Consider the following 265,831-nt stretch of genomic DNA (forward strand, 5'->3'; position numbering starts at 1 on the left):
ACTTTATTAGGACTGTTTTCCTTTCCAACCCAGTTTAGTTTCCCTTATTCTCTACTTTACCTGTCTGGCTTATTTCAAGGTTCTTTTCTTGCTTTTTCTTGCTTTGTAGTTCCCTACATAATGCTTCTTAAATTCTTATTGACCATCATGTATGACTATTATCAGTTGATTTTCAAAGAAAGCTGGAAAATGTTTATAACTACTACTGTTATAATAGCTTTTATTTACTGGCTATCTATTGCATGTCAAGCACTGTGCTAAACTTGTTATATGTATATTTTTCAGTCAATCCAAAACAACTCTAATGGGGTGGTATTCTGTATTCATTCCAACTTTGTAGAGGAGGAAACAGGAGCTCAGCAGGAATTTGTTGTTTGCTAAGGTCCGGCTAGATTGGAATTTAGCTCTGCATAATTCCGAAACTTTGCCCTTAAGCCCTATGCTCTTTTGCCATTAAACTGGAATTAAATCAAGCATTTCTAGAACTATGGGTGACTAAGTTAGGATGTTGATTATCTGCATTCTGGACTCGTTCTGCCACAAATGACTACTTGATTGAGGGCAGTTGACTTAACTTATGGGAGTCTGTTTCTTCACCTGTTAGATTCAGTGTACATTACCAGACCTTAATGCCTTTCAGTTCTATGATTCTGTTTATGTAAATATTCACCAATGCCTATGTGGTCATGGATAGGCACTGGACAAAAGCAAAAATTGTCTAAATATACCTCTATTATAAACTGAAAGAGAATAGTTTTATATTATTCATAACAATTTCTCTACATAAGAGGAATATGTTTGTTCTTTTACTTTATAGCAAAAAAAATTGAGGTGCTCATTAAGCAGGACAGCCCCCGTTTTTGAATTAGTTGGCAGTTATGTCTGTAAATGAATGTTTATTCATTGCCATGAGTGATGGATATACATGCTCACTTCTTGACTTGAAAATGCAATAGTTGAAAGTGAATAGAACAGAGCATTTATTCTCTTCATTCAGATTGTATTCAGAGTGATCTCATGAAGAAAATTACCAGTGTCAGGGTCTGAATTTGGCTAAGTCAGATTTATTTCTCCAGATAGTTTTTGTATTTCTAAGCTTTTATTGTTCTATATATACTACTTCAGCCTTTTGTTTGTTTGTTTCCATTTTGTTTCTCTGTCTCTCTCCACCCTGTTCCACACTGCTGCTTGCCTCAGAAGACTGGAGCTGCAGGCTGCATCTCCATGACTCCTGTGAGCTGGAATTGGAAAGTGGGAGGTTCCTTCCTTACCCTCCTGCTTTCATACCCCTGCTCTCTGGTAGCTGCACCCTTCCAACCGCGTTTTCTTCCAGGTTGGTCTTCTTCCCCAGCTTCAGCTCTCAATGGGTTCTGCTGTTGCCTTTCTTTGTTTCTTCAGCCCCAGGGGAAAAATGGGTCTCCCTCTGGAGCTGGTTGCTGGGTGCCTCATCATATTTTGTCTTCTTTTCCTTTTTCGTTTTAATGTTTATTTATTTACTTTGAGAGGAGGGGTGAGAGGTGGAGAGAGGGAGAGGGAGAATCCCAAGCAGGCTCTGCACTGTCAGCACAGACAGGACTCGAACGCTTGGATCGAACCCATGTTGAGCTGAAATCCAGAGCTGGACACTTAACCGACTGAGCACCCAGGTGCCCCAACTTTGTCTTTTTTCCTAACCTGGTATATATATGTTTGCATAGCCTTTTCATTAGAGTCTCTTCATTTGAACCATCTAGGGTGAATTTTGCTTCTTCCAGAGGACACCATCTCTTACTTAAAACACTTTGAAATGGAATTTAAGTACCTCTTTCTAAAGATGGTATCGATTTCAATCACTGAATGTATATTGGGTATCTTAATAAACACAGGATTATACTGAGTACTATGAGAGGTACCAGTGGTATTTGTGGCATGATTCTTGCCCTTGACAAGTTTAAACTCTACTTAGAAGGTTTCTGATCAATATTCTAAACGATATGTAATACAGGACTTTAAATCTTAAATTAGGCAGCTCATAGGACTACTCAAGTGACACAAGATAAAATTATTATCGGAAACACTCACCTTCCAGATATAGTTTTTATATCCTGTAGTTTTATATCCTTGTAGTTTTTAATTTCCTGAACTGGAAAAAAATTTTATTCATTAGACTTATAAAACATGTTATTCTGTACTAGAAAGTATTTGTGAAATGTTAACCAGCCGTGGAACACTCATTCTGGAAATATCCTGAGTAGGGGAAATGTGTCCAAAGGTACCTGCTGTATAAACATCTTGAGGGCCAGCAGGTCATTGCTCTGTGGGTAAGAAGAGTTCATTAGCCAAACAAGAAGAATGGTGGGCCACTTGTCATTGATCGGTCTGGAACCATCCATCATTCCCGTATACTACATGAGTAAGATTGTGATCAACTGCTTCTGACTCCGAATTTCACTGGGAGCTCCATATGGGCCCAGAGACATGTACTAAAACCCAACCGTGCTTATCAGTATATTTCCCTATTTGGTTTAGAGAGAAGGCTTGGGGACAGGAGAATGGGAAAAGCATATACTACACTCTGGTGCCTAATGTGATTATTGCGATTCAGTAAACAGGTTACTGTTTTTATGAACCTGGATGTCAAAAGTACAAATTTATGTTAGACCCCAGTGGGGTTCTACATCAGAGCAGAAAAAGGCTTTAGGTGGGTTTTGGGGTCTTGTTTTCAAATTTGATTAGAATTCAGATAAGCAAGAGAGTAGACAGACTTACAAGAGAGAGAAACAATACGAGGGTAGGCAGAAATGTGGAAATGAGCTAGGTATTACACACAGGATCATGAAGAAACCTCCTTGATTTGATGACAAAGTACACTTTGAGCAGTACAAAATAATATTGGACAGATAGGATAGGGACAGATCAACTTTCTGTAATGGAACTGATGAAAGAGAACAAAGCATGAGAATTTCAAAGTTTTATCAGCTATGTGATTTGTCTTTAAGTAATGTAATTTGCTTTTAAGTATGGATGCAGCCACTCTGTAGAATCATGGTTGGTTAAAAATTGCTATCATATTCAATAAGCGGGGCTTGAATTGGACAGGATCTCGTAAGATTTTAGATATGGAAACTGATTCTGAAGTCCTGTGCTAGATGTAAGAAGACAGGAAGTTCAGAAGTGCATTCTTAGCTAAACAGAGTGTAGGAATAGATCTACTAATGAGGCAACATAAGTGTGCAGCTATGGCAACAATACTATCATTCAAGATTGCTTCCTTTCCCAAAGCAGGAGACAACATTACAATGATTTCCTCTCTCTACGCAGGAGCCTGCTTCCTACCAGCCGGGTAGGTAATAAGAGAAGCTTCACCATTTTTTGCCAGTCCTTCCATGATGGGGACTGGGTAAAGTAAAGGTCATAGGAATAGGAATAATATTGTGTGGGCATAGGAATTTTTAAGGTCTTAGCAAGCACTGTCTTGTTAGTGCTACATTCTATGGGCTTTTCCTTTGTGTCTTCACCCTCTGTTCTCCCAATTGCAAATGAAGAAAAGTGGCACTGAAACCCATCCACCATTAACGACTGCTGCTTAAATGTCTTTTAGCACTTGGTTCTGGAGTAGCAATTATTGGAGCACTTAGCTAATAAATGCCTGGTGAGTTTCATCTCTGGATATCAGAAAATTAAATAAAAACGCCAGAAAACTGGATAGTAAATTAGCAACACCGGTTATTGAAGTGATATGTAAGTGTCTTTTTTCACATTAAGGTACCAGTATGATATAACACTCCTATCATGACAGTGCCTAGACTCCTTGAGTTAGCAGAACAAAGAATTTACACTCTACATAACTATTTCAGGCAGTAAAAATTTCTAAGTCAGCACCATTTTTCTCTATAAACCTGTCTTGCATACGTCACATTGATGTGAAGTCAGATGAGATAATTACGCGAAGACACTTTGTAAACTGGAGAGCTAGATAATGGTCAAGGAATCATTATTACTATCATTCGACGAATCATGAAAGAACGTATTGGAAGGTGACTTGTGGATCAGTATTTTCAAACTCTAGAAAAAGCACTTATCCTTAAGAACTAAAAGGAATGAATTAAGAATTTTGAAGTATTTATTGTGTTTGATATGTTAATAATCTGAAGTGCTAACAAGAATGAATACATTGAAACAGTATTATTCTATTATTTCTTTTTAATGCTCTATGGTACCATGTTCCAAGTATATACAGATACATTTAAAAGGATATTCACTGCGACATTGGTATGGTAAAAGAAAACAAAACAAACAAAACTAACCTGGAAACAACTCGTGTGTCCATCATTATGGATCTATTTGAGCAAATTATGGTACATTTATATTATGGAATGCTATATACATAAAGAAAAGAATGAAATAGACTTTATAAATACTAACATGGAAAGATGTCTAAGAGATATTAAGTGATAAACACAATGTACAAAACAGTATGTATGGTATAATTTAGTACATTTATGAGAGCTATATAATTATCAAGGAATTATTGCTCAAGCAACTGAGCCACTCAGGCTCCCCTCTATCAAAGAATTATTGAAAAAAGTCTTTCTATAAAGTAAACAGGAAACATTATTGAGGAATATTTGCTATTCTTCTATTAACAATGGCTGTCCATATCAGAAGAGTTTATCTACAATAATTTTTTAATGTTAGATTTTTTTTATAATAAGCATATGTTTCTCTCATGAGCATAAAAATCAAGGCTTTTACAGATGGATAAAATGTCTGTGCTTCAAACAAAACCTAAACACGTTAATGAGTAGATAGCATTGACTTTCAACCATATATTGAAAAAAATATTGAAGGTTTGAAATTACTTAAGCCAAATAGAACTTAGTGCACCTTGCTGAGGCTCATTTGGAATTACAAGACTTGAAAGAAATGCCTCAAAATATTGATCCTGCTGCTCTAAGGAACCATGCAATAAGTTCAGAATAAGGTTCAGAGTCTCCATGGAGCTAAAACAACTCTTCCTGCTAACATAAGCTGAAACAAAGATGAGTTTTATCCTCCTGTAAGATTTTAGCTTTTGTTTGTGACCAATAAATCAAATGTCCACATGTTTGTTGAATGCATTGTAAGCCCCATAGAGCAATCAACTAAAATGGTTTGACATAGGTTGAACAAGGTCAACTTGGACTTACACTAAAAAAGTAATAGTAATGGCCAAAGTTAGCTTTGCTATTTTCCATCGGAAGCAAAGCACGAAGAGTGTGGGCTGTTTGTGAAGGGAGATGTTTCAAAGATTCAGCCATTTCAGAGATGAAGGATTACTTTTTCTTATATTCCTTCATTTGTCCATCTCCATGCCTGTTAAATACCTACCTGATGGCTGAATAGAGAGAAAGCTGTGATGTTATTAAAATTATAATGCTACAGGCTCTTTAGCAGTGCAAAAAACCAAACTTTAGACAAACACATAAAATAGTAATAAAATCTCAATCTGTGAGGATGGTGAGGTTGTAGGTGATTTAAAAAATTTCCTACTGTTACTGTTTTCAATTTGAGTAAGCCACACATTGAAAAACAAAACATATTTGGGGCGCCTAGGTGACTCAGTCAGGTCAGCATCCAGCTCTTGACGTCAGTTCAGATCATGATCTCATGGTTTGGGAGTTCGAACTCCATGTCAGGCTCCATGCCACCAGCACGGAACCTTCTTGGGATTCTCTCTCTCTCTCTCTCTCTCTCTGCCCCTCCTGTGCACTCTCTCTCCTCTCTCTCTCTCTCTCTAAGTAAATAAACTTAAAAATATTTTTTAAAAACATGATTTCACAAAAATTATGGCTTCCTACTTCTCAAAGGATGCACGTGAAGAAAAAAATCATTCAATACTATATTTGTGAGAATAGTTTGGTTCCAGACTGATTCTTCAAAACTAGTTGTAAATGTAGCACAGGAAAGGAAATTGTTCTTTAGGTATCCCGTGATTGTCTAATAGTTTCAGCTTGTTCAACAGACTGTTATTATAGGAGAATGTTCACAAAATAAAAAGCCTTTTGGAATCTGAAAGCAAGCTTCCATAAGTTCACTCTGATATTAAATTATATCCCCTTCTGGAAATGTAGGGATTAAAATTAAAAAAAAGAAAAGCTCAGGGCTCCTGGGTGGCTCAGTCAGGTAAGTGTTCAACTCTGGATCTCAGCTCAGGTCTTGATCTCAGGGTCATGAGTTCAAGCTCTACTTTGGGCTCAAAAAACAATAATAATGATAAAAAAGAAAAGAAAAAGAAAACCCATACACCCTATTACATATCTGCCACAAATCTATAAAGAACTTATCATACTCAATACCAAAAAAACAAATAATCCGGTGAAGAAATGGACAAAAGACATGAATAGACACTTCTCCAAAAAAGACATCCAGATGGCCAATCGACACATGAAAAAATGCTCAACATCACTAATCATCAGGAAAATACAAATCAAAACCACAATGAGATACCACCTTAAACCTGTCAGAATGGCTAACGTTAACAACTCAGGCAACAACAGACATTGGCGAGGATGCGGAGAGAGAGGATGTCTTTTGCATTTTTGGTTGGAATGCAAACTGGTGCAGCCACTCTGGAAAACAGTACGGAGGTTCCTCAAAAAACTAAAAACAGAACTACCCTATGACCCAGCAATTGCACTACTAGGCATTTATCCAAGGGATACAGGTGTGCTGTTTCAAAGGGACATGCACCCCAATGTTTATAGCAGCACCTGCAACAATAGCCAAAGTATGGAAAGAGCCCAAATGTCCATCGGTGGATGAATGGATAAAGAAGATGTGGTATATATATACAACGGAGTATTACTCAGCAATTAAAAAGAATGAAGTCTTGCCATTTGCAACTACGTGGATAGAACTGGAGGGTATTATGCTAAGTGAAATTAGTCAGAGAAAGACAAATATCATATGACTTTACTCATATGAAGATTTTAAGAGACAAAACAGATGAACATAAGGGAAAGGAAACAAAAATAATATAAAAACAGGGAGGGGGACAAAACAGAAGAGACTCATAACTATGGAGAACAAACTGAGGGTTACGGGAGGGGTTGTAGGAGGGGGGATGGGCTAAATGGGTAAGGGGCACTAAGGAATCTACTCCTGAAATCATTGCTGCACTACATACTGACTAATTTGGATGTAAATTTAAAAAAATAAAAATTAAAAATTAAAGAAAATATCTACCGGGGCGCCTGGGTGGCTCAGTCGGTTGAGCGACCGACTTCGGCTCAGGTCATGATCTCACAGTTTGTGAGTTCAAGCCCCACGTCGGGCTCTGCACTGACAGCTCAGAGTCTGCAGCCTGCTTTGGATTCTGTGTCTCCCTCTCTCTCTGCTCCTCCCCCACTCATGCTCTGTCTCTCTATGTCTCTGAAATAAATAAACATAAAAAAATATTTTTTAATTAAAAAAAAGTATCTACCACAAATTCCTAAAAACTCCTTAGGGAATCTGAGGTCCTGGATCCATAATACTTACAATAAAACATTGTAAACACTATGTAACACATTGTAAAAACATTGTAAACACTAAATATATTTATAACACAAATATATGAAGCCATATTTAATAATAATTGTAGAATGGCCTAAACTCCAAACCGGGATTCAAAAATATTTTCAGTGAAAAGAGCTCTTATAATAAACTTGAGAAACTAGTCAGGAGGTAACATAAGCTTAAATTTTGATTGAATTGAAGCTAAACAAATAACATGTTCAATAGAACAAATTACATAAATTTGGGAGTTTGATATATTGATAATATTGACTGTTAGGTGAGTTATAACGTAACACGTTAGAGCTATCTTGGTTTTCAACTAATTTTAATCAAAGATTATGCAACATAATTACTTTGCTTTTATTCTTGTAAAAAACAGATTCAAATGTAAGCTGTTACATAAATGTATTTGCTTCTAAATGTATAATTGAGCTGCAGCACTGGGCTCTTTATTTCTTTAGCTAAAATCTGGTGTTTGCACATTTGCTAACATTTTATACTATGTACAATGACATTCTCTTCATAGAATCATAATGAGAAATTGCAGTATGTGGAACACAAAGTTAAAAAGGATTATTTCTAATAATAATCCTTAAGATACAAATAGTAAAATAGTAAGAAAAAAAATCACATCACAATGATTTCATATAACTCTAAAAAACTTTGATGCAAAAAGATTAACTTCTATCACCTTTCTTTTTTTAAATTTTTTAAAATTTATTTATTTTGAGAGACAAGAGAGAATAAACAGGAGTGGAAGAGAGGCAGAGAAATCGCGAGAGAGTGAATCCCAAGCAGGCTCCACACTGTTATCATGGACGCTTGAGGCAGGTCTCAAACTCATGAATGGTGAGATCATGACCTCAGTCTACACCAAGAGTCAGATGCTTAACTGACTGAGCCACCCAGGTGCCCCTAACTTCTATCATCTTTCTTATTCTTTATCTGCAAAATAAACGTAATTATTTTAAAGAAACTGATAACTTAAAAGTTCTGAAGAGTGAAAATTGCCTTAGTATCCAAATAAATTATTGTGAATAACTTTTAACTTTTAAAAAGTGATTTGTTTGGTTTTTTTTTTCATTTATTTAAGAAATCTCTACAGCCCATGTGGGGCTCAAACTCATGACCCTGAGATCAACAGTTGCATACTCTTCTGGCTAAGTCAGCCAGGTGCCCCATGTAAAAAATTTTGATGAAACAAAATAGACTTTTAAATCTACATATTTAGAATTCCTTTGCAAAAATTTGTCAAAAATTAAAAACACCTCTTAATTTGTAAACAGGTGGAATAGGGAAATAAAGGCATACAGACTGTGGTGCCAGACAGCCGAAGTTTGATCTCAGGCTCTGTTTCTTCCTTGCTGTGCGATCTTGGGCGTGTTATTCAGCCTTAGTTGAGAAACTGCCCTTCAGTTTCCTTCTCTGTAAAATGGGATGGTAACAATAGCAGTACTTCCTTCGTAAGGTTGCTGTTAAAAGTAAGTGAGTTAATAAAAGTAAAACATTCAGAACCGTGGCACTTGGTAAGTGCCACATGGGCATTAGATGTTTTTATTATAGTACCTTTCTTTTCAATCCTAAATTATAAAGCAAATGGTACTTTCCGTTGTAGTTGATGGTTGGTTCAAAACTAACCTCGTGTTCTGTCTTATGGGGCTGAGTTTTCATTGAGAAATTTCCCAGGATGGAAATCCCAGGACTGTCATGTTGGTCTCTGGCCAATGATTCCAAACACGCTGAGTTGAATCCACCCTGCAGGAAATGTGGTGAATGAGTCAGCTGGGATGTAACCCACCTGTTTGCTGCTGGCTGAACAAATACTGAAATATTGTTTCATAAAGTTGCTTGGTACTGGAGGGCAAGTTTTCCAACACAGGATGTAAACTTCAAGCCACTTAAACTTTCATGTCATTTTTTTCTAGAAAGATGGAAGATTAACAAAACCATGGTAAAGTCATTTAGCAATGCATAAGCTTATCAAAATGAAATAAAGAAGCAAAAGCAATGGGTGCCTGGGTGGCTCAGTCAGTTAAGTACCTCAGTTCAGCTCAGGTCATGATCTCACGGTTCATGAGTTTGAGCCCCGCATCAGGCTCTGTGCTGACAGCTCAGAGCCTGGAGCCTGCTTCAGATTCTGTGTCTCCCTCTCTCTCTACCCCTCCCTCACTGATGCTCTCTTTCTCTCTGTCTCAAAAGTAAATAAACACTAAAAAAAAAAAAAAAGCAAAAGCCACAAAGAAACAAAACTCCGTTTCTGAAGACCCTACCTATCAAGCAATAAAAGCAAAATGTCTGGCAGGATTCCTGGGATGACTCCTCACCATTGTGTCCAGCTGCCCTTCTGCCCTCTTGAGGCATTAATAATAGAGGACTGGGTGACAGAGTCGGATTTGCCGTGAAATGCTTTAGAGTCGCACTGATTTGTGTGTGCACAATTGGATGTATAACCGCAAATATTTCCATAAACATGGTGGACTGGGTGAGTCACCTACCACCAGTTGTGGGAACAGTATTCTGGTAGTTCCTCTCCTTTGATTCCTGTTTTCAGAATAGGATTCCTAGTTTCAGAATAAGAATAGTAGTTAAGATTAATTTAGAATTTAATATGTGATACTGTACTAAAAACTTTTCATATATTGTCTAATTTCATCTTTAATCCCATGTGGCAAGTACTATTATTGTGCACATTTTATAGAAGAGGAAACTAAGGTATCAACTATGCCATGGCCTTATAATTTTTTTTAAATGTGTATTTCTTCTGAGAAAGAGAGAAAGAGAGAGAGTGAGAGAGGGAGAGTAGTGGAGGGGCAGAAAGAGGGGGAGAAACCCAAGTGGGGCTTGAGCTCACAAACCATGAAATCATGATCTGAGCTGAAGTCAAGAGCCGGATACTCAACTGACTGAGCCACCACGTGCCCCAACTCCTTATAATTTTTAAAAGGAGGATCTGGGGCTCATACCAAGGCCCATTGCTTTTGCCCTGCACTGCAGTCATCTCCAGACTCTGGAAGGAAGGAAGTGTTTCTCTGTACTAAGGGACAGGAGAGATGCGAATGTATCTGAAAGTAAGCACAAGTCTTATGCAAATGTTTTGAAGAAATGCATCCATTTTCCATACCTGCCCACTTCCATTTCTGTACCTTTCTCCTACACTGTTATATTTCTCCTGTGATCTGGAGTACAAATTTAATAAAGTTGTTTCTGGAATAAAATTTGCTAATACAAAATAAAACTTGATTATCTAATCACGTCACAGTTCCCTACCCCTAATTTTCCATGGGTATTATGCCAGTTCCATTTCCTCACACCGCAGTATGTTCTGGTTGCCCATCACAGACCCTGCTGCTAGTTAGCAGAGAGAGGAGACCGTTCTGCTGCCCTGAATGAGCCCTAACACAAGTTCTTTCTGTGCTCTTTCATTGCTCAGCAATGGCCTTCTTAGATCAGCTTCAAAATCTCTCGAGAATATAACCCAGATGTCCTGAAAGGTTCTGTGCCAAATGTATCAGGCTTTAGGCTTGGCCCTATTATTAAAATATAGATTTTAATGAATGAATTATCTAAAATTCTGCTTTCTAAAAGCTTTTTTTGAAGTTATGGTGACAACCAACATGGTCTTAAGTTCATATTTATACATGGGTTCTTAGAAACAGACTCCAGGAGCAAAATGACTACAGTATATTCTGGTTTGCAAACCAACATGTTTGATTGTCATGTAACATTAGTGCTAATCCAATGCTTTTACTCTAGAGGTGAAGAAATGGAAATTCCAAGAAGCTAGGAAATATTCTAAAGTTACACAATTGATTAATGCTTGTGTGGAATTAGAATCCAGGTCTTCTTATCATATATCTTCTGGTGAACAAACAACAAGGCCAAGGGCAGTATGATGTGATGGAAGGAGCACTTGGTTAGAGATAAAGAGAAAGAGGTTCAAGGTGCCTAGGGGGCTCAGTCAGTTAAGTGTCTGACTTTGGCTCGTGTCATGATCTCATGGTTTGTGAGTTCGAGCTCTACATCAGGCCTTTGCTCTCAGCACAGAGCCTACTTCAGATCCTGTCTCCCTCTCTCTCTGCCCCTCCCCTGTTTGCATGCGGATGCTCACTCTCTTTCTCTCAGAAAGAAAAAAAAAAAGAGAGAGCTAGATTCAATTTCAAATTCTTTTTTTTTTTAATTTAAAATAGTTTTTTTATGTGTATTTATTCTTGAGAGACAGAGAGAGAGAGACAGAACACCAGCAGGGGAGGGGCAGAGAGAGAGGGAGACACAGAATCCAAAGCAGGCTCCAGGCTCTGAGCTGTCAGCACAGAGCCTGACAAGGGCTCAAACTCACGTACTGTGAGATCATGACCTGAGCCAAAGTCAGAGGCTTAACCGACTGAGCCACCCAGGCACCCCAATGTCTAATTTTTCCATTAACCATGTGACTTTAGATTAGACTCTTACCCTCTTTGGATCAATTTCTTCAACTATAAACTGATGGATTTGACTTAGAATTGTCCAATAATATAGCTAAGAGCTGCACATATGGCTAGTGATCCCTTGAAACAGGGGTAGTCTAAGTTAAGATTTCTATAAGTATAAAATAGTTACACAGTTTCAAAGACTTAGTACTAAAAAAGAATGTAAAATATCTCATTACATAGTAATTTTAATATTAATTACACATTGAAATGATAACATTTTCATATATTGAATTAAATAAAACTCATTACTAAAATTATTTTAGTTTCTTTTCTTTTTTCTTTAATGTGGCTACAGCAAGTTTTACATTTTATTATTCTTTTTAATGTTTATTTATTTTTGAGACAAAGAGTGACAGACAGTGCAAGTAGGGGAGGGGCAGAGAGAGAGGGAGACACAGAATCCAAAGCAGGCTCCAGGCCCTGAGCTGTCAGCACAGACCCCAACGTGGGCCTTGAACCCACAAACCATAAGATGACCTGAGTTAAAGTCGGATGCTTAACCGACTGAGCCACCCAGGTGCCCCTATAGCAAGTTTTAAATTACATACATGATTTGCATTATCTTTCTGCTGGATACACTACAATAGAAGATCTCTCATTTTCCTTTTAGGTCAGAAGTCAGCAAACTTTTTCTGCAAATGGCCATATCATAAATATTTTGGGCCTTGGGGACCATATGGTCTCTGTTGCAACTACTTAATTCTGCCCTTGCAGCATTAAAGCAACCACAAACAATACATATGAGTGTGGCTATGTTTTCAATACAAATTTACACATATATACAAATGAATGTATTTATACAATACATAGAGATGGATGTAGCTATGTTTCGTTAAAACTGTAGTTACAAAACAGGCAATGGGCCAGATGTGGTCTACAAGCAAACTGTAGTTTGCTGCCTACATTGTATGAGTCTACTCATTCTTCATTGACTAAGAGGTTGTTATTATTTTAAAATATGAAGGGGCGCCTGGGTGGCGCAGTCGGTTAAGTGTCTGACTTCAGCCAGGTCACGATCTCGCGGTCCGTGAGTTCGAGCCCCGCGTCAGGCTCTGGGCTGATGGCTCAGAGCCTGGAGCCTGTTTCCGATTCTGTGTCTCCCTCTGTCTCTGCCCCTCCCCCGTTCATTCTCTGTCCCAAAAATAAATAAACGTTGAAAAAAAAATTTTTTTTAATAAAATATGTAAAATAAGGACTCATCCTCTACCTTCAGTCTAGAGGAAGGGCCAGAAGCACGAACACACAAGCCATCATGATACAGTGTAAATAACACCATAATCAAGGGGGTGAGAGAAGGCTTTGCAGAGGGGAGCCACAGTTGAGTTAAGAGGCCTGAAGGATGAGTCAGGAAGTATCCATATTTAAACCATATAAATATGTCTGTGGAAATCTGATAAGACGCATAAGGGGATGTGTGTGGGAGTGCGGGAATCCTACGGTACTGATAGTGGGGAGGTTGAAAGAGGAAAGGGGTCAGATAATGAAATGCCTTTTATACCACATTGAGGGCACACGTGGATGCTATGATAGGATATATTAGATGGGAATTCTGAGGGTCAAACAGGCCACCCTGGGGACCGGCCCTGAGTGCAGCACCACCTGTGGAGGGCAGCCAGGCTGGCAGAGGTGAAGAGACCCTGGAGGAGCATAGAAGCAGCTGCAGAAATGATGAGCGGACAACCTCTGGGTAACTAGATCAGTGTGTTTTGCATTAGAGGCTGAAAACCTAGCCCACCGTACCACAATAGGGCCAAACAGCCTTAGCAGGTACTGTTGGCAGGCCTGAGGCAGGATCACACAAGAAGGGGACAAGAAGTAAAGGAAAGGGAGGAAAGTAGTTGAAAGAAAAGGAGAGTGAGGTGAAAGCTGAGGTCTCTAAGGAGGTAATACATTGCTAATTGCCCTAAGAGACCCTTGGAGAGGCTGAGTTGGGCCTGACAAGCTACGTCCAAAGATTCTTGGCCCAGGCTATGCACTAGAATCTCTTGCGCAGCTGGGATTTTTAAAAAAGTTTATTTACTTATTTTTGAGAGAGACAGAGAGATGCAAGGGAAGTGCAGAGAGAGAGGGAGAGAAAGAATCCCAAGCAGCATCTGCACTGTCAGTGCAGAGTCTGACGTGGTGCTTGATTACACAAACCGTGAAATCATGACCCGAGCCTCAATCAAGAGTTGGGTGCTTAACCAACTGAGCCACATGTGCACCCCTGGAATTAAAATGGAAACATTACTGACACCCTGGCCCCACTCCCCCAAGATTCTGGTTTAATTGGAATCAGGGGCCTATCCATCAGCAACTTAAAAAGAAGATTCCAGTGCATAGCCAGGGTTGAGAACTATTGGTCTGGCTGATTGGAAGTTGAAGTGATGCCCTGTGACCGTTCAGCTGGTAAGCAGACGCTCAAGAGAAGCCAGGCAGAGCAAAACAAAGAATCTAAACTCATTTTCGGTGCGCTGAAACAAGGCTAAGTTCCCCACCTATAAAATAAGACTCATATCTGTCCTTAGAATTGCAGCCATGGCTACATGGAATAATACATTTAAAAATAGTCTAACTTGGGGCACCTGGGTGGCTCAGTGGGTTAAGTGTCTGACTCTTGATTTCAGCTCAGGTCACGATCTCACGGTTCGTGAGATCAAGCCCCGTGTCAGGGTCTGCGCTGACAGCATAGAACCTGCTCGGGATTGTCTCTTCTTCTCTCTGTGCCCCTTCTCCACTCATGCTCTATCCACTCATCCACTCATCCACTCTATCAAAATAAATAAATAAACTTTAAACTCATTTTCATATGTGGGAAAACGATGGCAATTACATGCTATACTAATCCAGAGTATTTATAGTTGGTTAGTACTGTTATTTACTGTGTATGAGATGTAGCAGCATGCAAGAAATCTCGGCCTTTATCTAAAATAACTAAAATCAGATGGGTTCACCAGAGGTTTTTGGTCCCAGGTTTTCTAGAGTACTCTTTTTTTTTTGTGGAGTCATCAACTCTTAGGAACATGTCTTCTGATGCTCCAAATTGCCAGTCACTTTGGAAAGTGGAATATTGCTATCAAGTGATCAATTCAAACTAGATCTATTTCCACTAGAATGGAAAATACATGAGGGCAAGTGTTGTTGTCTCTTTTATTCAGCTACATTCCCAGTAGCTGGCCCTAGTAGGGGCTCAATAAATGTTTGTTAAAAAGGTGAATGAATTGTTTAAAAACCCTTGTTACTTTAACATGTTGCCAAGGTGTTTGAGAACAAGGAAGGAGACGTCTGATATGAGTTTAAGAGTGAGTTTCTTTAAGAAGAACGTTGGAAAGAAGTGGAATTCTACCAAAGCTGTTTGAAATGAGTCAATAGTACATAGATGGAAAGTGTAGGTATAAAATCAGTTACAAGGCTGGGAGAAATTGGATCAAGTTAGTCAGCAGTTGTAGAATTGCCTGTTGACTAAAAGAGGATCATTTCAGGATTTTGATTCAGGTCTAGGTCATGCTGAAACACTTTTTTTCCCCCCTTCTTTTGCTCTAAGGACAAAAAGATGAAGTCTGGAACAGGGAGAGTTGAAGCAATTGCTTTCTTTCTAAAAGTTGCAGGCAGTTATAGATAACTCGTGGTTTATAAACAGAGTAGAAACTACTTACTAAAATTCCTTTATGAAAAGTCGCTTTAAAGTCCCTTGGTTTTTGATCAAAGGCATGCCTACAGACTTCTGATTATAAGAGAATATTTATGGCAAATTTATTTATTTATTATTTTTTTTAAATAATACATTACAGCAAACAGATTTTATTTTTTATTTCTAAAGTGTCATCCTGACACTTTAAATATATCTTTTAACATTTATTTATTTATTTTTGAGAGAGATAGAGTGTGAGCAGATGAGGGGCAGAGAGAGAGACACAGAATCTGAAGCAGGCCCCAAGCTCTGAGCTGTCCACACAGCCCGACGTGGGGCTCAAACTCACAAGTCGTGAGATCATGACCTGCGCCAAAGTCAGACGCTTAACTTACTGAGCCACCCAGGTGCCCTGATTTATGGCAAACTTAATCTGCATGGGCCAAAATAAACCTGAGTTAATTTAACCAGAGGATTATCGAGTAGGCTACTTAACTGTAATTATAACAAAGGCTAATGGGCAAGATTGTTGATTGTAGAAGGATATTAGATTTCCTTACATTGTTATAAATTGTGCTAGCTTTCTAATGAAAACATCCATCATCATTAAGAAATTTTACATAATGCATTATGCGTTTCAGTAATTAGGTTTTACGTGAAAAGGTATCACTGAGTGGTAGTTATTCACTCTGGCGAGAAGCCCTCCAATTGAGCTCATGGTTGAGTCATTATTTCTCAACTGTTAACAGCTAACTAAATTTTAGGCCTTCTACCAAATGGTAATCCGGTCATGGGGTACTCATATCCAATCCCAGTACAACCAAATGGTGGCACCAGTAATAAAACACTGACTTCAGGGGGCACTTGGCTGGCTCAGTTGGTAGAGCACCCGATTCTTGATCTTGGGGTTGTTAAGTTTGAGCCCCATGTTGAATGTAGAGATTACTTAAAAATAAAATCTTGAAGACAAAACATTGACTCCAGTTCTGTATTTTAGTTAATTAAAGGAGACAGACAGACTCAGGGGCTGTGAGAAGAGGTGGGAGAACAAGATGGATAGGTAGGAGAGGGAGAAAGATTAACAGTAAAGAAATTGAAATGGAACTATCAATGGACAAGAACACCATGCTGAATAGACTCCTGTGCTCATGCATGTAGAAATCCCAGAAAGACAAGGAGAAGCACACTGAATGACAGACTTTAATGGAGTTTAGGGCTTATTACTAAAGTCTTCTAAAATATTTTCCCTCCAACTATAGATATATATGGGAATAACAACATCTGAAACCCACAAAATGAGGTGATACACATAAATCAAGAGTAAACGTTTATTCTTTCTGTCTTGGAATATACTCTTTAGGTATTAAAAAACTTACAAACCCTAAATTGTCTTTAAAGTAAAAAATTTCCAAGTGACTTTCAAGATTACACGTAACTTAGAAGATAGAGGAATATGTTCAAGTGTCTTGGTGGCCTTGAATGTCCAATGAAGAAAAGATTACAAGAAAGTTTTTTAAACCCTCCATGAGATATATAGGAAATGAAAGAGAATAAAGTAAGGGAATATAAGTAATAAAGAGAGGACTCAAACTAAAATTGCACCTAAGTCTTTCTACGTCTACCCACACCTCCATCTGGAGAATCTTCCCTGCTCGCTTTTACTGACATTCAGCCATGTTTTGTACCACATGACCCTCCTCCCCACTGCCCAGCCACAGATGGTGGTACCCAAAGGTGGTATCTGGTCTAGGGATTGCCAGTTCGATGATTTGTCTGTGGCTAATAAAGTAAGTTCTATGACAGCAGACATCTTTATCTGTTCCTTCCAGTGCTTTTACCCCAGAATGTAGAAGAATGTCTAGCATATATTATATATTCCTTAAATATTTGATGAATGAATGTGGCTTGATGAGCTGTGTCACTTAGAGTTCTCTCTTGTGGATCTGAAATTTGAGAAAAAAAGAGGAAGTTGTGGGGGCAAAATGTAAAAAAATGTTGGAAACTTGAATTGTAGCCAAAAGTCAAGCCCAAGTTATCAGGAAATCAAAAGCAAATGGAGTTGGGAGAGAACGAAGAGAAGGATGCAAAGATGTGACAAGAGGCCAAGAAGATGTTCTGTGGCTCATGTGTATTCATATCCCATGAGGCCTCCTGTGCTTAGAGCCCCTAAATATCACCTCAGTGTCTTAAAAACCACTCCCACCCCCATCTCATCCCTTGAGTTAGCTTGAGTAATTCTCTGTTTCTTCTAATTATACAAGATCTAACTTAAGCAATAATGTTGTATTTGATACAGTAATGATGTCCCAAAATAAGGTTATAAGAACTGCTTAACTGATACTAAAAGAAGGATGCTAAACTGGCATACAGAAAGGATTAAAATTTGCAAAAATAGGCGGGGCGCCTGGGTGGCTCTTTCGATTAAGCTTCCAGCTCAGGTCATGATCTCACAGTTCATGAATTGGAGCCACCCATCAAGCTCTGTGTTGACAGCTCAGAGCCTAGAGCCTGCTTCAGATTCTGAGTCTCCCTCTCTCTCTCTGCCCCTCCTCCTGCTCACAGTCTGTCTCTCCCTCTCAAAAAAAAATTTTTTTTTAATTTGCAAAAATAGAAAAGTAAGATTTATAAAATGAAATCAGTCCAGGGCCTAAGAATATATGAAACTACACATTCATTCAACAAACATTAAGTTGTTGCATCCACACGACTCCTGAAACAGAATGCTACGGGCAACAGTGACTGCCACAACAAAGTTTATTACAATGAGAGACAAGGCAAACCGATAGATCGGGACCGAAGCTCTTGACCAGAGTGTGGTTCCGAACAGCCGGGGTACAGAGTTTTTATAGCCGACCACATCGTCTTATTATCACCTGGGAACAGAGAACAAAGGAATAGTTCCCAGGTGGAAACAGTTCAAACAGGCCCTTGCCCCAATCCAATCAAGCGCTAATCCATCCCTTGATGGATAGGATAAGGCTATTATCTCTTAACCTATAGTGTTAAGGCTACAGGTTAGCCCTACCCTTACAAAGTGTTTATTAGGTGAAGGCATTGTGCTAGCCACTGGAGACAGCAACAGAAGACATGCTCAATTCTCTTTAGGAATCAACAGCCTAAAAAAGTGCAACAAATTTGAAAAAAAAAAAAAAAAAAAAAGATCCAAACAAAGTCGAAAGGGAGCATGCAAAAGGGAGACATTTTGAACTAAGACATGAAACATCAGTAGAATTTTGCCAGCAATAAATGAGAAGATTCTGCAGAAATATTGTACCAAAGTTGCCCAGTGGGAGGAGGAAGTCATTTTAGGCCGGAGGAATAAATGTGCAAATGCATGGAGACAGGAAAAAACACAACCATGGAATTATTGTGAAGTACACGAAGGGAAACAGAAGATAAAGCTGAACAGGTAGGCAGCGCTAGATGGTGACGGAGTTGAGATTTCATTCCACACATGACTAGAAGCCATAAAGGACACCAAGCACTAGAAAAAACATGATTATATTTGTACATGAGAAATTTCACTCTGTGGTGAGGTGGTTTGAATGAAGCCCTAGGATAGTCAGGGGTGGGTTAAGTGGGTGGTGAGGTGGTGAACCTGAATGGTGCAGAGGAAGATCTGGATATGAGAGATTGGGGGTAAAACTATCAAGACTTAATGATGGACATAGACAACATCGATAGGTTTGTATAGGCAAAAAAAAAAAAAAAGAAAGATGAAAAAGCAATCATTAACATTTGGAAATAATTTTGGCAGTCTCTAAAAAGAATTTACACTCTTAAACATCAGAACAGCACTGTGAGAGAGTTACTGTTATGATCAAAACCCCATTTTATAGAAGTGTCTGAGAACTATAGTGGCTTGCTCAAGGTCACTTAGACTTCAAGAGGCGGAGCCAGAGCTAAAATGACTCCAATGCCATTCTTTCCCCCCTTCACTGGGCTGTGTCTATGAAAATCAGGCGAACAGATAAGAGAGCACAGAAATAGCTTTCTCAAGGTAGCTCTACTGTTGAAAAGGCAACAACAACAAAAAGACGAAATAGTAAACTTCTGTCAAAGTATTTTTATAGAATTAAACTTATTTTTCATTTATTCATTAAAATGCCCAAAGAACCAAAGCATTCAGGCCTCAGATTTGATTCTTTTCCTTCATATATTGATTTTGTGTTTAAATTCAAAGGTAGGAGTCTTCATTTTTCTTATTTTCCTCTCTTTGAAGAAAAATGACATTTTATAGTTTTGTGAGCAGGGTTATTTTTCTTGTCGCGATTTTATACCCTATTTCAAAAATAGCATGTGGTGTATTTCACAGAGCCCTGGTAGCCAGTTTCTGATGATACTGCACTGAGTCTTTACGTAACACTGCTCTTCTAAGGTACACGATATTTTTACCAACATTCAACTCACTAATCTTTATGATATCCTTGTCATTTCAAAAGGCATCACGAAATTTTTTCCTTCCTTGCAAATAGAGAAACTCGGTGTTAAAGTGGTTAAGTCTGTTCACGAGTGTCCAAAGTAGATCAATGCCATTCTCTTTTCTATTCAAACCACTGGACACATCAGGATCCAGCTGGAAAAAAAAAAAAAAAAGTATTGTTGCTTTTTAGATTCATGTTCACACTCACATAACCCATTTCAATACATTCATTTGCCTACTATGGGTAAGGTCGCGTGTAAGTTATTTTGTTTAATCTTTAGGAATTCTCCAGTCTTTTACCTACCTAGGTAATGATTAATGACATTAATCTAGTAGAAGAGAGATGAATTAATTGATTTTTTTTCCCAACTTGGGCAAAGAACTTTTTCCTCACTTTGTATTTAAAGTGAGTTGCATTCACAGAAAGTAAGTGCAAAAATTATAAGTGTACAGCTCAAGGACATTATTATTAAAACCAAATATCAGTTCTTGTCAGTGAGAAAAATAACTTTTTATTTGTGTATGTTTTCAAAAATTTTAGTAACTTCACAAAATGTTTCCTTTAATTTTCATACATTTTAATTACAATGCCTAAATTACATTAAGCAGGGAAGTTGTTGAGAGGCCCTAACAACCATTTTAAGCTGGGTTCTCTAGTTGCAAAGCTAGAAAGAACCACTAGGGGGCGACCAAAACTGTCATTTTCCAAAAGTATTTTGAAATCACTGGATTGGAGTTTTAGACCTGGAAACGACCCAAAGGTCATTAAAGCCAAACTTCATATTTTATGGACGTGAAAACGGATTCCAAGTTAAATGACCTGATGTCCCCAAGATCATATACCCATCTGTAAATAGAGGCAGCTTAGAAGTCAAGCTTTCCTGTCCCTGTCCAGCCATGTTCTCCTTAATAGTACTCAGACTTCAATTCTTCTTTTCATCGTTTGGCAAACATTTACCATCACTTGGTAAACCATTTCATTGATTCTTCCACCCTCTTAGCTGTTGTTCCCTATCAGGAGAAACCTGGAGGCTTGTGTTAGGTTTTTTGGAGCTTCTCCCAGTGAGTTTGGTGATATGAAGTACATTTTGAAGCCAGAACTAGTGAGCAAAGCATGATCTCTCCTGCTGTACCATTATTCAGCAAGAAAATCAGCATCATCATCAACATCCTTGAATATATGTTCTCTGAATACCGTGGTTTGGCATTGCTTTGATTTCTTAATCTAACTATTTTGATAAATACTAAAGCTTTCTACTTTTAGATTTATATTCTAGAGAAATTTGTGCACATTCCCCCAGAGATGTGAATAAAAATGTTCACAGTAGCACTGTTCATGAAGACACGAAAAATGGGAAACAGCCCAAATATCCATCAGTAGTAAAATGGATAACAAAATTGTGGTCTGTTCATACGGTGGAATACTACAGGGTAGCAAAAATGAATAAATTACAACTTTACATACTAATGGATTAGATAAATCTTAAAAACATGTTGAACAAAAAAACAAATCATACAAGCCTAGATATGTATATCATTTATATAAATTGAGAAAGAAGGCAAAATTAAACCATATATTGCTTAGAGACATACATATAAGTCAATTAATAAAGGTGAGGGATGATTAACAAAGTTTTAACATATGGTTACCTATGGGGCAGACAGGGAGGGGGACATCATTGGGGAGAGGTACAAAGGAAACTTCTAAGGTACTGGTAATGTTCTATTTCTTAAGATGAATGGTAGGTACATAATTATTCTTTTGTTATTCTTCTTAAACTGCATACACACACACACACACACACACACACACACACTTGTGAAGGTATGAAATATTCCACAGTAAGAAAGTTTAAACAAAAGAAAGGTAATATTTTCTAAATTAAGTTGGAAATTCTAAATTATGGTTACAAAGGTACCCTTTTTTTTTAATGTTTATGTATTTTTGAGAAAGAGAGAGAGAGAGAGAGAGACAGAGCATGAGCAGGAGAGGGGCAGAGAGAGAGGGAGACATGGAATCTGAAGCAGGCTCCAGGCACTGAGCCGTCAGCACAGAGCCTGACATGCATTTCAAACTTAGAAACCGTGAGACCATGACCTGAGTCAAAGTCGGATGTTTAACCGACTGAGCCACCCAGGTGCCCCTACAAAGGTACATCATAAAACTGTTTTCTTTTTCATTTAGAATTAAAGCTTGGTTTTAACTTATATCTCAGAACATATTGAGAATTAAACATAGTACAAAATATTGCAATAAAGACCATGTTTTAAGAAATACACTTACACTAAGCATGGGTAGGCTAAATATGGCTAGGTCTGATGTTGTTGGATATAGCTATATTTATGTTGGGCCAACACATTTGAAAAACCAAACATCCTCTTTTCACTGATGTTTCCAGAAATATGACGTATCTGGTGAGCTTTACACTGAACACCAAATCAACTTGGTAAAATTTTTCCTTTTCCTTGTTTTAGGTGTGGTATTATAAAAGCTTAAGTTGTCAGAAAGAAGAGCAGACATATTCTATGACCCACTTTAATAGATCTTCAGCCATTTGGGTAACTGAAATTTGTTTTTGCTGAAATAAACATGGCCTTAAACAACCATATGTGTATGTATTTTAGAAATGTTATAAGAAAATTCTTCCCTACTACCACATGTGTATTTATTATTGTAGATTATTGTATTATATGAATGCCTGCTTATATTATTAAGCTCTGCAAAAGTAAAGACTTGACTGATGGACTGAGCAATTCTCTATGTCAGTTCTTAAGGGAAGAGGTAGATTACATGGGAATTCAGAACTGAGAGGGCAAAGGAGATGTGGGGTGATAAACAATGGAGCTGGATCTCTGTTCCTCTTGATGTAGAACTTGAATATTCTCGATACCTAGTCAGGGTCTCCACAGCTATATGATACCTGTGCACAAAGTGGAGAAAGGCACCACCTCCCTAAGTCTTCCTCAAGACATTTTACTTCCAACGATTATAAAACTATAATGTACTGACTGAATATGTAACAAGGCACTTAGCTGCCATTTGCCAGAAAGTAATTTTGATAAATATAAAAATATATGATGTCCATAATGTGAGTGGTACCTCCTTATATGTGATATCTTTCTGCAGTGCCCAACCCACATAGTTCTGTGTCTGGGATTGTACACCTCGGGTTGGGCGCTCGTCTATGGGATATACCATGATGAGGGCAGTTGGAAGCTAGAAGGAATCTAAGCAAAATTTCTTTTCCTAAGGCTTTGTGTGGTATAGGGAGATATCTTTGAGAAAGCCAACTTTACCTTGGATACACTTTGTTTTGATTTATTCCTTTTTTTAAAAAAAATATCTTCTATAATTTACTCTTTGTTTTTTCTTCCACAATCCAGTTTGGTCTCAGCAAAGAGGAACAATTCCTTGTCAGCCAGCTAGAATCGTGGCAAAGTAATCAACCCGGAGTGGAACCTCAGGTGGGGGAGCAGTGATCCAGCTGCCATTCCTCACCAGGAAATTCGCCATGGTTCCATATTTGGAATTTCTAGATTTTGTTTCCTTACAGATGCTCCATGGGATTTCATGTTGCAAGGAACCAAGAATTGTGAGTTTTGAAGACAAGTAGAGGGGCAGAGTTCAGATACTTCAGATTTTAATAATAGCTAATAATAGTAACACTTGTTAAGCACTAATTATGAGCTATTCTAAAATGTTTTACATGATTATGTACTTTATTTTTTATTTTTTTAAGTTGTTTTAATATTTATTTTTGAGAGAGAGAGAGAGAGAGAGAGAGAGAGAGAGAGAGTAGGGGAGAGGCAGATAATGGAATCTAAAGCAGGCTCCAGGCTCTGAGCTGTTAGCACAGAGCCCAAAGCGGGTCTCCAGCACACAAACCATGGGATTATGACCTGAGCTCAAGTTGGACACTTAACCAACTGAACCACCCAGGAGCCCCTATGCTTATGCATTTTAATCTTTGCAACTACCATATGAAGTAGGTCTACTAATGGAGGAAAATGAAGCTTAGGAAATTTAAATAACTTTTCCCAGAATATACAGAAGTATCTGGTAGAGGTTAAATCAAACATAGGTCTGTCTGTGTGATTGTAGAGCCTAGATTTACCACTACCCAATCTAAAATAGTCCTTAAAGACCTAATACTTTATCAAATGGACTGAGGCTGAGACAGATTTTACATGAAGCTAATGGAACTTTAGCTTCAGAACCCCTTTCTTGCATGGGTCCCTTCCACGTCCCCTGGGACATGCTCGCATAGTCTCCTGATTTTGTAAAATGTGAAGGCAAGATTTTTGTATTCATTTTCTTAAAGTAGCTTTCCCAAATTGTGCAAGCTTAGGGCCTCACAAAACCTCATCCATCTCTGGCTGTCCAGGTCTCATAGGAATAAACAGTTAGTTAGGATTGGCCTAACTCATCCGGTTATTCATTCAAATGCTTTTAGAGAATTGTCCTGGACATTTGGAACTTATGTTCCTACCCTATGAACACTTGTATGATCATCTGTGTAACTCACCAGAATGTGACTCCTTAAAGGCAGACAACATACTTTTTTAACCTGTGTTTCTCTGACATTGAAGACATTAAGCTCTTAGTAAATATTTGCTGAATGAATGAATGAATGAGCTTGAGATTCATAAAGAATAAATATCCATTTTCTTTCCACAGTACTGATGACTAAAAATCTACATATGGAGAGTTAGACTTTATTTCAAATAGACTGTGGAGCTGTTTTCATTTAGCCAGATCAATGGGTTCAGATTTGCATTTAAGAGGGTCTGTTTCTTTTTTTTTTTTTTTCTTTCTTCTTTCTTTCTTTCTTTCTTTCTTTCTTTCTTTCTTTCTTTTCTTTCTTCTTTCTTTCTTTCTTTCTTTCTTTCTTTCTTTCTTTCTTTCTTTCTTTCTTTCTAACGTTTATTTGAGAGAGAGCACAAGGAGGGGAGGGGCAGAGAGAGAGAAGGAGAGAGAGAATCCCAAGCAGTTTCCTTACTGACACAGGGCTCAATTTGACTAACCATGAGATCATGACCTGAGCTGAAATCACGAGTCAGACACTTAACTGAGTCACCCAGATGCCCCAATAGAGTCTATTTCTGATGGCAGAACTAGAGGTAGAGAGGGGAGCAGGAAAGGTTGTGGGGAAATGTAGGGTCATACTGGGACATAAAAAAATTAAAGAGGTTAGGTTGACCTGATGCTTTTGAAGCATTCTATTACTCTGCCATGGATTTGGGGTTTCATGCTGGTATGAGCTAAACTAAGTTCTCCATGGAGTCATCTTACAGCTGTGCCCTGTAAGGTGGGATAGGAGGGGAATATTTTGGGGAGGGGAGAGCCTGGCATGGAGGAATCAGGAATTTGTACCTGTCCTTCCTCTGAAAACAAGTAAGTGGAAAAAGGTGTCATTAAGGGAACTAGGTGGCAGGTGAAGAGAATTGGTGTTAGGCTTGATATTAAGAGTCAACTTGCCTGGGCATCAAGGTACCCAGACATTTGGTCAAACATGGTTCTGAGGCTGTTTATGAGGATGCTTCTGGGTGAGATTAACATTTCTCTTTTTGTTGTTTTTTTAAAAAAATAATCTCTATACACAACATGGGGCTCAAGTTTAGAATTCTAGATCAAGAGCCATATGCTCCACCAACTGAGCTACTCAGGTGCCCCAGAGGTGAACATTTCTGACTGGGGACTGAGTAAAGCAGATTGCCCTCTCTAATGTGGGTGGGCTCAATCCAGTCAGCTGAGGGCCTCAAAAGAGCAAAAAGGTTGCCCCTCCCACATGTAAGGGGAATCTCCTTGACTGCCGTTGAACTGGGAAGATTTTTACTGCCTTCAGACTCTGAACTGAAACATTGAATTGAAACATTGCTTCTTCCTGGGTCTCCAGCCTACTGACCTTCTGAATAGAACTACACTACCAGCTCTCTTGGGTCTTCAGCTTGTTGACTGCAAATCTTGGGATTTGTCAGCCTCCATAATCACATGAGCCAATTCCTCATAATAAGTTTCTTTATATATCCGTATCTATATTTATATTCATATCTGTCTCTATATCTGTCTGTCTTGATATCTCTGTATCCTATTGGTTCTGTTCCTCTGGAGAACCCTGATTAATACAGCTGGAAATAAGGGCCTGAGGAGTCAAATGTCCATGTTTCCTATGGTCTGCGTGTGGATTACATTAAAAAGAGGTGGGTTTGGGTCATCTAAAAGAGATGTCAGGGGCGTCTGGGTGGCTTAGTCAGTTGAGGTTTGGAGTCCTGATTTTGGCTCAGGTCATGACCCCAGGGTCGTGGGATCAAGTCCCATGTCGGGCTTCATGCTGAGCATGGAGTCTTTTTGAATTTCTCTCTTTCTCTCCCTCTACACCTCTCCCTGAGTTGTGCTCTCTCTCTCTCTCTCTCTCTCTCTCTCTCTCTCTCTTAAAAAAATAAATAAATAAAAGAGACTCCCCCAAAACAGTCTTTCTAAGGAGTGGTGGTGGACCATCTAAAAGCTTCAAGGTGAGATGCAGTATGTGGAATAGGAAGTGGTGGAGAAAGCAGTAGTCAGCCCCTCATCACTCATTATGAAAGGAAACGGGAGGTTGGAGGTTCTCAGGAGTGGGAACTCAGAAAGTCCACAGCATTAACTAAGAAATACTACTTTTGTCCTCTAACCCACCTCCTCCATTGACTGGACCATAGAAGAGCCACAAAGAGCAGTTACAAAGTGTAGAAGGAGATAGATCTAGAAAGAAAGAATACCTCTTCATCATCACACACAGGTAGATCTAGAAAGAAAGAATACGTCTTATGCCACACAAACCCACCCTGGCCTTTCCCATTTGAGACTTGGGCTCTTGATTCAGGCCTGAGCATGAAAAGAGGGGGGGAATGGGGTCATAAAGAGAAACTCTGAATCAAATGACGGTGTATTATGTTAATATTAGATAATACTGAGCTTTTTATTTTTATTAAAAAAATTTTTTTTTAGCATTTACTTATTTTTGAGAGACAGAGACAGAGTGTGAGTGGGGTCAAGGCAGAGAGCGAAGGAGACACAGAATCCGAAGCAGACTCCATACTGCTTCAGCACAGAGCCTGATGTGGGGTCGAACTCATGAACCATGAGATCATGACCTGAGCTGAAGTGGGACGCTTAACCAACTGAGCCACCCAGGCACCCGAATATTGAGGTTTTTAATAGCCAAATATGGTCAGAAAAACTAGGATCCCTGCCTAAGATTTCATGCAAGGATAGAGGAGAATAATTTGACAGAAGTTTGAAAGAATGGTGAAGAATGAGTAAAACTGAAAGAGTAAAAGTAAAACTTTTGCCCTTGACTGGGTCCAGCTTATTCAATTAACCAGGTATATTCAGTTAGCCAAAAGAGAAATTTTTGGTGTGCGAATTTGTAAAACTTCTTATGACTACCGTTACTATTTTATTCCAAAAAGTATAATGGAGACCTAAGAGCGCCCTTGATTTAAGCCTCAGGAGATTTGCTTTCTCTTTTTCTTTCTTCCAATGACTCTGCCAAAGGCCAGCAAACTCATTTCCTGAATCAATTGGATGATTCAAAATTTCTCATCTCCAAAGTATAGCCTTAAAATCCTTTAAACAGAAATTGAATATTGTAGCTTTGTATGTATCATTGTAATAACATAAGCATCAAAATGACACCAAGACTTAATGAGCCAACGAGGTCTGTGATTAATTCAGGAAGGTAGGAGTCTGTTGAAGAGGAGGGGGTGGTTCCTGCCAGGAATCTAAATGCTTTTCATCAAGGAAAGACACATCCTCATGAGATGCAGATCATGACAGTTTCAGGGCTATAGCTTTCAAACACTGCCCCTATTTCCAGGAAACAATACATTTGCCCTTACGTATTCATAACAATCTCTGAGTGTTTAGCAACTCGCTGCTTTTTGCCAGGCAGCAAAGTTCTCTGCTAAAATGTTGTCAGATCATCAACCCACAAGCTATAAACCACCTACCCACTAGCTCTGTTCTTCAACACTAATTTTCTTTTAATGCCTGTTTGTTTGTCCGGGGGGTGGGGGAACAGGGAGCTATTATGATGATTTATAGCATCTGCTTGATCTCCAAGATTTGATTTGTTTAAATATGGCGTCTGGTATTCAGACGGCATTTGCAAAGTTTGCAAATAAATGAATATCTTTTCTTGAAATTGAACCGAGGAAATGATTAATTCCCTTGGTTTCTTCTTGTTTGTCTGAAAGTGGGGGTTCAGAAAGCATCAAAATGGAAGGCACCTGTTGTGCCAGCCTTAACTTTAACAAACAGAGCATAAAATCTCCTGGATTAGTACTAGAGCTTTGGTTTTCCAAAGCAGCCTCTGCATTCTCAGGACCAAATTAATGGGCGGAATTTAAGGCCACCAGTCTCATCTTGAATTTTCTACATGATGCTACTTTCAGATGTCCACATCCTAAGTCTCTGTCCTTTACAGGAAGGTTTCTTTCATCTTCTTCTATTCTATTCTTTTCTTTCTTCCCCTTCTTCTTCTGCTTCTTCTGCTTCTGCTTCTTCTGCTTCTTCTTCGTTTTGTCTGACATATTCAAAGGAATATATCTGACGGAATAGTGATAGCTCACAGAATCTCCAAGAAACCAGAGAACAAGTGTCTGCAAACAAAGAAGAATAGGAAAGGCCAGTTGAATAATACCACAGACATAGCCACACACCAGCATCATCTGGGAAGGGTACTAGTGCCCCTGCGGAGTGAGAAACCCTGTAGCTTTGCACTGCTGGCCCTGGACACTGGACATGCCAATGGCTCCATGACTTCTGCTGCCCTTGGACACAGCTGTTACATTCAGGATTTTTTTTTAAGTATAGTTGACATACAATGTTACATTAGTTTCAGGTGTACAACATGGTGATTCAACAATTCTACGCATTATGCAATGCTCACCACTATATATGTACTCGCCCTACATTATTAGAATATTATTGACTGTATCTCCTATGCTATACTTTCCATTTCCACGGTTTGTTTATTTGTTTATTAATTTAATTTAATTTTTTTTAAAGATTTTATTTTTAAGTAATCTCTACACCCAATGTGGGCCTTGAACTCATAATATCCCCGAGATCAAGAATCACATGCTCCACTGGCTAAGCCAGCCAGGTACCCCTCCACGGCTTACTTATTTTATAATGGGAAGTTTACACCTCTTAATCCCCTTCAATTATTTCACCCATCCCCCACCTCCCCTCCCCTCTGGCAACCCTCCCCCCTTCCCCCCCACCCTCCCGCCGCCCCGGTTTGTTTTTACTTCCATTTCTACCTTCCAGGTCTCTGGTAACTTCTCACGTGCTGATAAAATGCTCATGTCTTGTGGTTGCAGATTCTGTTTTTCAGAACGGAAAGATGAGAACCTTAGTATTACCAGCAATGATTCAGAACCTCACAAAAAGTTCAGTGGGCACCTTTCCCGGGTATATCAGAAGCCGTGGCTAGAATGTATGACTTTCTCTCTTTGGGTCACGTATTATGACATCATTATTGCTTGTTGCCATTCTAGTCCAGAAGTTTTAAAAAGGCTTTCTTTCTGTTTGCTTTCATTTCAGTTAAGTAGTCAATAACCATGTGGGCCTAAAAGGCAACAATGCAGCTGGCCTTGGGTGTAAGAGATAGGCAGAGAAAAAAATGGCAAAAATAGAACGTAATGGAATTAATTGAGAGAAAGAGAAAGAGGAGAAAGCCAAGAGGAAGAGAAGAACGAGCAAGATGGGAGTATCACACATGCGGGAGATGACCTGTGATCTGATATTAACTAATAAAAAGCATAGATAATGTACAGGCCTTCTGCACTTTCTTATAAAGTGGCAATCACCAGAACATTTCATTTTCCTTAGTGTATTTGATAGTTTGGGCCTCGGTCATTTAATTTTTGAAACAGGAGGTGATACGTGTTACTGGATTTTGAAGCGAAGTAAGTTAAATCAGATAAACAAAGCATTTAGCCCACTGCCTGGTGTATTGTAATTGTAATTGCCCAATGAAATGTTAGATTCCCTTCCCTTTGACCCAATAGGTTAATGTTTTATCACGAAAGGAAAAGAGCAAGAGGAAAACAAAAACAAAGGCAACAGGATGAAATCTATAAATAATGACATAACCGCCTTTATCTGTGGATTCTAAACTCTTCTTCTTCCATGACTTCTTTTATCAGGGCTGTCAGCTAATAATAATATTAGCTGATTTGAGTTTTTCCTGTTCTGCTTCCTCTATTAGAATAAACATTATTTGCTTTGCTTTGGTGGGGGGAGGGGAGAGTTGTTTTCACGGAAGCCTGTTATGCTGCGCTGAGGGGAGTGGACTGTACTCTGCAGGCTGAGGAGCCAGCAGCATTGTTCAAGCTCAGAAGGCATCCAACAGGCTTTTCATTTTGCAATATCCACCTGATGTAGGAAGGGAGATGAGAAGAATGAGGCTGTAAGCTAGAAATCATTTACGCAACAATATGCACCCAGTGCCTATTTTATGTTAGGTGCTAGGGAGACAACGTCCCTGACCACTCGGAGCTGACTATATAGTAGGGGAGGCAGACCCTCAAATAAGAATGTAAATACATATTTGGGTAAATGTAATGAAGGAAAAGGAAGGAAAGACTCTATGAATGAAAGGAAATGCTTCTCTGAGAAAGTGATGCTTGGGCTTGAGTATTAATAAAGAAGTCAGACAGAGAAGAATAAGGAAAGACCTTATTCAGGAAGGAGAAACTCGAACGTGCGTATGTGCTGAAGGGAATGATGACGTTGTGCGAGGGGGGTTTAGGAGAGAGGCAAAAGACAGGATAATTTATGAAGTAAGAGTCCTCAGAGGATGTGTTCAGTGCTGGGGTAGAAGAATTAGCCTTGGCCAGGAGGAAGGTCACCATTCGCTTCGGGATAGGACAGAAGGAGAGGGAATGGAAACATGTATTGATAGGTTTATAGATGAAAGATAGGATATGGCAGAGTTTTTCTGGGATGGTCTCGTGTTCTTTGCGCAGTAGGAGAAGTGGTTGCTAAAGGTGAGGACAGCTTATAGAGTGGAGGGCTTGGTGAAAATGGATTGAAATGGCTTCCTTGGAAAACCAGAGGGAGCCATGGCAGGGGGATGAGGCTCCTGTCCTTCCTCTGAGGGATGCTCCCATAGACCCCTTTTCTCCCTTTAATTATTATATTTTCCAAGGAACTCAGTAGTGACATACAACACCCATGAGGACAAGCATAGGAGAATTCTCCCATTACACCTCTATGTCTTAAACAACAACAACAAAGAAAAATGGTACATTTATGCAGGCTTCCTTTCATCCACCCTTCAGTGAGACCCAATAATGATATTGGCAAAAATGAGAAATCTGAGAATATGGAGTGTGAGTGTCAATGTGGGCAAAAAGGAACACTGCTGGGGATGGGTGTGATGGTGTAGACTCATACAGCTATGAAGAGCCAGGTTACAATGTTTTGTAAAATTTAAACTTCCATAAACTATGTATGCCATAACAGCAAGAGACAGACCTTGAAGATAGTTTTTCAAACAGCAGATGGACACCCAATAGTGGGTCCAGAAATCAAGTGGCTCTCAGCTAACAAGTTAAAAGAACTTAGATTAAAGGTAGGTCATATCAGAGGTCATTACTCACAGAAAGTATAAGTACTATTTCTCAAAAAATGTTGATTTCACCTACATATATGCAACTGGTTACAAGGAGACCTGAGCTGGTCACAGTAAGAAATTTTCCATTGTGGGATGGGGTCAAATAGGTAGAAACCCTTCTCTAGGGCAACTCACACACATGCACACAAGGAAACATGACTAGAGCCATTTCTCAAAGCATTGATTATAATAGTGATTTATAATTTAGGAAACCATCTCTGTCAGTAGATGAATTGAAAGTGGTCTGTTTATATTATGCAGTATTGAACTAGGTCCAACTATATCAGCATTCATAAATCTGAAAAGTGAAAAAAGCAAGCCGAAGAATATGTAAGTATGATACCAATTGTGAAAAATTAAAAAAAACCACACAAAACAACGCCATATATTATTTTCACTATATTTATATTTATATAAAAGAATAAAAATACTGGAAAGATATGCCATACGGTTTGGTAATTGTTGCCTCTGGAGAGTAGAAAAGGGACTCGGACTGCACATGGGAACAAAGAAGGTTTTATTTCTCATGTTTTTAATTGAAAATGTTCTTGAGAAAAATGCAATAAGGTAATAATTGCCAGTTTGGGGCAATGAATACACCACTGTCTGTTATATTTTTCTTTGTACTCACTGTAGTTTTTTTTTTAAGTTTCATTTATTTATTTTGAAAGAGAGAGAGAGGGGAGGGGCAGAGAGAGAGAGAGAGAGGAGGAGGAGGAGAGAATCCCATGTAGGCTCCACATGTTGCCAGTGCAGAGCCCAATGCGGGGCTGGAACTCACAAACTGCAAGATCATGAAATCAAGAGCTGGATGGTTAACCGACTGAACCACTCACGCACTCCCTCACTCATTGTAGTTTTAAAGATGTGTTTCCAAAAAAAAAAAAAAAAAGAAAAAGATGTGTTTACACATTCTTTGATATTCCTTCCCTCAAGAGATGGAGTTTAATTTCCTTCTCCTTAAGTTTGGGCTGGATTTGGTGACTGGCTTCTAGAAAATAGAATATGGCAGAAGGAATGGAATGCCACCTTTAAGATAAGACCAGTAGCTAGGAAAGAAGATTCTAGCTTGTATCCTGGGTTCTCTCTCTCTCCTTCTATTCCTTCCTCCCAACCCCCTCTCAGATTTCTCATTCTGGGGGACCAGCTGCTAAGTTAAACGAACAGCCTTATGGAGAAGCCCGCATGGTGAGGAAATGAATCTGCTACCAACAGTCAGAGGAGTGAGGTCGTGTGATTCTTAGCCCCTTCAGATAAGTGCCGTCCTGGCCGACAACATGACTACAGGCTTGTGAGAGACCTTGACCGAGAACCATACAACTAAGCCACTCTCAAATTTCTGACCCTCAGAAATTGTGTGAGATAATAAATGTTTATTGTTTAAAGCTGCTAAGTGTTGGGGCAATTTGTTACATTGCAGTAGATAGCTATTGTAAGTTCTCTGTATTTATATTTTTTCTCAAAAAAGGAAAAATCTCTTCTAAATACATTTATAAGTCAATAAAACTTTAAAATGAAAGGAATAGAAAGAAACTATTACCTACTCCCTTAAAATATCAACACAAACCAAGAAGTCAAGTGTTTGAGGGTATCAGAGTCATAGAATGAAGCTTAAGAACATGAACTCTAGAGCCAAACAATCTAGACTTAATGCCCTTCCTCTGTGCCTCACTAGCTTTGTGACCTTGGGAAAGTTACCTAACCTCTCTGACCATCAGTTTCCTTATCTGTAAAATGGGAATAATAGTAGTTCCTGCCTCGTAGGTTTGTGGTGAAGGTTAAATGAATCTATTTGTTCTCTGTATTTATGAGTTTGTTTCTATTTTTTGTTTATTTTGGTTTTTAGATTCCCACATATAAGTGAAATCATATGTTATTTGTCTTTCTCTGACTTATTTCATTTAGCATAATCTAGTATGGTGACAGGCAGTGACTGCATTTGTCATGGTGAGCATTGTGTGATGTATAGAATTGTTGAATCACTCTGTTGTGCACCTGAAACTAATATAACATTGTATGCCAACTATATTTCAATAAAAAAAGGCTAAATGGACCAACAAATATAAGGCAATTAGAACAGTGCCTGACATACAATGAGCACTTTATACATGCAACTTATAATTCTTAGTATTGTTTAAAGGCAGGGGACCTTAAAGATGATCTAATTCAACCCTTTCATTTTGTGAGTGAGGAAAATGGAGATTCTTCATTTAGGGCTTAGAGCTATTTCTTCCTTGAGATGTCATTTCCACAGGAATTTTCTTTTTCCTCCCTTTATGTTAATTATACCTACTGAATGTCCCAATTTGCAAGGAACTTTGTTGGGCTCCTTTACATACAGTACCTCATCTAATCCTTAAAATAATGTAGGTATTTTTGTTATCTCCGTTTTGAAAAAAACACTCAAACTCTGAGAGCTTATCATTTGCTCACAGACTAGTTAGTGGCAAAGTCAAAATTCAAACTCAGGTCTTCTGATAACAAGATTAGTGGCACAAGTACGTTTTAAACCATTTTAAGGTGTTTCAAGATTGACTGTGGATTATAAAGCTCTTGTAGCCTTCTCTGCCTACAACCTTATAGGACTCTAGAACAGATGTTTTCTTTGTATTCTTTTTTGGAGGTTACTATGGGTCACTTTCACATTTTTCGAAGGATGATCGAATCTGGAATCATGATTTCATCTTTCTATAGAGCAAGACCTATTTCTACAGAATGCATTGTTTGGTCTATTTCATTTCCATAATATTCTTCTACTTGGTTCCCTATTCTATATTCCAAAGAGGAACATGTCAGCTGACTGCTAAGCACTGGCAAGTCATCTAACGAGACTTAGCAGATTAGGAAGAGCTCAGGAAATGCTCCCAACCTACTAAAACTGACCTCAAACCTACTATTAATCAACCATGAAGCTTTAGTTTTGTTATTTGATTTTCACAACAATCCTATGAAACCTACTGAGATTTTCCCTTGTCTTACGGATCAGATAGAATCTTGGGGAGTTGAATTGGCGTATTCGGAGTAACAGATCAGAAGTAGCAGAGTTCTGAGTGTCCTTTTCAAAACATCTTTACAACTGTACCCAGTAATTCCACATCTGGGTCTTTATCCTCCAGAAAGACTCTCAAAGGGTGCAAAAATATATGTACAAGTGTGTTCATTGCATTATTCGTAGTAATGAAAACTTGAAGACTACTTAAAGATTCAACCACAGAAGGTTATTTAAAGAAATTATGACAGGGGTGCTTGGGTGGCTCAGTTGGTCAAATGTACAGGGTCAGCTCAGTTCGTGATCTTGCAGTTCATGAGTTTGAGCCCCGCATAGGGCTCCCCACTGACAGTGCAGAGCCTGCTTGGGATTCTCTCTCTCTCTCTCTCTCTCTCTCTCTCCCCTACTCTCTCTGCCCCTCCCCCACTTGTGCACACGCACGCACTCTCTCTCTCTCTCAAAAATAAATGAATTTTAAAAAATCTATTAAAAAACAATAAATAAATAAAGACATATTCATACTCTGGGAGGGATACTTAGCAGCCATCTAAAACAATGAGGTGAACATACACATACACAGACACACACACACACACAGGGACATGAAGAACAGACCCAAAAAATTATTTAATTAAAAAAATCAGGTTACAGAACAAGATGTGATTCCATTTTAATATAAGGAATAAACTTCACAAATTACTAGGTCTGTGCATATAAAATGGTGTCGGAGATCATGTAACACACGTTAACACTGATAATCCTTGGTTGCAGACAGTTGGGAGCAGGAAAAAAAAAACACACATGAATTCCAACTTAGGTTGTTTACATTTTTATAATGGTTATATGTTACTTTATACCTAAATGTTTTAGGCTGAGTTATTCACAATTTTTAAAAGTTATTCAGCCTCTTAAGTATTGAATTTTTGTTATGTGTGTGTTCAGCACTCTGCCAGCCGTTAAAGGACTCACAAGGAAGCTCTCTTGAGGAAGTTTGCGTCTGGTTGGAGAGAAAAGCAGAACTTGGAAAATGATACCAGACAGTTTTTATACTTCACTGCTGGGGGAATGACCAATTAGTGTGCCAGGCAGATACCTTTTGGGAAGAGTCATACAGATTTCATTCTCTGTTGAAGCTTTTGTAGAAGGAAGGTGGTCTTGTGTCCCAAATTTCCCTGCAATGGGATATTTGCAGCTTTGAGTATCACTAAAAATCATGAATTGCTCAGTATCACTTGGGTTAACTAAACTGGAGTAATGTGTCCTTTATTCATCTATTACGTACAGTTCTCAAAAGTGACTTTGATTGGCTTTTCAGCATCAACAGAAATTGGGCTGCTGAAACTGGGTGATGTTGCCTCAGGCACCCAGTGTCCCTTATACGTAGCCCAGAGAAGGTCATTTCTGGCTTGTGAAGCAGTTCTCAGTCCAAGCCAAACCAAACTGTAATGGCCAAGGTATCTGGGTTCATTTTACTGACAAAGCATGCTCTTTGAGCCACAGAGCTTACATTTAAAAGAGCTGATTGGTGCCGCTTTTCTTCATGGCAAATTATGGACACCTACAGCTGTGTAGTATACAAGTTAACAGTGAAAATAGCAGAGGTAAAGGAAAAGCCTCTTTGATGATAGCCAGGTTCAAAAAAATGAAAGAGAAGTTGGCATCTCTTAACTAGTTTTCTTGGGTAGGGCTGCTTTATGTAGTTGAATAGGTTGTATCTGCATTGGAGTGTTCACTGGGGGAGAAAATCAGGCTGAGTTCTGCTCACCAAACATGGTGCAGTGCTGGCTATGTGGCCCTGCCATGTATGTGATAAGGTTCGTGGGAGAAGAACGCCTTTTTTCAAGTAGCATAAAAGCACCTTGTGGGCCAGCAATGATCCTATCCTTGGGATAATATCGGCTTGTAAACCCTAGCAAACTGTAGAATCAGAACTAAGGGCTATGCTGAAAGATTTGGAGGAAATGGAACTCAGCAGAAAACTCAACTAAATATTTCCAACTTGAGCCTGGTACATGGTTCATATTTAATAAATATTTGTTAAATGAATAAATAGTGCTGGGGATAGAGTAGGGAGAAAAACAGACAAAATCTTTGAGCTTGTGTATTGAATTAAAGTAAGATGCAGTACTTACTATACTGCATGATACCATTTACATAAAGACCACAATTAATAGTTAACTGAGAGGAGTATTCAAGAATTATTAAGGATGATAAATCAGGGGGACTTTTCAGTTCATATTGTTGAGAGTTTTTACATTAAGAATATGTTCATGAATTACTGCTTAATTTAAATTAAAAAAATTTAAGCACAAGAAAGCCAAGAAATAGTGATAGACAGCGGATCATATGGGCCAGCTTCTCAATCTTTCTCAAAAAAAAAAAACTTTTATAATATTCATTACATTATATAAATGAATTAATTTAACTTGTCTTCTATCAGATTTCCCTCAGAATTACTCCTTCTTAGCACAGTGATGCTATAACTTCCTTTGTACAATTCATTCTCCTTTCATTCTTGGGGTATGTATCTTGGCACTTTCAGAAATCTTCAAATTACAAATTTCATGATAGCTTTTTCTTTTTTTTTTCTTCTTGATAAAACTTCTAGTTAGGAATCACTTTTAAATTAGGCTGTTTCTCTTTTTCTACAATTCCAACACCAGCACTAAAAATTGACTTTCTGGTGGAGACCATTTTGATAAAGAAATAATAATTAGAGAAAATTAATTCACAAGTGTCCCCATGTATATAAAGGTAAGGGGAGAACAATAAGATAAAAACTTCAGGGGTATTCAAAGAAATCTGGTAGTCTCATTCAGTCACCAGCAATTCTGTAAAACTAGAATTTATGTGTATAAAATTCGAATTCTTTTTTTTAATAAAATTCAAATTCTTACCACAAAAGAATGACAAATAGTTTCAAGACCAAGTGTCTACTGAACAATTGATTATATTAGTAATATTTCAATTCAATAGGGTCTCTCTGAGATTATGTTCAGATCACTTTAACTAGATTTTTGATGTTTGTAAAACTTTTAAATCTCAAATTAATCAAACATTTCTTATGATGTATAATTTCTGGTTTAAAAAATTTTTATTATTAGGCATAACATAGACGTAAAGTATAAATAACAACCATAACAATAATAAGTGAACACCCAGATATGCTCCACCCCACTTAAGAAATAGAATATTATCACTCTATGTCCTACCTTCTGTCCCTGCACTATCTCATCCCTCTTCTTTCCTCCTCTTCCCCATGGCTATCTTCTATACTGAATTTTGTATTTATCATTTCTTTATTTTTCTTTACAGTTTTACTACATATGAATGTATTCTTAAGTAGCAGGTTGTTTAGCTTTGCATGTTTTTGAACTTTGTATGAGTGGAAGCATATAATTCTTCTCTCCTGAAACATGTTCTTTTTTTCTTCAACATATAGGTTTTTGATGTTCATCTATGTTGACATATGTAACACTAATATATTTTCACTGCTATATTGTATTCCATTTTATGAATAAACTGCAATTTATTGATTCAGTTGCTTGATATTTGAGTTACCAGTTTTCTATTTGAAAAAATGGCAGTGTTAGCATAATTAAACATATCTCTTGGGTAAGAATTTCTTTAGGGTATATATTCAGGAGAAGGATTCCTGGATTGTAAACATGTGCACATTCTAGTTTATTTGAAATGTTGTAGTGTTTTTCAAAGTGGTTTTAAACAAATGGTTTTTTTTTATTATTGAAGTATAGTTGACATATATTAGTATATTAAAGTGGGTTTTTTAAAGTTTATTTATTTATTTTGAGAAAAAGAGAGAGAGAGAGCAAGCACAGGGGAGAGGCAGAGAGAGAGGGAGAGAGAGAATCCCAGGCAGGCTCCATGCTGCCAATGCAGAGCCCAACATGGGGCTCGATCCCAGGAACGGTGAGATCATGACCTGAACTGAGATCAAGAGTCGGATCTAGGCACTTCGAAGTTTAGTCATTCATTCTTAGTAAGTAGTCAGAATTTAATCCTCATAAAAAGAAGCAGCTGTCATTGTAATATCCTTATGCAGGTAAGGAAACTTAGATGCAGAGGTGTTTAAGTAACTTGGCCAAGGATCTCATATGACTGGAAAGATGTAGCTAGTATAAAGGCAAAATACAGAGACAACTAGACTTTTTGTTTTTGAAGGATGCCAAGACTTTGAAGTTATTTTTCTTTTCTTATTTTATTTTCATCACATTTCTATTTTCTGTAAACCAAAAGCCACACTGCAAAGTCTTATTCTTAGATTTCTGGCAGCTTGGACATCTAGCCAGATGATTGGAATTTCAGTCATTTTTTTTCCAAAGTACTTACTTGTAGGTGGCAGTGTTACTTGCAAACCCTACTTTGCATTTTTTTTCTGGGGAAGATTAGAAAAAGCCATCTGGTTAACATTACCCTGAAAAATTCTTCTCTGAGTGGAGCTTCCTAAGAAGAAATTTTAAGGGAAGAATGTGGTATAAAGCTACGCAGAATACAAATAGAAACATTTAGAAACTGAAGCATTGCATTCTGATACTTATGAGAAGTATCTTTCCGTACAATAAATTCACTTTTCTTCCAGCCCTTTTCTCCACTTTTCCTTTTGAGGAAATTTTTTTTTTTGAATGAAACTGTTTCTTGATAACACTTTTGTAGCTCTTGTTGAGGTTTAATCTTGTTCACATACTGCTTGATTTTGAACTTTGGGCTCCTTTTCCATTAGCTGTCTTTTCTATTCATGTTTTTGTTACCACCATCCTCCACCTCCCTAATAGTCGTTCTTGCCTCTCTTTGCCTAGAAGAGAATCTGGCAAATAATAGGTGCTCAGTAAATACTTGTTGATTAACCGAATGACTGCTTAAACGGAATGAACAAATGAACTAGTGAGTGAAGACCTTTCCAGGGAGGAAAGAAACAAGATTAAAGAGAGAAAACTTGAAACAAATTGTAACTGATGGACTTTGTAAAGAAGGTTTGGTGATAATGACTTTATTCTTTTACATTCCCTAAAATCTGTTGACCCTGAGAAGGCTACATATCCATATAATTTCAGGACTCAGTTTAGAAAAATCAAATGCTATTCTAAAAATGACTATTGGATCCATTTAAAAAGTTAGTTTTTTGGTCTAAATAATTCATTTAATTACAGTTATCTTGTCCGGTTATTTGACACCTACAACTAACAAGATGTTTTAGATCTTTAATGCCTAGTAAGTTACTCTTTCTTATCTTTTACTTTGAATCTCTTAGAATATCATTTTATATTGTACGGTTCTTTAGTTTTCAAAGTAACAAAAGTTAAAGATGGTGACATTAATCTGGGCCATGTTAAATCATACCTGTTTAAAAAAACATTCATGATGGTAAAAACTGAGACATTGATTGGCATTTATTATAATTCTTATTTTTGTCTTCATAAAATTAACCTTTTGTTTATTTTTTTAAGTTTATTTATTTATTTTGAGAGAGAGAGAGAGAGAGAGAGTGAGTGTGAGCACAGGAGGGACAGAGATAGAGGGAAAGAAAGAATCCCAAGTGGGCTCCATGCTCAGCATGGAGCCCAATGCAGGGCTTGATCCCACAACTGTAAGATCATGACATAAGCTGATATCAAGAGTCAGATGTTTAACCTACTTAGCCACGCAGGTGTCCCATAAAGTTAGCCTTTTAAACAGCAACTTTCAGGCTCATAGATTTCACTTATATTGTATCTTATGAATTAAAATTTTTTATTTCCTTAATACATTTCTGTATTTTCCAAAATTTATCCAATAAACCTTCATTACTTTTATAATCATAGAAAGCAATAGATCCCATTAGTACCCGACCTCTCCAAATCAGCCACTTATCCCTCTGAGCAAATTGTTGTTCAGATTTATATTTTATCATAGTAATTTCTGAAGGCATGAGAACCTATGGCAGTAATTTCACCTTGAAATTCCTAAGGGCTCTCTCCAAGTGAGTGAATAGAGAATTACATTCAAAATGTATTCATGTAGAATTTGCAATTGCCTTCTTTGATTGTACTGTCTATACTCAGGCAATATCAAGGTTGAAATTACACACTGATATACTTAAAATGATTTAGAACATATGAATTTATTTCCTTTTCTATCTTTATGACATCCATTGTTTTCTTACACATAAAATAGGGCAATAGTTGCTAAACTCTGTTTTAGTTCTGATACTCTCTAATCACTCAGATTGTTCTACAATAAATTCATTAGAGAGAAAATTATGGAGAATTGTATTTTGAATTCCCAAGAACACTGTTCATCTCAGGAACCAGTATATGTTCTCAAATTGCATACAGAAAAATGCACTTTGAAAGTGTACCCATGACCTATACAGAATCACACTGGATAGAAAAAAATTGGTAAGTTTGAAGAGTTTTAATCCTGTAATAATCATCTAACCATATCCTGTACCTCTGGTTTCTGTCATTACCTCCTAAATAGAAAGACATCTATGGATTTCCATATGACATTACTTAATAAAGAGGAACTTTCTATAATTTCTTTGAATCTTTTGAACCTTTTATTTCTCTAACTGTAGAACCCTGCTTATAACATAGACTCCATTAATGAACTTCTATTCAGTTACCTCATGACTTTCATACACATCCCCAGGGTAACTCAGGATGTGTCTGATCTGTTTTTAGAAGAGGTGGTGGCCTTTGGATGGATTATGAATTTAAAAAATATATTATAGGTATTTTCTTTTTTTCTTTTTTTAATGATTATTTAGTTTTGAGAGGCAGAGAGAGAGACAGAGAGACAGAGTGTGAGCTGGGGAGAGGCAGACCGAGAGGGAGACACAGAATCCAAAGCAGGCTCCAGGCTCTGAGCTGTCAGTACAGAGCCCAACGCGGGGCTTGAACCCACAAACTGCAAGATCATAACCTGAGCCGAAGCCGCATACTTAACCGACTGAGCCACCCAGAGGACCCTACAGGTATTTTCTTTTGAAAGTCCATTTTCAATTCTTCTGAAGAGAGCCAGCATATCTTGGTAGGAAAACAGTTAAAAATAACAAGCTTGGAAACAAACAAACCTGTTCGTATCCCAGCTGTACTTTGAACTTCTGCCTGACCTTGGACAAGTTACTTTACGGATCTGATCCTCAGTTTGTCATTTGTAAAATAGAGATAATAATAGAACTCCTTTTGTAAAATTGCTTATGAGGAATAATTACATGCCACACACTAAACACTTTGCATTCCATTTAATCAAGTAATACTCATTGAGCACTAAGAAAGTGCCAGGCACTGTGCCAAGATCTGGTCTAACTCAGGACTGTTCTTTTTCTTCCCTCAAGTTTTTTTTTTTTTTTTTTTTAATCTAACTTCTATTCCTTTAGATCTCAGTTTAAATGGCACTTTTCTCACAGAAATCCTCTGTGTTAGCTCAGGTCCTCCAAGAAACTAATATCAGGTTAGGATTAGATGTGCCAGAGATTTATTAGAGGAGATCCCTGAGGAAGATAAAGGAGAGAAAGCAACAGTAAGCAGAGAAAGACTCGGATTCCAATGCAAGTCTGACATCTGTTGAAGGAGAGGGAGAAAGGAGAATCGGGTAGGAAAAGATTGCAGTACTAAGAAAGTGTTGGCTATGCCAGTGGGGAGTTCTGAAGCCAGAATTGCCCATTAGAGGAGTTCTGTGTCCTGTAGGGATGGACTGGCAGTAGTATCTCTGCTGTGCTCAGTCATTGGCTGGTTGAGGCTCAGGAGAGGCATAGCCTCCACTCCAAACGTGGTGGGTCTGGAGAGGCACTATCTGGGGTTGTCAGTCAACTATGCTCCTCACATAGGAGAGCTTAGAAGTGCATGTCCATAGCCAGCACAGCCTCCATAATAGGTTGGATCCCCCAGTTATTTGCTCTTATAGAGACACGTATGTTCCTTTTCTCTGTTACCACCGTAAAAATTAAGTTTCTGTTTTCTAAATTTGTAAAGGTTATTGTCTCTGAACGGTCATCTACACGAAGGTAGAAACTGGGTGGATCTTCTTTACCATTGCTTCCCCAAGAGGCACAAGATGCCTTGGGTGAAATGGCAGATAATAAATACAAAGTACAAGAGTAGTCATTATTTTTATCCATTCTCTTCTATTCTGCACTTTACCACGTCCAAATCAAAGCACTGCAGCCTCACACTGCAGGATAACTTGCAGATTTCAGCTTAACCTTATTTTCTCTGGAGCGTCTTTATTTCATTTTGTCTTAGGGAGATGTTGCATCTTTACTTTTGTTTTTAACTTTTTAAAAAATGTTCATCCATTTATGTTGAGAGAGAGCATGAGAGCATGCGTGTGCAGGGGAGGGGCAGGGAGAGAATCCCAAGCAGGCTCCGCAATGTCAGCGCAAAGCCCAGTGCAGGGCTGGATCCCACCAACCATGAGATCACGACCTGAGCCAAAAGCGAGAGTCAGACGCTTAAGCAACTGAACCACTCAGGTGCCCCGCATCTTTCCTTTTAATATGTATCAAAGCGAATCAAAAGTGGTGAGGCTTTGAAGACGGATTTTGGAAATGTGCTAAAATACACTCATGCATAAGGAAAGAAGAACTTCTGGCACCTGGTTGTAAATTCTTTCTACTATTTCAGTGGGTAGAATCTAAAGAATGTCTCTTCTGGGCCTAGAGAGCTATTTATATACACTGGTGATTGCCGACTTCTCTCTAAATGACCTATTTCTCCATCCCCATCTCCTTTCTGGAAACCAAAATTTTCATCAGATACAACAGAGAGTGTTAGGGAGATAAGAACGGGAATGTAAGTGAGTAAGACAAAGATGAAGGAACCTAGAAGTTAGAGTGGACTCCACATCATGGAAAAGTTCAAGATGCTCAACGGCAAATATAAAATCGACAACTACAAAACCACATCATCAAAAGCTCTTGAGTCCCTTAGTCCTGCCCTTCTTCCCTGACTACGTCCCAAAGCAGAGCTTTGAGTCAGGGAGGGGCCTACGCTATGCTAAAGGAGGAGGCATAGAGTGCAGAGTCTAGTTATCGAGATTCAAATCTTATCTTTGGCCTTTTTGTGGGATATTGAGCAAAGTTGCTTGACTTCACTAAGACTTAATTTTTTTACATGTACAGTGAAGATAATGAAAGTAGCAATCTTAGAGGACTGTTAATCAGAGTATAAGACATAATTTATGTAAATTGCTTAGCAAGGTGCCTGGCATATAGTAAGCTCCCAATAAATCTCTTTGCTATCAATTCTTGTTAGGACTTCTGCCATACCCTGCTCCAGCCATTTTCAAAGTGTGTTTTAGGAGCCATGTAGTCAAAATTATTTTCAAAATAATAGTGAGAATTTATTTTTTTTATTGTTTTAACTTTTGCTTTGATAGTTCAAAAGCAAATCATTGTAGACCACAAAATACTACCTCACATCCACTAAGATGGCTATAATAAAAAAGAGAGACAGTAATAAATGTTGGCAAGTATGTGGAAAAATTGGAATACTCATACACAGCTGATGGGGATGCAAATGGTGCAGCCATTTTGGAAAAGAGTCAGCAGTTCCTCAAAAAATTAAACACAGAGTTATCACATGGCCTAGCAATTTCACTCTTAAGTATATACCTAAGATAATTGAAGACATAGGTTTTTAAAAAATTTTTAATGTTTGTTTATTTCTTTGAGACAGACAGACAGACAGACAGAGTGTGAACAGGGGAGGGGCAGAGAGAGAGGGAGACACAGAATCCGAAGCAGGTTCCAGGATCTGAGTTGTCAGCACTGAGCTCGATGCAGAGCTTGAATCCATGAACCATGAGATCATGACCCAAGCCAAAGTCAGACTCTTAACTGAGTGAGCCACTCAAGCGCCCCAAGATGTGTTTAAACAGAAACTTACACATGAATGGTTATAGCAACATTATTTGTAACAGTCAAAAAGGGGACACCCAAATGTCCATCAGCTGGTGATTGGATAAACAAAATGTGGTATATGACACAATGGAATATTGGGTTGGATAATACTATTGAAGGGGTTGTCCTGTGTATTGATTATTGGAAACTTTAGTAGCATCTCTGGCTTCTAGTCATCAGATGCCAGTAGCAACCACCTCTAGTCCCAAGTTGTGTCAACCCAAAATGTCCCTGAATATTGTTAAATAGCCTCTGGGAGCAAAATCACCTCTAGTTGAACACCACTGGCACAAATCAATAGTCCTTATGTTCTTCACTTCTCTTGCTGTTTAAAAATAAATTACAATTTAACTTAACAGTGTTCTTAAGGAGGGTACTTAGATTCTTCCGATGAGATTGGAAGTGATAGTAACAAATGTGGTATTTAGATAGCATAGGATGAAATATGTCAACATTTGGAAGATCTACATAACTCAGTGAACGAATATTTCCAATTGACCACTGTGGGATGTTAAAATTACTCACAGTTTAAGAGATTCACCGAAAGTGCAACATGGACCAATAGATTTTCCCTTTAAAAAAAAAAACGTCACAGCTTGTTGGAGGTGTAATTGACTCATAATAAGCTACACATTTCTACACATGTATATACACATGAAAATATTACAACAATCAAGATAATTAATGTGAATATCACTCATGAAAGTTCTCTTCTAATCCTCTATATTCTCTCCCTTCTACATTCTTCCTACATTCAACCCTTCACCCCAACTCATTCTCCAGGCTCCCACTGACTTGTTTTCTCTCTAAAGATTAGTTTTCATGTCCTGGAATTTTATGTGAATGGGATCATACAGTATGTACTATTTTTTGCTCAATTTCTTTCACTGATCATAATTGAGATTAACCATGTTGCAAGTATATCAAAAGTAAATTTGTTTTTACTCTTAGTATTCCATTGTATGGATATATCATGAATTGTTTATTCGTTTACCTGTTGGCAGACATTTGTGTTGTTTCCAGTTCTTGCCTATTATGAACACAATTGCTATGACATGTGTGTACAAGTCTTTGTGTAAACAAATGCTTTCATTTCTTTTGGATATATATCTAGGGGTGTAATGTCTAGGTCACATGTAAATATACGTTTAACTTTTTAAGAAATCGCCGAAGAATTTTCCTAAGAGGATGTAACATTTCACATTCTCATTAGTGGTTATGAGAGTTCCAATCACTCCACATTGCAACCATAGTTGGTATGGCTAGTCTTTTTCATTTTACCGTGAAATAGGTAGGTGGTGATATTTCACTGTGGCTTTAATTTGTATATTCTCTAATTACTCATGATGTTGAGCATCTTTTCATGCACTTATTTGCCACTTATATGACCTCTCTGGTGAAGTGTCTATTCAAACTTTATGCTCAATTGTTTATTGGGTTGCTCATTTTCTTATTAAGATATGAGAATTTTTTGTTTTTTGTTTTTGAGGTATGAGAGATTTTCAAAATATACATTCTGGATACAAATTCTTTATCAGATATGTGATTTCTAAATATTTTCTTCGGTTTTTGGCTAGTTTTTTTCATTTTCTTAGTGTCCTTTAAAGAAATAGTTAATTTCTTTTAACTATTGAATGATGAAGTTCAATTTATTACTTTTTGTCTTTTAAGGATAGTGCTTTAAGTATTATACCCAAGAAATCTTTGTTTAGCCTAAGTTCAGTTATTTTTCCCTGTTTTCTTCCACAAGCTTTAAGTTTTATGTTTAGATGTATGACCCATTTTGTGTTTTCCCACACAATATTTAACTTCCAACACAATATTTAACTAATTAATTAATTTATTCATTTCACCTATGAACACCCAAATATTTCAGCATTATTAGTGAAGTCACTAATACAGTCACAATTACTGAATTGCCTCTGTCCTTTGTTGAAATCAACAACTTTGGCACTTTTTAAAAACTCTATTCAGTTTCATTGAATAGGATTTGGTCAGTTTTATTGATCTGTTTCTCTTTCTTTACACCAATACTGTATCTTCTGGGTTAATGTAGCTTTATAGTAAATAGTGAAATCAGGTAATTTAGTGTAAGTTCTGCAACTTTGCTCTTCACTCTCAAAGTTGTTTTGGTTGTTCTAGGTCCTTTGCCTCTCCATATAAATTTTAGAATCCTTTTGTCAATTACTAAAAAAGCCTGCTGGGATTTTGATCGGGATTGTATTGAATTTACAGATTAATTTGGAGAAGAACTGACATTTTTAAAGTTTTGGCTCTGGGTGGCTCAGTCGGTTGAGCGTCCGACTTCGGCTCAGGTCACGATCTCACGGTCCGTGAATTCGAGCCCCGCGTTGGGCTCTGGGCTGATGGCTCAGAGCCTGGAGCCTGCTTCCGATTCTGTGTCTCCCTCTCTCTCTGAGCCTCCCCCGTTCATGCTCTGTCTCTGTCTCAAAAATAAATAAACGTTAAAAAAAATTTTTTTTAAGTTTTGGCTCTTCTAAACCATGAACATGGTATATCTTTCTGCTTGTGTCTTCTTACATTTCTCTCAGCATATTTTGTATTTTCAGTGTACAACTTGAATATCTTTTATCAAACTTATCCTGATATACTTCACATTTTTGATGCTATTTTAAATGATATTTTAAATTCCAATTTCAGATTGTGTATTGTTAGTATAATACAAATACAATTGACTTTAGTATATTGATTTTATATCCTGTGATCTTGATGATCTCATTAACAGTTCCAGTAGCTTTTGTAGATTCTGTAGGATTTTCACCACAGATCATATTATCTGCAAATAAAACCAGTTTTACTTTTTGCTTTTCAATTCGGATGCCTTTTATATCTTTTTCTTGCCCATTGCACAGGCTAGACCCCCTACTACAATGCTGAAGAAGTGGTGAGTACAGAAATCCTTGCCCTGTTCCTCATCTTTGCTGAAAACATTTAGTTCTTTACCATTAAGTATGGTGCTTTTTATAGATGCTTTCTATCAAGTTGAAGAAGTTTCCTTGAATTCTTAGGAATGGATATTGGGTTTTGTCCAGTGCTTTTGCTGCATCTATTAAAATGATGATACAATTTTTCTTAGTTAATATAGTGAATTATAGTGTTTGATTTTCTATTAATTCAACCTAATTGCTGGGATAATTCCCCTTTTGGTCATGATGTGTTATCTTTCTTACATATATTAGAATAAAAACAGCAGGAATTTTGTTAAGAAATTTTGCATCTGTTTATAAGTATATTGGTCTGTAGTTTTCTTGTAACCTCTTGGGTTTGAGTACCAGGAGGACTTTGGCAGAATTGGAAGTTTTCTTTTAAAAATACATCTTGTTAACTCTACAAAAAAAGAAAGCTGGAGTGGCTACATTACAATCAGAGAAAGTACACTTTAGAGCAAAAAAATATTACCAGGAGAAAAAGAGATTTAATAAAGTGGATGATTTATAAAATAGATCGTTTCATAATGAGAAAATACTTTTCACAATCAATTTCATTAAGGATAAATTAATCTAAATAACAGAACAAAATCCTAAAGCCAAGAGCACACTGTACACATTGTATGTTAGTTAACTTGACAATAAATTATATTAAAAAAATAATACAACAATTACAAATGCAAAAAATAGTCTATGCAACTAACAGCAGAGTTCAAAATACATGAGGCAAACCTGATAGAACAAGTAGAATTAGAAGAATCCATAATTACAGTTGGAGAGTTCAATACTCCTCTCAATAATTAATCGGGTAAGTAGACAAAAAACATACTCTAAATCCTTCAGGATTTAGAAGATTTGAACAATAGTATTAACCAATTTGATGTGATTGATATTTGTAGAACATTTCACCCAACAATTGTATCAATACACATTCATCTTAAATGCACATCGAATATTTACCAAGGCAGACTATATTATGAGTCACAGAATAAGTCTCAGTAAGTTGAAAATGATTCAAATTATGGAAAGTATTTTAACTGGATTATTAAATAATGGAATTGAATTAGAAATCAGTAACAGAAAGATGTCTGGAAAATTCCTCAATTTTTGGAGACAACATAATACACTTGCATATAAACCACGGGTCAAAGAAAAAAATCTATGGGGAAATCAGAAAGTATTTTGAAATGAAGGAAAATGAAAACATAATATATTAAACATATTAAACATAAATATTAAACATATTAAATATATTAAAACGTGTGAGATGTAGTTAAAGCAGTACTCTGAGTTACAACAGAAGAAACATCTGTAATCAGTGATCTCAGTTTCCAAGTTAAAAAAACTAGTAAATTAAAAAAAAACTTAAAAAATAAAAAAAAAGCAAAAGAAAGGAAATAAACCTAAGAGAAGAAATCAGTAAATAGGAAACAAACAATAAATATAATCTTTGAAAGCAAAAGATGGCTTTGGGATTTGAGATCAGTAAAGTTGATAAGCCTCTCTCCAGAATGATCAGGAAAAAAGAACGAGGATACAAATTACCAACTACAAAAATGAGAAATTCTTCTACAGGAATTAAAAAGAAAATAAAGGTATATTGTTAACAGATTTACATTAACAAATCCAACAACGTTGATATTTTCACCACCAGCAAAGTTCACTCCAGTAGAAATATTAAATATTTGTTGAATAAGGGAATGTTAGCTATTATTAAGGACAGGGCGCCGAGTCCAGGCTTTAGAGATCAATAAGGCATTTCAGCCCCAAGCTGCTTTCATTTCACTGGAGGGAGGAAAATAACCAAAACTTAATACAGATCAGTGCAAAAGAGTGAGGGAAAGCTGGGTCAGGAAAAGCTCCTCTCGGGCGGAGTCATCCAGCTGAGACACGAAAGACCCGTAAAAAGTGCTTAACTTTTTAAAAAGTGCACAGCTGTCGTTGTGCATTAGCTCGGACGCGGCCCAGAGCCGAACAACGCGGCCCGGCCACCGCCGACTACCTGATCCCTCTTGTCTCAGGGCAGGCCTAGCCCTTCCACATTCGCGCTCGCAGCTGCTGAACAGCCACCTCCGTCCTAACCCAGACCGTAGCATTTGTGCGCCTGCGCACTCAAGCAAAGCACTTGCTGGGGCGGGCGGGGAGGCTGCCGGAAGTGTGACCTTTCGCTCCCTGCTCGCTGTTCCCATCCGGGTCGCGACAGTCTTCCGGGTGTTTCTGACAGGGCTTTCTACACCGCTTTTTCGGTGACTTTTTGGTCTTCCGCTTCTTGCCACCGCCCCGAACCTCCCACACCCTTGCTGGCCCTGCCTTTTCTTGTGTCGCTCCTCCCCGGCCGCCGAGCCCGGGGTTTAGGTTGCGATCCGGATCCGGAGCCAGGCCTAGCTTTTACGCGGGCCACTACCTGCTTTGGCTGCGGCGAAAGCGACAACCGAGCGCGCCGGGCTCTCGCTGCTCCGGCCTTGGAGCTCCTGGGCGGGCAGTACCAGTAGGCCCTGCTTAGCCCTTCCCCGAGGAGACCTGTGAGTTAGGGGGCTTCGGAAAGGGACGCAATGGTGTAGGCCCAGGTCGGGGGCGGGGCTCGGGGAACTTTTCCTCAAACCGCACTGTTATGTTTGCGTGGGAAGTTCCGGCGATCTTTCTTAGACGTCCCAGACGTATGGGCGGCCCCAAGGCTGCTGCACTTTTCTGAAGAATCTTAGGACCGCTTACTTTTTCCACTCGTTTCCTTTCCTCGCGCCCCGTTCTCAGTCTAGGAGCAAAAGAGGAAGACCGTGTTGGGACCCCTGCATGGAGTTTCAGAGGGTGGTGAAAAAATAAGGTAAACATCTGGATTAAGTATTTAAAATGTAAGGCTTTTAATCAAAGGGGCCTCAGTTCTTCACTTTCCAGGGAAGTGCTCAGTCTAGGACTCTGTCAGATTGTTGTACCCTTCATTTCCCGGTCAGCCTTGGTAGATAGACTCGTCATCTGCCTAGGCCAGAGCACGATGGGGTTTATGTGTCTCACAATTTCTTGATTATCCAAATACCGTCTTTTCTCTCCTTCAGCTCTTTGTTTGAAATAGGAGTTACGTACTTAGATTGCGGATACCAATAGGGTGAGCCGAAAAGAAACAGAGAAACTAAAACTCAGGCGAAATGGGAACTTGTTGACGGATATGTGGTGTGTGATTTTGTGAGGGAAGATCATAACTGAACACTAAATCTGCGTTTTGTATTACAGGTAACATACTCTTCTTGTAAATTCTGTCTTGGACGGTTTATTATCACAAGGCTTTTAATATGTACAGCCAAGAGGCTCACAATATTTAGCCAGTGGTAGTAACATTATTTTGTTGGTGTGATGGCCCCAATTATGTCTGGTCTGGAAATGCTCTTTCATACAGGCTTTAGGTGGAACAGGCCATTTATCAGTCATTTAAGAAATGGCCATTTCAAACCACATGACAAGATTTTTTTTTTTTTTAGCTCTGGGTTGGTATCTAATTCCTAATCAAAAGGAATGTCCTTTTCAAAACTCGCAAGTAGTTTTGACAGTGGGTGAGCAGGATATAGGATTTGGACTTTTTGCGTTGTGGAGAAAAGAAGTGGGTTTAGGAGGTCAAAGGCATTTGGACAAAGTGGACAGATAACTTGATTTAGTTGCCATAGTTCTGGCTTTTGGTTTTTATACTGGGGAGATTCTGCTTTCCTTGGAATCCTGATTATGGAAGGAATTATGTAACCTTGAAAGTTCTCTAATTGGTTGGAGAAGAGTCAAATTTAGGGCAGAAATTCCAGGTTGTGAGTTACAGGACCAAATACCGTATCACTAGGAATTACTTTGTAAACCACTCCTGTACACCCTTGTCTCCTGTATGATTATTTACAAATAAACGTATATAATTTCCCATTGTGTCAACCTTAGTCAAGAAGCAACTTTAAGATTCTTTCCTTAAGAACCATGCAACGGTTTTAAAACACTTCTTCAGAAGTTCCTGTATCATCCTATTTTATTGTCACGAGCATTGAGAAGCCAATAACTTTAAAGTTAAGGAAAATAAGATACCAGCAATAATCTGGATTTTCTTTCTTTATTGTAGAATTTCTTATCCCTGCTATCACAGTTGATGTGGAATCGTGTTTTATGTAGATCATCAAATAGACTTACTGAAGGAGCCTTTCATTCAGAATATAAAGAAAAAGATACAAAATTTTGTGGTGGTCTCTTTAATTCTATGGTAATAGGTGTGTCGGATTTTATACTCTAAAGCTCTATATTCTGTTTAAAAAATGATTCCTCATATTGTTTTTGATGGATGATTATTTTTGGATTATTTATATTATTTATCTTCATCAAAATCAGTGTTGAAATGTATTAGAAAAATATTAGAAAGAGGAATTGAAATTCATGCCTTTTGGTTTACTTCCTGATTTCTAGATGGTCATGCAGGATGCCCATGTTGGGGAGCAGTGAATGCCATTGGTTACATTCCCTAGGAATGATCTGACTGTGAGGGCTGGCCTTGTTGAAGCCATACTTCAGGGCCAAGATTCATACTGAGGAGAACCTGACAGATACTTTGTTTTGGAGGAACTCCAAAAGCTTCAGTTGCTTATCTGGGAATTTGGGATAGGCTGAACTAGATACCTGCCTTAGGTAAACTTTTGGTTCTGGAATCACTGTAAGCTTTTAAACCTTGGATAATTTGGTCATTAGCTTTGTAGAGTGTTTGTGGGCCACAAGACGTCTTTTGACTTGTTCTTGTTTTGGATCTTATCATGTCATGGCATAGAAATAAGGTGAGGTCTAGACTGTTTTGTCATTTTGGGTTTTCAAGTCTTAATGCATGTATATGGGGCTTTATTTGGGTCCAGAGGAAAAACATAAGCATATTGATGTAAACAAAGTGTCTAGAATTTTAACTATTAATTGATTTAAATAAATCTGAAAATAGAACATTTTAATTTTAGCTTTCTGAATACAGATTCCTTCCCTTGTTTGATCAGTAGTATCTGTATTCCAAGAAAATGAAATATCAAGCAAAATTCATTTAATGAATTATATTTAATGTTATTTTCTCATGAATCTTATGAAATAGGAGTTATGTTTTGTGGGAGTTTGGGTTAGGGAAACAGAATAAAGAAAGTCAAGAAAGAAAAGAGCATGAACCCAGACAAAGGCTAGAACATGGCTTTAGTTGCTAGTCTTGAATCTGGCATTCTGTGATTATTACATGTACTTTTAATAAAGGATTGTCCAGAATCCTGCTTGGTTCAAGATATTTTCCATTTCCTTTGAGCAGTGAAAATCAGGGAGTACAGTTTAGCAGTTATGATAGGAATGATTAAAAAAAAAAGTATCCTGTAATGAGATACAGACCTGCTGAAGGGAGTTGATGAACTCTTGTTTTCTGGAGGTAACACCTTGTCTCTGGTTCAGATTAGAGAGTCGGGCACTTGGGATGAGATCTGATGGGATCCTACGACTCTTATTCACAATCCATTATAAATCTTGGCCTAGTGAATCTCGTTCATTATCTGTGTACATCCTTGGAACTTTAGTCTTGCAAAATTGAAAAAAAGCAAGGAACAAAGTGTGAATGAGTGATTTATTAGTTTCTTCACAGATCTTTCTCTTTTTCTATCCTGTTTTCTCTACCAGTTTTTCCAACCATCTGGTCTCAATACCCAGCGGCAGCTATTATTTCTTTTAGATGCTTAAGTGTTATTTTCCTCTGTTATTCCTCAAAAACTTCTATGGCTTATTTTTAAAATTGACATCTACTGAAAATTAGAATTCAGCACCTTAATGTAGCCTCCCTTATCATTAAATTGTACTGTATATGAACATGTAAATATATATAGCATATTTTAATAATATATGTAATCTTTAAATAAATATATGAAATAGATATGTAATATGTTACAATTTTGTTTAGATTGATATTTTTAATGTTTGTGTTATTGTGAGAACCAAATAGATAATGATTATATATCCTTTTTTATATGACTTTTTGAGTGTGTGTGTGTGTGTTTAGGTAATTTCTTTTTAACTTGCTACTTTTTTGTTTGTGTGATTATTTTTGCTCCTCTCTGTGGTCAAATACATCAGGTAAACTGCCAGTAAAGTTCTAAGTTTTTTTCTCCTTGGGTCTCTTCTTGAAACCCTTCATCCTCTTGCTCTAATTTAAGCTGGTAGCTTTCCTTCACCACTGTTCTGGGGAATTACTTTGTCTCTGCCCTACAGCAGGTCTCCCTTTTCGTAGATCCCAGGTTTTTTGTTTTGTTTTTTTTTTTGATACTTGACATGTCTGAACATGTTTTTATTCTCCCTTGCAGTGATAGTATGGCTCGGTATAGAATTGTAGCTTGAGAGCATTTCCTGCAGAGACTTGAAGGCGCTAACTTCATTGTCTTGTAGTTTCCTCTGTTGCTATTGAGGATTTTAAAGTCATTTTGATTGTCAGCTCTTTATTTATAACATTTTCCTCTTCTGTAATATAAGTTTCTTTTTCCTTATGTTCTGAAATCTTACCATAATATACCTTGGTACATACATTTTTTAAGGTGCGCTTTGTGCTCATTAGGTCCTTTAAATCTCAGGATTGGTTTTTTTCAGTCCTGGACGTTTTATTGTTTTGTTTATTTGATAATTTCCTTCTGTGTGTTTTCTCTCTTCTACAGGAACTTCTGTTATGTTGGATGATGGACCATATAGTTTGATTCTCTTATATTTTTTTCTCTTATTCTCCTGCCTCCTTTCTGCCTTTACTAGTTTTTCATTTTTATTCTAAGAGATTTCCTCAGTGTTCTTTTAACTTTCTACTCAGTGTTTCTGCTTTTAATTTTATAATTTCGAAGAGCCTTTTCTGCTTTTTAAACAGTATATTGTTTTCTGGGGTTTTTTTTGCTTTAATTAATTAATTAATTAATATATTTATCTTGCTCTTGGAATTGTTTTTGTTTATTCCTGGATCTTTTTTCTCTTATGGTGATCCTTGAATGTTCATTTTAAGTGAGAGTTCCTAGAAATCAAATTGGAAGCTCTGTGTGCATGGGTGGGCAGTTTAGTAGTAGACTTTACTGTAGTTTGCTAGCAGGCTTAACTTGTTCTTCATGGAAAACTGTTACTATATTATAGGTTCTCTGGTTACCATGTCATTTGGTTTCTTTCCCAGTACCATAAATGGGTTTTCTGATTGCCTGCATTGGGAGGGTGGGCTGGGGATCCTATTTTCACTTTGTTGATTTTACTTAATACTTGATTTGTTTGTTACTTTGCCCTACTCTTTTTAAGTTTGTAGCCTTTGGGATCAGTCATTGCAAAGTATAAATCTCTCCTGCCTGGGTCAGTGAATGGTTCTGATTGCTTTGTACAATAGTTCCCCTGCTTATTCACACAGGAGACATACTAAGACCCCCAGGGAATGTCTAAAACTGTGGGTAGTACCGAACCCTATATATACTACGTTTTTTCCTGTATATACGTACCTTCGATAAAGTTTATAAAGTACAATTAATAATAAAATAGAACAATTATATTACTATACTGCAGTAAAAGTTTTGTAAATGTTGTCTCTTGGAATATCTTAATTATATTGTATTCTGTGATGATGTAGATGATAACATACCCATATGATAATATGAAGTGAGGTGAATGGTGTGTGTATTATGACATAGTGTTAGGCTGGCTACTATTGACCTGACGATATGTCAGAAGGAGGATCATCTGCTTCTGGGCCATGGTTGACCACAGATAACTGAAACCACAGAAAGTGAAATTGTGGGTAAGGGGGGACTGTTATGTATGTTTTCCCCATTGCTGTGGAACAGGCTATCTTTTATGTGACGTCCTTTATATAAATTATTTAGACTTTGAAGGAAATCTCAGAATTTTATAGGTATTAGTACGGATTCCTTCCTTTGTTTGAGTTGATCTGTAAGAAGATGTGTAAGATCTATATCCTAAGAATCAGATTGTCATATTATGGTTTATACCTTTGAATAAATTCAACTGGGTATAAATGTAAGAATCTGTATGGCTTCATTAAATGTCTGTCCTGAGTGGTGTCTTTTTTATTATCAGAGTATGTGGTGATAACTTGATTTCTGAAAGATCTGTTGATATGAGGTTAAATACATCAGAAATTAGAAACTTGCATTTTTTTTTATCATTTGCATGATTTTCTTAATCTAGATTTAAAATTCATTATTAACAAGTTTTTGGTTACCTGTAGTGGGACTTAAGAGACCTGTTAAAACTTTTGAAATAACTTTGTAAGTAAAATTCATAACTTGGTAAATAATTGTTTTAAATAATAGATATTAGTTATTACTGAGTTCAGTATTTTCAAGATATAATAATTTGTCTTTTAAAACTATCCTAGGTAGAAGAATACATGTTCACTTTTAGTGAACAAGAGCATGTTCCCAAACTCAATTTTGGGTCGCCCGCCTTTCACCCCAAACCATCAACAACATAATAATTTCTTCGCCCTGTCACCAACTCTTTATTCACACCAGCAGCTTATAGATGCACAGTTCAACTTTCAGAATACAGAGTAAGTATGGTGTTATTTTGGCCCATATCATTTGTAAATTTTGTGTTCTAATTGAGAACATTTTTATATGTTTATATGTTTCATTTTTACATGAAATGTTTGAAGTTAAAAAAACTGTCATTGTTGGGGTGCTTGGGTGGCTCATTTGGTTGAGTAACCGGCTCTTGGTATTGGCTCAGGTCATGATCCTATCGTGGGATTGAGTTGCTACGTTGGGCTCCATGCTGAGCATGGAGTCTGCTTAAGATTCTCTCTCTCTCTCCCTCTGTCCCCTACCCCACTCGTGCTCACTTGTGCTGTCTCTAAAACAATAATAAAAAAGGTCATTGTATTGTTTTTTCTGATCAGTGAAATATTTAGTTTTTTATGAAATTGCTTTTTTGTTTAAGGGAAAAATGTTTATTACTATTGTTCTTTCTGTGTTTTTGGTAGTTTGTCAAGAGCGGTGTCATTACAGCAGTTGACATATGGAAATGTCAGTCCAATACAGACCTCAACTTCTCCGTTATTTCGAGGAAGGAAGTAAGTACTTCTTAATTATTTTAAAAGAAAAGTTTGCATTTCTCTGAACTGTAGCTGAGTGTTTCTTGTATTCAGATTGTGTGGACATTATGCCCTAAATTTTATTTTCTGGAACCTGTGAAGTCATTCCTGTGACAAAATTTTGAAACTTTTATATTAAACTTAAAAAATTTTAGGGATACTTTTGTTGATTTATTACTGCCATTGCAAATTTTAGATGGAATGAAGCCACATTTTTCAGAAGACTACTTTTAATGGAGATTTTAACTAAATTAGATTGTTTTCTGAATTAGTTTGCTGGGGCTGCCATATCAAAGTACAACTGATTGGGTGGCTTGCACAGAAATTTATCTTCTCACAGTCCTGGAGGCTGGAAGTCCAAGATCAAGGTGTTGGCAGGTTTGTTTTCTTCTGAGACCTCCCTCCTTGGCTTGTAGATGGCTGCCTTCTCTGTGTCCTACACGGGCATCTCTGTGTTTTCTGTGTCCTAATCTCTACTTCTAAGGACACTAGTCATATTGGATTAGGGCCTACTTTTAATGACACCATTTTAAGTTCTTTAAAGGCTGGATGTTCAAAACAGTCAAATTTTGAGGTACTGCTCAACCATTAGAATTTTGAGGGGACACAGTTCAGCCCATATTATCTTCTTTCTAGTAAAATTCACTATTCAATTTATCTAAATCTTACACACCTAAGGTTCTGTAATATATATTATTATAGTAAAAATTTTTACATGTTTAAAGCTTTCTATAGAGAAGTCAGAGTCAACTAATTTTAACCAATTAGAAGAAATTGATGTATCACAAAGTAATTATAATAGAATTTTAGAGATGATTATTAAAATAAGGTTTGGCAGTATTTGCAAGATATAGCTGCTGAATGCCTATATAAACATTCCATAAATTTATGTCCGATTAAAAATAACACTAGCTAAGAATTATTGATCATTCATGTAGCAATTAGCGTTGTTCTGTGGAGTTTACAAATGATTTAAGTTTCACAAAACTTTATGAGATGAGTACTGTTATCCCTCTTCTGTTGAGAAAGATGAAACAGAGGTTAAGCAACTAGTTATTCAGGTAGAGGCACACTTAGGATTTGGGCCCAGGTAGTCCGGCTCTAGATCTTGTGCTTCAAAGCACTGTGAGTTGTTCTTCAAAGTTATCATTGTGGAAGGCTTTATAATGATGCCAAAAGTATTGGCTTTAATTGAGATTTTAATTTTTTTGAAATTGCCTGGATAGCCAGTTTGTGAATCACAAATGAAAACAAATTCCATTGGCTCATAGTTGTACTTTAAAAACTAAAATTGACATTCTCAAGAGAAGCAGCATATAAAGCTAAGTCACTTTTATGTTAACAGATATTAAATATACTCTTAGGTTTTTAGTACTGTACACTTTTACTTGTGAGTAGGAGTTCTACTTATTTTGGGGGTCAAGGAGAGAGGAGTTGGTGTAATCCTACTGGGGTATTAAAATAAAAAACCTTTGGATGGCCGTGACCCAGTAGTTGGACCATTTCCCATGGCCGAAAGTATTGTCTGTATGAACAAACTTAATATATCAATGAAGTAAATATCTTTTTTTAGACAAATAATTATTTTCATTCTGGCTTTTATTTTGAAAAATTTTATGCCTCCAGAAAAATTTAAAGAATAGTACAGTGAACATCTGTATGCTGTTTACCTAGGTCCATTAAAGTTTTGCTTCATTTGATTTTTTTGCCTCTTTCTCTTTATTCCTACTTTTTTTTTTTTCCTGAACCATGATGAAAAATTGTAGACATCATTTCACTGTACATCAGTGCATTCCTGCTAAGAACAGGGATCTTTTCCTATATAACCAAAATACATTAGTCATGCCCAAGAAATTTAACATTAATACAATACTGTTATGTGAAATGCAGTTAGTTTTCATATTTCTTTAGTTGTTCAGTGTCTTTATAGCTTTTTAATATGATCTTTCCAACTGATGAACCGGAATATAGGTGGACTTTTTAACTATGTAACACTCAGTTCACTTAATTTTATTCTCATTCTTTAGAATTTGGGTTTTATTGTCAGTGTTTCTATGAATGGAAGTTTTCCTCCAAGTTTTAACTGCTGAGATAAAATATTGGGATAGTTCTGCAGGAGACTAACCCTGATATATGTAGTGTATAGGTTTAAAAATATATACATACATATTCTATAAATTATATATATGTATATATATATACATACATATGTGTGTACATATATACACACACCCACATACGTACACACACATTATCAGTATGCATTTTTCCTAAGGTGTTTTTCTAAGGCTTCTCTTGTGCTCAAAATGAATATTTTAAGATTCACATAGAACTAATAATGTGGCCCTGCTGAAAGAGTCAATATTGGCACTTGTTATTTTTATAGTTTTAATTGTTTTCTGTCATTAGAAAGTTATATCTTTAATTACTAAGGTATATTGCTTGTTTTCAGGAGATTAAGCGATGAAAAAAACCTTCCTCTTGACGGTAAACGGCAGCGTTTCCATTCACCCCACCAAGAGCCAACTCTAGTTAACCACATAGTGCCTTTATCAGGTGAAAGAAGATACTCAATGCCGCCATTGTTTCATACACACTATGTACCAGATATAGTCAGATGTGTTCCACCTTTTCGAGAAATACCATTGTTAGAACCTAGAGAAATCACACTGCCTGAGGCCAAAGATAAGGTAATAATAATATAGATTTTAGTTTTACCTTTTGGAAAGTTGATATAAATAATGTATTAAAAACATCAGAAATATCTAATGTTTTGGATTAAATAGAATATGTCTTTTTTTGCACTGTTTAAACTACTCAACCTAGTTTTCTGTCTAAATTTGATTTTTTGATTTTTGTTAGCTTTTCTTTTATGGAAGTGTAGCTTTCATATCAGGAAATCAGATTTTCTCTGATTTGTAAAAATCTGGATTAGAACTCAAAACATTTGATTTCTTAGTTTAGAGAACTCTACTGTTACTTATTTTTATTTTAGAGAAACACATTTTCATATGGTTATTATAAATGTCAAAAAGCATTTCCTTTTGGGAGGTTTGTGTTCGTCATGAAGTTTTTGAATGTCAAAAATAGCGAATCCAGGAGTCATGGAGAAATTGATACAATCAGAGTGATATGATGCAGAAAGATCTATCAGAAACATTTGTAAAAAGCATTTCCAATAAATGAAATAAAGCTGTTTAATAATTCTTGGAAAATGACATTATCAGCATTGGGGAACAATGAGTTATTTAACACTAATATTAGAAGCATATTTACCCCCTACCCCCAAATAATTTTAGGTAATTTAGAAGAGTTTACAATGTAAATATCTGTGTTCTCTTGGCTTGTCTGTGGATTACATTTTGCTGTTTTTACATTTTCAAAGCTGCTCCACTTTTAAGAAATACTGACATCTGTAGGCTAAGGAGAATGATCCTGAAGGGAGTATAGTGACTTTGTTTTACTCATCTGTGGGTTCCTGGCAACCAGCATAGGTCTAGAATGTTGTAAATGTATAGAAAATGTTGGATCAAAAAAGGAGCACTTGGTTCATTCTTTAGTTGTGCTGCTTTTTATTCCGTCATCATTCTTTCATTGTATCATAAAATTCACTCTTTTTAAGTATACAGTTCAGTTTTTAGTATATTCACACAGTTGTACAGTGATCACCACTCTCTAATTCTAGTATGCTTTCATCGTCCCCAGAAGAAACATGTACCCGGTACCAGTCCCTTCCCCGTCCCTGACCTTCCTCTCCCTTACCACCTGCCCCCCTTGGTTGCCACCAGTTGATTTTTTTATCTCTATGGATTTGCTTATTCTAGACATTCATATAAGTGGAGTCATACATTATGTGGTCTTGCTTTTTTAACTTAGTGTCTTTTCAAGGTTCATCCATGTCATAGAAGTGTCAGTTCTTTGTCTCTTTTTATAACTGAATAATATTCTGCTGTATAGATACACCATTGTATTTTGTTTATGCATTCATCATTTGCTCAGCTTTGGGGCTGTTTCTTCTCTTTGGCTATTCTGAATAATGCTGCTATGAAAATCTGTGTACAGGTTTGTATGGACATGTTTCTATTTCTTTTGGGTGTATGCCTAGTAGTGAAATTGGTGGGTTAGGTGCTAATTCTATGTATACCTTTTTGAGAGCTGCCAGTGTTTTCTAAAGTGGCTGCACCATTTTACATTCTCACCACCAATGTATGAGCATTCCAATTTATCTACATCCTTGTCAACACTTGTTATTGTCTGACTTTTTGATTATAGCCATCCTAGTTGGTAAGAAATGGTATCTCATTGTGATTTTGATTTGCATTTCTCTAATAACTAATGATGTTGGTCATCTTTTCATTTGTGTATTCAGATCTTTTGCCCATTTTTTAATTGGAGTATTTTTTATTGTTGACCTGTAAGAGTTCTTTGTATATTTTGAATATTAGACAATTATGTATGATTTGCAAGTATATTCTCCCATTCTTGATTTGTATTTTTCCTTTCTTGATGGTGTCCTTTGAAACACAAAAGCTTTTCATTTTAACCAAGTCCAATTTATCTTTTTCTTTGGTTGCTTGAGCTTTTGGTGTTGTATATAAGAAACCATTGCCTGATCCAAGGTCTCAAAGATTAATGTCTATGTGCTATTCTAAGAGTTTTATAGTTTTAGCTCTTAGATTTAGGTCTTTGGTCCATTTTGAGTTTTAATATGATATGAAGTAGGGGTCCAACTTACTTGGAGGGAGGATGAGGCAAAGTAAAATGTGAAAAGACTAACTTGAGAAGTTTTGATTCTGTTTCTCTCCTCCCTCCATTCTTTGTCTTTTCTTTGCTTTCTCATTTTAAAGAAACTCTTACAATGCTATAATGTAAAAGCCTATGGTATAAATCAAATCTGACAAATTCTTTTAGTGAATATATAAGAATCTTTTACTATGAGTTTTTAATTATGTATACAGACTCATTTTCTATGGAATTTATAAATATTGAAGCTTTCTATCTTTTTGTATGTATTTATATAGTCATAATAGGTAACTATTGGAACTAACTAAGTAACTGCTAGTTCTGCATGTGGACGAGGTATATGTTGAGTGTCAGTAAATTTAATAACATAATTTCAATTAGTCAGTATATATCATTTAGTGAAGTATGGTTCCATATCAGTAACTTTTTCTGTGCGTAGTAGCATAGAAAAAGATCTCTTATATCTCATGTTTTTTGGAGTAAGCATTTGTTTCAGAAAGGTAAAGATATATTTTGTTAAGCAAATTTTTTTGAGTGCTACTCTCTACCTGCCTAGTTGTGGGAGAAAGAAGGCAAGCAATTAGTTTTGTGTTCATCCTTTAAGAGAACACTTTTAAAGAAAACTAACACTTATTGATGCCTTTTCTAGGCATTCATATGTTATATCATTTAGTCTTTTCAACAACCCTATGACATGGATATTATCCTAATTTTACTGAGGCTCAAAAAGCTAAATAACTTGTTCAAGGTCACAGCTAATAACTGACACAACCAAGATTTGACCTTTGTCTCTAATAATACAAAGAGGAGGAATTTAAGATGTTTAAAATCAGAGGTAGGGAGATGACATTCTTAGAATTGACTATAACACCAGGTGATCTGTGAAAGTAATAGCTAATATTTAGTGGCTTTCTTTGCCAGCAGTGTGCTCAATGGTTTCTATCATTTACCTCTGTTTATCTCTGCTACAGTATGAAGTGAATGGGAAGTCCAGTGTGAAAAAAATGGAGTAGTGGTTTGGGGTCTTGAGTGCCCAGTGGAATGCCATTGAAGGTTTTTGAGTAGAGAAATAGCACAGATTGACATTTTGGGGAAGATGGTTCTTGTGGTATAGTGGAGTTGAGCTTGGAATAAGGAGGGCCTGGAAGATGGGTGATTACCTTTGAAGCTATTAAATTCATTTGATGAGAGGCATGGAAGCTTTCAATTATGGCATATGGTAGTGGGAAAGATGTGAAAGACCACGCATAAGGAAAATTGGTAGAATGTGTGGAATCAATGAATATAGGGGAGAGAGAGGGAGGCTTTGATGTTTCCACTGCTTTGATTTTGGACTACTAACAGAGATAAGAAACCTAGATGTGAGGCGTATAAATTAGTTGAGGAACCAGTCATTTGTTTTGTTTTGTTTGATTTTTTTTAAATGTTTATTTTTGAGAGAGGGTGACAGAGCACAAGTGGGGGAGGAGCAGAGGGGGGGACACAGAATCTGAAGCAGGCTCCAAGATCCGAGCTGTCAGCACAGAGCTCAATGTGGGACTTAAACCCATGATCTGCGAGATCATGACCTGAGCTGAATTTGGACACTTAACGGACTGATCCACCCAGGTGCTCCACAAGAATTTTTGGAAGTATGGGAATATCTGTAATTTTTGGGAAACTTCATCTTCTGCAGATTACACACTAAGAATATAGGTCTATGGAAAAATAGGACTGGAGCATATTATTTGAAATCTAAACATTTTTGTAACCAGAATGCTATCAAGAGTAATAATTGATACCTTGGGAAATAACTTGGTCATACCAGATAGGCGGCTTAGTATGACTGGATGCTGCTGCAGGGGATATTAAAAATATACAAAATAGAGTTGAGATATTGGCTTGTGGAGGGCACTGAGACAAGGCAGTTAAAAGTGGAGCTTTGAGTCAGTGAGGCTGCTACAAGTAGACACAGAAGGAAATATGCCAGCAGAGAGCTGTTTGAGGCTGGGGAGATGTTTTATTGAGTGGGAACCCTCAATATAGTAGGAACGCAAACAAACAGGTGGGGGCTTATTTTTAGTTGTGTTAGATCCATAAGGACTCTTACCTGTGCAACAGCCAAACTCAGGGATTCTTTTTCTTTCTCATGAAGGTTATGATTCTGAGACTTCACTGTATGAATTTGAGTAAAGGTAGATGTAGGGAAGATATTGTAGTGTTCTGTTCTAGGTGAAAGGGAATTATACCTTGAATTATGAAGTGCTTGTAGAGCACTTCACATTAGGAAGAGAAATTGATGGATTTAAGCTTTATTTGGGAATTCGAATTTATAGGATGTGGTGATGGATTATATTAGGTCATCCAGGCCTACTTTCACAAGGAGTGTCTTGTTCATTTTAGAATGTCTAACACTCCTGGCTTTCAGCTCACTAGATACCACTAATCCCATTATGAGAAACAAAAAAGTCTACAGACATTGCCGTCTCACCTTGGGGTGAGAATTGCTCCTGGTTGAGAACCACTGAATTAGATAGAGAAGAAGATACTGAGAATTTCAGGCTTCTACATGGATTCATGGTAGTATCATTGACTGAGATGGAACAAAATGGAAGAGTAGCAGTATTTATGTGTGTGTGTGTGCTTAGTAGGGATTGGAGGAGAAACAGGAGCCTCATCGATTCTGTGGACATTTGTCTTTAATGTGTATTTGAAACATCACATTAGATATTAAAGATGATAGTTTAATATTACAGATCTGGAATTCAGAGGAAAGGTATTGACTCGAAATGTACATTTGGTAATCATTGGCATATAGATGGTAATTGAAGCCAAGAGTGTGGATGTGATTGTTCAGGGAGAGAAGAGATCCTGGATTCAAGACTGAAATAGGTTGAGGAAAGGATAGGAAAACAGAAATGGAAATTAAAAATAGATACAACTGTTTTGGGGAGTTTGGCTGTGAAGTGGAGGAGCTAAAGATTTGAAGTTGTAGCAAAGGATTTCTTAAATTTTTAAATTTTTATTTGAACCACATATAAATGTTTAGGGGAAAGATTTAGTGGAGAGAGGGGAAATTGACTATTCTGCCAGGAAAAGAACAATCATGAATAAGATTCCTCAGAAGATAGGAAGGGCATGGATCTTGTTTATGGGTGGCTTTAGGTAAGAGAAAAGCTTTCTGGAACTGGAGGAAAGGAGGGGAGGATAGGTGTAGATAATAAGGAAGTTTGTAGATATGATATAGAGACATTAATGTGGAGTTCCCATAGTTGAGTGGCTTCTTCCTGTTTTCTTTATGAATTATTATGCAAGGGCATCTGTTAAGAGTGAGGAGAATGAAGTGGGATGTCCAGGGTTTGAGAATAGTGGAGAGGGTTTGAAATAAAATTGACTGAGGGCAGGAAATCAAGCTGTGACCAGAGAAATAAAATAGAGAAAGACCAGTTGCTGGCTGGTGTTAGACGATTCACTTAAGCTTGGTAATAATGAATTTATTATAATAATAATGAGTCATCAACTGGTTCAGTTAGCTCCAAGGAGAGGTTTTGTTAGTTAGTTTTAATTACTTTGAAAATTCATATTCTGTGTTTTGAAACCTGAAGATTTAAGTTTTTGAAAATGAATACCCTTTGAGTTTACATTTTTCCTCCATTTTAAAATCTTTTGTCAGTTTTTTTCAAGTTGCTATATTAACAGAATTCTTTAAAATATCTGAATTACCTTTCTGAATTAACATTTATTTCACTCTAGCTTTTAGGTGAATATATGGTTGCCTGGACAAAAAAGAGGCTGTAGAGGAATCAAGAGTTAACCAAGCTCCTGAATTCTATTATAACTGTTCTTTGGAAATTCTGATTAGTTTGAAGATACTATGTGAGTTGAAGTAATTGATTTTGAATTTTTAGTTGAGATGAGGTTAGGCTGAGGTTTTCTTGGTACTGATTATAAAATAAAAAAGATGATTGTGAATTAATTATTCAAGGTATCTTTTATAATGTTTAATTTTGGAAAGGAGAAAATATGGTGGATCCTCTTGGCACCCTTGGAGGAACAGTTTAGGGACAGTTATCTTACAGATCTCTTAGAGGCTCCATGTTTAAAAAAAATTTTTTTTTTTTAAATTTCAGTATTTCACTTTATTTAGAAACATTAAAAAAGGGGATAAAGTATTTGTAAAGTGTTGGCTCTCTGAATTTTAAATACACTTGGCCACTGAACAACACAGTGGTTAGGGGTGCTAGCCTCCTACACTGTCGAAATCCTTGTATAACTTTTGACACCACCAAAACTTCACTGCTAATAGCCTGTTGACTGGAAGCCTTACCAATAACATAAACAGTCAGTTAACGTGCATTTTGTATGTTGAATGTATCATATACTGTATTCTTAAAATAGGATGGAGAAAAAATGTTGAAATCGTAGGGAAGAGAAAATCCATTTATAGTACTATACTGTATTTATCGAAAAAAATCTGAGTATAAGGATACCTGTGCAGTTCAAACCTGTGTTATTCAAAGGTCAACTGTAGTTAAAATGCGTGTATGCCCACAACTCCTGCTAATCTTTTACTTCAGCTTTTTTGAGATATGATTGACAAATAAAAATTGTATATATTTAAGGTGTAACTATAATGTCTGTAAATTGTGATTTACCATAATCAACCTAATGTCCATCGCCTCCCATAGTTACCACACTTTTTTTGTGGTGAGAACAACTAAGGTACAGTCTATTAGCAAATTTCAAGTATATAATACATGATTATTAAAAAAATTTTTTTAAGTGTTTGCTTTTGAGAGAGAGAGACAAAGACTGAGTTTGAGCGGGGAAGAGGCAGAGAGAGAGGGAGACACAGAACTCGATGTGAACTCCAGGTTCTGTGCTGTTAGCACAGAGCCCAACGTGGGGCTCGAACTCACAAACTGTGAGATCATAACCTGAGCCGAAGTCAGATACTTAACTGACTGAGCCACCCAGTCGCCCGCACAATACATTATTATTAATTAAAGTCACCATATTGTGAATTATGTCTCTAGAACTTAATCATCTTATAACTGGAAGTGTGTATGCTTTCATCAACATCACCCCATTTCCTCCATACCCCCAGCTCCTGATAATCACTGTTCTACTCTCTGCTTATTAATTTGACTTTTTTAGATTTCGTATAAAAGTGGAGATCATGCAGTGTTTTCTTTTTATGTTTAGTTTATTTCATTTACTATATTGTCTTCCAGGTTTATCCATGTTGCAAATGGCAGAATTTCCTTCTTTTTTAAGGCCAAATGATATTCCATGGTGTATGTATGTGTGTGTGTATGTATATGTATGTATACGTATGTGTGTATATGTTTATATACCACATTTTGTTTATCCATTTGTCGGTTGACATTTAGGTTGTTTTCTTATCTTGGCTACTGTTTAATGCTACAGTGAACATGGAAGTGCAGATATCTCTTTGAGATACTGGTTTTATTTCCTTTGAATGTATACCCAGAAGTGGAATTGCTGGATCATATGGTAGTTCCATTTTTTAATTTTTTAAAGTTTATTTATTTATTTTTAAGAGAGAGTGAGTGCTAGTGGGGGAGAAGCAGAGAGAGAGAATCCCAAGCAGGCTCTGCATGCTGTCAGCACAGAGCCTAACACAGGGCCACGAACCCACAAATCATGAGGTCATGACCCGAGCCAAAACCAAGAGCCAGACTCCCAACCAGCTGAGCCACCCGGGTGCCCCATATTTTTAATTTTTTGAGGAGTCTCCATACTGCTTTCCAGTGTGGTTGTACCAATTTACATTCTCACAGACAGTATGTGTTTCCTTTCCTCTGCATCCTTGCTGACACTTGTCACCTTTGACTTTGATAATGGTCTTTTAACAAGTGTGAGACGATATCTCATTGTGGCTTTGATTTGCATCTCCCTGATGATTAGTAATGTTGAACATCTTTTCATGTATCTGTTGACATTTGTGTGTCATTGGAAAATGTTCAGGTCCTTTGCCCGTTTTTAAATTGGATTATTGATTAATTGATTGCTATTGAGTCATATGAGTTTCTTTATATTTTGGATATTAACCCCTTATTTGGTATATCATTTGCAAATAATTTTCTCCCATTCTGTAGATTGCTTTTTCATTTTGTTGACTGTTTCTTTTGCTGTGCAAAAACTTCTTAGTTTGATGTAGTCCCACTTGATTTTAGCTTTAGTTACCTGTGATTTTGGTGTCAAGTCCAAAAAATCATTGCAAGACCATTGTCAGGGAGCTTTTTTACGCTCTTCTTTGCTAAGGAGTTTTACTGTTTCAGATCTTACAGTTAAATCCTTAATCCATTTTGACTTAGCTTTTGTGTATGGTGTAAGATAGAGGTCCATTTTCATTCTTTTGCACATAGATATCCAGTTTGCCCAACATTGTTGAAGAATACCCTTTTTCCATTGTGAAGTCTTGGTACCTTTGTTCAAGGTACCAGATAGGTTTATTTCTGTGCTCTCTAGTGTGGTCTGTGTGTCTGTTTTTTATGCCAGTACCATAATATTTTGATTACTATAGCTTTGTAATATAATTTGAAATCAGGAAGTGTGATGCTTCCAGCTTTTTTGTTCTTGCTCAAGATTGTTGTAGCTATTCTGGGTCATTTGGGTTCCATAGGAATTTTACCAATGTCTTTTCTATTTCTGTGAAAAATGCCATTTGAGTTTTGATAGGGATTGCATTAAATCTATAGATCATTTTGGGTACTGTGAACTTCTTAGCAATTTTAATTCTTCCAATCTGCAAATATGGGATGTCTTTCTATTTATTTGTTGTCTTCGGTTTCTTTTGTCAATATTTTTTAGTCTTCATTGTGAAGATCTTTTGCCTCCTTAGTTAAACTTATTCCAAGGGCCCTATCTTTGTAATGTATGTGTCAGAAAAGTTTTGAAAGCTACTGAGATGTAAATTTATGTAGAAAATCTAGGCCAGGACTCAGCAGAAGAGGTCCTCAAGTGAAAACTTGTTTTATTTTGTTTTTCCATTCTTTTATTTCTTGGCCAAGTTCAGTAATAATATATGCCTAAAAGCAGTCAAACTTAAGGGAAAGAAATCAGTAATTCAGACTGCCTAATCATTGTGCCAGTTGATAAATTAAGAAGACTACATTTTGTCCACACACAAAAACATAGTAATTTAACCTGCTAACAAGGAGTGTGTTATTTTTGACATGACATTTTCCTGATTCTATTTTATTTTAGTTAATTTTAAGAGAAAGGGAATTCAGCATCAGTAATGAATTTAAACTTTTATTACTTATCTAACTGTATTCAGTAATTAATACCAACTTTTTCTTTCTTTTTTTTAAAGTTTATTTTTTGAGAGAGAAGGAAAGAGCCCGTTTGTGTGCACATGCATGTGTGCACGAGTGTGAGAGGAACAGAGAGAGAGAGAAAATCTCAAGCAGGGTGACCCCCTGTGTGGGGCTCAGTCTTAAGAACTGTGAGATCATGCCCAGAGCCAAAACCAAGAGTTGGAAACTTACCTGACTGAGCCACCCAACTGTCCCAGTACTGTATTGTAAGATTATGGCAGTCTTTGTGTCTGAGGGGAGAGAGCCTGAGAGAGCTTGAGAAATTGCCTGTTTTGTTGAAATGTTTATGAACTAATAACTAATGTTTTCTGTACCATACTTAATTTTATTTCCCTTGCCTTGATAGCTCATTACTGACTTGTGCTTGTTGTTTCAAATAGCAATTATGTTTAGTCAAAAGCCTGTCACCATTTTCATATATTATAGTATGTGGTCAGGTCTTGGTAATCCCAGCTGATAGGTTTTTTTGCTTTCTTTTACCTGGGGACCCAGTGAACAGGGGCAGATATAGAAGCTGCTGAGGATGACATTAGGCTTTATTTATTGACACACTTAAAATTTTTTCTGAATCCCAATCTATACTTGTCCTTGATGGCTTGTGTTGACCTAAGACAGTGATAACTTGTAATTTGTTTGAGCCTGACTTTGAGGACGGGTTATAGTATTTTTTTAGGAAAAATGAACATTTATATTTGGAAGAAACAATAGTATTTTAAACTGTATGTATATAAATCTTTTTACAGTTTTGAACATATATAACATTTACTTATAGTAAAAAATAGGTATCTTTTACTATTATTATTACTTTGAAGTTAAAGCAGTAGATCTTGGCAGGCAGCCTAAACAGGTAGTATTGTAGAGATTTAAATAACTTTAAGAATAGGGGGGCCTGGGTGGCTCAGTTGGTTAAGCGGCCGACTTAAGCCTAGGTCATGATCTCACTGTTCCCGAGTTCCAGCCCTGCGTGGGGCTCTGTGCTGACAGCTCAGATCTTGGATCCTGTTTCAGATTCCCTGCCCTCTCTGTGTCCCTACCCCACTCATGCTCTCTCTCAAAAATAAATAAACATTAAAAAAATTTAAATAACTTTAAAGAATAATCTATTTTACGGATACTTTGTCGTAATTATTTTTTTAAACTAACGATAAGGAAACAAAAGCAATTATTATATTTTTGAAGTTTATTTGTTTTGAGAGAGAGAGAGAGAGAGACAGTGTGAGTGGGGGGAGTGGCAGCGATAGAGGGAGAGAGAGAATCCTAAGCAGGCTCCACATTGCCCGCACAAAGCCCGATGTGGAGCTTGAACTCATAAAACCACGAGATCATGACCTGAGCCGAGACCCAAGAGTCAGACTCTTAACTCACTGAGCCACCCAGGTGCCTGAGTGAAGCAAAAGCAATTAAAGAAAGTTCCTGAAGTGCCATTATTCATAGTCACCTTGCTGTTACATAGATGATCTGAATATTTGATGCTTGATATTCATCAGCTGAGGAGAATTCATATCCTACCTCCCTCCCTTCTCCCCTGAATTATTGAACCGTCTTCTGAAATATTTCTCTAAATTTAAGTAGAAGTCTTACTTTAGCATATATGTGTATTAATTTTGAGTTTTGTCGTATTTTTACTCTATATTCTATATGGTGTTTGTTCTAAGATACAAAAACATAATTTGATAATAAGAATCCCTAAGTAAATAGATAGTAAGGAAAATTCTTTTGTATAGAAACCTATTAGATCTCCATTATAACAGTACTTGAAAGAGAAGAAATGTTTCCATGAGTGTAAAAAAGGGAAGGGAGCTAGTATATAGTATTATATTTTTCATATAATCATAAATTTTTTCATATGTGAATGTTTCTATATGAACACGATCATTCAGATGAAAGAATTTTTATATATAAAATTTCATTTGAGCATTGTTATAAAGAAATTTGTAACTTTTTGTTATCCAACAAATGTAATTATATGTAGGATAGTACCTGCTATCAGTTCTAGGATTGTGTTGATCTGCCTAACTGATTCTGTAGATCAGGGGATTGGCAAAACTTTTCTATAAGGGCCAAATAGTAAATATTTTAGACGTGTGGGCTATGTGGGGCCTCTGTTAAATTTTTTTTCTTTCTTTTTGAAGCAATCCTTAAAAAATGTAAAAATTATTTTATGTTACTGGCCTGTAAAACAGTTCAGAGACGGTTATTTGGCTTACAGGTTATAGTTTGCCAATCCTACAGATGAATGAAACTTAATCATTCAAGTGTCATTTAAAATTTTAGGGGTGCCGGGGTGCCTCAGTCAGTTAAGCATCCAACTTTGGCTCAGGCCATGGACTCACATGAACTCGTGGTTTGTGAGTTCGAGCCCTGCATCGGGCCCCGTGCTGACAGCTTGGAGCTCGGAGCCCGGAGCCTGCCTCTCTCTCTCCCCTTCCCCTGCTCATGCTCTATCTCTCTCTGTCTCTCAAAAATAAATGTTAAAAAAAAAAATTAAAAAATATTTATATTAACCACTTTACTGGAAACCTTCTTCAAATCTTTTATAAACTTGGATGCTTTTTATTATGGAAAATATCAAATATATACAAAAATAGAATATGGTATCACAGATCCTTATGTCACCAAACTTTAAAAACTACCAACATACTGCCAGTTTTATTTCATCTATACCTCTCTTCCTCATTAGTTTGAGTCATTATATAATGACATAATATTCACAAATATTTTCAATATTTTTTGTTATCTTTTTTATCCTTTTGCCAATGCCATACTATCTTGTAAGTCTTGAAGGCAGGTAATGCAAATCCTCCAACTTTTGTCTTCTTCTTTGTGTGTGTGTGTGTGTTCTTGTTTTTTTGCCTTTCAAATAAAATTTAAAGTTATTTTCTTAGTTTCTAGAAACAAGCCTGCTAGGTCTGGTCTTGTCTCTTTTCTTTCTTTCTTTCTTTCTTTCTTTCTTTCTTTCTTTCTTTCTTTTCTTTTCTTTTCTTTTCTTTTCTTTTCTTTTCTTTTCTTTTCTTTTCTTTTCTTTTCTTTTCTTTTTACTTTTGAGTGACAGGGGAAGGGCAGAGAGAAGGACACAGACTCTGAAGCAGGCTCCAGGGTCTGAGCTGTCAGCACAGAGCCTGATGCGAGGCTGGAACTCACTGGCTGGGAGATCATGACCTGAGCCGAAGTTGGACACTTAACCGACTGAGCCACCCGGGTGCCCCACCCCCCACCCCCTTTTTTAATGTTTATTTACTTATTTTGAGAGAGAGAGAGACAGAGGGTGTCAACAGAGGAGGGACAGAGAGAGTCACCCAAAGCAGGCTCCAGGCCCCGATGCAGGGCTTGAATCCACAAACCATGAGATCATGACCTGAGCTGAAGTCAGACACTCACCCAACTGAGCCACCTGGCCTCCCATCTTTTCTTTTCTTTTGATTATACTGACTGTATAGATTAATTTCAGGAGAATTAACGTCTTACTAGTAGTTATTTGATCCATGGGCATGGTATAGCTCTCCATTTGTTTAGGCTTTTAATTTCTTACATCAATATTTGGTAATTTAAATGTACAAGTTTTATATATCTTTTGGTAAATATATTTCTAAATATTTCTTGTTTTTTGCTGTTATTGATGTTTTTTAAATGCAGATTTCTGATTGTTTTTTGTTAGTACTAATATATATACTAGTATAGTACTATACTAGTAACCTTAGAAACTTCAAACACGAGAAAAAATGCCTTGGCTTGATATATTATGTTAAAAATTCCATTAATCTTGTGGACATGTCTTTGTGGTGTGCTTTATTATCTGTAGGAGTGTTACTTTCTTCTGTTTTCTTATTAAAACTTTGTATGGGAATTGACCAGAATCCTCTTTAGGCATCATTTCTTCAAATGTTTTTTCTTGCCTCTCATTCGCACCTCCTCCCTTTCTGAGATTCCAGTTTTCTGTTAATTTGTATTTAACAAATACAAATACAACTGAGGGATCTTTTCCTGTACCATTTTTATGAGGGTTGGGCAGGCTAGCTTTCCTGGGTTTATGGCTTTAGGACTTGTCTTCTGTTGTTATGTAGTATTTAAGAAATATATTTTCTGAGACCTTTTCTCTCCTTTTTTTTTTTTAAATTTTTTTTTTCAACATTTATTTATTTTTGGGACAGAGAGAGACAGAGCATGAACGGGGGAGGGGCAGAGAGAGAGGGAGACACAGAATCGGAAACAGGCTCCAGGCTCTGAGCCATCAGCCCAGAGCCTGACGCGGGGCTCGAACTCACGGACCGCGAGATCGTGACCTGGCTGAAGTCGGACGCTTAACCGACTGCACCACCCAGGCGCCCCTTCTCTCCTTTTATATAGAGTAGGATTTTTCACCCTCTGCAATATTGGCATTTTTGAGTTAGATGACCTTTGCTGTGAGGGATCAACCTATTTAGGGTAAGATGTTTAGTGGCATTCTGGCCTCTATCTATTAGATACCAGTGATGAACCAATGGCACCTCTCTTCCCCCCAGTTATGGTAACTAAAAATGTTGCTAGGCATTGTCAAATGTCCCCGTGGAGTCAGAATCATTGTAATGCTACACTGTCTTTTCTTTGCCTCTAATGGCTCTTTACTGTTTATTTTAGATTTCTCCTCCTTCCAGTTTCTTGCTTTGTTTTAGAAAGGAGCTTTCACTTTTTTTTTTTTTTTGAGATTTCTGATATTTCTGTGATCCTCTTACATTTATCTGTGGACTCTTGCATATAACCTGTGAAACTCTCCCCCAGTTTTGATTGCTGTTCCACTCTGAATTGGATTCCTTAATTTGAGGAAGGGAGCAGGAAGTAGTACCTATGGGCAGTTTGATTTCTGGATGGTCTGGCTTTGGGACTGTCCAAAAATTTTTTTTCCTTTTTTTCTTCTTATTTCTGATACCATGTAGGTCTTGGTACTATTGGTATTTGGTCCCCTCTGCTCATATTTTGGGGTCCATGAGTAATACATAGTTATTGTATTGTATTTGTTCACCATGTTGTATTTTGATTTGGTTTGGTTTGATCTGTTTATTTAATTCTCCTAGTTGCTTTATCTTTTTGGAGGGAAGGTTATTAAAAAGTATTAAAATATTAATGTTGAGGATGTTAATATTATCAAAGTGATATTAAAAAATTGTGTCTCTTTCATTGCCAAGTTGCCCAGACTGCCTGTCTTCTTAAAATGTGTAATCTAAACATGATAAAAGGAAATGTTTTGTTTATTCACTCTTTTCTCAGTCTACTTAAAAATTTCTTTTATTTTAATTAAAAAACTTATTTCTAGTTGAAGGATAGCTGATATTATATTAATTTTAGGTGTACAACATGGTGATTTGACAATTGTATATATTAGGAAATGCTCACCACAATAAGTATAATTACTGTCACCATACACAATTATTGTAATACTACTGACAATATTTCCTGTGCTGTACCTTTCATTTCTGTAACTTGTTTATTTTATAACTGAAAGTTTGTACCTCTTTTTTTTATTAAATGTTGTATCTTAATGTTTATTTTTGAGAGAGAGAGAGAGAGCGTGTGTGTGTGCGTGTGCGTGTGTGTGTGTGAGCAGGGGAAGGGCAGAGAGAGAGGGAGCCACACAATCCAAAGTAGGCTCCAGGTTCTGAGCTGTCAGCACAGAGCCTGATGCAGGGGTGAAACCCACAAACCGTGAGATTATGACCTGAGCCGAAGTTGGACGCTTAACCGATTGAGCCACCCAGGCACCCCTGAAACTTTGTACCTCTTAATCCCCTTCACTTATTTTGCCTATTCCCTCACCTTCTCCTTCTGACAACTACCATTTTGTTCTCTGTATATTTGAATCTATTTCCTTTTTTTGTTTTGTTCATTTTAAGAAAATATTTTAAATGATGGGTGGACTTGTGCCTGGACTCTGAGGAAGGCCTAGAGAAGGAGAGGCTGAAAATGCAAGAGAAAGATGAAAAACAGATGGAAATATTTGTGCTCTGGAGTGACCAGAAGGCTTGGATACCAAAGTATTGGTAGAGGGATGAACTTTGAATAGGGGAAGAGAACAGTTTGTCTGACAGAAGAGGGAAGGAGATGAGATTTTATTTTATTTAGATATGTTAGTTTGCAAAAGGTTGCAGTTAGGAAACTGAGGAATGTCACATCTGGTATTTCAATTTGCGTAGTAAACTTTATGTAAAGTTATTTGCTAAAGAAAATGAAGTAAGTATAGGGGACTTGAGAAAAGTAGTAAAGATTTAAAATGGTGATGGTGTAAAATGAGAGCAAAATCTAACCAGAGGCATGGGTGTCTTAGTGATGGTAAGGACCAACCCTGGGCTAGACCTTAAAATATAAATTTGAAAGATGCCAATTTTGTGATTTAAATATTTTTTTCAGCTTCATGTTAGCGACTGAGATGTAAGAGCTTAGAAGGTGGTTGTTTGTTTAGACCTAAGATTAGCATTTTGCAGGACAGGAGTCAGAGCTTCACACGGGAATAATGTTAAGGCATGATAAAAGAGTGGTTCAAGGGATGCACTCTGGGGTATAGACTGGGTAGGGAAGGAAATCACACCATTCAGGTGTTGATAAGCTCGGAGAAAAGAAAGGATTCAGTGGAATCCAGGTCTATTAAATTTCAGAGCTAGAGAAATTCTGTTTTATTGTAAAGACCATGTTATGGCTCTGGGATTGTAAAGCTGGGAAAAAATGTTGGAGTAAGAAAGTTCAGAAATGGTGGGAGTATGTTGTGATACGTAGCGCATTGTAGATGAGGAAATTACCTGTGATGATGGCAAGAGTTGGGTTGAAGGGGGAAGTGTGAATCAAATAGGTAGATAAACAAGAAGATCTAACTGTAGATGGCAACAAAAAGACAGGGTTCAGGCCAGTATTGTAAGAATGGGGAATAAGGGTGGTTTGCATGAAAAGACAACCAGGGGCTTCTAAAGTTTGTTAGTGTTTGTTATTGGTGGTATAAATATCAGGGGTTGGGCAAAACTTGTTTTTTAAAGGGACAGACAGTAAATGTCTTATACTTTGCCACTCACATGTTTCTGTTGCGTATTTTTATTTATCTGTTTGTTTATATACCCTTTAAAAATGTAAAAACTATTCTTTGCTCATGTGCCTTCCCAAAACAGGCCGCAACCAAAGATTATAGTTTGCTCTCCCGTGGATTATATTCTTTAAGAATTATCTGTGACCAGTTGTACTTTTTTGTGATTAACCAACGATACTTTACTTGGGAAAAGTTTGTAACTATTTTATTTACTAAGTAACTATCATTACTTGAGTGACAGTAGTTTTGGAAAGTGTAAGGAGATCATATGTATTCATTTTAAAGATACCGTTGGTAGTGTTGTTTTACACTTCTTAGTATGGTAATTACGTTTACGTTTCTGAACAAAATTTTTACTTTTTGTTGTGGTGGATTCAAGTTGAGTCAGCAGATACTGGAGTTATTTGAAGCATGTCAGCAGCAAGTAAGTGATTTAAAGAAGAAAGAACTGTGTCGAACACAGCTGCAGAGAGAAATTCAGCTCTTATTTCCACGTATGTTTTCCTATTTTGCATGCCCTTTACATATATATGTTCCTATTTAAAATTTTAAATAATACTTTATAATCTGTTCTATTTCTCTAGAAAGCAGACTTTTTTTGGTTGGGTCCTCTTTAAATGGATTTGGTACTCGGAGCAGTGATGGTGATTTATGCCTAGTTGTTAAAGAGGAACCAGTAAGTAATGAAACATTTATTTCGAGTGTTAAATTTCATATAAAAATCATTGAAGAAAAAAACTTGTTTTAATTGGTTCTTTGGATTTGCTGTTCATAGTAATTCAGGAAAACCCAGGAAATGCTTCTTTCTCTTTTAAGGCATATGCACACGCACACATAAGCATAACGGGGATTTTAGCATTAATTTATTTTTAAGTTGTTAAAGTGAGATGGCTTCACTGTGTTTTTAAAGAGCTCTACCTCTGTTTGCTTGGATTGGATATTTGCCAAGATGCAACAGACATGAAGAGAATGTGTCAGTATTATCTGGATATAGTAAAACCTTGGATTGTGAGTAACTTGTTCTGCGAGTGTTCTGCAAGGTGAACAAACATTTATTTAAAAAAATTTTTTTTTAATGTTTATTTATTTTTGAGATAGAGACACAGCATGAGTGGATGAGGGGAGAGAGAGAGAGGGAGACGCAGAATCCAAAGTGGGCTCCAGACTCTGAGCTGTCAATACAGAGCCCGACGCGAGGCTCAAACTCATAAGCTGTGAGATCATGACCTGAGCCAAAGTTGGACACTTAACTGACCGAGCCACCCAGGTGCCCTGATGAACAAACATTTCTAATAAATTTTAACTTGATTAACTAGTGAGGTCTTGCAATACTTGTAGTATGTGACACCAAATGTTACGTGATCACAAATGAGCCAATGGTTCTTGAAATTCGCTTTGACATACAAGTGCTTTGGATTACAAGCATGTTTTTAGAATGAATTATGTTTGCAACCCAGAGTTTTACTGTACTTCCTTTCCATTTAAATTATCAATGATTCTTCTTTTAATCTTTTCTCCCCCCTTGAAAATGCTACGGGGTTTGGAGTTCTTATTTTGTGAATACAAAAAGGGATTTCACTGACATTTAAAATATTTTTTAAATATTTTGGCTTGTTTCTTTTTATTTTTGTTTAGCAACCAAATTTTGTTATTTAGTATTATGTTTGTTTGAGTTTCCTGTTAACTGATACTCTTGTGTGTCCTTAATACAACAGTAACCAGTGTTCACTAAGCTGACTTGAGGCAGTCTCTTTAATATGCTGAAGTCTCTTCTGAATTACCCAAGATTAATTTCAGTATAATTTTAATGTGCTTTATTATATTCTGCCTCTTTAAAAATACAAAAATAACTACTGAATGGTAATATATATTTTTATTTTATTATTTCACTAATAAAATTGGCTTATAATTACTGCAAATCAGAAAGAGATTTATTCCAGGAAAGAAACTCTGACACTTTTCTATGCTTTGCAATCATATAAAGGAAAAAAAAAACCCTCAGAAATAATAAACATAGTGAAGAATACTAGAGTTTTAATTAAATCTCTCATGCAGTTAGACTCTTTTCAGCCATATCACACCAATCCTCCATCTTGTTCATATGTTTGTGTTGTGTTGTCAGAACTTGTCCTTAAAGCAGCTCAAATGTAAATAGGGAAATAAAACATGTTACAGAAAGTTAAAATTCTGTTTGTTTTTCTAGGAGAGGATTACTTTATGTGCATTTTTACTAAAGTAAGAAAAGGACATAAGAATTTTGATATTTTTTAAATTTTGCTTTAAGTTTATAATTAGGAATTGATTTAGGAATGTTGATGTGAAAGCATAAAAGTTGACATTTTCTATAACATAATTTAGTGTATATTGAAAAGTAACTTGAAAGAAAAGTATGCTTTTTCTCTTTGTTGAGAAACATTAAGAAAATAAAACATTGAATTTAGAAGATAGTGAAAAAACACTTTATTTTTAACTTTTCAGTGTTTTTTTCAGGTCAATCAGAAGACTGAAGCACGGCATATACTCACCTTAGTCCATAAACACTTCTGTACCAGACTTTGTAAGTCTCATATGCCTCAAGTTCATATGTCATCTGACATAACTATTTAATATGTCTTAATATGTCTCTTACTTTGTTTTCTGATAAGAATTGTTTATTTTCTGGTCAGGATAGGCATAATGTGGATCCTTTTTTCCCAAATGAATTTTTTTTTAACTTGATTAAAAAGAGAACAATTCTTTATTGAGATAATCCCACTACATCCACTGGGGAATTCAAATGTATATAAGCTTCATTTCTTTTTTCAAAACATTATAGGCTGTTAGGGAAGCTACAGCATTAAATGAATAGCTGTAGTGTATAGTATCTGTGAAAAGCCAAGAGAGTGATACAGATAAAGTCTTATGGGTATTCATGTGAGGGAGTGAGAATTTCATCTGTTTCACAGTGACATGGAATTTATGACATCACATTTTAAAAATATCACTGAACATGAAGCCCAAGTGAATTATTCCAACAGAAAGCAAATTATTGACTTAGGCCACTGTATTATAAGATTTTATTCTTTGAATAACCTATCTAAGCAGATTTAATCCACATGTGTTAAGCCATCATAATTTATTTTAAACTTCCACAGAATATTGTAGATTGTTGAAGTCACACTCGCCACGTGATGTTGGAAAGAGATGTGTTCATTTATTCAGCCAGATAGTACTTATGTGTCAGGCTTTGAACTGGCAAATTCAAAGTCAAGTGACCTGTTACTGCCCATGAGCAAGTTATATCTGTTGTTGGGTAGAAATCAAGTGACTTATTTTAGTGGACTTAAGTTTTCACATCTGTAAAATAAAGGAGTAATTCATACCTTAAGTAGATTTTTAATAGCTATTATTAACGTCAAATACTAAAAATGGAGGGAACCTTAGAGATCATTTAATTCAAAGGTATTTTTGGTTGTTATTTTTCATAGTTAAGGAGAATGGTGATGAGTGGATTCAGTAATTTGCCTGAGGAGTGTAGTTTGTTTTTTGGTGTCACAACCTGTACCGGGAACTTGAAACTTTTAACTCTTATTTTTAAGAGTTAACTCTCATTAAGCCTCATTGAATTCCTGCCTACAAATTCTGTTTGAAGCTTGACATATTTTATGATTTTGGTGGTAAAAGCATTATAACGGGAAAATTTTTTAAGTCTGGTATTATGTTTTTCTTTATAACATTAGGAAACTGCTCCTTTGGGAAGAGTTGGCAGTTTCTTTTTTACATATTTCTGTATTTTCCTAATTTTCTATAATGAACATGTATTATTTTCAAAAAATATTTTTGTGCTTAATGGATTAAAAAATATGTATACATGTATTCTTCCTCTTAGGGATCATATTTATTTAAATGTATCACTATCCCATGTATCATGTTGCAGGCATTTCCACATTTGAGACTCTTTGTAAATATGATATTTATGGCTGCTATAAGATTCTGCCTTATGCTGTAACAGAAATGAGCTATGCTCCTGCCAGCCTAGATATTTTTCCTGCTTATAATGCTCTGATGAATTTCTTTATAAGTATTATTAGATATTAGACCACATTTCTGAATTTTAATATAAAGCCCTCTAAATGGTATTGGAATTTTCAGTCTTAGAAGAATTTGATAATGTCCTTTCTTTGCATCTTAAAAGACTGTGTTTTCATAAACTGTTTTAGCTTAGTAAGAAACCACTTTTTAAAAATATACATTGGAACACTATGAATTTGAGAAATATTTACAGATATTCATATTTTGTCCTTCAGCTGGCTACATAGAGAGACCTCAGTTGATTCGAGCAAAAGTGCCAATTGTGAAGTTCAGGGATAAAGTCAGGTAAGTAATTACTGAATTTTCCTTTTTCAGTTATTTTAGATCATTTTTACATATTCTTTTGATGTAGATAGTTAAGTGTATGCTACAGCATAACAGCTTATCTTCATCAGTTTTTAAAACTTCCTTGATTTGTCTTGGAGATGATTTTTTAGAATAGTCTGAGCAATTCTTTATGCTTAACTGTGCTTAGTTATTTTGCTTGGTATTTCGAGTGTTTAAAACTATCCATTTTAAAGAATATATATATTTGCATTTCACATTTTTAAATTATCTCTTGCCTTTTGGAAATGTAATATACTCTTTAGAACATATCTTAATTGATGAGATTTGATGTATGTTTGTATCAAGGGAGTTGTTATAATTATATCTATCTGTACACTCTGCCAGCCTGGGTTCTGAATTTCTTATGGGCATTGGGATTGGAATCTTTTATACAATATCTGAATATAAAATGTAAATAGGTGTTGACTGTTCTATTGGTTAAAAAAAATTTGTTGTTCCCTAAAAATAGATAAGATTGTGATAAATTAGGTTTTCTAGCCCAGTTTTATAAAATACTGAAATGGTTTACATAAATGTAAGTGTAAAGTGTAAATATATATACATAAGTGATCCTCATTATTCATGGATTCTTTATTTATGAATTTGCCTACATGATGATTTTTATTTTGTAACCCCCCAAATTAATATTTCTAGCACTTTCATAGTTATTTGTAGACATTTGCAAAGTGGAGAAAATTCTGAATCACTAACTGAGATTAAATAGTGTGACATTCTGCCTTCCTGTTTCTTCTCTTATGTATAAACAATTATTCTTTGCAGAGTCCATTTCCATGTTTTTTGTATCTTGTTGCTTTATATAGGTGACTTTGCTCTTTTAAATGGCCCCCAAGCATAGTGCTGAGTTACTATGTATTGTTTCTGTGTACAAAGCTGTGATGTGCCTCATGGAGAAAAAACTTGTATTTGATATGCTTTGTTCATGCATGAGTTACAGTGTGTTTGGCCATGAGTTCATTATCAGTGAATGGGGTGTCTTTAAATGGAAACACATAAAACAAAGTTATGTAGGGGCGCCTGGGTGGCTCAGTCGGTTAAGTGTCTGAGTTCAGCTCAGGCCATGATCTCGTGGTTTGTGAATTTGAGTCCTGCGTTGGGCTCTGTGCTGACAGCTCAGAGCCTGGAGCCTGCTTCGGATTCTGTGTGTGTGTGTCTCTCTCTGTCCCTCCCCAGTTCGTGCTCTCTCTCTCTGTCAAAAATAAATAAACATTAAAAAAATATTAAAAAAACAAACAAAACAAAGTTATGTATTAATCAGTTGATGAAAATGTTTTGACTGAAAGCTTGTGGGAACCTAACCCTTTGTTTCCACTGTTTTCATTGACTTTATAGAAAATAAATACTGCAAATGATTAGAATTGACTGAATATATATATTTTAAACAAATCCTTAGATATATGCCTGGTTCAAACCTTCTCCTCCATTCATTTAAATATCCGTCCAATCTATAAGTATTTGAATTTTTTTCAAATAACTAATGGTAGTTTTCTTTTAAAAAAAATTTTTTTTTTGATGTATGTTTATTTTTGAAGGAGAGAGAGACAGAGTGTGAGTCAGGGAGGGGCAGAGAGAGAGGGAGACACAGAATCTGAAGGAGGCTCCAGGGTCAGCTGTCAACACTGAGCCCGACGACACATGGCTCAGACTCAGAAACCGCGAGATCATGACTTCTGCTGAAGTCAGACACTTAACCGACTGAGCCACCCAGGCGCCCCAATGGTAGAGTTTTCTAAAACACTTTATGGGAGATAAACTAAACACAAATAAAATTATTAGCTTATTGTAATTATTTTTTAAAATACGTGGTTGTGGGGCCCCTGGGTGGCTCAGTCCATTAAGCATCTAACTCTTGATTTTAGCTCAGGATGATCTCACGGTTCATGAGTTTGAGCCCTGCATTGGGCTCTGTGCTAACAGTGAGAAGCCTGCTTTGGATTCTTTCCCTCTCCCTCTCTGTCCCTCCCCAACTCGTACTCCTACCCCCTCTCTCAAAACAAATAAATAAAAAAAAAAAGTAAAACCCACGGTTGTATATTTTTTTTTATGTTTAAATTTTAATTACAGTGTTTTTAACATACAGTTATATTACTTTCAGGTATACAATGTAGTGATTCAACAATTCTATACATTACTCAGTGCTCATCGTAATAATCCCCTTCACCTATTTAATCCCCTTCACCTTCTTTAATCCCCATCACCTATTTCAGTCATCCCCCTACCTATCTCCTCTCTGGTAACCATCTGTTTGTTCTCTATAGTTAAGAGTCTGTTTTTTGGTTTATCTCTCTTTTTTTTTCCTCTTTGTTTATTTATATATTTTTTAATTCCACATTAGTGAAATCATATGGTATTTGTCTTTCTCTGACTGACTTAATTCACTTAGCATTATACTCTAGCGCTATCCATGTTGTTGCAAATGGTAAGATTTCATTCATTTTTGTGGAAGAATAATATTCCACTTGTGTGCGTGTGTGCATATGTTTATATATATCACATCTTTCTCCATTGATGGACATTTATTTGTGTATCTTTGTCTTTGATGGATATTTGGGCTGCTTCCATAACTTGCCTATTGTAAATAATGCTGCAGTTATCATAGAGGTGCATATTTCCTTTCAAATTAGTGTTTTTGTGTGATTTGGATAAATATGCAGTAGTGCAATGACTGGATTATATGTTAATCCTATTTTTATTTTTTGAAGAATGTTTATACTGTTTTCCACAGTGACTACACTAGTTTGCATTCCTACTAGCAGGACACAAGAGGTTTTTTTTTTCCTCCACATCCTTGCCAACACTTATTATTTCTTGTTTTTTATTTTAGCCGTTCTGACTGGTGTGGTTTTGATTTGCATTTCCCTGAAGATGAGTGATACTGAGCATCTTTGTCTACACATGTAGAAAAATGTTGCTATGCCAAATTTCTGAGAAATTACTGCCTGTGCTCTCTTCTAGGATTTTTATGGTTTCAGGTCTCACATTTAGGTCTTTAATCCATTTTGAGTTTATTTTTGTATATGGTGTAAGAAAGAGGTCCAGTTTCATTCTTTTGCATGTAGCTGTTCAGTTTTCCCACTACCATTTGTTGAAGAGACTGTCTTTATTTCATTGCATATTCTTGCCTCTTTTGTTGAAGTTCAGTTGACCATATATAATCCTGGGTTTGTTTCTGGGCACTCTGTCCTATTCCATTGATGTATGTGTGTATTTTGTGCCGGTACCATACTGTATTGGTATCTAGAGCTTCGTAGTGTAACTTGCAATCTGGAATTATGATACCTCCAGCTTTGTTTTTCTTTTTTGAGAATGTTTTGGGTATTTGAGGTCTTTTGTAGTTTTATACAGATTTTAGGATTATTTGTTCTAGTTCTGTGAAAAATGCTGTTGTTTTTGTTTTGTTTTGTTTTGTTTTTTAGTTTATTTTGAGAGAGAGAGAGAGAGGGCCAGAGAGAGAGAGAGAGAGAGAGAGAGAGAGAGGGAGAGAATCCCAAGCAGCCTCCATGCTTCCAATGCAGAGCTTGACTCAGTTCCACAAACCGTGAGATCATGACCTGAGCTGAAATCAAGAGTTGGACAGTCAGCCGACTGAGCCACCCAGGCACCCCACTGATTATACTTTGATAGGGATTTCATTAAATCTGTAGATAGATTGTTTTGGGTAGTGTGAACATTTTAAAAATATTTGTTCTTCTAGTCCATGAGCATGGAATGTCTTTACATTTGTCTGTGTTGTCTTCAATGTCTTTCATCATGTTTTATAGTTTTTAGAGTACAAGTTTTTGAACTCTTTGTTTAAGTTTATTCCTAAACATTTTTTCTTTTTGGTGCCTTTGTAAATGTGATTGCTTTTTAAATTTCTTCCTATTGCTTTATTATTAGTGAATAGAAATACAGTGGATTTCTGTATATTGATTTTGTATCCTGCAACCTTACTGAATTCATTTATCAGTTCCAGTAGTTTTTTGATGGAGTCTTTAGGGTTTTCTCTATATAGTATCATGTCATCTACATAAAAATAATGAAAGTTTTACTTTTTCCTTACCAATTTGGATGCCTCTTATTCCTTTTTCTTGTCTGACTGGTGTAGCTTTGGCTTCCTATACTATGTTGAATAAAAGTGGTGAGAGTGGGGGCGCCTGGGTGGCTCAGTTGGTTAAGCGTTCGACTTTGGCTCAGGTCATGATCTTGTGGCTCGTGAGTTCAAGCCTCGTGTTGGGCTCTGTGCTGACACGTCAGAGCCTGGAGTCTCCTTTGGATTCTGTGTCTCTCTCTCTCTCTGCCCCTCCCCTGCTTGTGCTCTGTCTCTCTCAATCTCAAAAATAAATAATAAAACATTAAAAAAAAAAGGTGGTGAGAGTGGACATCCTTGTTTTGTTCCTGATCTTAGGGGGAAAGCTCTCAGTTTTTCACCTTTGAGTATGGTGTTAGCTGTGGATATTTCATATACGACCTTAATTACGGTGAGGTATGTTCACTCCAAACCTACTTCGTTGAGGGATTTATCATGCATGTTGTACTTTGTCTAATGCTTTTTCTACACTATTATTTTATTTTATTTTATTTTATTTTATTTTATTTTAGAGAGTGAGAGAGCACAAGGTGGGGAGAGGAGCAGAGGGAGGGAGAGGGGGAGAGAGAGGGAGTGGGAACGGGAGAGAATTTTAAACAGGCTACAGGTTTAGCACAGAGCGCAGTGTGGGGCTTGATCCCATGATCCTGGGATCATGAACTGAACTGAAATCAAGAGTCGGATGCTCAGCCGAGTGACTAGGCACCCCCTTTTCTGCATCTATTGAAATGATCATATGGCTTTTATTCTTAATGTCACGGATGTGATATATCATATTGATTGATACGCAAATATTGGACCCCACCCTTGCATCCCAGGAATAAATCTCGCTTGATTGTGGTGAATGATCTTTTTTTAATGTATTACTGGATTCAGCTTGCTAATATTTTGTTGAGGATTTTTACATCTATGTTCATCAGAGATACTGGCCTATAGTTCTCTTTTTTGTAGTGTCTTTATCTGGTTTTACTATGAGGGTACAATGCAAGTCTCAGAATGAATTTGGAAGCCTTCCCTCTCTTCTATTTTTTGGAATAGTTTGAGAAAAATAGTTATTAACTCTTCTTTGAGTGTTTGGTAGAATTTGCCTGTGAAGCCTTCTGGTACTGGACTTTACTTGTTGGGAGTTTTTTGATTACTGATTCAATTTCATTGCTTGTAATGGGTCTGTTCAAATTTTCTATTTCTTCTTGATTCAATTTTGGGAGGTTATATGTTTCTGGGAATTTATCCATTTCTTTTAGGTTTTCCAATTTGTTGGCATATAATTTTTCATAATATTCTCATACAATCCTTTGTGATATTTCTATGGTGTTGGTTATTTCTCTTCTTTCATTTGGTGATTTTGTTTATTTGAATACTCTGTTTCTCCCTCTTTTTTTTCTTTCTTTGGATGACACTAGCTAACGGTTCATCACTTTGTTGATCTTTTAAAAGAACCAGCTCCTGGTTTCACTGATCTGTTCTGTACTTTTTTTTAGTTTTTATTTCGTTTATTACTGTTCTAGTCTATATTATTTCCTTTCTTCTATTGGTTTTGGGTTTTGTTTGTTCTTCTTTTTGTAACTCTTTTATGTATAAAGTTAGGTTGTTTGAGATTTTTCTTCTTGAGGTAGGTCCATGTTGCTCTAAACTTTGCCCTTGCAACCACTTTTGCTGCTTCCCAAGATTTTTGGTCATTGTGTTTTCATTTTCATTTGTCTCTGTATTTTTTTGATTTCCTCTTTGATTTCTTGGTTGATCCATTCATTGTTTTAGTAGCATGTTGTTTAACTTACATGTATTTGTGCTATTTCCAGATTTTTTCTTGTGGTTAATTTCTAGCTTCATAGCATTATGGTCAGAAATGATGCATGGAATGACTTCCATCTTTTTAAATTTGTCGAGACTTGTTTTGTGGCCTACTGTGTGATTTCTTCCGGAGAATGTTCCATGTGTACTTGAAACGAATGTGTATTCTGGTATTTTAGGATAGAATGTTCTGAATATATCTGTTAAATCCATCTGGTCCAAATGTGTCAGTCAAAGCCACTGTTTCCTTGTTGATTTTCTATTTGAATGATCTGTCCATTGATGTAAGTGGGGTGTTAAAGTCCTCTACTTTTATTGTATTAATATGGATTATTTCCTTTATGTTTGTTATTAACTGCTTTAAATATTTGGGTGCTCCTGTGTTGGGCGCATTTTTTTTCCTATTTAAGATTATTATACAAACTTTTTTTCATTGTTAAATGTTCTTTATAAACACCATTTTATATTTCTTCTCTATACAGACCATTAAAAAAAATGGCTTCTAATATCCAAAGATAACCAATGTTAACATTTTGGTGTAAAACTTTCAGTCCCTCTTCTATGCATGTGAATGCATAAGAGTTTTTAAAATTAAAATTGAGATTATACTTTTTTACCTGACTATGTATATCATGGATATTTGCTTATATCAGTGAAGTTTTTCTGGCTTGATTTTTTTTTTTTAATTTTTTTTTTAACGTTTTATTTATTTTTGAGACAGAGCATGAACGGGGGAGGGGCAGAGAGAGAGGGAGACACAGAATCGGAAGCAGGCTCCAGGCTCCGAGCCATCAGCCCAGAGCCCGACGCGGGGCTCGAACCCACGGACCGCGAGATCGTGACCTGAGCTGAAGTCGGACGCTTAACCGACTGTGCCACCCAGGCGCCCCTCTGGCTTGATTTTTAATGGCTTTACAGTAGTTTTTCATTCAATGAATATATTGTGATTAACTTAGTTATTCCCCTGTTAGAATAAGCATTTTGTACATTAAATTTTTTCCATATAAAGGATTAGTTTAATATTTCCAGAAGTAAAATCTGAAGCAAATACTGTGGATATTTTTAAAGCGCTGAATCATACTTTTGGAAAAGTTTTTAACTGCAAAATGGTTGTTGCCTGTTTCTTCCTCTCTGTTGAGGTATATAGAGGAAATGCACAGTGGTTTTAGTGTTAGCCTTGCACAGATGCAGTTAAAGAATGTAACTCTCTTGCTGCCATAAGTTTCCCAAAGGCAAATATATATATATATCTTAAGTGTTGATACTACTATCCATTTTTGTCAATATGCATGGTTAATTGAAAGATTATAAGATTTCCTTTCCCTAAAAAAGGAAATCTGCATTGGTAAATTTCAAATATTATAATTAAAAGTTTATAAAAAAGAATTTTGTTAAGTTTTTATATTAGGCAGTCTTTTCATAGAAAAACTCAGTGTGCAGAAGTTGTTGGACCTAATAGTATATTTACATTAATCCTTTCTTTTATTTTGAGTTTTGCCTTTCTTTGTAGATCCCTTCATTATTGCCCAATTTTTTAAATTGTGAATTGCACCATATCTTTGCTTTCAAAGACGTATCCCTATTGTCCTTCCAGATTATCAGTAGCTCACTTTGGTATAATATAATTTATATGTTATTTATATCTTATCCTTTTTGGAGGGAATATAATGTATAGACTACTTTTATTTTTTTTCACCTGTTCTTTATTTGGCTTTTTATTCCTATTGTTTTAAAGCAAATAATGCTTTACTTCCAAATTAGTTGAGAATATATAACTCAGTGAAATAACTTGACCAGAAATGTTTTTGGTCATATAATTTTGTTTACCTGGAATGGATTGCAAAATTTTATAATTTGTTTTATTAAGGATAATTAAAGCCTTAGAAGTACATTATGGATCTTACAACTGTTATCCTGTTTAATATTTTTAATATACAGTAAATCATATTAAAATAATATACTGACTATATCTTTATTCTTATTGCTAAGTTAGTGCCTCATTTTAAAGTATTTGGTCTTTGGGATCATGCTATTTTTACATCATAGGGTAGATGAATATTAACTTAGTTATTAGGGAGTTAGTTTAATTTGTTCACAAACACTTGAGGTAAAGTATTTTTCTCTGTTTTTAATAGTTGTGTGGAATTCGACTTGAATGTAAACAATATTGTTGGAATAAGAAACACATTCCTCCTCAGAACTTACGCATACCGTAAGTTTTTTGTTTATTTCCAAATAATTATAGCTTCTCTCTTTATCCTTTATTCCTTTTTAAATATGTTTATAATAAACACTGACATCTTTTTAATTATTTTAATGTGTAGTGTCTCATTTTATTATATGTATAATATGTTGTACACTAAAATTATATGCTACCAGAGTTACAGGTCAATAAAATGAATTTTAGTAATTGGTAATTTTTAAAAGGTGACTAAGATACCTTTTAAAAGTAAGACACATTTATGGTGAACACAGTGTTTAATACACAGGGAGAAAATGCTTTTTCTTTTGGAGTTGGGAAATGATACAAACTTACAGAGAAACCGTAATATTTTCTTACCATTTTTAAGTTTTCATTTTACTTTCAGTTGAAAATCGAGTTCGTCCGTTAGTACTGGTGATTAAGAAGTGGGCAAGTCACCATGAGATAAATGATGCCAGTCGTGGTACTTTAAGCAGCTATAGTCTTGTATTGATGGTTTTGCACTATTTACAAAGTAAGTATTATGGGTTTTTCCCAATTTTTAAAATGGAAACACAGTTAAACTTCATTATGGTGTCTTTTCTGTTGACACTGTCTTCAAACAGTATTGTAAAAAGTTCTTTCTAAGGCCCATATAGCCATATTTTTCTAATTTGTTGCTTTGAACAAATGTTTTAGAAATGTTAGTCCCCAGAAAACATTATAAGGAAGTTTCGCTGTGTTTTGTTTTGTTTTGTTTTTTGACAGTTGTTCCATATTACTCTTTTGTATTCAAAGAACTTTTACTGCTATATTGTGGATCCATTATCTTGAGGCACATGCATGTTCAGAAGCCCTATAAAAATAAGCTCAAGCACCATTCATCATGTTTTTTATTTTTCACTTGAGACAGGAATTAAAGGATTTTCTTTTTGGATAAAGAAGTTTTTATTCCTTGTGAGTTGGCATGGAGTTTGGGTGAAAGAAATAATAGAAGATTGGAAATAATCTAAGTTTTTAAGAACAGAAGAATGATTGAATTAATTATAATATTTTCAGCTGCTAAGAATATGTTTTTAGGATATTTAATGGTAAAAGAAAATATCCATGTTATGGTATCATATACAACATGGGATCAATTTTATTTTAAAAATTGTATCTGTATTTGAGTTTGTGTATGTATTCATATGTATATAAATATTGAAAAGTTATGTGCCAGAAATATATCAGGGGTTATTTAGATTTTGTCAAATGTACATTTTAAATTACAACTAAAACTAAAAAGTGAATAGACACTAGTTGTGATTTAGAAATGAGATTTGACTACAGTATTGAATATGTATGAATAGCTATAATATGTGCTCTTTCTCTCCATTTTTGTGGGTTACATTAGATACTTTACTTTGATTGCCTTCTTTAGAAAAATGGACTTTTATCACACATGTACTGAGGCAGTTTGGTAAGCAAGTTGAAAGTTCAGAAATTTTTTACTACTGTTCAAAAATCATGTTAAAATTCTGTTTACATTTTGTTAAACCTATTTTGTTGTTGACAAAGTCCTCTTCACTAAGATGATTTGTAATTAATGGCACTATCATCACTGTTTCTAGGTCTTTGTTAAAGTACATCCACTATGCACAGCTAAAGTATAACTGTATTGAGGTGCCTGGGTGGCTCAGCTGGTTGAGCCTGTGACTCTTGATTTCAGCTCAGGTCATGATCCCAGGGTCGTGGGATTGAGCCCCGGATCGGGCTCCGCACTAAGTGTGGAACCTGTTTAAGATTCTCTCCTCTCCTCCCTCTCTCTCTCTCTCTCTCTCTCTCTCTCTCTCTCTCTCTGTGGAACCTGCTTAAGATTCTCTCCTCTCCTCTCTCTCTCTCTCTCTCTCTCTCTCTCTGTCTCTCTCTCTGACTCTCTGACTCTCTTACTCTCACTTGCTCTCTCTCCCTCTGCCCATCTTCCCCTCTCGCACTCTCTCTCTCTAAAAGAATAATAAAAGTAAAAGCGTAACTGTTATTTGGCAAATTTTGACTACTTCTCACTAGAAGAAATTAGATTGAAATAAGTAGCCGTGTTAAAATTAGATTGAAATAAATAGCTGCGTTTTTGGCAAACAGGAGTCTCCAAAGTGTATTGAGCAGTTCCAGTCATGCCACAGTGAACTAGTGTTTGTAATTTTGGCCAGTTTATTCCACCTTTCTGGCCTTAATATTCTTATCTGTAACACGGATAATTGGATTGGATGGACTTTTAGGTTTCATTTAACTTCTTAAAGTCTTTTTTAATATCTTTTCTGCCATGAGTACAGAAAGGAAATTTGTCTTCTGTATGTGGAAAGGTTGAAAAAGATTAAAGTATTTCCTAGAATGAATTTCAATAGTTAGTAATTGACTACATATGCTTGAAAAAGTGACTGATGAAAGTGTGAAGGGAAAAAGCCGATGAGAAGAGATTTTAATGGCCATCTAAGATTAATAATAATAATTAATAAAAAGGCAAAAGTATTACCTGGTTAGAAATAATAATTTGAATGAATATTCATAGAATGTTTACCATGTTTTCAGGTACAAAACTGTTTCAGGCATTCTAAAATTGCTCTTGGATTTTTGGGACACCTGGGTGGCTCAGTTAGTTGAGTGTTTGACTTTTGATTTTGGCTCAGGTCATGATCCTGGGGTCATGGGATTGAGCTGCATGTCTAGCTGTGTGCTGAGAATGGAGCCTACTTGGGATTCTCTCTCCTCCCCTGTTCCTCTTCTTAGATTGCACGCGCTCTCTCAAAAACAAAATTGTCCTTGAATTTTCAAAATTGTTGTTTATTGTTGAAGATCTCTTTTTTTTAGTTGAATTTTTGATGAATCAGAATGGAATGTTTCCATGTTTAAATTTGTGGAGGCCTGACCAGAAAGCTCTCATCTGAAATGTAGGCAAAGTAAAATCTTACAGAGTAGCTGTTCTGAAGGTGTTATCTATTGATCAGATACTGTAATAGTAAGGTGTTTTGTTTGTTTGTTTGTTTTTTTGCTTTTGAGAAATTTAAAAGATTGAAGTCCAAAATTTTGAAGTAAAAATAGTTGTTACAGCTAGATCCTTCCTGAATGTATGTTGCTTTTTTCCCACCAAATGTTTAGTTTTGAGAGAGAGAACGAGCGAGCAAGCGAGAGGGGAAGGGGTAGAGAGAGAGGGGACAGAGGATGTGAAGCAGGCTCTGCGCTGACAGCAGATAGCCCAATATGGGGCTTGAACTGATGAACTGTGAGATCACGACCTGAGCCGAAGTCAGATGCTTAACCAACTGAGCCACCCAGGTGCCCCTGAATATATGTTGCTTTGAGTAAAATAAACATTTGAAAAACTATTCAAGACTTTGATGTTACTATCAGGATAGTGTTAACTGCCACGGTACGCCAATTGCTCTGCAATGTGTTGACCTTAAAAAACAAAAGAGCTAGGTTTTTGTTTGTTTGTTTGTTTTTTTACCAGTACAGTGAGTTTATTCTGGAATAGAGGAATCGCAATTCAGAACAAGCAAACTGTAGTGAACCAACCATTGGCAAGTCCAGAGAATGGAGGTTGAGGGGCTTGCCTTTATCGAGGAAGGGGAGGAAGCTGGAAGGGGCTGTTTTGCTGAATTCTCATTGCCTGGGCTGTTGCTGAGCAAGGAAAAATTCTTTCTTCCTTCTACTAGAGTATGTAAAGGAAGCTTCTTCCTATTGGGGAATGCAAAGTATACTTCTTATGGAGAATGGTGGCAGTGTGTGAGAGCACCCCTTTCAGGGCTTCCTGACTCCACTTTCTTTTATTTATTTTCACAAATGACTAGCTTTAAGGTTGTTAGACAAGGGATTTACTGAGTGATATCCCTGCTCCCCAAAACTTTCAAATTGCTTAGTTCTCAGGGTGCTTTGTCTATTGAAAGACCCTAACCAGTGATTACTGTTTGTTTTTCTCTTCTAACATTCTGGTTATGATTCTAGAATGAAATAAAATTTTTTTTCTAAATGTTTATAACCTTTCTTCACTGTTTTTTAAATTATAATTTTAATTTACTAGGGGTATTCAGTGAGAAGGGAATTCAGGTTTTTAATTAAGTAAACTAATTTCTAGTAAGATTTACCAATTTGACTTCTATATTACAGCAAAATTGTTAGAAAGTCATTAAAAACTATTACATGAATATAAAGACGTTTAGAATTAAAGTAACTGGGGCTTGAGTTTATTTGTAGGATCTTCTAGAATTTTGAGCATTTGAATGCCTCTGGGAAAAAATATTTTTACTTCCTAAGAGTGATTCCAGTAAGTAATGAGTTTTTCCCCTCAGTCACACACGGTGAACATTCCAGACTATCATGGAATTTTATTTTATTCCGATTTCAACTTGGGAATGGAGCATGATACAGAAGAGATATTTAAATATTATGTGATAGAAATTTATACATTTATAATCATAGTTGGAGATCACGTAAGTTGGTAATAATAGTTGATTATTTAGATATTAATGTATTCCAGAAGTCATATAAAAAGGTTTTTGCTAAACTGCAAATTAAAAATAATGATTGTTACTGAGTTTACTTAATTATATATAATGTATTTCTAATTCTTAAATACACAGTTTGTTTTATGGTATTATATTTGGTCTTTAATATTAAATCTTGAAAACACATTACTTGTATCTTATACTCAAGATATTGTATTTTGCAGTTTTTTTTATTGTGAATATTAAGTACTTTGCTTTCCATGTTATTTCCTTTATATTATGATGATGTCAAATGGCTGTTAATGCATTTAATGAGGTTGGATTTTGGTAAAGATATTGGAGAATGAAGAATGACAAAAAATAAAGTAACATATAAAGATAATGATTCCTTTGTATGAGATTTTAATTTTTTATGGCAAAGTGGCATATTTATATTTGTATTTCTAAACTTTATATTTCTGATTTATATTTCTAAACTTTGCTGCAGCCTCCTTTTTAAAAATTAGTGAAGTTGAAGATTTTTTTTTTCAGTTCTTTTAATAGATCGATCTCCTGAAACTATCTCAGTTTTGGTATTACTGTTTATTAGAAGAAATTAAACATAAAGAGACAATTATGATATAGCTATTATTCTTTCATGATACAGTATCATTGGACTTTACTTAAAAAATTTTTTTGATAGCTACATTCATCTTAACAATGTTCATTCAATATATGTAGAACAATCCGTGTCTTGCTTATTTTGTGTGTGTGTCTGATGTTGGACCAAATGATGTGTGTCCATTGATGACTTGTTTTTCTAAAAATGCAAGGAACATTTGTTTACCTAGAAATATACATAGTTTATTAACCTGAAGTTATCAACTTAGATATATTTTGAATTTAAATTTCTAGGGATCAGAGTTAATTCACAAAATATATGGAAACTGTTGAATTCTAGCAGAAACCCTTATAGTCTCCTACCTGGGGTGTAGCTGACAAATTATTGCTTTGTGAAATGAATTATGTGAATCACAGAAGCTTTAAACTTTTTTTTTTATAGCCCTACCTGAACCCATCCTTCCATCCATCCAAAAAATTTACCCAGTAAGTGTTTCTTATAAATTATTCTAATACATATTATGACAAATATATGTGGAACTATTATATGCAGTATTAATGTGAATGTAAAAGGTGTGATAGTTACCTTCTAAGTATATAATAACATTTTCTATACAGGCTGAGGCATTGGCCACTAGCACATTAAAAATATTCCGTATACTTTTTCAGAAGACTGTCATATTTTATTTGGTTATTGGCAGTGTGGTCATTTTTCTTAATGGTGGAATTATTTGCATGATGCTCATGATTATCACTAAAAGGAATTAAATATATTCAATTGGTCAAGGCCTATTTAGACTCATTCCAGTTTTCTTCGTGCTATTTTAAATAGTTTTATAGTATTTCTTTACTCAGAAGTCTTTTAGCCCAATCTACGTATACTTTGAAAGCAGGGGAAAAATTAAGTTGAACAATTGGATAATCATTGTATCTTTCACTTGATTTTACCAACTAATACACCAAAAGGAGTAACACTGATACTTACACTCCTTGAGTGCATAATATTAAGAATCCTTCTGAAGTTAATTGGAAACATGAAAGTGGTGAAGGGTGCCTACTAGAAAAAGTTTGGTATATACTCAGTTTGAATTTAGAGAAACCTAGGTAATGTACATAACTCACAATCTATATACTTTTGTTTCTTTTCCAGTTTTTTGTGTTCCTTTTTTCCAGAATTCTGTTTCCTTGTTTTATAGTCCTACCATTTCTGTTTTCCTCCATAATCATCCTTATTCCTGGTTGTATTTGGAAATAATATTTAAACTATCTGTTTAGAATGTTTAATCAGCCTTCTGAAACCATGTAATTTTTACCTGTTTAGTTTTATGAAGTTACAAAAAGCTGTTTTCTAAAATTACTAAATAGGCAAATTGAAAAAGATCTAGCTTGAGTGATCACTTTTCAAAGGACTTGCTTATTTTATATGTATCATAGAAAATATAAGTCCTTGATATGGAATCTAAATTAAATATAACTTAACCTTTGATTATTGAGAAGAACTGATGTTCTTGTTTTTGAACATGTTATTATTGTAATGCACACATGCAAGGTGCTGGATAATGAAAGGTTCACTGTTATCGAGATTGCTGTGGTGAGGACTTCCCAGGTTGTGGTGGATCATCTGGTAAAGACACCGTTATAGGAATCGTTTGGAATCTGGGTATCTTATCTTCCTCATTTTGAAAACTAATTTCTGGTATTATAAAGAGCTACTTTAATGTGTTTCAATTATTGCTAGGGATCACTATGCTTTCATAAACATTGTGAAAATGAAAGCATCAGAAAGTATAGAAATAAAAGTAACTTGAGCTTTTGGGTCTTATCCTTGAATGGTTTTCTCCCTCCATAAAATATTGATTATTTAGCTTATGCTGAAAGGTCAGAAATAATGACTGGGTGTTTACTGTTTCATTTTATTGTCCCAGCTTTATTGTTAAGACCTAGGTTTCCGTGTAGAAAGAACTGTGTATATTTTTCAGCATACAAAGCATCTAATAGTTAAAACTTATCCTTTAAAGAATCTCTTACTGTGTGTGGAACAGATGCTTCTACACAAATCTCACTTAAACTCTGTGCTGCATGAATTTGTTTTACTAAAATAAAATACTAATAAAGTCTCAGTTTAATGCTCTATGCTTGAGAGCAGAGGTATTGCTTTTATTTTAGGATACCAAGGTTCTTACTAGTATATTCTAGTTTGAAGAACCTTATTTTTACTTCTGTTTCATGTTTCTAATTTTCTAGCTTCCCCCCCATGACAGAGTCCCATCTTCTCTTCACTTACACTGTCTCTCACCCTATACTCTACACTCCTGTTGTGCTAATAATCCTATTTCTATACCTGTAACAAGGAAATAGATTTAATACTAGTTCAGTCCCAAAGCCTTAAAAAATACTTGTAGCAAGACCTGCTAGATTTAAGAATGTCTTAATTTGCTTTCAGGTGTGGTTATATTACCATAAATATTTGAAGAATACTATCTTTACTATAAGATTAATGCTTACATGGGTAAGGGTATACTATCCACTCTTAACAGGATTTTAAATTTTATCTGAAACTTGTAAGCTAATTGATCAGTAGAGTGCTTTTCTTGGTGGTCCATCCAATGGAACAAGCAAATCAGCTTATTTCTTACTACTGATAACTATTATTTATGTAGTATCTATTTTATGTCAGCACTCTATAAATTTTATATACAGTGTCCTTAGTCCTTGACAGGTAAACTTATGTAGTATTTTCCTTGATTCACAGGTGAAGAAACTAAGTCTTAGGAAGATTATATTAGTGATCCAAGTTGTATTACAGTCACAAATTATGGACCCAGAAACTGATATTTTTTCTATTATACTGTGCTGAATGAGGAAAGGCAAAATGATAGTAGTGTTCACTAATATATTATTTCATCTAGTTTCTGTTGATTATTACATTTTATTTGTGTATATCTGATTGTCCCTATACAGATATACCTTTCTTTAAGAAAAAACATATATGACAAAATTTCAGGTTGAATAAGTAAGTTTGAGAATGACTTAAAACTTTATAGTAACAAAAAAACCACTTTATTTTACAAGGGAACAAGGTTCTTTTAAATTTTGAGCTTCTCTAATATAGTTAAGTAGAATTTAAAAATAGGATATAAATTTTGAAATAGAATAATATTTGTTCAGTATATTATGCTTTTTTAGTTATTTTCGTATTTTCTCCTCAAATTTATGATAATTGTTTTAAAAATTGGTATGGTGTTTCAGTTCGGTTTGGATACTAAATTATGAAAATAAAGGATGAAAGACTGTGGCCATATCTTTACCTTCAAAAGCTATATAACATTATTATTACTACTTAATTCTTATTGACTTTAAAAAGGGAACATGAATAGTCAAATAGAAGACAGAATATTTACTATTGAGTTAAAGCAGTGAAGTTGAGAATGTTTAAATGTATAAACTCGGGTTAAGCTTATGAAGGGATCTTTAGTTTAATGCAAGTATATTGTGAGATTTACCTAGATTTATGCTAGGTGGAGATTTATGAAGATAACTTATATTTGTTTCTTTCCCTAGTGGCATCTTCATATTCCAGGAAGCCATTTTTATAGTTATGAAGTTAGGAATTCTGAGAAGTAGAGTTCCCCTGTGTAGTTATGTATTGAAATATATTAAATTTTACATGTATACATATGCATACATATGTATACATATAGCAACTTTTTTTTCAGTTTTAAAGTATGTGCAGTATGATGAAGGATTTTAGTTATGTAAAACAGGTTCTAAATGAATACCTTTGAAAAGACATATTTAAAAGTTTGGGGGGAAGTTTTTTTTAGTGATAAAAACATTCTTTTAAAGTTGATATTACTTAAATTTTAAGAGTTTATAAGGAAGTTAATTTTGAAATAATACATTATTTCAGGAGGTAACTATACTGCATTATTGCATAAATTGGACAGTTATGGGGTGCCTGGGTCGCTCAGTTGGTTAAGTGTCTTACTCTTGATTTCAGCTCAGGTCATGATCTCAGGGTCATGAGATCAAGCTCTGAGTCAGGCTTAGCACTGGGCATGGAGTCTGCTTAAGATTCTCTCTCTTCCTCTCTCTCTCCCACTCCACCTTGTGCTCTAAAAAAAGATAATGTACAGGGGCGCCTGGGTGGCTCAGTTGGTTAAGCATCCGACTTCAGCTCAGGTCACGATCTCGCGATCCGCGAGTTCGAGCCCCACGTCGGGCTCTGGGCTGATGGCTCAGAGCCTGGAGCCTGCTTCCGATTCTGTGTCTCCCCCTCTCTCTGCCCCTCCCCCGTTCATGCTGTGTCTCTCTCTGTCTCAAAAATAAATAAACGTTAAAAAAAATTAAAAAAAAAAAGATAATGTACAGTTATAATAATAATGATGCCAAGCTATATAGGCAATACTGTACTATACTACATACTATACTAAATATACTAAATACTATATAGGTAATACTATTGCTGCTATGCTTTACATATATTATATCATTTAATCCTTATTACAGTTCTATGAGTACTGTTATTTTCCTTGTGTTATAGATGAAGAAGCTGAACCTTTGGAAAGCTAAGCAATTCAAGTTCATAGAGCTAAGAGAAGGTTTCAAAGCTAATTCTGACTCCAGAGCTCATGCTCTTAACCACTTCATTATAGTGCTTCTACTTTATGATGCTTATGTTGCTTTCAAAATGTTAAACATTTTACTAAAAGCAAATATAATTTAAAGGAAATTTCATGATCAGTCTTTAACATGTATCACCGAATTCGTGGTAATCTGCGTATAATTAAGAAAGGTACAGATCTTCAAAAATCTTGAAATATCAATTGGCAGATGTTTGCAGGAATTAAGTCATTACAGAATAAAGATGTCTTCCCTACATTAAAAACAAACAGCAGGTATCGATAACCCACCTCACCTCCAAATGCGTTTAGAAAGATGTTACATTCTATCAGTTAAATTGTTTTTCCATGGATTTAGGATGTAATTCCTTTGACTTTTCAGTTGTTCTTTATGTGTTTTCTAATATGTTAAAGTTCTGCCTACTCGTATCCAAGGTAGCATATATTATTTTTAAATACATGTGCAATGGGGCAGCTCCCTTAAAAAAAAAAATTCTTTGGTGAAATTTTTCTTAAAGCAGAGAATCTTTCTGTAATGTGAATAATTACCAACAATGGGGATTTCTTTTTTTTTTTTTTTTTTTTCAATATATGAAGTTTATTGTCAAATTGGTTTCCATACAACACCCAGTGCTCATCCCAAAAGGTGCCCTCCTCAATACCCATCACCCCCTCCCACCCCCCCCCTCCCACCCCCCATCGACCTTCAGTTTGTTCTCAGTTTTAAGAGTCTCTTATGCTTTGGCTCTCTCCCACTCTAACCTCCTTTTTTTCTTTTTTCTTTTTTTCCCTTCCTCTCCCCCATGGGTTTCTGTTAAGTTTCTCAGGATCCACATAAGAGTGAAAACATATGGTATCTGTCTTTCTCTGTATGGCTTATTTCACTGAGTATAACACTCTCCAGTTCCATCCATGTTGCTACAAAGGGCCATATTTCATTCTTTCTCATTGCCACGTAGTACTCCATTGTGTATATAAACCACAATTTCTTTATCCGTTCATCAGTTGATGGACATTTAGGCTCTTTCCATCATTTGGCTATTGTTGAGAGTGCTGCTATAAACATTGGGGTACAAGTGCCCCTATGCATCAGTGCTCCTGTATCCCTTGGGTAAATTCCTAGCAGTGCTATTGCTGGGTCATAGGGTAGGTCTATTTTTAATTTTCTGAGGAACCTCCACACTGTTTTCCAGAGTGGCTGCACCAGTTTGCATTCCCACCAACAGTGCAACAGGGTTCCCGTTTCTCCACATCCTCTCCAGGATCTATAGTCTCCTGATTTGTTCATTTTGGCCACTCTGACTGGCATGAGGTGATATCTGAGTGTGGTTTTGATTTGTATTTCCCTGATGAGGAGCGACGCTGAGCATCTTTTTCGTGTGCTTGTTGGCCATCCAGATGTCTTCTTTAGAGAAGTGTCTATTCATGTTTTCTGCCCATTTCTTCACTGGATTATTTGTTTTTTGGGTGTGGAGTTTGGTGAGTTCTTTATAGATTTTGGATACTAGCCCTTTGTCCGATATGTCATTTGCAAATATCTTTTCCCATTCCGTTGGTTGCCTTTTAGTTTTGTTGGTTGTTTCCTTTGCTGTGCAGAAGCTTTTTATCTTCATAAGGTCCCAATAGTTGATGTTTGCTTTTAATTCCCTTGCCTTTGGGGATGTGTCAAGTGAGAAATTGCTACGGCTGAGGTCAGAGAGGTCTTTTCCTGCTTTCTCCTCTAGAGTTTTGATGGTTTCCTGTCTCACATTCAGGTCCTTTATCCATTTTGAGTTTATTTTTGTGAATGGTGTGAGAAAGTGGTCTAGTTTCAACCTTCTGCATGTTGCTGTCCAGTTCTCCCAGCACCATTTGTTAAAGAGACTGTCTTTTTTCCATTGGATGTTCTTTCCTGCTTTGTCAGAGATTAGTTGGCCATCCGTTTGTGGGTCTAGTTCTGGGGTTTCTATTCTATTCCATTGGTCTATGTGTCTGTTTTTGTGCCAATACCATGCTGTCTTGATGATGACAGCTTTGTAGTAGAGGCTAAAGTCTGGGATTGTGATGGCTCCTGCTTTGGTCTTCTTCTTCAAAATTACTTTGGCTATTCCGGGGCCTTTTGTGGTTCCATATGAATTTTAGGATTGCTAACAATGGGGTTTTCTGATGGTTAAATGGAATTTCTGTTTACTTATGGCATCTTTTAGACCCTTTCTCTTTTTTTTTTTTTTTAGTTTGGATTTCTCCTTCGGTTCTCCCCAAGTATGTATGCCATGGCCCTTTTTGTATGTGACCATGGAAAAGAATAACGGAGCTAAAAGGAGACTGGTCAAACTGTTAGTCAAGTCATTCAGCATTTGAGTAGAGTAGGTCTCACAACTCTTCATTGTTAATCTACAGTTACTGATCTTTTTAAATTATTGAAAAAAAATAAAAATTTTAAAAGAGGTTCAAACAGTTTTAGAATTAAGATAAGAAAATGACTTTTATTTCAGCATCAGTTCATAAATTGAATTCTTAGTGTGCTATGCGCTAGAAATCAAAATTAGTAAAAAGCTTTCTGAGCAGAAGGTATTAACAGTGATCTGCTTTTCTTCTCCTTGTCATTTGAACTTATGTTATATCTTTTTGTTTAATTAGCCGGAAAATAACATTTGAATTTTACAAGTTAAAATGCTGTCCTAAGTCCAGTTTTATACTTACCAGTACAAGACAGAGGGTGGTAGACGCAGTACTCCTGCTGCCCCTCTGCTTTCACTCTTTCTTAGGAATTGAGGCTTCTCATGTACTCCCCCTAGTTGGAGAGACAATGTAGATTTCTACCTTAGTCTCATAATGTAATACTAAATCTGAGAGAAGTGTAAGGGGAAGTTCCAGGTTTAGGAGTGTCAGCTTTACAAACTGTGGTTGGGGTAGAATGGTCTTCTGAGACAAAGATAATCTATTACTTCTTGGTAGTTAAAAATTATTGATAGAATTGTAGGACAGGGAGAGAATTTGTTATTTTCTTGCTCCTTTATTTTCACTGGGAGTTTTGAGGATTACCTTTATTTTTTAAATTTTTTAAAATGTTTATTTATTTTTGAGAGAGTGCGCACTCATGCTTGCAAGCAGGTGAAAGGAGAGGTGCAGAGACAGAGAGGGAGAGAGAGAATCCCAAGCAGGCTTCGCATTGCCAGCACAGAGCCCAATGTGGGGCTTGAGCTCATGAACTGTAAGATCATGATGTGAGCTGAAATTGAGTCAGATGCTTAACTAACTGAGCCACCCGGGCACCCCGAGGACTGCCTTTAAATAGATGCACTACCCTGTTTCTCTGTATCAGCTTAGTTTTTTGGGAGCCTTTTTTTTAATTTAATGGAGTGACTTAGACATTACTAATTGAATTGATATCCATAAACCGAAGGTTGATTTGTTAGGTATTTGGGAACCTTAAGGATAAGCTGTTTTGCCTGAACTAGTTGCTTAAAAAAAAATCTATTACTCTGATGGCAAAGAGGCATGTAGAAAACCCATCTTAAGGATAGTGTTCAAATTACCTTAAAGTTTTTTTTTCTAATACGTGGATATGTGTTACGTTAGAACCTCCATAGTTCATTCAGTATGTTTTAGAGCCAGAATTTGTTACTAATAAAGATCATACATGAAAATGAATGGCATACTATCAGCAAAAAGATAAGTACCCATTAGTATTCTTTCCAATAAGTGTGTTGTTTCAGCATGGATTACAAGCGAATGATACCCTCCTTTATGAATATTGTGGTAAAAGTTTGCTGAATATTGCTTGCTGGTTTGTTTCCTATCTTTCTTCTTTTCCCTGCCTTCTTTGTCTTTTGAAGTTTAATTCATGTTGAATTTCTGTCTTTCCTTCCCATTAAGATACAAAATACAAAAATGAAATAAAATTTTAAGAATCTTAAAATTGGTATAAGTAATATACATATATTAATTACTTTTATGGCCTCTAAGAGAAATTTTAAGTGACAGTTAGAAAACGCTCTTACCTTGTGCTTGATTTAACCCTTTATAAAGTACAACTGCTCCTTGTAGAAGCAGTTAAGGAGATACATTTATAAAGAAATCCGTATGTAATTTGATGAAATCTTAGTATGTACAGTAAGGGTTTATGAGTTAGAAAATTTTTTGCTACTGTAGGAATCCACTTAAATGAGTGATATACCTCAGCCAAGGTTTAGAATCTCTTAGTTTTTTAAGTATTTTCTGGCATACTCCAAATACTGGTGAAATCCTTAGTAGGAGAAAAACTTCAGATTTCCAAACTGCCAACATAAAGATTTCTTCTCTCTTCTTCAGAGAGCATTACGTCAGGATTTGTAAAGTTTTTAGTGTGTGTTTTAAATGGCTTTATATTTCCCCCTTTTTCTTTTTGACAGGAATCTTTTAGTCCTGCTATACAGCTGCATCTTGTACATCAAGCTCCATGTAATGTTCCTCCTTACCTCTCGAAGAATGAATCAAATCTTGGGGACCTCTTACTGGGCTTTCTTAAATATTATGCTACAGAATTTGAGTAAGTGAAAATTTCAAATTGTGTTTATTCATTTATCTCTGTGAATGCTACAATTTTGGTCGGAAGCTATATTTGTTAGTTTCAGTGCTACAGACTTGTCTAGAAATACACAGTTTATAAAATTTAATATTCCAATGATTAATTGTTAGAAACTAAGTAGATTTCACATTCCTAGCTAATGAAAAATTACAGTTCAGTAAGCCCGATTTTAGTAGATTTCAGTAGCGATTTCATTTTATGTTTACCTGCCTCTTTTCATAGCAGGGCCTGAATAAATGTTTGTGATGGCCCTGTATAGGTGCTGCATAGTTTGAAACATCTGTTTTTAGGAAGTTAAGATTTATTATAAACACAGCTAAAACAAACTTGGGAAAAGATCTTCTGGATACTTGATACCTGAATAGTTGTGTTAGTATGAATAAAAATCAAAATCAAGGAATACTCCTTTCCTTTTTTTTTTTTTTTTTTTTTGTTTTTTCTTCTGAGGGTGATAGGTAAACATAGAACACTAAAGTGTATAATCAGACTGGATTTAACTGAAAGTTCTTAAGGGAGTTCTTAGTCCATATTGAGTGGGATTAGGGATTGTTTGCAGCTCCTCTGAAAAGCTTGAAGGAGGAAAGCTTAGGAGTTGTACAAAGTTAGAGGAGGAGGGTGCCACTTGGAAGAGATTTGGAGAGAGGGAAAATAGCATTTGTAATAAATTGCTGTTATTAGGTGGGAAAAATTGTTTTAAACAGATATGTATTATCTCAGTTTACATAATAACCATATCATATGGTATTATATTATGCCCATTTTACCAGTGAAGCATTTAGAGAGGTGAAGAAACTTTCCTTAAGATCACACAGCTAGTCAGGGGAGTATTTCTGTTGGTTTTGACTGCAAAATCCATACTCTTAACTATGATGCTTTACTGCAGTGTCAGTATTGTTTTGTTTGCTGTGATGCAGTAGCTCTAAAGAAACCTGCCTCGTAGGAGATGATTTGAAACATAGGGCATGAAAGAAGTAATGTTATTTAAATTCCTCAAAGCAGAGCTTTTACCATACTGTGCCTGTTTAGTTTACAGTTGTGTCTCCATTACCTACCCTAGTGCCAGACAGTGGCTACTTGAAAAATACTTGCTATAAATAAATACTTTTGAAGCAGAGGGTAAGATTACAGACATGTTGCAAAGATACTAAAGGTGACTTAAAAATTACTGAATTAGGTTAAGAAAAGGAGTAGGAAAAATGCTGGAGGAAAGTAGTTGAATAAGAATGAAGTTAAAATAATCACCGTTAAAAATGACCAGCACCAAAGTGTAAGTCCAGGCAATAAGGATAAAAAGGAAGGGGCCTTCATTTATAAAGACAAGAAATATGAGACATGGGATGTAAGAGACTGTAAAGGTTATTCTAGAGTTAAGATTTTTGAGATGTTGCAGTAACTGTAGCTAATGTTTAGTGAGTACCTCATGTCCTACAGTATGCCAAGTGATTTCTATATATTATTTCATTTAATCCTCATGGTAATCCCCCGTGAGGCCTAGGGAATTTGTATACTTTGTATACTTTAAACTTGCCGGGGCGCCTGGGTGGCACAGTCGGTTAAGCGTCTGACTTCAGCCAGGTCACGATCTTGCGGTCCGGGAGTTCAGGCCCCGCGTCGGGCTCTGGGCTGATGGCTCGGAGCCTGGAGCCTGTTTCCGATTCTGTGTCTCCCTCTCTCTCTGCCCCTCCCCCGTTCATGCTCTGTCTCTCTCTGTCCCAAAAATAAATAAACGTTGAAAATAAACTTGCCTATGGCAGTACAGCTAGATAGTTAGAGAACTGGGATTCAGTCTGGGGCCTGACTCCAAAACTATATTCTTAATTTTTAGAATATATTGGCATCGTCTGTTTTATTGTAAATTAGGGAAGTTTGAAGAGAGGGAAAGGATTCATAGAAAAAAGATATATTTGTACCACGTATAGTTTAGGACTAGAACATCTAGATACCAGTACCTTGAAAATCAACTGCTTTGTTGGACTGAAACAAGATGGTAGATGTGCAGGTTTGTGTGTTAGTTTAGTATTAACAGAAACTAGCCGGTTGTACCAAATGATACTGGCTAGGATGCTGAGGTTTCAAAAGAGGTTTTGAACTTTTGGATGCATTGTTACCACTATGATACATGATTTAGGAGACATCTTCACCCATTCTTTCATCATACAGTGCAGTTGTCAAGTATATTGTTGTTTCATACCAGATATTTTCAGAAATTTGACTGGAGAGAGCACTGCCAAGAATGTAGTCATGGCAATGAACTAGGTGCTGTTCAGAGGAATTCTGGCAGCTGTTAGAAATGTTTGTAAGGATTTCTTCTGAACTTGGAGATACTCATTTAAAAAATTCTCTTTACTTGAAGGCAGAATTAAGTGCCTATTAAGCAATGCTTGAGTACATGGCATAAATGTTGCAGAAATTTGGTATGGCCATTTAAAAATCACTAAGATTTTCCTATCTGCTTCACTCACAGCTTTCTCCCAAACCTTCCTGCTGAAAATTCTTAAAATGAAGCCACACTTCTAGAACTGTACCTGGGAGCAGGGAACTGACAAAATAAAAAAAAAGGATCAGGTAGCTCAGAGAACCAAGGGGAAAAAAAGTCAGAATGTAATAATTTTGTATTTTAGCAAAACAAAGGAAAAATTTAAGTTTTAAATATCTTAAAAACTCCTAGGTACTAGAGATTCTAGGAACCTTAAAAGGTTACCTATTTTTTAATCCTCTTTATTCTCTGGCTGCCTAATCACATGCCATTACTGCTAGTCTATCTCAAGTTAAAAATGCATGCCTACATACTTAAATACATTTTTTAAGAAGGAAATTACAGAGGCCTAATTTTTCCAGCCATTTCCTTTCTTATTCTGATTTTTTTCATCTCATTTAATAAATCATTGAGTGCCTACTACATATCAAGCTATTTTCTATGCATCAGGGATATGGCAGTTAACAAAACAGGCAAAAGTGTCTTCATGGAGCTTACGTTGCATATGTATTGTACTATAGAGAGATAGACAATAAACAAACAAAATGTCTAGCATGTTAGATGGTGGTAAGTGGAGAAAAATAAAGCAAAAGCAAAAAAGGAGTTTCTGGTATATGTAATTCTTACAGTTTTAATGCCTGCATTGCAGTTTATTACTTAGCATGGTGAAGGAAAAGTCCCACAGAAAAAGTGATCTTTTTTTAAAAAATTTTTTTTTAATGTTTGTTTATTTTTGGGAGAGGGTGACAGAGTACAAGCAGGGGAGGGGCAGAGGGAGAGGGAGACACAGAATCTGAAGCAGGCTCCAGGCTCTGAGCTGTCAGCACAGAGCCCCGTGCGGGGTTCAAACTCACGGACTACAAGATCATGACCTGAGCCAAAGTCAGATGCTTAATGCTTAACCGACTGAGCCACCCAGGTGCCCCGAAAAGTGACCTTTCATAAAGAAATGATGGAGAGGAATGTGTGAGTTATGTGTCTGTGGAGAAGAGGTTTCCAAACAGAAGGAAAAGCAAGTGCAAAGACAACCTGAGATGGGGGGTTGTCTGACATCTTCAAGGAATAGCAAAGAGGCCAGTGTGCCTGGAAGAGAATTGAAGAAAATGCTTTCAAAGAGTTAAGGAAATCTACATCATATAGGGCTATCTAGTTAATTTTGGTGACTTTGGCTTTTCATTTGGGTGATATGGAAAACCACTGGAGGGGTTCCAGTAGAGAAATGATGTAATCTGGTTTGGTTTATCACAGGGAAGAACAGACTGGCTGCTGGTGGGTAAGAATAGACTGAGGGGAGCCAAGGGCATAAGCAAGGAGCCTACTTAGAAGGATATTACAATAATTTAAGAGAAGTGCCTTGGATAAGGATGATTATAGTGGAAGTGAATGAAAAGTAGTCAGATTCCATTTGTATATATTAATTTGCAACAGATTAGATGTAGCATATGAGAAGGAGTCAAGAATGATTTCTAAGTTTTTGGCAAGCAACTGAAACAGTGGAGTTGCCATTAGGTGTAATGGGGAAGGCAGTGGAGGAGCATTATTGATTTTAAACATTGAAAAGTTGAGATACCTGCAAAATATTCACGTGGAGATATTGAGTATATAGTTGGATATACAAATCTAGAGTTCAGGAGAGAGGTCATGGTTAGAGCTATATATTTGGGAGTTGTCAACAGGTAAATGGTATTTAAAGCTATGAAACTGTTTGAAAAAACCAATAGGAAAGAGAAAAGGCCCAAAGACAACCCTTAGAAAGTCCCTTGTTAAGAGGTTTATAGGAAATACAGAAGATACAGGAATATGTTAAATGACACAAAGAAGAGAGGCAAATTCAAAATCTAGGTGTTTTTTGAAACAACTGGCCTAGTCTCTTAAAATGTCAATGTCATTAAAAAAATAAGTGGAGAGATCTTTTCCAGGTTAAGGAGATGGGACAAATACAGTACACGAGCCTTGATTGTAATCTGATTAGGGTGGAGGAATTATAAAAGGCATTTGACTTACTGTTAATTTCTAGATGCTGTTGGTATTATAAAGGAAACAACGTTCTTTAGGAGATATATGCCAAAAGATAAAGAAATGAAGTTTCATGTATCCACAGCTTAGCATATAGTTCAGTTCAAAACATGCACATATACACATATACAAGCACGTGTGGGAAATGTTAACACTATTGTATTCTTTTTGAGCTTTATGCTTTTCAAGTTTTTCTCTCTGAAGAATTTCATAATACAAAGATGAAACAAAAATTAGGTGAGGGATAAGAAAGAACTAATTTATAGTCCAAAAGGGAGGATCATTGAGATAGGAGGAAAGCCAATAGAATGTATTGTCTTAGAATCCAAGGGTGGGGAAGTGTTTCGAGGGGGAAGGAGTGATTATCTGTGTCACAGTTTTTGATAGGTCAAGTACAAGATGAGCAGTAAAAGGTGACCGTTGGAACATTGGTCCACATGGGAGGCCCCTGGTCTCTTGCCAGGAGCAGTTTCTGTGGTATAATGGGGGTAAAAAGCATCACTGGTGTGGGCTCAAGAGAGAACAGGGAAGAATTAAATACACATAGTGTAGTATATAGAATGGGGAGTAGAAATCGGAGTTAAGTCTCTCCCTCTGCCCCTCTCCCCTGCTCGCATGCTCTCTCTCTCTCTCTCAAATAATAATAACAAAAAGGAATTGGAAAGTTCAGTGGGGTTGAGTTTTTCAGGAGAAATAACCCATCTTGATGTCAAAATTGATGATAGCAGGAAAATACATAGTAAATTGTTGAACAGTATACTTTTTTTGAATCAAGGAGGGTTGGAATCTAGAGCACAAGTGGGATAGGAGCACAGACAATGCATTAATAATAATAAGAAGAAGGGCCCCCTGGGTGGCTCAGTTGGTTGGGTGCCTGACTTTGGCCCAGGTCGTGATCCCGCTTTGTGGGTTCAAGTCCTGCATCAGGCTCTGTGCTGACAGCTGAGACTGGAGCCTGCTTCGGATTCTGTGTCTCCCTCTCTCTGTGCCCCTCCCCCACTCTGTCTCCCTGTCTCCCAAAGATAAATAAACATTAAAAAAATATATTAAAAAAAAAAAAGAAAAAGCAGAGTATGTGGATATAGAGGAATTGATAAGAGTGGGAGGTAGTAGAAATTATCTTTTGGTTGCTTTAGTTTTTTAGTGAAATGAAGGATGGACATCAACTGGGAATGATTGTGAGTGAGGAAATTTGAAAAGTGAGAGGAAGTATGAATTATCCTGTAGGAGAATAAAGGAGTGTATTAACTATGGAAATACAATATAATTGGTGGGTAGTAGCATCTAAGGTCTTTTTGAGCTAAGTCATCATAAATTTAAAGTGCATTTAAAGTTGTCATGAATTTAAAGGTCAGCATGGTTGCATATTTCTCTCCAGGCCTGTTGAGCTGCATGGGAATGAATTGGAGTAGACATAGATTTAATAATGGTTGTTTTTCTACCAAATAAGATCAGTGCAGCAGGAAAGGTAAGAAAGTTGAGGGGGTGTGCACGGAAGTGGTTTATTCTGACCATAGACAGAATGTATTAAATTAGTCTCGAAAATGTGGGCACAGGGATGCATGTAGGACATCCAGGTGGTGTTTCCAGTTGTTAATTGCAAGGATTGTCCTTGAGCTTAGTATCAAGATCAGGGCTGGAGAGAGGATTTGGGAAAGAAACATCAGACTGTTAAAGCTTAGGAGGGGTGCTGTAGCATTAGAAGAAGATTGAAAGAGGTGAGACCCTGATGGACACCAGAATTTAAGGAGTCAGGTGGAAGAAAGGGTCAGGCAGAAGGAGAACCAGTCAAAACAAAACAGAACTCTAACAAAAGAAAACTCTAGGGACGCCTGGGAGGCTCAGTCGGTTAAGCGTCCGACTTCGGCTCAGGTCATGATCTCACGGTCCATGAGTTCGAGCCCCGCGTCAGGCTCTGTGCTGACAGCTCAGAGCCTGGAGCCAGCTTCGGATTCTGTGTCTCCCTCTCTCTCTGACCCTCCCCCGCTCACACTCTGTCTCTCTCTGTCTCAAAAATAAACGTTAAAAATTTTTTTTAAAAACAAAACTCTAGCATTAGACCAAAATTTTCTGTCTGCATAAGAAGCTTGAAATCCCTGACAAAGTTTTCTTTTTGTTTGCTTCCCAGCCCCAAATATATATTTGTTCACTTAATTAGACTAGTCTTAGCATATGTGTGTATGTATTTGTATGTATGTATGTATATGTATATGTGTACATATATACATGGTCATATAGTATCGGACCCATAATTTTGACTTGCTTTGTTAGGCTTAAAATTTTAATTTTAATGTTCCTATTTAAGAAAACATTTCAAAACACTTTGTCATTAAAAAAATGGCTAGGAGAGAGTTAATGGATAAGTAGCAGTCCATTATCATTACTGAAGTAAAGAAGCAGGCATCTTACCAATATAGAGTTGGTAAACTAAGTTTTATATTCAAAATATTACCATATATTATCAAATCTATTTTAGATTAAATTAAGCCCTCTAGGGGCGACTGGGTGGCTCAGTCGGTTAAGCGGCCGACTTCAGCTCAGGTCATGATCTCACGGTCCGTGAGTTCAAGCCCCGCATCGGGCTCTGTGCTGACAGCTCAGAGCCTGGAGCCTGTTTCAGATTCTGTGTCTCCCTCTCTCTGACCCTCCCCCGTTCATGCTGTGTCTCTCTCTGTCTCAAAAATAAATAAACGTTTAAAAAAAAAATTAAAAAAAAATTAAGCCCTCTATCTGCTTTCCTGACACATTCCTCTTTTATAGGCTGTATCTTATTTTACACCTTAATTATTGAGTGAAAAATAATAGATTTTCATATGGAAAACAAATTACAATAGAAAAATATGGTATGATGGGAATGCAAGCTGGTGCAGCCACTCTGGAAAACAGTATGGAGGAGGTTCCTCAAAAAACTAAAAATAGAACTACCCTACGACCCAGCAATTGCACTACTAGGTATTTATCCAAGGGATACAGGGGTGCTGTTTAGAAGGGACGCATGCACCCCAGTGTTTACAGCAGCACTATCGACAATAGCTAAAGTATGGAAAGAGCGCAAATGTCCGTCGATGGATGAATGGATAAAGAAGGTGTGGCATATATATACAATGGAGTATTGCTCGGCAATCAAAAATAATGAAATCTTGCCATTTGCCACTACATGGATAGAACTGGAGGGTATTATGCTGAGTGAAATTAGTCAGAGAAAGACAAAAATCATGACTTCACTCATATGAGGACTTTAAGAGATAAAATAAATGAACCTAAGGGAAGGGAAACAATATAAAAACAGAGAGGGGGACAGAACAGAAGAGACTCATAAATATGGAGAACAAACTGAGGGTTACGGGAGGGGTTGTGGGAGGGGAGATGGGCTAAATGGGTAAAGGTCACTAAGGAATCTACTCCTGAAATCATTGTTGCACTATGTTGCACTATATGCTTAAAAAAATAAAATAAAATAAGGAAAAATATAGTATGATACAAGAGTTAATTAGGGCCCTGTTTTAAAGAATGACATATTTAGGGAAAATGTTTATAAATTTCCATTTGGATTCTACATTTAAATTCACCTCTAAAAATAAAAATAGTAAATAAATTATCATATTTTATTATTTCAAATATTTAACAATTTAGAAATATTTAAAAGCGCTTTGAAAATGCAATAGATTGAATCAGTCTAAATTATAGTGTTTTAAAATATTCTTTTTTTTTTTTTTTTTTCCCCTTTGTGAAGTACTTCAAATGATATAGTCACTTAAATAGCTGCATTATTCAGGTTGATTATAGGCTGCAGCTTAAATGATACCTGGTTAGGGATAATAAAGTGAATGTAGGTATGTAACATATGTTTCTGTGACCCAGTTTAGAACTAAGTATTGGCATGTAATATAAATTCAGGATTGTATTTCATAGAAGTATGGTGGTAAGAAGAGTTCCTTTGATTAAAAAAAAAACAACAAAGAACTGTAATTTAACAGCAGGATACAGTATTTCAACATTCTAAATTTGTCTGAAAGAAAAAAAATCAGTCTACACCTTTTTAACATTCCAGTTTTAATTTTATTTCAGATTCAACTGTCCTTTAAGTTGAATGAGAAACAAGTAGTCTCAGGAAAAAGTTCATTTTATTAGTGAAATTTACCTCAAGTGGTATGAAGTAAAGTGTAGCACAAAGTATCATTGTTTGGTTCTGGCACATGGTTCTATAACTCTCTCCTTTACATTGTTATTTTTTTTTTCTTTTGTATTTATGTATGTATGTAATCACTATAACCAGTGTGGGTCCTGAACTCATGACCCCAAAATCGAGAGTCTCATGCTCTATTTACGACTAAACCAGCTAGATGCCCCTTCCTTGTTATTTTACAAAAATTTTGGAAACAAACTTGGACCAACAGAGCATTGTAGTTCTTTTCTGTTTGGAGTTTCTACTAATGGAGCTGCTGTACACGACATATCTAAAACATGTTACTGTAATTAATACTAAGTATTTCTCTTTGATAACCTACTTAGTTTTTAAAAAGCATAAATTCTGATATGTATTCTTAATTTAAAGCTGTCTTTGCTAAGTATTTCTAGTATTCCTGATAAGAAAAAATAGAAAGTCATACTTTAAGGATCCTATTCAATTATCCAACTTCACAAGGTGCAATGTTTTCTTGCATATTTAACATGGAGATGGATCAGTTTTCCAGAAACAAATGCCATATTGGACCCATGATTATATTCTTAGAAATTCTTTGTCTGATAATAGAGGACGAGTAGATAAATGTTGGAGATGGAAGGTCCCAAAACTTGGTCTTTCTATTCTTACTGAAATGGTGGACAGAACTAAATATGGCTGAAAAAAAAATATTTCACCTATTTTCCAAACTTATTTTTATCTTGTATACAAGGTGAATTGTCATACATTTTAGAGAAAACGAAAATCATACTTGTGCAGAACTATTATAAAGAAATAAAAAAACCAAACAAAACCAGAATGTAAGGTTAGTACCTACTACAGACAGACTGGTCAGTTTACCTTTCGACATGCTGATAAAATTGTTTTATTTGAATATAACTTTACTGTTAATAGCTACATCTGATATACAGCAATAACAATATGTTTTCATAGAGTATTAATTTTTCCTAAAACAGCACCTACTGGCTTCTATTGGAAAATTGCAAAATTTTCTCCCAAATCATATAAATGGACATGCACTAAACAAGATTATTTAATGATATCAGAAAACAATGTGCGATTACATGTCTTAATAAGAAATCCTTCCTGAGGTGCTAACAACGAACATAATTTTTATATTTTCTGCTTATATTTTCTTATTTTTCATATTCATTTATTCAGTAAATATGTATTGAATGTTTACTTTGTACTAAACAATATTGGAACAGTGAAAAAAATACATAAATTATCTTGGAGCTTTCATTCGGCTTGGGAGAGACACACAAAAAACAGTAACATAATAAATAAGCAAATTGTTAGAATTTAAGTGCTATGGAGAAAAAAGAAGGGGAAATAGGTGCTGAGGGTGGAGGCAAGTTTCAGTATTCTGTGAGAAAATCAGAATGGGACTCGCTGTTAAATATGATAAACCTAATAAAATGAAAATTAAGCAAATAGTTAACACGGTATTTTTCTTCTTTCAGCTGGAACAGTCAAATGATTTCAGTTCGTGAAGCCAAAGCCATTCCCAGGCCTGATGGTATTGAATGGAGAAATAAATACATCTGTGTCGAAGGTAGCTTTCCCACAACTACTACTTTACCACCCATTTATCACCATGGTACTGAGAGAATTACTTGAATAATTTCAGTTTGTATTTCAGTTAAAATTAATACATTCATATTCTGGCTTACAAGTCTTTTAGTTATAAAATTTTCTTTTTTTTCTTCCAACTTTTAATTTAAATTCCAGTTAACATACAGTGTAATATTAGCTTTAAGTGTAGAATTTGGTGATTCAGTACTTACATACACCATGCAGTGCCCATCACAAGTGCCCTTCTTAATCCTCATCACCTATTTAATCCATCCCCCCACTCTCCTCCCCTATGGTAGCCATCAGTTTGTTCTCTGTAGTTAAGAGTGTGTTTTTTGGTTTGCCTCCCTTTTTCCCCCCTCTGTTTGTTTGTTTTGTTTCTTAAATTCCACATATAAGTGAAATCATATGTCATTTGTCTTTCTCTGACTTACTTCACTTAGCTTAATACTCTCTAGCTCCATCCACGTTGTTGCAAATGACAAGATTTCATTCTTTTTTATGGCTGAGTGTTTTCATTGAATTTTAAAAAATTAATTCTTTAGCTGTAAAAAATAGTAAATACGAATTTAGGCGTTTAATATTCCAGTTGGTAATATTTGAGCAGTCTTTATTCATCCCTCCTGCTTGTAGGTGATTGAAATTTAATTTCATGACTTGAAGGTAGAAGAAAATATTATCTTCATGTGATGATTCTTATACTGAGATAAAATGAGTTCTTTTATAGCTAAAATATCGATACTTAAGGCAAGCTAGGTTTTTATGAATAGTATTTATTTTACTTTAAAAATCGAATGCTCTGAAGATAATCTGTTCTCTAAAATTAATTTACATGTTGTTGAATATTTCTTTGAGTTGGTGGGAAATTGACTTCAAGAGGCAAAATTACTCTCACAGATTCCAAGTTGAAGACTTTTGTAAATCTTGAGGTAAAAAAGAATGTGTTAAGTGTTAAGTGCAGTGTTTGTAGGAAAACATCAAATTTAGAATATTTTATTCTTGGATCATATGCAACATCTTAAGCGTCTTTGAATATGAAATTTAATTTCCTGCTTTGGTGGTTGGTTAAATTGCATAGTGGGTGTGTATTATTTTAGTTACTTGTGTTCTTTTGAATATTAAAAACTGTTGTGAAGTGCTGTGTGTGATGTGATCCGGTAGCTTGGCATAAGGCATTACTCTATTTTTAAAAAAAAGCACAGGCGTTCCTTGGATATATTGTGGGTTCATTTCCAGACCACCGCAATAAAGCAAATATCACAATAAAGTGAGTCAAATGAAGTTTTTGGTTTCCTGGTCATATGAAAGTTACGTTTACCCTATATTGTAGTCTATGAGGTGTGAGTAGTATTACGTCTAAAAGAACAGTATACGGGGTGGCTCAGTCAAGCGTCCGACTCTTGATTTCGGCTCAGGTCCTGATCTCATGGATTTTAAGTTTGAGCTCCACATCAGGCTCTATGCTGACAGTACAGGCCTGCCTGGGATTCTCTGTCTCCCTCTCTCTGCCCCTTGCCCGTTCATGCTCTCTCTCAAAATAAATAAGATATTAAAAAAAAAGAAAGAAAGAAAAATGTACATACCTTAATTTAAAAAGACTGTTGCTAAAAAATGCTAACCATTGTCTGAGATTTCAGCAAGTCATAATCTTTCTGCTGGTGGAGGATCTTGTCTTGATGTTGATGGCTACTGACTAATCAGGATGCTGATTGCTGAAGATTGAGGTGGCTGTGGCAATTTCTTAAAATGAGACAGTGAAGTTTGCTGCGTTGATTGACTTCTTTTCACAAATGATTTCTCTATAGCATGTGAGAGCATTTTACTCACAGTATTTCTTTGAAAATTGGAGTCCTTTCAAACCCTGCTCTATTTTTTCAACTAAGTTTATGTAACATTAAATCCTTTGATGACATTTCAGCATCTTCACCAGGAGTAAATTCCATCTGAAGAAACCATTTTTTTTGCTCATCTATAAGAGCAAGTCCTTATCCATTCAGGTTTTATCATGAGATTGTGGCAAAAGTCATTCACGTCTTCAGGCTTCACTTCTTTTTTTAATGTTTGTTTATTTTTGAGAGCACAAGTGGGAGAGAGCAGAGAAAGGGGGACAGAGGATCTGACGCAGGCTCTGCGCTGACAACAGTGTTCAGGCTCCACTTTTAATTCTACTTCTCTCACTCTTTCCACATCTGCAGTTACTTTTTCCACTGAAGTCTTGAACCTCTCAAAGTCATTCATGAGGGCTGGAATCAGCTTCTTCCAAACTCCCATTAATGCTGATATTTTCACCTCTTCCCATGAATCACAAATGTCCTTACTGGCATGTAGAATGGTGAATCCTTTCCGGAAGGTTTTTCAATGGACTTTGCCAAGATCCATATAGGAATCACTGTCTTATAGCCTTACAAAATATATTTCTTAAGTAATGAAACTTGAAAGTCGAAATCACTTCTTGATCCATGGGCTGCAGAATGGATGTTGTGTTAGCAGACGTGAAAACAACAATTTTTTTTACATCTTCATCAGAACTCTTGGGTGACCAGGTACATTGTCAATAAGCAGTCATATTTTGAAAGGAATTTTTTTTCTGAACAGTATGTCTTAAAAGGTGGCTTAAAATAATTTAGTAAACTGTTGTAGACAGATGTGCTGCGATCTAGGCTTTGTTGCTCCATTTATAGAACACAGGCATAGTAGATTTAACATAATTCTTAAGGGCCCTAGGATTTTCAGAATGGTAAATGAACATTGGCTTCAACTTAAAGTTATCAGCTACATTAGCCCCCGACAGGAGAGTCCTCTTATCCTTAAGCTTTGAAGCCAGGCATTGACTTCTTTCTAGTTATGAAAATCCTAGATGGCATCTTCTTCCAGTATAAGGCTGTTTCATTTACTTGGAAAATCTGTTGTTTACGGTAGGCATCTTCACGAATTATCTTAGCTACATCTTCTGAATACATTTCTGTGGCTTCCACATCAGCGCTTGCTCCTTCACCTTGCACTTTTATGTTATGGAGGTGGCTTCTTTCCTTAAACCTCATGAACAAACCTGTGCTAGCTTCAGACTTCTCTTCTGCAGCTTTCTCACCTCTCTCAGGCTTTGTAGAATTGGAGAGAGTTAGGGCCTTGCTCTGAATTAGATTTTGGCTTAAGAGAATGTTGTGGCTATTTGGTCTTCTGTCCAGACCACTAAAATTTTTTCCGTATCAGCAGTAAGACTTTGACTTTCATATTCATATGCTCACAGGAATGGCTCTTTTCATTTCCTTAAAGAACTTCTTTGCATTCACAACTTCGCGTTCATTCCAAGAGGCTTAGCTTTTGGCCTGTCTTGGTGTTCAGCATGCCTTCTTCACCAAGCTCAATCATTTCTAGCTTTTGATTTAAAGTGAAAACTGTGTGACTCTTTCTTTCACTTCACTTGAATACTTTGAGGCCATCATGGGGTTATTTTTTGGCCTGAGTTCAATATTGATGTGTTTCAGGGAAAATAGGAAGGCCCAAGGAAAGGGAGAGAGACAGGGCAATGGCCAGTGGGTGGAGCAGTCAGAACACACACAGCATTTACAAAGTTTGCCTTCCTATATGGGTGTGGTCGTGGTGCCCCCTAAAAATTCCAATAGCAACATCAAAGAGCACTGATCACAGATCACTATAACAAGTATAATGATAAAAAGTTTGAAATATTGAGAATTGCCAAAATGTGACAGAGACAACAAAGTGAGCAAATGCTGTTGGAAAAATGCCACCAGTAGACTTGTTCACAGGGTTGCCACAAAAAACACAGTATCTGTGAAGCACAATAAAGTGAAGTGCAGTAAAACAAGGTATGCTTGTACCGTGACAATAAACTCCTTTTAAAAGTAGCCTTTCTAAACAATCAAAAAATGTACATACAAAAGGAGTGTTTTAAAATTATGGGCCTGCTTAGATTATATGACAAATCTAGAGTTAACCTCTTCATCAGATTTTCTATTCTTCCACACTTTTTCCAGGTCTTTCCCCTCTGTTCCATTTCTTCTTTCTAGCCACTTGATTCTCTTTCTCTTTAGTCATTTTCTTTCAGCTTTAGAGCATACATACGTCTTATCATCGTTGAAAAATGCTCTTGATTGGTACTGGCTCTTGTAATTAGTTTTTGTGGTTTTTTTTTTTTTTCCTTTTTCAGTGCCAGAATTCTTAAACTAGTAATTTTTACCTACTCCTGGCATTATTTCGGCTATCCCATCTCATTTCTAATGCCTTTAGTTATCTTCCTTTTCTCACTAGTATCCTCAATTTCCTTGTCCTCTCATATAGACAGTTTCCTTATCGCTACATATGGACTCTTCTCTCTTATCTTGTGGGGGAAGGGTTAGTGGGGTGGAGGTGAATATGTGGAAGGTAACATTGGAGACGCACACACACACACACACACACACACACACACACACACACACACCTTTCCTTTGTGTTCTTCCTGTCTTCTATACTTGCTCTCCTGTTTCTCTTCTTTCACTGCTAAATTTCCCCTACAAATTACTGTTCTTACTGTATCTTTTTCTAAACCGTTAAACTGTCCACTCACACCATAACTTTGTACTGTTTTCCATCCTTATGAGTATTAAACTTCTAGTTTCAAAGGTATTGACCTTTCCTCTGCTGGATAAATCAGTGGTCTTTTAAATTAAATTTAAAATTACCTTTCTGTGATATTTGACATTGACCACCTTTTTTGTGTATAGTGTTTTATTCCTTTTGATAATACTTTGTTCTTTATTTTTAGTTCTCTAAGGGTAGGGGATAGGTCTTTGACCCTTTGTCATTCTTCAGAAATCTTATTTTTATAACTTAGACTTAAAACATACCTATGCTGATGACTTTGTTTTTACTTGTCCTGTCACTTGAATTCTGTCTACCTTATTAGATGGTTCACAGGTATATAAAACTTTCTTATGCAGATACCTAATTAGGATTCACAATGTGCACTTGCTATTTCATAGGTTAAAAACTGTCAAATATTGGCTCTTTCATATAGTTCAACCTAATATAGAAACCAAAATTCTCATTTTAATAATTTCTTGTTTATATGTGCATTTGACACTCTAGAACCTTTTGATGGAACAAATACGGCCAGAGCTGTGCATGAAAAGCAGAAATTTGACATGATCAAGGATCAATTTTTAAAGGTAAACAGTGTATGAGATTAACTCTAGAAACCTTAGTGGACTAGTATGCTTTGAAAATGGAAAAAAAAAATCTAATAGGACAGAGTAGCCGTGGTTCCTGTGTTATGAAGCTGTTAATGTAGCACAATAGAGAATTCATGACTTGCTAGATACACTTTTCCTACAGAGAAATCGAACTCTGTGTTCATTTACATGGCTTTCATTTTCATGGAAGTAAGCATCAAAATGAGTGAATAAAACCTAACTGACTCCTTTCTGTCCTTGAAATATCAAGGAACTACTATAGCTTTAGAAGAAAGCTAATGTTTGTTCTATGATTTTTCTTCTGTATAGCCCATTGTAACAAGGAATTCGAGCACCATTTTATCTTTGTTTATATTTTGAGAAATTAAAAAAATCAATGTGTATATTTGTGTACACACACATTATATATAAACCTCAGTGATATATATATAAAATATTGTTTATTCCTTCACTCTTCAGTCCATAATATGAATTTATTCATCGGTGATTTTGCTAGGTGTGGTTTCTTTCCTCAAGGAGTTCGAAGTACTGTGTAAAAACACATTGATGTAAATATATACTATGAGACAGATAGGAGAGAATGCCTCATTAAAGAAAAAAAGATCAGCAAACTGTGAAGGTCATTTTAGAGGAATACTTTTTCATTAGACATACAAGTAGACTTTATTTTGATGGTAATTAAAAATGTAAGTATGTCATATTACAAGCTGTCTTTCACATTAGGTCCTCTTTTTATCAACCAGAATAGAAAATTTAAAATTAATAGAATTCTGCAGGGCAAAACAAATATCCAAGAGGAAATATTTAGGTCTATCAGATTAAACTGAGAATTCAAAAACAGCATTGCTACATTGTGGTTTTTCTTGATGCCTGAACTTTCATTTAGGATTGTTCAGCTATAAAACCAATACTTTTAGTCAGTTGAACAACTGAAGTAAGAATAAACCAGATATGCAGTCACTGAGTAGTGAGCCAAATCTGTAGCCTGTGAATAAGAATTTGTTTTTTTTCTTTTTGATAAGTTCTGTGTGCTCTTCTTTTTCTGAAGCACATGAAAGTGGTTTATTAGAGATTTACTCTCTGCTTTGTAGTACTATTTTTAATTGGAAAAGCTTATCGATGCAAACTAGTCAACCAAATAATTGAAATAATCTCACACTCTCTCAAACCCCAAAGGTTTTGTCTTAATTACGTTGCTATTTTAGATGAAATTATTTAAGTCTGTGAGTAAATGTTAATATTGTCATTTGTATCTTTTTGTACCACCTATGTGTCTGTCCCTTTCTTTATTAATAAATTGGAACCACACAGGTATAGGGTTTTTAAATAACATTTTCTTTTCTGACAGAAAAAAGACATTTACTATATTAAAAACTTGGGAGATAAAAACACATACACACACACACACACACACACACACACACACACACACACAAAATCACCCCAAATTTTACCTCCTAGAGAGAACCACTGTTAACATTCCAGTAACTCTCTTTTCAGTCTTTTGTTCCACTTATATTTTATGTTTTAAGAATTATTTTTTTCTTTTTCTCCCAGTCATGGCACAGATTGAAAAACAAAAGAGATTTGAACAGTATACTACCTTTAAGAGCTGCTATCCTGAAAAGATAACTGGCTTCTATATCTTAATAAATTCTTCTGAGAAATAAAGAACAATAGTAACACCATAATGCATTTTGTTTACCTCCATCATGGTTTCTTTTTAACTGTTCTTGTTTTCATGTTTTATTTTTAAGAGGACATACTTATATAAAGATTGCATATTTTATTATGACATTTCCTAATAAAACCCTTTGATTTAAAGATGTATTTTTGAAAATGTTTACATTGATTCGTAATATTATGGCATGGATTTTCAAGAGATCAGATAAAATATTTTTGGGGGAATTATCTGAACAAATAAAAGGTTTTTGATATAACTTCAATTAATTATACCACATGCTAATACTGAAAGGATGTGTGGAATTTTGGAAAGGGACTGATTCATACATACTTAACATATAACGTACAGTATATAGTTTGTTGCCCGTCTGTTCTGGTAAAGTGAAGATTCAAGCCAGTTATTCAGTTACTTGAAACAAAATGAAATCTGTAATTTCACTGAAATCACTGCAGAGGCACGAAATACTGGACAATTGCCTTAAGTCTTCACTTGACTCTCTGGGATAGACTGAGGCTTTGGGTGTGTCTGTATTAGCATTTCATTAGTACCTCACATGCTTTTGATGTACTCTTGAGATTGCTTTAAATTTTTGTTGAAAACAGTACATTTTGCACTGTAGTAATATGAGCACCCTGTATTGTTTAGAGGTTAGTAAGTTGTTTTAAAGAATTAGTTCGTTGTAGATTTTTGAAAAGATGAAGTCCCCTGTGCTTTATGATAGTTCAGTGCAATGTGCACTTTTACTTTATTTCACGTTTTCCTGCTTTTATTTTCCCTGTAACATGAAGCAACAGAAACTGAAAGATCAAAGTTGAGATTATATCCTATTGACAGTATCAGAGTTTGTGTACAAGTGTAGGATTGTAATCTAAACTGGAATTTTTAGGCAGTAAGCCACTATAAAATGTTTTAGGTAAGACAAAATTATTATAAATAAAAGCTTAATGTTTGTAAAGATATCTTTTTTAGTATTTTTTTCCATATGAAGAAGTAGTGGTGGCTGCTAAAAAAAACCTACAGTGTTTATTAAGATTGATTATGGTTTATGTAAATATTTGTAAATTGGTCAATGCCTGTACATTTAAATATGAAGAGTAATCTTGAAAACAATTTTAACTTTTTCAGAAGGACTGTGTACAACTTCTTTGAGACCTGCTGTAGCACAGTTTGTACCTCTAATGTATTTGAGTTTTTTGCAGACCAATTCAAATGCTAAGACTTTTGCTTTTCTTTGACTTGTAAAGGTGCAGATTTTCATTTCTTCTTTAAGTTTAAATTTTTGTATGATGTCAAATGGAATAAAGTTTATATATGGAAATTGTTGATGTGTTGATTTTTTCTGTGTGAGGCTTTATTTATGAGGTGAGGCTGTAGTTATCATCTAGAACTGAGCTGAATCTAATTTTTATGCTTGATAACTTAGGTTATACAGAAAATCTCAGAACGGAGATCATATTTGGTTAAGCCAGCTAAGCACATCAACACCCTATTTCTGTGACATTATTTAGAATAAAGCTTTCCACATAGGTGAATTTTTTAGATTACTGATGTTTTCACACTTTTGAAGCAATTAAGCTTTACAAATCAATTCTTTTTCTTGGAAAGTTTCCTACAATATACACTGTGCAACTCTTCTTTATTAGAATGTATTGAACATAATATTTTGGTGATGACTGGGCATCATTAAAAACAGTAAAAAATAGTCCTCATGCTCTGTGGTAATACTGTATAGCTCTCAGGGATGGGGAAGTGTGTAGGGAGTTCTGCCTTTATAGTATTAGGACATTTCCTAAGAAAGCCCTAGCGTTTACCATGGTATGGACTCTTCCATTGCCACTGTTTTCTCAGCTCTCAGTGCCATACCCCATCAACCCCATCTTACTGCTGCTACTTTTTAACTATCTTGCTACAACAAATGCATAAAGAAGTTAATAAACTTGTACCCATTTCTAAGTCATTAGACTGAAACCTAAAATTATGTATCTTGTGATAGCCAAATATGTCAAATAAATGGCTGTTAATATATGAGGAAATTTTTTAGACTTTTAAATTATTTTCAGTTTGACTTACTTGTGTGGTGAATAATACATTCTTTAATTTTCTGTTTGTATTGATCTGGCCATTTCTATATGTTTGCATGTATCATTAAGAAAATAGTGTTAGGAAGTTAAAAATGTGCAGTCTGTACTGCAGCCAAGTTTTGGGTTGGTTTGAACTGGAATCTTTGCAAATAAATCTTGTTGGCTTTAGTTAGTGTTCCCAAGAAATGTTGAGTGAAATGCAAGGAATATACAGTGGCTTTCTATACTTTTGATTAGTGTTTAACAGATTCCCACAACTGTGATTGAATGCTTTTTGTCCTAGGTGAGCAGTCATTTGGGATTACTAGTTGGAAAAGCCTGGCTCATGTTAGGATAATTATTGCTGATGTTAAACCTGGTTTAGTGAACCCTGGAAGACTGGACTCTTGTCTCTTCCCTTCTCACACATACCAGCTGGTAATTCTGAACTGTCTGCAGTTTTTTGCTCACAGACTTAATGTACACCTATAATCTAGTGTAACTGGTGAATACAACCTAACTTATGTTCATCATATTTAATAACTCTGTGAACAGAATTTGTGGTAATTAAAAATACATGTCTATTTTAGCCATAAAATCATCCTCATGAAAAGAAGAATATGTATTATAAAGATCTCTCTACCTGTTCTATGTACTGAGCAGGTCTGGTCCTGTTCTCTTCAGGGGATATTCATTAAGCATCTACTATGTGTTAAGTACTTTGCTTCCTTCTGGGCCCGTAAGAGATGGGGATGGTGGGGAAAAAAATGAGTAACAAATTTACGAAATGTACAGAGGGAAACAGACACATGATTTGGATATAGGATTGAATTTAACCTGAGCATTTCAGAGAAAGGTAGTGATCTTGAATGGTGAGTCACCAGGTATATAAAGGTGGGAAGAACCTTTCAGGCAGAAGGAACTGTGTAAATAAGGGTACAGTGGTGTGGCTTAATAAATGTTGAGAATCGTGACTTCTAAAGAAGAAACCAGACAGATGTGGGCTTTTGTTATCCAGCATTCATCTTCTCGAGGAGCTTGAGCTTTCGTCCTTGAGCATAGGGACGCCATTGAGTTTTAAGCATGGGCATGACCTGATCCAGCCAAAGGTCTAGGGTGTTTGGGTTGAGTTTCAGACAAAACTTAGACGTTGACCAAAGTGGGGAAAATTATTTCTCTTCAAAGTTATTAGGGGAGATAATGTCCCGACTGAACAGGCTAGGGGCCACGGGGTATGAGAATACACAATTCATATGCAAACATAAAAGGAGCCAATACTGAAAGAACAACGGTTTAAAACTGGGCTTATGAAAAGGGCAGACTTAGCTGCTTCCCCCTGGATCACTTACACTGGGCAGGAGACCTTGAGCAAGCCAGCTTCCCAAACTCTTCTGAGCCTCAGGTTTCTGATCTAGAAAACCAGCATTGCAGTTAAACGTACCACCGCAGAATCGTGAGGGGATAATGAAAGCTAGACCCTTCACAGTGTGCCTGAACTAGCAACGGCTCTGCTCAGGAAGGAGTAGTTAGTTATTTGGTTGGGATGCAAGGTTTACCAAGAAGTTCTGTGCCAAACACACGGCCTACCAAACCCACACTGGGGGAAAGAGAGGCGGGGCTGGGTGCCTATTCTCCTTTCAGCAACCTGGTGCAGCTGAAGCCTGTCCCCCTCGGAGTGATGATCGCTGCTGGCCCAAAGGGCCGCCTGGGATCCGCCTAAACGGGTGGGGAGAGCTGGGGGGCGGGGGGAAGTTGGCAGACGCGGGGGAAGAGGAGAAGCTGAGCCCGGGCCCCAGGAGCTCGATGGCGAAACTTTGACGCCTTCTATTTAAAGTCGCGGGGCCAGCCCGCCCCCCGGGCCGGGAACCCGAGCCGCGCGCCGGGGCAGGGCCGAGCCGGGCCGGGGCCAGAGGCGCAGTCAGAGGGAGAACACCAGGCGCGCGCGGGCGGCTCCGGCTCCAGCTCCGGCTCCGGCCCGGCAGAGGCACGATGGCGAGCAGCGACAGCAACCACGCCGCGGAGAGCCCCTTCGGCTCCGACGGGGACGAGGAGGCGACCCGAAGGCCGGAGAGCGACGAGGAAGAGGAGGACGAGGAGGACGAGACGGCCGCCGAGTCGGAGGAGGAGCCGGACGCCAGGTAGCGTGCGCCCCTCTCCTGAGGCCGCAGCCCGAGCGCGGGCCCGGCCGAGGGCCTGGAGGTGCGGCCGCGAGGGCAGGTGCTTCGCAGGCCGACTCCGCACGCTTCCCTTTTCTTTCTCTGCGCTAGAGTTCGTTTCCTCCGAGCTCAGCACTTTGTCTCAGGGCGTGCTGCCGTGGTAAGGAACTTGAAGGTGAAGGTGCTTGCTGTCAGCTGGAGTGACAGGCCCGCCTGCAGCGGCAAAGTTCACGACCGCCCCCCTTCCCTCCTTCACTCCCCCCTCCTGCCCAGCAACTTGTGACTTGCTCTTGTTTATTCCCGGGGATTTACTTAGGGTCCTGCCTGACCACAGAATGTGCTGAAACGCTCATGTTTGGCCCAAGCCTTAGGAACAATCGTGAAAGCCCGAGCTAGAAGAGAAGGGGGTACGGAGTGGGGGTGGAGGCGGAGAAGGCTGCTCTGGAACCTTCAGATAACCGGAGGTCTCTTGGAAGCCAGCCCTGGACCAGATCGCTATGAGAGGGCTTTAATTTGGTACAGAGGCTTACAAATTCTTTGGACGAAAGGAGCCTGACTTTCAATAACCCCTCTTCTTAAAATCGTGCTTTCCCCCCACTATGGTTCCAAATATCGTTTCAATGAATGTGATTGCAATTAGGTAATATTGTATAAAAATATGGGTCTCCTTCTACTTCCATCTCCCTCCCTCTCTTCATGTACGTCCTAAAATGAGAACATTAGAAATCACCAGGGAGAGAGTCGTGTTTTGTTTGCTTGTTTTGGTTTTTTGTTTTGTCAGTCAGTCATGTCCTTTCCGAAATCTACTAATATCAGTAGAAAGGCTCTGTAGGTGACAGATGTGCAACATTTCAGAATGCCCCTCTCAAAGTTAGAAGTTCTGTCCAACCAAAGCCCGCAGAGCTGAAGTTGAAGTAGCCCACAGAGTAGCACTGATTAAGCTGAATGGTCAGTCAGATAAGAAGACTGGAATGTAGGTTACATATTGACCAAGCAATTGCCGAGTGGGAAGCAGGCACAGTCCCTGCCCTCAAGGACTTTATGGAAAAAATTAGGGAGCAATATGGGGAATACGAGTCTATGTGCTAAAGAAATGAGAGGGGCAGGGGGGACAGACCGTGCATACTGTGGAAGCTCAGAGGAGAGTATGTAGATGTGTGACTGCCTTGAGAGGAAGTGGGCATGACCTGGGCCTTAGAGAGTAAGCAAAAGATGCAGAAAGGGGAGGCAGAAGAGAAGACACCTGCGGGAAATGGAGGAGGGAGTAGGCACCGGTGATTCCCAGGCAATACTGAGAAGGGAAATCTGTCAATCTCAGCCTTTAGAACCTTTTCCCCTAAGTGACGTTGGGGATCCTTATATTAGCCCAACCAGAATTTACCACCTAGAGAATTTGAAAACTCCAATGTGAGCAGCTGACAATGATTCCAAACACCACGCTGGGATTCCTTTGCCTTTTTCGGGTAAAGATAGGATTTTTGGGTAAAGATAGGATTTTTCTGCAGTAAGTTTTGGCCTGCTCTGACTGCAGGTGGTCAGGTGGACACCAAGGCCAGCGTCGGAATTAGTAGAGTGAGGGAAACAGGAGGAAAGGGGCAGGTGGCTGGGCGCTGAGGCTTTGTAAACCATCACACTTTTACATTTTGGATTTGATAGCGTGAGTAACAAGAAATCAGTAATTCTGAGCAAGATTTAGCTAAGATTGGAAACACATTGGAGTTAGGGGAAGGTTACCGACAGCAGATTGGCAGATTAGAAAGTTGGTTTTCAGGAGGGCTCCTATCAGAGAGACAGTAGCAAAGAGGAAGAAAGGTGTGTAGAGATTGAACCATGGTGAGGGCCAAGGGAAAGGAGATGGCAGGGAGGCTAAAGGTAGAGAAGTGTCAGTGGGCAGGACTTCCTGGGGGAACTGAGAGTCCTGGACTTTTTACTATCTTGAAGTATTGTTAGAAATCAAACCATTTTGTTGTGTGTACGTTTACAAATATGGCCTAAAGTTCTTTTTCTTCTGAGGCTAGAGGTGAGGACTTGGAATATTCTGTAAAGGATGGGAGGTAGGAATGATGTCTCATGGTTCTTCACCGCTTCCTCTTGCCTCTTCTGCTAAAGATTTGCAATTATGAGAGGGTCCACTTGCTCTGTGCCAGGCTTAGTGCTAAGTGTTTACGTATGTTTTCTCATTTTAAACCCTCCCAGCAACGCGATGAGATGACTGTCCTTTTATAGATGAGGAAACTGAGGCTTTGTATAATTTCCTAAGGGTATAAGGCAAGTCATTATAAGAACCAGGAGGTGAGCCTGGGTGTTTCCTCCAAGCCACTGCTGGACTTTCACCACCTGCCTTCCTTTGCAGGACAGACCTTTATGTAGGTGAGACTGGAATGGCTTCAACTAGCTTCTGCCTTGAAAAATTCATAGAGCAAAAGGAAAGTCCTCATCTTTTTGCATAATAGTGGAAATTTTCCCCCTTCGTGAATGGAAAAGTTGTTTGCATTTCTTGGAGGTCAGAACCTTTCTCAGAAGTTAGATTACAAACTGATTTTTTTTTTTAATTAAGAGGCACATAATAGTAAATAAATGGAAATAGCCTAATAGTAACAGAATGACTATTACATCTACTTTATGTGTTATTATTAAGCCATTATTAAAATGCTATTTATTATAGGTTTCTTAAAATATGGAAAGTGTATATATTGAATAGGAAAAAAATGTTCACTGTAAAATTTAGAATGATCTCACTGTAAAATAAAATATGTATTGGGAATAGGCCTAAAAGGTTAGTAAAGTTTCCTAAAAAGTTAATAAAGGTTACCATAATAAACATAATAAAAGGTTAATAAAGGACATTTCAGGAATGGTATATGGAGTTTTCTGTATAGCCACCTTTCTGAATCAAGGGAAAAAAAATCCCTTTTAATTATAAAAATGCTTTTCTAGTGCAGACAAGCTCACCATTACACATACCAATGCTTATATCGGATCAGAGAACTACCCTCCTGATGTATCATTAGTGATACAAATATGATATATGTCATGAAAAAGCCTGAGTGTGAATCCTCTTAGCCATTCTATCATGAGCAGATTCCCTATTTTGTCTTAGCCTCAGTTTTCTCATCTGTAAAATGGTAGTAATAGTTCCTAATGTATAAGAAGTGTATAATGTATAAGGTTGTCATCAACTATGTGAATGTAAGAGTACTTGCCTTTAGTAGGTTCCCAATAAATTTTAGTTTCTTATCTCCCTTCAGATGAATCATCATTGGCCATCAGATGAGTCACTATTGGCCGCAAAGCTATTTCTTCTGCCCACCTTCATCAATGAGGGGAGCATAATGGTCTCAGTTTTCAATGAGTAATGATCCTGTTCCACTTTGACTTTTTCCTGTATTCATTCACTAAACATTCATGGAATGCCTACTGATTGCCATGGACCATGCAAGGTGCTAGAGATAACAAAAATTACTAAGAATCCATTACTGTCCCATGGTTTTCATATTCTACTTGGAGAAACAGAAAAACATAATTATGTCACTAACTTTATAAGTGATTTAAGGGGGAAAAAAGGTCCTTATGAAGTACCTCAAAGTAGGGAGAAAGTCCTGGAATCCATCCTGCCTGGAAGGATTGGAGAAGGCTTCATAAGGGGCTTTGGAGCAGGGTATTCAATGCTAAAAGTGCCCAGAAAGCTAATAATTTGTGGATATCAAAAAATATTTTTGTGTTGCTAAAACTTCATACCAAAGTTATATGTGAGAAGCATCTCTATAAAACCTACAGGATTTCAGAGCTGGGAGAAGCTTTAGAAATTTCTGTTCCCAGAGAATCCTTTTGCAGATTCAGAAACTGAGTGTCAGGAACATTTGTTCAAAGTCACACAGTTTTTTAGTGGTAGAGTTGGGACTTAATCCAGGTGTCTGAGCTCCAATCTAATGTTCATTAGTTTATTCTTTCAACAAATGTTGATTGATTGATTGATTGATTGATTATTATGTGCCGGACACTTTCTAGGCACAAAGGATATAGCAGCGGACAAAATGAACAAAGTTTCTGTCTTCCTGAGAGTGACTTTCCAGTCTGGGGAGACAAATAAACAAATATGAAATATGTCAGGTGGCAACAAGTGGTATGAGAACACGTGTAGCAGGATAAGGGTTTCGCTGCTTTGGAGAAGGTGGTGAGGAAGGCTTTCCCGATAAGGTGACATTTGAGCGGAGACTGAAGGAATGAGGGTTCTAGGCAAAGGGAAGAGCTGGTGTCAGGGCTCTGAGGCAGGAATATGTGTGGCTGATTTGAGGACACAAGGAGGTTGGGTTGCTGGAGCAGAGTAAGTCATGAGAGTGGAGAGGTGGAAGTCTGAGAGGTAGTTGGTAGTTGGGTTGCAGATCAGGTAGCATTTTGCAGGCCATAGTAAGGACTTCACATTTTATTCTGAGTGAAAAAGGAAGCTGGATTCAGTCTACCAAATCACTCAAGGTTTAAAACAAACAAACAAACAAACAAACAAACAAGAAAAACATGGTGCTTGCGGTATTCCATTAAATAGTAAGGGCCCATACATTCATATACTCATTGATATTTATTGGACATCGACTATATGCCAAACACTGTGCTAAATGTTTCAAATTCATGGTGTCCTGTATGGTGGGAAATATGTAAATGTGCATTCATTATTTCTGCATTTTTCTGACTGCAGAGCAGTGAAGCAGGACTCTTTTAGTCTTTCTGACAGATCACTTAGAAATTTTTCAGTATTTTTTCTTTGGATCATTTTCTGTTGTTCAGTTTTAATTTCTCTGTTTAAGCACAAAGGATTTTTGCCACAGCAGTACCCAAAACCTAAAAATCCTCTTGAATTGCAGTTTTGCCAGTATCTGTATAAAAATAGGTCTGTGTAAGCTGATAGAATTAAAATTATTAGTGACATTTACATTTAAGTAATCATTGTAAGAAACAAAACTTTTGGAAGGTGAAGGGAGTTTGTAAGTGGTTTTTGTTATCAGTACGGAGCACTCTGTTTCCATGTATCTATTTATATGATGGCTCCCACTGCTGTGCTTACCCAGGTGTTTTGACAAGTGTGTCATTTGAGCCAGCCCTCTTTTGAGGTCAGTGGAAAGAGCTGCGAGGGGAGGGGTGACTGCTCAGGATGCCAGAGACGGAGGGAGGAGAGAGGATAAAACAGGCGCTTGGAGCCAGAAACTGAAGAGCTATTTAAGTGTTGGCTGCATGAGCATTACATGCCCTTGGTTAGACTTTGACTCAATATAAGGAATACAGCAAGAGTTGTTGTTGTTGTTTTTTTTAAACAGCAAACCTACTAATGTGTATGACATATTGACTGTAGAATTTTACAAAAACAAAAGAAATGTATCCATTTCCTGGATATTCTGAATCTGGGCTTAGTGAAAACCTTGACTCAGTGCAGACAATATAGCCAAATTCCCCTTCCAACCAAGAAAACTTAGAGAATCAGGTATAAGAGACGGGATGTGGTCTGTACCTGAAATAGTAATCTTTGGCTTAGTCCAGCATTCTCCAGTAGACATATAATGTGAGCCACATATGTAATTTAAAATTTTCTAATAGCCACCTTAAAGTCAAAAGAAACAGGTGAAATTAATTTTACTTTATTTTATTCAACCCAATATACAAGTTATTATCATTTCAACATGTCATCAATATAACATTATTACTGGTATATTTTACATGTTTTTATGATAAGCCTTTAGATTTGATGTGTATTTTACTTTCACAATGCGTCTCAATTTTTCCCCCCCAGCTACATTTCAAGTACTCAGTAACCACATGTGGTTAGTAGCTGCTGTGTTAGTGCAGGCCTGATAATACCTGGACATCCATTAGCTTCCCTGGAATCCACAGAACTGCCACTAAAGTTGCATATGTGTATACAACCTTAGACACTAGGAACATAAAGGTGATTGCATGGCACAGTTCTTTCTCTCAAGGAGCTCACAGTCTGGCACAGGGAAGCAGTTAGCTCCACCATAATGTCATAATGTCATAAGCACGACACTAGAGATATTAACAAAGGAATAGAGAAAAGACATATATTCTTCTTAAAATGAGACTTAAAAGGTTTTGCAGAGGTAACGCCACAGCTGGGCAAAAAGATATTTCAAGTACAATATGCGGTTAGATATTGCCTTAGACCCTAGTTCCAGCTCTCGTGCTGCTAATTGCTCCTCTGCCTAAGCTTTCTTTTTCTCACCCACCCAGAAGCACTCAGCATTTCCAAGACTGAGGATATTTGTTGAATGAATGAGTGAGTGGCATGAATAACTGAATGAATGAATAAGCAAGTGAATGTCAAGTCATCAGACTCCCATGAGAAGCAAATTTAGTTGGGATGTTGAACCTGTTAGGTTAGGTAGAATTGTGGTACCATTCATTTACCAGGAACTGACAATATCCAGTGACTCTGGAAACACAGTAGCTTGGAGGGGACAGTGATAAGTATGAGGGATTGTTCAATTAGGATGTCTGCAGTCATCATTCCCACCTTCTGTGACTCGTTGGAAAGCCTCCCCTAGGCTGACCCTCCAGCCAGATCATAGATGGGAGGATAAGAATAGGCTTTGCTTTTTGCCCAGAGAAAAGTCCTCTATTAAGGCAACTGGAGTGTATTCAGTTCCAAAATTCCACATCCTAATCTGATAAAGTCCAAGATATGTGGGAAGATTAAATGATCTACTGTTTTCTTCCAAATTGAACAGCTCAGAGCCTTCTCATTGAGCCATTACTATGTTTTCTTAGTTTGCATATGCTTCTTTTTAAAAATAAATTCACATGCTAAACACATTTACATTCACCACAAATTTCCTCTTAACGGCTGAATTCACTAGGGCACTTAAAATTGTTGATTTGTAAATAAGATTAATTTCCTCCTGTTATGACTTTGTTAAATTAACATTTGTTAAGTGGCGCCATAGGTGGTGCCAGATGGTGAGCCATAGTTTGACAAAAGACCACAAAAGAAATTGCAGTAGGGATCTTTATTACTGACAAGCCCTGGAGGAAGTTCATAGCCACAGGGGAGGTGAAGGCAGAGTGAAGCAGAGAGAAAGTCAAGACCCAGGACACATGCCTTTATTAGGATGAGTGGAGGGCTCTGGGTTTCCTGGGCTATGACTAGATCAGTCAATTTGAACTAAAATTAGTGGGGTTTTGGTAAGTTCCACTGCGGTCTTATCTAGGGGAGGCACTGAAGGTGGGGGAGACTGTTGATCACAAGAACTGTCGGGGAAGTCATATCAGGAACTTCCAATGGCACGTGACTCTTCAGACTGTTACCTAAGATATGTGCTTGCATGAGGGAGGCTGGTCAGCTTAAGGCTCCCGCAGGGCAGCCACTTGACCAAACAAAATGGATGCCGAGGCCCCAATACCATGGAGTAGCTTAGCTAAGCTCATGACACCTTCACTTTCAGGAATGTCCGTACTATAGAAAAGAGGCTCATTCATTCAACAGAAAATTATTGAGGACCTACTTAGAATGAGTGAACAAAACACAATTCCTTATCTTTAGAGTTTAGTCTCTGGAGAGGGCAGCCAGTAAACAAGCAATCTCACCTGTAATTAGTTGAATCGAATGCTTTAGTGAAATGAATTGGGCCTGGGGAGCTGCGGCTGCTAGCTGGGCTTCTGCTAGTACGCCAGCCCATCAAGTCTCAGAGTCTTTGTGTCAGTCTCTGGATCCACCTTGCTAGCACTTCTCTTTCTGCCTACAGAAAAAGATTTCAGTGTCCTGTGGCCCAAGGCTGGCAGGAAAGCCTGGCTGCTGATGGCACTTAACCTTGATGGGGCCTTAGCTTCAGACTTACGTTTCTGTTGAGTGAACAGAGACCCAGAGAAGGGAAGCGAAACCAGTATTGACTCAAGGAACAGTTGGTCTATCCCTTGCACTGTCACGTGTTATTTTGAGTTATTTTCTCAATAACTCTGTGATATAGGCATTGTTTTCATCTCCGTTTATGAAAGAGAAAATGGAGGCTTAGCAATACTGAGTAATTTATCTAATGTCAGACAGCTCATAAGTGTGCTAGGGTTCTAACCCTAGCCTGATGGTTCTCATGAGTTCAGTGCTCACCTCGAGATGTATGTCTGTATACACAGTGGACACATATCTGGTCTTTATTAGCTAATTTCTTTTTTATTTGAGTATAAATTAGTTTTTTAAAAATAACTATTTTAATTTACTTCTACCTTTAAAAGCAAAGCATAAAAGACCCAGAAAATCTGCATAATAGCTAATCCTGACCAGCCCCTTAGCATATTAAGTTTCCTAGTGATAGGGAAGTAGATCTTATGTTTAAAAATAGACATTAGGCAATCTAGTGTGATTGAATTTTCATAAGGTCAAACATAGCAACACCAAAATAACTTCTCTACATGCTCTATGGGATCATGTGATAAATGTTTAATAGATAATTACTGTAATACCTTTGTTTAAAAGAATTTGTATTGGAGGGGCACCTGGGTGGCTCCATCAGTTAAGTGTCCGACTTGGGCTCAGGTCATGATCTTGCGGTTTGTGAGTTCGAGTCCCGCATCGGGCTCTGTGCTGACAACTCAGAGCCTGGAGCCTGCTTCAGATTCTGTGTCTCCCTCTCTCTCTGCCCTTCCCCTGCTCACGCTCTCTCTCTGTCTTTCAATAATAAATAAACGTTAAAAAAAATAATTTAAAAAATCATTTAATAAAAAAAAAAATCATCTTGTTCCTGGGTGCCAAGACAAGGGCATGGAACATGAGAGGTGACAAGTGGTCTTTGAATTTGGCAAAAATGCAGGTCAACAGAGATAGATTAAGGACAGAAATGCTACCACCTGTGAGAAGGTTAAAAGTTGAAACCTTTCAGCATCTGTTTTAGATTGGATTCCCTTTTGAACAAATCCCTTCAAATACAGGACCTTACAACACTTTCCTGGGAGAAGAGGGCACCAGAAAGGGGAAGGTGGGTTCTTAGGAGTAAGAGGGCACCAAAGGCCCACCGAAGTGACAATTATGCTTTCTCAGTCCTGCTCAGAGGAGTGAGTTAAGGAGATTACCCAGGACACTGCAGAAAACCACTTTCTCCAAGCCCTCGGCCTCAGATCACTCATTACTCAGGGAGGGAGGGATATTCTTCTGACTCCCAGACTCCAAGAATCCAGGATACAAAAAGAGGGGTGGGAAGGCAACATACACAAAGTTGGCAGTGCTGATATATGAACCAAAATCACCTGATAATAAAATGTATAGTTAAATTGACTGATAGGATTCCTACTCCGTTTACATACTTTGGAAGAAAATCCCCAGATACTGACCTAGTTGGCAGGAGATGCAGGGTAACACAGCCTCTGTGGCTGCAGGACCAAGGCAGAGAGGTGTTTGCCTGCACCAAAAACTGGAGCCTTACGATCTGAATAACTTAGGAGAATCAATGACCTACTTAATCATAGAAGAAAATGGCAAGAAGTGGCAACCATTTCTCAGAGTTTTCTTTCCATTTCTCTCTGCTCCAGTTCTTACCTGCTGCTCAAACTGCCAGAGTTTCCACCTGTCAATCCCACAAGTTCCCTTGGACTGAGTTTGCATAGCTTAAGAGTTAAGAATCACAAATTCAGAAACCCAGGCTTTAGTAACAACATTCCCTCTGAACAGCCTTCCATTTGCCAGGAAATTCTCATGTAAGTGATTTTCTCCAGGTAAGGGCAACTGCCTTGGGTTCCAGAGTCAGGGTCAGTTAGGTTTGGAGTTGCATAGCAAGCTGTGACCAATTGAAGCAGAAAGTGACCCTATTCGCTGGATATTGATAGTTGAGAAAATCAGAAAAGAGAGTTTAGATGGCCAGGAACAACCCTTAAAACCATGCTTCAAAACTGGTCTGAACTATGCAACTCAATTATAAAAAGACAAATAGCTTAATTTTAAAATGGGCAAAGGATCTGAATAGACACTTCTCCAAAGAAGATATTCAAATGTCCAATGAGCCCATGGAAAAAGTGTTCAATATCATTAGCCATCAGGGAAGTGCAAATGAAAACCACAAGATACCACTTCATACCTACTAAAGTAACTCTAACCAAAAAGACAATAACAAGTGTTGGTGAAGATATGGGAAAATCAGAATCCTCATACACTGCTGGTGGGAGCGTAAAATGATACAACTGCTTTGGAAGACAATCTGGTAGTTCCTCTAACTCTGTTAAACATAGAGTTACCATATGACCCAGCAATTCTACTCCTAGGTATATACCCAAGAGAAATGAACAGATACATCCACATAAAAACTTGTTCACAAGTGTTCATAGCAGCTCTATTCATAAGAGCCAAAAAGTGGAAATGACTGAAATGTCCATCAACAATGAATGGATAAAGAAAGTATGATATATTCATACATGGGATATTATTTGGCCATAAAAAGGAATGAAGTATTGATTTGTGTTACAAGATGGATGAACCTTGAAAACAGTATGCTTAGGGAAAGAAGACAGACATAAAGGACCGCATGCTGTATACTTCCACGTTTATGAAATGTCAAGAAGAGACATATCTGTGGAGATGGAAAGGATATTAACGGTTGCCGAGAGATGGGGAAAAGATTGGGGGATGATGCTTAAGAGTGTGGGATATATTTTTGGGCTGATGAGAATGTTCTAAAATCGATTGTGGCGAGGTTTGCACAACCCTATGAATATACTAAAAGCCAATGAATTGTACGCTTTAGGTGGGTGACTTGTATATGAATTATATCTCAATAAATTGGTTTGTTTTTTTAAAGTTCTTACGTAAGGAAATGGTTGCCATTATTACTGGGCACTAGATGTCACAATCTGTACTGTTGCCACTTTCATACCAGTAACTCAGGATTGCAACAACTGCTACCCCCAGAGAAGATGACGATCTCTACCATTTATTTCATTCATCAGTGGCTCTCAAGTCGGTCTGGAATGGGTGTGAAGATCATCATGGGGAGAATATCTGGCATTGTCACCTTTAGGACCCACAAGGTGAATTCACCAAATGGGAAGAGAGGTCAGATGCTAGACAGTCAAAAGGAAGTCAGATGCCTACTGGAACAGCATGAGACACTGGACTAAGATTTCTTCAGGTTTTGTTACCTGATCCTCAGAATGTTGAATACATGATGTGTGAGATTTTACTTTTTCTATGGATGGACAATGCTTTATTTAAACAGTGAAACAGATCAAATAGTTAATATAATGGGAATAATAATAAATAATTAATAAATAATAATAATAGGAATTTATTCCGAAATACAACACAGAGCAATGACCGAGTACAACCATATGAGGTTGAAGTACCCTTTCCCATTCAATATCAGTTGACTCTATCACTGTTTATTCTAGCTTTGACTTTGCATTTTATGATAGTAACAAGTCTTTAATTTAGGCCTCACTGTAACCTGTCTTGCACATCTTGGTATCTCTGCTTTGGGGTTTCAAAGCTCTATTGAAATCTATCTGTTGCCATTAATTATCTGTTTGCCATTATTAGAAAGTTAATTGCCTTTTAATTCTTTTAGTCTATATACCTAGGTCAGTCCTCCTTTGGGGAATTATGCTTCAACTCACTAGGTGGGCTACTATGACCCTGACCAAGGGGAGAAATGAGACTCATATTCTCTTTTCTGGTTACTTGGAAATGGAGACACTGATTCTACTTAGCTAGTTTTAGAAACAAAAGGTTGGGGTTCAGGTCTCAACTTTTTGGAGATCTATTCCACTTTATTTTGATCTTTTTAATAATATTTTGGCTTTTATGTTTTTAAAAAATTGGTAGCTAATTTTTCTATTAGTCAAAAAATTTCTAAATTTATTTCTATAAACTGTCCAAGAAGAAATTAGCTAAAATTGCTGAGCATAACTTGGGGTCTGAGTTGGTATCCAGAAAAAAAAAATGCGATTTAGAACTAAATAAAGCCTATCCGTCAAGGTAGGGAGCCCAGAGTATAGAAGATGGGAGGGGAGGAGATCCCATATAGATGGGAAGGGTAGAACTCTGAGTGTAGGATCACCCAAGTGGGTTTCTAAAACCTTGGAACAGTCCACTCAAAATAGAGCCCAAACAGGGAATGTTTCAGCCTCAGAATTCTGCAAGCACACCTATTGTCTACCTAGGTGTAAGAGGGTGAAAGCCCTCTGAATCTATCCTGTCACTCAGGAAGGCCTCCATCCTTCATCAAGGCAGGTCATGCCATCTGCCAGAGGTGAGATTGTATTGCTTTCCCCGCCCTTTCTCTGTGTTCCCTGGAATATAGAGGTGTTGAAAGAGGGAGAAGCAATAAAACACCTTTTCAGAAAGCCAGGATCCTCTGCTTTTGTTTTTGGTTTATGTCTTAATCTCCTTGGGAAATAACTGTTAGGAAACCTAAGAACTCCAAGACAATCGTGTAGACTCTGGGATTGAAGGTACCGTTTGGTAGCAACCGTGTTGGGCCATGTGCAAGAGAAACTGAGGAAGCCATGCTAAAGGAGAGAGAGACAGAGGGACAAGATTCATGATGGATTTCCTCTTTCCTCTTCCCTGTGAGGCCTGGATACATCTGCCCTTGGATTCCATGAGAAATCTCTGTTTCCTTCAGATAAGTCCTATTTAAGTGCTTTTTCAAAGCTAGCTTGAGAGAATTTGTTCCTTGCACAAGAGTGTTTTAATCTCTTCTTAACATTTCTAGCAGCTATTTTTTTTCTCTTGCAGACCTTGGCTCCATATGTGCCCTTCCTCAGAGCTAGCCAAAAGAACCCCTTAAGGTGGAGTCATGCCCCACTTTTCCAGAAATGCTTATTTCCCCCAATCAGGAATCTTTTGGACATCAATGGCTACAGTATTGAAACCCATTTGACCATGAAGTCCATTCAACCTTCATCAGTACAACTTACTCCAGCAAAATTTTAAAAGCCTGCTTCAGACCTGGAGAAACTCATCCTTCCCATTCACATGCCTCCCTATTGCAAATATGTTAACTCTGTTGAACACAGGGTTATGGACCTAACACCAACTCTAGCACATACCATCCAGGCGCTGGTAGCAAAACATTCATGATCAATCTCGGATTGACCTCAAGAGTCAGAGTCCCAGACTGTCTTTGAGTCTCTCCTGGAGAGTTGTTAAAGCCTTAGCAGAAGTTCTCCAGTATATACTAGTGAGAGCTGCATGACCTCTTTGAGCCTCACACTCTGAAAGTTGTGGGTATGGGGAGGAGTAAGTGAAAATATGAACGCACCAGGATATCACATGCTCCTAGAACAGAGTAGAGTGTGAAGGGGTGTCCATTCTTCCCCCTGCCTCCTTTCAGTATGATCTGTCAGGACCCCTTGACTCGAGCAGTTTTACGGGACCATGCTGCCGTCTAGCAATGCTGCTCTCCAGTGCCCACTCCTCACCTACACCTTAATTGGGTGTACTCCCAGTTGTACAAATAACTCTCCTTGATTGGTGCTTTGTTTTTTGACTTAAAACTGACAGTGAACTTCAGTCTGGACTACACCTATCTCATTAGTGTCTTTCTCTCATTTCCTCAGGGGGTCAGAAAATGTCAAAAGCTTTCTTGTTAGAAAAGTATTTGAATACATCTCAGGGTTTCATTAAAATATACTAGTCCTAAAGATCCCTGCAATAATTGTGAGCTCCAAGTCAGAATAGAGCCAGGGATGATGTCCCTGCAGCCACTGGGATGTATAGTTGGAACAGCTCTGTCAGCACAGTTTGGTGAATGGCTTTTCTCTGAATTTAGGTTTCAACACGATCATGGCATTCTAAAAAGGATTTCATTCTTCATTTCTGTTTTGTTTAGGGTCTGTGTGTAATTTTTCTTTGGAACACATAGCACACACTCGTAGATGTTGACTGAGAGCATAAGTAACGACTGAGCAATGCAGGGAACAATAACCAGAAAACTCATCAATTTTGCTTCGTTACACTTTACAGAGATAATCATTGTTAGAGAGATGCCTTCTCTCTTCACTATTTATAGTGTTATGAATCAATCAAAGTGGATTTGTAGATCCTTAAAGTCTGGACTTTACAAGGTTAATTCAACATCAGAAAGGAAAAGGCAGAGAACGAACATATGGAACACTTGTTAATTGCTAAGTATTGTACAAGGCATTTTACACATAATGCAATGCAGCTGCCTTAGGAAATACATTATTAATTTCCATGTTAACTGATGATGACCTTCAAGCTTAGGAAAGGTAGGAGAAGTAATTTGCCCAAGCTCACACAGCTAGTAAGTGATGAAGCCAGGATTTAAACGCAGATCTCTCTGGGGTAAAAAATGTTATTTCTACCATTACCCCATCTGTCTGTATCACATTGACTCAACGCTGTGGTACATACTAAGGTAATGAGACTTAGTTTGTGTTTGAAGAAACTTAATGTCAAATAGAAGATGCAGAGTAAATACTAATTGTAATAATGCTAAATAGCAGTAAGTAAACACTGTGGTCGAATTATCAGAGAAGTACTCTGTGAGCAGAGAATTCCAATAAATCTCAAGTACTGTATTTCATCTGAGAGAGTGAGCTCACTAACAACTAGCTCAGTCACATTTTGATTTTCTAAAAACAACTCTCAAGACAGGGCTCACATGGTACACTGTGTTGATAAGTGTGGGTAAGGACAGAAGGCTCTTGTACAGGCTGCTGATAGGAACACAGCAGGGATAAACCTTTCTGGAGGGAAAATTGGCAATATGTATAAAAATCCTGAAAAACTAAGTTTGACCCTCAAATTCTACTTCCTAAGGTGTTATTCTAAGAAAACAAGTGTGCAGAAAGAGATATATTTGAGGATGTTGTCATAGCATTTAAAAAATTTTAAAGTTATTTATTTTGAGAGAGACAGAGCATGAGCTGGGGAGAGGCAGAGAGAGAGGGAGAGAGAGAATCCCAAGCAGACTCTGTGCTATCAGCCCAGGGCCCAATGTGGGCCTTGAACCCATGAACTGTTAGATCATGACCTGAGCCAAAACCAAGAGTGGATGCTTAACTGACTGAGCCACCCAGGCACCCCAACATTTTATTTTTATAATTTTTTAATGTTTATTTATTATTGAGAGACAGAGAGAGACAGAGAATGGGCATTGGAGGGGCAGAGAAAGGAGGAGACACAGAATCCGAAACAGACTCAGGCTCTGAGCTGTTGGCACAGAGCCCAATGTGGGGCTCAAACTTACAAACCACAAGATCATGACATGAGCCAAAGTCAGACGCTTAACTGACTGAGCCACCCAGGTGCCCATCATTTTTTTTTTTTTTATAATAGCAAAAACTTAGAAATAATCTGTTTGACAATAGGGTATGGGGTAAAGTGTTATATCCTGTGATAGAATGCCATGTTAACCATTAAAGCTATAGACCAGTAGTAGCTTTGAAAGTTTGATCTCACAGGGTGTCCTCAAGATCAAAACTGTTTTCATTATAATACGAAGACATTTGCATTTTTCACTTCCATTCTCTCATTAAAGTATAGAGTATGAAAAGTTCATTGGCAATTTTATTAGAATCCACATTGTAACTAATCTTTAAAACACTACCACTTGTCAAGTTTGGGTGTGGTTTAAAGAAAAATACCCACAATAATCTGAGAATTACTCCTCTCTTTTTCCACTACCTATCTGTGTGAGGCTAGATTTTCTTCATATATTTCTTTTTTTTTCTTTTCTTTTTTTTTAAGTAGGTTCCATGCCCAATGTGGGCTTGAACTCACACTCTGAGATTAAGAGTTGCACTCTCTACTGACTGAACCCACTAGGTGCTCCTTCTCATATACTTCTGCCAACAGAACATATCTACATTTTGCATGCAGAAGCAGATAAGAGAATTCAGCTGTCTTCTGTTAAGCCAAACATTAAAAATATTTGCAAAAATCTGGGGCACCTGGATGGCTCAGTTGGTTAAGCTTCTGACTCTTGATCTCATGGTTCCTGAGATTGAGCCCGAGACCCTGAATTAGGCTCTCTGCTGCTAGCGCAGACCCTGCTTGCATTTCTCTCTCTCTCTCTCTCTCTCTCTCTCTCTCTCTCTCTCTCTCTCTGTCTCTCTTTCTCTCTCTCCCTCCCTCCCTTTCTCTCTGCCCCTCTCCCACTCATTCTCTGTCTCTCTCCCTCTCTCTCTCTTTCAAAATAAATAAACTTTAAAAAAAGTTTTTGCAAAAATCTAAAATAATGTCACTTTTATCACTAAATATTTGTTTACATTGAAAAATAGAATTTTTTTTTGTAAAATATGTTACTGATGTTGACATGTAAGAGTTACCTTAATTAATTAATTAATTTTAATTTTAGAGAGAGAGAGAGTGCAAGCGGGGGAGGGGGCAGTGGGAGAAAAAGAGAATCTTAATCAGGCTCTACGATCAGCACAGAGTCTGACACAGGGCTTGATCCCACAACCCTGGGATCATGACCTGAGCAGAAATCAAGAGTTGGATGCTCTGCTGACTGAACCACCAAGGCACCCCAGAGTTATTTGATCTTAAAATGAATAAAAAAAAAATAATTTTTGTTAATTGCTAATATTATAATTATCAAAAATACAGTCCACATAAACAAAAGCTTTTTGAAGTTCTTGATAATTTTTAAAAGCATAAAGTGGTTTTGAGACCAAAAACATTGAGAATAGCTGTTGGAATAGAATATAGCATGGCAGAATGTTCAGAGTACATTTTTAAATTTAAAAAGCACATTACAAAGCCTACCATTTGTGTAAAACAAACAAACAAACAAACAAACAAACAAACAAACAGAAAGACATCTCAGGATAGAAGAAGGATAAAAGAAATACACCAATATATTAGAAGTAGTCATCTTTGAGTGTTGAGATTATTGATTATTTTCATTTTCTTTTGTGCTTTTCTGTTTTCCCACATTTTCTACAGTGAATATATATTTGGCAGTTAGGAAAATTTTTTATTTTTAAAGACAGAGCATCAAAATCTTGACTTTTTACCTGAATTCAAATGAAGAATAGGGAGAAAAGTATTAGCAAATGTTGCCTATATTATGCTTTTTAAAACATTTTACTAAGATCTTTTTTTTTTCTCCACTGGATTTTTCTTTCTCCTTTGTGGGTGATGAATAAGAGAATGTTATGGGAAATTCATTTTAATTTTTAGAACTGCTAAAGATGTTTAAGTGCTTTAAAATCTTATAAATATGATTTGTGGGGTGCAGAGTTTTACGTTAATCCTATTTATCCCAACATATCCATATATCCCCCATAAAAGCAAATTAAATGATTGAATCTATTTTTGCTGATTTCCAATTTTGAGATTCTACATTCAGAAAAAAAAGACGAGGGGTGCCTGGGTGGCTCAGTCAGTTGAGCATCTGACTGGGGCTCAGGTCATGATCTCATGGTCTGTGAGTTTGAGCCCCGCATCAGGCTCTGTGCTGATAGCACAGAGCCTGGAGCCTGCTTCAGATTCTGTGTCTCCCTCTCTCTCTGCCCCTCCCCCGCTCATGCTCTGTCTCTCTCTCTCTCAAAAATAAATAAACATTTAAAACAAAAGTTTTAAATAGAAAATAAAAAAGATAATAAAAAAAGAAACAAAAAGACTAGAGCAAGCTACTGGCAAATTATTCCTAGTATATTAATGGAAATTTTATTTCATCTTTTTGTTTCTTTTTCTCTCTGGAATTTGAGAAACTTCCTTGATGATGTTGCTTTTACTATCTGCATTATGTTGTAGGTGAAATGCTTCTTGTTTTTTTCCAGCAACAGTGTTTGGACTTGATGAGGGGACCATCAGCTAGGTTGAGGGTGTCCTCATTGTGCTGCCAGTGGTGTCTCGTGAAGTTAATTCAAACAGGCCCAGGAGAGCCAACCCACTGTCCCCCAAGCCTCTCTGCTGGTCCAGGTGGAAGGTCCCTGCTCTGGAACCTCCAGGGTTGGGAAGTTTCTCACCCATCCCTGCTCAGCTCGGCAGCATCTGCCGGAGTGAGGTCTCGGTCTGTTTTATTTTTTTTTCCCCCTTTAAAAAAATGACAGAAAAAAGAAAAATGTTCCATATACTATACTAGGCATATGGACAAACCCTCATTTCATCTAATAGAGGAGCTGGGTTTTATCTTTAAGTGTATCATTGTAATTTTCAAGGCCACAATATAAGGCCTCTTTCTTTGTTGCAGACCTAAGAAAAATCGCTGGAGGGACACTAAGGAAATGAGGAAAACCGATCCAATTTTTCCTACTTTTTGGACCAATTAGTCCTCATCCTCCATGCTTTTATGGAGTTATAATTGTAGTAAAAGAAAAAAAAAGTGGAACAGCAGGGGAGAAGTCTATCCTGACTCACTGATTTATTTTAAAAAGATCCCAGCCTGACACATTCTATTCAGATGAGGTGCTCTGTCTCTTGGTAACCACCCCTCAACCCTCACAGGAATTTGACAGCAGTGGCTGGTGGGGCACAGTTTCTGTTCTGCGCTAATACTCAGTAGCTGTTGAAGAATTCCAGTGCTAAAGAGCTAAGCCTGTGTGTAACTCCTCAGCTGGGAATCCCAGAGCACAAATGTTCTTATCCTCCTTGGTTTTTTATTTGCATGCTCAGCCAAGGTTAATGTTGCCTATGGTTGATTGTGTTTTCTTCTCAGTCTTGGGTCTCCCTATACCAGTGGTTCTCAACTAATATAATTCTGAAGATATTTTTGGTTTTGGGGGCCAGGTACTGTTAGCATCTGGTGGAAAGAGGCCAGGGATACTACTGAACACCCTTAGCACGCAGGACAGCTCCTCCCTCCTTGACAAAAAATTTACGTAGCCCCAAATGTCAATGGTGCCACCACCGAGGAGCTCCCAAGGCCACAAATAACTGATTTGCCCACATTTTGGTTTGAATTAGTCACTAAGCTATGAACCAGCCCTGTCACACCATAGTTCATTTATTTTGCTTCTCTAGGCTTGGCACCTTTCTGCCCTTAGTTTTTTATAATAGTGGAGAATTTAATGGTTGAGTTTTTATACTTCTCTCTGGTGGATTCAGACATTTGCCTATAGTTTACTTAATTGAATCATAGCTCCTAACTCATGGCCAGGCCCTGAATAGATAGTTACCCCCTAAGTATTTATAAATTGATTGCTCATCCCAAAACCCAAAGTAGTCTTTTCATGCTGGGGAGATAAACGGCTCCTAGAATTCCAGAATCCTGAAGGGTCATGTAACACCTTTACCCACTACTGGGTAGACGTTTCCTACTTGAAGTAAATGAAGAAGTTTATGCATGTAACCCACATGTAATATTTTGGTTGGGGAGGGGTGGGAGTCAGAAAGATGAAAGATAGTCACTATTTTGAAACTTTGCACTTTCAGATGAATCAATTCTTCATGTAATCCTGGTGAAAGGTCAAGCACATATTGCAGGCACTCAGTAACCCAAGTTATCTCAAGTGTATGTGTAGTTCATCATTTACTAATAATGAAGACTGTTTAAGCGCTGAGTGATGAGTATCTTCCAACCTGCTTGGAGGTTGCAATATCATTTGGAAGCATCGAAATAATATGTGCCACTGGATCTTTGAATTTTCAAAATTAGACTTATGCACACCCAGTCAGACCCTATGGTTTCACACCTCCCTCCTTTTGTACTTGTTCCTTTTACTTGAATTGCCCTCAATCGTTCCTAACCCGGTCCTCCTGGGAAACTCATTTTAATTTTGCAAAACTTTATATCAGCTTTTCATATTCTGTGATTATATTTCAGACCCCGCCTCTCACATATATTCACACAGCCTGCCCCAATCTGCTCCCAAGTTAAAAAAATGTCCTTCTCTGTTCATCCATGTCAGATGCCTTTTGCACAGTCTTTCTGTTATCACATGTGTCAACTGTATTTTAATGATCTCTGTCGATTTATCAACATGCTAGGGTTGATGTTCCTAGAAGGCAGGCACTGTGTTATTCCTCTTAGTATTCCCATGATTTTCCACATTATGAGTACTTATTAGAATTTAAAACAATTTCTATTATTTATTTTGCCAGGCTCAATTTTTTTTTCATTTGTAGAATATTATTGATTAATGGTTATCTCTGATTATGAGACTGAATCGGGGTTGTGGTAGTTAAGAGAGACTTTGCTTACCAATGTTAGAGTAATTTTTTACAAGAATGTTTTCATTTACTTGTATAATCAAAATTCAAATTTTATACACACACACACACACACACATACATACATAGATATGTATACATATATAACAAAAGAAGTGTTTTCTATGCCAAGTAGTACCAATGTTCAATGTTGGTGCTCCATGGTGACTGAGAGATGTAGTTAAGGTTTGTATTAGATAACACTAGCTGCTGTAACAAACCAAATCTCAGTGACTCGTCATAATAAAAGTTTCTCCTAAGCTTGCTTGAAAGTCCAATGCAGGTATTTCTGGTTGGGCAGCTCTCCTCCAAGTAGTGACTCAGGGACTGAGGCATCTTACTTGTTGTGGCTTTGCCCTTTTTATTATGTGACATTTAAGGTTGCCATGCTTCAAGCTGCACATGGGAAAAACTACAGAGGGTCACATGTGGGAGGTTTTAATGAGCCCTACCTAGGAATGGCATATGTTACTAGTGTTCACTTTCCATTGCCTAGAATTCCATCACTTGGCTGCCATCTAGCCAGACCTAACTCAAGGGAGTCTCTCTGTATACAAAATGGAAAATGGAATCTGTTAGAAGAACTTTGAAAAGCTCACAGAACAAATGGTAGACTGAGGGATTGGACAAGAACTAGGGGAGTGCTAGGTGGGGTCCAGGGAACAAGAAAGTCTGCCATGGATTTTCAGTCTTCCAATCATGCTTCTAAGATTCAAATTCCCCATTAGGATAGAGCAGGGGGTGGGGAGTATATGGACCATATAGTATATGGGGGGTATATTAGCCTAGTAGCTGCTCATCTCTGAGCACCTAGAAGACGGCAGGACTGACAGTCTGATGGGTTACTGTCCAATTCAGAGTGAAGTTCAAACACTTCCCATGGCTTTGATGACCAGGTGTACTGGCTCCCAGCTACCCTTCTTGCCTCATCTCCTGTTTTTCTCTCTCTCCCCCTCCCAGCTCCATTACACTCCCATATTTGCTGCATGTGTTTGCTAAGTAGTCTCATCTTAGCGATGTTAGTAATATTGTTTGCTAGTATTTGCATGCTTCATCCCTCACGCTTTCCAAATCTGCTCAAATGCCTCTTGACATTGAGACGTCTTCTTTGACTACCCTATTTAATATAGCACCCCAACTCAAACCATCTCCTTCAATCTAATTTTTTGTTTTATTTTATTCACAGCCCTTACCATTACCAAACATTTGTATGTTTGCTTTGTTTTCTGTCTTCCCCTCTACTAGGATTTAAGCAACATGAGAGCAGGAACTTTGTTTTGTTCACATGCGAAAAATCAGACACTGGTTGAGTGTCAGAGCAAGCAGTAGAATCCATCAGCAGATCACTTGAGGACCAGCCTAAGAATTGACATGGCCTGAGGTTAAAGTAGCTTGAGGCATTAAAGAATACTAACTTTTATCTTTTTTGCACAATCTGACTCAAATTGTCTACCTTATTCTCACAAACATTTTTGCCATGGATATAATATTATTTATCACTGACCATGGGTAATGCACTTTTAAAATTGGTCTACATTGCTTACAATGCATCATAACAACCATTGTAATTCTGGACTTCTGAAAACTAGTGCAGATGAAGATGTGCACAGGTCTGTGTGCGTGTGAAAGAGACCTATACATATGGACAGGGCATTACTGAGTTCTGCCTGGCGGATTTCTCTTGGTCTGATTGGTTCACATATCAGTTTATGGTGGATACTCACAAGCACATAGGTTAGCTTTCCTAACTGTTCTTGCTGTCAAGTGATGTCCTTTAGGCTTTGCCCACTGCTATTCTTGTGGCCATTTGTGTATATTGGGCTTTGACAAGTAGATTATTACACAATATCCTCTATCCTCTGCCTAAATTCTGAAACAACTGATAAATAAATCAAAGGAATGGCAGATAGAGATGAAAATGTCAACCTTATTACTGATAAAGGTGCTAATATCAGAGAATGTGGCTTAAATATAGGATAACAATGTGCTTTCTAATACCAAATCTCAGAAATAAACAGTTTTATGTACCCAGTCATGAATTCTGAAGGAATACAGGCCTCTCCACAGGAGGGCCTGTTCTATATACTTAACAGCACAAGGAACAAAGTAAAATAGGAAACAGTGGTAGAGGGAAGCTAAGCCAGGAAAGACTGTTACATAATAGATGTTCTTCCACATGGAAAGAGATACCTGGAATGAGCAATGAGTGTCTCGGTTAATAATTTAAATAAATTGCTGTGGTGTATTCTGTAAGATTTTGTAGATTAAAAAAACTCCTTTAAAAAATCTAAAAAGGTGTGAATCTTTGTACTGCACAGTTTATCCATAATCCCTTGTATAGATGAAGCAGAAAAATGTTCCCACACAACCGAGTGTTCTGAAACTAGGCTGGGAGAATGTTGATTGTCTGGCAATGCTCTTGTAGAGGTGAGGGCTTAGGCAAGCACCTGATTCACTTTACTCTGGAGCTGCCTCCAGTAGCAACACCCAAATACATCTTAGATTTCAGAAGACTACAATAAGGAAAAATTAATTTTCAGTTCTACCATAAATCTATAGCTCAGACAAAATTGGTTAATTTGAAGTGAACTGTAAAGATCTTTTAGAAAATTTGCACCACATGATCATCTTGCTGTAAAAAATCATGCCTAACCCAGTGCCTACTACATAATTGGAGCTCAGTAAATACTTGTTGAATAAGTGAATCTGGATTTTGGGCTTCAATCTGAAAACAGTTAAAAGTCAACAATGATTGAAGAAATTTTACAGTTTGGAAATTCATCTGAAACATAAATTCCATGGGTATAAATGGATATTAGAAATGTACAGAAAGAGTAATATAAGCTCTCTTAATTATTTTCCACTAAACTTAATTGACTAGAGTAACCAAAGGCCCCTAGTTAATCTTTAAAACAGGCTGATGCCCAAGGCAAGCTAACCACTCTTTGTAGTAGGCTACTGTCTAATAATACCCATCATTTTGAGTAGCATTGTTACTAAGGGTCAGTTTTGAGTATTCCCAAACCTTTTAATACTAGTTGTACTTGTTATTGTTATAACATGATTTAATTAAATATTACTCAAGCTGATGAAACCGAGTGCAAGAGTAAAAGAGCTATTCTTCTGAAAACAAAGGTGAATGTTTTGGAAAGACTTCACAAGAGGAGAGGTCATAAAAGACAGCATTTCTGTTCGTAGGTATTTCACAGCCTTGTAGAGTAGCTAAGAAATATGTAAAAATAATTCTAGTGTAGGGTGGCAAATACCATAGAAGATTATATGAAGATTCCAGAAGTTCAGAGGAGGAAAATTACTTTTGGCTCACAGAATCATTGACAGCTATGTGGAGAAGTTGATACATGAGCTGGTCTCTGAAAAGTGTAAAGTTTGGATGTACAGAGATGATTCACTCCAAGTAAAGAGAAGGATGTAAGCAAAGCCTTGTGGGCTAAGGTTAATGTTTGGCTGGAGCACAGGGTTCATGAAGAAGAGTGAAAGATAAAGGCAGAGAGATAAGTGGGTTTCAAGTAGTAGAGGGCCCAAACTTCCATGCTTATGAAGTGTCTGGTCATTGTGAAAATAAGATACTTATTCTTCTCATCCACAATGAACTTGAGTGGTCTTTAGGATACCTACAAACTGAGGACTTTATATTAGGGCATGATAAACCTGTATAATAATTTTTTCATTCATGGTTTCATACATTTTTTTTCTTAACTGCCATATAGCTTATAAGCTCCTCTTAACCTAAGCTATTTTATATTACTTTCGTTCAACAATGCATGTGATTAATTTTCTGCTAAGGAAATGGGTATTCAATTAATTTTTGGTGAAAATATTAATTGTAGCATTAGTGAATATGTTCTACGTGTCTTTTTTTAAGGCCCATATAAAATACTAACAATTTGTATTAGAATATCACAAGCCTGCTTGATATTTTATACTTCAAAAACATGTTTTTCAGAGTTTGCAATATAAGCAAGATCACATGTGAATTTTTTACTATGTTATAACAGTTGATACTTAATGTGCTCTAACAAGTATAGTAGGGAAAAAATCCTATCCATTACCTTTCTTTGTTTGAAACATTATTAGTGCACTGTGATTCCTTGAGAGTGGAATAAGTCATTATGAAAATCTGAGGTATTTCTCATAATTATATTCCCATAAGGAATGTCACTTTAGTTGTTGGTCAGAAGAAGGTACTGCTAGTTCCTAGAAATTAATCTTCAGCTTGATAAAAACAAAATATAATAGTTATACATCTTAGCCTTCAGGTAAAAAGTTTGAGGACCTGTTTCACTTCTTTAGAAGTATAGTTCTTTTGTCTTTAAGTAAAAATAAAAGCACCAATTAAAACAAAGATGATAATGGAATAAGGGAAATCATTATTTTGTTAGTTCTACTTCAATGGTTAGCCATTTTCCTCTTTAAAATTTTCAATTTGGATATATGTGTATTTCCTTTCTTTGGTTTTTCTCACTTGTAAAATGAAAAATGTTATAAAACCACAAGGCTCTTTCCATTCATGACCAATAATTTAATTTTCAATAAGTTACTAGTCTCTCTTTCAGCTAAAGTGTAGAAATGAAGAGACAGGGTATATCTAAGGAGGGTGATCACTGCTAAATTGTGAACACAAGAATTTTTTTGATATGGTCATATTCCAGAATTTTATCCTTCATTTTGGAACTTTAGAAGTTAGATTTTTCCAGCACATTTAATAAAATTTATCTCTTGAGAACTGATTTATACTAATACAACTCACACACACAAAACAAATTTAGAAAATACATCAATTTAACAACAAGATATGAGAATATTACCAGCAAGCATACCAAAACACAATTCAGGGGGTATCATATCCCCTCCTCACTATACAAAGGGGTTAGTATGTCACACAATGAAAATATAAATTAGGGTTTATTGGGAAAAATTTAAAGAGATGGAGAAGTAGCAGAATACACAAATCCTTCAAGTACTTATCCCACAGAAATTCTTACTTATTCAGGGCATTGGCTGGACTGCTATAGGAAGACAAGGGCTCCTGGGGGAGGGTGATGCTTATGTAATGCTTAACTTATTTATAGGGAGAGGTGGACATGGAAATAAAAGACAAGATTGAGAACTTTGTCAGAGGACTGGAAACAAAAGAATGGAAACCCTAGAAGTGAAAAATACAATAACAACGAAATATTTGATGATTTTAGTAGCAGTTTAGACATAGCTGAAGACAGAATGAATGTACTGAATGATAGAGTAAAAGAAACATTCAAATGAAGCACAGGTAAGACACAATGAGAAATTGTAATATATGAAAAATTGGAATATTAGAAAAAGGAGAGACAAGGGACAGAAGTAATATTTGAACAGAATATGGCTAAGGATTTCTCAAAAATGGTGAAAGGCATCAATATACAGATTCAAGAAGCCATAAAAACTTCAAGCAGGATAAGATTCCTAAGCACAAGATAGTAAAACTTCTGAAAACTAAAGACAACAACAAGATCCTAAAAATAGCAGAGTGATGATAGGGAGAAGTACTCCAGAATACCTTCAGAAAAGCAGTTACATTAACAGTTGATTTATCAATGAAACAATGGAAGATAGAAGACAGTGGAATGCTATTTTTAAAGTATTGAGAGAAAATACCTGCCAATCTAGAATTTTATGCCCTAAAAAAATATTCTTCAAGAATGGAAGTGTAAAAGACTTAAAAAAAAAAAAAAAGAATAAAGAGAATTTATCACCAGCAGGTTCACACTAAAGGAAATATTAAATGGAATTCTTCAGGGAGGAGGAAAGTAATTCCAGATGGAATTTTGGGGTGCAGAAAGGAATGAAACACAATAAAAAGATTCAGTATCTAGGTAAATCTAAATGAATACCGACCTTTTAAAATAATAATAAAGCAGGGGCTCCTGGGTGGCACAGTTGGTTGAACATCTGATTCTTGATCTCGCCTCAGGTCATGATCTCACAGTTTGTGAGTTTGAGGCCTGCATCTGGCTCTGTGCTAATGGCACAGAGCCTGCTTGGGATTCTTTCTCTTCTTCTCTCTGCCCCTTCCCTGCTTGTGCTCTCTCTCACTCAAATAAATAAACTTAAACAAATTAAAATAATAGTAAAGTTATGTATACAGGATTTAAAAACATTTATAGAATTAAAATATAATTACAATAGCATGTAAATTGAAATTCAATTGGTTTATAGTCTTTGTGTTGTTTTGGACAAAACAAATACCAATTTGTGTTAGGCATTAATGAGTCAAGGATGCATGTTATAATCTCTAGGGTAATCACTAAAAGAATAGTAAAATGTAACTGCCAAGCTGATAGAGAGGGAAAATGGAATAATAATAAATATTCAAAGGAAAATAAGGCAAGAAAGGAGAGAAAAAGGGACATTGAATAGGTAGTGCAAATAGAAAACAAAGAAGACTTAACCCCAAATATATGATAATTATGTAGTAATTATAGTAAGTTTAAATGAACTAAGTGCTGCATTTAAATTGTCAGAGTTTATTTAAAAAAAAATCTTTGAGCTACTGGTAAGAGACATATCTAAAATATAAGGATATAGGAAGGCTAAAAGTAAAAATGCAAAAAGATATACCATGTAAAAATTAATCAAAACCAAGCTGGTATAGTTTTATTAATATCTAAGTACAACTATATTAGTATCACAGCATCCCTAGGCAAAAATCATCATTTACAGATAAAGGGAACATTTCATTATGATTCAAAGTTACTATTTCCAGAAAGATATAACTATTCTAAATTTATTTGTATCTAATAACATAGCTTTAAATATATAAATCAGATATTGATAAACTACAAAGAGAGACAAATTCATAATTATAATATAAAATTTTAATAGATCTCTCTCAGCTAATAGAAAAAAACAGACAAAACATCACTAAAGATAAAAAATTTGAATAAGACAATGAATAAGTCATACTTACTGGACCAATATAAAATGTTGCTGAAAGACTGCAGGACACATGCATTTTTCAAGAACACACAAATATTAAAAACAAAACCACCCCCAAAATTTGGCCAAATATCCATAAAACAATTCTTAACAAATTTTAAAGTGTAACAATATAAAATAAATTCTTTGGCTGCAATGCAAAGAAAGCACTAACAAGATAATAACTAGGAAATCCCCCTGTATTTTGAAATTGAGAAATATATTTTAAAATAATCACTGTGTCAGATTAGAAATCACAGTGGAAATTCAAAAATATTTTGAGATTAATAATAATGAAAATATATATACAATCTTTTATGTGATACATCAAAACCATTTTTGAAAGAGAAATACACAGCCTTCAGTTAATACATTAGAAAAAAAAGTTAAAGAAAGGAAATAATAAAAAGCAGAAATTTATGAGATAGGAAACATCAATAAAGCCAAACTTTATTTAAAAAGATTACTAAGTAATAACCTCTGGCTGTTCTTATAAAGAAAAAAAAAAAAGAAGATAGAAATAACCAATATCAATAATGAAAAAAAATGGATAACATTTTATTTTTTTATTTTTTAAGGTTTATCTATTCTTGAGAGAGAGAGAGAAGAGGGGTGCAGAGAGAAGTAAAGAGACAATCCCAAGCAGGCTCTGTACTGACAGCACAGAGCACGACGTGGTGCTCTAACTCACAAACTGTGAGATCATGACCTGAGCCCCAAAGGCAAGACACTTAACTGACTCAGCCATCCAGGTGCCCCGTTATGAATAATTTAACTCCAATGGCTTTTTAAAATTTAGGTTCATAGGCCAATTCTTAGAAAAATACAACCTACTAAAATGGACACAAAAATAAACAGAAATTCCAGGTAGACACAAACTATTCAATAAATTATTAATTAAAAACCTTACCACAAAGAAGACTTCAGGCCCTGATGACTTCACCAATAAATTCTACCAAATGCTCAAGGGAGAAATAATACCATCTTCCACAAATTCTTCCAGAGAATACTGAAAGAGAGAACATTTCCTAATTTGTTTTTTGAGGCAGCACAATCTTGATATGAAAACCTGACAAGCACATTGTAAGAAAAGAGATTACAGGTCACTTATTCATGAACACAGGAATAAAATTCCTAAACAAAGTATTAGTAAACAAAATCCAATATTATATAAAAAGTATAATACATCACAAACACATATCATCATTTCAGGAATTCAAGGTTGGCTTGACATCTGGAAATCAATCATTATAATTCCTTACATTAATAGAATAAAAGATATGGTCATCTCCATAGCTGTATAAAAAATTGCTTAATAAAATGTAACATTCATTCATTGTTTAAAAAAACCTCTTAACAAATGGGAATAGAAGGAAACTTCCTTAATCAGATAAAGCTTATCAAAAGGAAGGAGGAGACTGTGGCACTCAGCTCTGGCCTCAAGTATATTTTTCTTGATCTAACTCAGACCTGGTAAACCTTCTCCTTGCTCAATGTAACAAGTAAGTGAGCTACATACACAGGTCATCGAGATGTATCGGTCTTCTACATGGGAAGCCAGGTAATAATGAGAACGTTGTGAGAATCAGAGGAGAATGAATGAGATGATGTTCATAGCCAATATCCATTAACTATGAGAAGATGATGTATACATTTTTGCATAGATGAGAACACTTGTGTTCCTGAACAAGAAATATATTTCTGAACACTATGCGGACCATTTATCTTCTATTAAGGGAAATTATTTTTTTAGACTGAGTGTAATGTGAATACTTGGGCTTTGGCTTTACACATGCTAATATAGTCATTCTCTGATTCCTGTTGGCTCTGTCATTCTTCTATTCCTTTGCTTCTCTCCAAAAATCCAGACATCCCAAAATACTTTGGGTTTTTCAGTGAGCCAGGCTGATTTATTCATATGTACGTTTTGCATATTCTGTGACATTTTCCTGGAATAACCTCTCCATCCTCACACCACCTCCACTCCTCATCCATTTGGCAAACTCCTATTTATTCTTCAAAATCCAACTCAAGTATCTTTCCTTTGTAAAGTCTTCTCTTCTTTATATTGTCATTGTATCTTGCATGTCTTCTAGAATAATACTAATCACACTGTGTTAACATGTTTAGTTCTGTCTCCCTATTAGATTTTTAATTTCTTGAGAGAAGATTCTGTGTCTTTATATTTGTATTCCTAGTATTTAAACCCAACGAAAGTTTGTTAAGTGAGAAATGAATGAATGAATGAATGAATGAATGAACTCACCTCAGTAGGGCTCTGTCTTCTTAGGATCACCATTTGGGTATTCTGCTAAGCACCCGTGAACTCATCCTCGCTAGTAATGAAAATTTCTCCAGTTGAGTACATTAAATTTACAATCAATAATTAACTCTAAATTGAATTTATAATTGGTTTTATAATACTACTATAGTCATGGGGTCTCAAAATGCTGACTTCTCAGATGCATGTCATAACCTTAATTTTTAATTTCATCCTGCTTCTCTTAAAGCTAAAGGGAGAAGGGGTAGAAGGAATTGAAAATTCTGAGGAATAACTTTAATTAGGTATGTAAATAGCCTGAAAAAAAAAACATTTTAAAATAAGATTCAATCCAAAACCAAGATAGAGTGTTAATTCCTAATTAAGTTCAGTGGTTTTATACCAAAGCAAATAAGTGAGAGAAGAGTTGCCAAGGAAATGGAGAAAGTAGTTCTTCCCACTGCTTTCCAGCCCTTTGCACTCATGGCATATATAGGGAGTGAAATTACTTACCGTGCACTGGGATGAATGAATGAATGGATGAATCTTCTTGCTGTTGAAGACCAGCAGGGCAGGGGTTCTGCCTAGCTGTGATGAGAGTTAGGGAAATCAGGATCTCAGCGGTCCATACACCCTTTGCTGCGGACTGTTGGGGAAACTCTGAGGTTTAAGAAAGGGGGGTAGAATGTAACTGCAAGAATTTATGGTCTTGGCCCTCGGCCTCACCTAACAAATTAGGAAGTGTTCGAAGTAAGTGAGAAAGGCATGTACTATTTAAATTTCATAGTTAGGATTGTGTAGGCTGGTGATTTTTAACTCTGCTTTAGACTGGTGTCACTTGGAAGCTTTTAAAACCTAAAAACACAGAAAAACTGAGACCCTACCCTAGTAAAGTCAAATCAGAGTCTCTGCTGGGAGGGGTATAGGATGGCATCAGTATTTTTAAAAAACTTCCTCCAGGTGACTCTCAAATATATCCAGAGTTAAGAACCACTGGCATAAGCAGTGACTGATGATTAAAAATTATTAGTAAGGGACCTAAATTCTAACTGTGTATGTTTTCAAAAAGTGACTCAATTTAATACTTGTACTTAGTGGCTTTTTGTATAGAAAGGTTTTTGGTTTTGTTTTTATTGTTGTAGAAAGACATATGTCAGTCAGTAGTTTGTGTTTATCTCAAATTATAGCCATATTCCTAGAAGGATATAACCCTTGGAGTTTTAATCTTGAACTTAATGTTTATGAAGTATTGGCAAACAGGATCGCTGAATTGATCAGGAATAGTAACACTGGAGGTTTTTAAAATAAGCCTTGAAGAGGAGATAGAATTTAGGTGTGCAGAAAAGGTAGAGTGAGAATTTAAGTGGAGGAACAACATGAGCACCAGAAAGGAAAAGGTATAAGAAAATTTCAGAGAAAAGTACTGCAGACTCTGAGATAGGGGCCCAATGGCAATTGAAGGGGCAGCCAAAGCCAGTTGTGTCTTGAGACACATGAGAGCAGTCCAAAGAGATCACCTTTTCAAACACCTGTAGCAGTTGAAAATGACCTTGCCAAGGCTCCCTAGGTCTCTACTCCAATGATTGTGTAGAAGCCTTAATTACAGATAGTGTTTAGTGAGCACTAACTATATGCCAGGCACTTTTCCTGAGCATTTCGTGTGTATTAACTAATTTAATCCTCACAGCAGCCCCGAGAGGTAGGTTCTATTATGATCCCTGGCTCACAGATGAGGAAAGCGCCGCCCACAGGCTGTTTTTTTAGGGTATCTCTATATTTTCCCTGTATGGCTCATACTCAGAGTCCACACAGTATATTAACTGGACAGGAAATTATATAGTTAAAACAGAAATGTACCAGGTATGAATAAGGTAACAGTTGGTACTTGGAAATAATGTCAGCTAGGGATCAAAGAGTTAAGTATTTTGAATTTTTTTTCTACAGGTAGAAAAAAATTTACTGAGGAATGAGGAATGTACTGATATTTTTAAAGTTTATGTATTTATTTTTAGAGAGAAAGAGAGAGAGTTGAGAGACAGAGAGAGAGGGCACGAGAGAGCAAGCACAGGCAGAGAGAGGGAGAGAGAGAGAGAATCCAAGCAGGCTCCGTATGATCATTGCAGAGCCCAACGTGGGGCTTGAATCCACAAACTGTGAAATCAAGAGTTGGACACTTAATTGACTGAGCCACCCAGGTCCCCCTCTACTGATATCTTTTGAGCAAGCAGTGTGATGATGAAAATTTTTAGTGAAGTTGGTGTGGAAAGAGGAGTAGGGTAGGGTGAGGATGGGGAGGGTAAGAGGTAAACATTATACCAGCTGACCAGTTAGGAAGCTAATGAAATAATCTAGGGATGACATGATAAAGGTCAGGGTGGTCGTAGTAGTAACAGAAAGGACACAGATGCAAGTGCCATTTTGAAGGTCCTTGCGCCCAAAGAGTGAGCCTGAGTGACTGGGTAAGCCCAGGAGGTCAGGGGGGCAATCCTGGTAAGGGTAGGTGGTGAAGTGAATCATTCCAGCCTGAAATGTGTTATTATATTTCATATTCTGACTTAGAGTTTTAAATTTTATTTTGTATACCTCCTTATTTTTGATATAGATGGCAATACTTATCTGTATACTTTAATTTCACATTAGCCCATCCACCTAGTAAGAATAGGATATTTACTTATTTCTATATGTAATTAATATTATTATTTATTATTAATATACATGTGATTATTAATAGTATTATTACTTACTTTAGATTATCAGACCAGGATGAAGAGGGCAAGACCAAGCAGAAGTGTATCATAAATGACCCCTCCTTTTCCATGGTGACAGTTCAACGGGAAGATAGTGGAATAACCTGGGAGACCAATTCAAGCAGGTCTTCTACTCCTTGGGCCTCGGAAGAAAGTCAGACTTCTGGTGTATGTAGTCTGGAAGGGTCAACTATGAATTCTTCTCCAGGGAATGTTTCCTTTATTGTGGATGAAGTTAAAAAGGTTCGGAAAAGAACACCTAGGTCAAAGCGTGGCTCACCATCATTGCGTCGGAAAGGCAACAAAAAGAGAAATTCTTTTGAATCTCAGGATGTTCCAGCAAATACAAAAGATAATCTTTTAATTTCAGAAAGCCAGGTACTAAACAATCAGAAAGAGAAGTCATCTAGTGGCGTTCATGATAAAATAAGAAAAAAGAAGACCACCTCAAACACACCTCCTATTACTGGGGCAATATACAAAGAACACAAGCCCTTAGTGTTAAGGCCAGTTTACATAGGAACAGTACAATATAAAATTAAGATGTTTAATTCTGTTAAAGAAGAATTAATTCCTCTACAATTTTATGGAACATTGCCAAAGGGTTATGTAATTAAAGAAATACATTATAGGAGGGGGAAAGATGCATCCATTAGTCTAGAGCCAGATTTGAGCAATCGTGATTCTAACTTAGTTTCCAAAACAGGCAAATTAGTAGCCCCAAGCATAGAAGATGATAAAGTAAAAGGGCTTGCTTCACCCTGGAGAGGTGTACTCTCCAAAAGATCAGAGTCCTTGACCTCCTCATTCAGTCATGAAGATGAAAAGAAAATTTACGTTGATTCTCCCCTAAAGGCCACATCTGCCACCAAGCACACAGTTTCCTCTTATGCAAGTAATGAGACAGCAGAACAAGAAACACAGCTCAGCCCTCCACAGTTAGTGCCACAACAACCAGGTGAAACAAAACTCCGTGAAATGGAGTCTTCCCCTCTTACACCTGATACATCTACAACTGGGTTCCTGGGAAGAGCAAAGGAAGAATTTGAGCCTGATTCACAAGAAATTGTGACATCAGAGTATGACTCTTCAGTCTCACCACCTTCAGTGGATGAGGTAAAGAAGGAAGATGTGTATTCTGCTGACCATTCCATTTCATTGGAGGCAGAAAAGGTTTCGCAGGTAACAGGTTTACCAGGTCTGGCAGCATCCATCCAGGAGGATTTTGGCCCAGAGACAGAAGGGGTGGACCTGACTTCAACAGAAAGGGCAGAACCAGTCTCTGAAAAATGGAGCCCTCCTCATCTTGATGTCAAAGGAGTGGAGGAAGAAAATGTGCCTGAGCCATCCATTTCTCTTTCTGAACCTCCAGTATTAGAGGAATCAAAGAAAGAAATAGAAACTTCTCTACCAATAGCTACTACCCCTGAGTCTGAAGATTCTAATTTAGTGGAAGAAGAGATCATAGAACTTGAATACCCAGAAAGTCCATCTATTTCTGAGAAGCCCTTCCCATCATATTTGGCCCCTGAAGTGGAGCGGAAAGAAGAGATCACTTTACCATCACTGAAAACATCAACACCTGAATATGTTGCTTCATCTGAGGAAGAAAGAGAGGAAAATGAGTCTGTTTCTACTGATTCTGCTTTTGTATCAGAATATTCAGTCGCACAGGATTTGAACCATGAACCAGAGAAGCAAGAAGTTGAGCCAGTTCCTCCATCCACCGTGAAAGGTATATCTGAACATGCAGTTTTTTCAGAAGAGGAGAATGAGGAATTTGAGCCTTTGGCCTCTGCGTCTGAACGCTCTCTCTCACCATCCATAACTGAGAAGACTTCTGAATGCCAGTCCCCACTGTTTTCAGCAGCTATCTCAGAACATGTGGTCCTGTCTGGAGAAGAGGCTTCAGAAAGTGGATATTACACACCAGATTCCACATCTGCTTCTGAATATTCAACTCCATCACAGGCAACAAAAGAGTCACTGAAGAAAACAATTGACCATAAGCCCCCATTAGAATCAACAGGTGTTTCTGAGCATGTGATTCTATCAGAAGAGAAGGAAGATACAGGACCATATTCCCCAGATGTGGCCTCTGAATATGAATACTCTCTCCCACCATCCACAACTGAGCAGACTTCTGAATGCCAGTCCCCACTGTTTTCAACTGCTACACTGGAACAGGTGGTCCTGTCAGAAGAGGACCTAGGAAGTGAGTGTTTCACACTGGATTCAACATTGAGTTCCCGATATGCAGTTCCATCAAATGCAATGCAGGAATCCCCAAAGAAAATAATTGATGTTGTGTCCCCATTAAAATCAAGACATGTTTCTGAGCACATGATTTTGTCAGAAGAAAAGGAAGACACTGGGCCATATTCCCCAGATGTGGCCTCTGTATCTGAACACTCTCTTCCACCGTCCATAACCAAGCAAACTTCTGAATGCCAGTCCCCACTGTTTTCAACTGCTACACTGGAACAGGCGGTCCTGTCAGAAGAGGACCTAGGAAGTGAGTGTTTCACACCGGATTCAACATTGACTTCCCAATATGCAGTTCCATCAAATGCAATGCAGGAATCCCCAAAGAAAATAATTGATGATGTGTCCCCATTAAAATCAAAAGGTGTTTCTGAGCACATGATTTTGTCAGAAGAAAAGAAGGAAGACACTGGATTGTATTCCCTAGATGTGGCCTCTGTGTCTGAACACTCTCTCCTACCATCCACAACTGAGCAGACTTCTGAATGCCAGTCCCCACCACTTTCAGCCACTCCATCTGAACATGTTGTCCTATCAGAAGAGACAGTAGAAATTGAGCGATACACACCCTCTTCCACCTCAACTTCTGAAGTTTCAGTACCACCATATGCAACACCCAAATCACAGGAGGAAGAAATTATCCAGATATCCCCTTTAAATCTAAAAGGGGTCTCCTCACCCACGAATTTCTCAGAAGAAGAGCAAGAAGACATTGGACCCTTTTCTCCAGACTCAGCATTTGTGTCAGAATTCTCATTTTCACCCTATGCAACTCAGGAAATAGAGAAAAGAGAATTTGAATGCGATTCTCCAATATGTTTAACATCACCATCTGAACACACTATTTTGTCAGATGAAGACACTGAGGTTGAACTTTTCTCTCCAGACTCAGCATCACAAGTTTCAATTCCACCATATAGAATCCCAGAAACAAAGAAAAATGAATTTGAGCATGATTCACTGGTAACTACAATATCTGCCTCAGGATACTCTTGCTTTTCAGAAGCGGGTGAGGAAGACATTGCACCAACAGCTGCTACACCTGTACCTGAGCACCTCAGTTCATCACAGAAGCAACAAGCCAAACCTTCCCCTTCACTGTCTGCACCTGAAGACTCGAGTTTGCCACCTTCAGCAAATAAAAGAGAGATCACAGAAGTTCAGCCAGATGCTCAAACAATCTCAAGACCTGTATCTGAATATCTCATTTTGGCACAGGAGCAGATAACTCGAGCATTTTTAGAACCTGACTCTGAGGACTTGATTCCATCATATTTAACCAGTGAAATGGATAAGGGAGAAATTCAGACTATTTCATCAGTAGCTGCAAGACCAGTTTCTTTACCTGAACAATCATTTACAGTAAAGGAAGACACCAAGCCTGTTGTGTGTTCATCTCAATATTCAGCTTCACCTGATTCAGTTCATGCACTTAAGGAGGAACAAGAACTCAAAGCTTCACTCACTCCAAAAGCTGCAAATGAACAGATGGCTTTGTTAAAAGTTAAAAGTAAGGAAGAAATTGTGCCTGATTCTCAAGAAGCTACAGCACATGTATCACGGGATCAAGAAATGGAGCCTCAGCCTCCAAATGTTCTAGGGTCTGGGATGAAATATTCAGTTCTTCCTGACTTGGTAGATGAGCCAAAGAAGGATGTGAAACCTAATTTAGCTCCAACTGTGACATCTGAACTAGAACAGAGAATGTTGTCAGAGAACGAACCTGAAGTAATAAAATCATATTCACCTCTAAAGGACACATCTTTATCTGGACCTGAGATTTTATCAGCAGTGAAAACACAAGTGAAACATGACTCTAAAATAACTGATACATCTAGAGTGCTGCATTCAGCTCCACCAGGAGTGCAAAAGGGAACTGAACATGAACCACCTGCACCAGAATTTCCGGAAGAAATAAAGAAAGAAATTGAACCTAGTTGTTCATTAACCACAACATCTGTAACTAAGCATGACTCAGACTTAACTAAGTTAACAAAAGAAGAAACCCCAACAGATTTCTCTTTTACCACCCCTCTAGAACATCCAGTCTTAACAAAAGTAGAAAAGAGTGAATTAGGAAGTGATTTGCCACCACTGGTGACGTCGATAGATGAACATCCACTTCTTAAAGAAGAAAAGGTAGCACTGAAAATTAGTTCTTCTACTGAAACGGCTACATCTGAATGTCCAGCTTGGTCAGAAGCAGAGAAAGAAATTAAACTTGATTCACCTGCAGGAATATCCTCTGTACCAGTTCATTCTTTGTCCAAGGTAGAAACTGAAGAAGTTAAACCTGGGTTGCCAATAACAAAAGCATTGTCTTGTCAACATGCAGATGTAACTAAAGAAGAGAGGGTGGAAAATGAACAAGGTGTTTCATTTTCTACAGTCCTGGACTCTGAACAACTGGTTTTACCAGAGAAAAAGAATTCTCTGTCTGCCTCAGAAGTGTCAGGGCCTGAACATGTGCTTTTGCTCAATGAAGGTAGTGAGGTAAAGGAAAAAGAAACCAAACTTTTTTCCTCACAAAACATGTCACCTGCACCCAAACAGGCAGCCCCAGAATGCCAAAATGAGGAAATAAAAAGTTCTCCTGCATTGGAAAATTTAGCATCAGAAGATTTAACTCCAACCCTTGGAGATGATAAGAACAAAGAGGCAGAAGAGCCATCTTCTACAGCACGGGGAAATTTCCCATCAGAAAGACAAGATCTTGTTCTGGCAGAGCTCTCTTTGGAAGGTGAAAAGAAAGACAAGCCATACCAAGTATCAGAATTACTGAGCACTGGGTCAGAAGTTATTCATAGTTTAGGTGGGCAAGATGGATCCATAGATACAAAACACATAAAATCTCCCATAACCGAAAGAGGGGATTCTGTCTTAGAAAAGAGCCTCACTGAACTTAGGAGTAGAGGAGAAGGAAAAGAAGAAAACAGGGAACGTCATGTGTCAGCTACAGTCGACCCTGAAGTTCCAGAGGTTTCATCATACCTTAGGGAGGAACCACAGATTCAAGAACTTAAATCTTTCTCTCCCAAGGTAGTCAGCTTAGGATCAAAGGAAGCATCGGACCCTCTAGTTGAAGGAGACAGCCCCAAAGAGCTTCAGCCACTTTCTTTTTCTTTAAAACCATCATCAGAGAAATTGAACCATTCAGCCGACATTAAAGAGGGAGAAAAACAGGAAATAAACCCATTACTGTCAACAGGAAATTTGAAGACACAAGTGATAGGACATATTGAAACAAAATTAAATGAACAAACAGACCAACCAAATTCATTCCGTGTGCCCCAGAGTATAACAGATCCATCTAAGATTGTTTCTTCTGACCTCCTTGTAGAAAAAGAGAAGCCAGGAAAAGCACTTCATTCAGAACAAGCTGTTAAATTACCTGATATAAGCACATCTTTTGCAGATAAACAAGATCTGGGAGTTAAACAATTTTTATTTCTGAAAGAGAATTTGCCTTTGGAAGAATCAAAATCACTTACAACAAATGAGCCTGAAGATATTACAGAAACACAAGTGAAAGAGGCCCTTATTTTTCCAAAGGATAAAAGCTGGATACTAGAAAAGCCAGAAAGGGATCTGGCAAGTCAACATGAAGAAAGAATATCAGGATCTGTGCAGCTGGGTTCCTCTGGCAGTAATGATTTGATGACAGGACAGCTTAAGACTGTTGTGCCAGATAAAGACCACACATGTGAAACCAAAAAGCAGGTTCTGCCACATTCTGCTGAAGTATCTCCTGTATCATTACAAGAGCCAGTATCTACTCTCAGTACCTTCAGTGGTGACATAGAGACCTTATCAGCTAAAACTTACTCTTCGGAAGAAACAAAGCTGGCTCCCAAACCAAAATCTTTAGTTCCAACTGGAAGTGTAGAGAGAAACGATGCAGAGAGGAAGCAGATCTTTTCTTTCATGGGGAGTGAAAGTTTGACAGTGGAAAAAGCAAACGCAGAATTGTCCAGGCCTTGCAAAGAAGGCAGCCAGGAAGAAATCAACCTACCTTCCGAAAGAATCCTCCAGAAAGGAGTGTCTGGCCCATCAGTGGAACTGATCAAATCAGAAACTATTCCCTCTCCCTCCAAAGCAGCCCCTTTCCTGGCAGAAGATGCAGAATCTGCATTGGACAGTGAAAAAGAAGCGCACAGGAGTATATCTTCTTTACCTGGAGAGAAGTCATTAGAAAAAGAAAAAACGATTCAGTCAAAGGTTTTAGATGTTAATGAGAGAGGGAAACCAGCACCTGAAGTGAAAACACCCACACCAGTAAAACTCCTCTCTTCGATCCAAGAAAATGAAGAACCTCAATCTGCAGAGCCATCTGAGGCAACACAAAAATTGCCTAAGCAGCCAAAGGCAGTTGAGCGAGGCCTTTCTGAGGAGAAGGGAAAGAAAGGAATCTTATCATGGATGTCCAGTTTGTTTTTTGGATCAAGGACTCCAGATGACAGAGTTGCTGAAAAAGATTTAGAAACTCAGCCAAGTCCATCTGTAGAAAAAGCAGTGCCTGCGACACTGAAGTCTGAAGGAGCAGCTCCAGCTGACTTTAATGCAACCAAGACGCCAACTGATCATCTGTTACCAGAGACAAAACTTAAACCTGCTGAAAAATCCAGAGGTACTTTAGTTAAATCTGGTGAAAGCCAAGACTTTAAAGAAAAAACAACATTTTTATCAAATGTAGAAGTTTTACAACAGCCCCAATCCAACCTTGAGGTGTCTAGTGAAGATTATGGGAAAAAAGAAATCCTAGCGTATTCAGAAGAAATGGATTTAAACTCGGTAGTTACTTCTGCTGATGGTGAGGAACGTCTTGAAATTCAATCTTATTCTCCCATGGGTGAAGAAGCACAAAATGCTGTTCCTCTTCACGTCGCTGATAGTAAAAGAGCCCAGAAGCCAGAAATTTCTGCTCCATCTAAATGGAATATTTCTATTCTTAAGGAAGAGCCAAGAAGTGATCAAAAAGAAAAATTACGCTTTTCATTTGATGCAGTGGATAAGGTGCCACAACAGCCAAAATCAGCTTCATCTAGCTTCACAAGTAAAAATATCATGAAGGAATCAGAGAAGCCAGAGACAATAATCTTGCCAGTAGAAGAATCTGAACGCAGTTTAATTGATCTGGGTGAAGACAGACCTAAGAAAGAAATGCAAAAACCTACTTCCTTGAAAATTTATGAAGAGGAAATGAAACTCAGGTCTGTTAGCCCAACTGAGGAGAAAGGTAACTTGGAAACCAGATCACATTCCTTGGCAGAAAAGAAGGTGCTGGCAGAAAAGCAAGAAACTATGGCCCCGTTAGAATTTAGAGATAATGAAATGGGGAAGGCACAAATTGCACGTGGATCTAGCCCTATTAAATTGGAAGAATCAAAAACCACAGCTGTGCTTCAGCAAGTCTCTCAAAATGAAGACCACAAAGAAAGATACACAATTATGGTGGAGGAGAAAGATGAAAAACAAAAGCAGTCACAAGCATTTTTAGAAGGAAGAAAGTGGCAGGAAATTCAACCTTATTCCTTGAATGTAGCCAGGTCTATGCCTGAAGAATCAGATATCTCTTTAAGTCATTCTTCAGGTGAAACTCAACCACTTTCATTAGTTAAAACTCTATCAGTTACTGAAAAATCAGAAACTGTGTTCTTGGAGGCTCACCCAGAAATCAGAGAAACAAGGGCAGTAGGAACTCAACCACATCCAAAAGAAGAAAGTAAAGTTTTGGTGGAAAAAACCAAGACTTTCCTTCCAGTGGATCTTTCTTATCATGAAGAAATAGATAAGCAGTCTGTACCTAAGGAAGGAAATCTGATATTGGAAAAGTCAAGCAGGGAGGTGGCAAGTCACAGTGAAGAAAAGAAACAGGTTACATTGCCAGAGCCATCAAAAGGTGTTTCAATAGATATCACAAAAGAAAGTATGAAACAAGGATCTCCATCTAAAGAATCTGAAAGGATTTTAGATCATCCTTTTGATGAAACCATGAGCTTAGAAACCCCACCATCTTTGTTGTCATCTGCCAAATCACAAACACTTGTTTCTAGAGCTTATCCAGAAATTGATACAGTGAAGAAACAAGAAATGCCATGGTCAGAATTGACTCCAGATAGGCATACAGTCCATACTATTCAAACATCTAAAGATCTAACATCTGAAAGGACTAAACAATCTGTTGTTGCTTCAAATCACCACTTGGAGGCTGTGGAAGATGCCCATGTAAATGAACCAAGCTCTTCAGTGAGCAGCAACTATGCTCGATTTATAAAGGATGCATCATCAATTGATGCTGATAAAATGGTTTCTTCTAGAGAAATATCCAAGGAACCTGAAGACACGTATGTAAAAGATGAAGAATTTACAATGACTAGCAAGCCAGCTGGACTTTCAGAAGATCAAAAGAGTGCCTTCAGTATTATTTCTGAAGGCTGCGAGATATTGAATATTCATGCTTCTGCATTTATTTCTTCTGTTGATCAGGAAGAAAGTGAACAAATGCAAGATAAATTAGAATATTTGAAAGAGAAGGCTTCATTTAAAACAATATCTCTTCATGACAATAGTGAGGCAGTCTCTTGCCATAAAACATTAAAGAGTAAGTTAGAAGATTCTGATCAAGTTATATCATTGCAAGAAAATAAACAAAAGGCATCTTTTAACACAGAAGGGGAGATGCCCACCTATTCAGAAACTGATGGTTTCACCTTTAATCAGCCCGCAGCTCCTAGTGAAGAAGATTATTTTGAAAAATATACATTGATTGATTATAACATCTCCCCAGACCCAGAAAAACAGAAAGCTCCATGGAAATTAAATGTTGAAGTGGAACTCTCAGAGCAGGTTACAGAAGATACTGTCTCTTTCCCAGAAGGTTCAGAGGAAAGTGCCCTGGAACATGAATATGACTTGCTGAAGTTAGATGAAAGCTTCTATGGGATGGAAAAGGACGACAGCAAATTATCTCACCCAGATACCCAGAAGCATTTGGATATCCAGCAATCAGCTGACAGAGATGTTCCAAAGAGCATAAATAGAGATGTGGACTTAAAGGCACCTGGGATGCCATTATTTGGTGCAGAAGAAGGAGTTTTGTCACGAACCCAGATATTTCCTACCACCACTAAAGCCATTAATCCTGAACTTCTGGAGGAGCCACCTGCACTTGCATTTTTATACAAGGATCTGTATGAAGAAGCAGTTGGGGAGAAAAAGAAGGAAGGGGAGACAGCTTCTGAAGGTGACAGTGTGGATTCTGAGGCATCATTTCCAAGCAGGAACTCTGACACTGATGATGGAACAGGAATATATTTTGAGAAGTATATACTAAAAGATGACATTCTCCATGACACATCTGTAACTCAAAAGGACCAAGGCCAAGGTCTGGAAGAAAAAGCAGTTGGTAAGGATGATTCATACCAACCAGTAGCTGCAGAAGGGGAAATTTGGGGGAGGTTTGGAACTATTTTGGGGGAGAAGAGTCTGGAAGAGGAACAGAAAGCTATGTATAGGGAAGGAGAATCAGTAGGCTATGTGGGGCCTCTTGACAATGAAGCTATGCATGGAAAAGTTCCCATCACTGAAGAAGTCACAGTGGTTACCCAGAAGGTAAGCTATGCGATTCCATTTGAAGACACCCATCATGTCCTGGAGAGAGTAGATGAAACAAACAGTCAGAGTAATGAAGCAGAAAATGCAAGTCCAGAAGTCAGTCTGAATGTCCCAGTACAGGTGTCCTTCCCAGAGGAAGAATTTGCGTCTGGCGTAACTTGTGTTCAAGAAACACTGCAAGAATCTAAAGTAATAGTCCCGCCTGAGCCAAGTGAAGTCAGGCTCCGCCATAGCCCTGTTCAGGATGAGTATGAATTTGCTGAATCCCTGAATTATGAAATGGTTGTTCAAGACACTTTATCAGAGGAACTGTATTCAGAATCCACACCTGAAGATGTGTTATCTCAAGGAAAGGAATCCTTCGAACACATCAGTGAAAATGAATTTGTGAGTGAGGTAGAACAAAGTACGTCTGCTGAACAGAAGGAGTTGGGTAGGGAGAGGACAGAACAAGAACAATTATCATCAGAGTTAGCAACTGAGAAGGAACAAAAGGAACTGAAAAAGTCCCAGATCGACACGTACTGTTACACTTGCAGAAGCCCGATTTCTGCTGTTGACAAGATGTTTGGTGCCCACAAAGACCACGAGGTTGCAACACTTGATACAGCTATAAGTGCTGTAAAGGTAAAGAGATGTTAAAGCTTATAAGTACATGACAATACACATACACTTAACTTGTTTTAATTAACATTTTCTCAATTTAAAAAATGACCAATATTTAATATATTCATATTTAGGCATAATAGTCTGAAAGAAAGCTAAGAATTCTTTCCCTAAGCATTTAGTTAAGATCAGTTTGACAAACATTTATTGGGTATACACTATGTGCCAGGCATTTTTCTAGGTTCTTGCAACACCAGTGTAAATAACACAGGGTCACTGCCTTTGAGGGGTCCTCTCTTATGGCAGTAGCCCTTAACATTATCTGAAAGGGCCAAAGGATTTTAAATTGAAAAATGTACTTTTGAGCATAAAACACAATTTATTTTCTATTATCTACACTATTATTGTTTAAAAATACACATTTATATTACATTGAACAATATTATTGCAAGTTTTATAAAAAACTCAAGATGGTCGTTTTAAATTTTGGTTTTCTCTGTATTTCCTCCTTATGGTAAAATTGATATTAAAAATGGAAAGCCTTTGCATTCTTTCTGGCTATGTCTATAGATTCCCAATGTTAAAAAGCTAGTCACAACACGTACCCTCAATGCATGTAATTATAAATACTCTCCCCAGAGATACTATTGGAAGTCAAGTATTTAGTCTTACAGATTGTGACATACTTTCAGTAGCCTTCTAACTGGAATCCCTATCCTTGTCTCTCCAAACCATCCTCCAGTACATTAGCCGGAATGATCTTAAAATGCAGACCATCACAAGAATTGAGCACTGGCTACGTGCCAGGCACCGTGTTAAATTCTGTGCATACAAGATATCATCTACTCCTCACAACAACCCTGTCATTATCATCAATTTTCAGACAATGAAATGAGTGCAAATTGTTTTAAGTGATTTACTCAAGGTCATGGAAGACAGACTAGGATTGGTACCCAGGTCTGTCTGATGCCAGAGCTATGCTCTTGGTTGTATATCCGTATTGCTTGGCCCAGTGTCTTGCTAATGGTAGCAATTTTCAATATGATTATTCAATCAGGTCACTGTTAAATAATTGTTAGGCTCATTTTGATTTAAAAAATGATGATAGAATCTTGACATTTTTTTCCCCAGAAAATTAAAATTTCTCAATTGTCTAACATAGGTTATGCTTCTCTACAGTGAAATTTTGTTGAAACTTTACCTGGTAAAATGTGGGAGTAGAAGATGGGGCAATTAAAAAAAAAGAAATCTCAGGCTTCTGGATGCATTAGCACTGGTGAAATGTGCCCCATTCTGTGATGACACTTGGTTTCGCTAACTGACAACTACTGGGCACTGTCAGCAGAAAGACTAGATTTTTTTTAGCTTTCTTAATTATGTTTTATTTATCTCTATGAGTTTTAGAAATTAAAAAATAATTCTGTCTAAATATTGTCAATTTAAAACAAAGTTCAAAAGCAAGGGGTTACGTCTCCTGCTTTAAAACCATTTTGAAGTTCTTCCCCCCTGATGTTCTCTAAACAGTATGACCAAAAAAAGTGGAAAGCTAGTTCACTAAAGCCAGAGAGACCTGCTTTGTTTCATTAAATCAACTGTGAAGATTAAGAGTTGGTTGACAACTTTTAAAAATTAGAAATCAATTTAAAGTTATACCTTGAGAATTCTCTAGCATCTTGTGTGAGCAGACCATTTGTGATGAGTCAGAAACTGGTGACTGCCTTTATAGATCATTGAGGTCCTTGCTTCTCCTTTCCTGCCATCTCCACTGTGGTGGCTTATCTTTTGCCACTTATCTTCTTCATTCACTCTCTCCTTCTTTCTCAGTATTTATTGACCTCCCATTACATGTTGGAAACTGTCTAATCATTGGGAATGACAACAAAAATAAAAGAAGATGGACTAATGGCTCCCCAAATCAGTCAGGATTATGGGAGCACAGTGTTTTGAAAAAGGACCCTTTTGGGAGTGAGCCAAATGATAGAGTAGGACTGAGAGGGTGAGGGAAGGTGAAGACTGAGTGAACCTTCAGTAAGATAGAGGTTTTTCCAGCAATCAAGGCACGGAGGACATTCTAGAGACAGGAAATACCACACGAAAAGGCACATGGGTGAGAAAAAGTTCAAGGAAAGATGGGGCTTGTGTGATTGGAGCCTGGGACCTTGTGGAAAAGAGGCAAGAGCTATAGAGGGAAGCAGAAGCCAGATCCAGAAGGGGCTTCCATCCTTGCAATTTCTCCATCATTCTGTGGATAGTGAACCAGGCAGCTGAATAGATTATAGCAGGGTTTATAACTATGGCTAAGGCAGCTACCATCTTCCCCCCATGACCCATACATTTTCTAGTTGGCTTTCACTTCTTGAGTATTTTAACCCTGTAAGGGTTATTACAACCTTTAGGTCTCTTTAGTAAACAGTTTCCATTATTTGGTATGCTAGGCTCCTGGCCCAGTGACACTCTGAGCACCTTCTCAGAGTGATCCAGGCACACTGAGGCCATTGGCACAAATGTGAGGAGACTACTTGGATAAGTTGAACAAGTTCAACAAAAAGTCTGCAATCTTTGAAGAAGACAATGTATAAAAATTGAAGCTTTAGGGACACCCAGGTGGCTCAGTCAGTTAAGTATCCAACCATTGATTTCGGCTCAGGTCATGATCCTAGCGTTGTAGGATAAGCGCCAAGTCAGGCTCGGTACTGAGTGTGAAGCCTGCTTAAGATTCTCTCTCTCTCTCTCTCTCTCTCTCTCTGGCCCATCCCCCCAACCCCGGCCTCAAATTTGAAAAAAATTGAGGCTTTACTAAGGAGAAAATTAAAATCCATGGTTTACTAAAACAAGTATGCTTTGAATTTATGTACTCAACAAGAACTCCTTCCTCTTGCATGAGAAAATAAACTTTCTATTGCTCCCTCACAAACCTCCTAATTGTTTAGCATACAGAATTATCTACAGTCAATTTAGATGAAGCAGCAAAGAAAATTTAAAGATTGATTTGTTAGTGAATGTCATATAGTAAATCTCTACCAAATGTACTAAATTTATGAGGAAATTAGAGCTCACTGGTTGAAGTTATTTTATCAAATGTCATATACCAACCATATCTAAATTTTTTTCTTCAGGTCCAATTAGCAGAATTTCTAGATAATTTACAAGAAAAGTCCCTGAGGATTGAAGCCTTTGTTAGTGAGATAGAATCTTTTTTTAATACCATCGAGGTAAGTTACCATAACCCTTTTACTTTGACCTGGTTTGTTCATGTCATTATAAGGAAAGAATTCTGAGCCAGAACAATCTGAATTAGGGATTGTGTATGCATATGTGGTTTGCCATTGTTGGTTTTGTTCCATTAAAAGTGAAGGTCCTCAAAGTCTTCCATCTGTGTGTAATCAGTGAAACTACTTCCTTTCCAAGGATAAACGACTTGTCCTTAAAAACATATACACATTTATTAGGTGCTTACAATGACAGGGCAAATGCTTTGCATGCTTTATCCAATGTAATCCTTACAATAACCATATGAAACAGGTGTTATTAATTTGTTCCCATTTTCTAGGTAAGGAACTGAAACTTAGAGTTAAGTATATTACCCAAGGTCATAGTAAGTTCATAGTAAGTTGAGAGTCAAAATTTAAATTCAGATCTGAGTTCTTAACTTGATCCACTATCCTGTCTTTCATTGGCTAGCTCTGCAGAAATGCTTGATGTCCAATGCTCAGGACAAATGCGTGTCTCTCATAGTACCACTATCTGGATGAATTTATGCCCTCCTAGCTGTTGGCCCCTGCTCCCTCCTCAGTGGAGGCAGGGGTGGGGGGCCATCTCCATCCATATGCAGAAATGGCCCAGATATCCTCACTTGTCAATCAGACGTGGCAGAGGGCTGCTGCAGAAGGCTGGTGCCCACATTCCCTATCATGAGGACAACTCTCACCCTAGTTTGCTTGAGAAGAGTCTCCTTAACTCCTGTTTTAGATCAGTTAACACCTGCTAATTATTTCGAATGCCCCCACCAAGTATCCATTTTAGACGATAAATTATATGATCACCTTATCACTAGCCCTGTAGTGAGAACCACTATATCCAGTGGGTATCTGGATTTGCCAGATGGGCAATAAACTTTCTCTTACTGTGGTGGAAGCTGTCCCCCTCCCTGGAGAGCACTTGTGAATGTAGTGCCCTGTCCAGTATCTTGCTTCTCCCTTCCTCACACAAGGATTTTCATGGAATGGTGAAAATGGCACTAAACGAAGGTCAGGGATCTTCATTCATTCACTGTGACGCCATCTTCAAGTTTTATCCTGTGGAAATGCAAGTAGGCAAGCCTTCCACACAAATATCTTTTTGTTTGTTTGTTTCGTTAACTAAATCCTTCTGGATAATAATCTTACAGTGAATTTTATTGCAAAGCTAACCGTGGCCAAGAGGCTTGATGTGTTGAAAACATAGACTGTGCCCATAATCTGAAATTCTCTTATGAAGACACCAGAGCTCAGTTCTTTAAAAGACTGGTGTTTCTCCTAAAAGAAAAGAAGCAAGACGTGCACTTTGTGATTCATTAAAAAGTGGGTTTTTTTTTTGTTTGTTTGTTTTATTTGTTTTTTAGGAAAACTGTAGTAAAAATGAGAAAAAGCTAGAAGAACAGAATGAGGAGATGATGAAGAAAGTTTTAGCCCAGTATGATGAGAAAGCCCAGAGCTTTGAGGAAGTGAAGAAAAAGAAGATGGAGTTCTTACATGACCAGATGGTCCACTTTCTGCAGAGCATGGACACGGCCAAGGACACCCTGGAGAGCATCGTGAGAGAAGCAGAGGAGCTCGACGAGACTGTTTTCCTGACTGTAAGCACCAATTAAAACAGGCCTAGACATCCTCCACCTGCTCTATGCATCCAAGTCTAGTTTTTAGAATTCATCTTTCAATATTCCCCAAGATCACTTGTATCATTTATATTTCTCTATGGGGTTTATGTAATTCTGACATTTAAAGATTATTAGGTACGCCTGATGCTTATGGAAAAGGCCCAGAAAATCCTGAAAGTCTTAACATCCAAATCTAGCTGAAGGATACATGAAAGTCAGGTCACAGCATCAACCATTCACTCTGTCACATGGATTGGTCACCTTCTAAGAGTGAAGGAAAACAGCCTGAAAGCCTTACTCATGCTATGCCTGAGTGCCAGCCTGATCTCCCAGTGCCTGGCATCCTCATGCTGGCCCCTGGGCCTGTCCTCTCCACTCCTACTCCCTAATCCGAAGTGACATCTCCTAGGGACCATTCCCTCTGAGCCTCACCCAGTGGCTGAGAGTAACATGTCAGTACACTTGCAGCATGCAAAAGGACGACATAATGTGATACCTCTTTCAGGTAACACATCAGTGTTTTTACAGGGGTCCTCCTGGGGACCAGATTCCTTAATTCAAGTATCTTATGGACCGAGATTCCCCTGGGTGATTCTCAAGTTGCACCACAGAGACAGCTCTTTGCTCTCCTAATTCCCTAGAACATTCAGTAAGTTCCTGGTTCTCCATGGAACCAGGATTGACCAGGAGTAGTGTTTTCCTGGAGGATGGTCTCACACCTAATTGTCATATTGGAGGAAAGCACCATCTTATGAAGAGTTGGGACCTCCCTTTCAAAGTTCCCCAGTCCTCCCAGCTCTCAATTGAAGTCTGGAGATAGAACAAGGAAAAATGGGATAATGTTAAGCTTTTGATATGGAGATACTTCCAGGTAGGACTAATTTGAGTAGGTTAGATATGGCATCCTCAAAGGAGAATGAAAATCTTCAGTTGCTTTATGTTTAAGGCAAAGCTTTAATCTTTTAAAATTAGGCACCTCTTGTGAAGTGTAACATTAATAAAGTTCTTTGTGTTCCCTAAGAACCTTACCTTTGTTTGATAAAAATATTTTCTCTCTAGAACAAATTGGAAAAAAAAAAGCATTTTTTTCTGCTTATGACAGTAATACATATCCATTTTTAAAAATTTGGAAAATACAGAAAAGCACAGAGAAGGTATCACCCAAAGATAACTACTGATTGCATTTTAGGTATATATCCCACATTGAACAAATAGAAGTCCTTTTTCTTGCTTTGGAGAATTCTATTCTGGAAGCTAAGCCATTTGTTAATGAGTAGAGAGGAGCAGCATAAGAATTTGTTGCTGGCCTTGCTTATCATAGAGAGTAGAGCAGAACTGGAAATTAAGCCCCTTCCATCCCTGCACAGATCCCCCTACCCCTTCTGACCCTCATTTCCTTGCTGCTGGGGGTTATAGCCCCCAAAAGAAACAGACGGAGGGAAGATAAAAAGCTAAAAAATAATGCCTTTAGAACATGCATAATCTTAAGGCTCTAGGTTGGTTTTACACTTTGTTGTTAATTAGTTTCTCTCTCTCTCTTTTTCTCTCTCCCTCTTTCTTATTACCTCGTAAGTCATTTGAGGAAATCAATGAAAGGTATATAAAACGTGGCACAATGTAGTGGCGACTGAGAATAGCATGACTGTATGCTTTATTTTTAATATTTTGATGCTTTCTAGAAAATGAGCTGCCAATTAAAAAATACATACATTGACTGAGCTACTGAATTTTCACTTTTAGACACTGTGCTTTTAAAAGCTAAATGACAGCTTTGAAAGAATATTGCATGTGCTTTAGTTAAATAACAATTATAATGTAGATTTTTAACTGCTTCCTTGAGATGTATTCTGTATTTTCAGCCTAATCTGGACCATCTTTCTTGTCATTGCATATAGAACATTTTGTAGATACTTAGACTTACTGGTTAAATATGAGCATTTGAAAGAATCATTCATTTTTGCTTTGAGTAATTTTGACTTCTGCAATCTTAATGGAATGTTCTCTCAGTTTCTCTCAAACGATAGGCATGCATGTATCTTCTCTTTCTTCTCAGCTAATCTAAGTGAATCTTCCTCTTTTGATTGTGTTTTGTCTTTGTTGCTGCCGTTAACACTCAATCTAAGGGATTTTTGTCATTATTTTAAAAGGCAAAACACTCAACATGAAACTAGGAAATGTCTATAAAAACACGTACCATCAGATCTGTGTTTATCTTTTGGAGTATCTGATGTTGAACTGCTCATACTGATCTGACACATTTTCCCTTTCGCCACAAAGCAAGACCTGAGGACTTTCCTACTAGTTGAGCCTAATGTTCTTATTATTTCTATCCCTTTGATGTACATTTTTTAAAATTGTAAATTTGGTTCAGTTTACTTCAATGGCAAATTGCAAAAGAGCATAAAGCAAAATAAAAAAAAATTACGTTTGTGTTATATTAAAACATAGAAACCTGATTTTTTTTTTTAGATAATGAAAACTGCACAGGTGATTCCTGCTTACCTTTAAAAACAATCTATGCAACAGAATATTGCTAATACGTTTTAAGAAAATAACTTGTATGTTAGTACTGGTGTTATTCAATAAGGGTTTTTATTACAATGGCTCTGTCATAAATCAAATTACCCAGGGAGCTTTAAAAAGTGCTGACACTTAAATTGTGCCTCTAGTGATTCTGATTTAATTGGGTTGGGATATGGCCTGGGCATTTTTAAAGCTTCTGAGGTGATTATAATGGGCAGACAGGGTTGAGAACCTCTGGCGTATAACAATCCATCCTCCAGTGCACTGGTTCCGTAAACATGTTATGCCTGAATTACCTGTGAGGTTTGTTAAAGGAAAGCACCTGGAGTCCCACCCCAGATCCACTGCAGGAGAAGCCAGGGTGGGATGATGGGTCTGCATGGTTACCAGTCCTCACACAGGAGTCTCAGGCACACCAGGTAGGTCTGGAAACTCATACCCAGACCTTATTTCCAGTTCTCTTTATTTTTAAAAAAAGTATACATTTCTCTAAGTATTATTGAATTTTGTCTAAAGAGTATATGGATTTTTATATTACAGTGCCATTTCATATACACTGGACAGTGTAGATGTGTTATTTCCTTACTGATATTTCATCTACTCACTGAACATCCTGATTGGCATGAAAATTTGGTGAATAGAAAATAGCAAACACTTTGACCTTCAAAAATGCTATAGTACATTTTTATTTTTCTCAATGTTAGGATGTTAACTTGCTAATATGAATTGGCATCCATTTAATTCTAAATACCAGTTTTTTGGTTTTGTGCTTGAACTTGTTCATCTGTGTGTCCTTTTAATTAATTTTTATTTCATTGTCCAATTGACAATGGATTAATCTTTGCTACAGCCGCATGCCACCTAAAGGAGAATACACGTGGCTAACTGTTATTTTTCTTGAAGAAAAAAGACAACAAAACTTGGGATTTGGTGAAGAAACACGAGCAATTAATGAAAGCCCTTTTAGACACGCACAGGGGTGTGTGGACATGCGCACACACCTGCAAGCGGTAACTCTTGATTATTTCACCAGAAAGAAGACTCTCAGGTCCTCAAGACAACTTCTGCCTCAAAGCCTCAGTATTATTGGTGTTCTTTGCCATAATAACTGTTTATTATCTGGTTGTATTTTTTTTAACTTGTTGTTTCTTCTCCCTGCCTTCATATGATATCTCTAAAGGCAGTGCTTGTATATTAAATTATTTTTCTCAACACTGAAAACACTTAAATTAAGGAACGCTGTCAAGCATATTTAGACTCAATATTTGCATATTTTGGAAAACACATTTGCTTAGAAAATGCTGGTCTGTTAAGAAGATGCATTTACTTTTTCTCTCTCCGGTTCGCTTGTTTGTGTTACAATAATGAAAAAGAAGGAGAGGCCCAACCATTGTAGGACCTGCCCTTAAAAAGATGCTTGCTCATCCTTTCATATACAGATGTTAAAATCGAACAGGGAAGTGTGTCAGGGAAAACTCAAACATTTCATTTGTGGTATCTACAACCAGAACTTTTGCGTTACAGAAATTCTCCCACGTGGTCAGTTACATGCCTTGATTAGGCTCGGTGAATGTACTAGTCAGCACTATTCCTTAATTCAGAATCCGTCATCTCCACCCTCTGCCTCCCCAAGGCCTTCTTTTAGGCCCGTGGTGTCTTCCCTCACTCAGAGCATTGTGGGCTTCTCCCAACCCACTTCACTAATGCCTCTGGTCTGCGTAGTTGCTCTGGTCCTTTCTTAGACTCATTCAGGGATATTCTTCTAAACTTCCTTTGTGAAAACACTCCTGTGGTTCTCTTTGCCTTGTGAGATAAAATGGAAACTCTTGGTAGATATGAAAGTCTTTTCACAGTCAAGCCACAAACCACCTTTCCATTTGTTCTCTGTCTTCAGTTTCCTGGTTCCCAAGGTAGCCCCTGGGTCCCTCTGGCCCCTCAGACGTGCTGCACCTTTCACAGCTCTCAGCCTTTATTCAAGCTGTTCTTCTGTCTGCAACACCCTTCCTTCCTTTCCTGCCTCAGAAACTCCTATTCATTCTTTGAGACTCAGCCCAAATTTCACCTCCTCTTTGAAGCCCCTCCTGGAACCATCTCTCCTAAAATCAGATGATAGTCAATTTTATTATTTTATTATTCCTAGCACTAGTAAGCATAGTGGGCACTCTTTAAATATTTCAGTTATATTTTATGATCTTTTCCCCTCACACTGATTAAAACATTTACCAGACCTGAGATCCTGATATTCTCACCCAAATGAAAGTATCCTCTATTCATTCCAAATTTATTTGTTAAAAGCTTATTGTGTGCCAAGTAGCACAGTACGGTATGGTGGTGAACAAAACAAAGTCCTTTCCTGCATGTAGATTATATTCTGGTGAAATAGAAGGACAAAACAAATAGGTTGTGATAAGTTTGAGGAGGTAAAATTCAACAGAGTAAAGGATATTAGGGACAGGTTGTGCTGTGTGAGTAGTGTACTCTCTGAAGAGCTGACCTCTGAACAGAGATGCAGTGAGGAAGGAGCCATATAATATCTAGGAGAAGAAAGTTCCAACAGCAAGTGTAAAGGCTCAGAAGTGGATCTGTGCTACCCAAACCAAAAAGTCCACGATAGTGAAGCCAGTGGAGTTCCTCGAACCTGGCTTAATTGCTGGTATATATTTCTAGTCTCCTTTGAGCGAGATGCACAGAGGAGAGCTCCTAACGAAATTTAGGGCCCCTCATGCTAAAGTGGAATGCTTTTGCAGTCTCTCCTTCCCCCTTTTCCTCTCTTCGGAATCAACCTGTTTTATTTTTGGTTGTTTTGTTTTTTTTTTAAAGCCCAGGTTGTACCTGAAGACAAATGCTAAGAGTTAGCATCTCCGCTAAGAGGGTCTTGAGTATATAAAAGCTGTTGACTTATAAACTGTGGTTTGTTTAGTCTTTTAAGGATTTATAGGGGCACCTGGGTGGCTCAGTTGGTTAAGCATCTGACTTCGGCTCAGGTCATGATCTCACAGTTGGTGAATTCAAGCCCCGCGTCTGGCTGTGTGCTGACAGCTCAGAGCCTGGAGCCTGCTTCAGATTCTGTGTCTCCCTGTCTCTCCCTGCCCCTCCCCCACTCATGTGTGCACTCTCTCTCTCTCAAAATAATAAATATTAAAAAAATTTTTCTAAAGAATTTATAGACTTTATCCTCCTTCACTGTTGTATCCCCAGTACCAGAACAGTGCCTGCCACATAGTAGGTGAACATAATTTTTGAAAAACTAAATAACTAGAAGCATAATAGTCAGAGTTGAGAAAAGCAAGGGCATCACAGAATATGTGAATTTCCAGAAGGGCTGTCCACCTTTATATCCTTCTGGAAATAATCATTAGAATATAGTAATAGGACTAGTATATTAGGACTATCTGTTAGGACTAACCATTATAATAGGACTCTCTATTAGGACTATCTATTAGGACTAAACTTATAGATGCAAAATTGAGACTGTATAACTTGATGGAATCTATCTGGTTTGGGAATATAGGTATGCAATTTCTAATATTAACCAGTTACAACCAAAGAATCCTAAGAATAAATAGATTTTAGACATATGTTTTCTAGACTTTGAAACAGTTTAACTCCTTTTTGGATACAATGCCTCAAAAAAAACCCACCACCACCAACAACAACTTTATTTTAAACAATTATTTTCATTTTGTATGTTAGTAATTTCTTGACTTATGTAGAAATGTTTTTCCTCCTATGGTAGGTTGCTGTCTGCAATGGAGAACACAGCTTCTTTAGAGAAAATGCCTGCTGCATTTTCATTGTTTGAACATTATGATGACAGCTCAGCAAGAAGTGACCAGATGTTAAAACAAGTGGCTGGTAGGAATTTTAATATATTAATTACCTTGTTGAAATCTGGCAGTTTTTCCTTGTTTTTTTTTTTTTTCTTTTGTAAAGGTTTTTTTTTTTTTAATAAATACAGTTGAAAATGTTATATTAGTTTCAGGTGTACAACAATGATTCAAAAATTCTGCACATTGCTTGCAATGTGTACCTGGGTAAGTGTATTACCATCCATCACCACACAACGTTATTACAATGTTATTGACTATGTTCCCTGTGCTGTACTTTTCATCTCTGTGACTTATTTATTTTATAAGTAGAAGTCTGTACCTCTTAATCTCCTTTACATATTTCACTCATCCCCCAAATCCCCTCCCTTCTGGCAACCACCAGTTTGTTCTCTCTATATTTATGTTTCTGTTTCTGTTTTTGTTTGTTTACTCATTCTGTTTTTTAGATTCCACACATAAATGAAATCATATGGTATTTGTCTTTCTCTGTTTGACTTCACTTCACCTAATACTTTTTAGGTTCATCCATGTTGTTGCAAATGGAAAGATTCTGTTCTTTTTTATGGCTGAGTAATATTCCATTATATGTATATCACATTCCATATATATCACATCCTCTTTATCCATTCATCTGTCAACGGGCCTTTGAATTGCTTCTATCTTGGCTATTGTAAATAATGGTGCAATAAACATAGGGGTGCATGTATCTTTTCATATTACTGTGTGTGTTTTCTTTGGGTAAATACTCAACAGTAGAATTCCTGCATCATATGGTATTTCTGTTTGTAATTTTTTGAGGAATCTCCATACTGTTTTCCACAGTGGCTGAGCCCACTTACATTTCTACCAACAGTGCACACCAATATCCACAATCTCCACATCCTTGCCAAGACTTGTTTTTTCTTGTCTTTTTGATTCTAGCCATTCTTACCAGTATAAGGTGATATCTCATTGTGGTTTTGATTTGCATTTCCTGATGATGAGTGATGTTCAGCATCTTTTCATGTACCTGTTGGCCATCTGTATGTCTTCTTTGGAAGAATGTCTATTCAAGTCCTCTGCCCGTTTTTTAATTGAATTATTGGTGTTTTTTTGATGTTGAATTGTGTAAGTTCTTTATATGTTTTGAATATTAACCACTTAGATATATCATTTGAACATATCTTCTCCCATTCAGCAGGTTTCCTTTTAGTTTTGTTGATTATTTCCTTCACTGTGCAAAAGCTTTCATTTTGTTATTTAAATTTTTTTTTTCAACGTTTATTTATTTTTGGGACAGAGAGAGACAGAGCATGAACGGGGGAGGAGCAGAGAGAGAGGGAGACACAGAATCGGAAACAGGCTCCAGGCTCGGAGCCATCAGCCCAGAGCCTGACGCGGGCTCGAACTCACGGAACGCGAGATCGTGACCTGGCTGAAGTCCGACACTTAACCGACTGTGCCACCCAGGCACCCCAAAAGCTTTTCATTTTGGTATAATCTGAATAGTTTATATTTGCTTTATAGTTTTTGTATGTAAGGAAATATAACTGGAAAAAAACCTCTTAGTTGTAAAAATTTACAGCTAGATTCTGAATCAAAGCATAAAACTAGCGTACCATTACAGTTATAATCTGCATTTCCATTTGAACCTTTGTGACTGTCTTAGAATATCAAGGAGATAGGGAGAAGGAGTGATGGAACCAAAGGTCTCATCTTTTTTTTTTTTTTTCTCTTTGTAAAACAAGATTTCTCTCTCTGTCTTCTAGAGATTATTTGCTTCACTCCAGCAGTTAGGTATAGAAGGAAAAATAAATTAAATATTTTCATATCTGTTGAACAGATTTTTCCTTATGAGTGGTTTTTCTCTCTTCAACTGAGCCCCTGCCCCCTTTTTTTCATACTAAACAGATCAGTTAGAGAACTACCAGCTCAGCATCGTGCTCTGTGGCCAGGAGCCTCCTACTCAGCTGTCAGAAGCATCCTGCTGGCTCTTTAAAATATTTTTTAATGTGCTATTTTAACAAACAAGATAATGAAACTTATTTAGATTTCCCAAAGCTGGTGTGTTTCAGTGAAGTTACCAAGTTTCACTTACTGTAAAATGTACTCACCTATCTTCCTTAAAAGATGCTATATTCCTTCTAGACCACCTTAAAGACAGCTGATGTTTTTAAACTGACAATTAATTTACATTCCTGTAGGAACAATTTTAGTTTAGTAACTAGTAAAAGGCTTTTTCTGTGTCTTTTAGAAAGACCCAAAAAACCCATCAACCTTATATAAAGTACAAAATTCGATCATTTATCCTAATAGATTTTATCCATATATGTGTCAAACAAAAGGGTGGTTTTTGGTAGTGTCTTTAAGAGGCATTGAAATAGAGCAGTGAACTATTGGTGGGAATGGAAACTGGTATAGTCACTCTGAAAAACAGTATGGAAGTTCCTCAAAAAATTAAAAATAGAGCTACCTTATGACCCAGCAATTGTACTACTAGGTATTTATCCAAAGGATACAAAAATGCTGATTTGAAGGGGCACACGCACCCCAGTGTTTATAGCAGCACTATCAACAATAGCCAAATTATGGAAAGAGCCCAACTGTCCATTGACTGATGAACGGATAAAGAAGATGCAGTATATATAAAAAAAGGAATATTACTTAGCAATGAAAAAGAATGAAATCTTGCCATTTGCAACAACCTGGATGGAGCTGGAGTATATTATGCTAAGCGAAATAAGTCAGTAAGAGAAAGACAAATCTCATATGATTTAACTCATATGTGGAACTTAAGAAATAAAACAGGTGAACATAGGGGAAGGGAAGGAAAAATAAGATAAAAACAAAGAGGAAGGCAAACCACAAGAATCTCTTAAATACAGAGAACAAACTTAGGGTTGCTGGTGGGGAGGTGGGTGGGGCGATGGGCTAAACGGGTGATGGGCATTAAGGAAGGCACTTGTTAGGATGAGCACTGGGTGTTATGTGTAAGTTATGAATCACTAAATTCTACACCTTAAACCATTACTACTATGGTAGGTAGTAGGGTATGTTAACTAACTTGGATTTAAATTTAAAAAACCCCAGCAATTAGAGCGGTGATTGGAAAGTAAGAAATTCTGATTAATGAAATAGATTGTTTGCTTTTAAGGGATTCATTAAATGTTGTTTTTCATGTAGAAGGATTCTTTTGAATATCTGATAGGCAACGACAGGACATCTCATGTATTTTAGAGGCCACAGGGTTAAATTGTCACAAAGTGTTAATGATTTATTCGGAAATAGGGCACATGGCAGTCCCAGCAGTTCTGAGCTGTTTATAGGGAGACTGATTTCTGAGAGGAAAATGCCATGCATGGTGTGTCTGTTTCATAGAACTGGAGCCCAGGGTGTTGACTTGCTGCTAAATAGTTTTTGCTCATTTGTGACCAGTGATGCCTCTCAGATGTAAAATCGTTGCCTGGTACCAGAAAAGTTAATCTGATCATACCCTAAACCAATCAGAAATCCTAAGGAAAGGATGTGACTTTTCTGCTGGGAAACGGAACAGTCCCTAACACTCATTCCACACTTACATGATGCCATGTAAGGGTACCAGGGAGACTGTTAGCATCCAATCTCACAACAACCCTAGGAGATAGGTTTTGTTCTTATTCCCATTTGACAGGTGAAGACACAGAGGGAACAGAAAAATGTCTCTCATATTGCCCTAGATACACAGCTACTTGAGGGTAGGGGGTGTGTGTGGTGGGGGGCACTTAGGCTTCAAGGTCTTCATACTCGAACCACTCCTCCACACCAGAGAGGTGAAGCACACTGCTGTAGCAGGAAGGGTAACCAGAGATTAGTGACATCCAAGGCTTCCTTGACTTTGGCTCCTGCAGACTTTTTTTTATTATTATTTGTGGTAAAATACACATAACATAAAATTTACCATCTTAACCACTTTGAAGTGTACATCCACATCCTGTATAACTATCTCCATTATCCGTCTCCCAGATTCTTTTCATCTTGTAAAACTGAAACTCTGTACCTACGGAACAACACCTCCCCATTCCCCCAGCTCCCCAGCCTCTGGCAACCACCACCCCACTCCCTGTCTCTATGAGGTTAAGTACTCTACATCCCATGTATAAGTGGAATCATACAGTATTTGTCTTTTTGTGATTCACTTATTTAGCATCATGTCCTTAAGGTTCATCCATGTGTCAGAATGTCCTTCCTTTTCAAGGCTGAATAATATTGTATTGCATTGTATTGCATTGTATTGCATTGTATTGTATTGTATTGCGTTGTATGTGTTGTATTGTATCATATTGTATTGTATTGTGTTGTATGTTTATATCGCATTTTGCTTGTCCATTCATCTATTGATGTCCACTTGGGTTGCTTCCAATTTTTGGCTGTTGTGAATAATGCTGCTCTCCTGGGAAGAACTAGATGGAATGGGAATCTGCATCTGGCCACACAGGTCCTGAAGTCTAAGTTGATCTGATGCTTAACTTCCTGAGTGTGACAGCTCTTTATGGGCACACTCCATCAGAAGGAGGGAATCCATGGGGTGATTTCTCTGCCCAATTCCTTAGCCTCCAATAAAGAAGCCTTAAAATCTCATTTTGTATTTTTTTTTTTTTGGCATTACTCCTGTGCAAGTTTATTCCTATAGAAGTGTAAACAGAGTTGCTGACATATGAAATCTCAGTCTCTGATATTCTGCCACATGGGAATTGTAAATCCAGCCATAATCATTTGATTATATCTATGGAATATTCTTATTCTCTTTTTCAGAGTACTTTGAAAAGTAAAAGTATTTCCTGTTTTTGAAAAAGAATGTTTTAACTGTAATAATTTGGGGGAAAGGAACACATGAGGTCCAAAATCATTCCTAGCCCACACTCTTTGTTTAATTCTCTACAACTACTTCTTCCTTAAAATTTGGTGATTTGGGGGGAGTAAATATCACTTTTTAAGTTTGTTATGCTACCTGAGAGAGATGTTTCTGTAAACATGTTGTCATTTTTATTTATTATTTTTTAAATGTTTTATTTATTGTTTATATATATAGAGAGAGAGCATGAGTTGGGGAGGGGCAGAGAGAGAGAGAGACACACACACAGAATCGGAAGCAGGCTCCAGGCTCTGAGCTGTCGGCACAGAGCCTGACACGGGACTCGAGCTTACAAACCATGAGATCATGACCTGAACCAAAGTCGGACGCTTAACCGACTGAGCCACCCAGGCACCCCCATGTTGCCATTTTTAAAAACAGATATAGCTCAATGTAAAATTCATAGGAAAAAAGAAAGGGAGATTTTCATTGTTTATGCCTCAAGGAGTTCTCCTACACTGTTTCAAAGGCAATTGACAATAGTTGAAGAATTCTGCCTGGCTTTTCAGTAAACCTAGGTAACATGAAAATTTACTGAACTCCATTTATCCGGATGAACTCCTTTAGAATGTGACACTGATTTCCTGCTGGGAAGACAAACAGGAAAGTCAAAGACAGTGTATGGGTCTCTGAACCATTATCATTTGTTGGGGAGGTGCTCTGCCAGGCAGGCTTCTGAGTTTATTAAGCATGGCTGCTCAGCCTAAGTTTACTCAGCACGTCTTACCTCTGTAGACCCTCTGTGATATACCAGATGATGGATCCCCAGTTCAACTCACATCTTCACGGGCTTCCTGCCTTCTTCCCTCCATTGTCTGTGCTGCTGCCAAGGCCTTTTTGCCTTTTGAAAATTTAGCACTGCTGATATGTGAGAGAATCTGCTAAGCACTTAATGTATATATGCTGGTTACAACTAACCTGGGAGGAAATGTTATTATTATTATTGTTGTTTTCCCATTTTAAAGATGGGGAAACTGACACTAAGATAACACAGCTAGTAAGTGAGGGATCTGGCATTTAACATCAGGCTCTTCTTTGAAGTCCATGAACTTGACCACCCGTTTATCCTGCTTCTAATTTTTCATAATTCTGTACTTCCTCAGCTCTTTATGTCTTTATTGAATCTTCGATTTGTCTCTTTTTGTTCCATCCCTTAGACCATTTATTTTTTTTTCTTGTTTTTACCTTCTTGTTGAACTAACCTTTGTTGTCTTTTCCTTCGGTGTTGACTTTTAATAAAGTAATCTCATAAGACTTGGCCCATAGTATTTCAGTAAGCTTATCTCTCAGGAAATGTTGACTGGAAAAAATAACCACAAAAACAAATTTAGAAGCATAACATCTTTTCAACTATAGGAATAACCTTTTCCTCTAATTTGTAAAATATGTTCAGTGCTTTTGTATCTCAAAATTTTGGAAGACAATTGCATTGGAGCTTGATTTATGGTGTTGTATACACTGTTAATGTTCAATATGCATAATGTTAACTTTTTAAATCTCTGTGAAAACTCTTGAGAATATTGTCTGAATTTAAAATTCAGAATAACAGAGTTATATCAGATATCTAAACCTTATCTTTGAATCAGTTAATAGTGTACTTTTTCTCCTATGTAATTTTAATATTTTATTTAATATTTTTAAAAAATATGTAGGTATAGTCACATTGGAAAGAGAAAATGGAATATAATTTCAGAAAGTGTATTTTGATATTTTATTCATACAAGTCTTTTCTCTGTTTTGATCATGTAGCAACTAAATCTCAAAAGGGTTTTATTTATCTCTTTTGTGAACATAGACTCTATGTTGAAGGATACAACATTGGTTAGGTAGCAGAGCAACTCAAGTTTTTGTTTTGAATGAAAACCATATCATTTGATGCATCCTCTAACCTGTATACATTTATTACTCTGAATATAGGACCACAGAGGAGTATTTTCAAGTGATCATATTTTGGGGTCTATTTTTATTTCTATGTGGATATAAGCACACATATACAAATGGATAAAAAACATTTTGGAGGGATATGCCCTCAAATGTCACAGTGGTTGTCTCCAGTGAGAGTCTTTGGGGTGGGGGGTGTTGAGAATGAGAGAGCCCTTCCACTTTTACTCCACGTACTTCTATATTGTTTGAATTTTTTTCAACAGGCCTAAGGGACTTTTGTAAAAGGAAAAAAAATCAATAAATAAAAACAGCATTAGTGATAATAAATCTTGCTTATATTGCAGTTCCACAACCTCCTAGATTAGAACCTCAGGAACCCAATTCTGCCACTAGCACAACAATTGCAGTTTATTGGAGCATGAACAAGGAAGACGTCATTGACTCATTCCAGGTTTACTGCATGGAGGAACCACAAGATGACCAAGAAGTGAACGGTAGGATCTCTAACACAGATACAGATGTGTGTGTACGTTTCTGCATCTTTATGTGAAGTACTTACAGATATCCGTATTAAGACTCATTCCACAATGCGTTTGTGGCCACATACAGAAACAACAATAAGCCAACAACCACATAAGTAAACAAAAGACGTATAAGCAAATATTGGAAGTCAGAATCAAGAAAAAGAAAATGCATAGGTATCATAATGGTCAACATGAATATTGTAATTGAGATTCAAATTTGGCTTTGAGTTCGCAGGATAACAGGAGCAACTAAGATAGTCTCATTTTCGAAAAGGAAGTAACATACCAGCCTTTCAGGGAGAACAAGTCCCTTTCAGTGCTTGAATCTAAAAGAAAGTATAACACGTACCATTTTGCAGGGGAGAAATGAGCCATATATAGGACAGTGTCCTCCATAATAATTGTAGCACAAATGTAGGATTAGATGTCATGGTTGGCAGTTTCTCAGATCCATCTTGATAAAAGCTGCAAACAAACCATAAAGGTTAATTTAGAGTTCACAATTCTTGAGGCATGGGCTTTGAAAAATGTGCTTTCCTCATGTTCCCAATTAATATGCATAGAGAAGTGAAAGTGCTTAGTAGGGTGAATGTATGATACATCTTTAGTGTATGATACATCTTTAGAGCCTCTGTAAATATCTCTCTGTTCAGTAGGACTTGTTTTTTCTTTCATTTTTTTTTTTTTTGAGAGAGAGAGAGAGAGAGAGAGAGAGAGAGAGAACGTGTGAGCAGGGGAGGGGCAGAGAGAGAGGGAGACACAGAATCTGAAGCAGGCTCCCGGCTCTGAGCGGTCAGCACAGGGCATGACACGGGGCTCAAACTCAGGAACCATGAGATCATGACCTGAGCCGAAGTTGGACTCTTAGCCAACTGAGCCATCCAGGCACCCCTGTTCAGTAGGAGTTGTAATAAGACCTGGAAACCAGACACTTTGAGGTTGTACTTCCTGATGAATCAGAGCTGGGTGTGCTGGCATTCTATATTGCTTGTTGAAGACAGACCCACATTTTTTGGAAAACAGAGGAGCACACGACAGGATGGACATGCTATTCCAAAACTCAGGAGCCCAATTTGTAATGAGGAATGAATTTTATTATATTTCACTGTTACCAAGATTTAAATTTTTTGAGATGTCATGTGATACATATTTAAATTAGAAAAAAGTTTAAAAAAATTTACAAAGGCAACCATAGACATAGTGTGAAGTTGGCTAAGTTTGTCAGTTAAGGACTCTTTATTTTACTGGTGACCTATGACCACATACAACATGAGATAAGTGTTATCCCCATTTGCAAATAAGAAAACTGATGTGAGGTTAAGTAATTTTCTGAAGGCCACACAACTTATACATGACAGGGGTAGGACTCAAGCACAAACCTTTGAGACTCCAAAGCTTATGTTTTTGTCTGCTTGTCTCTGGGTTTGTCTTGTTATACCACACTTCCTCTTCCTCTGTATCTAGCTGCATATGTCATGGACCTTCGTGACTCTCCAAGACTCCTCTTAACAATGATTTATTGATTGCCTGAAGTGCGTTTTTTTCTTAGTACTTCACCTCCGCATCTGCCCCAGCCCCTAAACACTTACCTGTCCTGTGTCTCATCTATTCACCGCCTTGAAATCTGCAGATGCCCGTTAGCTAATCTGGTGATCTATACTGTGATGCCCTGCTCTGTGTAGGGTCTCCAGCAATGAATGTTATGTGCGTTGTTAAAAGAAGTACTGGGGCAACGGAACTCAGCCCAAGAGGATGATTCCACTGAAAACTGTAGCCACAGTTTCTAGGATGTGGGGGAAATGTTTTTTACTGTGTAAGTCCTTATAAGATTCTTTAAACCAAACTTTCTGTCCAGAAAGAAGAGCTCATTGGGACAGAAAGATGCAATTAAATAAATGGAGTTGAAGAGTTCCTAAATTTCCTTTAAAAGTAAATGATCTGGGCTTCTTAACTGGGGGAGTTTTGAAGATGTGATTTTTAAGAGTAATCAGGGAGGAAAACTAAAATTATCAGGGCTAATTCAAAAAAGAAAATAATTCTTTTTAAAGGAGAAAACATTTCAGTAAGAATAATCAGATTGGCCCAAAGGGGCAGGTGTTCGTAATGGTATCGAGTAATGATACTACTAAAATATTGAGAGTAAAGTGACTTAGAAATTTTAGGAAATGTCTTAATTGACCAAATTGCTTTTTAGAATAGTTTGTGACCTATCAAAGTTATTTAAGTATTTCTGTAAGTTGTGGAACTCTCTAGTTGGAATGATTCTGGAATTCATGAAGAGGAACCAGGATTTGAAACTTTGAAAATTATACTGAATACTAAAATTGTTGACTAATTTGGGAAGTTGCTTTATAACATCATAAATTTGGAAAACATGGGGTTGTCCTTATTTTATTACATGCTCTCCTGAAATATTGGCATTGCTTCTTAAGAATTTTTTGAGAATGTATTACTGAGATTTAAGCTAACATAAACGATGCAATTTTAGTATTTGCTATTGAACTACATTACTTTAATTGTGGCAGATGAAGTTCATATCTTACTAATATCCTATTATTTTCTGTAAGTGTTCACATGTAATACGGCATCATTCTAAATGTCTCTTTTTAGCATGCTCTTGTTTTCTTAGGTATTTGAAAATACTAGCTATCACCAAATGATATCTGTAAGTTTATCAGTTTGAATTTTCCACTGAAAATAGTAGACCAATTCTTCTAGTAGCTAATTTCCAATTAACTTTAGAAGACACCCTAAAGTTTATAATTGTGTTTTGTGCTAGACTTGGTGGAAGAATACAGATTGACAGTGAAAGAAAGCTACTGCATTTTTGAAGATCTGGAACCTGGCCGTTGCTATCAAGTGTGGGTAATGGCTGTGAACTTCACTGGATGTAGTCTGCCGAGCGAAAGGGCAGTTTTTAGAACAGGTAAAGAAATGTTAAGGGGGTGTCAGGAGGCAATTTTCAATTCTTCATAGATTACTAAGATCAACCTATAAGCATTTATTAAGCACCTATAGTGTGCTAGGTGTTGTGCAGTGGTGAGTACACAATGATGAGTAAAACTGGGCTCCTGTTCTCAAGAAGCTTGCTGTCAAGGGCGAGAGATAAAACAAAACAAAATATCATAAAAATTGTGGTAAGGGTCATGATCTATTTATGTACAAGTTATTGTGAAAACACTCCAGAGGAGTACTCAAGAGAGCCTGGGACAGGGGCAGGTTTAGGAATGGCTCCTTAGAATTGCTGCCTAAATGGAACCCTTTGAAGGATCAGTTAAAGGAGTATATTCCATTTATAGAAAACATATGAGCAGAGGCATCAAGGTAAGAAAAAGTATGGAGTGTGCAGGGCACTACAAGAAGTTTAGAATTATTTCTTTGACTTAAAAACAAGGAGAGGAAAGATGTGAGGTGACAAAGGCTAGTGTATGGGGGCCATGTTTGATAAGGTAAGATTGGGCTTCATCGTATGGATACTAGGAGCCCCGAAAGGTTTTTCAGCGATGATATTCAACTGGGAATGCATCCCATGATGGAATCTTTTCACTGAAGGCTGCCATGGGTGTGGCATAAGCCAGGTTTGCATCACCTTTAAGATCATTCTAACTACTTCAGGGGGAGAAATGACTCACTCCCACCATTTTATTCTTTCTTCTTGCCTCCTAAAATAAGTATTTATTGAGTACCTACTGAAGGCAAGATTATGGCTAACTTGTGTGAAGGGAGACAGACAAGAATCTATATTGTTATTTGCTTGTAGATATATAAAAAAACTGTTGAGATTTATAGGAAGCTAATATTAGAGGCTTTCTGGGGATGGGTGAAAACTGTACAGTTTAGAAGGCAGAGGTGGGAGGGGGACTTTTCATTATATACATTATCTTTTGGGCTTTCAACCAAGAATGTATTTTTTAATCAAAAATTAAAATGAAACCATGCCCAAGCACTCTTCCCAGGGTACGAGGGAAGCAGAGCTGATGTTGATTGTTCCGTGATTGCTTTGGTTCTCTCTCGCAGCACCCTCCACCCCTGTAATCCGCGCCGAGGACTGTACTGTGTGTTGGAACACAGCCACCATCCGATGGCGGCCTGCCAACCTGGAGGCCACTGAGACTTACACTCTGGAGTACTGCAGACAGCACTCTCCCGAGGGTGAGGGCCTGAGGTAAGGATCTTTTCCATAGGGAGAGCCCAGGGTGCCTGGAACTCAGCTCAAGGTCCTAACCTAACTGAGCTTCTGCCTAGAGAGGGAGAAGAGCTTCCTAACATCCTGCTGAGCTCATTAAGCTGTTGACTTGATTTGCAACTCCATCACTATATTCGTCAATGAACTCCAAGTTTGTAATAAAACACATGCTACACAATGTAGAATAATAACTCCCTTGTAAGAAAAATGTATGCAAATTTTAATAAGATAGAACATTCTTTGAGGTATATTTAACTTGAGTCGTTAGACAGGATTTATGCATATTTCATGCATTTTTTAGTAGTTATATCAGAATAGATACACCTAACTCAGGAAACTAATAGTGAGCTTATATATAATGTAAATCTGTGTCTCCATGATGTATTGGTAATATAAAGGAGCTAATTATATATATGTATATATACATATGTGTGTATATGTATAATATGTATATGTATACATATGTATATGTGTGTGTATATATATTATATACATAATATATATACATATGTATATGTGGGTGTATATATAAATATTATATATATTATGTATATATAATTACAGAGACATACCTGCCTCTCCAAGAGCAAGAAGGATCTAAAGAGATTTTTCCAGGAAAAAAAGAAATGGGAAGCTCTCTCACTAAACTTATAAAGCTTTAATTTGTTAATAAAGGGGTATGCATCCTGGGGGCATTTGGTAAATGTTAATTTATTTACTGAGGTGGTGATTTCTTAGACTCTAATCCATGGCAATAGAGCAAGTTCACATTCCATGATGAGTATTCAGATCATTATTATTAATGCTCATATTTTAATAGAGGCACTTTTAGCTTGTTTTCATTTATTTATCTTTTTGAAATGTTTATTTAAAATTTTTTTAAATGTTTATTATTGAGAGACAGAGAGAGACAGAGCATGAGCATGAGAGGGACAGAGAGAGGGGGAGACACAGGATCAGAAACAGGCTCCAGGCTCTGAGCTGTCAGCACAGAGCCCGACGTGGGGCTCGAACTCACAAACTGCAAGATCATGACCTGAGCCGAAGTCAGATGCTTAACTGGCTGAGCCACCCAGGCGCCCCTGAAATGTTTGTTTATTTTTGACAGAGAGAGAGAGGGCACGAGTTGGGGAGGGGCAGAGAGAGAGAGGGGGGGGATCAGAAGTAGGCTCTGCACTGTTAGCAGTGAGCCCGATGTGGGACTAGAACCCACAAACTGTGAGATCATGACCTGAGCCGAAGTCAGATGCTTAACCAACTGAGCCTCCAAGCACCCCTAGCTTGTTTTTAAAACAAAGTTTACTGAAATAAATTATTTTGGTAGGATATAAAACTTTGAAATAATAGTACAACATTAGGCGGCTTTTTAATAAAGTATATTATTTAAGCTCTTGATTATCTACATGATCAATCAACAACTATTTATTTAGTTATGTAAGGTTTCACACGACTGAGCAATAATCATAGTTTCTTTCAAATATGTGAAGACAGGCCTCACAAAACAATGATCAAACAATGAATTCATGTTGAGTGGGGTATGTATGGGTGGGATGTAGGCATTTCAGCAGATGTGAGAACATAGTAAATGTACATAAAACAACATAGCTGTTAATGTGCCAACTGCTGGATGGCAGACCTCAATAATCAGCAAATAGAGGCGAGGTGAACTCTGACCACAATGGAGTGGGAGAAGAAGAAATGGGGGCAGGGGGAGTAGGGAGAGAAAGAGACAGAGACAGAGAGATTATAACTGACTTTTATTGAGCATTTACTGTGTGCCAGTCACTGTTTTTGCCTTATTTAATTCTCATAAGAACTCAGAGAAAACAGACTCTTTGAGAGGGTACTCAGCTAGTGAGTAACAATCAGGATTCAAGCCCCATTTTGTCAGTTGTCAAAGTCCAAGCTGCTAATCCCCATTTAATGTCACCTAGGGGCATCCTGAAACTTCCTGGAACTTCTCCACAAAAAACCCTTGGTGTCATGAGAACCCCGTATCAGCAGTGCCCAAGTCCCTGGCAACCCCTCCCACTGTTCTCCGCCATCACCTCAGTTCTTTCTGAAGCAAAATCAGACTGTTAAGGAGTGCTCTGAAATGACTCATCCTTGTTATGGCATCTGGCCTCAGCTGACATTTGCATAAATAATAGCACAGTTGGATTCTTAAATCAGCAGGGATCTGGAAACCCTGAGATCTAGTGGCCATCGCACTAAGGGAACTGTGATGTCATCTCATAAATGTGGCTACAGGGAGAAGGAATGGGGGGATGGATGGGGAAATGGCAATCCATTGAGGGCCTCAACATGCCAGGAACTATGCTAAATCTCTTTCAACTCTCTCAAAAATCCTAGGAGGGAGGTGAGGTGATGAACTCCATTAAATGAGATTCAAGAAAGTTAAATAATTTGGCCAAGGTATTAAATGATGGAGTGAGAATTTGGAGTCAGAATTCAGACTCAGATCTGTCTTATTCTCTCCACTAGTTCTAAAACTTGTATTATTATATAGACTGAGTTAGCATACTTCAACTGCCTGACAATAGGGAGTTATTATGTATCTAGAATTTCTTTTGACATATGAAAATTATAGATGTAAAGAGAGAATGCAGTATCATTATTCAAACCTTTCCTGACCAATGTTTTTCCTTTCCCTGATGACCCTTGGGGCCTCAAAACAAAACAAAACAAAAACAAAAAACCAAAATATTCATTTAGTATCAACAATGAATAATACATTCCAAACAAATCCTTCTATCAAAGCCAAAGAAGCAAAAGACGGTTCCATTTGTAAGAAGAAAATGGCCACCCACAAATGTTATTAAGACAAAAGTTGTGCTAATTAAAACATAAGGCTTGTCATTATTTTATTCTGTTTGGGACTTGCTGGTAGGTTCATTCTAATTTTTCTTGTTAAAGGAGAGCCTCTGAGAGGCTGGATAAGCAGATGTTCCTAGTAGTTATAGAACAGTACAGGGATCCTTTGTTATTGAATGCATATAGTCCAGCAAGTTTAAAGTGAAGGGAAATTCCACATTCAGAGCCTTGTTGATAGCTTGGAGCTGTTTTGGAGATGGAACTGTTTTCCAGGTGCTAAAAGATTCCTCAGTGCCAGGAGGTAGAATGGTATATCCAATCCACAACCCAGGGGGGACTCTCCAGCCTCTGGATCCCTGCTGAGTCTGACAAAAAAAATAACTTCTTGAAGCAAACACACATTTGTTGGCCACAAATCACTACCTTGTTCATTTGCTAAGTCTGTTGCCGATGTACAACATTAGAGACATTCCTCATCAGTACAAGAACCCTCAGTGTCTTAAACCCCAGGTTGGCATCAAGAGACTGCAATAACTCATTTTTAATTTCAGACGCCCAGAGCTGCAAAACTCATTTGTATTTCTCTTGGTTCTCCAACTTAAGAGTTGAGAGGAAAGGAAAAGTGGCCATGTGCCATAGTCTTTTGACTATCTGGTGCTTACAACTACCTTGAAAGTATTCCTTACAGAGTCTGATGGATCAAAACTATAAAACATTATGAACTATTTAACTATGATCTGTATTGTTGCATCTCTAAGATAACAACTGTACACAACTAGTCAGATAGTAGAATTGATAAACAAACTTAAAACTTGATCACCTCTAGTCAAAATGCAAACAATCCCTACTGTTCCATTCTATTAGAACCACATTCTTCACTTCGATTCTCTGTACAGCAGTACATAATTAGAGTTATTTTTGTCTTGGAAAGAACAGTAAGCCAAGAGTTATCTGATCCCACTCACTTGTTGTCTCCATGAAAGGATCATTATGTAAATTTGCAGCCTCAGTGTCTGGGACACTATCTGGCATATTGTAAGTACTCAATAAATATGTGTTACCTGAATGGGTTAATATCAATTAGCACTGAACACATAATACTGATACCAACAAGAAAAGTTAGGCCGGATTTAGGCTAATCTCTTACTCAAAATGGGAACAAAATAACCTGTGCTGAAAAGTAGCACAGAATGGTGAATGAATTAATTTTAGTGCTTGGGTGCTTAGCTAGGAGATAAGACCAGCCTAGTTCATGGACTAGAAACTATTTAATGGATCACTCTATGCACTTATAATCTTGTTTAGCCATTGGTCACATAACCTTTTCATTGGTTCTGGGTTCTATCCAAAAATCTTATGCTAAAACAGATCCAAAAATTGATACAGAGGTCACTGTTGGGGAGTAAATGGGATCAAAGATTCCTTCTTTTTGATGTGGTGTGTTTGGGTGAGGATGGGCAACTTATCTGTGTAGATATTCAATAAAGTTCTGTTAAATGAATGAATGAGTGAATGAATGAGGGGAGTAGCCAGCCTCCTTCTGGCCTTGCCACCACCAGGTCATCTAGCTGGCTAGAGTCTCTGGTACAGTAGAGAGGGAAGACTAAAGCGAATTGAGAACTAAATGAGTTCATGTCTCTTTCTCACCTTCAATTTCTGAAGAGACAGATAGCCTTAAAGGCTCTGGTCTGGAGTAGGAAGAGAAGTTGAGAGGAAATGAAAAGAATGGAGAAAAGGATGAGTAACATGAACGTACACACACACAGGGAGGGCATTGATTACCGTTTAGACTGGGGAATCTGATTTTTGTTGCCAGAACAGAAGGACCTGCATCTTCAGACCTGCATTCATTCTCCCAGTATGATGGCCTCTAAATGTTCCAATTTAAGACCAAAGGTGCTGGGCGAACTCTTACAGTGAGTGTTTGAATGGAGTGAGCCTACTGAGCCCCCAAGTTCCATGACGTGGTATCTGAAATAGCCAAGCAATTGCCTCCATTCCGTAATCCTCACAGAAAACACATTTGCATATTTTTGTGTGTGGGCATCATGGCTGGGTCCCAGCAGTCGGCCCCTGTTGGGATTGGGCGGTGGGCGGGAGTGACAATCCCTGGCTTGTGTGTGGGGGCTGAGGGAGCTCCTACTCACCCTTTCCTGTTTTTCTTTGAATGCTCTCCTCAGGTTGGGTGGGCTCAAAACACTTTCAAAAATTTTCCACCGCTCGGCTGTTTCCTCAGCTGTTCTGTCTCTCCTGTGTGGAGAGAAGTCAGCAGAACTGTGGGTGGAGGAGGGAAAACTGAGAGAAATATAGTACAGGGATTAGCTGTGTGGGCTGTGCAGAGAGAAGCTGTGTACTGAATGACAAATCTGTGAGACTCAATACACCACAAAAGTAGTTGGTAGTGAACTTCCTGCCCCTTCCCCTGCCACCCTGGCTGTGGCTGTAGGGTGGAGAAACACTCCCTGGGTCCCCCTCCCCAGAAGCATCCCCAGGGTGAGCTGGGGTCTGGGTGCTGGGCCCGTAAACTCATGTTCCTCCTGCTTCCAGCATTCAGGGCCACACATGGTGGGGCAGGAACAGAATTGTCTCTCATGGTTGGGTTTTCTAGCTGGGGACAGCTGCCACTCTGTCTGTATAATAAGGACAAATAGGGGCGAGTTTTCTAATGAACTTAGTACCTGAATAGGATATGAAGAATCCCAGCATTTCTTTCTTTTTAAAAAAACTTTGTACCAAATTTTCGGCTGGATAGGTGATAACCAATTGTCAACAGCAAATGATTTGACCTTCAAATCATTGACTTCCTCCTCCTGGAGGAGGTAGTTATTCCTGCTCCAAGCTTGCTTCACAGGGTGATAGGAGGATCATTGACATGAACGGACCAAAATTTATTGAGTATTTAAGAGCTAATAGCCAATGTTTACATGGTATTGTTTTCCTGACCCAGGTAATATCTCTCAGCAAGGAGCACTTGGGAGAGTGAGTTATGGGATGATTCCCACTCCCTTACCCAGGATTCTTGGCATTTAGCTTTTCCTAAAAGAAATCTTTCTTCCCAAATGAATCTAATTAACTTTGATCATTTACAATCCTATACACCTCCTGGTTGTATAGTAAAACCTCAATCAATGAAAACCCAGACTGTTCCTTCACTTCTACCTTATGTTCTGTCAATTTCCAAAAGGATTCAAGTTGTTCACTATAAATGACCTAGACGTAATAGAACGACTAGAAACAATCATGTAAGAACAAGAGCCAGATCATGCAGGGGTGAGGAGATTGTATCAGAAAGTACAGGTTAAGAACAGTAGCTCAATGGAACTTAAAATTTCAATCTGAACTTCCTGGTAGCTAAGGTGAAAACAAGAGAGGGGGAGACAGTAAGAGGGAGAAAGAGATTACATAACTCGTCTTTTTATAAAAAGGAAGCATAACATTTCACTAAGAGACAATTATATTTCTTGACATTCAGCTCTAAGATGAATTTTTCATGTAGATCTTTATATAAGGGCTATTGAACAAGATAATAGTGATTGTCTTTAAGAGCAGTTTTACAAAAATTGCAAAAACATTGCCGATGTAATCATTTTTTAAACAAGGTCTGAAAATGTAATGTTAAATCACCATTCCAGGCGGGTGGTGCTATAGGGACCTCAAGTAATTGTCTACATATGTGGGCTTAAAGTGGTTAAGGAAAATTTAGAGAATCCAGAGGAATGGATGTTACTAGACTCCTGGGCTTCTCTGCCTGAAATAGAAATGCTATCATTCAGGCTTTGGAGGGGAACTACAGAGAAAACAAAACTCCAGGATCCTTCTGCTGGAATCCTTTGGCTCACTTAGATTTTTGTGAGAAATCTAATTACAGGAGAGCCTGAGTCCCAAGGTTGGCAGTGTTCAGCCCTCGTGTTCCTACGCTATTATGAATAGTGATGTTTAGTTAACACTGAATCTCATAATGTCCTCATTTATCAAAAGACAAATGGTCCTGTTCAAAAATTTTTATTTTACCAAGTTAAAAAAAAATCCATATATAAAGAATTTTCTTCTTAATCCTGATTTAACTAAAGTTTTTCATCTTAAAACAGAAAGTTCCATGTTTATACAGTTTAGGTTTTTAAAATGGCTTCCAACAGCAAAAGTTAGTTCTTGCATTTAATGTTGCTTATGTTCTCATGGATTTTTCTTCTTTTTCCTATTTCTCCCTCCCATCCCGTCTCATCCCACTCTATCTTATGAGTGTGTTTTCCAAACCTAACTGATCATAAAAATCAACTGGGTTACTTGTAAAAGCTTAGATTCACAGGCCTCCTTAAGAAATTCCAATTCAGAAGGTCTAATGTGTCTGGGCAGGTCTGGGAAACACTACTAGCTGGTCCCCTAGGGCCCAGCCGTGTGCTCTGTTCACAGTTCACATGAAATGGTGTTGACTGACTGGCTGAATGTTGGTGCGGCCAAAAGGAATGCTAGTAAGAACCCACTGTGTTTTTAACAAACAATTTGTACTTAGCCATCTGTTGTGCACTGCAGTGACAGCACCATCCGTAGGCTGCTTCCAGGAGTAATGGCACTGGATTCCTCCATATTGTTTGTACACATGCCGCCCCCCTCTGCCAGGGAGAAAACATGCTAAGTCTACGTGTTAGACACGGCAATGCAGAGGCAGTCACTCCTCAGTATTACCAGCCCCTCAGGTTCCCTAAAGCACACATACACTCCTTTCTTCCATCCCACACAAATTGTTGAATTATCGAATTCCTAGAGAAGCTACTATACAAAATTCAAATTAACACGTGTTCTGCAAACACATTCAACCAACTCCTGAGCTTGTAATATAGCTCTAAAAGTAAATTATTTAATTAATTTTGGATAATATCCAAATGGTACAAAATTCAAAAGATACAAAGGGATACAGTGAAAATTAAGTCGCCTTTCTATTTATCTGTCACCTACTCAATTCTTCTTCCTGGAGGCAACTACTCTTACCTGATTCATATTTATCCTTTCAGATGTGTGTATACAAACATCTCTATATTTTTGCAACCAATGGTAGCATACTATAGATATTTCTACCACCCTTGCTTTTCTTATTTAAAAATATTTCTTGGTGAGTATCCTGTACCAATAGATATGGAACTGTCTCAATTTTAAGAACAATTCCATTATATTCTGGTTTAAGAATATAATTTAATTTATTTAACCAATTGAAAGGTACTTAAGTTGTTTCCATTTTCTTGCTATCACAAACAATGCTGCAGAAAAAACCTTATCACATATCATTTCACACGTGTACCAGAATATCTGTAATTCCTAGAAATACAATGCCTGGGTACCTGGGTGGCTGAGTTGGTTAAGCATCCAACTCTTGATTTCACTTAAGTCATAATCTCATGGTTTGTGAGATTGAGCCCCACATGGGTCTCTGTGCTGACAGCATGGAGCCTGCTTGGAATTCTCTCTTTCCTTCTTTCTCTGCCCCTCCCCTGCATGGGTACACACACTCTCGCTCTCTCTTTCTCTCAAAATAAATAAACATTGAAAAAATTCTTTAGAAATAGAATGACTGGATAGAGGTTTTACATTTTGGAGTTTGATAGATATTACCAAACTGTTTACGTAGAGGTTGTGGCTGTTATACACAGGCTAGAAGCATACAAAAAGAGTGCTTTGTTCTTCATATCCTAGCCTGCATAGGGTATGATAAAACTTTTGATCTTTGACAACTTGATAGGTAGAAGATAGAATCTTATTATAGTTTCAGTGTGCATTACTATTAATAGGTTGAACATCATTTCATATGTTTCGGAGCCATGTACTTTCTTTCCTGTGAAATATTCATTTCCTTTACCTATTTTTTTTTCCTGTTGGACTATAGTTTTTTCCTTATTGATTTGTAGAAGTTCTTTGGTTTTTAAAGAACATTAGTACTCATCTACAACATGGGTTGCTAATTTCTTTTGAAGGTTTTTTGCCATGCATAATTTTTAAATTGATTTGTAGTTGATATTCAATATTATATTAGGTTCAGGCATATGACATAGTGATTTAATACGTATCTACCTTATGAAGTGATCACAATAAATGTAGCTACCATCTTTTAGCATACAAAGTTATTACATACTATTAACATACTATTAACTGTACTAACATACAGTATTCCCAATACTGTACCTTGTATCCTCATATCTTATAAGTAGAAGTTTGTATCTTTTTTTTTTTATAATTTTTTTTTCAACGTTTGTTTATTTTTGGGACAGAGAGAGACACAGCATGAACGGGGGAGGGGCAGAGAGAGAGGGAGACAGAATCGGAAACAGGCTCCAGGCTCTGAGCCATCAGCCCAGAGCCTGACGCGCGGGGCTTGAACTCATGGACCGCGAGATCGTGACCTGAGCTGAAGTCGGACGCTTAACCGACTGCGCCACCCAGGCGCCCCTGAAGTTTGTATCTTTTAATCCCCTTCTCCTATATCACCCATCCCCCCACCCCTCTCCCCTCTGGCAACCACCAGATGGTTCTCTGTATTTATGAGTCTGTTTCTGTTTTGTTTGCTCATTTTTCTTTGGATTCCACATATAAGTGAAATCATATGGTATTTGTCTTTGTCTGACTTAGTTAGCATTGTTCCACTTAGCATTATATACTCTAGGTCCATCCATGTTGTTACAAATGGCAAGATTTTGTTCTTTTTTATAGCTGAGTTTTATTCCATTGTGAGATAGGTCTGTAGGCCTAGATATAGAAATATCTCACATCTTCTTTAATCCATTGATGGACCCTTAGGTTGTTTCCATTTCTTGGCTATTGTAAATAATGTTGCAGTGAACATGGGGATGCAGGTGTCTTTTTAAGTTAGTGTTTTCATATTCTTTGGATAAATACCCAGCAGTGAAATTGCTAGATGATATGGTTGCTCTGTTTTTAATTTTTTGAGGACCCTCCGTACTGTCTTCCACAGTGGCTGCACCATTTTGCATTCCCACCAACAGTACACAAGGGTTCCCTTTTCTCCACATTCTTGCCAATGGTTGGCTTCTTATCTTTTTGATAATAGCTATTCTAACAGGTGTGAGGTGCCATCTATTGTGGTTTTGACTGATGTCTCTGTGGTGATGAATCATGTTGCATATGCCATGTATACCTTTTGATATTATTTTAGGTGAATTTATCAATCTCTTTTTAAAATAGCTTTTAGTTTTTGTCTCCTATTTAAAAATCCTCTCTCTTATGTTTTTTTTAGTATCCAGTGATTTCATTTTTAAAAACTAGATCTTTTATCATCTGAAATTTATTTCAGTAGCAAGTGTGAAATTAGTAATCCAACTTTATTTTTTCAGTATGACTATCCAGCCGTCCGAGGAAGAAAACCCATCATTTGACCTTCTGATTTGAAATACTTCCATTATTATCTACTTAAGAGCCTGTGTTTGGCTCCATTCCTGACCTTTATAATCTGTCACGTGTTCTATTGATCCATCTATTTATGTCCCAGTGCCATGCAGTTTTCATTACCTTAGCTTTGTAATTTAGAACTCTTGGTAGGTTAGGTTGCCCCTGCATGACTTCTTTTTTTAACCTCATGTCCATGTCTTCAACTTATAGGAATGCTTTTAGTATTTTCTCATCGAGCATTAGGTCCCTAATGGTTTTTTACTTCATGAAGACCCTTTTCAATTCCCACGTAAAATGATTCTTGCCCCATTGTCTGTATGGTAGGTTGTGTCAAACTTTAGACTGCCTTGTGAAAGGTCTCAAGCTACAAAGGCCTTTCTTATATTGGGCGGACATTGGTTCCCAGTGGCTTCCACTCATTTGCCTTCTGAAACAACAGAAGAGAGGAACAGTCTCATTTACCATAGCCTTTCGGACTTCTGTGGGTCTCCTTGAAAGTTTCTCTCTGCTTTACAGCACTGGAGTTTAACAAATGTCATTTGTTCTACCAGTGGAGAGATGAATAGCTGAAAGTCTTTCAAAGACCTGCTGAGCACAGAAAGGTGGGATTGTACTCCTCGGCATGCTTATGCTCCACCGGCAATCTGCTAATTGCTGATGCATCAGGGTTTCTAGATGCTTCCTTGCCCTCACATTCCTGAAAACTGCACATAGAGAGCTGTCCCCTACACTGCAGTATGGCTCTTGTAGGGAGAATTCCACACTTATGACCCAAAGTGAGGCCATCTGACTCACATTTCTTACTGTCTTTTGAATTTTACTTTTGGCTTTAGACTTCTCACATAGATCAGTCATAGTACTGATGAGGCTAACATCCTTCTTACCTAAGCACCAACAACTTGCTGTGGTTCCATGTGTTGTGTAACCATTTACCTCAGTTTGGATATTCTGTGAATCTGGGTCCTACTGCAAACTACACTTTGAATAAGTCATGTGGGTTTGGTTGCAGTGATGATGTTTTTGTTTCTGCAATTAAAAAAATTATCATCTGTGGAAGAGTGCCACTCTTCAGATTTCAAATTCCAAATTTTTAAAAGTCTTTATTGGGTGGGGCCCTGGGTGGTTCAGTCGGTTAAGCGCCCTACTTCTGCTTGGGTCATGATCATGTGGTTCGTGAGTTTGAGCCCTGTGTCAGGCTGACAGCTTGGAGCCGGGAGCCTGCTTCAGATTCTGTGTCTCCCTCTCTCTGCCGCTCCCCTGCTCACACTCTGTGTTTCTCTCTCTCTCTCTCTCTCTCTCTCTCTCTCTCTAAAAAAAAATAAACATTAAAAAAAGTTTTTATTTGGCTAAAAGCAAGGAAAGCTAATATGAGGAATTTTATGGCATTCAAGTGATGAGGTCAGACAAGTAAAAAGACATGGAGATAAACCATTTGTATGTGAGATTTTTTGCTTTGTTCTTGGTGCTGGAGCATAAGATGACAACTTGTCACCAATAAAACTCTATGACATTTCATATCATTTTCGTGCTCATGCCTAGTGCTTTTATTTCACAGATGCAATGAGGGCCTCGTGCATATCTATCAACTCTGCATGGCCTGTTCACATACTGAAAGCAGGATCTGATCCCATATTCTGACTTCAATACCGTGTAGACCTTTATTCTTTAAATGAGTGGTGAGACATAGGATGCAGTTGATTATATATATGGAATTCTTTCCTTGACAAACTTCCTAAAACTTCAAGGCAAACACTTCCCCCAAATCAGTATTTTTGGTATTTAACAATCTCATTGTTATGAAATGAAGCCAGCATGTTTTATCCCTTCTCTGAAACTAAAATTTCCTCACCTAGTCTTGCTAAATGCCCCTCAGGCTTCAGGGTAACTGGGGTCTGGTCACACAAGTGATTGACAGACATTTATTTCATGAGTGAATGAAGTTAATTCAGGACAGGCCCAAGTATGCTTACTGAGACAATAATTTTACAGCTTATTATAATTAGCATACATTTAAAACATCTCTTTAGTCATCAAATCAAATAAGATAAGCAATACATCCACCCCAGAATAATATGCTAGATATTAGTCAGGAATTACATTCTTAATCATAGGACGTGGGTTTTCATTAACTAACTGAAGCATAATTAGTTGTCTGTGAACATGTGGCTCATTGATCCCCTGTGCATCTAAAGATAGTGCTTGTGGAGGGCTGGGTCAGGTGGTAGGTTCTGAAATAACGACCAGTAACATCTGAGCAGTCTCCAGCGGTCTCTTCCAGACAGGGCACTAAATAGCATATACACAAATAGACCCAGTCTGCTCCCCTCCTCTGTCCCCTTCTTTCTGAGAAAGACGGGGTGTTTTTTCACTTTTAGACGTGGTGGGGGAGGGCATTGTTACTTTGTACATATTTCCTGCTTTTGAAAACTTTTTGATTAGTTTGTTTTTTGAATCAATGATGCTTTTTCCTTCTTCTGATTCTCCATGGTGTTCTCTAAGGCAGGTACTGAGAAGTGAAATAAATCTACAGAAGTAGAAGTGACCTGAAAAAAATCTTTGATTCAAACACTTTTGTAGTACATTTGTTGATAACAAACACAAAGAAAAACAAAAACAAACAAGCAAACGGATTAAAAAAAAAAAAACAAAAAACCTTCTTCTGAGAATGAGCAGGAAGGGTATTGTACTATTGTTTTCACTGACCATTATCCAAAGGCAAGATCTCCAGGGAACAGAGCCTGGCATTAGCACTCAGATTAGGAATTCCTTAGTAAGGAGCCTAACTTGTAACTCTCTCCAAAGCCTCTCCAAATAGAGGCTGAAAAAAAAGAGCACTTGTGTAATTTACTTGTATACATGCTCTGGGTCATGCTATCAGGCAGATCAAGAGAATAGAAAAGAGGCACAAACTACTTCAGCTCCCCAGCAAGTTCTGAGAGCTCTCTGTTCAAATCCAGCAAGTCTGTATGTGTTTAAATGGTTGGGCTGTTGTAAGCCCGTTGCCACTTAGATACCACTACCAGCCTTTTATCTTAATCTACATGGGAGATTTAGAAACAGAAACTTTGGGGATTTTGTTTGGCAATTAGAACTTGCTTTTCTTGCTTGGACTAAACTTGCTTTACAAGATACTGTCTTCTAGGGGTGCCTAGGCTACTCAGTCGGTTAAGTGTCTGACTCTTGATACCAGCTCAGGTCATGATCCCAGGGTTGTGGGATCAAGCCCTGCATTGGGCTCTAAGCTGACAGTGAGGAGCCTGATTTGGATTCTCTCTCTCTCTCTCTGCCCCTTCCCTGCTTACTCTCTCTCTCTCAAAATAAATAAACTTAAATATTTTTTAAAAGATATTGTATTCTTTAGGGCTCTTCTGTTTCTATAACTTGACTGGCTTTTGTATGATGGCCATGTACAAAATCATCACTCGCCTTAAGTTTTCCACTATGCTGGATCTGCTAATTAGATATTAGGATCTGTGGTATAGATTGGCTTAACATCATCTTAATCCAGAAATGCCCTCTTGGGCAGAAATTGATAAAGTAATATATTCTTGCAGACTCATTAACCACAAAATTAGTCTGTTTTCTGAATTTTAAAAAAAAAGTTTGGTTCATTTCAGGAGCATTCTGGAAGGCATATATTGGACAAAGTTGACAAAGGTAGAAGTGATTTGATTAAGTAATATTAGTGGACCATAAACATTTTGTAGAATTGGGCTTGCTAACTCGGTGGTCACCAAAAGGGAAAAATAAGTTATTTATTGTTAATAAAAAATGTTCATTCACTCCAGGATTGAAATATGATGAGTTGTTTAGCGTGTGACCCGGTATTTAAATTAGTTTTTCTTTTGTGTTTAGATCCTTCTCTGGAATTAAAGGACTCCAGCTGAAAGTTAACCTCCAACCCAATGACAATTACTTTTTCTACGTGAGAGCCATCAATGCATTTGGGGCAAGCGAGCAGAGTGAAGCTGCCCTCATTTCCACCAGAGGTACTTCTTTTTCATACACACACAGAGAACTATTTCCAAGCATTTCCATTTCTTTCCTTCTAACACCTAGAGAAGACACTGTAGAAAACTACTTCTTAAAGCTCCAACCTCTTGGACTAGGTTCTTGGCATGAGGACCCAACATTGGTTAAAGACCAAGATATTTCTTTTAGATTTCTGGTTTAAGAAGTTCTCAACCTTGGCTACCCATTAGCCATCAGTCAGGGTACTTAAAAAAGACTGATGTTGGGGCCCACTCATGGAGTCTCTGATCTGATTGATCTGGAGATGCATATGGGCTCTGACATGTGTTTTTAATCCCCCCAGATGATTCTTGTTTGGCTCTCAATGTGCTATAATTAGTGGGCATGTTTTGAGTGTGTGTTAGGGACAGTGGGATGGGGATATTCTTATTTTATTACACTGTAAACTTTATGAGCAAGCTTCCAGTCTCATTCTTCTGTTTATTTCTGGTGCCTAGCACATAGTTTGTGCCAATTAATGTTTGTTGAATAAATGAGTGAATAACTCAAGGAAGTGATAAAGCTGTTCAATGACATTTTGGAGAAAATAGCCAAATGATGCCCATAAAAAAATACTTGGCTGTTCTCAATTATTGTGAAAAGTGAGAGATGCAAAGGTGATCATTTTCTTATCTTACCCTCGACCCAAAGATGGCAGAAGATTGAGGGCAGTACATCAAGTGATTTGCTTAACCAGCAAAAACTTGTGCACATGTCTTGTTTGTGATGTGGTCAGGGCCAGCCTGATGTTTACAGGAGAGGACATGAGGGCTGCCTTCCCAGAAATATTTCCCCTCCAGTCCTAATATGGTGCCTGGATCTTCCACTGTTAGAACCACTCCCTCGGCTGACGCCAGTGCATCTTCAGACTTTCATGTGCGCGTGAATCTCCCGAGGAGCCTGAGAAAATGCAGATTTTGGTCCAGGAGGTTGGGACGGGCCTGAGCTTCTGCATTTCTAGCCAGTTTCCGGGTGATGTTGCTGGCCAGAGGAGCACAGTTTGCATGGCAGAGGGAGCTCGACTATGCCAGGCGAACTGCAGCACCAGGTGCAGGCACGTGGTCATTAGCACTCACCCAGGCCTTGTTTGTCATGGATGAGATTTCCAGCCTGTGGATCTGAAGACACTGAGCAGGGCATTCTGATGTCAGGGGAGAGGGAGACTGCAGTCTGAAATGTGGGGCTAGGCCCAGGGACAGCACTTACTATTGTGATCATCTTATAATCTTATGTTCATAACTGCAATAGGAACCCGATTTCTTCTGTTGCGAGAAACGGCTCATCCTGCCCTGCAGATTTCCTCAGATGGGACAGTGATCAGCTTCGCTGAGAGGAGACGGCTGACAGAGTGAGTTGAGTGTTCTGAGAGGGGTGTCACCCTGGTGTGGCCTTGCCTGCGCATGTTCTTGGTTTAATGGACATACCTGGGAGTATAGTACCGAATATCATCACGAGCACACCCATACGGTTCGGGTACGGCTCATCACTAGGGAGAAAGTGCCAGTAGTTCCTAAGTTGGAGTAAGTGTCAGTATTTGTATTGCAAACACAAGCACAGATGGTTTTGCTTAAAACATAGGCTGTTTTCAGGTACCATCTCTGATTTAATGAAAAAAAGAGTCTAGGCTAAATTCTTCTGTTATTTTCAATAGCAGACCAGGTTTTGAAGAGAGGAGAATGACATTTTGTTGAGTTTCTGCTTCTGGCCACAGGGAGGACTTTGAGAGTTTCAGACTTTCTTGTCCCTCTCCACCCAGGAGCTCCCAGAAAAAGGAGTACTAAAGAGCCAAAAGCCGAGGGCCCCATGGGGAGACTGATCTGCAATTTGCTTGCGATCTCTCACAGTCATTGTGAGGGGCAAATGGTCAAATGGGAGAAAGTATGTGAAGGCTTTTGGAAAGTGTAAAACATGTGAGACACAGGCAGCTGTTGGCGTGGATGTGCCTCCCACATGGCTGCCGGCAAGCCCTCAGTCCCTCACTGTGGCTGCCAGCAATGACCTGTGTGGTTTTCCCTTCTGGTTGGTGTTCACCGTATTCACTACGGCGCATGGCCCAGCTCAAGTGCTAGCTGCTCCTGGAAGTCTTCTCTGGGCCCCAGCGCCCTTTGATCTTACCTGTGAAAAGGTCTGAGTGCAGGTGGATTGTTTGTTAGCCACTCTGTCTTGAATAATCCTCAAGGAGCAGCCCTGTATTCTGCATCTTTGAAGTCCCAGAATCTAGCATGGGGCCTGGAATGTTGTAGGTGCTAAAAAATATACAAATAAGTGAATTCAGAGGAAAAAAAAATTTAAGAAATAGATTGGGCTTTTCTGTCTTTTTCTGATTTTTCAAAAAATCAAAAAGAAAAGAAATAGACTGGAAGTTGGTTAGAGTTCATAGATGGTAACTGATGGTAACTGTAATGTATTTCACAGACCTTTATTTATTATTAACCTGAAAATTAGCTCATAAATATCAGGCAGCCAGGCTTTGCTCAGAGAGCAAGGGCCTGTCAGTATCCACCTCTTTGAAAGGAGGTTGTTGGGTAAAGACACGAGAAAGTGAAATACATTCCTTTGCATTAATCATTTTCTCATCTGTTAAAAAGGAGAGGGTGCTGACTGAATATTAACACTGCTTAAATTAAAAATGCTTCCTTGCTGTCTCAGCCATTTCAAAGCAGGATTGAGTACTTCATGCAAACAAGGTCACCCATCAGCAGTTGAAAGTGCTTGGGTTCATTTCACGGTGCCCGTTACAAAAATAGCTAAGGTGAGACAAAAGGAGACCTTTCAACAACCTCTCAGGTGCCCCTACTACAATCCAAAGAGGCCAGAGTCCCAAAGACTGTTGAGCACAGCTTCTACAAAGCACACTCATCACTCCTGATCAGTTCTACACTCTGCTCTGGCCTCACCAGCTGTCTTGCCGTTTAAGAGCTGCACCTCATTTGGTCTCTGTGCCCAGTAAGGTCAGCAAACACCAGACCTCATTGTTAAAGAAGATTTTGGAGACCCCTCCCCTACCTCCTCCTACTTTTCTTCGTCTTCTCTTGATGTTTTGGAAAAAAACTTTGCAAGTTATGTTCTCTTGGACCTCCCCACCTTCCTCCCTTGTATTTCCTCACTCTCCCTGAAAACAGAGATGGTGCCATGTCTTTTTTCCCCCGGCCATTATTCTAATTATTTCCTGGCTCTTAGCTTCTTCAAGAGATGCAGGATACTATACATGCATGGTGTATGTGGCAGCAGAAATATGTTGAACGCATGTTGAAAATTTGTGCAGTTCTGTGGCAATGAGCTGAAAGTTGGGGGCACAATGGGCAACAAATGTCTCTAGTCAAATTCCAGCAGTTTCCAAGGATAGAATCCTGCCTAAACTGTGTGCAACTGTGTGAATGTGGATGTTTAGGAGATCAAAGCTGGTGATACCTGTGGTAGGCTTAAGTGATCCACTTTGTCTGCAGAATCCCCTCAGTGCTGGGTGAGGAGCTGCCTGCCTGTGGCCAGCATTACTGGGAAACCACAGTCACAGACTGCCCAGCTTACCGACTTGGCATCTGCTCCCGTTCAGCTGTGCAGGCTGGTACCCTGGGACAAGGGGAGACTTCGTGGTACATGCACTGCTCTGAGCCACAGAGGTAAGCTGGAGCCTTGCTTCCCTTCTTGGTCAAAGTGTCATGAGTTAATGTGTAGGCAGAGGTCTCTGAGGCACCTAACAAATAGTATCCTACTTCTCTGTCCAAGTCTGAGCCAACAAAGAAAGAAAACAAAAGAGTCAAACATATGAAGACTAAACTGTTAGTCTGATTACTGAGGAAGCCAACTTTAGTGAATGTGATTCATACCTGAGGGAAAGGAGATTTCTTACATTGAACCCTATTAATAGATTTCACCCAGCCATGCCACCTTCCCCACCCTGCATGGCAAAGTTCGTCCCCGGAGAAACAAAAAAGGAAGTATGTTTCATCAGTCAGCTCATTCTCCAAAGATAGTGAGGAGAGACCTCTATGCCACGCATGGCCAATTTCTCCTTCTAAACTCACCTGAGGGTGGAGGAGGTGACAAGGGTAGTACTAAAAAGCTTCCTCCCCAGAGAAATCAACAGGAGTGAGAAAAGAAGTGAGTCCCCGATACCCCTCTCATTGGTCCGTATCAGGAATTGGCAAACTATAGCCTATAGGTCAAATAGGACCACTGCCTGTTTTTGTAAAATTTTACTCATAGTATGATTGGAATACAGTCATGCTCATTGGTTTACATATTGTCTGTGGCTACTTTTGCATGTCAATGGCAGAGCTGACTAGTCATAACAGCAACCAGTGACCCCCAAAGCCTAAAATATTTACTATGTGGCTCTTTACAGAAAAAGTTTGCTAACTGTATTAGTTGTAGTTTTGTTTGGTTGGTTACTATGTAAACACCATAACCTGTGTTAGTCTCAGAGAGATGAGGCAAGCATGGAATGATCTGAATATGCTCACAGGGTGGTCTTTATTAGAAACCTGACTTTAGTCCTGGCCCCATCTTTGATTAGCCTCCTGTTGGCTACTCACCAGGAGTCAGTGAACCCTTTGAGCATACCTAATAGACCTCATCTATGTTGTCAAGGGACAGGGATGCCTGGTCTGCTACATTGTTGGGTTGTGAGGATCACATGAAGTCAGGTACAGGGGAGAGTCTTGAAATTGTAAACTATCAGGAAAATGTGAGGCATTATTCAAATGTAATGCTTTAAAAAGGAAGCCTTCGGAGCTCACAAGTTCCCAGAAAAAGGCCCACAGATTGGGATTTTGCATATCTCTGGCTGCACATTCCTCCCTGTATCCTATTTGACAGAGTTTGATTTTCTGACATGGTTCATAAGGACACTATCTCCAAGAGCTATTTAAAGTCACATTTCATCAAGTCAGAGCAATTATGATAATTGATGTTCATTGCTGTGCAATGCTTAAGGGCCTAGCCCCTGCCTGGAGTTTAAAATCTCTCAAACCCAGAAATTATAATGAGTAGATTTAGAGCTGGAACCAGATATTGATTTCATGAACCAGATATTGATTTCATGAAAATTTCCTTAGGCACTTGAATCTTTTTATTTATTTATTTATTAACATTTTTAAAAAGTTTATTTATTTTGAAAGAGAGAGAGAGAACATGAGCTAGGGAGGGGCACAGAGAGAGAGAGAGAGATCTCAAGCAGGCTCTGCAGGGTCAGCATGGGCCTGATGCAGGGCTTGAACTTAACTAATTGTGAAATCATGACCTGAGCTGAAATCAAGAGTCAGATGCTTCACTAACTGAGCCACCCAGGTGCCCCAACACTTGAATCTTTGAAACCCCAAAACCATAGATTAGCCTCCAGTAACAAATTTCTAGACTCTAGAAAACAGAATTGTATCTTGTCAACAGGTTCAACAAGTTTGGTCTTCGGCTCTTTCAGGCCCAGGGTAGGCTCTGTGGGTTCCGGGAGGAAGAGTGTGCCCGTCTGTGTGGTCACAGCACAGACAGGTCAAGCCTTGAGTGCCTTCATTTCATGTTTCAAATAGAGCACCCCACCTTAAGGCACTGTGATAACCACTGTGGCAGACCCCTCTCTGTTTCACTTTTCTGGCTTCATGATTTTAAACCAAACTGTATTACTCTTGATACTACTTGGGTAGAATCTAAGGTTTAAGATATTATAGGTGGAAAGGAGAAATGGAGAGGGTCTGAGGACATAGAATCAACTGGACTTCTTCCTGCCCACTCCTAAACTTTCTCCCCTAGTTCACAGCCTTTTCACCTCCTCCACCACAGCTACCATGCCTGTACCTTCCAGGGCGAGGTCTGCACCCATGCCACACTATCCTATGTGTTGCAACTGGCAAATATTTCTAGAATATCATTTCCATCATGTCCCTTGTGTTTTTGCTCAAAAATCTACAAACATCTACAGTTTGTAGATGGGACCACAGTCAAGACAGGAATTCAGGAATAATATGACCAGGAAGGGGGAAGGATGAGGAGACCCAAGGGGAGTAAACCATCATGACCAAAAGGGGCTGGACTCAGTCTTGGCCAGTAGTGAGATTCACAGAGGTGGGCCCACCGGGACGTGGGGGCCCCAGTAGAGCAGTTCCAGAGTTACACGGGTATCTAGAATCAAGTTTCGATCTTTGTTCGAAAGACACCAGCAGTCCCAAGAAGGGGCAGGCAAAAGCTGGGCAGGTAAGAGGGCTCCAGGCAGACAGGCTTGGTTTCAGGCCAGAGTGGAGGCTAGAGAAGGAACTGATATGCTGGATAGGAAATGGAGGTGGAAGCAGGGCAGGGCAGGGCAGATTCCAGGCCCTGCAGAACTGGTGGAGCCAAGGCTTTGAGGAATGTCTCTCCCTCCTTGGCCTCTATGGTGGGGACTAGCTCAGGGACTGACTGGGGCTGGGCCTGTGAGCACCAGGGGCCTTCTAAGCATGACTTGGGGAAAATAGCTCAGTAGGGCATTCAGAACTCTCTAGGCCAGTGGTGTGCAATCAAAAATTCTATGAAGATAGAAAAATGGTGTCACAGATGGCTTTTGAACACTTGAAATATGGCTACGAGGACTGCAGAATTGGACATTGAATTTTATATCATTTTAATTTTAATTTAAGTGACCACATGTGGCTAGTGGCAATTGTGATGGACAGGGCAGGTCTAGTTCCTGGCCCCTGACTTTATTATTCATGTTATATCCTCACAGTCACTCACATGTCCTCTCCGAACCTGTCAGACAGACGGTGCTGTTCTCTATGACCAATGGGCTTATTCTGCCACCTCATCATTGCTTATGCTGTCCCTGCTGGTTGGATCCCCTTCCTCTTTCCCACCTATGTCCAGTTCCAACTGTTCCTTTTTGCTGAATATGAGCTCACCTGTTTCCAAAGCCTTCTGTAAGAGTCCCAGCCTACGCTGCTGTTCCCAGTCACTGCCACTTGCAACCTTGGTCTTCTCTGTGGCTTCCAGGGCTTCCTGAGATTCTTATTGTTCTGTCAGATCTCTCACTGGCAAGACATTGAAAAGGTCCTTTATCACTGTGTACGCCTTGCTTACTTTCACATCCCCGTGAACCTCTGCCGTCTCACATGGTGTTTATTCTGCAGGGAAGTTGCTAGCTTCCCATTCCCAAAACACACCTGTACTCAAGCTTCTGGGCCCTTAACACTGACGTCATAGGCCTTAAGGGTCCTTGGCTTTCTCTGCCACACCAGTGCTGCTGTGCTTCCACTCCTCAGACCATCCCCGCTGATCTTTCCCTCATCGCTACTATCTCATTTTTTCCCTTCTCCCACTTTCAGGGCCCCAGCCTCTGCTTCTAAGACTCCCAGGAGAAAACACCAAACTTGGGTTACTTTTTGCCCAGAGCAATTTAGCCTCTTCTGTTGAGCGATTTCCCCTTCCTAGCCTGCTCTTGAACCTGTCCTTTCACAACCAAACAGGTCCATTAAATGTGTGTATAAACACTTTACCAATCTCTGCCCTGAGACGGAGCCTCACCCATAGCCCACTTTTAAGTGATCAACAGAGTTTTCCTCCCTGGTCAGGAGGGTCTGGGTTCCCCAAGGGCAAGGACAGTATTCTGTGGTCCTTCGTAGCCCCCAGAGGGCCTAGTAAAGTGCCGGACTCACAGACATGCCCAGTGAATACTTGTTGAGTTGAATTTATTTGAATTGAAGAGAGAAATTAGAGGCAACACACCTGAGCTGCAAGGCTGCAAAAAAAACATTCAGAAGATAAAAAGGAAAGTTGGTCTGGGGGAGGGGGGGCATATACAAAGGATGAAGTTGGGCAAAAATAATGAAATTTTTCTTAAACTTCATAAAGGCCCTTATGTAAGTTACTTAAAAAATTTTAAGCTGTAAAAGTAATACATTTTATGGAAGGCAAGCCTGCAGTACTTTTAAAAATACATGGCAGCCTCAAAGGAGTTTTATTCAAAAGAATGACACCATGAATGCGGTAGTTAAAACATGTGGGCAGCTGGGAAAGAATTAGAATGTTGAGAAAAATCACAAGGGAGGCATATGCTGGTTATTCTGGGACCGCCTCCTAATGTAGAAGGAGCAAAATTATTAAAAGTGTTTGTCTGTTGAGATGAGCTATGCATTTTAGCATCTAGGAGGGATCTGGTTAAAGGAATTGGGATAACATTATTGCAACTCACTGTGTAGTGAAATTAATAACTGAAAAATTAGTTATCACCAAGTGATCTTCTTCACCATGGTCTTTCAAGATTTCTAGTTTTTAATTCCCCATTCTGTTTCATTTCAGATATACATTCTTCTACAGTGGCATTGTGAGCGATGTGCATGTGACTGAACATCCTGCCAGGGTGGGCATTCTGTTGGACTACAATAACCAGAGGCTTCTCTTCATTAATGCTGAAAGTGGACAGTTGCTCTTCATCATCAGGCACAGGTTTAATGAGGGTGTTCACCCTGCCTTTGCCCTGGAGAAACCTGGAAAATGTACTTTGCACCTGGGGATTGAGCCCCCAGATTCTGCAAGGCACAAGTGATTTTTGGCTTTCAGAGTTTGCAAGAAGAATAATTCAAATTTTGGGGGTCTATTGTTCTTTCCCTTGGGTGCTATATACTCAAAATGTCTCCCATACATTCGCACTAATGATAGCTACATTCACAGTGATCAGCACGTGAGCAAAACCACCAAGGAAACCTTGACTTTCTAGGTAGCATTTGAGTAAAGAAGATGGAAAAACAACTTCTACCCTTTGCTTTATGTATGTTTGCATTCTCCCCTAAACTAAAAGAATTTATACCTGATTTGGGCACCAGAATAGAGAAGTGGTCTTCCACCTGTTTTATCCGTGATGGACAGACAGGATATCCTTCTCTGACAAGAAACATGGGCTTTTTCCATAAGAAAGATGTCACCTCACTCCATTAACGGATGTTGGATTCTAATCATTAGAGAAGGAGTTTTAATTGTTCACAGCTGATAATGAACTCTTTTGTAATAATATGTACTGTAGGACATGAGTCTCTTTTCCCTGAAATTTTAAATGTAGACAAGAGCTAGGTATTAGAAATTTCCATTTGCTAAATAAATGGCTAGAGTCTATAAAACAAAACCTGTTATATGAACTTATTATATATAACTTATGAGCCCTGCATCTCTGGACTGGGACAGACGGCCAAGTAAATGACCATCACGCTTCAGTGGGTTGTGTCACAACTAACTTTCACATAAGAATTTTACATGCGTCTTTTAAAATCTGAACACTTTTATCCCATAGTTACAGTCAACTACAGGAAGCTGGGAATCCCTTTTTGCCAAAATGAAATAGTTGGTCATTTTTAGATACTATATTGAAATCTCTTGAAATCTTCCTAAAATATGTGTGCCAAGTTGATAAATCTAGAAGGCATTTTGAGATGATTGCTCTTGTTTTCAATAATGTAAATACTTTGATCTTATTTATAGATTTTTTAAATTATGAATTCATTTCTTTCTTTTCTTGTAATTAGGAAATCATATCCTACTGTTGAGATCTGTTCTAAATTCTCTTGATTCACAGCTAGAAAATCCAAACTGGATCTGTAACTGCATTGGTAGAGCCCCTCCAAAGCCATCACAACTCTGCTTTAAAATGAGAGCAGCTACGGGCAAAGTGGATACTTAGTGAAATAGAAGGAACAATGTAATGCTTTGTTGAGAATGTTCTCTTCACTTTTGTCAAGACTTAAAAGTGTTACCATCAGGTTCTGACTCATCAGCAACCCATGGGCATTATTACTGTTTTGGTGAGAATGTCATGTAATTAAAAACAGGAACACTAGTAGCAACCACATGAATTTTAGAATTTGTCTCAGCTTGGGTTCTTCCAAAAGTAGACCTGGAGATAAAGATGCAGTGCTGGTTGTTTACACAGGAAGGAATTCTGGGAAGCACACGGGAGGAAGTGGGGAAAGTAAGACAGGAAGGGGGAAGAGCCAATAAAGGACATGTTTTATGAGGGGGTATTGCCACTCTGATCAACTGGGGCTCACTTGTGCTGGTGGTACCCTGGAAACCACCCAGAACATTCCAGAAGCTGGCATTTAACCACTCTGTCCAATCCCTGTTAGTTGAGGGTTGATCCAGGGGGCATTAGGTTCCCATCCACTGCCCCCCCCACCCCCACTTTTCCAGGTGTGTTCCTTGCAAACTCCTGCAGTCTCCAGAAAGCTCTCAGACGAAGGAAATGAGAAAGAAAGTCATCTCACGCAGAATTGTCACCACACAACTGCCTAATGCAGCTGTTGGTACACTCAAGTGCGCTGGGGGTGAGTTGGAGGTAAATGGGACAGGGCACCAGCAGCATCTGCCATCAAGTTGGCAGCTCTGGTATGAAGGGGAGAGTCAGAATAATGGGAAGAACTAAGGTTGAAGCTTGATTCAGCTCTTTCCAGGTTTTAACTCAAATTCTTTAGTTATGCCTTTCTCTTGGGATAATTGTAAACATCAGATTAAATAAGCATGTGAAATGTCACAGCATTTTGTAGTCTATAAAACATCCAGACAAGGGACTTCGGAGATCCTCTTTAAAGCCAATCCTCCATCACGTCCCGTGAGTGGTCCTCCCATATCTGACTCCATGTGTGTGGTGGAAGATAGGACTCTGGGCTCAGAAGGTCCATGTTTCAGCTGCCTCCATCTGTTGACTGATAGATTTCCAGTGGGTGGGTTTCTAGGGAATTATTCCAGTGGAGACAAGCAAAGTGAAGTTAATGCTTTTTCCTTACATCCTCAAGCAATTCCTTCCTCCTGGCCCTTGTTTTGAGTTCATTTTTCCTTCTTCTTGTCCTTCCCACTCACATAACACAAACCCTCAGAGCAAAGAAAGGAAGTCAGCAAATTTTGTCAAAATTGCTCCTCTGCAAATCTGTCAATGGTACTTATTAGTTTAATAACATGCAGAGCTCATACCTCATCTCTTTTAATCTTCATCAGGACCTTGCACAGTAAAAATCACTGCCATTTCATAGATGAGGAAACCAGTCTCAGAGCAGTTAAATAACTAGTTCACACTCACAGCCAGCAGGTGGCAGAGTGTGGATTTAGATACAGCTCAAATCCTGAGCCAGGAGGATAAAAAGATGTTTCATTTTGTATCAGAGATCATGTTTTCCATATATATGTGATTTGTGAAAATTACATGTGTGTGTATATACATACACACTCTCCGCCATACACCTGTACATATGCAGGCAGACATTCATACATAAACATTTTCTTCCCTCCTGAACTGACTTCCTTCCCAAATGTCAGTTTTGTTGTTGATGCTGTCTTGGGTTTACCTTTGATTCCTTCTTCAGTACCGATGACCTTAATTAGGATTCCAAAGAGTCGGTAACATCTTATTTGTGAAGAAAAGACTTTAATACGTGAAACCACAATGCTTCCTCTCAGAGGTATAGGGCCAAAATAAAGGAGTTTTGGGAAAAAGAAGAAGAAATGAGGGTTAACACTGTGGTCCTTCTTTGTTTGCATACACACCTGCACAACCCTGGACAGGTACGTTCTTGGTCAAAGATGGAAGGATTTTTCTACTGAAGCAAATCAAAATGCATTCCTGCTGTTTTTTCTGGAGATGCTTCCATAACGTGCAACAGAACTGAAGTATCTTACTTCATCATACCCACTTACAAAATTGTGTGCCTTAAGCACCAAACACTAACACTCTCCTGTCAGAAGCATCCTTCAGGCTCCAGAGTGGCCTGTGTTGGAAGTCATTTCTTATCTTTACTGTGTTAATTACCCACCAACGATCTCAAGTGTTCAACTGCTGAAAGGACTCACAGGACTCAGTTCATATTCAATGAAGAGCTTCGTCACAGGCAAAGGATATAGTACAGCTGCACAGAGGAATGTTAGGCCATCAAGGGGTTCTGGTATCTCAAGTGCAGCCTTGTTTGTGCTCCCACCATTGGGTTACGCATTCTGTCCAAAGTCTCCAGGCCTCAAACCACCACCAGTGTGCATGTGAGGCATTGTGATACCAGGAAGCCCAAGTTTTGTTTCTGGTGGTGTTGGGCCAGTGAACTGGTCACATAGGCACTTTCCAGATATACAACTAGCCCTAACTGTTGAGCCTTACTCCTCTGCCTCCTTCAGCCTCCACCAAAACCAATGCAAATCATCAATCTGTTGATTGTTACTAAATGATACTATCATTCTGCAGCAAAACAACTAGTGGTTGTTGAATCATGGTTCCAGAATCTCACTTATTTTTTTTAATGTTTGTTTATTTTTGAGAGAGAGAGCACAAGCTGGGGAGGGGCAAAGGGAGAGGGAGACATAGAATCTGAAGCAGGCTCCAGGCTCTAAGCTGTCAGCACAGAGCCTGACGTGGGCTTGAACTCACGAATTGCGAGGTCATGACCTGAGCCGAATGCTTAACCAACTGAGCCACCCAGGCACTCCATTTATTTTTAGTTAATAGATCTCATGACCGTGTCCAAGGGTCAGTAGCTTTGTGGATATGCATGTGATCAATTAAGACTAGCAAAAATAAGCCCATGCTGGGCACTTACTGTCCTGTGTCCCTGAGCTCAACTGCTGGGGAGTGTTTGAAGAGTAATAATAGTAAGAACTGAGTCCATCCGCTCATGTCCCTGATATGGTGATTGCCAGAGTGATCCCAGGCACTCCCTGAGTTGAATGACATGGGTGCTGAGTTCCAGTCCCCTTTATAAAGTGCAGGAGGGAACACGCTTTCTGGGCTGCTTTCTGAAGAGGAGATCAACACCTTTCCTTTTTCCTTAGTATCCTCAAAGTGTTTGTGATTGTGTCCCTCTTGGTGCTTCTGTTTTGGTTGTAAATGAACTCCTTTTCTATGCTGAGTTTGTTTTTTGCAAGTGATATCAATAATTTCAAATCCCAAAACAGTATATGAACTACAGTTTCAGAATAGATGGGGGATTAAGAATGTCTAACTTGGAGCAAAGATGATTAGGGAAGGAGGTAAGATATCTTTAAAGGTTTGAAGAGTTATCTCTAAGAGGAATAAAGCTTACTTTGATTTTTATACTAGGACTGGTGGAGAGTCCCAAGGTTGATGAATTTGGTTCAAAAGATGGAAGAACGCCCATCAGTGATGATTGGCTCAGGGACATGCTGCTTAGCAGTAATGAGCACTCAGAGTTAGGATGAATGATCAATTGCCGGAAATATTAAAGATTTGGGTTCTAGATTCGTGGTTTTGAAACTGTGTTCCTGAAGTGCTGGGATTCCACAGACTTGCCTGATGGCTACTGTGGGATCCAACAGGAAAACCGAGTGGGCATAAATTCTGACCCCTGTCCTATTTCATCACGGCAGCTCAATATTAATCTGTTTTACACATTGGGTTTCATATAATAATTCATTTGATGAAAAGATTTCCATGAGTAAGTAAAGTCGGAAAAGTAGATAACCATTGAGGTTCAAGTCTGAATTCTGTGATGCAGGATGACCCAAAAGTCCTTAAATCCTCCATTCTTTCAGAGTACCTTTTACTTTACTATCCAATACTGATATCATATGGACTTAAAGAAATTGTTTCCTATCCCAAATTTCCAAGAACTTCTATAGATGATTACATTCTCCTGGTTGACATTGCTGACCTCCTGCTTCTGCGTTCTTCTCCATGACCTCTAGCTACCTCACCACTACGTCTTCATCCTTCCTTCATCCTATTTGGTCATCCCGAAACATTGACACAGTGCTCCATTGATTCCTTAAGGCAGTGCTAACACAAGGCTAAAACTGGTAGTGGTTAACACAGCTTTTGCTCAAGAGTTGGGTTTAGTGAGGGAAATTTCTTCATAGATCATGAAACAAAGTAAAGCTGAATGTGAGGCATCTAACAGTGCTAGGAGCCCCTTTTGATCTCTTCTCCAGCTCGGTCTTCCAGCCACACTCAACAGACTAACCTCTGCATGCTACTTTATTCTTTAAGTTTCTAGATTCTGCTCAAACTTTTTTTTTTTTTTTTTTTTTTTTTTTTTTTTTTTTTTTTTTACTATCAGCTTGCAAGGAAGCTGAAAATGTCAAAATACAAAAGCCTCTCTTACCAATATAGACATTTTGTATAATAGAATGAGAGAAAATTTTTCCCTCCTACCTCAGCCTCTTCCATTCTGCCCAGATTCTAGGCCTCTCTTTGCAGAACTAAAAAGGCCACTAAATCAATTCTCTAAACCAAAGAACACTCATTTCCCCAGAGTGAATTTGGCCATTACCCCTCAGAATAGTTTTAGAATTCCCTTAGTGTCTTCCCTTTAGTAGATTTGTGTGGAACTAGGTAATGTTTGAAAGTTCTTTCTCAACCTAACTGGAGCTCCCAGACTTTGTGGTGGACTTCCTGGCACTGTGGAGGACTTTACTGCATGTTAGGCACTTCAGGAAGAATGACACCCTTCTAGAGTCAACATATTATTTGAGGATTTGATAACTTCAGAGGCAGTGGGTAATTAGGACAAAGGAAAATGGGGAAGGAGAAGCATAATTCATTAATTAATTCATTCAACACATGTTTATTGAGTACTTACAATGGGCTGGGCACTCTTCTAGGCCCTAAGGAAATGATAGTTATCAGATCAGACAAAATCCCTGCTTTCAAGGAGCTTATATTCTAGTGGAGGAAGACAGACAATAAATAGATATATAGCCTGTCAATGGGGAATAAGAACCAGGAAAAAATAAGAGTAAGAGAATAAAAAGTAATAAGAGGTAGAGGCTGCTATGTATTTTAGGTATGATGGAAATATCTCTGATAGGATGATACTTTAGTAAAGACCTGAAGGAAATGATGGGGTGAGCCACATGGATGTCCTCGGGAGAAGAGTATTCCACACAGAGGAACAGCAAGTGTAGAAGTCCTGAGGCAGGAGTATGGGGGTGTTGGAAGACCATTGAGGCCATGAAGGCCATAGTGGAATAGCAAGGGAGAGAGAATGCTATGAATACAGTCAGAGAGGAGCTGGGAACAAGTCCATAATGACCTTAACAGCCAAATAAGGACTTTTTGTTTTATTCTAGATGAGTTTACAAGAAGTAACAGGTATGGAGAGTAGACACAATGGCAATCTCAAAGAATTGGCTTTTCATGTGCTTGGGTATTATGTTTTTTAACATTAAATGGAAGATTTCATGAAGGCCCCCTGAGCTGGCCTTTGCCAACTCTCAGCTCCTGCAGAGAAAGTGCTTGGTGTAGGTAGAAGAAAAGGTGGTTTTTGTTTTTTGTCTCCTCCCCAGCTCTGCCCAGGAATCCTATGGCCCTACTCACTTTCTATTTCAGGGGAGCAGCCCCTGCTGACTGGTTGCCATTAGGACCATCTAGCCCAGAACTGTGGAGGGTGGGGCGGAACTGCTGTCATAGCCGGGCTGACATTGTGCTGAACAGTCTGCTCACCCTTAATGACAGGTTGGCAACCATCAAAGATGGAGAAATATAAGCACATTTGAAGGAAATGTTTCATATCTTTACAACGGCATGATTTTTCAGTTACAGAGAAGGTGAAGTAATGATGTCATCTAGGGAGGTTGCCTGCCAAACAGGCCCTCATAGGTGTGTCTGTGAGTGTGTTTGTGTGTGCATCTGCATGTTGTAAATATTTCATACGTGTGATTGTGTGTATGTGTGTGTGTGTGTGTGTGTGTGTGTGTGTGTGTGTGTGTCTTAGCAGGGCTGTGTGTGTGGCCAGAAGTGTCATTACAATTCAGAGCTTGCTTTCCCATTGAAGATCTAGGAACTGGATTTGTCAGAGCTCCCAAGGGTTGTTAGGTTCAGAGGGACTCACCCACATTAATCGAGCCCACAAAAGACTTATTAAGTAATTTAGAACACCATTTGCTTAATTTATAGTCAGAAATCAAATTATCAAAGGGAGTGATGACCACATCCCTGCTGGTCACGGGATTCTCTCTCTAGGCCCCTGAGGAGAATTAACATATTTTCCCCCCGGGGAAGCCCTATGACACTCAAAAGATTGTTTGGTGATCAAGGCAAATTATGTGAATGATCTTAATGACCAGCATTATTAAACTGCCATGACAAGCCATGGGCCCAAACATTTGGGTTTACTGCTCTAAGTACTTTCTCTCTGCATAGCATTGGGCTTCCCTAAATCCTGTCCTTCGAGGGCTATTCAGTCCAGTTGCTTACATTACCATTAAGAAAAAATGTTGCCTTAAGACCATTTCCCAGGCTATAGATTTTTTCTTCATTTGGTAAATAATTGATTCGATTTTTAAGCCCTGTTCCTCCTCCTTTTGATCTGAAGAATATCATGCCTGTTACGATGACTGTTGCAGATGATAGAACATTATCTATTACATAAAGATCTTACTAATTTAACACAAGGAAACCACACTTGCAAATTCTTCTGTGGCATCTCACTATCTCTCTCATGGGTTGACTGCATGTGGGAGGAGGACATTCATTCAAGGATTTGTTGTCACTGATGAGAAAGAGTGGTTGAGAACACACATCCGGGAATCATGGAGATGGAGCTCTCTCTGTACCTTCATAGCAAGTTGGGCAAACTGTTCCGCCTCTTACAGAGTCCTCATAGTAAGACAGGAATAGTACCAGTTATTATGTCATAAGGTTGCTCATACACTCATTTGAAGACTAATTAAGTACCAAGCACTGCTCTAGGTACCAGGGAGCCAGCAGTGATCAAACATTGCTGCCCTCCGGAAATTTGCATTCAAATGAGAGGAATGACACACAGTACAAGAGATAAGTAAGTACACTGTTTAGTTTCAGAAAGTGATCAGTGCTATACAGAAAAATAAAGCAGGGAAGGGTTGTTGTGACATGTAAATGAAAGAATGTATGTAAAGTCCTTAGAATGCCTGACCTATAATGATAGCAAAAACTTCAGCTGTTACCAATTGAGCTGTACCGCAGGGACTCTTACAGTGAAAGAACTAAGTGTGGCCCTCAGAATAGCACATGGGCCTCACACACAACTTGGCATGTAGTTATGCTATCCATGACCACTGTGTCTCCAATGCAAGTTTAATATTTTCCTGTTTTTACTCGTTGCAAACACTCAGGAAAAGTATTTAGAACAAAAGATAAATTATCCTTAATGTCACCACTCAGAAGCAATTTAACATTTGGTATGCATCCTCGTAGGCTTTTCTCTTTTTCTTTGGATGCACACACACACACACACACACACACATTTTTTTTTTTTAATTTTTAACATTTTATTTATTTTTGAGACAGAAAGAGAGACAGAATGCAAGCAGGGAGGGGCAGAGAGAGAGAGGGAGACACAGAATCTGAAGCAGGCTCCAGGCTCTGAGCTGTCAGCACAGACCCTGACGTGAGGCTCAAATTCATGAACCTAGAGGTCATGACCTGAGCCAAAGTCGGATGCTTAACGGACTGAGCCACCCAAGTGCCCCCCCCCACACATTTTTTAAATGCAACTAAAATTACTGTTACATAACCTGCTTTTGTCACTTAAAGCTCTATCTTCTGACATCAACAGATTCACATTAGTATTTTAATGTCCAATTATAGTCCACTGGAAAGAGAAATCTTTTTATTTTTTTATTTTTAGAGAGAGAGCAAGTGAGCAGGGAAGGGGCAGAACAAGAGTGAAAGAGAAAGACAGTTCAGCACAGAACCTGACCTGGGGCTCCATTTCATGACCATGAGATCACGACCTGAGCCAAAATCAGAAGTTGGACGCTTAACTGACTATGCCACCCAGGTGCCCCTGGAAAAATGAATCTTAAGCTAGTTTGTTATTGATAGATATTCATCGACTTCCAAGTTTTTGTTTCTATAAAAATGCTTTGGTTTTAAAGGCACAACTTCACTGTTTGGCCTAGAGTTTTCCATGGATCTGTCATGAGAAAGTATGCATTATTTCCATATTTACTATGAACTCTTATCACCTTTTAAAAACCCAGCTGGGAAGATTGAATAAAAACTCCTTCATGGTACCTAGTTTAATTTAGAGTCAATTCAGTGTAATTACATTTAACTGTATTCAGTTTAGATGTATTTTTTAACATCTTCCGTGTCAGGACACCATGCTGATTCCTGCTGGGAACCAAGATGAGTAAGACGTAATCCCTCCTTTCAAGGAGACCAAGACAGGAACATAGATATTGGTAATCAGCATATAGGCCAGAAGAATCATCGGATCACAGACTAGGGAGAGGACATATCTATCTGTTTGCTGTGACCAAATAATAAGAAATGTTAGCCTTATGTCACTAGTGTGTTGAATAAGCAAGCCTCCTGAGACAGAGTCATAAATGATGTACTGTTTTTGTCTCCTTGTGCCCTTTTAAGTTTACTCAGTAGAAGGAAGTTCTAAATGAAATTTTAGGCAGAGGAACTTGGGAGGCCTTACTTAGGTGGGCTTTCTTAGAAGAAATGTGGAAACTAAGACCTGGTGATTGAGTAAAAGTTGGCCAAATTGAGGGGTGTGGGCTCTGGGGCAGGAGGAGGGAAGAGAAGAGTGTTCCTGATGTAGAGTAAAGATGAGGAGGTGAGAAATAGCCTGATGCCTTAGAGGGGTTCAAAGATCAATATAGTTATGTGGGAGGGAAGGAGAGGTGTACTGTGGAGGGCTTTTATAGTGAGACAGATTTTCTCTGAATACCCCAGGTTTTAGCCTACATTCATACAAAGTGGGCAGTAAATAAATATTTTTAAAAATAAAGTCTGAAAATCATATAAGTTTTTGGTTCCTTAACACAATTTCCCTTCTCATAATTCAGAACCACCATGCATCAACTTCCCACTTCTCCTCACTGGAAAATTGGAAGACTATCTCCAAATGGTTTTTGGACCTTAAGGCAGAGGGAGAAAAGTTTGCATCCTTCAAGCAGAAGCTCCCATGGAGTTTGTTGGTAAAGCAAGTTGTCTCAGGAAGTAATGACTGAAGGTGAATGAAGGATTGAAGCCTCTGGGTCAAGGATTATCATTCAGAGTGGACGAATAAGCTAGACTCATCCAAAGCACAAGCTATTTCAAAGGTGGTTTTCTTAGGGAAAAAAATGGTGATCAATCGTATCTTTCAGGAAATCAACTCTGCTGAAAATAATTTATCCTGCTTTTTACTTTTGTCTTCTTTCAGTGAATTAAACTATAACCAAGCTTATTTCTTGATTTGCATTTCTTCTTAATTATTCTGAGCTAAGTTCTACCCTGCAGAGCTCCAGAAAATGGATAAAATATGCATCCGAGTGTTGAACAGCAGCGGCAGACTCCTACACACCAATCCCTGGCTGTGTGGGACGCTGCCATTTTCCCCAAGTCATTTCAGGTCAGAAACACCTCTGCTCCCAAAGAATAGCATTTAGGGGCCCCCACACAAGGTCTTTGTATGCACCGTATGATATCTCTCAAGGAGCAATACATTGTTCTGCACCCTCCCAAGAGTAAGTGCAAGGCTACTTTTCTGCCCCTATGGACATAGAAGGGATTCTACAATCATTCTGCCCAATGGGAAACCCTGTGAATTACCTTTAGAGGGCTTGAAGTCAAAATCAGAACATGATTTTACTTTATTCTCATCCAATAAGCCCAGCTTTCTTTTAAAAATAACATTAATCCATATGATTGTGGAACTTCTGAAAACTGCAGAAATGAGTTAAAAAAAAAAAAAAAGTATCCACAATTCTGCAGACTTAGACTTGGTTGATATGTTCTTTGGCTTCTGGACTTCTGCCTCCTGCCTTCCCCTAATGCAGATACAATGCCTAGAAGTGTCACAGGCAACTTGCAACCTTGAGGATAAAATTCACATGCTGAGCATGAAGGAGCATAATGACAGAAGCTTGGATTCTTTCTCAACGCCATTGGTGAGAAACCATTCTGGTTCACTACTTCTTACCTCTAATCTTTTTGGAGTAAAATAAACCCCTATCCTTGGAAACCATTAAAATTTTAGCTGTATTTTGAAGTATGACACGCGTTCAGAAAAGTGCATCACAAGTTTATAGCTTAATGAATTTTTTTTCAAAGCCAATATAAGTGTGGACATGTAATATATGTATACCAAGAAAAAAAGCATTATAGTAAGTGACTCCCAGTTACTCTCACTTCCTTAAGTAACCTGAATCTGAAGTTAACCACAGATTAGTTTTTCCTGGTTTTGCACTTTGTATGAATGGAGTCACACAATATTTTTTTTCTTTGTTTCCAGCTTCTTCTGTTCAACATTATATTTGTGAGATTTATTCATGCTGTTGTATGTAGCATTATTTATTCATTCTCTTTATTGTATAGTAGTATAATTTACAAATATACCATAATTTGCTTCTTCATTTTGCTACTGATGGACATTTGAGTTGTTTCCAATTTGGGGCTGTTAAAAATAATACTGCTGTGAGTATCCTTGTACATATCTTCTAGTGAATATGTACACACTTTGTAGTGAAGATAGCTAGGAAAAGAACTGCTAGGCCATGGCATACGTATGTTCAGCTTCAGTAGATAGTGCTCAAGTCCAAAGTATGAAGTTCCTTCCAAAGTAAAAAAGTTCCGATTTCCACTCTAACCAGCCCTCATAAGAGTTTCAGCTGCTTCATATCCTTGCCAAGTATATTCACATCATCGTGGGACCTGAACTTTTTTTTTTTTTTTAGGATTGGAAGACACTATACTTTTACAAACTGATTGTCATGCAATTCCTCTTATTGTTCACTCCCTAAATACTGAGTACATGCCTGACTCTTAGTGATGATTCTCTCTCTTAAGGGAACAAAATTTACAATGAGTCAAGCTGGTTAATATGAGGTTTTGGATTTTGAGATTATAATGAGGTCATCTCTTAGCAACTAAGCTTAAAGCTAATGTCATGCTTCATTTGAAATGTTAGGTTAAATTGGCTTTGGTCAATCAATGCTAGGTTTAAAAACTAAGAGAGAATGTGTGGGATGTTCTTGCTCCATTATGATAAATGCTGTGATACTCAAGGGTATTGCTGTGGACAATAGGATGTGGAATTCAATCAATCTGGCACAGTGCCCTCTACTTTGCAGAATGAAGAGAAAGCTGACAGTTGGATGAAGAAAGGCCTTGTGGAGGAAGTGTCATTAGAGCTGACCTTCAGGAGCAAGTTCAGTGTTACTGCAGGCAATCCTGGGGAAGTTATTACAGAAAGTGCAGAGGAGATCACTGGATCAGAGGTGAAAAGAACATGCGAGCGACCCTGAGGAAGCCAGCAACTAAGCTGCCCCAGAAGTCAGGAGTCTTTCAGTCTTTTCCGTGCTTAGAGCCTCATCAACCAAGACAGGTGTGTGGGGGGGGGGGGGGGGATGACGGGGGAGGTTCCTCTCAATCCCCTGGCTTTAGTCTTGCTCAGCATTCTGGGGTGTGCTGGCTCAGGTCGAAGAAGCAGCACATACTAACTTCCTTCCAGCTGCCTTAGTCAGCTGAGCCAATTGCATTGAGTGCTTGACATCAAGGCTTCTCAAACAGAATCCTGTTGGAAGTAAGAAACACAGACAGAGCTCTCCCCTCTTGTGTCTCGGCCTCTGATAGGACATTTTCATAGATGGTGCTCATCTCCCAGTTGTAGTACTGGTGGTTGGGATAGTGATTACCTGTCTAGGTTGTGGCCTGGCTGGACTGAGGTCCCATCTACTAACTTGCCCCAGGGAGGAGCCAAGGCTCAGTCAGATAAAGCCTCTTCTCATTACACGGAACACACCCACCCCATCGGCCCAGTTCTACTGCTTTTGATGTCAGGGATGCAGACTTGGGCTGATTAGTCCATTCAAAGTAGATTGAAAAAAAAGTCCCTATTTATTTAGTCAGGATTGTGTTTCAACAACAAAACCCTGAAAAGCTCAGAGGCTTCAAAGTTTATTTCTTATTTTTGCTATATGTCCATTATGGGTTGGATGTGGCTCTATCCCATCTTACCTTTACTCTGGGACCCATGCTGATGGAGCAGGGGGCCCTAACTGAAACATTGCTATTTATCTCCTGGCAGGGAGGAGCTCAGTGAACCATCCATTAGCCCTTAAAACTTCTGCTGGGAAGTGATCCAAGGCTCTTCTGCCCAGTTCCATTGGCCAAAGTCAATCATATGGCTAAGTTTTCTCTAAGGGGTAAGGAAGGGATAATCCACCCCCCCGCCCACCCCCCGGGAGCAGCATGGAATATTTGTGAAAAATGCTACAATATTCCACACTTGGTCACCAAGGGAGGTATTCCTCAATTTCATCATAAATTTACCTTAACTGACAGGTACTGGTGTGGTTTTTATTTACCATCTTTTAAAACGGTGGGAAAACCTGAGTGGTAAGTACCAATCTCCAGGTGATTGGTGAAGGTCATTCATTTTGGGTGAAGAGCTGAGAAATAACAGATTCAAAGCGTAGTGTGTGTTGTAGGTTGGAGGCATAGAGTAGGAGGCAAGATGGGGGGAGAGAGAGGAGCTTGAGTGTGGTGGGCCTTAGGCACCAAGGGTTTAGAATCATTCTTTAGGCAGTGAAGTTTCATTGAAGACTTCAGAGTGTTGGGGTGCACACTCTTCCTGCCAAGAGCCCCGAAGACATTTATAAAGGATGAAATGAAGGCTGGGTACTAGTTAGAAACCATCACTAGGAGAATAATGGTGAATTTGACTTCAGTTCCAGACAGATTTAAGTTCAAGATCTGCCTTTGAAATATCATAGCCACATGATTCCAGGGAAGTTCCTCTACCTCTCTAAACCTTGGTTTGTTCCATGTAAGACAGAGATGATAATAGTATTGCCTTCCATGGTTTGCTGTGGGAACTAAGTAAAGTAACGTATGTGAAGTGGTTAGCAAAACCCAATACACCTAGAAAGCCCTTACATGTGGGAAAGCAGAGACAATGAAGATTTAGAATCAATAGGATCTGGTGATTTTACGTGAAGAGTAAAGACATGGGAGGATTTGAAGAGAGTACCAACGTTCCCGGACTGGTGAATGGTAATGCCACTTACCTATTCAGAAGCTGGTAACAGCTGGGGGAGGAAAAATCCTGAGTCTGGGATCCCAGGGAGACATCCGTGGAGAAGGTTTCCAGCAGGTGCTTAGAAATGTGAGCAAGGCTTAGTAGATAGAACTTGTACAATGAGTCATTGGCTGATTGTGTGGACAGATGGTTTCTGGGGTCTCTTGTGGAAAATACTTAATTTTATTTTAATACTTACACAGCACTAAGAGCTGAGGAAAGAGACACTTCTCCAGGCTAAAGATTCTGGACGTCAGTCATTCTCACACTTGAATATATCAGAATTACCTGGAGGGCTTCTTTATGCCCAGAATTTCTGATTCCGTAGGTCAAGAGGCTGGAAACTGGGTTTCCTCACCTCCTCCAAATGCTCTGCTCTTATGTTGTCTCTGTCTTAACTTACTCTTAGAGTAGACCTGGAAAATGCTGACCCCACAAACAGGAGTGATTACATTCACACCATCGATCCTCATGTCTAGAATAAGATTTAGGGAAATGGCCTTTTGAGAATACACAGCAGATTGCTGGGAGATCAGCAGCAATTCAATATGACAGGTGTGGCAGATTTTTTGATTTGTAACATCCCTATGTTATGATTCATAGAATAAGTCTTTAGCCTATGGACCTTATTCAAGAGATATCATCTGTCCTGATGAACTAAACAATCCAGAAAACCACAATAAATGCCTGTTGTGTGCAGATCTTTGTCTCACTCAATAGTCTGCCTTTAGCAGCAGCCGCTGTCACAGAGGGGATCTTCCTTTAGGCATTAGCAGGGGTGAGGGGTTGGGATGGAAGAAGTGACAATCCTAAACTCCCCTCAGTAATAAAGACTGCACGGATTTACATCCCTGAAGAATTTATAGTTTTTGCCTGGATGTAAAGCATTCTCTTAGTTTACTAACAACTATGTAAAATACAGTAATCCTTTCTTTTGTCCAAAGGACCATCTAGTAGAAGCTTCTAAAGTTTCCCATTACTTTTTTTTTTTGCAGTATAATTGACCTAAAATAAACTGCACATACTCAAAACGTACAGTGTGATGAGTTTTGACATATATTCACATTCATAAAACCATCACCACACTTAATATAGTGAACATATCCATTACCCTAAAAGTTTCCTTGTGCCCCTTTGTAATCTAGAGACTACAAAGTCTTAGAGTGTGCTCTACTCCCTACATGACCCTATTCCTCAGCAATCACTAATCTGCCTTCTATCACTATAGGTTCGTTTACATTTTCTAGAATGTTGTATAAATAGAATTATATCATATATACTGTTTTTTTGTCAGGGGAGGGGTCTAGCTTCTTTCACTTAGCTGAAGTTTTTTGAGATTCTTCATGTTGTTGTATGTATCAATGGCTCATTCCTGTTTCTTTTTTTTTTTAATTTTTTTAATGTTTATTCATTTTTGAGAGAGAGACAGAGAGTATGAGTGGGTGAGGGGCAGAGAGAGAGAGAGAGAGAGAGAGAGAGGCAGACAGAGAACTTGAAGCAGGCTCCAGGCTCTGAGATGTCAGCACAGAGCCCAATGCGGACCTCAAACCCATGAACCACAAGATCATGACCTGAGCCAAAGTCGGACCCTCAACTGATTGAGCCACCCAGGTATCCCAGTTCATTCCTGTTTCTTATTGAGTAGTATTTCACTGTATAGATATACTCCACTTGTTTACTTATCTGTTAATGGGAATTTACGTTGTTTCTACTTTGGGGCTATTACAAGCACTGCTGCTATGAATATTCACGTGAAAACTCATGTACATGCAGATGCTTTCATTTCCCTTGGGCAAATACCTAGTAGTGAAATGTCTTGATCATGTGATGTACGTGTAAAGTTTTAAAGGAATTGACAAAATTTCTGAAGTGTTGGAACTATTTAAGATTCCTTAAGGAATCTTAATGGTGAATGCAAGTCCCAATTTTTCTGCTTTCCAGCCCATATTTAGTTTTGCCAGTCTTTTTCATTTTAGCCATTTTAATAGATATGTAGAGGTATCTTATTGTGGTTTTAATTTGCATTTCCTTGATGGTTAATGATGTTGATTATTTTTTTCAAGTGCTATTTGCTATTTGTGTGTATATATAAAAACATATACAATGTATACAAAATATATGTACGCAATTTTTTGATGAGGTATTTATTTTTAAATTGATTTGTTTGACTTTTCATCATTGAGTTGTAACAGGTTTTAAAAATATATTCCAAATACAAGTCTTTTGACCAACATATGTTTTTTCAAATATTGTTTTCTCAATCTGTGGCTTGCCCTTTTCACTTTTATAACAATATCTTTTGAAAAGGAAACATTTTATTTTGATGAAGTCCAGTTTGTTGGTTTTTTAAATGGTTCCTATTTGTGTTTCATTTAATTACCCAAAGTTACTAAGATTTTTTTATGTTTTCTTCTAGAAATCGTATAGTTTTAGTTCTTATATTTAAGTCCATGACTCATTCTGAGTTAATTTATGTTTATGGTGTAAGGTAAGGATCAAGATTCATTTTTTTTTGTTTGTTTTTACATAGACTAACCAGTTGTTTTGGCTCCATTTGTTAAAACAATTAACCTTTCCTCATTGAGATGCCTTGGCATCTTTGTTAGTCGGTGGATCATATATGTGTGAATTCTCTGTTCTGTTCCATTGATCTGCATCTGCCTTTATGCCAATATCACACTATCATAATTACTTTTACTTTATATGTATTTCTATCTTACTTAGTTACTTTATAATGTTTTAAAGGTAGTTCTCTAATTATTTTTTTAATATGAAGACAACCGAAATCTTTTAGAGTTGTACAAACTTTAATCAGATCCCCATATAGCTTTTGTCTCTCTAAACTGAGAAGTCTTGATTTTTCTGATTTGTCTTTATCCAAAAACTCAATAACAATTATTGCAGTGAAATTTTATCCCATTGCTTCCATTTCTTTTTTTTAACGTGTTTTAATGTTTTTAAATTTTTAAATTTATGTTTTTATTTTTTTGAGAGACAGAGAGAGAGCACAAACGGGAGGGGCAGAGAGAGAGGGAGGTGTAGAATTCAAAGCAGGCTCTAGGCACTGAGCTGTCAGCTCAAAGCCAATGAGGGGCTTGAACCCACAAGCATGAGATCATGACCTGAGCTGAAGTCGGGCCCCCCCCCCAACCCCCACCCCATTGCTTCCATTTCTAACGTGCTTTCTTTGTGTAACACACACACACACACACACACACACACACACACACACACGGCACCTGAGTAAGTGCAATAAGAGTAGCTTTCCTTCACCCTCCTGTCATTATCACTATTGCTGCTACTGTTGTTACCATTATTGCACACACCCTTTAATTTCCAACATCCTTCCTAAATATACAAAACCATTCATTTTAGTTTTGTGCCCCAAAATTGAGCCAGGTTAATTTCTTTAACAAACGTACATCACTCCTATGTTCCATTCCATCTCGGCTATTCTAGAGGCTCTACTGGGGTATCTCATTGTGGTTTTAATTTGCATTTTCTTATGAGTAATGATGTTGTACACTTCCTGGAATATAATGGAAAACTCAGATATTATTAATTTATAAGTATTACTTAAATTCTTTCTCCCTAAATGTATAACTGAGTACTTTTTTACACTGATCCTTTTTCAGGATCTTGCCCCTTTACCTGTCTTCGAGAGATCATTCTGTGGTGTGCCCTGATCAGATTATCATTTAATAGACTGAAAAGCCCTATGAAAACTGGAGGTTATGTCTTGTCTTTGTTTTCTGTCTTAAACCAGTGTTCTATTCATAATAAAAATTTCCATTTCCAACCCAACCCCTAAAAATACAGTTTTTAAGAGTGCTGTGTGTGTGTGTGTGTGTGTGTGTGATTACGTCAAAAGTTTGGGGAAATGCAGATTATAAACTCAGCAACATCAGGCTTACATCTCTGCTTCTCTTGCTTGAAACCAGTCAGATTTTTGTTCAAATTTCAGCAAATTCCACTCTAAGTGATGATATGACTTTAAGTAGGGGAAACTCCTTTCGGCTCTCTTACAGCATTTTGGAGAAAAAGGAAGAGGGGCTGACAGGCAAAGTTGTTAAATGTTAAATCATAAGCTAAAAAGTCATTGAATGCAAAATAATTCAAACTCCAAATGAGAAGAGAGTTCAGGAGGGACTTCTCACAATGAAGTGGAAAAAAAACGTCAAACCAGCAGTAATTGAGGGAAAAGTCAAATGGAGGATGGAAGTCTCCTTTCTCAGAAGAAAGGGCTACTCTGTCTTTGTTGCCTCCTCCACTTTTCCTTTTTTCAATTTGGGATGAGGAAGGTGACAAACTGTAGGGAACATAGGTGGAGGGAGAGCAGAGGAAATTGCTGGCTGAGCAGGAGCTGCAGGGGCGGAGGGGGAGGGGCCCCACTTTGTGCTTAAAAGAAGCTGAGAGGCTGCCAGCAGCCCGAATATGAATTAAGGAAGGTGACCTTACAGAAATAGAAAAAATGACCTCTCTCTAAAATCTAGAGGGAAAAGATGAGGATGTTAACTAGTTAGGAAAAAAAAATCATCGCATATTGGAATATGAAAGGACCTTGGAGGTCATGGAAACCGACTCTTGCATTTTACAGATAGGCCAACAGTTGTGAAGAATGAACCATCAGAGTCCAAACTGGTCTGCCACAACATAATATGTTTGCATTTGAAGTAATAAAAAATAATGTCCTTCAACATCAAAGAAATTGTGTGCTCTGAGAAGAGTCAGTCTTTTCCTCTCGTGGCTTTTTGTCAGTGACACTTAGCACCATCAGAGCCCTTTTAGAAGCACCGGATTGACTTGCCTAAGAGCCATAGCTTGATTCATGAGATCATTTTAAATTGTGTTTTGGAATATTTGGAAAACTATATTCATTATCATACTTAGTACTTAATAGTTGTGTACATTTTGATTCTTTTAATAAATAGCTATGGTATTTGAGCAGGGTTGCTGTATACCTGGTGGCCCAGTGGGCTGGGGCCAAGGAAGACAAGGCTCTTCATTCCCACCACCTCACACGTTTCTTAGCTTTGGCTGTAAGAGCGGCCTTTCATGTGTCTTCCTGTCTCCTACCTTGCCCGCTTCCGAACCATCTTCTGCACCAGCCCGCAGAGTGACTTTCCTAAAATGCAGACCCGATCATATCGCCTTCTTGCTAAAAACTCTTGGTAGCAACTCAAAGACCACAGGTTAGATTCTAAATTCCCTAACCTCCAGGTCCTTCCTGCCCTCCCCCCCCTCATTTATGGCTCCCCTCTTAACACTTTACACTCAAGTTTTAGTGATCCCGTGTGACTCAGCCGACCACTCCAGATGGCTGTGTCTTTGCCAGCAGTTCTTTACTGCCTAGGATGTCCTTTCCCACTTCCTTCTCTACCTACTATCTGTCTACCCGTCCCTCAAGGCTCAAAGCAACAATTTCCTTGCACTCCCGGTTACAAGCGACTATACTTCTAATAGTGTCTCACTCCTTTCTGGACGTACATTTCTCATCACACCTGTAACATCTTATTGCATTTATTTGTATCCACATCTATGCTAGAGAAATCAATGGTTTTCAAACTTCAAAGCACATGGTGCACATAAGAACCACCCAAGGAGTTTGTTTAAAAGGCAGAAATTTCTTGGCCTCACCCCAGAGCTTCTGTTTCTGATTCTGATTCAGTAGGTCTAGCATCAGAGGGGTTCACGGACATCTCTGAGCCTAAGGAGAACCTACTGTAAATCAGGTAAGTCTTCTCCTGCTTACAGCACCATTTTTCCAAGGGCAGAAGATACTGCTGGTGAGTTCCACCTGCTTCTCCCTGATCACTGACTCACAAGAGTATCAGCTTGAGAGATCCCAACACTCCCTTCCTCTCCTCCCACTCTCTTGGGGGTAGAATATGCAAAACTCATTTATATTCCCGCAAGTAGGTGAGAATCACATTCTGGGCCATCACCATTCAATAATGGAAGCTTTGTGGAAAGTAGTGACAGGTGAGAGGAATGATTTCATTTTTCACTTTGACAATTGGGTGAAGAAGATTCCTGGCAGTTCTGCAAAGGTTTTATGCCCACATAGTTACCCAAGGGATCTGCTTAGCAACCAAGAAATGCTGCAAGGGGAGGCAAAGCAGATTCTTCTCTCAGTGGCATCTTGTAACTGAGATGCTGCTGCACAAAGAGGAGATAAGAGGGCACCTCTGACCTAGGGTTCCCGCTTGTTCTATGGTCTCCAGAAAGGCCTGTCCTGAATGCCCTGGTCCCTCTCCCCTCCCCACAGCCCACACAGAGCTCACCTAGAGGGGAGCATCATTCCCCAGGGGGCTTGGCTGTGCTTGGCTAGACTTCTTTGTGCGACTATTTTTTCTGACTATAACATTCAACCTATTTGTTGGAGGTTTGTTTTGAGAGGATCTAATATAGCACCCCTCTTTCATGCCTGGGTTTTGAACTGCGAAGGCAAAAAGCAGGCACTTGGCAAACCAAATAGGACAAGTTCATGGAAAAAGTGGATATTGGAGGATGGGGCTTGTATCTGCCGACAAGGGGGTTTCCTAATGCTGAATCCTGGAACCAAACTCCCTGGAACTCCCTAAGTGACAGCCCTCCCGTCCTCTGCCCAGGAGCTGGGGCAATCTAGCAAATGTGCCCTGGGCCAGAAAGTGGGTTCCCTGGAGGAAGAGTGGCAGGGGCTGGGCAAGTCTGGATGTCTCTTTTAAACCCACCCATCTGGTGACTCCTTCAGTCTTTCTGGGTGGAGGGAGTCAAGGGCAGGGAGAAACCACAGTGGCAGGAAACATCAGACATAGGTACAGGTGTTCCCCAAACCCAAGTATATTTACTGTTAACTATTGGGAAAATACAGAAAAATATATAAGGAATAAAATGCAAATCATCAGTAATTCCAAAGATACACCATATATTTTTTTATTCTAAGGCACATATTTCTTACTTTCTAATGTTCCTTAAATTGGGATGTACTTTACAATTGTATGTGTTTAATGTAGTATTATGACTTTTTCATGAAAGTTTTTTTAAGCCTCTAGTGCCTCTTTCAGTTGTCAATATCTTAGAAATGAGGAAAGATGGTAAATTTCAATTGTTTTACAAAATAGGGATTTTACTGGAGCATTTGTCTATATCAATAGGTAGTGAAAACCTGATGTACAATGACTGCAAAATAGTCCAGCAACTGAATGTATCAGAATGTATTTAATCTCTACCTTTTGTCATTTAAGTTGTGCTTTTCTGTTTGTTTTAGTTTTTAGTATTATAGATAATGTGGCTGGTAAACTTTCTTGTACCGAAGTCTTTGCTCCAAATGTGATCTTTCCCCCCTTAAGAATTGGTTCTTGAATCCAGGATATTAACTTTTTTTTTAATGTTTATTTTTTTTTGAGAGGGAGTGTAAGTGGGGGAGGGGTAGAGAGGAAGGGGGTCTGAAGATCCAAAGCGGGCTCTGTGCTGACAGCAGCGAGCCTGATGTGGGGCTTGGACTCACTGACTGTGAGATCACGACCTGACTGAAATTGGCTGCTCAATGGACTGAGCCATGCAGGTGCCCCCAAGATATTAACTATTTAAAAGTGTTGGTTTCATGTGACCATATTTTCCCTCAGAAAGTTATCCAATGGAGCATCCCACTAATACTGTCTGAGGGTGCTCATCTCAGCACAGGCAGCAACACTGAATATCATATGTTACATTATAAGGTAAGATACCTTCTGAATTCGAGAATTGTCTATCTTAATGCCTACCTTGCCACTCTTCATCAACCCTCCCATGGTTCCTCCCAGTCTGGTCCGGTATCCTGGGAGAATAAGAACAAGCACAGAGGACAAGACTCAACAGTGTAAAAATCTTTGCTGCCAAACCCAACATAGTCCCCTGATTGGTTAGGCTCACTGATGGAGGAATGAGACAGCCCTAAATGGCTGGAATCAAAGCAGGCAAAGGAACATCCACAGCTCCTTTGCCCTCTGTCCATGATCACAGCTCCCAGTGGCAAGGTAGCAATATGGCAAAACAGTGCCAAGGAAGCTGGCCGGCTAAGGATTTGTCTTGATGCCTAGAACACGCTGGTTGAGGTTCCTTACTGCACCTCCTTCTCTCTTTACCCCAGTGCTCAGGATTGGAAGAATCTTGAGCTTCCCGTGGATGCCAGAAAGCATCATCGGTGGGGATGCCATGCTTCACCTTGGTCTCCGTGTAGCCATTCCAGAGACAGCAAGGGAAGGCTTTGGTCTGGGTTTGATGCCATGCAACACATTTTAATCAGCATCTGCCATGTGCAAGTCAGTATTAAGTGCTGTAGGAAAGACAAGGTTTTATTTCTGTCGAGAGCTTTTTATGGCAGCAGTTCCATGGATCCCCACCCCACTCCAACCCATCTGCTTGCTCCTTGGGTATAGGCAGGAGATTTTTCTGGAAAGGAACAGCATGTGCTCACTCCTCAGAACCACAGACAGAAGCAGATTGGACTATGGCAAATGCAAGCCTGTCATGTTTACTGGGAAAAAAAAAAAAGTTCTTGGTTCCCCAGAGAATAATGTATCAAAACAAAGTGGATTCTATGGACATTTCTCAGCAGAAGGATGTGTACTCAGGTTAAGTAGAGAATTCTAAGGCCTAAATATGCCCCAATTACACTGGATTCTTTACCTGTTTCTTCCCTGAGAAACAGATTCTCTTATTTGATACTTAAAACCAACTGGGGGCTTTAGGTGAAGATTTTAGGGTAGAATTTGGGCTTTTTCTAGTAAGATGATTTAGTAAGATGATTTACCACATCTGCTGGGCCAAATGCCTTCATGCTACAACAGTTTATGTTTAAACAGTTTCTATAAAAGTAAGGGGGCTCGTAGGGTTTCCGAGACAGGTAAGCTGCACTAGGATAGAGCTCACTGGTAATGGATCCCAAGGAGCCTTCTCAAGGGACATTACCAGCGATGGTGGTTGTGGACCAAACAGAGGAGCAATTTGAACAGCCAGTCTCTCAGACAGGAAAGGTGGAAGAAGATATCCTTTCCCAAAACAGGTGGTAGTGCAGAGTGCTGGATTATGTAATAGTGGAACAGACCCATCTTGGGGAAGACAGTGTCCTTGGGGGGTTCCTCCAAAGGGAATTCAAGGAGATTTGAAGGCAAAGTGAGTAGGGTTGACATCTCATCAAGACAGTAGGGCTCTAAGGGTTGATCCAGGAGCCCTGGGCACTCTGATGTCCTCATAATGGTATCCTGTTCTCCTGGCAGAGCAGAGAAACTGGGGAAAACTTGGAGAAGCTTTGATGCACTGATCTCAGCCAGCTCCCAAAGATCCTTGGAGCATGGGAGAGCAGAAATGAAGCCTCTCAGTATTATTTTTCCTGAGGCCCCATCTGTGCAATGAGATTTACTGCCTGAGGTCAGGATGGGGATTAACTCTTGGATCTATCCAGCCCATTGAGGAGAGGGTCTTTGTCAAACAACCCTTCACTGGGTTGGTATCTCACCAAGAGAATAGGGCAGAACCTGTAGGGTCAGCAGGGGGGTAGGAGATCTCCCATCTGTCTGTGCTGGTGGAGCTTCCACTATGAACACTCTTGGGGTTTTACTTCCTGCTGACCATTTGAAAAACAAATCCTGGAAAGTAAATAATATATAAGAATAACAAAGAAGATTTGGTTTCAATAATAAAAGATGAGAAGATTAAGATGGGCTTAAAAGGAGACATTTTAAACATGAATAGGCATTTCAAAATAAGTTTAAAAATAAGCAACTGTGTTTGAAATTCCAATAAAAATAAAGGAGGAAAAATAACTGAAATAAATTAGGTTTAAAAATAAAATTTTAAACTAAATTCAAAAAATAAAATTTAAGAAATTTTGTATCGGAAAGTTGGAAGAAAAGTTACAATTCCAATAAAAGAATATTAAGAGTTTTTTCAAAAGAGAAGCTACAGCTAGATGAGATTTAAAATAAAAGAAATGGCTGAACTCCAGTAAGAGATCAAAAACATAAAAAATGAAGCAATGCGTGATCAAAATAAAACCCAAAAGCCATGAGGTGAGAAGCTAAAAACCTGTTAGTAAATGAAGCTAACCATGACATAGGATTTGTAAACATTATAAAATAAAAGGAAAAATATGTAGCATAAAATGAAAATGGAGAGTTTTTCAATTTGGAGTCAGGTGTAAGACAAAGTGGGTGAGGAGGAACAGACCAGGAAATAAGTTCCTGTGGACATGGTTTCCAGGGACTGCTCCTCCTTCTCCCAGTCAGTGACCTCCACCTCAAAGGGCGCCATTTATTTCGGGGGTGGGGGTGAAGAGCCAGGTGGCAGAAAGTCAAGAGCTCCTCTTACCCCCTTGTCCTAGACATCACCCCCCACCCCCAGACTCTTGGTGTGGTCTAACCCTGACGGTATTTGTCCTTGCTCCTTAATTCACCGTACCTATGAGAGGCCCCGAGGAAAGGAATTTTCCAGAGCCACTGCAGCCCTGGGGCAGAAGAAAGAGCCCCAGATCCTGCTGTGACATTCACCCTCCTATTTTCACAGGAAAAGGAGAAGACATGAAAATAGGTAAAGAGAAAATCAAATATGTACTGAGGGTAAAATGTCTAGAACTGTAAATCGTTCACTAATAACTCCTTTTGATGTCTTCTGCATCAGAACATAAATACCAGTGGCAGGAAGTTTATCTTCTGCAAAGTTGCTAAAACTACCCCATATATAATTATATATTCTTACTGTATTGGCTTAAAATTGTGCAGAATAAAGTGTAACCTAAAGAGAAGCCAAAAATAGTTACTTGGTTTCCTTTGCCAAATTTCCTTGAAAAATGTAAATGCATGAGTGTTTAAAATTAGGTAATCAGCTAACAAGTATTTGTTGAGTATCCTGTGTTTGGAGGCCTGGAAGCCTCGCTGGAAGCAATGAGGACAGACTTCCTGGCCTTGCTGTCCACCAGAAGGGCACAGGGCCCAGCCCAGGCTAATTTTCATTGCTGTGACCTACTTTTCATCAATCTGATAGCCAAAAAAAAAATGTATTTTGGGCATGCTTGCTCTTCCAGGGTCTTTCTTGGTCCACTACTAAGACACTCAGGCGTTTTCTTCTCTTCAAAAATAGATTATTCCTGCAAGTGGGCATTTTAGAAAGTGCTGTGCTATTTTACTTCCTTAACTCACTTTTTTCCACCTCAGATGATGCTGCAGGTCTGACCACACTACCTAAGCAGCAGCAGATAGAATCCTCTGGTAAGAATCACATTTATAAATTAATTTCATGTTCCTGTTTATTACTGTGTATACTCTAAGCCTCATCAGTCTGTCAGTAACAGAGAGGTCCTGTGAAACATCATAGCCCAATAATACCTAATAAATGCACATCTCAGTCATCCATATTTCGGGGAGTGCCTATGATAGTTCATGCCATCCCACTTAACTCCTTATGTTCACCTCTGGACCCTCTTTGCTGTCCGTTTGTGAATCCACTGGAGACTGTTGTGTCACGGTTACCACCGGGTCCCGTGGTAAATGGGAACAGGAAGCAGTTTACACACCACTCCCCCCCCCGTCCTGAGCCCTCCAAAAGACTTAGAGTGAAGGTAGACGAAGGAATTTTGCGTGTTTGTGCCTGGATGGTGGACCCCCAACCCTGCTGTTCACCTCAAGCAAATAGCTGCTGGTGCCAAGAGGCAAAGCTAAGAGCTGTAGAGCCATTCTTCATCTCTGGGAAGCCTTACCTGCCAGAGCCCTGGTGTGCTTCACACAGAGCTATGGAGAATACCTACTTCCTGCATGCGGGATGGTACTTCTCACCTGCGCTCAGAAAAACATGCTGGGCCCTTCCTTGGGTTTTCCCTGGAGCCCCTTTATCCATAGAACTTAGACACGGAACCGTGGACTTGGCATCAGGGCTAAAATGTGACATATACACCATGTTCTCCTCCTGGAGGGATGTGAGCTCCTTTCCTTCTTCTCAATAAAAATACTCTTAATGCAGGTCGACTCCTAGAAGGCCCTCCTACCACTCAATCAGAGAGGCTCCTGAAAGCTGGTTCCCACCTTGGTCTCAAAATGCTCCAAGCACAAAAGTAACCTGTGACCATCAGCAAGGCATTTGTGCCCCTGGACCTCCATTTCTTCATCTGTAAAATGTGATGTGCCCTTTCCATGTCAGTTATGAGTATCAAATGACATCATGGATGGCTGAGCACTCTTAAAAAGCCCTATAACAATACAGAGTTGGAGGAAACTAAGAGTCAATTGCTTTGTTTTCTTTAAGCCCAGAATGCCAGACTTGGGGGAAAGGTTGGTTTCCTTTGCCTAATTCAATCTGGCTGGCCTAGTTTAGTTTTTTTAAATAACAGATTAACTTTATATGCATTATTTATATATTTTACTAGAGTTTTGCCAAGAGACTTTAAACACGTCAAAGATGTTGGGGTTGGGAGTACAATGGTGGGTTGAACAGGTAGGCAAGCATTAGGTGGGGGGGGGGGGGGAAGAAAACAAGAGGCTATCTCTCATAAAATAAATCAAAGTGCATAGCCCCGCCAGTACCTAAATGGAATATACTGGATATGTGCGAGTTAATTAGCTCACTGGTCTGCGAAGCAGAGCCATACCCAGGACTAACTGGCAAACCCAATATCCAGAACCACCATTTCCCCTGTGCCCACATCCATGGCAGACATTTCTAATGGATTGTGGCACCCTCTCTATCTGGGCCGAAAGTTGACCTCACATTCCTTCACGGGAAATGCTTTTTAAATTCTTCTTTTTAATTTGTAATTTTTTATGCTAGAAATCTTGAAGAGTATAGTTAGATCAGGGTAGCCCACGTAATGACAACAGTAGCTTGAAGCTACAATCGTTTAAAAAAAAAAAAAGAAAGAAAGAAAGCTAAGGGGCCATATGTTGAAGGAAACTGCTTCATGAGCTATTTGGGCAGTTGTTGGTGGAACGTGGGAGGACCATAGACCAAGAGGAGACTAAGAGAGGAGGGAGGGGGTCAGAGCCTGCTGCTGTGGGATCGTTGTGCTGCTTACCTCCCTTGCCCCCTCCCTCGCCTCACCAACAACTAATCCCCTGAACTGGGTCATATATTGACACATTGAACTTTAGATTTAGATTTAAATGAATTTAAATGAAATGTACTTAAAAATTCAGTTCTTCAGTTACACTGGTCGCATTTCAACAACTCGCTAGCCTTATGTGGCCAGTGGCTCCTCTATTGGGCAGTGTAGATATAGAACATCCCCATCATCACAGACAGGTCTATAGGCAACCTATAGCAAACCCCACCATGTATCCTACTCATAACACTGCTCAATAGCCTGGCATCATAGGACTTGTCCTCACATGGTGGGAGTTCCTCACACACAGTATTGATAGAAACTCAGTTCTGACCACCTGCCTTCACTTCACCTATACAGAAAGAAGGACTCAGGCTGGGGAAAGAAGGAGAGAAAATACACTATTTCAAGAAATTATTTTTCTTCAACATGAAAGTTACAAAAAGAACAGATGGCACTTTTTGAAAAATGAAAATCTGGGATCGAAGAGAAGAAAAGAGCCAAGCATGAGTCTCAGGACTGCTGTTGATTTTTCCTGACCACCCCAGCCAACTCAACACCATCGTTGTTGCTATAAAATACACAAATGTTCTTAGTTTTAAAACTTGGGTTGCAGAGAGAATTCTTACTTTTACATTCAGTTGAAAAGAAGATGCATGCTTTTACCTAAATTTCTTAAGATTCTGTGATTTCCTATCCTGCCTGCCTGCTGGCTGTTTTGTGTATGAGGCAGAACAGATAAGCTTTGACCTTGGAGCTGCTCTGTGGGATTTTCTGCAGATGGTTCTCAATAATAAGGTGTTTGCTCATTTGTTTCTAGGTTCCTTTATTTCAAAATAAAAGTGCAGCCAAATTGACCCATGGGGAGAGAACAGATTAGGCAGAAAATAGAATCTCCTTACATTTCTTACTCTAACGCACTCTGATTCCACCCGTGAAATTGTCCCACCAGGATGCTGGCAGTAACAGAACAGAGCATGGCAAGGAGAGGCAGAGAAGAGACCTTAGTTCTGGATGGGCACATGTGAGGGCCAGGAAAGTCAGCTGAGGCTGAGAGGGCAGACAGGGGCCTCAGGTTCAGAGCAAGAGGCCAGGATCTAAAGTGCAGGAGTCTGGGGAGGAGGTGAGCCTCATATGGTCTGTTGCTGTAGGCACCTTAGAGCTGAGCACAGGCAGTTTCCCCACCAGCCGTGAGCCCACAAGGCTTATCTGCATGTGGGTTCCAGCCCTAATTGAGGCAGAAAGGAGATGGAATCCTGGCACATGAAACCTGAAAGGACCTTTGGTATCCCCTTCTGGAGTCTTCCCGAAGAGCCTGAAGATAAGAAGCACCTTGTATACTTGTTAAGCGTGGAGCCCTGCATCTGAACCACACCTCCTGAATCTTGGTCACCTAGGTATCTGATAAGCAGCTCGGGTGACTGATCTCAGAAAGTCTGGGGGATGCCTGGGTGGCTCAGTTGGTTAGGCGGCCGACTTCACCTCAGGTCATGATCTCATGGTTCATGAGTTCAAGCCCCGTGTCAGGCTCTGTGCTGACAGCTCAGAGCCTGGAGCCTGCTTCAGAATCTGTGACTCCCCCTCTTTCTCTGTCCCTTCCCCAGCTCATGCTCTGTCCCTGTCTCTCAAAAAATAAATAAACGTTCAAAAAAAAAATTTTTTTTTAAAGAAAGTCTAGGAAACACCTATCCAACGGTTTTCAGACTGGACCCCACAGAGCCCTGAGGTCTCTCGATGCTTCTTTAGTGCTACAGAAGGGTGCAGTAAGAATGACGGGAAGGTAGGTGATGGGCATTGAAGAGGGCATCTTTGGGGCGCCTGGGTGGCGCAGTCGGTTAAGCGTCCGACTTCAGCCAGGTCACGATCTCGCGGTCCGTGAGTTCCAGCCCCGCGTCAGGCTCTGGGCTGATGGCTCAGAGCCTGGAGCCTGTTTCCGATTCTGTGTCTCCCTCTCTCTCTGCCCCTCCCCCGTTTATGCTCTGTCTCTCTCTGTCCCCAAAATAAATAAACATTGAAAAAAAAATTAAAAAAAAAAAAAGAAAAAAAAAAGAAGAGGCATCTTTTGGGATGAGCACTGGGTGTTGTACGGAAACCAATTTGACAATAAATTTCATATATTAAAAAAAAAAAAAGAATGAGGGAAGGACAGAATGTGTGAAACTTGAGGCTTCCCACACTGCTACAATGTGATAATGGTGAATAATAGTAGCAAGTGCTTATCAAACCCTTCTATCCTAAGAGCTATGCATGTATTATCTCATTAATCCTTACAATCACTCTATGAAGAAAGTAGTATTAGAATACCTATTTTATGGATGACAAAACCATGGCTTGGCAAAAAAAGTAGCTTATTCAAGGTCACACAACTAGTAGGTAGCAAGGCTGAAGTTTGAATAATAAAACTCCTTACCATCATGTTATACTAACCTTGAAGAAGCTCCACTTGCATTTGGTTTATGTCTTATTGGGCACCTTATAGTATTTAGACTATAAAATAGTGGATTACCCCACTAATAAAGGTGTGAAAGCACTTCGCTAATCTGATTCCTACCTTTTATACAAGAAGAAGCTAAGGCCCAGAGAGGTGACGTTGTAGTCACAAGGTCACAAAATAGGGACACAAAGTTGGATGATCTAGCCTGAACAAGGCTGGTAGCTTCCCCAAGAGGCTGGCTCTGAACTGGGCTCTGCACTCAGCCAGCAGTATGCACTGAGCCAACCCGTTCTTGCGACCTTTCCTGATTTCCTACGGCTGGCGGTCATCATCGGCTGAGAAAGAGTCATGGCCCCCACTGAGGCCTGGATTGGGTACTAAGGGCATTTAGCCAAAGGGGAAAACAAAGGTCACAGTTCATGGTGAGTAAATTTCTCATCTTGTTACATGGAACCATGACTCCTTTGTTAGCCAGCCTCGAGTGTCTATGACTGCAACTGAATCTGATCCTCTTTTATTCCTATTGTAATTAATGTCCATGTGGCATGGGGCTTCCTGAAAGGGTGAAATATTTTCTAGAGGAGGCTATATTTCAGGTGCCGGTGACTTATTTCTTCTTCCCTGGGACTGGTTCATCAATCACTTGGAGATGTTTTGCAACCAAAGGGCAAATGCATTTCTCAGAGCAGCGGCCTCCACCCCAGTCCCCAAGGCAAAGCCGGGTGATCAGGAAAGGGCTTGGGGGGCAGCCAGCCCTTGTCTTCCAAAACCCAGCATCTGGGAAGTGTGTGTTTTGCTCCCGCTGGGGAATGGACACATGGCTAGATGCCTGCGATCCCTGATCCCAGAATGTATGGTGTCTGTCTGCCTACTGTCCCTGTGAGGGGGAAAAGAAGGTTTTGAAGCTGCACACTCTGCTTGGGAAGTCCTGCTGAGCCTTCAGGTTGATTTATTTGATTGAGTGTCCAAGACCCGGTGTGGTTTCCAGGGCTGCTGTCAAAACTATCTTTTCATATTGAGAAATCAATTTTCCTCCCTTGACTGAAATGGTTTTACAAAATGTACATTTGAGAGAGAGCTTTATTCTGGAGGCTACTTCTTGAATGACATGTTTCTTGACACAAGCTCTGTCTTGGAGGGGCTTGGATGAGTTGGGTCTTGACTCCATGGATGGCCTTCTTGTCCCCGCCGCCCCCCCCCCAACCAGGTTTCTAAAGAAGGTGGTTGCATAGTTGCACCAAGTAGCCTTTAAACATCTCTCCTCATTACCTAGCAGATGGATCGCAGACAAATTCTGCTTTCGTTTTTTCCAAGTAGTGATATCTCTGATGTATCTTAGCAGAAAGTCCCATGCTAAGCAAATCTGGCCAAGGAAATCTGACCTTTGCAGCGAGAGGCAACACTGCGGTGCCACACATCTGCAGGAAAGTCTGGGAAAGACAGGTGGGTAAATAAAATGGAGGTGGGATAACAGGGTGAATTTGGAAGCCAGCAGTTGTGGGGGAGACACAGCTTTACCCTCTTAGGGTTCTTTTTGGCTGGGCCTGAGAATTAAACTGACACAGACAGATCTACAGGAGAAACATGCGCACGTTTATTTAATGCAAGTTTTATGTGACACGGGAGCCTTCACAAGGAATGAAGAACCAAAGAAATGGCGAAGACTACTTGCTTTTCTATTAGGTTGAACAAAGAGAAGCAATTGTGGAGCTGCAGGGAAAGGCTAAAGGGAGATAAGAATTGTTTTAACAAGGTCTGTTTGTGTAGCAGAATTCTCTCCAACCCAGCTTATCCGGGATGATAAGAATGTTGCTCTCCTCCTGGTACAAGGAAGACAACTTTCCTATGGGAATCTCATCTCCTGCTTTTAAGAAAAAGAAGGAAGGTTAGAATGTGTTTCTTGTATTTGCTGTTTGAAGTGCCTTGACTTCAGAAGAGTCAATATGGCAGAGAGGCATATCTGGGGTGGCTTGTTCTGAACCCCTTCACCGTGCAGCATGAGGGGAGGCTGCATAGGTGGCCGTTAAGAGCATTAGGCTTCTGGCCAGACTGGGTTCGAATCCTGGCTCCGTCACTTCCCAGCTATACCTCTGTGAGCGAGTTCTTTATTCTCTACTTTTGGTGGCTTCATCTGAAAATAGCACTTACTTCATGGAGTTGTGAGAATTAGATGAGTTAATGGATATAGAACATTTAGCACCATGCCTGGCCTATAGTATGTGCTTAATAAATATTAGTATCATTATTCACCCTTTCTTGGGAAGTGATAGTGGCTTAGTGTGGGGACCTACCTAGTGAGGTTTTGATTCATCCTTGACTGATTTCTCAGCCTCTTGGGTGGCCATGTTTTCCCGGGAAGTTGGCAAGTGGAGTGAACTACTCTCACCTGCCCTGAAACGCTGGGTCGAGCTTCCTAAAAGCAAGGCGGCTGGAAGGCAGGTGATTCTCTCAGAGGTTAAATGCTCCTCGGTCTCCTGACCACTTCATTCTGCCATTTCAGAAGGGATTTTTCAGTTAATTAAAGAGAGGCAAGACCAATTACATTCAGCCCTGCCTTATAAAGAGAAGACTTGCTGGTATCTTTACAAGCCTTGCCTCATCCGAGCGTGCTCCTCCTTACCCTCCAGGCAGAACATGTGTGTCTCTTTTTCAACCTCCTCAGGAGAAAAATGAATGACTCTCATATAAATACACAAATGGCAAGAATAATTAAATCTGGCAGTGTTTGAAATAAAGCCATGGCCTATTATTGTCCTGTCTCCGCGGGTCTCTCATTCCTGGCCTGTGCAGAGTCCTTGAGCAGAAAGAAATCACGGGCGCTGTGCGGCGAGCTGCAGTCAACCATGCTTATGAACTGCAGGGCAAGTTCCCCAGCTCGAGCCTCAAGGGCTGTCCTATGGGTTGAGGCAGCTGTCTAATAAAAGACCATTTTCGTAATCAGTGTTCAGTGAAAACGTACCATTTTCATTTATAGAAACAGTGAAGCCACCTGCTATTTAAAGGCCCCCTCCTCCTCTTCTTCCTCACCCCAGGGCTGAATCTCCCAGCTCACTCCCTCAGCCAGCTGTGTCTTGTCAAAGTTCCAATCTCCTCCTTCGGAAACATAAATCTCTCTGACCGTCCACCCCATGCACATTGCTTTTTATCCTGTCTGGAGTGTAGGATTATGGCCTCACCCACAAAAATAGCTTCAGTGAGAGTGGTCAGCTGAGAAGGAACTAGGTGTACCCTATCAAGGGAAGGGTAGCTAGACATGACTCTGCTTCAGAGCCAGGACTCACTGATTCACACGGCACCCATTCCCACACAGCTCCGGCTGAGTCAAGCACTGACAACTGAGAGGGTGGAGAGGAGAGAGGAAGAGAAGAAAATGCTGCTGCAGAGACAGGAGCGCAGCACCCAGAGTAAAAGGAAGGGGCTCAGAGCAAACAGAAGGAGGAAAGCAAAACAAAGAGACAGATGCAGCAAAACCTCAATTAGACAGCCAGCTTGGGGAATGGGCGTTTTGGTTAGTGGAAGTTTCTAGTTAGCTGTGAATGGAGCCAGAATCCTTTGTCTTAACCCTTAATTCAGAAAAGCTTTTTACATAATGTTAGTTCACTTCCCTAAGACCATTACAGATGGGGACCATGGGATCTTATGGCATCTCAAAGGGCAGCAGTCAGGATGTGAATACCAAGTGCACAGTGGAGAGTGTATGGAGGGAAGTGTCCCAGCCTTGGAGAAATAGATGCTGAACCTTGTGTTTATCCTGAAAGTTAAATCTCTGATTTAAACTTGCCTTTTATCTTAATCACTGATTGCTGCGAATTTTTGTTAAATTTTAACTGCATAGTACACTCTTATTTATTCTTCAAATCTCAACTTGAATATCACCTCCTCTATGAAGCCTTTCTGATTATTCCTGCTCTCCCCTCAGGCCCTCCCTGTCACTTCTGTCTTTGCTTAGCATACTGTGTTTAAATAATCTGTAAGCATGGGACACAGTGGGCAAGTGATTGAGGGAGGGCTTCATCTAAGACCTTGCTTGTAAAGAAGCTGAACTCCCAGTCTTTGCCTTATGATAGTAATAAACTCCAATTACCTGTAAAGTCTCAGATGGTAAAAAAAAAAAACCAAAAAAACAAGTCCAACTTTACTGTTAGATCCCCAGCCCATAGTCAGAAATAAGGGAGGGAAAGAGAGAGGTGAAAAAGGGAGGAGAAATTCTATAAACGTAAGAGGGGGAGTGAGAGAAACCATTTACAGTCTTGGTGATTTAATCTTAATTCTGAGACCTAGTCCTTGCTGTTTCCCTCTGATCTGTAAAACAAAGTGCCTCCTACAGGGTTTTTGAGTTCTGAAAGAACTCAGGAAGATGATAGTTGTCTTTCCATTAACCACACCATTCTCTAAATGTACCATAGGGGGTAGGAGTGGGGTGGGAGTTTAGGGAAGAAAATCAGTCAACAGTTAGCAAGAGACAAGTAAACACAGTGGCAGATCAGTGGAAGCTGAATTTGAGGATAGACTGAAGTCCAACCAAGAGCTAGAAGGTCAACTCCATTCAACATTTGCTGGGTCTCTATTCTGGGGGCCATGATAAAAGTCACCAAAATAGTCCTTGTTGGGCCATGATCTGTTGTGGAGAATAGAAAATAAGGAGTAAGGCAAAAAGAAGGCGGCGGGGGGGGGGGGGGGGGTGGGCGCCTGGGTGGCTCAGTCGGTTAAGCATCTGATCTCAGCTCAGGTCATGATCTTGCGGTTCATGAGTTCGAGCCCCATGTTGGGCTCTGTGCTGACAGCTTAGAGCCTGGAGCCTGCTTCGGGATTCTGTGTCTCCCTCTCTCTCAGGCCTTCCTCCGCTCGTGCTCTGTCTCTCAAAAAGAACTTAAATTAGTTTTTAAAAAAAGAAGAAGAAGGCAGGGCACTGGCTTGGCATCCAGTTGCACAGCTCTGGTTGTGTCAGGTCTCTGGTCCAGGAGGCAACTGCCTGGACACTGGTCCGTGGACTGCTGGCACTAGAGGGCCATGGAAGGAGCAAACAGGCAGGGCTGGTATCTGGGAGATTAGCTCCATCTTCCCTGAGCTCAGCGGAAACCCAGAACCCCTCTCTGCCCTGGGCATACTCCTGGTGTGTGTGACTAGCCCCCAGTAAGCCCTGGCAGTCTCATGTCTGTCTGGCCATGATTTCAATTCTAATTTAAGCCATGGCTCTGGTGATCTTTTTAACACCCCTCTGAGGGGCGCCTGGGTGGCTCAGTTGGTTAAGTGTCAGACTGTTGATTTCAGCTCACAGTTCGTGAGATCGAGCCCCACATCAGGCTCTGTGCTTGGGATTCTCTCTCTCTCTCCTCCCCTCTCCCTGACCCTCCCCCACTCAAGCATGTGCTCTCTCGCTCTCTCTCTCAAAAAAAGAAAAAAAAAAAACCTTTTAAAAAAAACCACCCCTCTAAGAAGGGCTGCGTATTCCTTAAAAACTAACCAATAGCCCTTTTGAGCTATGGGTTTTACAGACAGGAGACTGTGTGGTGAAATCCTATTATAGACGTTGCAACACTGTCCTTTAGGATTCCCAAGGTAGACAACAGTGTGGATGCCAACCTGGCAGACAAACTGCCCGTTATGTTTATGTGCATCAGTTGTCTGTTCAGAGCTATACCCACATGAGGAAACAGGAAGCACCCTGGACATTTCCCTGGTATGTCCCTGCTTTCCCTGGTCTCCTGGAGGAGAGGGCCTATTTTCATAGTATCTGGCACACAACCTGACAGAGTGTAGGTGCTCAACAGATGCTCCCTGAATGAATATAATAATTCTATTTTCAGAATTCAATTATGACTGGATCAAGTCTGACCCATCATCTCTTTGCTCCTTTATAGGGATGAGCTCATTGAATGTCCCCACAGGCCCCAGTAGCTCACCTGTTACTCAGCTGCCACCATCTCAGCAGCAAGGCAGGCTGGTCCTCAGGCCAGCAAGCTAGAGCATGCAAGATATTATATTGCCTTATCCACACATAAATATGAGTAAGGATCTTGGCCCAGTTATAAGACAGGTGATTATTTCCATTCCTTTCTGTGGCACCTCAAGACTCGATTTCTGCCACATCTAGAACACAGAGCCTGATGAAGCTGGAGTTGGGCGTCATAGTGCCTTTTGGCCTAGGATTTCAGAGCCTGAGCTCCACACTCACATTGGGCAGCTCTTGAGCCAGCTCAGGGCTTCCAACATCTCTTTAAATCTATCCTTGAGATAGTGGAGAAGAGACCTTAGATATTTGGTGGGAGTCTACTGAGCCTGCTTTTGGTCGGTCTTTTCATGCTACTCTTGAAATTGGATGCCTTCTGATCTCTCTGGTTTTTCTGGCGTTAGCAACTCACTGCCCTGGGAATCTTTGCTGGCCACAGCGATTGCCAAGAACAGGGAATGACAGATACCTCTGAACCAGAGCCTTGTCTTATTCCTTCAGGTTTGTGGTAGACTGGGATGCCCACCATGTGTACACACACCCACAGCACATGTCGTAGGCACTCCTGGTAGTTCAGCTCCATGTTAACTTTGCTGTCCAGTGGAAAGTGGCTTGAGTGCTCAGGGATGAGTTCACCCACTTTCATGTAAGAGTCTGTATTTACTGATGGATCAAGGCCCTTGGGATTTCTGTAATTTGACTGGGTCCATTATTTCTCACCAGCACTAAATTCAGGGGGTAATCGTAATCAATTTAGGGTTTTTATTCTAGTCACTTAAAAGTAATTTTTAAAAAATTCACCTTGTCCTACATCTACTTCCCACCTGTATCTTAACAACATATTCTCTTCTGACTTACGTACTGAGTAAGTTTTGAGATGAACTTAGGGCAGGAAGTCTTCATCTGGCTGCCATGGAGGTAGATAGGTTCCCAAGAATCTTCTTCAGTAGGGCAGGTGGCCATGTCTCGGTCCCACCAGGTTTGACAGCTACATTATCTAGGGCCTGCTAAACTGCCTTAGGGAAGCCTGCACCAGAGGAGGTGGGGGTTGGGTCCCCTATTTGTTTGTAGACCCAGAAATCCTGAAAGCCCCCCAGGAGCCTATTCTTCTCATCTGTACATGTAGATGTTGACTTCTGGAGCCTTCCAGGTTCCCAGGACTGAGGCCACCAAACTAGGGGGAGGAGGGTGCTTTGGACTTGGGTAAGTGCTTCTTTCTAAGCTACTGTGAAAACCGGCCAAGGAGAAAACAAGAGATAATGAACTCTTACATTGAATATGTTCCTCCTTTTGTGGAGGATGTTGCTTTCCCTACAGGAGCCTCCCTTTAACTTTTCTCTTCTCTCCGGCTGAGTTCCTCTGCAATTTATGGTAGAACTTCTTCCTACCACGTGTTTCTCCTGGAGTCTACTTCAATGTCAGTAGTCTGTTTTCATGGATTCAACAATTCACTAATATTCAGATCTGGATTCATGGTATCTTCATACTACTATTAGGGAGAGAAAACCCTCTGCCAAAAGGGACAGTGCACATAGTTTCTTTCTCTTTTTGAAACATATTCAGCTATGACTGGAAGTGGAGAGACAAGAAAAGAAAAGAATGTGGCCACCCAGACTAAACCATAAAAGTATAGAAAGAAGGTTCCCCCCACCATCCTCGTAAGGTGCCACGTCAAGACAAAAGTGCCTTTCAATGAAGATAGCTCAAAGTGGCTTGCTGATAACAAGTACAATCATGACATTGATGACAAAGATGAGGAGGAGGAAGATGATAATTGTAATGATGTGATCTGAGTGTTTGAACAAGTGCCAAGAATGAATTCATTTGATTCCTGAAACCTTCATACTGGGAGTGTCCAGTAGTTTCATAGCAATTGGCATCATGGATCGATCAGTAGCAGCCATTTCAACTGAGTGGAGAAGGATTCTGAGGTTACATCCAGGGTCATCTGCAGACGATGTGATGACCAATTAGTGACATCAGATGTAACCAAGAAAGATAGTGGGGAGCAAGAATTTCATATACTCACCATCCACGCCGTGTAAACCATGGTTTGTTTGCATCTCTTCTCATTCCACGGTTGAGTCATCTTAGCTGTTTTGTTTTGCATTGGGTTATTTTTGAATGTGCCATAGTTTGTTGGTCAGCCACTATGTGCTAGGCACTCTACTACATCTTATCTCGAAGACTTGAGGAGGGCTAGGAAAGTGGCCTTTTCTTACAGTAACCTTGTGTCCAGGGCCCACCCTTCTCTTTGCTTTCTGTGGGGGCACAGTCCGTTTTTCAGTGACAGGCCTGATGTCATGATGATTTCAAGTGATTTGGCCCAAAGACAACACCTACTCCCTGAACAATATCCATGAAAACTTAACACAGTAACTCGAGTGAGTCACATTTTCCCTGTGGATGTGATTTGCAGATGTCGTGATGGAACTTAACCAGGGCTGCCTTCTGAAATGGAACTTCCAGAGAGCAGCAGACTGCAGAGCTGCCTTCCCAGAAAAAGAAAAGCCTCCTCTAGACAATTAAGAGCTCTGATCACACAAATGAAGGCAAGGTTTCCAAAGAAATTGAAATAAGAGTTGAGAGAAAACAAGCGTGGAAAATTTCTTTACAGAAAGATTCAAACTCACTGTAGAGCCATGTAAAGGAATCTTTTTTTTTTTTTAATCAAAATATGTTCACAAATACTGGCTTATTTGATTCTCATAATAACCTTGGATGTGGACTGTGGATGTGGGCCACAAAAACATTATCCTCCATTTTGTGGTTGGGAGAAGCCAAAGAGAATGTAGTGGTTTGCATCTCAGGGCACATGAATAGCAAATGATGGAAGCAGGACACCGGTCTTCTGGTTACTCCTAGACAGTGTTCTTTCTGCCTCACCCTGCCTTTACAAACTGGAGGTAGGTCACCTAAGTAGTAATCTATTTTCTTTCAGAGAGAAATGTATCTTTTAAAAAAATGAGGATAAAAAATAGTCTTAAAGAGGAGCGCCTGGGTGGCTCAGTCAGGTAAGCATCCAACTCTTGCTCTCAGCTCAGGTCTTGATTGCATGGTCGGGAGTTCAAGCCCTACATTGGGCCCCATGCTGGGCATGAAGCCTACTTAAAAAAAAAAGTCTCAAATAAACATAAAAACGGTATTTTAGTTATATTTTATAATACATTCAAAGATTTTCTTAAGATAGAAAAACTGAGGGGCAGAGGGAAGTAGGGACAAAAGGAAGTGAAAAAAGACACAGTGGTGTGCTAGATACACCCATGACTTACATGGAGTAACAGCCCATAGTGTCGCTTTTTACAACACAAAAGGGCGGTTATCTTTTCACAATGATAAGCAGAAATGTGGGCAAAACTTCTCCTGGAAGCTGGTGATGTTGAGGATAAACTTTGGGGTAGGAATGAGAGTTCTCTTAGCTGTGGCTGAAAATGAGGGAGATCATTTCCTTTGATGTTGTAATGTTTAACTTTGAGAACTAAGCTACTGCTCTGGATTCAGCTCCTTCTTTATAATAATGGGCAATGACGACTGATGAGCACATAGAATACGAAGAGAAAGCATGGCAAGAGAAAACCAGAGTGGTGGCTTTTTAACACATTAGGATCATCCAGGAAGCTGTAAACCTGTCCAGCCCAGCCCTGACCCCAAACCTCTCGAGCTGCCATGGCTGGGACCCTGGCAGCAGATCAGGACTTAAGAGTCTACAGGTGTGGCCAATGTGTGGCCAGTTTGAGAACACTGGTCCAAAAGATCTGTCCCAAAAGGCTGATATAGGAAAGGAAAATACACCAAAATAACTGAAATGAGATTGGGGGAGGGCCACGCAAAGTCTTCTCCTGGAAGAGAGACTGAGAACAAAAGATAGAGATGATTCAGGAGGTGAGAACACAGGAGGGTGGCAGCTGAAGATGCCGTCTCTCTGATTCAACTTCCAAGAGCAAAGACAGAGGGGAGAACCCGGGGATTTTGCTGGAAAGTTGAGTGTAAGAACATCTTCCCCCTTTGCCTTAAGTAACCTTTATTCCAATGCAGCACTTTGAGGGCTGGGAGAAGGGTGCTAAATCCTCCGATTCATTTGGTGCTGGGCCTCACACAGCAGCAGTGTAGGAGGAATTCTCACCGGAGGGAACACTTGCTCTTATGTAGGACTCCTAAGGCTTCCCTCCTCCAAAGAAGCCAACGGTTCTGACAATGGACAGACCAGCCATAGAAGAACAGCCGCCTCACCAGTGGAGGTGACCAGCCAGGCCAGCAGGAAGCTGGTGATGGTGAGTGGGTGAGGGACGCTGAGATAATGTGTGATGAGAATGAGAAAGGAAAAGAAAATGTCAGCTTTCAAATTCCTTCTGAGATGGAGTCAGGATGAGGGGTTTCTCCTTTTATAAATGATCTGAATGAAGGGATGAAACTTCCTTTTAGATCGATATTTGTACCAATATCACTTGTTATGGCTACACCACCCCAGGAATCCTTAGTGTCATGACCTCCCTCCCCACCCACTCCCAGTGAGTGTAGAAGCTCCCTGAGGGGCTATTTCTTATGCAGCTTTGCAGCCTTTAAGGTATACAGTTTAGCACCTCCCCAACATGTAGTAGAATCTAAGTGAAAGTTGATGGAGAAACCAATGTGTATGGGAAATACCATGGGCTAAATTAAATGGGTCCCCCTGAAATGCAGGTGCCATGTCCTGTTGCTAAGGGGCAAGCGGGGATGCCCTTTGGGGAACCCAGGTCCAAGGGATTTCTACTCTCCAACCTCATTCAGAATGGGGGCAGGGAAGAGGAGAATGGACTAGAGATATCCTGGAGGTGACATTTTAGATCATGACACTTGGAGACTCTCTGACAGGAATGTGGAGGGCAAGGCAGTAAAATGATCTTCTCATCCCTCAGGTCATGGCCAACACTTTGGGGAAGCAATTGAGGGACCACAGCACCAGGTGTCACTGCTTCCCAGAAAAGTCAGTTTGTGACCAAGTGGATTTTATGATGCTGAAGTCCTTTCTGGAAGGCCAGAGACACTTTGAAATTGGGTGTCCAAGTGGGCTTGAGAACTGGATTTTTCTATTGGTGAGAGAGCTCTTGTTTCCTCCAAAGCAGTAGGCCCTGAGTAAGCTCTTGGAACCCCCCTGAAGCCTTGGAAAACTTGCCATCTTCTGAACAAAAGCATCTCGTACATACCCTGAGGAAATAGTTACATGGAAGTTTATGCTCAGTCTCACTTTGTTTTGCCTGCAGCATATAAAAAGTTTGCAGTGTGCATCTCCTGTGCTCTGATGTTGTGGATTAATCACATTCTGAGGTAGAGCCTAGAGCCTGGCCCTGCCTGAACTTTCAGTGAGAAGATGCAGATATATTGGTCAGGACAATTATGGAGATAGGTCAGGGCATTAGAGGCTTTGGCTGCAGGCACTGGTGATTAGGTTAGAGCCCGTTGGACAAATGGATTAGTGTTGGCTGATTGGGCTCCCTTGGACAAAGGGAAAGAAAAGACTACTTTAATCAAGACTAAGCCACATCTCCCAGGCAGTCAGCCATCGTCAGTGCCTAAGAATGTTCCAGTATGCTAAGGCCTGGCTGGTGTCTGTTAGATGGGACTCTGCACCTGCATCAGTCGGGAATACAGTCAAAAGATGGAAGCCTGGGAGGAAAAAATCTAGGTCAACTTCTGTTGATTCCCTAACATTCTAGTTTCATGACTTAAAATGTACTTCTCATTGGTCCAAATAACTACTGGACCCCAAGTTTATGAATATAAGCACTTTCAAGCAAGCTAAGTGGCTCCCAAGGAATATATAGTTATTCCAAGACTTGGACTATATTTGCATTGACCTTGGCTTCTTACTTCTTTATCAGCTCCTAGGTCTATCTGATTGGGTCTTGCCATTTGTCAATCCTGAGTAATAAAGCTTCTAGATGAGCTCCTGGGCTGCAGTGTGTTGATTTTCCTGCCATGGTTTCCTTCTCCTTATGTCTTCTGGAAAAGAAGACCTGGTCTGAGTTCCCTGGGTGTTTCTTTGCTGGCAACATTTGGAACCTTTGAGAATCAGTCAATATTTATTCCTTCTGGCTGGGGAAATCAGGGAGGGTGAACTGATCTCTGTATTTAAGAAGAGGTAGCATTTAGGCCAAATTTCTCAAGTCTGAGTGCACCTGAGACTTGCATGGGTGGGGGCGAAGGGGATTGGCAGGGTTAAAAATTATTAATACCTGGGCTCAACCTAGATATTTCTCATTCAGTTGTTTGGTATGAGGCTCAGGCCTCAACAGTGTTCCTAAAGTTCCTTGGGTGATATTAATGTGTGGCCAGAGTTGAGACTCTGATTTCAGGTTCTCAGCTGAAAGGAAATTTGTAGGTGGGTGTAGGTATCCCATCTCTCTGATTAGATTATAAGCCCCTAGAGAGTGAGGACAGTGTCCTTTGTTCTGGCATCTTCTCCCTCAGCGTTTAATAGTGTGCAATATGCATGGGGTTCTCAGTAGGTATTTAAATATGAATTCTTGGGTGCATGGACAAAACATTCCCGGAGAAACCTCATCCTGTTGAGGCAGTGGCTACTATTTTAAACACACTGCAATCCGGAGGCCCTTTTAGGGAAGTCTGGGCCAGCTGGACCTGTCACAGTTACACTCAGCACCAACCTAGCTGCTTAAGAAATGTCTAGACGGAGAAATCCTCCAGACAATGAAAAGTAGAAGGTGTCTAGGGTATTCTTTCTGCCTCGCCTTGTCTTGCTTTGCTTTGCTTTGCTTTCTACAGGGAGGTGGGAAGGGGGAGATGGTCAAGTATCTGATAAGGCATCTCTGTTTCCCTTATCTTAAACATACAGTTTCTGTAACTTGCTGGAACCCATTATTTCATTATCAAGTTTTCCTTGGAAACCTTAGACAAGGGGCCCCTGGATGGCTCAGTGGGTTATTCGTCTGACTCTTAACCACAGCTCAGGTCATAATCTCAGGGTCATGAGTTCAGGCCTGCATCAGGCTCCACACTGGGCATGAAGCCCACTTAAAAAAAAAAAAAAAAAGAAACAAGGGAAAAATTAGACAATAGAGTCGCTTGTCTAAGTACATCTGGAAGGAGCCTCTGCGGTTATCCCTTGATACACCATTATGATTCAAGTGCCTGTAGGTCTGAGCACTTCATTCTCATAAAGAAGGAAACTGAGAAAAGCATGACAAAACAGAGAGGGAAGCAAGAAGAGAAAGCCAAGAGAGGGTGAGAATGGAGTTTAGAATGAGCCCCGGCATAACAGCCACCTTTGCTACATAACACAATGGTCTATGGATTCTATTTCAAAAATCGACCTAAAAGCACAGAAGAGCATTTTGGATTTTCAAAAGCAGCATACACAACAAGGAGGGATTGCGGATCAATAAGAGACTAGATGGAGCCTCACAATTAAATGCTTTCTATACCGTGAAGAGCAGATTTCTTCCGTTCCCTTTGTTCCTTTCTCTCTCTCTCCTCTCCTTCCCATAAACACTCATTGAGCTGAGAATAAAAGCTCACAGTCTTCACATTCCCTCAAAGAGGTCATGATTTCCTAGGGCAGATAGGGCATGCAACAGCTCTGACAAACGGTGGAACATGAGACATGCCCAAGCGAAGGAAGGAACGTGGGAAAGGAGGGGCTATGCTCCCACAAAGCTGTTCCCATTAGAAAAAGCCCCAGAGGCAGCCCAGCTTGGTGAACTCAGCCAAGAGAGAGCAGGTCTGGCCCAGCCCGGCTCTCAGAACGCAGGCATGACGCCCAAGAGGAAGGTCAGTGAGGTTGACATCTAAACCTCCTCCTGTAAAAGTGGAAACAAAGCTAAAAAAGGAGGCAGGTGGGGTGCCTGGGTGGCTCGGTCCATTAAGCATCCGACTTCAGCCCAGGGCATTATCTCGTGGTTTACAATTTCGAGCCCTACATTGGGCTCTGTGCTGAGCGCGCAGAGCCTGGAACCTGCTTCGGATTCTGTGTCTCCCTCTCTCTCTGCCCCTCCCCCGCTCGCTCTCTCTGTTTCAAAAATAAACATAAAAAAAATTCTTTTTAAAAAGGCAGCAGGAAAGTATAAATCTTCAGACAAAAAAGTGCAAACAGGGAAAAGGGGAGCAAAGGGAAAGCGGGCTGAAGTGGCTAACCAAAAACCAGACGACTTTCTCCTGCAGAAAACGGAGAACGTAAAAATGAGGAAAGTCCAGCCTCTGACGAAGCAGGAGAGAAAAAGCCAAGTCTGATTAATACCATGTCTTTTCAGTGTCCCTGTCTCCATTCTTGTACAATCTGGAGGACTGTTTTTATCAACTATTTTATAAACGCAAGTTTTTTGGTAGCTCTTGAAACATTTTTTAAAAAGAGAGAATCCCACCTTGTCCCATTTTTTAAGTGTAAATGCTTTTTTTAAAGAAACGAAATCATTTGCAGGTTGTTTATTTTCAGGTACAACCAGAAAATAGTGGGATATTGAATTTTGGAGGTTTTGATTGTCTTGGGTGTCAGCTTAACATTCCATAGATGGGGCAGTTTTCGTAACCTATAATACCAAGCCAACTAAATGACAATTTGGAGTCAGTGTTGCATTTCATATATCTTGAAAATTTTAAATTACCTCTATTCCCATGTTGCTTTTGGTAGAATTGTTTCCTAAATAAAACCACTCCTTGATCTTCACTCTCCTTGTCAGAATTTTGTGTGCTCTGTGTAACACCTTGGTCGTGGTAATCCAGTTTTCCTGGTAACTTTGTTAATGTGCCGTGCAAGATCAAAAATTTGACTATGTACTGTATATGATATTAAATTGTAAATTAGTGGGGCTTAGCAATGTAACATGTGTACATATGTACATATGTACATTGGGGCTTACCAATGTAACATGTGTAAGCATATCTTCCACAATATTTGAAGATATTGGTACTTGATATAATGTTAAGGAAAATTTGCCTCCAAATTTTAAGATGGAAGGTCACTGGAATAACTTTTCAAAAAGAATCACAACTACATGATTTTTTAGATTTTTGGTATGTACGTTAAGAATTCTGTACAAATTGAAATCTCTGTATGATCCTCAGAACAACCAATAAAAACTCAATTATTAAAGAAAAAGAATGAACCCCAAAATGAACTCTGGTTCTCAAAGTCTAAAAGGACATCTAAGGCCATCTCATCCAGGGTGCCTTGTGGGATCCTTAACCAATCCATGGTTGTAGAACCTTACTTAAATATTTGCTGTCTTCCATTGCCAGACACTTCTAGCATCCTTAAGACAAGCAACAAAGTTAGTCATTATCATTCACGACTCTCATAGTTATGATAGAAAATTGCTTCCTGGTGGAAGCAAAAAAGATAAGTTAGTAGCTCATGTAACAGTAATGTCCAAGATGTAGGTCTGGTTTCAGACAAGCCTAGGTGTAGGGCTCCATAGGGAGTCTTCTGCTCTCTCTCCCTCAGCTCTGCTTTCCTCAGATTCAGCTTCATTCCCTGGCAGGCAAGAGGGTCACGAGCACCTCAAAGTTCCTATAAACTTAGCAACCCACAAAGAAGAGAGCACCTCTTTACTACCAGTCTTGGAAAACTCTCATTAGCCTAGTTGGAGTAAGGGCCAATCCTTAGAGAAGGAATGATTTTTTTTTCAACGTTTATTTATTTTTGGGACAGAGAGAGACAGAGCATGAACGGGGGAGGGGCAGAGAGAGAGGGAGACACAGAATCGGAAACAGGCTCCAGGCTCTGAGCCATCAGCCCAGAGCTTGACGCGGGGCTCGAACTCACGGACCGCGAGATCGTGACCTGGCTGAAGTCGGACGCTTAACCTACTGCGCCACCCAGGTGCCCCAAAGAAGGAATGATTAAAGATAACTCCAAGGTTTCAGACTAGGGAAAACTGGGAAATATTAATATCTTGACCAAAATTAGTGTAATCAGAAAGAACACTAGATTTGGAGAAAGAGAAATTGGAAAGGAAGAATTTGTTTTGGGATAAGTCAAAGATATTCGTGGGATTCTAATGAAGAATGGCAGATGGTTAGAAAAATGACTGTGGTACCAAATGGGAGAAGATATTTGCAAATGATATAACCAATAATGTGTTAATATCCAAAATATATAAAGAACTTATTCAACTCAACACCAAAAAACCACATATCCCAATTAAAAAATGGGCAAAGGACTTGAGTAAACATTTTTCCAAAGGAGACATCCAGATAACCAACAGACACATGAAAAGATGCTCAATATCACTCATCATCAGGGAACTATAATGAGATATCAAAGATATAATGAAATATCACCTCACACCTGTCAGAATGGCTAAAACCAAAAACACAAGAAACAAGTGTTGACGGGGATGTAGAGAAAAAGGAACTCTTGTGCACTCTTGGTGGGAATGCAAACTGGGGCAACCATTGCAGAAAACAGTATGGAGTTTTGGTCAAAAAATTAAAATTAGATCCAGTAATTACACTACTGGGTATTTACACAAAGAAAATGAAAACACTAATTTGAAAAGACATATGCATCACTATGTTTATAGCAGTATTATTTATAATAGCCAAGATATGGAAGCAACCCAAGTGTCCATCAATAGATGAATACATAAAGAAGATGTGGTGTGTGTGTGTGTGTGTGTGTGTATGTATGTATATATATATATATATATATATATATATATATATATATATATATAGTGGAATATTACTCAGACATAAAAAAGAATGAGATCTTGACATTTGCAACACTATGGATGTATCTAAAGGGTATACTGCTAAGTGAAATAAGTCAGTTAGAGAAGACAATAACATATCATTCATATGTGGAATTTAAGAAACAAAATTAACAAAGAAAAGAGACAAAAAACCAGAATCTTAAATAAAGAGAAATGATGGTTACCAGAGGGAAGGGAGAAGGGAGGGGGTTGGGTGAAACAGGTGATGGGGATTAAGATTGCATTTATCATGATGAGTGCTGAGTAATGTATCGAATTGTTGAGTCATTGTAGACCTATGTTGCAATGCAACACTATGTTGATTATATCTGAATTAAAAAGAAATAAAAATTTTTAAAGTTAAAAAAAAGGAAAAGGAAGAGGGAGAGTTTTGTGGAGAAGCTGGAATTGGAGGTGAGAATCTGGATCATTCTATAGAAATGAGAATGAGAGCTACAAAATTGATTGTATTCAGTAAAGAATAGTATGTAAAAGTGAGGGTTGGGGAGGCTCTGGACAGGTGACTTGTGAGCTATAAAGCATTCAGTAAGTGGAAATTTCTATTATTAGAATCTATTATGTATGAGAAAGGAAGAAAACAAGAGGCCAGAGAAGGAGAATGAGATTACAGGATGGGGCCTGAGATGCTGCAGATCATAATAACCATAATTAGGATTCTTGACTAGGAAAGTCAATTTCTCTAGGTAACTCAATTCAAATTGGCTTAGTAAAAAAATAAAGGAGTATTTTGACTCCTATAACAGGTAAGTGCAGGGTAGTCCAGACTTAGATGAATTCTGGGATTCCATGACTTTGGGACTTGTTCTTAGTCTTTTCACCTTATTCTGCTTCCCTATGTTAGCTCAGAAATCTTCTTCTTATGGTGACAAAAAAAAGAAAGAAAGAAAGAAAGAAAGCAAGCAAGCAAGCAAGCAAGCCAGGAGCTCTATTCTATCTTCTTGAGAGTAATTCTCCAGACAGTTCCAGTAAAGGGCTCCAAATTCGTCTTACTGACTCTGGTTGGCATACCTGCCATTATATGCCCATTTATAAGCTAATCTCTGGGGCAAAAGTTTGTTATTCTCTGATGTTTAGAATTAAATCAACTGGAGACGTGAATGGAGGCATCCAAACAACATGGGCTGAGAATAAAGGACGGGTGATTCCCTAGAGGAAAAGTGAGGTGCTGTTCCCAGAAGAAGGTGAAATAGATACAGCAAAAACAAGACTATCTACCACAGAAACCAGGAGAAGAATGTCAAGACGGGTGATAGTCCCAGAGGTTGAAGAATATGGGAAGTGAATGGACACAGTGCACGTTAGGCAAAGGCAGACGTTCTTTAGACAAGTGGCTGAGTCATTTACTTCTTTAAAAGATCAGAAACATGGGAGGAAAACAGATTTTAGTGGGTGAAGGAGTGAGTGGGAGTAGAAACACTGTAAAGGCAGGGATTTGGTATTTTAAAGAAGTCTCTGAAGGAAGCAGAGAGACCAGCTCTAACCCAATTTCCACAATTATTGAGCCAGGCACTTTGCTAGGCACTAGGAGAGCTGAGATGAGTAATTACCAGTCTGTGTCCTCAAGAGGCTCAAAGCATGGAAAGGAAGGGAGAATGATCAACAAATAAAATATGCAAAGAAGGAATATGTAGTATCTCAAAGGTTGCAGAGTGAAAAGGTGCACCCCTGGGAGCCTGATATTAGATCAGAGTTATCTCACAAGAGAGAATGACGAAATCTATCCAAGGGTTTGGAGGAAGTCTCTTCATGGAAGGTGGTGCCTGAACTGGGTTTTATGTGATGAACGGGTGTTTGCTTTAGGAAGCAAAATGGGGAAAGGGGTGCCAGGCAAAGGCAGAAGTTTCCTAAGAGGCTCATGGATGCATATTGTGGGAGTGAAAAGCACTGAGTGGGGGAAGGCAGGTGGAGAAGGGCCCATGTGATATGTGGAGGGGGTGAGGGCTTTGTCCAGTGGTGTTGGGCAGGGGACAGTGAAATGTCAGTCAGGGCAAGACACATCAGACTAACATGTTAGAAGAATCTCTTTGGATCCGTCTAGAGAGGAAGCCGCATGGAGATGGACAGGCCAGTTCAGAGGATGGGTTGGTGGTGGTGGGAAGGAGTGACAACGTACAGTAGACTTCTGTGCCCAATAGACACTGAAGAAGGGAGAGAGTGAAAGGACCATCAAGAGCAAGGGAAACTCATGAAACGGAATAGTTATTGGATGGAGGAGCGAGAAAGAGCAAGCTTTGAAGGCAGGTGACAGAGATGAGGAAGGATGCCCCGGGGAGGGCGATGCCAGAGGGGCAGGGCGGGGGAATGGGGAATGGGAGGAGAGCAATACCCAGAGAGGCAGGGAAGGCGGTGCGGCTCCACACACGGTGGCGGCGCCACAGGCTGAACGCGGAGTGGAGGGGAAAGTTAGAGAAAAGGGCTAAGAATCCGGCGTGTCATTGAGGACGGCAGAACAGTTGGAGGGCTTTAATTTTGTCAGTTCAGAAAGCAGTAAGATCACCTGTTGGGAGTGAGTGGGCTTCCGACTTCCCTGTGGGAAACATGGGGATAGTAACAGAACCAATCAATCCCCGAGTCATGCCAACTCCACCCCCACCTGGGCCCTCCTCTCCACTTCCGGCCGCTTGCCTCTTCTAGGTCGTTAACTACACCAGCGGTGCGTGGGGTGGGAGTGCTTTTCAGACCTAATCGCCCCTCGGAGTTTCTTCAAATTCTCACCACCCCAGCATCTGATTTGGGAGGTCTGGAGTGAGACCCAGGCACGTGTGTTTTCAGAACACTTCATACAGGAGATTCTGAAATGCATCATACCCCCCCACACAGTTGAGAGTCGCTGAGGTACGTAGGGCTGAGTCCTGGAATTTGCTATGATGTGGGAGAAGATGGCATGGATTCGTTTGCAAAAACTGGGTGGGTGTCAAGTGACTCAGGAAAGGAGGACAAGGAGAGCAGGTGGCTGTGCCAGCAGATTCGGGAAAGCGCGGGGGCTCCCATTCTTGTGTTCAGCGGATATGCCTCTCCCAACCACACAGAGTGCCAGAGAGCACATAAGAGACTCAGAAAATCTATAAAAGCTGAGAACAACCAAGGGTAACCACATTTGTCTGAAATATCACGGTCATTCTTCTAAAGGAATGGAAATGGGGAGGGAAAAAAAAACTATTGATAATGGAAAGGCACTGGGGAATCAGCAAAGTTGTAGTAGTTTGTGTGCAGCACTGCCCTCTGCTGGTTGCAGTCGGACCTGCAGCTGTATGGCAACAGCATCCCTGACTTCTTGCGTGCACCATGGAGAAGACAGGTGAGTGGGGCTTGTGAGCAATTGGAGGTGAAGGCACGAACTAGCGTTAAGTCCACACATATGACTTTCAGGTGAATGTTGAGCCTGGAAATTTAGACTTGGAAATCTTACAGTTAGCTATGTTCAGAAAAAACAAACTGTTGAGGAAAAACTGCCGGGGCCCTGAAAAAGTTTCTTTGGAAAATATTTTGATGTGCATTTAATGGGCACAGTCACCTAGAAATAAGCTACAGAGGTAGAATTTTTTCCTGGAATGAATTAATGAACTTTCGAAAAGGTTTGGCATTTCTATGCTGTTAATAATAACGTCCAACATTTATTGAACATTATTGGCTGCTTGTATGCGTTACATCAATTAACTTTCATAACAACCCAATGAGACAAGAACTATTATCATCTATACTTGACTGGTGAGGTAAGTGAGGTGTAACGAGTATAAGTACTATAGCCAAGGTCACAAAACCTGGGCTGGGCAAGGAATGAAGCCTAGAACCATTATGCCATCAACTGTTGCATCACATACATGAAAAAATGTATAATCGCTCAAACATCAGCGATATTTATTTTGTGTTCGTGTAATGGGGCCACTCAGGTGTTTCTTGTGAATGGGTGAATCTCTTCCTCCATGTGCTGGTTTAAGGACTCAGACCTCCCCTGGCTTGCAGCTCCTTTTAACTGGGTCTGGTCATTTTCATACACCTCTCGGCAGCCAGAAGAAGAGAAAAGAGCAAAGAGAAAGCACTTCTTAATACTTGTTAAAAACTGTGGCTCACATTCCAGTGAATAGAACTAGTCCATTGGCCACACAATGCCAAGGGGGCCAAGAAATGTGGTCTCTGGCTCATCGGCCACTTTCCAGCACCAACTCTACACCATGGGAAGGGGAGCAGGGATTCGCGTGGTCAGCTGGCCACCTCTGACCTCCTTCCAGTAACTCTGATGGCATGGTTCACTGGCTCAGGTCACACCTGTTCAGGGAGGATGGAGGAAACCGATCACTACCCAAGTGAATAATACCACAGCAAGATCCTGAAACTGGGGTCTTTAGCAATAACCCACTTGTACTTTTCCTGCTAACAAAGCATTTTCATGCTTATTTTCTCATTTAATCCTCACAACTCCTGGGGGTGGGTTAATGATTTTTATTTCCCACATAATAAAACCAAGTGTAAGCAGTCAGGTGGTTTGCCCAAATTCTCACAGCTGGGGCTCAGAATTCTCATTTCCAGATCCTTGAAATAGTGGTGGCTGCTCAGGTAGGTGGAGCTCGACCGAAATATTTTATGGTGAGATGAGAGGAGTAGGCAGAGCAGAAACAGGTGACGCTGCCCATGGCCTGAATAATTGCTTATTAAACAGGGACCTGGTGACTCTGTCCAATCTCTGCCAGGAATTCTAAAATTGGAAAAGGATGACAGTGAAGCAGAAGGGAAGCAACAAAGGGAGGAGAGGGAAAGAGGCTCTTGGAGAGTCAGCAAGGTTCTCAAAATGTGTCCTTGTTTTCTTTCGTACCAAATGCAGAGAACGATCAACTATGGTACATTTCACAATTTATCAATTTACATTGCAGATTCTCTTTACCTTTGGTAATTCTATCGTGTTCTTAATTGTTACAGCATTTCCCTTCTTCGAGTTTAGGAGGGGTCTTTACTTCCATCTACTCCACGCCTCCTTTTTGCTTTATCAGAGTCGCCCATAACAACCTGGTAAAAAGGAGGGACTATCACTATTTTAATTCGCCAAGTTTTCATTCTGTGCTAGTTAAAACTTTTATATTTTTTGTGAAATTATTTTAATATACACAAGGCAGAAAAGTAATATATAGACATAGAGACACTCAACAAGTGAATTAACAACTTTAGCATTTTTCACATATTTTTCGGTTAGTGATTTTTAGATTAATTCCATTCTGTTTGGAGAGTAGAATTTGCTTTCAGTTATTTTACATTTGCCAAGGCTTACTTATGACACAGAATGTGATCTATCTTCGGAATGTTTATTGTGTGCGTGAAGAGAATACATATTCTGTTCTATGTAAATACTGTACAGGTCAAGTGTGTTGGTAGTGTTGTTCAGATCTTCTGTGTGCTTGTTGATTTTCTGTCTATGGTTCTATTGATCAGTGAGAGAAGATTGTTGAAATCTCCAACAATAACTGTGGATTTGTCTGTTTCTTCTTTCACTTTTTGCTTCATGTATTTGGAACTTCTCTTTGTAGGTGCATACACATTTAAATTGTTAGATCTTCTTGGTGCGTTGAGCCCTTTATTATTATGAAGTGCCCCTCTTTATTTCTGAAATATTCCTTAATCTGGAATGTGCTTTGTCAATAATAAAACCACTTCAGTGTGTATTTGACTAATTTATATTGGAATTATTTGTGTTCCATCTAAATTTATCTTTTGGCTTTTTTTAGTGGTTTTAGTGGTGCACTAGTAGTTAGAATATATACACCTAAATTTTCATAGTCTACTCAAAGGTAATATTTTACCACTTAAAGTAAACTATAGTGTCCTTAGACCATACTGGTCTTTACTCTCCCCTCTTTATGTCGCATTTGTCAAGTGTAGTATATCTACATACACAGAAATGTCAGCCATATATTCTTAGGATTTTTGCTTTCAACAGTCCTATCTATAAGTAGGGGGAGAGAAATGGTTTTTATTAACCCGGATATCTACCCTATCGGCTCTTCTTCATTCCCTAAGTTTCAGGTTTTCCTCTGATACCCTCTTCCTTCTGCCTGAAGAGCTTCCTTTAGTATTTCTTTGAAGGAAGGCCTGTTGGCCTTCTTCTTCTTCTTACTTTCCTTCATGACCGAAGACCCCATGGGGCCATGACTAGTTTGAAGGCTCTAGAGGAAAAACGGGAAAAACGGGGGGGGGGTGGTGGTAAATCCTGGAAACCCATGCCCATGTAGGTTGCTTCTTCAAATTTTGATACCCCTTCTCAATCTGCCTGCTTTTCTTTTCAGAGTCCTCAGATAATTGCTTTTTGTATTTTTTCCAGTATTTTAGTTATAACCAGTGCGATAGTTTGCAGGGGCTTAATCCATCTTGGCTCAAGTCTGTTTCCTCTTGTTTCATTGAATTTTATCGTCTTTTTCTAGCTTCTTAAGATGAAAACTTAGATCATTGTTTGGAGAATTTTTTCTAATGTAAGCAATTTAAAGGTATAAATATCCCTCAAGACACTGCTTTGATTGTATCCCACAAATTTTAATGTGTTTGATCTTTTAGTTCAAAATATTTTATATTTTTCTTTGTGATTTCTTCCTCGATGAGCTAATTAGAAGTGTATTGTTTAATTTCTGAATATTTAGAGGCTCTTCATTTATCTTTTATGTTAATGATTTCATTAATTCTGATGTGATCACAGAACATATTAAGTATAATTTCAATGAAATGCATTGAGATTTGTTTTATGGCCCAGTGCAACCATATATAAGTTGAATGTGTGCACTTGAAGATATTATTGAATTTTGTGGTGTGATGTTCTATAAATGTTAGACCGAGTGTGGTTCAGATCTCCTATGTCTCTACCGATTTTGTATTCTATCAATTACTGGAAAAAATGTTGAAATTTTGTAGTTCTTCTTAAGTTTTATTTTATTAGTTTTCGCTTTATGTATTTTTTGAATCTCTGAATTTGGATGTATTCACATGTAGGATTTTATTACTACAAAACATCTCTCTTATCTTCCATGATAATCATTGCCTTGAAATCCATTTCATCTATTATAAATACAGCCATTCAGTTTTCATGATTATCTTTCTAGTGTAGCTTTTCCCATCTTGGCCTTTAACTTCTGAGTTTTTAAAGTGGGTTTTCTCGTACAGAACACTTGTTGGGGTTGTCTAGTTTGGCCATCTCTGCCTTTTATTTCATGTATTTGACAATTTATATTTAATATAATTATTGATAGAGTTGGGTTTAAATATAATATTTTACTATTTGTTTTCTATTTGTTCCAATTTATCTCTGTTGCTTCTTCTCCTCTTCTCTTACCCTCTTTTGTATTTATTGAGGATTTTTAATATTCCATTGTATCTCCTCTATTGGCATATTGGCCATACCTCTTTTATTGACTTGCTAAATGTTGTTCTGAAGTTCACAATATCCATGTTTAGCTTAGCACAACCCATCTTCAAACAATACACGATTTGCATCTGTATATTTCTACTTCTCCCTTCTATCCTCTGTATTATCATTGTC

General features: G+C 38.5%; 2 protein-coding genes and 1 long non-coding RNA gene across 7 annotated transcripts; all 3 read left to right on the forward strand.

Moving 5' to 3' along the window:
- The first annotated feature begins 49,707 nt into the window (after positions 1 to 49,707).
- Positions 49,708 to 120,873, forward strand: TENT2 (terminal nucleotidyltransferase 2). 4 transcript variants are annotated; one of them, XM_053224326.1, is made up of 16 exons: positions 49,708 to 50,046; positions 50,276 to 50,345; positions 55,896 to 56,069; positions 56,502 to 56,591; positions 59,065 to 59,302; positions 76,102 to 76,216; positions 76,307 to 76,398; positions 78,213 to 78,279; positions 80,009 to 80,078; positions 88,134 to 88,210; positions 88,587 to 88,715; positions 93,701 to 93,744; positions 102,254 to 102,390; positions 112,568 to 112,659; positions 117,768 to 117,847; positions 119,429 to 120,873. In XM_053224326.1, exons 3-16 carry the CDS (start codon positions 55,933 to 55,935, stop codon positions 119,501 to 119,503), a joined length of 1,443 nt encoding a protein of 480 aa, XP_053080301.1. In that variant the 5' UTR covers positions 49,708 to 50,046; positions 50,276 to 50,345; positions 55,896 to 55,932; the 3' UTR covers positions 119,504 to 120,873. The 4 variants fall into 4 exon arrangements, with proteins under 4 accessions (XP_053080301.1, XP_014924581.1, XP_014924577.1 ...); XM_015069091.3 differs by having other exon boundaries at positions 49,726 to 50,046; positions 78,201 to 78,279; XM_015069095.3 differs by having other exon boundaries at positions 49,721 to 50,345.
- Positions 120,874 to 123,383: 2,510 nt separating this feature from the next.
- CMYA5 (cardiomyopathy associated 5) lies at positions 123,384 to 212,313 on the forward strand. Of its 2 annotated transcripts, XM_027039277.2 has the most exons (13): positions 123,389 to 123,753; positions 155,860 to 166,363; positions 169,459 to 169,554; positions 170,943 to 171,176; positions 172,771 to 172,793; positions 177,457 to 177,575; positions 184,649 to 184,798; positions 187,608 to 187,754; positions 188,846 to 188,993; positions 203,076 to 203,209; positions 204,480 to 204,579; positions 206,678 to 206,851; positions 211,494 to 212,313. In XM_027039277.2, exons 1-13 carry the CDS (start codon positions 123,605 to 123,607, stop codon positions 211,738 to 211,740), a joined length of 12,225 nt encoding a protein of 4,074 aa, XP_026895078.1. In that variant the 5' UTR covers positions 123,389 to 123,604; the 3' UTR covers positions 211,741 to 212,313. The 2 variants fall into 2 exon arrangements, 1 of the variants encoding a protein (XP_026895078.1); XR_008299312.1 differs by lacking the exons at positions 172,771 to 172,793; positions 187,608 to 187,754; positions 188,846 to 188,993; ... (2 more) ...; positions 206,678 to 206,851; positions 211,494 to 212,313 and having other exon boundaries at positions 123,384 to 123,753; positions 184,649 to 184,788.
- A 4,899-nt stretch (positions 212,314 to 217,212) lies between these two features.
- LOC128316005 (uncharacterized) lies at positions 217,213 to 228,382 on the forward strand. Its single transcript, XR_008299322.1, has 3 exons — positions 217,213 to 222,127; positions 222,936 to 223,046; positions 224,229 to 228,382. It is a non-coding gene; the product is annotated as an uncharacterized LOC128316005 (long non-coding RNA).
- The last annotated feature ends 37,449 nt before the right edge of the window (positions 228,383 to 265,831 follow it).

This window comes from Acinonyx jubatus, chromosome A1 (assembly GCF_027475565.1).
Source record: "Acinonyx jubatus isolate Ajub_Pintada_27869175 chromosome A1, VMU_Ajub_asm_v1.0, whole genome shotgun sequence".
NCBI lineage: Eukaryota > Metazoa > Chordata > Mammalia > Carnivora > Felidae > Acinonyx > Acinonyx jubatus.

Bases quoted from the DNA above. Each gene is read 5' to 3' on its own strand.
- TENT2 (XM_015069091.3), top strand. From the start codon at position 55,933: ATGTTCCCAAACTCAATTTTGGGTCGCCCGCCTTTCACCCCAAACCAT. The intron at 88,211-88,586 runs GTAAGTTTTTTG...TTTTACTTTCAG, and splicing joins CCTCAGAACTTACGCATACC to TTGAAAATCGAGTTCGTCCG. The intron at 93,745-102,253 runs GTAAGTGTTTCT...TCTTTTTGACAG, and splicing joins CCATCCAAAAAATTTACCCA to GAATCTTTTAGTCCTGCTAT.
- CMYA5 (XM_027039277.2), top strand. From the start codon at position 123,605: ATGGCGAGCAGCGACAGCAACCACGCCGCGGAGAGCCCCTTCGGCTCC. The intron at 166,364-169,458 runs GTAAAGAGATGT...TTTTTTCTTCAG, and splicing joins CAGCTATAAGTGCTGTAAAG to GTCCAATTAGCAGAATTTCT. The intron at 184,799-187,607 runs GTAGGATCTCTA...GTTTTGTGCTAG, and splicing joins AGATGACCAAGAAGTGAACG to ACTTGGTGGAAGAATACAGA.